This window comes from Desmodus rotundus, chromosome 12 (assembly GCF_022682495.2).
Source record: "Desmodus rotundus isolate HL8 chromosome 12, HLdesRot8A.1, whole genome shotgun sequence".
NCBI lineage: Eukaryota > Metazoa > Chordata > Mammalia > Chiroptera > Phyllostomidae > Desmodus > Desmodus rotundus.
In genome coordinates, this window is record NC_071398.1 from 54,181,471 (window position 1) to 54,469,828 (window position 288,358).

The 288,358-nt window shown below is 51.1% G+C and overlaps 1 non-coding gene across 1 annotated transcript; it reads left to right on the forward strand.

The window, feature by feature from the left end:
• The first annotated feature begins 110,511 nt into the window (after positions 1-110,511).
• On the forward strand, positions 110,512-110,585 carry TRNAT-AGU (transfer RNA threonine (anticodon AGU)). The gene has a single exon. It is a non-coding gene; the product is annotated as a tRNA-Thr (tRNA).
• Positions 110,586-288,358: the final 177,773 nt, after the last annotated feature.

Genomic DNA, 288,358 nt, shown 5'->3' on the forward strand with positions numbered 1-288,358 from the left:
GCCCTGAAGTCATTTCCAGAGATGTCAAACCCGGGTCTACGGCGCTATGTCACGCCGCCGTTATTGTTGGGTCCGGGTATTCCTTGTCCTAAGACGACCATGCTGTGTCTGTCCAGCTGAGACAACAACGCTCACTGTCCCTAGAGGTGCGCGTGAAGACAGGATTTTGTTCAGCTGGGGCGGGACGGTGGGATCCACTCTGCTGCGGTTCTACATCACGCCAAGAATAGGACTGGGCTTCTACTGGTGATGAAATGTCCGAAGTTATTTCGTGGGTCGCTACTTTGCTGCAGTGTCTAATTTAAATAGTGTTTGTTCTTTCTTCTAATACATGTATGCTTTCATAAGCCACAGAGGAAGCCTTTATAAATCTAGTCAGTTATAGTATAAAAATTAATTGCATTTAAAAAATATTGGTATTTGATTGGGTTTCTAGTCCTTCAATTTTCTATAATTGAATTCAATAAAGTCTTACTTAAAACTTACTTTATTACCAACCGCTAATAATTATTACCAAAAGCAGTGGGAAACACGAGGGAATTCTCCTTCCCTCAGCACACCAGCGTTCCACCAGGCGGTCCCCGCGCGATTTCCATTTGTCACGTGAGACCCCCGCTTCCCCTGACTGCTGAAAGCGCTTCACTGTCAGCACCAGCCTGACCACCGAGGAGGTAATGGTTGTGGTGGAAGAGGCGGCCTTCGAACCGTGTGTTGAGATGGTGGAGGAGTCAGCAAGTGCCCGGCAGCGCGGAGCCCCAGGCAGAGACGCAGGGCCTGGAATGGAAGCTCAGGCCCAGGAGAGGGACCCAGGCTGAGCGGGATACACGGGAGCTGGGTGTCATCGGGATCACAGGGAGCAGGCACAGCCACCAGAGTAGAACGCCAAGACAGGAGGCCACGACAGAGGCTGCAGCCGGCACCACGCGGGGCACCAGGAGGAAGGAGACCCACCTAGGTGTCTGTGCTAGGCACACGGAGCCTGGCGTGACCTCGGGTGGAGCTGGAGGTTGGCCAACACTGGGGGGTCCGAGTGACGGAGAGAAGACCTTCTAGCCACAGAGGGAGGAGAGTGGAGGTGGGACTCTCTGGCCAAGGCCTGGGAGGCTTGAGAGCCCTGGCTCGGCCTCCGAGGTCTATCTGGGGGAGGAGGGCGTGGTGTGCAGAGCGGAGAGTGCAGAGAAGCTGGTTTCCTGGAGGCTGACTCAGGAGGCCGTGTTTAAGCTGCACGATGAGGCAGGGGAGCCAGGTGACCCAGTGGCCGTCCTTGGGAATTTCATCTGCATGTGGCCAAACTCTAGCAGAGGATCAGGAGCTCAGGGCCAGGCTGTGGCCCAGGGCCGCAGAGCTGGACCCGGCTGTGGAGTGCGCAGTGAGCACCAGGGCAGGGAGGCCATCAGCGTGAGATCCCAGACGGCGCCGCCCGCCCTGGTGGGGTCGGAAAGGTGAAACTGTGTGCTCCATGCAGAGCCAACGACATTCAGTTCCTGTGGACTCCATGGAAAGCTTCCCCGGAACCAGTGAACGCGATCCCATGAGTCACTGAGTTGGTAACACAGTGTGTCACCCCTGCCCAAGCTGCACACGAGTGACATTTCTACTCCTAGTGTAGCTCAAAAACTACTTTGGTTTTTTTAAAGAAGTGCACATAAAGAAAATTAGCTGGAGGGATTAAACAAAATTACGGAATCCATGAAGGTAGAGTCCTGCCTACTAGTTCCCTTACGTGTAATTTTCTTAATTTTCCTCGGAGATACCAGGTTTATACTCAGGAAAAGAAAGCTTTAGTTCTAACGATAGAGCTATTGAAGAGAAAAAGGAAATACAACCTATTCAACGTAGGCAAGTAGATAGATTTGTTTGCGGGGAATCACTCTGATTAAGGATTTTTAAGGTTCAAGGCAGATATATTGGGGCAGAGAGAGAAGGAGCTTTCTAACAAGCCAACTAAACAAGCGTTTACTGGGGGCAGGAGACCCCTCCCCTGCCCCAGGACAAAGAGGGCATTTTATAGCCAGCCTGCTCCTGTCAGAGCCTCGGCCAGCCTGCCCTGGGAGGGAGGAAGGGATTACTGCCGCTTTGACCCAGCCGGCCACACCCCGGCCAGTACAAATCTGTCTGCAAGTGTCTTCGTGGCTTCAGAAACGCATGGGTGTGTATCTCAACTCCAAAAAATAATCCATCCCCTTCCCCCTGCAATTAGTCAATAGCTTTACTTCCGAAACAAGCTACACAAAGGGTGGGTGAGAAGCTTTAGCAGCTGTGAGGGTGCAAATCACTAGAACAGTCTGTGGGATGAAATCACCTGCCAACGCCTCTCGGAGAACGTCTCTCCGGCATTAATCAGCACAACCGTGTCTTCAGTAGCTCACGTTTTCTGGGAGAAGATCGATGTATGTGAAGCGCAGCCTACTGCCAAAGGCACCTAGTGTTCCCTTTGAACGGAGAGCTACTGTAATAATCACAGTAGGACCCCCTCCTGAGGAAGCGGGGGCCTCGGGCATCATCACACGGGATCCTGCTCTCACCTGGCCCCACAGACGCGAACGTTCCCGCGGCGGTTCAGGGCGCCAGTGCTAAGACACGCCCAGCAAACGTGCCACGCGGCTTCGCCTGCCAATAAGGCAAAAAGAGTCACAGACTTGCCCGTTTTATAAAATCACGCTTGCTGGCACTTGAGTTCTAGCAGTTAGGAAAGGGTGAGCTATCTAATTGTAGTCACTTTAGGCAATGCAAGAAACTTCGGTTGGACAACCTATGTGTCAAATTATGAGTCAATATAAAGACCTCCACAACGAAGCATTGCTCTCCAAAACGCCTCTGCTCATAGTTTCTCAGCAGCTCCTGCGGGTCGCTGGATCTGGCTGTAAACTGAAAACTGGGCTGCAGAAACCGACAGTCCCTTGAGTTAAATGCATGGCGCCTACAACCAACCGCCCAGGGAGCAGGCAAAGACGCAGGGGCGGTAGGAGTCAGAGACCGCCTTCCTCCTGGATGCCGCCATTGCCACCACAGGGCAAGCGATCAACGATAAACGAGACAATGAGAGATGAGTGTGGCATGAATTATATGTAGAAACTCAAATAAAAACGCAGCGTATTATTTTGGGCCAGGATTATTTTTTCCCCAAGCTCAGACAGGAAAGCTTACTTTTGTAAAGCAAATGGAAGAAGAAAAACTGAAGACACTCACACATGCGTAAAAATGCTCGTGGAATTCAAACACGTGCACGATGGTTGTGCCTTTTGCACACTCGGCCGATGGAGGAGCAGCGTCGGGGACCAGGTCTGGGTCTCCCGATGTCACCCACGTCCGGGAGCCTGCCTCCCACTGTCTTCTCAGTAACCCCTCGCTAACGCATCACATTAGCTCTCCTCTTTTTTTAAAAAAAGGCAGAAATGAAGCCAAAACCTTTTGTGTAAAGATAAAAAACACTGTAAAGCAGAAGGCAAACCCTAAGCAGCTATTTTTTTAAAAAGACACTGCTTTCATAATTAGAAACCCTTTCCTTCCAAAGCAGCACAACTTCAAAACTCTTACTCTGCATTTCAAAGGCAGCCCTGTGTGGCTGCGCGGCCCAGGCTCCGCAGCGGGCGGGAACGGGATGAAAAGTTTGCTTTGTTTAACCTCCGCTCCCTTGCGCCTGCTTTCCGCATTTGGTGTGAATAAGAGTGTGTGTAACTCCGCTGTCCCGTGAGGATCGCGCTCTGCATAATTTACAGAGAGTGTCTAGTATGGAAAACGACGTCCCTTTCCTACCTAATATATCAATAGTACTGATTTGTGACCATGAACAAAGTTATTTGTCCCCCGGGTGCAGGGAGGTGACGCTGGGCTCCAAAAAGGCGCGTGCGGGCCCTAATCTCCTGGTCTGTGAACATCAGTTTACCTGGCAAAGGATGGGGTGAAGTCCAGGGAGGAGGAGCTTATCCTCGCTTGCGCTGGTGGCGCCACACACCATCGCGGACTCCGTAGGGGAGAGGCGGTGGGACTACGAGGCCGCAAGCCGAGGAGCCTGGAGCCCCCGGAAGAGACTCTGCCCCACGCCGCCCGCGGAGGGGGTGCAACCCTGCGGACGTGTCGACTTCAGACGTGGGCCTGGGAGCTGGGAGTGAAGGGGTTTCATTCCTGGTGGACGCCACCAGGCGGGAGTCACCTGCGACGGCAGCCGCAGGGCGCGAAGACGTTTGGATTTCTGAGAATATATATGGTGTCGGTCAGGATGCTTCCCTGAACGACTGGGCACGAAATAAAAATAAAATAGTTAATTGATAGAGGCCATCCCTCAATGTGCATTGTTTTTCTGTTTATTCTTCCTTACGTGTTACCCTGGTGATGGTGGCGCGCTGATAAGTGTTCAACAACTGGCTTTTTTCCAAAACGTATGGATATCTGTACATATGTGACTTTATAGCAGATAGTACTAATGGAAAGGATGCCTCGCCCATAATTTACAAACGATAATTAAGATGCTCTGTATTATTACCAGTTTCATACGCCCGGCAGACTCTCCGAGAATGCCTTCCCGGACTTCTCCCAGCTCCTGCGGAGCAGCCCGCTGTGGGTGCCAGCGGTGAGTGTAGCTCTGACTCGGAAGTTAGCTGGCATTGTTGTTCATGTCAGCGAGCAGGACAGAAACGCACCGTCGACAGCTTGCCGGGGCTTCACTCGTTGGTGACGAGCATGACTTCTTCACGAAACGGGGGCGTAAATTCAAGTGCTGGCCACGAAAGTCCTCAGTGGGAGGTGCTGGACACGGCCTCGTGGCCGCAGGCACCGCGGGTGTTTAACTTGAAGCTTCATTATTAATGTTTTCTCTGTCTGGACAATGGACCCGACTATAAATCTGGCCATCATATGTAGTGTCGGCCGATTCCAGGGGCGTAAGCGCCCCCAGCGTGGCTGAGCTCAGGCTGCCCACGTGAAGTCTGCACGCGTGGACGTGGCAGCCCTGACCTATGGCATTTCCGCCACAGAGATTACTCAGTGGGCACACACACCACCTCGGGAGCGGCGATCATAATAAAATGTGATAAAATAACCAGGAGTGCTAAATTTTCAGTATTGATAACCATTTTAATACAATTTATCTAGATATACCTAGGTTATACATACTATTGATATAATTTAGTTTTTTAATATTGTCTCTCATTACCACCAGTTCGCAAATTTTCTAAATAAGCTGCAGTTGGCTTTAGCAAGCCGGCGTGGGCGGGTTCTAGAAGGCGGTGGGGAAACACGGAATTGAAGAAAAACTGTTAACAGTACCGCCCTACGTGGTTGTGAGAATCACTTTAAATGTTTTACGTGAAATGTTTTGACTTGTGTAAAGGTGCTAAATAAATGCAATATATTTTCACTGAGAATAATGATCAAAAGGCCCAAGTCCAGGATGCCGAGAAGTGAATCCCGCTTGCTCCATGCACGCAGAGAAAGTCTGATACCTGGAATTTCTCCTCATCACCTGAAAAATACATTAGACGTTTCCGGCTTTCCTGAAAGTTCTGACTTTGTGCTCACCAGCTTTCTAAGAGTGGTCCTGCATTACAGGAGAACCGGGGAGGGCAGGAAGACCAAATCGTTTGGTGCTGATGACTCAGGCAGGAATAGCCTTGTTGTGTGATGTTTCTGCTTCCTTGTTAGTATCTATTTATTACCTTGGTTAACACGTAGTAACCGCTCATACCCCAGCTCTAACCCCCTGAAATACTTCACGTAGTTAGCAGGAGTTGGTCCAACACGTAGTACGTTTGTGTTTGGCAGTGACTTCTGTGGAGTGGGCGGAGAGTATGAAGGTCCTTTGCGCTGAGGACGCCAAGCAAGGCTCAGACTGGCCTGGTGGCATTCTCCAAAGTCAGAGCCAGACCTTCAAAGGGGACCAGCTACCCATCTCCTATCCTGTGACCCTCACAGTTCCCACGTGTGGACTGGAACTCAGTGTGGCTGCGAGGCGGGGCATGTTGAGTTGTGGAGAGCATTTCAAGCCTACGTGAAGATTTTCTTATTAGCTTTCGATGGATTATTTTTCTGACAAGGAAACCATACCATGTGCCCCGGCAGGACATTTTATAAATGTAGAAATGAAGCAACATCGAGAAGAATGACAGATAAACTATTTTCCCCCAAATACGTACTCGTCATCCATTGCTAGTATTTCAGTGTGTTCCTTCCACATATAACACATACGTATATGCATGTATGCTGTGTAATTGGCAGTATACGCATTATTCATTCACTTACCTCCCTTTCTCTCACCAGTAGAAACTCGCGTCACCTCGTGTGCTTCAGAAACGCTGTCCTGTTCCGGTGTGACATTGCACCGCGCAGCTGGGCTGCAGACGAACCTAGCTGGGCAGGACGCCAGTTCTCACGTTTCCTTACGGTCAGTAACACCAGCATGGAAATCTGTCCTAAAACTCCGGAAAACTTTTGATTATTTCCTCCTGCTACTTCAGGGAAAGAGACTGTAAGTCCACAGAGTGCGAAATTTTTAGACTCTCGGACTGTTTGCCTTTTCCCCCGAGGGGTGAGCACGTTGCCCTCCGGCCGGCGTGTGTAGGAGTGTGCGCCTGCCTCCCTGCGTTCTCGCGACCCGGAACACTCATTTCTAAAATCCTGCTACTCGGTAAGTGAAAGATTTAGCTCCGACCTGATTTGGTTTTCTTTGATTACTGATCAGCCTGATTTTTATAGGATTAGTTTTCCGCTTTATGTGTTTTCCAATGATCATTTCATTGCCTTTATGTTATTTCCTTTGAGAGTCTGTTGAGAGATTTCAACTTTTCCCGTCTGAGACCTATAGGCAAATCGTGAGCAGGGCTGATACGCGATCGGGTCTGTTTTCTCTTTCTACGGAACAGTGTAAAACACTCCGCACAAAACATATGGGAGCAGATTGGAGCATGTTTACACAGTACCCTCTCGCATGCATCGCATCTCTCCTTTTTTAAATTAAATTAAAATTTTTTTAAGCTGCCAAGTGGCACAGACTGGCAGCTTACACACTCCTTAAGTTACACAACACTCAAGCAGCTAACGTCGCAATTTCCGCGTGTGTGCCCAATTAGAAGAGAGGCTAGTGCCAAAATAATCACCAATTTGCCTTAAACTGAAGTGTCTCGCTGTCAGGTGAGAAGCGAGGCTGGGAGAACCTGCTTCTTTTGTTCCGGTTGTGCTGCGAAAAGAAAGCGGCCCGGAGAGACCCCTTTCAGAGAGCTGTCCAGGTAGCCTTTCCCGGGTGTTGACCAGGCGTGTGACTACTTGTAAACACTTTATGTGGATTAAATAATTTAATCTTTATAGTAACCGATGGGAGAGCCCCGTGTTATGGACCAGAAAGCTGACTTTCCCAAGGTGATTAAGGAGGGGTCAGCGCCGAGGCGTGACCCTGGTAGTCGGGCCCGGAGTCGATCATGTCACTGTCCCCATGAGAAGCAGGCACAGTCTCAGCATCGTGCGACCGCACTTCCTTCACACCTGCAGCCCACCGGACTCGGGGCTCAGAGGTAAGAGACGATGAGGAATGGTTCCACTGTAAGTCAGGGACCATCTCTGTATTCACTTCCGGAGTGCAATCTCGCTCCTGGAACATGGCAGACTTGCAGGAGACATTATGAACATTTACATCCCGTGACTTCCTCCTCTCCCTTTCATGAGGCACACAGTGCTTTCCGAGTGGATCTGGAATCATCTCTGGAGTCAGTGCGGACGTTTCTGCTCAGAGAGGAGCTGGTGCTTTTCCGAGGAGGAAGCGCAGTGAGGAGCGGCTGGTTATGTGTTTGTGCTTCTCCCCAAGTCTGAGGGACTGTCCTCCCCTTCCAGGCAGGGCTCGCGAGGCTCTGGCCGCGCCACTATCTTTCACTTGGTATTTTGATTCCCAGACCTGCGCTCTGATTGGGGTCCCCCATCCTGGGCCTCGGGGAGGAGGACCCTCAGGGTCCTGGCAGATGGCGTGGGGGCAGTGGGTTCTTCACAGCCAAGTTCTGCTTCCAGGACTCCTGTGTCCTCATCTTCCTGCTTCTCTTTGTGTCCATTTCGTCGTTCTGGAAGCACCCAAGGGAAAGGGTCGTCCCCTGCCGTGGTCCACACAGGACAGGGACACGTGGCAACGTCGCACAATTTGCATTCCTCTTCAGTGTGTTAGACGTGGGGCTGGATGGAGTGGGTGGGAAGCAGGACGCCAGTTCTTCCTACTGGCGAACAGGTGGACACGGAAACTTGATCGTGAATGGTTTTATTCTGTGAAAATGTTGAATGAGATTTATGCAAGTTTAGAATTATTTTTAAAGTTAAATTTAAAAATGTTAATTAAAATGTTAAGGAGGTTTCTATGTGGGATTGAAAGCACTGTGAGGCTTCCAACGAAATGTGAGCGGAGCAAGATCGGGGAAGACACGGGGAACTGGGGGACCCCGATATTCTCACACCCCGCAAAGGGTCTCCAGGTGAGAAATGGCCCAGAGTGAGGGTCATTGTCGGGGCGTCAACAGGAACAAACTGGGTGGGAACATGGCTGGTGGCCCCTATTAAGGCCTCAGGAACACCCCAGTCAGCACATCAGAGACCGTTCCACAGGACAGATGCCTTAATTAACTCAAACGCTCACTCGTTTTTCAAAACTCTAAGTAAAAACCAAATTCTTTTCAAGGTGTTTTCTTTTCCCCCTGAAAGATTGCTTTTGAAAAATTCAAACCATGCAGAGGACCCGTGGACCTCGCTTACCAGGGGGTTGAGGGGCGAGTAAAAATGAACCGAAAAAAATAGTTCTGTATGGGCCCACTGGCTCCTGATTATTTGAGGAGTAATTAGGAATAATGGTGATAACGGTAATGATAGGATTGTCAAGCATACACCAACTTTCTTCTATTAAATGAATTAACTTGTGTATCTCTCCCAATCACGTGAGGTGGGTGCTATTATTATTTCCATTTCTGAGCAGGATGACGAAGCAAAGAGAGATTACAGAAATGTCTCCAGGTGGGAAGCCGTGGGGCCTAATTCAGGCCCAGACAGTTTTATACTTACTCCCAGGTTCTGCGTACACACACCAAGGGCTGCTGCCTGAAGGAGGAGGAGACCCCGCTAACCTGCCTCGGGGAGGGTCCCTGGAGGGCAGGGAGGGGCTGTTTAGAAAGCAGGGGTCAGTGGCTGGAGAAGCGGCTTAGAGAGAGAGAGAGAGGGTCACGGGCCAGGGGACACGGTCACTGTGGAACCGAGAATGCGGGATCTCGGGGGCTGCTGGCCGTGGGCCAGCCTCACCAGTTCATACAGCAGGACCGATTCCCAGACCAGACGGGCAAGCGGGAAGCTGCCTTTGCCTCTGTCTTGCATCCCGAACTCCGTCAACCTCACAGGATGAAAACTGAGACCTAGGAGTTCACGAACTTGAAAAGAGAACTCAGAACCTCACGTGCTAAAGAAATTCAGAGCGGGAGAGAAGTTTGGCGAATGACGACCTTTTCCTCCCTTCGGTCACGGCAGTGCCAGGGCAGGTGACACTGGACAGAGGCGTCCTCGATTTCTGCATCACTCTCACTGTTTCTGTGCTACCGTTTCCAGGAAATAGGAACCTGGAAGTTCACCAGCTGTTTCTCCAAAGCTTGTCTGATATTTAAAAAAGAACTCAGGTGTTTAACTTACCAGAACACTTAGGTCACGAAAGGAAGAAGATAACTGCCTTCTGGCAATCTGCAAATCATTTGTAACATAGTTACAAGGATGCATTATGTTCAGTTCCTCTTGAGCTTGACTTAGTCATCGTCTCATTTCTATAGGCTTAAGTCTTGAAATAGAGGGGATGAAACAATACCTTGACCGGTACAGTGACCAGCGAAGACTGGATGATGAAGTGCGGGCTCTCCAATGACTCATGACCTCGGTGGCCTTGAGTGCACACGCAAGGGCCTGTCCTCTTTCCGATCTCAAACGCCATCAGCCCCTGTTGCTTTATCAGGGTCTTGCACCTTTATTACATGCCAGTCAAGACACCAGAGCCACCGCTGAAGAAAACCCAAGTCAGTGAGGGGACCAGACGCCTTAGGTGTAAAGGGGGCCAATTTCGATGGCCATGTTTTATGCCAGGTGCTTTAGAATTTCTTCCCGTTTGTTTGACTTCACTTCCATTGTTTTAATACATATTAAAAACGGCAGTGAACGGCCACACGTGTACTTAAGTGGCAGCAAAGCAACTTGTTGGCGGGGTGACCAGACAGCCAATAGTCCCAGGCCACCCCCTGGCGCCCCTGGATGCAGATCTGAGCTGTTGAGTCACTGTTGAGAGGGTCACTCTGTCCATGTCCCGTCACAGCCACTGTCTGGCCCGACCTGGGACGTGCTCCCGGGGCTCAGGAGCTTCGACGCCTGCGGGTGCCTGTCCTGCCGGGGGGTGGACACTGACCCCCACCACGGTGGCCCTGCCCCTCAATGTTCAAGGCTTCCTGAAGGATGTCTATTTTCCCAAACATGGAAGACCACCAAGAGTATTTGTTGTGACTGAGCTTCAGAAGCAGTTAGACCTGTTCCTGAGTCCTCCCCCCACAACCCCAGGGAAGCTCTGTGACGTTGGGGGCTCGTGGAAGCTCTTCTGAGTTCAGAGGGAGGGAGGAGGACCGTGGGGCTGTTTCACCGTCTCACGTGGCAGTTACAGGACTAGCCACAGCGCCCAGCACAGGGGGAGTCGAGGACGTGGCTGCACACACCGATGTTATGAGGGGGGGTTTAAACAGAACGGAAGATGGGGACCCCGTCACCCTGCACCCGGGTCGGAGCCGGCACTGGCTTCCAAGGGTCAGGGGCCCTGTACCAGCAGGGCCGTTTCCCCGTGACGGGGAGCCCCTTCGATGGCCAGCGGCCACCAGGCTTTTACGGGAGGACGGGGTCCAATCCAAGGCCCTGCCTTTGAAGCAAGATGTAGAAAATTTGGAGAGCGCGCAGAAGAGAATGACTAAAAGTGACTGGTTGAGGGAATGGGTCCTTTGAGGGAAAGCTCGAGATTTGGGTTATTTCGCGTGAAGAAAAGTATTGGATCTTGGGAGCAGGGAAAGGGGTGGCACAACAACTGCACTTTAAAGCGTGGTTTTTAGGAAAAGCCGGTCCTGTAAGGTCACGTTATTTGCCACACAGACAGACGCCTGCGCGCCGGGCTTTTCTCAGAAGACGTGAGCTGTACATTTCAAAACAGTAATTTATTTTTTCCCACTTGACTGCTGCAGTTACAAAAGAAAATGGAGACTTTTTTTTTCTTTTTGAGAGATTATTAGAATTAATGGGAGCAGTGACTTTTTAATTCTTTGGGAGGAAAGGCGAGGACCTCTGAATTCAGAGATAGTCTGCCCGTGATGTATTAAGACAACAACCATCTCCCAAAATGAGGGACGTGAAAATATTTAGCCAAAACCAACAAGCTTTATCTGTTCGGTGTACATTTGTTTTTGTCAACAAATGGGATTTTTTAAATTAGTTCTTAGCAAAAAAAAAAAAAGAGTGTGTATATTTATTACTTTGGTCACACCTGGGAGCTGTGCTTTTTCAAACAATAAAACCGACGTCATGTCGGCGTTGGGGGTGTGGAGTGGAGGCCGGAATGCGGAGGTGGTTGCTGTGGCTGCTCCTCCTCCCCGTCTCAGGCCCGTGCTGGGAACTCGGAGCCTCTGTGCCTTTTCAGTTCAGAGCAACTTTGTTCGAGGGAAGGGTGAACGTCCTTCCTGCACCCACGAAACAGCTGCTGCTGCTGCTGCTGGGAAGACCTGGGGTGAGTCCGGGTGTTTTGACTGCTTCCTCCTTCCTCCCCCCCAGCTTCTTTCAAATCGGATCCACCGTGAAGGAGGGTCCATCGTCGGGGTGACCCACGTTTTTCTCTCCAAGGCTTTCGGGTGTGTGGTTGTCCCTCCTGGGGGTCAGTCAGCTCCGCAGAAGGGAGCCCTGCAGGGAGGGAGCGGGGACGGGGCTGGGGGTGCTGGGAGGTCCCGGAGGACCTACTCAACTAGTTTTCTTGAAGGAACATAACTAAATTATACTTTACCAGCCCGCTCCACGACAGCGATCTATCTTAAATAGAAACTGGTTTTGCCTAGGTCGAGATTATTTTTAAAGAACAAGAAAAATCAATAACATTTTAGATCATTAGTGGTTTTATAAATTAACCTTTTTATTTTTTTAACACAGAGCTTTAACATTGTAAAAGTTTAAAAATATGTACCATGAAAGTGCGTTTTGGTTTCCTGGTTTCCAGTGAATATAGTTGAAATGGACAATTATTGTCAACAGCTTCATCAGCTCTTGGGTAGAGTCATCTTTTCATGCCCTTTAATATATCAACTGCAGGGAGGGGGGCCCCATCCAGGCTCTCTCTGGCAGGTGATCCAGCCTGCCTGAGAGATTCCCACAGTGCTTTGCAGCTGGTGCAGGCCAGGGCGGGCGCCAGGTGCGGCCTGGCATTCCCGTGCCCGCGTCACGGCGGGGCTGTTCTGAATTCACAGCGACACGAACAGAAATACGCCCACGCAGTCACTAACTAAAGGGGAATCGTGATTTGAAACGTCCTCGACCACCCAGGTGGCACACCTGCAAACATGTGTTGGGAGGACTGGTACATCCGACCACGTCGAGGAGAGCTGGGTTTTCCACGTGGCCAGGCTGTGGGGCTGAGTCAGGGGCCTCCTGGCAGACGGGACTGGCAGGACGCGTGCACGAGAAGACATCATTGGGAGGACTTGCCCAAAGCCTGCAGAGGCTCAGGAGCCCACGGCCCGCTGTCTGCGGCCGGGCACCTGGGAAAGCCAGTGGTGTGAGTCAGTCCCAGTTTGGACAGAGGCCTGCGCACCGGGGTGGCAAAGGCCCAAAGGACAGAAGACGACAGAGGTCCCCGCTCTGCAGGTGGGCAGGAAGCAAAGGGGGCGAGCCCCTCCCTCCTCGGCCTGCTGGTTCTCCCCTGCTCCAGACAGACAGCAGGGTGCGGTCACTTTCCTGCCTACACGGGTGCGCACACGGGTCTCTTCTGCAACACGCTCCCAGGCACGCCCAGAAATCACGTTCCATCTGAGTGTGCCTCGACCTGGCCGGCGGGCACACGGCACCAACCGTCTTGTCTAGCCAGACAGCTCAGGTGAGGGATGGAGCCTTCTCGTGTCGGGGAGAAGCAAAGATCTCTCAGTGTTTTCAAGTACGTGATGAAAATGCAGAGAACCTTCAGGGCAACTAAGTAAACCTGAGTAAATGCGACAGGCGTTCCTTATACCCTGGCCGTGTAAAATGCCGGCATAGTTCACAACTAGAAGATTCGTTGTTAGGGTGCTCACTAGTGGCCTTATTAGAACCCAGTCTCAGACCTCCGCCCTAACCGCTGTCCTCACGCACACTGCCCCATCACTAAACCTGTGTTCCGGAACACTTGTACGCCCCCCCCACTGGGCAATTTCTCTTTTACGTATCTGACATCAAAGACCCTAAGGGCCATTGGAAGCGGCCAATGCTGTCCACGGCCGGTGCATCTTCTCTTGGGGATATGTTAGCGTCGCTTCCTCGGGTCGCTCCCAAACGAGTTGCCCACACAAAAGGAAAAGGACTCGAGGTCAGTGTCCCGTTTGAGAAACTTTTCCTTTCTCCAAGTCAACAAAGAAGACGGCTTTAGAAGATGGGATCAAAATATGACAACATGCTGTTTGGATTTTTATTTAAAAAACCTGTATGTTTTTATTACAATTCAGATTTTTAAAAAATTCCCCCTTGGTACCTTTGCCTTCTTATTCCAAATGAAAAAATTTTTTCATCATTGATTCCATTGTTTCCAGCCTGGAGCCAGTGGAATGAATTTTTGTACACTGTATTCAGTTTAGTAAAATATTTAGTGCTTTTATGATGGTGTAAATCACGAGGCTCTAATTACACCAACCTGTACAGAGACTAATCTTTCTGCTGGATACAACGGTGATGCATAATGTTCTTATTAATATAATAGTCCTGAAACACTAAGAATATTAAAGAAATTAATCACTGTTACGGTCTGTGTTTAGTTACAGGTTATAAAAGAAACCACTTATAATTTTGCTCCCGTTCTTCCAGCCTCTTGCAGAGGCCCCGCGCACGTCAGCGAAGATTTGGGAAGCTGTGAGTGAGGCCACAGGGCAGCTGGGTGATCTGGCTAGACTCAGGGCAGTGAACTCCAAAGCATCAATAATGTTACAAATAGGAGGCAGGCTACTTCAGTAATTACTCAGGGTCGATCTTTTTGCTCCAGTTGATCATCTCACAGCTACTGGGTGGCGGCAAAAAAGGCAGGCGGCTCTCAGTGGTGCTGAATTCTGGGAGCCGCCCTGCCTGCTGCCTCCCTGGGCCTGGAGGCTCGAGGAGTTCGGGGCCCATGGGCGGGTTAGTCAAACATGTGTTGAATGAGTGAATGAATGTCTTCAGTGAGGGTGGGCACTACATCCTCCGTGCCTCACACTCTCTCGCCTGCTCCCTACCTCGTGCTCTGTGAACCCAGACCTTCACTGTCCTTTGTCCTGATGCCCTTCCAGCCAGCCAGAGGGTGAGCGTGGCACAACCCCAGGGTTATATTCTGGGGAAGGAGGGAAGCGTGTGCATCCATTCTACTTCACGAAGGGAACGAAAAGACGAATACTGATGAGTGGGACGGCGACCACATCACTGAGGGCTGCCAATCCAGGGGAGGCGGTGTGCCCATTGGCGCAGAGTGGGTGCCCGTGAGCGCTGCAGCCCGTCGGCCGGCAGTAACCGGCTGGGGGCAGAACACAGACACTCAGGATGGGGGAGGGACTGACAATTCAGCTCATCCACTCCCCCCTTCACCTCCCCATCCCATGGTTTAGAAGTCACGGAGGATTTGAAGCCAGCCATGGGGCTCCACAGCTGGCCCTCCTTCCCTTCTCCCTGAATTGTTTTCCATGGGAAATCTTCATAGTTTTCCTCCAGCGTGTGTTCAATCCCCTCATTAGCGTACTGCTTCTCCCGACTCTTTCTACGTTGTTTGAGGTTCGTGCCCAATGGAGAATGAAATGTTGCTATTGTCTCCTGACCGATGTGGAGATGAAGAGCAATGGAAGGGGCTGCCCTGAAGTATGTCCCTGGCGTAAGGATTCTTGGGAGCTGAGGACAATTGAGAAGAAGCAGGTGCAAGAAGAGCTCTCTGCCCTCCTACCATCTGCCTGAATGCAAGATATTAATTTGTGAAGGTGCCCCTCCACCCCCATCCAGCAGGGGAGACAAAATTCTTATCCCTGGAGACAATTCTAGACACGTCCCAGCCTGGAGACCATGTTGGGGGGCTCTCCGTAGCAAACCTTGTTAAGAAAGCCCCAATTGGCCATTAGTTCCCGTGTATTTACCTTCACACAATTTGCCGCCCTAGAAAACCAAAGTCCTTTTCCTTTATCACCTCTCTAAACATGGACCGTTTCAGTAAGAAGCTATGTCAGCCCAAGTTCTGACCACCCCTTTGAGTTACTCATCTCTGTGTTCTTCCCGTGTTTGTGTGATAACGTGTGAATAAGCTTCTGTTTGTTTGATCTCATTTCTTTTGTCGGTCTGATTTTCCACGGTCCCAGCCAGACAACATCCGATGGGTAGAGAGAAAATACTGTTTTCCTACAGACTTGAGTGGAACTTCCACTTCTGTCCACCTGGACATGCTAAATCCATCACTCAGTTACCGTTCCTTTTGAGCTCGATCTCCCAGCATTGCCCCTGGCCTCAGCCCTTTGCAAAAGCCGTCTGAACGAGCTGTAGTTCCTGACTTGTGCCCTGTGGAGGTGGGGTGAGGTGGGGTGCCAGCTGAAGCAGGAATCGAGAAATGTTTCCTGGGAGAGGTAATGTAAAGGCAAGGTTGTGAAACATACAGAGAACTTCTTGGGCAGACAGCTGCACGTGGGAAGGGAAGGGGGAGCATTTCAAACGAGGAACAGCCTGGGCAAAGTCCTGAAGCTGCAAACCACAAGGAGTGTGGAAAATAACAGTGAACGGGTCGGTGTCATTGAGCAAGAACAACCAGGAGAGGGAGGAGGGCCCTGGAGGACCTTAGGCAACAGGCGTGAATGAGTGGAGGCTGTGGAGAGCGTTCAAAGACCACTTAAAAAAAAAAAGGTACAATCTTGATTGCAGTCCAAATATAAAAGTGAACATATTTATAGATGGGGAATGTTGAAATGAATATGCAGTGGAGGTAAAAATGGTTTTTCCCAGGATGGGAAGGAAGACAACGGAGTCCTACCAGACAGGACAGAATTTGCATGTCTCTGGGCAGAAAATCTGCATTGCTCTCAGTTACCCAAGATGCGGAGTTGTAAAAATACCTCCTAAGTTTCACCATCGGATAAAGAAGGGAGCAGGGTGCTCTGTGAACATATTTTTATATCAGAAACTCTATTGTGCATAGTTCCATTGGTGCAAAAAACTTCCCTACAGTTTGCATCCCAGGAAATTTCCTTCCAGGCCCCGGAGAACAGAACACAGGGGAACTGAGCATGTCTCGCTTCTTTGCAGGATCTTCTCAAATTGCTCTTTCACTTATTTGTGTGTGTGTGTGTGTGAGTGTGTGTGTTGGGTAGAATGCATGATAAGCAAAGAAAAGGAAAATGATTTTTCCAATTATTCCACTCTTTCCTGAGACCTTTTGCTTGATTACGTGGCGTGCAGAGGAGTCGGGGCCAATGAGGGAAACTTCCGCGCAACCTCCCACACGGTGTTACCCCGCGCTCTGTTCCAGTCGGCAGGTTGATTTTTCCCGTGCGAGTGAATCTTGGGGTTGTTTTAATATTTAGTGGTGATGGAGGATTTTATGCTCAAACCAAAAGAAAGAGACTTATCAGTAACTGATAAGTATGGAAAGTTACACAGAGAAAGAGGTTAAAAAAGGGTGAGGGTAGAAGAGCAATACAGCAATTTTTATCTCAAATGCTTATAGATTTTACTTTGATTTTGACAAAGATTCTCTCCTTGACCAAACTCTAATCAGGCCCCTCCGAGCTTTTTTTTTCCAACTAGGCCTTGACTTTGGGGCTTCCGTGTTCATCTCTACATTGCCGGATTTTAGCCAGAACCCTGGCAAGTCAGTTCAGACATCCTTGAACTTGACTGGGTTCCTCATCGTCTCCCACCCCCAGTCACACACCTGGTCACCCCGAAGCCCTCAGCAAGAGCCCTGTCAGGCTGCTGCAGTCTCACCCCAGGGCTTCCTCCCAGTGACTTCCCATCCACTGACCCCTCCCCTCGCCCCACCCCGACTGTAAATTCCCACTTTTCCCTGTTGTATTTGGACTTGAACCCAATCTCTCTCTCACTTCAAGGCCCCAGTAACTATCACAATAGTCCCCTGTCCAATGGAGTCTTCCTAACTGTCTTTAACAAGAGTCACGCATATTTTTTCCCCTTAACAGGAGACAACATTTTTTTCTTGTATTAATTTTCATATATTCTCAGGACTGTCCCATTTCCATTTGTTGATTTGAGCATAGCACAAACCACACTCAAATAAACCTCATTTTGCTAAAGGCACAGTTTAGTGGCACAGTTTAAAAGCATAGTTTAAAATCTAAGGATCTTTACATGACTTGCTTAGAAAGTTCCCAAACACGTTTGTAACACAAGCTTCTTTTTGAAGCTATGATGAACTACATACTACACCTCTGGATGAAGCCGGGGCTCTGGTCAATATTTAACGATGACTCCATGGTCAGTGGGTGGCTACGTGCTCCTTAGAACCCCGAGAAAAGGGCGCATTTTAATGGAGAATTAACAAATGAAGCCCGAGGACAGGGGATATTTGCTTTAGAGAGTTGTTGTAATTTAAAATAAAGGGTCTTAAATATAGCATTCCATGCATTTCTTTTAAATGACACATTGTGTCCCAGATCTGAAAGTGTTACCATTATCGTGACGGATGAGATCCAAGAAGAGGCTCGAACAGCTTATATAAATTAACATCACGAAAACACGGCCCGAACACTTTGGAAGGGCTTCAGCTTTTAATTCAGCCAGACACAAGATGTATTTCCTATGTTCTTAAACTCAGCAACATAAGTTAAAAGTCTGGGATTTTAAGTAAAACTTTGGCTAAGTCCTCTACATTTCCCCCCTTCTTTTCTGTGGAGTAAAGTTAACTCCAGGTCTCTTTCTCTGTGGCTACAACATTCAACCTGAAGACCAACTGAGCCCTCCAAAAGAGCTTTCTTGATTAAAAAAAAAAAAAAAAAAAAAAAAAAGTGGCCCTGGCTGGCGTGGCTCAGTGGATTGAGCACCGGACTAGGAAGCAAAGGGTTGCCAGTTCGATTCCCAGTCAGGGCACATGTCTGGGTTGCGGGCCAGGTCCCCAGTAAGGGGCGAGCGAGAGGCAACCAAACATTGATGTTTCTCTCCCTTTCTTTCTCCATCCCTTCCCCTTTCTAAAATAAATAAATAAAATATTAAATGAGGAGTGCCTCCCACATACCACTGGGGCTCACTGGAAGGGCAGGCTGACCTGTCCTGGGTGTATAGAAGAGTGGATCCTTAGACAACATTGGAGCTGGAAGCAGGAGAGTCGCCTTCCCGGCGAAATTCCGGGGCGTGGAAGCAGAGACCGGAGGTTTGCCCAGACCGCTGCAGAGAGGCGCCAGCTCGTGAGAACGGAGAACTTCAAAGGCAAAAGGCATCTATCTCTTCCCCACAGACATCCAATTGGCCCCAAGGACAAACCGGGGATAAAATGCATCTTCACCCCAAGACGGAAGCCCTGTCAGGGGGTTGGGCTGATCCCTGGAGGCTTGAGCAGGCTTTCTCTCTCGATCTAGAAGGGTCTGGAAAGTGGACTTTCTCACGAAGCATCCCAGGCCGATCACCACCTCGGCTGAGGCTCCTCTCTGTCTTAGTAAGTATGTTCTCACGCGTGTTGTGGTGTGTGGGAGGAGGGGAGAGCAAGAGACAGAGAGTGAGAGCCCCTGTGAATAAAGTTCGTGGTAAATCCATGGACAATCCAAGCTCTTACTTGCTGTGTTTTAGCATCTTTCAATAGTCTCCTTTGTGGAAAGAATCTTCACTCTCTGACAGGTGTCCCTACCAGGGGGAAGGGGGATATTTCCAGGAGCACAGACACCTGCTGGAGTGCCTGCTGGATGAAGTGTGGCTCCTGGCATCGATAGCACGTGTTTGTCCCAGGCAGGAGTGGGTCTCCAGTTCCTCCCCGGCTCTCCAGACTCCTAGCCGTGACCGTGACCGTGAGGAGAGAGGACAAGCCCAGGCTCCTCCTGGGAGGGGCCACGCAGAGAGGGCGGGGGAGAGGTAGGGTCTGACTGTGTCCCCTCCAACTTCGTAGGCTGAAGCCCTAACCCTGGCACCGACCATTTGGCAGAAAGCCTTTAAAGAGGAGGTGATTAAGTTAAAACAGGCCATTGGGCTTGGCCTTGATCCAGTCTGAAGGTGTTCTCGTAGGAAGAGGAAACGGGACTCCCAGAGAGGGCGTGGATGCAAGCACACAGCGGGAAGGCCGAGGGGGACCAGGCGCTGCAGGCGGCGGCTGCAGGGCGTTACCTCTGAGCTGCGGGAGGAGACGACGTCGGGGATTCAGTCACAAGCACCAGCTGCCCGGCGCCTGCGGTGGTGAGAACGCTGGGGCGGGAGGGGTGGAGAGTGGGCGTGGTTAGGAGAGCAGGGAAATAACCAAATCTCGTAACAAGCACTGTGTCTGGATTTCGTTCAAGTCACCGACAGATCGGTGCGTGAGAGAAGGCTACAGACACACCGATCTGTTTTATACTGATTAACCCCTTTGAGTTCGTAGTGATCGATAGTGTAAACTTTCTAGATATAAACCAATTACCTGTAATGTTGTCCGGCCCGTGTTTTCTTTTCCTATCGATGCCTTGCTGAAATCCAGAAAATCAAGCCTTTGTAAACCCTCTCTCCCCAACCCCCTGCTCTTGCAAAATGAGCGATCTGCTGACGTCATTTACAAAAGAAAATGTTCATACTACGTCCTACAGACAACTGGGAAGAACACAGTTACGTCTGGCAGGTATCTCCGAAAGGACCCTTCGTTAGAAATTATGCCCATTTAAGTAACCGGGAGCCGATGAACGAACATTTATACCTTTATGCTGGAGTCTAAATATGTATTGGCAGTAGTTCCACTGGAGAAAGCATCAGAACTACCTTTAAATGATGAATTCTGCAATTCGATGTGAGGTAGCTTTGCCGCTAGTAGATCACGATTCCCTCCAGACAATTTGGTATCAGGAGCCGATGAAGTACAAATATCACCCTTCACGTAGAACGTGGTTTCCTACGGCACACACAGCAGCTGCCAATGACAAAGAATGACCGGGTCTGACACGTGCACAGTGCCCTGGGGGGGGGGAGGGTCCCGGCCCTGGGGGGTCGGGTTACCTGGCAGTGCTTTGTGGGTGCAACACTAACAGCCGCATCTGTGCTGCCATGTAAAAGCCTGAGTTTTCTTAGGAATCTGCTACCAACCTACAGCCCAAAGCACCCAACCCCTTCCTCACGGAGGTGCCGTGTATGCAAGGGGCGTGCAATCGCTTTCTGCTGCACCTTTTTTATTCAGTCATACTCATGCTTCCTGAAAGGCTCTCACAGCAGCTGTACGGCTTATTCCATCTGCGAGTCCTTTGATTAACCCCGTGCATTTTACATCATTGTTACTGCACTGTTGGCACTGGCAGAGCCTGTCCCACCCTCCAAGGTTACTCCTGTTGCTGTCGTCCAAGCTCAGCCCAGGGGGAGGCCCTCCTGTAGGAGCCCGTCTCTGAATGGCAGGCACGGGGAAGTGAGTTCCTGGGGAGGCGCCCGTGGGAGAGAGCAGCAAAGAGGGGCTGGAGGGGCCCCGGGAAGGCAGCGACCAGAGGCCATCCAGAGTGGAGGCTGCTCCCACGGCGCCGCCCTCCCAGGCCGGTCCCTCCGCGTGCCTGGGGGCAAAGCTACTCCAGCCCAGGAGAAGGAGGGAAAACACGGGAGCTTCGGGGGGCTCCTGGAAGGGTGAACCCGCAGGGTCAGAGGGCCCCTGCGAGAGTCCACCACTGGGACCTGTGCGTGTCCCGCCGTGGAACAGATCCCCGTACAAATACTCACACCTGCAGGAACTTGTTCCCTAGGAAAGCGAGCTTATATTGTACTGCACGGCTCACCATCAATTTGTAATAATTCCGTTTTATATCATATTTTTAATATGAATTTCCCATTTCTCATTTCTCTTCTTCTATGTTCTTAATCATAATAACAACTTCTGTGCTTCTGAGGGATTAGCGTCCCCTGTGAACTAGAACTATTACATTCTTAATAGTCTCTCCATGATTTTTCTACCTGACTTGTTATGACACTTTAATAATTTCATCAGAGTTCAGGTATTGTGAAATGTTACGATTTATACTGCCGGGCTCTAAACACAATGCCTCAATAAAGCAAACTCTTCAGTGGAAATAAAATATTAAGTATGTTAATAGCACATGAATTACTCTACAATGTTACTTATTTATGTTTTCATTTTTGTTGTCAATTTCCCCTTTTATTGGATTGTAGAGAAATTGCGAAGCTACGCTAGATGTTTTAGTAAAGTTATTCCCGACTCTAACGTTTTATGGAAACACCTTTTTCTTGCTCTAACCTGCCCTTGCCTCCAGTGTTAGGTGGCCGGAAATTAACTTACGAACCCTGTACACCTCAGCTGTGATTCTATCACTTGTAACAGCATCCACCTGGGGAAGAAAAAGCAACAGGCTTTGCTGTGTAACAAGTCAAATAGAAAGCATGCAGGCTCTGAATAAGCAGGTTCCGAGCCCACTCCTACCAGAGGCCCCGGCAAAAAGCCCCTTTCCCCCCAAGAGTTCCAGTGTCCTCCACTCCTCTGGCTGACCAGTCAGGTGCAGCTTGCATTTCTCTCCGTTCCACAGAGCTTTGCTGAGAGCGGGAGGAATGGCCCCCACTTCCATTCTCCCTTAGCTCACCTGCGAGCGCCCTTCAGGATATTGTCCGCCTTCTAAGCTACCACGGGCTCAAGTTTAAACGCTTTTATTTTAACAGCAAAAGAACAGTGCCACCTTCTCGGACACTGCTATTTGAGATCTCCTGATCACGTTCCATTTTGGAGTTTATCACAGGTAGTACCAGTACAGGTACCAAATCCTGAAATAGGTAGGAAGTAAGTTTGGCAGAAAAGAGAGGCCCTGAGCCACGGTGGTGTGGATGCTGTGGGGTATATTTCTCTCTCTCACAACGACCTGGATGTGGGAGGTCCCCGGGGACAGATAAGGAACAAGCTCTCCCCGGCTTGTTGCTCTGGCACCTGGTCTAAAACTCCTGGGCATCTGCTAGTCTTTCAGACACCTGCAGGTCAGAGAGGAGGAAGTGAGCACCCCTTCTCTCTCTATAGACAAAGGGGACACCGTGCTCTTCCTTTGCACTCACCTTTTACATTGAAGGGGCTGAGAACGTAGTCTTTCCTCTGGACAGACATACAGCCAGCCAGGTGTTCCGTTACCGGGTGCCACGGGGGGGACGTGGGTCCTAGAGGACCTTGGCTAGCCCCTGCCCCACCGTGTGATGACTTCCAGTTCAGTTACACCGGAACACACGAGATTGTAGGCTAAGCAACTAGTCCCATGGCTTCTAAACACATAAGGAAAAACTTAAAAGAACTAGAAGAACAATGGATACCCTTTCATAATGGAGGTGCTTTGTTAAGAGCTTCGTTAAGGATTAATTTACATATAACAAATTGCACATTTTTAAACTGCAGACCAAACTTCTTACATATGCACTTTCGTGAATCCATGTGCTTAGGCGTGCTAGGACTCACTTTTCTTCTATCCTTTGCAGCTCGCACGCGGCGCTGCCCCAGCTAGCATGTGTTCATTAAAGCGCTCTTTATCCCCGGAGTATGTACATTACCCATCCGTCCGTCTGTCCGTCATCTATCCATCCATCATCCACTGTCTGTCATCCGTCTGTCTGTCCATCCACTTATCTATTATAATCCATCTGTCATCTATCATCCATCCATCCCCCACCCCAAATCTATCACCTGTCTATCTCTCTAGCACCTCACTGGTGCGGTGGGTCCGCAGCCAGGCCAGTAGGCTGGTGGTTTTCCAGGCTCTCAGCTGGGTGGGCAGTGAGGGCCCTTTCACAGGCAACCCCCTCCTAACAGGTGCCTCTCTGTTCCGTGTTCGATTCCACCTTCACCCCCCTGGTCTCTCTTCCTTCCACTATTTCATCTTTTGCTAAACAGCTTGGACCTTTCATAGCCGACAAAATGAATAGAAGGGGTGCTACTGGAGGTTCTGCAAAACTGCGGAGAAACCAGACCATGAGGTTTTCTCTGCCCTCTGGTGCCCTCCAGGTAGCAGCCAAGGGTCTAGAAAGCCAAGGCCAGCAGACAGGGACCGGAGACGGCCTGTTTCCTCATCAGGGGCATCACGTAGATCCCTACATTGAGCGAGGGTTGGTCTGCCATTGTACGAACAGCATGCGACTGAAATTCTGCCTGGAAGCTGGTCGTGTTCCAGGGGCGTGACAGAGACTCCCAGAGCTGGTCTAGCGTGTGAGACTTGTCGTGGGCGCCTGGGGGGACCTGGGTCCCCGAGGCAGTCAGTCATTCTGCTTAATCATTCGCGAGTCCCTTCGTTTCCAGAAGCATGCACCCTGCACTCCACAGAGGGGGGCCATGTTGCCCTGTCAATTCATTGCAGTCTTGGGAAAAGTGCCTTTTCTTCCCCGCTGGCCCGGGCGGAGCGGACAGTCTCCTCCGTTCAGTTGCCATGGCGCCCGACGCACCTCGCTGCAGCCCTCCCCGAGCAGGGTGGCGAGCGCCTCCCTTATTCTGCTTGGAGCCCCTTGCACAGAGCTTGACACCTAGCAGATGCCTGATAAATATTTGTTGAAATGAAATAAAATATTTACTATAGTTTTTCATGGAAACTCATAAAATTTGCACTTCCTCTCTCCCCAGATACTTAACCATCTATGTGAGGGGAAGACTTGATTCAGAATAATAAATAGACAATATCACGCCACGTCGGGAGGTGCTGACATGAAAGACAGCTTTCTGTCTCCACTTTGCTCTCTGCTCTCAATTGCTCCCATCAACACCGCCCCTGACCTGTGCTGTGAATGCGGGAAGAAGACGTCTCAGCCCAGCCTCGCCACCTCGCGCAGTTAGCTCCCTGCGTGCTCGCGTGTCTTGGAGCAGCTTCCCCCCGCCATTTCCTGTGCTTCTTTACTCTGGGTCGCTTTCCTCCCCCTCCCTCTGACTGCCTTCTCGCTGCCCTCTGGTCTCCGGCACTCTTACCTGTCCATTCCACATGTGCATTTTTTTTGGAGATTATTTCTGCTCGGGTTTTATTTATTGGCTTGGCCAGAAAGTTCATTTGGGTTTTTTTCTGGAAGATGGCCCTAGGGGTGCTTGGTGGTCTTGCACTTCATTCGAAGCAGTTTTGCTAGACTGTGTTGTGACTGCCGTCCTAGCAGCTGCCTCAAAACAACGTGTCAAAGTGGGTGACCGTTTGTGCAGCCATGTTACTGTTGAAGACGGAAGAAAGCAGGCAACATTTTCCACATAGTATGCTTTGTTATTTCAAGAAAGGTAAAAACGCCACTGAAATACAAAAAGAGATGCGTGCAGGGTGTGGAGAAGGTGCTGTGACCGATCGGACGTGTCTAAGGGGGTTTGCAGGGTTTCGTGCCGGAGACGTCTCGCTGGACGATGCTCCATGGTCGGGAAGAGCAGCTGAAGTCGGTAGCGATCAAATAGAGTAACTGACCACAATCAACATTGTACCACGCGGGAGCTGGGTGACATACTCAAAATACCCAAATCAATAAATACAGTTATTGGTGAAAATGAAAAGTGGGTCTTTTATTTTATGGGAAAAACTAAGTGGGCCTTTTGGCCAACACAGTAGCATCTACATATCGATCACCCCGAATCTCTGCATTGAACTCAGAAGTACGTAATGGCCACCTGGCTGGACGTCCAAAGAAAACTTCGATACAACATCCTCCACAGAACCCGGAAAACTGTCCACAGTAGGTCATGTCCCCACTTGTGTCCTGCCCCCGGCCCAGCCAGAAGTCTGGGAGGCAGGGGCGGCTCCCTGTGCCCTCCACATGTGGTCACTCTCCTCCCTGGACCCTCACATGACCACGGTTGTCTCACCCTCTGCTCCCCCGCACCCCTCGGGTCCTGCTTGAAGCCTGTGCCCAGGCCTCCCCACGCCCCCCACTCAGCACGAGTCTCCTCCGGCTCCAGCCTGGCCTCTCGGCCTCCTCGGTCCGGCTCTGCATCCCCCCACATGGAAGCGCCAGTGGCTCCTTCACCTCCTGCCTTTTCAGAGGCTGGCAGTCCCCTGGCACATCCTTTCCTCACCTGTGCCTGGCGTGGCTAAGCACCCATCTAAAGCTGATCGATTGTTCACATCGATGCAGTGCACACTTACGTGTGTCTGAGACTCCGTCTCGGCTCTGCGGACAACCGCCGAACAGGCTCAGGCCCTTCTCCCACGAAGCTTAGGCTCTAACGGGGGAGACAGTGACAACATACACACTTAGAGTAATAACTGCGTAATTCCGAGCTCAGGCAAAGGCTGTCAGGAGGAGTAAAGGGTGTGCTGAAAAGGACCGCAGCAGCCTCTCCTCGCTGCGAACCGCGATCCTGTCTCACTGACGGTGTTGAGTTGTCCAGCCCCTCAATAGGTTGTGCGGGGCAGGGACTCCGTACTCCTCCCTGTGTCGTTAGTGCGCAAAATGCGTTTGAGCCCCGGAAGGTGACGAGGGGATTCTTCTCATGAGCAGGTGGGCAGGGGGCTGGCTGGCTCTGGAGTGGCCCCAGGCGGCGCACGGCCTGCTGCTCACGATGCGGGAATAGCGCTGCCCACGCTGTGGAGGAAGGGAGTGGACTGACCTCTAAGGTCTCTCCAACACCAGCCACCAGGACGGGTCAACCGCCCATGGGCCCAGATGCCTGTGAGAGGGAACCGGGGGCGCGCTTGCCAAGAGGAGGGGGAGACAGCGCCTCCTCAAGGCGGGGTGAGCACCTGCATGGGGGAAGAGGAGCCAGGCGCCTGGATTTCTTTGGAGTCTCACCGTGACCTTCCGAATAATCCCGAACACAAGGAGACAGCCCGTGAGCGGAGCAGGCCTGGTTTCGTTTGGCAGCTAAAGAAGAGCTTGAGGACTTGGTGGCCATTGTTACTGATATTTTAATATTCACTGAATTCATGGGTCTGAACTGCCGAACGGGACTGCACTTTGCATGATATGAAATATGGGAGCAAAAAGAGGGGCAAATTGCAATTTCCTGGGTAGACCCCAGGATGCAAAGTGGGGTGACATTTTGTAAGCCAGCTTGTCGTCTTCCCCCTTCCCAGCCCTGCCCACCCCCCCATCGTGGGGCAGAGGACCACGCCCTGTCACCGCACAAGGTGCGTGCTCGCACTCCGAGACCGGCTGGATGCCCGTCCCAAGGGACCCTGAGCAGCCCCTGATGCAGCTCGTCAGGGGCTGCTCAGAGGCTGACACCATGCTTGGGCGTGGAGGTGGCCTCTGCCTGGTGGAGGGAAGGGCACTTGTCCGCGGTCTTTGTTCTCACTCATTGTGGCTCCATGTTTTTCCTGCTGAGACAGGACGCCTGTGCGTCTGCGAATGTACTCAGGCTGCGCGTGCCCAGGCAGGGGCATGGGGAGTGCAGGCTCGGCACAATGCGGAGGGCGCCTGTGCACGTGTGCAGGAGGTCGGTGCGCATTCCTGAGACTAGCTGCGTCCTTGGCACCGGCACGGGACCGGGAGGGAGGCGGAGCGCTGTCGGCAACAACATATTGCACACAAATGATGTGTCCTTGGCCGTGAGAGGGAGATGTGGCCTTTTCCCCGCGGTTCCTGGGGCGGGAGGTGCTGAGGAAGGGTGGAACCAGAGGAGGCACACAGCCAGCGCTGTCGTTCCTGTCTGGGGCTGCTGCCCCGAGTCTCTGGATGGCGCCATGGACCTCTGCACCGGCCTCGACAAGGACAGAGGACACTCCTCAATACTAAACGCCGTGAAAGCCAAGCACCAGCTGGTTCCTCCATGTGCGGGCTGACTATGTGTTGTCTCCACTTAATGCATTTGATTCAAGTGAAAACTCACATTCTCCTGGGCTAACCCTCCATCCAGATGAGAAAGCAGAGCTGATGCCCAATGAAGGAGAGAGGGAACTGTGCTCCCTGAGTGTCTTATATGAGGTAAACGGAAGCGCGATCGAACCTTTCCCTTCGTTCCTCACAGAAACCAGACAGTGGAGCCCACAGCGGGCCTTTACCCAGTTTCCTGGTCACAGAAAGGACAACCCCCTGGGGACCATGCTGCCTGGGTTTCCCTGGAGGGGAGTGTGTGGGAGGCTGAGAACTGGCGGAGCTGAGGGAGCCCAGACTGGGGGGCTCACACTGGGGCCATCTTCTCAGCCACTCGGACCCCCTCCTCTGCCCTGGGACTTCGTCAGCACCCCCGAGAGGGGACAGAGCTGCCCCTGCGGCCTCACTCAGAAGCTCTCCTTCTGCACGGACCGAATTTGTGCTGCACTCCTGAGCCAGCCCACGGCTCCCTTATTGAGGAAAAGCATTTCAATGCAAAGAGACAAATTGATAAGTCAGAGTCTGTCCCCAATGGCCCATCCTCTGGAAAATTATGCCGAACTCTCACCAAAACCCATTTCTACAGTCCGAACGCAGGTGGGGAGCTTACCAAGTTAGCGTCAGGGTGAAGAATGGGCTGTATCAGCGGGATTTAATCAATGAGCATTCTCTTCTCTGCCTAAGAATGGAACTAGTACCAAGTAGAACATAAGCAGAGGGAAAGGAAACTGTTGGCCCACTGAGAAGGACGGATGTTTTGGAGCAGCTATAGTAGGCCTGCTCTTCAGGGTAAAGAGATGAGCAAGACAAAGCTCTCAGCTTCGAGTTGCTTACGGGCTCTGGAAAACCATCTTGCAAGCCGACCTGGGACCCTGCTGGGACGGCCCCCTTCGTGAGAAACTGAAGATGCAGGAGATGGTGGTGCAGCCTGCCCGGTGGGAGTTTTGGGGGGGAAAGAGCTGGGCTTTGTCGGAGGAGCAGGATGGTGTGTGTTGGGGTGGGGAGTGGCAGGGTGGGGCTCTTAGGGACCAGTAAGTGCCCAAACAGAAGGGACCAAGTGCATTTCAGAGAAAGGCAAAGAGTCTGGTGTGTCCAGAATTCTGGGGGCCCACGAAGAGGGGGAAGGTGAGACTGGACAGACCCTCAGTCTGGGCTGCCTGATTGCAGACACTGGGAGCCCGCGGCTTTTCTCTTCCTGCTCAGGGGGCCCGGGTGGTTGCGAGAAGGTGGGAGAAGGGAGAGCTGTGCCCGGCCCCTTCCTCCCCTGCTCACTGCCCCTGAGAACTGGTACCCAAGGTGCTTCAGGGCTCTGATTTTTACAGGAAGCTTTGAGAGACAGCACGTGTGATAGGGCGACAGAGAGGCGCAAATATTTGCTCTTTATCCCTGAGAACGTAAGCCCACAGAAAGGGACACCTCAGAGGGGCCATACTTTAGGTCTGGCTACCAGGGACAATGCAATAGCGACAGCTTCCCACAGCGAATACAGAGGCACCCACGTCTCTGCCTCCGCACGAACACCGTCGCCCGCGCCTCCAGGCTCCTCACTGGGGGAGGTGGCCACGGGCACAGATTGCAGACAAAATCCATTTTTCTGTTTTGTCTTCGCGGTTGACACTGGGGAAGCATTTCCAGTAGGAATGGGTGGCCCACCCCCCACCTCCTACCCCCCACTCCCCTGCCCAGCAGGCCATTCGGTGAGTCTCGAAAGGGGAAGACATGACTTCTCTGAACTGGGACAAGGAGCCCCCCATTTCTCAGATTAACGGACCGGGTGGAGGGGTGGGCAAAGGGGAGCCAAGTGGGGGACATCAGTAATAGTGGCAACAATAAAAAATAAAAATAAAATGTAAACAATAAATAAAAAAATAAAATTTAAAAGTCCCAAGTCATCGGCCCTTGCGGGCAGGGGGCTACCTTCCTGTTGGCATCACCAACATTGTTGGTGAGTCAGAGCCGCTCTGGCCCGACCCCAGGGGGACGCTGCCTGGGTTGAATGTTGCAAAGCCTCAGGGAGCGAGTTGTGCAGGGCAGGCCCTCTGGAGCGGCTGCTCCAGCTCCATTCCACCATGGCTCCACTCACATCAGCTTTCCACAACAGCATCGAACTTCTTCCTGGCACTTGGTGCTTCTCTGCTGTCAGATAAGCCAACTCCAGCCGGTCTTTGCTGTCGATACGAGAGGGAGTCCAGCCCGCCGAGGAGGAGCACCCCTGAACGGGAGGCCCCCGGGCGTCAGCTGCACGCTCGCTCCTGGGGCTCCGCTCCAGTCTGTGCTGGCCTCAGTGGCAGCGTTTGACTGCAGGGGGTTTTGGGCTTGGGCCATCTGTGTGTTCAGAAGTTGCACCGAAATTCACTATGCTTTCATTTCCCTCAGTCTGTAATCCTTGGCTATGGTTTCCTGAATCCTGGAAACCCTGGAAACTGCACGGATTACTTTAAAAAAATCCGTCTTCCTAGCTCTAGGTGTTCTTCAGGGGACAGAGAAGCCACCTTACCTGTGAACGGGACAGCGGGCCCTGGTGAGGCCCCTGTGCGCGTACTTTCGGAGCCTACAGGAATGAGTCTCTTCGCAGATTGTAACGGTCAGCAGTTAAATGTTTTATTTTCATTCCCTGTCGGTGCGGGGTGTCCACAGCTGGAGCCACGGCTGGCCCACTGGATTTCACATTCGGTCCACTGTCTGGGGCCCTCTGGGGCTTCGATGTGTGGCTAGTCTTCTCTCAAGATACTGTGTATTTAGTTTTGCTTCTGTCTGCTGGTAAGGAAAGAAAAAACGAACCTCCCGAACCTTGGCCACTGTCACGTTGGCCAGCAACTCCGCTGACGGAGGTTCAAAGCCTGGGGTCACCACCTCCCGGGAAGGTTTCCGTCCTGCACGGCAAACTGGATGCATCTCGGCCGTGCGGGAGGCAGAGCGCAAACAGAGACGGTGTCCCCACTGTTTCTGCCTCTGCCTCTCGCTCTCCTTCATTCTGAAGCTGTGCCCGAGCTGCTCATGAGTGCTCTCGCTCGCTCAGTCCTCAGGGTGACCCCGCTGTCCTAGGCGCCCGTTTCCGTGGAAAACGCCGAGCCACCGCCCTTCAGAAAACCCTTCCTTTGGGCCCGTTTTTACCACTTACCTTCTCTGCTGCTAAGAGTCACGGAGAAAGATGGCATCAAACGTGAGCCGGAGCCTCTCTGCCAAGCCGACCTCACAGAGCCCGCAGGCCCAGAATGGCACACGCAGGCCCCTCCAGCCGCTGTTCCCGTGGGACATACTCAGTGCTTGTCTGTCCGGACTGTGCGCTGTAACCGATAAAGCCACAGTCTCCTACAAAGACTGTTTCCAGGACTGCAGCATTACCCTCTGAGAGCGAAAGCGCTCCCGGAGGGGGCTGTGTGGGGGTGCTGAGTGGGCTGGGTGCTACTTCCAGATGCGAATCGCTTACCTCCCCGACCCACGGCAAACACTGACGACGCTCCTTACTCAGGCCTCGCTGTCCAGACAATGTTGTGAGCAGAGGCACTGATCCATGACGAAGAGGAAAACAGTATCTGGGCCGGGGAAGTATTTAACTGGGGCCATGCCCACGTATTAAAACCAGCTGGAAGCTGTGTTCTGCGCCATATGGCTCTCCAACCCCGCCGGACCTGGGGAGCGACTGGAGACGCAGGGATGTGACCGGGAGACGGAGCCACATGGACAGGCACCGTCAATCAGCGCAGCTTGGCTAGTTCTCTGCGCTGCTGTCTCTTTGGGGCAGCTGGTCTGGGATCGCAGGGCAGCCGCGACCTCTCGATTTCAGGGGGGGTCACGCTGGTGTTCCATGCCCCTTGGGTTATCCAGACCTGCTATCGTGGCCCCTGTTTTCATAGCTCCTTCCTCTGGGGGCTTCGTACGAGCACAGGGGAGCCGGAGAGGCAATGATGGAGAAAGCCCAGGGCCGGGCCTTGAGCTGTCGTTTCTTGGGTACCAGCTACGTACCAGGCATTAAGTTGTCCTGAATTTGCATTTCCGAGCTTTGGACTCCCAGATTCTTAGACGGCAGTCCGCTGATTTCCTCACCTCTGCTCCCCAGCAACGGCTGTGGCATAACGTTATCATACAATTGACATCGAAGCAATTAAAGGCTCTCCCTACCCCCGTTTAAAAGAAAGGAAAAGACAGAGAAGGCGCAGCATGCCTCTGACCCTGGGTTACGTGGCCACACATTTCTTTGGCGTCCGGCCTCATGGCACCTGAGTGTTTGTTGGCTGTCGAGTGGCAAACGCACAGATGCAGCCGGGTCCCCCCGGGGTCGTCACGCACAGCACAGGCTGCTGTGGCCCCTTCTGCAGCAGCCCTGCCTCGCACCTCACACACAGATGGGGCACCGCCCCCCTTCCTGGGGGTCTCACAGGGTCGACTCGTCACCGTGGACTCGTGGCCAAGGGCACTGCAACTCATGCCTGAATGAGGATGTGGTCCAGTCGGTCACCCTCTCTGTACCTGATCTCCAAAGAGGTCCTGTCGCAAATGAAAAGCAGAACTTCACATCTCTCTCTCTCCCGGAAACCTCTGACCACCTCTCACCTGCGGGAGACACCTGCAGCCCTTCCTCCCTACACCCAGGCCTCCGCCCGCCCCCAGCTGCTCCATGCCCCCCGCCCTTGCATGCAACACCCTGCATGGGGATGCTTCTCTCGCCCACACTCCACCCCCTGCTAGCTGGCTCCTCTCCCTCGTCCAGGCTCTGCTCCAGTGTGGCCTGACCGTCCCCACCCAGTGTACCCAGGATGCCCCATGTCTGCTCCTGGCCAGCATTCATCGGGGCTGATGGAAATGACCCACCTGTGGGAATTTGCCTATGTCTCCTTTCCCACCATCATTTTTCTAAGGGTGAGAACAAAATTTAAAGAAACACTTAAAAAGAATACTCAGGTCTCTAGCCCCTGGAACAATATGTGGCACGTACTAGGCCCTCTAAGATTTTGTAGAAAGGGACCACAGTAATTCCTTCTATTGCATTAAGGTTTATTGCCCTAAGCTTCAAAAAATTCCACTTTGTGTTGAACAAATAAGTGTTCACCCACGGCATACACTTTACAATTTTTGAGAACTAGACTGTATTTCTTCTGAGCGAGCAATTCCCCTAACCCCCTCTCTGGAGAGAAGCACCAACAGAGGCCCGCGCTGGTCCACGTGGCCCAGGTCCCTGAAGAGCGAGTTCCTCCCAGTCAGTGACAGCAAGTGCTTTTCTTAGTGGTGTTTTGGGGGAACCCCAAGGGTTAGCAGCCAGATGAGATGTTCCACTGCTTCATGAAGGAGCTGGGGAAGGTCAAGTGCAAGAGGCCAGTGTGACTCTAGGGCAGGAAAGAGCAAAGTGGAGAAAGATTAAAAAAAGAAAACCCCTCTCTTTCCAGGGGCTTCCGCGAGAGCTGCAACGACGAAGGGTGAAAACAGCCTGTCTTCTGGTCTGTTTTCTCTCGAGACTCAAACCGAAGGCTCTGACGGCGACTGTCCCGGCGTGGAGACCTCAGGTGGTCCTTGGGAAGAGGGCTGGCCCTCTCACGGGCTGGGCCGGCGTCCCGAGGAGAGAAAGGCGCGCTTCCCAGTGGACAGCACCGCAGGCCCATGCCCAGGGCAGCAGGCAGGGGCGCCTTCCGCTCTCGGCTGCTTTCATTTCTTTGGTTCATAACTCACCCAGGGGCGGTCACGAGAAGTACCCTTACTGATTTTAGAATTGTTCTGTTCTGTCTAAGGGCAGAACCCAGGGCGGGCCCTCCTAATGGAGGCCGCTGTGACGGCACCTGCGTTTCTACTTGTTTGCGGTTCTTCTGCAGCTCGCTCCTTGCTTTCCTTTGCTTTAGGAAGCGACATTTATTTCTGAGGTTTTAAAGAGCCGTCACCTCCAGGTGGCAACCTTTACAACAGGTGTGCTGCTGTGTCAGATGCTGTGACCTTCCCCTGAGGTATTTATTTCCAACGTCCCCCTTCGCTCCCTCCGTTGGTTAATCTCGCCTTGGCCAGAGTTCTCTCGGATCTGGGCGGTTTTCATTCTAATGTGAGCTGGTGTTCCAGTCCCTACATGTTCTTTAGCTGCAATGTTTCCGACTTCCTTCTGAACACAGGCTCTACCCTGGCCTGCGATGCTGAACACCTCTTCTTTCTGAGACATTTCCTTGAGATTCTTTGGGGCTTATCCTCCAAAGTCACCAGAAACATCAGTGCCTGTGTTTGTCTCCCTTCGCTTACCCTCCTGTCTCCTGCCTGTTCTCTCGGTGGCCCAAATGTCACCTGCCCTCCCCTTTGGAACCCACTGCTCGCACCCCTCGGGAATGGGATGGGTCCTCGGCGTGGCTCAGGGCCCGTCTCCCTCTTCTCCAAATGTCTCCCAGCTTCTGCTTCCTCCCGACACCTCTGGGATTCATGCCCGTGAGTCTTTCTCGCTGGCAGAGGAGCTAATCAGACTCCATCTCTGACAGATGCAGCAGTAAGTTCAGGCCGAGCAATCACGGGGGCTAGTACTCATGGCGCCTCTACTGTGTCAGATGCTGGCCTCAGTGCAGAATGCCACTGAGTCCCCGAAACAGCCCCGCAGCGGCACGGTGCTATCCCCATTTGTCTGGTGACAAACTGAGTCTTAAAAAAAAAAAGAGTTAGTTATAATTATTGCAACCAGAATATGGGAAAGGGCCATTCAAGAGAGACCCAATTTCTAAGACGTTATTGGAACAACCGAGAGCACTTATAGGGAAGATGGGAAAATGGAATGTGAGCCCTTCAGTTTAGGGATGAGTGAGAAAATAGGCCAGTTTCTAGAATGAACTTGACCTAATTGCGCAAGCAAATTCTAACAGAACTTCAACAGCTGTGAAGTAGAGCCGTGTCTGGACATGACATCCATGAAGACACCTGTCTTCGTCTGCAGAGGCGACTGTGACAGAAAGTGAGGACCTGAGTGCCTTGTAAACAACAGGCGCTTCTTCCTCCCAGTTCTGGAGCTTGGGACGTCCAGGACGGAGGTGCCAGCAGGTGCCCGGTGAGGGCCTGCTCCCCGGTTCCCAGACGGCTGTCTTCCCTGTCACCTCACACTGCAGAAGGGGTCTCTTTTTTAAGGGCACTAATCCCATACACGAGAGCTCTGCACTCATCACCTAACTACTCCCCAACGTCCACACCTCCGAAGACACCCGATTTAGGGGCCGGGCTTCCACTCAGGAGTCGGGAAGGATGCAGACATTCGGCCTACGGCCACACCCCTGGGGTCCGCGCTCGAGCTGGGGTATCTACGGAGCCCAAGGGCAGAAGAGGCGGTTATTTCCAAACGGTAGTGCTGAATAAAATAAGGAATTTAACAAAGTTTTCTTTTTGTCCACAATGACTATTTGTTTCTTCCTAGAAAATACCCCATTGTTGTACAAAAAGGAATCTGTTGCCTGGGGCCCTTGCATTGGCTAACGCCCCGACGGAGTCTCTGTGAACGGCAGGAAGACGGGCAGTGAGGGGCAGCAGGACTGGTAGGTGAGCGCCGGCCTCAAAGACAAGGCGCTGTGGGAGGGCGGGAGCCACAGCCTGTTGGCCGGGATTCGAGGCCGTGACAGCAGGTAGGTCAGCTCTCCTTCCCGGGTACCCCACTCACAGGCACTGCTCTTCCCGGAGCAAGGAGCCCCTCGAAGAAGAGCGGCTCCTGTCGCCTTTGCAGGTCCATCCGCCAGGTATTTTCAGTCCGGCAAAGAGTGTGGCCTGAGAGGCCCCCAGGAACAAGCCCCCGAGACCTTTCCTAATGCAGATCACGACAGCTCTCCAACACCTCCCTGCACATGCAAGGGTTTCGGTTCATACAAGCGTGAGCCATGGACTCCCGTCTCGACCTTGACCTTGGCCCTGACCACATCTGCAGTCCTCCCCTCCAGAGGGGGTGCAAGCCCCTCAGGGTAGTCTCGAGCGCCCTTGGGGCGGGATGTGCAAACTCTGGTTTGTGGGCTGAGTGCTGGCGCACATAACCCCCTCAAAGCGAAGGAGTCCCAAAGCCTGACAGCACTGTGAGCTGTTATCTTATTTGTCAGCCATTCTCCCTTAAAAATGTAATTTGTCGCACTGGGCTAAAGAAAAACTGCTCCTTCTTATTTTAATTTAGCGGGTGAGACAGATTTCAGAAGTTCTGTTTCTTATCTCTTATTCAGAATCTCTCCCAGAGACTCAAAATAGAGACAAGAATCAGGACTCCTGCACGGCACATTTTACCAGCTAAGTTTTAATAAGAAGGAACTGTTTTCCTGTCGTCTGGTACATCTAATTGTGTTTCCAGGGCGCACGGCTCTGAATGCGGGCAAATGTTATCGCTAAATTGTCTGCCTCCCCTCTTTGTGCTGCCTCAAAGAATTAGATGAAGCGGCCTCCACGAAGCAGCAGAATCAAATTTAGGTTAACACACTGTTTCTCAGGAAAACCTAAACCTGTATTTAATTTTATTAACAAGAGGCTGGGGGAACCTTGGTATGCAGTAATTACAATTTATACTAAATACGCTGATCATAAAGACCCCAGCTTAAATGATTTCTCCACATCTTAGTGCAATCAAATATTGTAAATGATGTTCATAAGCTTGGAACTCATTTAATGCTCCCAATTGAACCTGTTCCTCTTAGCCTGCCTGCAAGGTAGAAAAATCCTTCCCACGCAGTAAGCAGTGTTCCTATATTCATCACACCCACTTACTGAGAATTCCACTCAATTCCACTGATGGTATTTGTTCTCCTAAGATGTGACAAGTTACAGTGTGTTGCTATAGGGATTTAAAGATTTGTTAAAAAATAATCTTTGTTATCAAGTTGTTTATTATATAACAGTCGTTTCAGCCAAGCTCTTAATTCTTTCTTTAATGTGGACTGGATTAATAGATTTTAGCGCAAACAAGTGCTTAGAAGTTCAGAAGAATATGAGATTCCCTTTGAATGGAAGATCAAGAAGACTTCTTGGAAAATTTGGCAAAAAAGCCGGATGGGAATGAGACTGACGGAGACAGGTGTAGGAATAGAATTATTTTGTTCTATGTTAAAAAGCCACTTTTACACATCTTTTCTCTATGTTCAAGTGTGCAGATGGACGAATATTTGCACTATACACTCGCTCCGGTGTCTCTTACCATTATATCTCAGTTAATTAAAAAGAAGCACATGGAAATCCAGTTCATGCCAAGATTATGTGCAATACGAACCATAATGCATTACCACATTTTTTGTCCTATTAAAATTTATTTTTAATTAAAACCTCTTCACTCCTGTACTAAGATTTGCTCCACAGTTGATTGAACCTGCACACAATGCACAGCACTCAGGTTATTTCTGTTCTTCTGCTAGTTAAAAAATCATCCCACTAATTCCTCATTTGGAGAATTTGGATTATTTCAGGTCATTGTTCGCATAAATGCTGAGGTCATAGACATTTATTCTCACAGATTCGTGTCTTCCTATAGGTAAGTTTCTGCAGAGGAGCATCGCTAGGTCACGAGATGTGCGCACTCGAATTTTGACCGATATAAAATCGATTGATTTTTATTCCCCCAAACACTGCATGTGATTACTGGCTTCCCTGCCCCATCTCTTAAACAGAGGACCACTAAAGATGAGTTTTGCCCATCTGACGTGTAAAAAGTGGCGTCCCATCGCCATTGTCACATGCGCACTTTATTCCAGAGGAAACGAGCCATCTCCTCTTACCCGGAGAAGCCAACGACTGTGACACCCGGAAGTCAGGGTGGTGCTGCAAGGCTGCAGCCCGCCCCGGGCCGCGATGAGCGAAACAGGCTGCCTGGGGTCGCTGCTGAAGCTGGAGGGTGTTTAATCATGAGCGATACACAACCTAGAGTAACTTTTATAAAAGGCTTCACATGACATCGGCAGAACACATATTACTCTCAAGTCACATGAACAGTTTGCCAACATCGATCGTATGCTGAGCTTTAAAACAATTCTCAACAAATTTGATGTCCTGAAATCATTCTGAATGTTATAATGCATTTAAGCTAGAAAAATGATAGAATAACAAAATTTAGAAAATTTTCAAATATTTAAGTATAATATTATAATTTTTTTCTATCTATCTATATCTACAAAGAGAGAGAGAGAGAGAGAGAGAGAGAGAGAGAGAGAGAGAGAGAGAGAGAATAAAACCAGGTTGAATTCATTCCAGGAATGAGATGGGGTTTATCATTTAAAAACAATCCACTTTAATCTCTCACATTAACCAAATGAAGAGTTAAATCATATGGTTATCTTGACATGTAGTTCTACTAAACATTTAATAGACATCCTAGTCAATGCAATAAGGCAAGAAAAAAAGTGCAGGGATTTAAAATGTCATTCTGGATTCCATGAATTGTGTATTTAGAAATTAAAAGAAACTACTCACTTACTGTATTAGAATTAATTAAAATTAATGTGTAAATTCAACAATATGTGTGGAAACCAGGCACATCCAAAATCATTGTACTTTCATACATAAGCAAAGCAGCATTATGTAATGAAAGTTTTAAATGGAACCACTTTTAGTAGCAAAACAAACATCAAAAACTTCAAAATAAAAATAAAGAATAAGAAATAAGCATATGAATGGAATAGGGCTCAGAAAGAAATTCGTTTATATATGGAATAAAAAATGATGATAAATACACCTTAGCACCACAAGAGAAGGATGCATTATTTAGTAGTGTGTTTAGAAACTGCTTACTAGTTACAAAAAAATAAATGAAAGAAAATTGGTTCTCTAATTTACAGTGTATACAAAGTAGAGTTCTGATGTGTTAGATACCTAAATATAAAAGCTAAACTATGAAACTACTAGAAGAAAAGAAGAGAAACAATCTTGTAACTTAGAGCATGAGTTGGCAAAGTTTTCCATAAAGTTCCCAAAAGTAAAAACTGTAGTAAAAACAGAATGGATTTTACTATATGGAATTACCTATTGTTACGGAATGAAGGATGCCGTAGCATATAGTGCATAGTATATAACAATACGGAATATAATATATTCATACAGAACATGTAATAATACTTACATGGAAGGGATTCCTGGAATCCCAACAAAAAGAGACAGAAAATCAATTCAAAATGTGCAAAGGTTTATAATTTTAATGCATAGAAAGGCCAGACCAAACTGATCCAAGAGTCTTACAAACACTCAAACCCATCAGTAACAGGCTAAATACAATAAAAATAAAATAACTTATATCAACGAGGTAAGCAAAACATTACAAACAAGTCAAGCCCCTCGCGCAAATGCACGCACGGGAGAGACCGCAGCCACCTGGACAGAGGCGCAGCGCGTGCGCACTGGGGCGCGTCGCACCCCTGAGAACAGGTTCAGGGGCGAGCGGCCCCATGTCCTCACCGAGCAGGAGGGCTCCTGGCCTGCGGAGTGCACTCTCACCCCCACCTGCTGTGGGTGTGTGCACGTCTGTGCATCCTCACTGGGAGTGTGCTCGCTGCGGGTGTGCAGCCCTCGTGCCAGGTGCTGTCCCCGCTGAGTGTGTGCCCTTGCTGCCGGAGTGGGACCCGCGAAACCCCACCTTGTGAGGTAGCCCAGGCTCACAAGAGGGCGCGTCTGAGGATCTCCATCACCTCGCACGGCAGGAGCCGGAGGCACTCCAGCTGGGGACTGGTCAGGGCCACGTGGAAGGCGCTGGCTTCGGTTACGGTGCTGCAGTTAGAACTAACGGCGTCACAGATAAATGGATGTTTATAAAAACCGTACTGAAGCAATAAAGGAAGAAACAGCTATACTATTTATGGAAACTCAAAACACACGCACACACACACCACTGTGTTTTAAAAGGACACATACAGAAGGATGTGTATGACAATGGGTACTTCGTGGGGGCCAGGAAGATGGAAGGGTCAGGACCAGGATGAGGGAGGGGGAGGGGCCTCGCACCAACCCGCTGGCCTGCGCCCACGTGTGCAGGCACCTGCGCAGGCCAGGAGGGGGCTCCGCCCTCCACGTGTGCAGAGCTGGCGCTGTGAGGCTGAGGGACGCAACTGGCTCATCTTTCTGTAACTTGCGCTAAGTGAGCCAAAGATGAATGAGGGGAGCGTTTATAAAGCAGAGACACTCACAGGTAGATAAACTGAGCACAGCCGAGTCTACGTCACACTTCCTAATTGTTTTTAGCACATCTTCAATAAAAACTGCATGAGACATAGTTCAGTCTGTCCTGACCGAGCACTTTATTTTGTCTGTCTTTAACTCAGAATGATCTGACCATAATTTCTAATCTGATTTAAATGTATTTTTCCCCAAACTGCGGGGACAATATTTGCAAAGACATCCTCCCTGGATGGAATTCGACAACGCGCCTCGGTAATACGGAGGGACCGGGAGGGTGCACACAGGTTGTTAACGCAGCCCTCCACTGCCACAGCCATTCAGAGCCACTAGCTAGCTCGGTGTGCCTGTAATAAATGCTTTATTATTTAGGGAAAAATACACTCTACAAGTTGCAATGTGCTATGCTCATTCATGCCGTAAATCAACAGAGATCAGCAGGCTGCATAGAAAAATGAAAAGCTTATTTAGAAACTGACATAAGCTTTCAGAGGAGCAGGGATGGCTGGAGTTAACTGTGCTCATTTTTCTTGGCTTGTCAGAGTTGCCACTTGAATTTCACTGCTGAAGACAGAAGATAGCTTTGCTTTGTGAAATTATATCCACAGGAACAGGGTTTGCATTTGTGCAGATAAAGTCATAATAAGGTGGAACGTACAGGCCCACACTGAAGTCACGGGCGCCCGCGCCTTGGGGACAGTGGGGTCCGAGGTCGCCCTGTGGAGACCGGAGCTCGTGTGGAGGCCGGGGCATGACTCTGTGCCCTGGGACTGGGGGAGGCTTGCCAGGTGACACCGTCAAACCCCACACAGTTTGGCATTTGCAAAGCACCCGACTGCTTTGCCCTCCCTCTTCCTTGCTTTGTTCTCCTTTTGACAGGCTCCAAATCCCGGAAAAGTTATTGCTCTGCCCACAAACCCTGTTGTGCTGGCCAAGTTGGCCATCCCTGAGAGACACTCAGCCCCCACCCAGGGGCCCCCACCCGGAGGTCCCCAACCTTGCGGCAGGAACCCAGAGCATGTGCCAAAGCTGACCCCAGATGACATCCTCAGAGTCGAAACAGGAGAGGGAACACCTGGCTGTGGCCTCCCTTGGTGGCATGGGAAGACAGAATCTTAGGCCACCGAATGCCAAATGCTTTTTTGTGAAAGAGCCACAGGTGACAGCCACCTGTCTCAGCGTTACCTTCATAACGGCAGCGTTAGCCATCGGCCAAGCCCCTAATTCTCACACGTTACTTCCTCGGGGCGTCCGACCTCTTGCCGTCTCTGGGCCTCCCTGGGAGAAAAAGAGTTGTCTTGGGCCACACAGTAAATACATTGCGACACGTCATCACAAAGAAGTCGCATAACGTTCTGAGTAAAGTTACAATTTTGTGTTGGGCCGCAGGCTGCAGGTCGGACACCCCTGCTTTCCAACGTAACATTATGGGGGGGGGCAAAGGCAGGCTTCCAGTTGTGAGTCCGCAAAACACAGTTTATTCTTGTATCATTATGTCATAATTATTGTGTTATTTTCCATATGAACTACTGAACACCTGCTCTTGCCTGCCCTGTACAATGACCCTCCTCTGTTTACTGCGCCCCAGAATTCCGTAGCCTGCTCCCCACCACATCGAAATGAACTCTTCTCAGAGATTCACCGGTCACAGATGTCAGACCTACAGCCGAAAGTTTTAAAAATGTGCTATTGTTTATGGTGTTCGAAAGCATCAGAATCCTAGGAAGGGATCACGTAGGTGACAAGGGATCTACTGCTCCTTGGAAAGACACACTGACGCTGAGCTCCCACGAGGCTCCTCCCTTGGGACCCCAGGATGGACCCCACGGCCACGGCGAGGGGCGAGAGGGCATCAGGGGAACCCTAGTGATAGGAGAATGCAGGGGCAGAGCGGACGCATCGAGGTGAGCAGGTCTTATAAATACAGACCAACAAATGCGTGCAAACACATGCATCCCTCTAACTCACATCCCTAACAGAGTCTAGAATCTTCCCAGGAAGTTCTCGGCACCTCTTTCCAAATAAAATCACTCTCTACCACAGGCAACTAATATTTTACTCTCAGTCACCGAAGAAGTGTTCCGTGTGTTTTTAAGTTCCTGTCACCAGAGACGTACGTTATGCACGCTCGTGTCCAGCTCCTTCGCTCAGTGTGTGGAGGCCCATCCCTGCTTCGGGCGGAGTCAGAAATCCGTCCCCCCGTATTCCAGAGAAGTGCTACAATGTGCCCACAAACCACAACTTGTTACTCTTTCTCCAACTGAAGGATACTTGAGTTGTCCCCCTTCTTGGCTACTATGAATAAAGCTCCTATAAGCATTCTTACACAATTTTTTTTCTGTGGACATCAGTTTCTATTTCTCTTGGGTAAATACCTAGGAGTGGAGCTGATGGGCAAATGTATGTTGAACTTCAACTGCCAAACTGTGTTCCCAAGTGGGTCCAGCATTTTTCACTCCCGCCGGGGACGTCTGAGAGTGTGGCCTGTTCGACATCCTCACTAACACGCGGTGCTGTCAGGTAGAGGTGTCCAGCTTAACTTGAAAGCAATTCGAGACGGAAATAATTCGGTTTAAAGTTATGCACGAACATTCATACCGCGCTGGAGTCGAAGCATCCTTTCCCAGCTGCAAATGTAGAAGCTCGCCCCACAGAACTAGTACGCAGCACACAGCGAGGCGGATTGCATTGGCATCCGCCCTTCCCTGCCTGGGGTAAGTCAGTGCGTTTCCCATTCCCTCAGTGCAGTATCACGAATTGCTATCCGCCCGCCAAGAGGAATGCCAGCTGTTTTAGATGCTGAACTATACGCGCACTTGAATTAATATAAAGCCCGGAAAAAACCCACCCACCACTGTCTCACATTTGTTGTACTTAATTTCTCAGATCTTGCAGGAACTCTAGGGATGAGGAAAACTACACCATAAGAATCTCTTTGACGTGGAATAACTGTGAAAGAATTTACCCTTGCTGGACTCTGGCCTTCTTTTTCTGAGACTGGAAATGATGCTAAAGAGAAGGACAAAGAAAGAGGGAGTGGGGGAGGGGGCAGGGGGCGGGGGAGAGGCAGGGCAGGGGGAGGGGAGTGGGGAGAGAGGTTAATCTGGGGTTCCTGGCCCTCTGGGAGTCTGTGTGGGGCAGTGCAAAGCCTGTGAGCATTCTAAAACCTGCAGCTACATTTGGGGGGTGTGGTGCATCAGAATTTGTGTATGTGTATGGGGCGCTGTGTGCACACAAAGCTTATGAGTCAGTGATGAAGAGGAGCTTTCTCCGTCTTGGCACTTCGTCGTGGCGGGGTCTGCTAGGTGAGGCTCGCGAAGCCTGGGAAAGGGGCCCGCCCAGCGGAGCCAGCCCCGCTGCCCTGAACCAGCACCCAGGCTACGGCCCTGAGCGCACCACCAGCAGGCAGGACTTCATTCCTCTGTGTGACGTCCATCAAAAAACCGGAAATCACTCCTTGTGCAAAGAGTGGACGTAATTCCGGCCGCCCAAAGGGGCACGACCAGGCTGCGGGTGTTCATTAGGAGGAGGTGAAAGTGCTGGCTGCGGCCTGCACTGGGACGGTGGGGACGGTCCTGCCACCACGCCGCCTGGGGACAATGACCTGTGTTTATGGGGAAGGTAGACGGCCTCCGCCCTGGCATTACCTAATCAGGGAGCCTGGCTATTGCTGGATGAGAGTATCTGCTCAGAAAATGACCTGACAACCGTAAACAGCCAGTGTTTACCGCATAAAACACGGAGACTCCTTTCATCGCCTCTGCGGTCATCGAGCATATGGTTCTTATTGCCGCGGGAAAACGGGGGAGAAGACCCACAGTTGTGGGCGGAGTGGGATCTTCAAGGTCATAATGACCCCGGTGAGCTGGGGTACGTGATCCCAGACCCCCAGCAGCTCCACGGGGCCCAGGCCTCCACAGGTGCTTGAGGCAGATGGGGGGTGGTCTCTAAGAGTCACCTTAGCCATACAAGAAAAAGGGCAGTTAAGTGAATGCTGGGAGCTGGGTTTCAGTCTCAGATGCATCAGGCAGCTGGGTTCGAGTCCAATGGCCCTACCACGCGGCAGCACCGTGGTGCTTTCCTCCGAGTGTACTCAGACTTCCAGTCACCGGGCAACAGCAAAAACTGAAACCTCCGAGAACTCCCGCAGCCCCCTTTCAGAGGAGAAGCGTAATTGATAAACTGGAATTCTGGGAAATCTACTGTCCATTGGACACTACATTGGATGCTTATAAAAAGTAGACAGTATTTACAATTCTCCTAAGTGTGCTTGTAGGAACACTTTTGTTACAACGCTGCCTCTATAGACAAGAACGCGGAAAACCAAAGAAGTTAAAGCCTATTTGTTTGTGGTCACTGTTAAATGACCGGGTCAGGATTCCAACCCAGCCCCGTCCAGCTCCACAGCCTCGGGTCCTCCCACCGACGGCACACGCACCCCATTGCGCCTCTTGGGGAGCTGGCGTAAATACATCCCAAGATCACTAACTTCCCAGACATACCTGTTTAAACAGAACAATGGGTCCTTTGTGGCTGTTTTTTTTGGTAGGGTACTGCAGAAATTTCAATCATATGCTTTACGGCATTCTGCGAGGTGGTTATAATAGGCAACATTATCCAAACGTGACTGACTAGGGAACATTTGTTTAGAGGGAAGAGGAGGGAAATTTCGCAGGACCAGCACTCCACAGAGCCCGCCTGAGAAGTATTGCACTATGTCCGTCCCTCTCGGCACCTGCCAACTAAACGTTATGCTCAATGCAATGAATCTGAATGCTGGAAGATACAGTATCAATGAAGACAAAACTTAAATGCATTCCCTATGTTGTATTAGCAAGGAGGAAGAGGCCCTTAGGTGTCTAAATCAGATTTTTGATGAAACCCTAAACAAAACACTTCTCTCGTTAACCGGAAATTACAGTCACGTTGAACCCGTCATTCTCTGAGTATTCTAACGTAGGCTGCTGTGAGCAAACTCAATACCCTGATATATTAAGTATTATCCTGTTTTCTATGTAAGTTTTAGTGTAAGACAGTGACAGGCCCCACTGACTGGATAACTCAGAAGCCATCCCCAACTCTGCTTGGCCTGGCCCCTTCCTGCCACAGAGCATGGGGAAGGGCTCCAGTTTTCCCATCTGCTTCCCTAGTCTTTCTCTCAACCCGAGATGGCCACCGAACGCACACTAGACATGGAGGCGTAGCGGTAACTTTTCAAAACGCTCCTGTGGGGGACTGAAGATGTGTCCGATCAGGGGCTCACGGCCTAAACACAGAGAACTCATGCAGCTCATCTTGAAAATACAGGCACTCGATCGAAAAATGGGCAGAGGACCGGAACAGACACTTCTCCAATGGGAACATACAGGCGGCCAACAGAGATGTGAAAAGACGCTCAACATCACTAGTCATCGGAGAGATGCAAATTAAAACCACAGTGAGATGTCACCTCACACCGGTCAGAATGGCTGTTACGAACAAATCCACAAACAGCAGGTGCTGGCGAGGATGTGGAGAGAAGGGAACCCTCGTGCACTGTGGGTGGGAACGCAGACGGGGGCGGCCACTGTGGAAGGCAGCACGGAGCGTCCTCTAAACAGGGAGAATAGAGCTACTGTTTGACTCAGCGATTCTGCTTCTGGTCATTTATCTGACGAAACGAAAACCTAATAAAAAAGACCTCTGTGTTCATTGCCACATCCTTTACAACAGCCAAGATAGGGAAGCACCGAGGTGCCCAGCAGCAGGTGAGCGGATAAAGACGACGCAGCGCGCACACACACAACAAAATGGAACGTTATTTGGCCACGAAGAGTGAAATCTTGCCATTTGTGGTGACGCGGACAGTTCTAAGAGGTACTTGGTGAGGGAGATGAGTCGGACAGAGAGAGAAAAACACTTTATGCTCTTACTTATGTGGGGAATCAGAAAAACAAACAAACCAGATGAACAAGCAAACCAAAACAGAAACGGACTCGCAGACACAGAGAACAAAGTCACGGTCGCTAGAGGGGAGCGGGTGGGGGGCACGGATGGTGAAGTTCAAGGGCAACGAGAGGCACCGACTCCGTGTTATAAAGTAAGTGAGCCGCAAGGACACGACACACAGCCCAGGGAACACGGCCGATAGCATCTCCACTCTGCGCGGCGGCAGATGGGTGCCAGGGCCAGTGGGGTGACTGCCTCGTAAGGCACATAAATGTCAAATCACCATGCTGTACACCTGCCAGGAATAGAATGTCGTATGTCGACTGTAATAGAAAACATAGAGAGGGACTCATTACTGTTTGGCTTTAAATCGTGTGTCTTCAAAAGACACTAGCAATGCAAATATAAATGCGTTTAAGGAGGTAGATGGGTGTGTGTGTGTGTGTGTGTGTGTGTAAGTGGGAAGGTAGGCCTTAACTCGCGTACACAAAGCAATGCGGACAGCACTTTCTCTGGAAGCACATTTGTTCGCACACGCGATACTGCTGAGTCCCGCCACTTAATACGGAAAAGATCTGAACAAATATCAGTGCAGTGTGTGCTTGGGAGAATACACATTCGCTGTGCCCAGCGTATTTTCCAATCATCAGTCAATACATTTGAAACGAGGGCTTAATCTTTACGCACGCACACAAAGTTTTGTTCAGAGGTTAAGAAAGATGAATATATAACAACCGAGACACAGGCAGCCTTCCCTCCGAGAGCCGCTCATGAGCCCCGGGGGAGGGGTCGCGGAAGCCGGGTGGGGGGGCGGGCAGTCTGCTGCGGAGTAACAATGTTGCGCATTAGAGACCCCGCTCCAACCTCTCGGGCAGGGAGGCGTGGGTACTTCATAGGTCACCAGGGCTCCATTCGGATCTACAGGTTGCTATTCCTCCTCCACACTTGAAAGCATTTAATGGATTATTAGAAGAGGAAAAAGATGGCAGGCAATAACGGTCTCAGTGGAAGCTCTGTGTGTGTATCAGCCCTGGGCGACCCCTGCCTGGGAGCTCCGTCTGGAAAATTCTCAGACCGCGAGTGTGGGAGTCTGCCAGCGCAGGGGGGAACCGAAACAATGAAGAGGGCAGGAGGGCAGGCCCCGGAGGCTGGGGGGGGGGCTTCCTCTCGGCCTTTCTTCCCCTGGTTGGCACCCATCACTGTAAAGAGCGGACACTCATCAGGAAAACAAACTGCAGACACCTCGCAACTGCCAAGGAGCAGTAAAGGGACAGCGCTTTCTGAAAACACACTGATTCCGAAAATGGAGTATAGGACGAGGCTGAAAATGACTGCAGAACAGGCCGGGGGAGAAGCCCTTGGCTGTAACTGTGGGTGGGAATCAAGTCGGACAGCAGGTTACGTGGAAAACGCCGCCTCCTACCTGCAGTCGCCGTGAACTGCGCGGGAAGGTTCTTCCCTGCACGGTCAGCGGCCAGGATGAACGTGCATTTCTGCTTTTAGCGGGCAGCATTTCAGAAACGTGACAGAAGGTCATTTCATCTCTGTCCCCGAGCAAAGCCGTGGCCCACGCAGTGTGCGCACAGATACGGGCGTTTCCGGTGTGAAGAAAGTGCAATGGGAGTTGAGTAACCAAAGGCAACTCACGCACAGAAGGTGGGTCAGAACGATGACCTGTTAAGGAGTTTGGATGGTGGGTGGAGGTGTGATTAGCACTGTCCTCGGCTCCCGTTTCAACCAGACTCCGCGCAGAACGTCTCCCGTTAGACTCCGGCGGCGGCGGCGGTGCGGTTTGCGGCCTGCGGCTGTGGACTAGTCACTCGGGGCTTGAGAGCGCGGCGTGGGAGGCCGGCTCTCGGTCTCCAGGTTGGTCTGTGCCTCCCACCGATAGGGTCTCGGACTCTTCGGTGATTCTGCTGAAGAGCTTGTTATTTCTTCCCTTGAGTGTGGTAGTCGTGAATCACGTCTTCCTTCGAAGAGGTCGGAGTGAGCCTGCGCCCTGAGCTGGGCTGGGCAGGGTGCCTGACGCAGAGACTGCAAAGATGGATGAGGGAAGGCTCCTGTTGCATCCTTGCGCTGTTCCAGCCTGCGGAGGCTGCGATGCTAAGCACAGCATCGTGGGATAAGGGATCTTTCGTATAAGGTGGCGTAGAGGCATCGAGGGGGCTCGGCCTCTGGTCCAGGGTTGTCTATGGAGGCTGTGGGTTCCGGAGGCTGAGTCTTGAAGGGTGAATAGGGACTCGGCCAGTGGAGCCATAGAGACAGGACACCCAGAGGTGCCTGCCCGCGTGGGCGAGCCCGGGGCACACAGAGAATGATTGGCGAGTGGCCCCAGGGACCTGGAGTCCAGGGCCCCCAGGACTGCTTCCAGGAGTGAGGCGGAGGCAGGGCTGCAGGCGCATGCTGGGCTCGGGCGCTGGCCGACCCGACCTGCGTGACTCGCTGAAACCTCTCCGGCAACGTGGGGGCTTCCAGGCAAGTGGTCCCGAGTCGTCGGATAAACGTAACCTTCTCAGAGGTGCTGGGCTGGCGAAGAGAAGGGCAGAGGGTGCAGCGGGGGCACATGGGGTAACTGAAAACGACCAAGTGCTGCCCGAGGGCGGAAGAAACGCAGAAGGGCTCACAGGTTCTCTGCTTTCGCTCTGCCGATCCTCCCGTGAGCGTCCCCTTGAAAAGTGTGCCTGGGCTCCAGCTGGGAACTCTGAGGGTGCTCGTGGGCCCGGAAATGCACAGACAGCCCGGGAGAGAACCTGGCCAAAGCCCTCCACACCTGGCCCGAACGCTCCCCTCGGCGGGGTGCACGGTTAGGGTCATCTCTGTCACTCGGGTGGTGTCCTGTGCCATCCCCCTCGCCGACCCACCTGGAGCACCTCTGCCAAGCCCCACAATCAAGGCCAAGGTGACCTTATGCTCTGAGGGCAGAAGGCTCCTCCCCCACACCTGGGCCAACCTCTCTGCTCCAGGGAAGGAGCGATGGGACAGGTGCCGCCGCATGAAGGGGACAGCTGGAGGCCTGGACGAGTCGGCCGTTTCTGCACCCTGCTTGTCTCGGGCTCCCTGTGATTCATGACCCTCCGCCGGGAGAGGGGCTGCCCCTTGCAGGAAGGCATCCAAGTTCTTCAGGAGAAAGCTCTGTTCAAAGTGGGGACGAGTTCACTCCTCCTTGTTTGAACCGTGTGGGACCACAGCGTCTAGGAACTCCATTTTTTTCTTCACTGTTCGTTCTCTCACGTAGATACCACATCCATGTTATTAGTCACCCCAGCAGGCTCCAAGGCAGCAACGTTATCGAAGGCGTTCCTCCCTCCGCGGAGAAATACACACATGTCCTTGCTAAGTGGCACACACAAGAACACCACCACGTAGCCTCCCTTCAATTTGGCTTTAATGCCAACATTTGAGCCAAAATTATTTAAAATCTTACTGTTGAGGGCTTTGGGGCATTGAGGGGTGGCAGCAACAGGATTGTAGTTCACGCTCTCACCCGGTGAGCCTGACGGTTCTGACCAGCGAACAGGCAGGCGCCAGAGTCAGTGCTCTGAGGGCGCTCCCCGAGCCGGGCACTTGGACGGGGCCGCGAGCCGCTCACCTGCCCAGAGGCCTCATCAACCGGAAGTTCAGGGTGCAGACCGGCTGCAGGTGGGCGTGCACGCCACGACTGCCGTCCTTCCCTGCAAGTCACAGCTCGCTGTGCACACGGACGCTTTGCTCTGTAATCAGGTTTTCTGAGACATTCTGGGTCAGAGCAATAATTACCGCTAATTAATCAAAGCCCTCGGATGAAATCTTCATAAAAGCGAAAAGAAGATCGATGTGTATGTAAGAAACAAGTCAACGGGAAGAAAAGAGCAGTGAGTATTGGAGAGGCGCAAAAAATAGTAATAAATAACACAGAACAGAAATATCACGGTGAAGCAAATTGGCGAGTCCAGTAGGGGTGAATCCGGGATCTCATTAACCCCCCTAATTTAGTTTGCCCTCTGATACCTGAGTACATGTGTCTAGCTGCCCGTGCATACGTGTGTGGCTGTGTGTTCGCACAAGTCTCCCCATCGCTACAGGTGACAGTTGCTCGTCCTCGAGTTAACTGGCTGCTTTTGAACTTCAGGTTCCAGAGCGGACGACACACGGTCTTCAGGACGAGCCCGAGTCTCCTCAGGGGCGGGGAGTTCTGACGGGTCACGCTCTCTTCACGTCACAGGAGACTTTCGAGTCGATTCCTCTCAGGTTGGTGTGTTGGCTTGTTTTTAATGAACAACCGGGAACAAGACAGACACCTGTTCGGTTATTTCAGAAGAGGGCACCAACCGTCTCATTTTTTTACTAGTCCAGCTTTAAAGGGGAACATTTCAGTCGAGTATTCTGTCCAGACCTGATCCCAGCAGAAGGCACTTCAACGGGAATCTCTAAGACCTGGGGTCCCCTGACCCCTATGGTACATTCGACAGTACCCCAGGGGGCTGAACCACGGGCTCTCCCTTCCGAACCCTCCTGGGGTCCTGTTGCCCCCTCCCAGACCAGTGCCTACGTCCCGCACGCACTAGCTAATAGAACACTGAGTTCTGCGTCATTTCAAAATGTTCGTATCTCTGGGTGCTCCTCGAGGTGAGCTGAGCTGCCACAAACCCTTCCCACCCCCTTTCTCTGCGGGACTGAATGGGCCACAGACAAAACGGAGGGTCCCTTTTGTGGGTGGTCCAGGCCCCGAGGTGAATCTGAACCCGGTGGCTCTGCTTGTTCATGTGATTCCCCACGTCTGCTTTCCCACAGAGACGGAACTGCGGCAACTGTGGCAGGTGGAGGGGCAGGTGGAGGGGCAGGTGGAAGGGCAGGTGGAGGGGCAGGTGGAAGGGCAGGTGGAGGGGCAGAGGGAATTGTCGGCAGCGTTTCCAGGAGGAAGCCCCCTGGGGAGGGGCCTGTTTCCTGTTCCATGTGCTCAGGACCGCTGCACCATCAGACACCGGCTTTCCCGGTGACGCAGAAGGGCTCCGGGGACAGAGTCCACCTCTTTGCTGAGTCTGGCTATTAATTTCTGTTCTCCCGGGAGGTCGGGGAACAACTCGTGGGGTGACAGGAATCATTAGGAGCCAGCGCGCATGCGAACACCGCATGATGCCACCCTTCCACATTGCTCCACCCGCTGTGGCCCAGCCCTGGCCGCCCCTCCTCGCCCATTTCCCTCGCCGCCACGCTTGCCAGGCTTGGGCCTCCAGAATATCGGCCTTTGCTAATCCCAGGACAAGGCTGCGTGGGGGTCGGACCTGTCCAAATATTTAAATATTAAAATCAATCCATTATTTTAAATAAACTGTGCCCTTCTAATTTGAGAGAAATGCTTTCAAAATGACGAAATGGAAAAATGTTACAAGCTACATCTAGACATACACAGGTATGCCTACCTTTCTGAATTAACCGTGCGGAATGTACATACACACCTTCAAAAGCAGTATGAATTATTTAACATTGCAAAATACTCCCGGGTCACCGTGTAACAGGTGTGACTGCCCTACCAGTTCTTGTGTTTCTCCAGAACGATGAGTTGGAATATTCTTTAAGAAATTTAATTTCTGTGTTGGGAAAGGCACGGCCCACCCCTTCAGCATCTCTGGAGAGGAAACTCCCAATCAGAGAGAGGTTTCTACCTTAAGTCTTTAAGAGGACAGCTTGAGTGACAACGTCCAGAGACTTCCAGCCTCTTCCTTCAAGTAGCCCCGGCGACTCCGCTGGTTCAGCAGAGCTGGCGTAGGACGCGGGGTGTGCGACGCCTTCCGTCTAAGAGGATTGCGGCTAGCTGTGACGCGGCGGGGACGACCTCCTCCTCCCAAACCTCCCGCATAACAGTGTCAACAGCCACCTCAAGCGGCCTTGCCTCCTCACTCAGAAACTCGGGGTCATCCCTCTGCCCCTAAGGTGGTGGGGCTTTAATTGCGCGCACGAAGACGTGTGCGAGAGGGAGAGCAGGCGTCCGCACAAGCTAGTGGCGACGGCGTGTCTGGATATGTGGATCCCGTGTGAGTTTAGGATGTAGATTATTTACATTTCACCTTTCCTTTCAGTGATGGACGGAAATTAGTGTTAGACCCTTGTCTGCGGCTCCTGCTTACAGGGGAAGTTCCCTCTTGTGAAAAGGCGGACAAGAACATAAAAAATTCTAACTTAAAACACTTTTTATATGTAGCTCTTTCATGGAATTTTTAATTCTAGTCACTCACTCCTAAGCCCTCTGTAGACATATAACCGCATCATTTAATTTGATTTCAGTACGGCCGATAAAATTTCTGTAATTCTAAATCTCACTGACATTTGTTGTAGAAACTTAGATTTGTTGACAAAACTTAATTAAAAAGAAGAAGGGACATACTATGAATAATCTCAGTCTTCAGAGATAATCACTGATAGATACATTTGGATAAATTATTCAAGATTCTTTTCTGTAACGTGTTACATAGACATGTATTTTTTAGAGAGAGATCATAACATGCATACTTTAGAGTGCTTTCTACTTACTGGCACATGAGGCCATCTTTCCACGTGTGTTCGCGTGTATGGTTTTCACGATCATTTTAAAAGGCTACAGGATAATCAGCTAGAGATGCTCTGAAAGGCACTCGACGGGTAGCAAACTGTTGGACATTCAGGTTTTTCCTTTTGTGAACAACGCTATTTGAGCAGAGGTATACGTACACTTTCGCCTGCTTGTCTAAGTATTCTTTTAGGCCACCCGGCAAGGGAAACTGCCGCCACCAGTGCTCAACTGTCCCCGGAGCCCTGCCTATTCCAATTGAAGTGGAGGGCACGCCCTGGCCACTGCTTCTTGTCTGGTGGGCAGCATGTGCCAGGGTGTTGTTTGATTTGCATCCTGTAATGGCTAGGTGAGCAATTGCTCTCTCAATTTATAAACAATTCTTAGATGTTTCCGTTTGTGAATTAACTGCTGTCATCTATTCACTAAAAATTTAGTGTTTTTTTAAATTTCTAAGATAGTTTTATGTGTCAAAATGCCTAACTTTTTGGAGAGCTGGCAAACTCTAGGTAGAAGTTAGTGTCCAGAACCCAAGCAATATGTGACTGACCTGTTACCTGACCTGCCCCCGCCCCCCACTGCACACCTGCGCACCCCACCTGCTGGAGCCACCCCTCCCTACATAGCGGGCCCACTCACTCAGCCCTCAGCTGGGTGGGCTTCTCTTTGGACGCTGCCAGTGTTCCCCACTGAAATCAGAATCTGAAACAAGCTTCCTGCCTGCCGGCTGACAGGCGAGAGTTTATACGACAATAGAGGAAAATCGATGTTTTATGGGTTCAGCTCCTGATGTGAATGAATATTAGACATGTGCAATCTGGGTCCATTGACCAAGGCCGAGAAGTTTATCTGTTCTGATTGGTCAAGGGCTGCCAGAGCACAGCCACACCTCCTGGCTGGGGGTCCATCACTCTGTTCTGATTGGTCAAGGGCTGCCAGAGCACAGCCACACCTTCTGGGTGGGGAGGGGGATCTGGAGCTCCGTGTGGTGGCCAAATGGAACAGGACCAATTTCTCAGGAGTAATCCAATCTGACACAGATGCCAAGATTAAATTTCAAGAAAAGAAAGTTTCAATTGGCTTTAAACTAGAGAACATTAATCCAGTAGATATTGAGAGAATGTCATTGAAACTTTACTATTTTTGTTTAGTTATTTATCACTAAACTTTAATTCAAATACATTACTTAAGCTTGCTGAGCCTTAGTTTTCTCAGCTATAATATGGGAATAATAAAATTTAACCGATAAGGCATTTTGAAATATTGCCTTACATTGTGCATTTAAAATACTTTAAAACTGTGCCTGTTATATATTTTTTTCAGTAAATGGAAGCTATCCCCAATGAATTTCAGGATCCAATTCCAGGGTTTAATATAAAATATAAAGCAACTGATGTATTTTTAGAGCTTTCTCTGATGCCTTTAGCACAGATAGGAGATTATACTGCATATTAAAATGTCTTAAATATTTCTTCTATCGCTGTTCTGTACAAAACCTTTCTGTGTGGCTTTCCCCACCGTCCCGTGGCCTGACTAGGGACAGAGGTGAACAGGAAAATGTTGTCATTTAAGCCCTACACGTGCTCTGCCGTCTCCAAGTGGCCATAAACGAAGTCCCGGTCAGGACATATTGCTTCATCACCTGGATAAACAACAGACTTTCAAGCAGGGTCTTCCCCCTGAAATCCGGCTTTCTGCTGGATGTTCTGCTCAATTCTGGTAAGATCGTCGTGAGGCTGCACACACCCACCACACGTGCAAACAATCATAAGAGCATAAACTTGCACATTTGAGGTGGTTTATAAGGTTGGACTAACATCTTGTAATATCGTCACATTTTAAACGAATGGTTTTCCATAGAATATTTATTCCATGGGAACTTGTAGTTGTGGCTGCCTAGGAGCTGGGGAACTAGGCTGTAATCAATTACTGCTTGGTCCTTAATTTAGGCCATTATTGAGGCTTCCCCTTCTTCCGCATGGGACCTTCGCAAAGCTCGTGCATCTGCTGGTTCTGCTGACTGAGCCCCACCCGCGGCAGCCCCAGCTGTCAATCACTGACCCTCAAAAACAAAAAAAAGCTGACGTGGTGGAACATAAAAATGCTGCCTTAGAGGCTGGACCTCACTACAGTGTGCGGGCAGGATGGAAATCAACAAGATGTGTACAAACTGAGATGGAAGCAACGAAAATAAAACGAGTGGTGGAAAGAGGAAATCTGCAGTCTTCTGGGAAGGGGAATTAAGAGATGAAGCGTAACTGTTAAAAAGGAGGAAAGTAAAATAGAACAAAACCAGGATAAGGAAAGTAACAAAAACCAGGAAAGTGGTTCTGTTGGCAATGTTGCAGGGAGGGGGCCGGGGGAGTACCGCTGGGGTTTCGAGGGGTAGACTGGACATTGGTGAGGCTTTTTCTCCGTCGAAATAAAACTCGTCGAACACTCTGTTACATCAGAATGACATCCAAAGGTTGTAAGCTCTGGTTTCCCATAGAACAGGCTTTCCATCGATGGGTGACACCATTGTCACTGATGCATAGGCAGGGTGTCGACCCGAAGGGCCCACATGCCCCTGCGGTCCTTTCGCTGTTGGGGTGGACGCGCCGGGCAGAAATGGAACCAGGGACGCCTCCTCGTTCGCGTCAGCAAGTCCAGAGGAAGGCAGCCGTCCAGGGAAGCCCGGCGCCCTCGTGAGCGCTTGGGCGCGCACGACAGCCATTGTAGTGGAGGAGAAACCTCGCTCCTCGTTTGCTCCAGGATAATTCGCGTGGTCCCTGCCTTTGTCTCCGGCGTTCAACCCAGAAGGTGTCAATGACTTCACGATAAACCACTGGGCGGCTCAGTGTGGAAGCAGTCTCGCACGTGTAAGTCTGAGGGTGTGTCTGGCTGTGCTTCCAGGTGACTGACACCGCAGAGCAGGGGGAGGAGGGGACAATGGGTCGCAAGGACGTTTGGTACAGTAGCAGCCGTCAGTGAATTTTGTAGGAAACTGGAGGTAATACCTACACACAGCAGCTACCGCTCACCTAAGCATAATGCACAGCCACGCAGAGGCTTCTTTGCGGCATGCAGCGGGAAGATGGAGCAAAAACGGAACTAAAGCCTGCGACGCGGAGCGAGGTGTGTGCATGCGTTGTTCTCACACAGCTGTTTGTCCTGTGCTGTGCGTTCCTTCGGAGCCGCGGGGCTCTCTGCTCCGGGGTCACTCTCGGTGGAGGGGACAGTTGCCAAGAGCTCCAGCTGTGGCTCGGCCTCCAGTGCTGCGAGCCCGCTGCCTGGAACTGCCGCACAGACCTGGGGGCAAACGTTTCCTTGCAAATTTAATAATATGCGGTATCCACCGAAAACATTTGTTATTTGCAAAAGGCTGGAGGAAAGTGTCCTCAGCAGTTTTCTGAAGGACCCCAGGACCCAGCTGGATTGTGCAAGATGGCCCAGCCGTCCTGGAGCTCTGGGCTGTCTCCCCTCTTGCTTCCCCTGCCTCCGGTGTTTTCATCACCAATCCTCGGGCACCGCCGGCAAAACAGTCCCGGTAGTAACCAGCCCCATACTTTTTGTTAGTCAGTTATTTATTCTTTTATCCTCGCCCAAGGACAACGCTTGTTGATGTTAGAGAGAGGGGAAGGGAGGGATAGAGAGGGAGAGAAACATCAGTTCTAGAGAGAAACATCGACCAGTGGCCTCCTGCACGCAACACGACCTGGAACCTAGCCTGCAACCCAGGCATGTGTCCTGACTGGGAGTCGAACCTGCGACCTTCCTGTTTATGGGATGATGCTCCAACCAACCGAGGCACACCGGCCAGGGCAGCCAATTATTTTTTTAAAGTGTTTTATGCCAATCTTTTGGTGACGGGAAAATTTTCATTGTAAAGTGGATTGGTATCTTTTAGGACTCGGCTTCCTTGTAAATGTACACGGAGTCACCAAGTAGGAGCAGCTGGCCTCACTCCGGAGCCCGGGATGCCAGCTGCAGCAGCCTCTCAAGTTCACCGCCACATACAAAGATTGTGGATGTGGCCCTAGCAATGTGCTCCATTATCAGACAGTGTAAAATTTCCAAGCGTAAGGTTCCCTCCCCTCTTAAGAGGGTTCCTTAAATTGTATAAACTCCAAGACTTCCAAGACCAGTGCAGCCTGCCTGCAGGAAGAAGGCGGGTTTCTGTTGTCCAGGCCAGAGAGGCTGGTTTGCATTTGCATGTTACAGGTCTGCATTCATCAGAGTCCGTCAGGGAAACAGAACCCACAGCATCTGCGAAAGCAGATTTGTAACGAGGCTCTGGCTCACACAGGGATGGAGGTTGGGACGTCCCAGGATCCACCTTCTGGAACTGGGGGCCCAGGGGAGCCGATGGTGGGGGCACACTGTGGAATTTTACCTTAAAATAAACAAGTCCCTCTTTTCTCAACCGTATGTTCTTAAAAGAGAGTGAACTGTACTTTGACTGCGCTATCTCACGTTCAAAATAAGTTTTCCCAGAGGCTGGCTTTCTGCCCAAGTGCCATTTCCTTGCTCTCGCGGTTCTGTGGGTTTGATTCGCTCGCACTCCCAGCTGCGGAGAGAGTGCCGTGTGCGGTGCTCCCGGGCGTGCATCATTTTCTTCTGTCCTCGCTTGAAACTGAGTCCATCGTGAGGAAGAAGGAGGGATCTGAGTTAATCTGCACATCCGTCTCCAAAAGATCCTCTCCTTTCCGCCCCACTTTCTTGCAGGAGTCTACAGTGGGGTTTCTCAATAATTTCCCAAGAGGGCAATCTCTTACAGTTCAGTGGTTCTTGTGGCTCGAATGAGACCTTCCACAGGTCAGCGAGTCCGGGTAACGTGGAGGGAAAACTGCAGCCTGTGAGCCGAACCCAGCAGCCTGTGTCCAGGGAACACAGCCGTTTCCCATGAGGAGGAGCACACCCTGCTAGGCCCGAGAACCGGTCAGGCCTGAGGTCCCACAGAGAAGCAGCAAGGGCTCCAGGCCTCCCGAGCAGCACGTTAGGAGCCAGCAGCAGAGAGCAGTGTGGAGCCATTTCTAAAACCGAGAGCCCGGGAGCTGGACGAGCCCAGGAAGGGTGGGGGGAGGGGGAGGCCAATGCCCCAAAGCTGCCTGGGCCTGGACTGCATTTTCTCTTTGCAGGCACCTTCCCCTGCTCAGATGGACAGCAGGTCCACGCTCTGGATAAGAATTCCCAGGTATTTTCCCCGGCTCTCCCTGCTCGCTTTGTTCCCAGTGTACCTGTCGCTAGTCCTCAGCTTCGTAGGGAGCCCGCGGCTCCCTCAGCACTTCCTCCTCTGGGTGGCCCAGCCTCGCGCGCCCACACATGCTTCCAGAGGCAGCATGTCCACACAGGGCCCCTCTAGTGTCTTCTCTTCAGTCCCCTGCGGCAGCTCTCAGACTGAGAGGACGCCATTGCTTGGCTCGTCTCTGTTTGGTGAAATTTCTCTCCCACTTCGGTTGGAATCCAGACCGAGGCTGGGGTAGTCGGCCGCGGCTGTGAACATAGGGAGCCCCCTCTGCGCCCTGTCATACCGTCTGCAGGTGAGTGTCCCTTCCTTCAACGGCACGTTCTTTTATACGCATAGAAACAGAAGCCTCTGTTTGTGCCGGTGCCCAGTGTACAAATGACAGGACCCGCCGTTCTTGTCCCCTGACCCCACTCAGGAAGTGACAGCCTTTCAGTCCTATTAGCCCTGGAGCAGGTCGATGGAGATCACCTTGGCAGAAGGCCGGTGAGTCTTTCCTGTTTTCAGGGTCAGCCTGGGTGGCTGCCTCTGCACGCTGAGGACACAGGCAAAGGGGGCACAGGGTCAGTGCCAAAGGGGAGGGGCTCTGGGAACCGAGGGGAGCCCTTTCCCTAGGGAACTGTCCTGTCTGGCACTCAGTCCTCTGCCCGCCTGATTACTGGCCTCCTTGGGCAAGAGAGGGGCCAGGAGAGGTGCTGGGACTGCCATTTCCACCTGAGACCCTGAATTAGCTCCCGGTCTCTCACAGGGAGTGGGGTGGGGGGGGAGTGAATGAATGGATTGGCCCCTCCTCGAGGCAGCTCCTCACCCTGGGAGCACCGGACAGCTTTTCCAACAACAAGCGAATTTCTAGAACCAGAACAGGTCACCCCCTCAGGCACCTAGACTTGGACTTGACAGAAAGATGCCCTGGCCTTTCTCTGCCAAGAAGTTTAACCTCACAGGGTTGTGTGAAAACCCTCCTTTTTGCCCCTGCCAACCTGGGAAGATTCCATTTTGCTGTTTGTCTCCTCTCTCACCCGCGGCCCGACCGTCCCCGGCTCTGTTGACAGAGGCCTGTCTCCATTCATTTGTTGTCTTGCTGAACTGCCTGTGCGTTTCCTGTCGTGGGCACATAATCCTATTCTCTCCATTATTGTCTTAATACCAAGAACAGCACAGGACAACTGTAATAGCGACGGGCCCGGGGCAGCCCCTCCAGGGAAATCTCTTTGATGCTGGAGAAATATTAATGCATCTGAGGTTCCCGTCTCCCTCTCTCTCGCTTCATCTTCTGTTTTCCAAACTACATAATGACACTCGTGTCCATGACAAAGGCGATGGAAGAGGGGATGCTGGGAGAGCGGCGGCACTGGGTGCTATTAAGGAGCCCATTCTCACTCTCTTGTTCGATCGTGACCACCACCTGAGACTGCCTGCGCAGGTAACTTCTGATTAGAATAGATGCGAGTGTAAAGGAACGAATAGCATTGTGTCCATGCAAATGCCCGTCCAGATCACCGCAGGAAGGGACATTAAAATATAATTCACCTACAATGAGTTTGTCCACAGGGTGACTCTGACAGATGAGTGACAGGCACCGAGACACGTGAGTGGACCGTGTCCGGGCAGGCACAGAGCCCGCGGATTACAAATGGGCCGGTGAGCCAACACCGCCTGCATCGAACCTCGTGGGTCAGGTTATCGTTACAGTTTGTTGTGTATAATTTTTCAATAAAAGGGAAAAGTGGATTTTTCCCCCTAAGCATAAATACCGCAGCCTAGGGAAATTTGGCAGCGCAAACATAAAAGACAGAAGGTTGGGGAGAACGACCTGGAGCAGAGCGGACACAGCCTGGCTTGTCTGTGGTAACGTGAGCATCCCCGACAATTTGCACCCACCACTGGACTTCCAAAACCCTCCCTCCTGTCCCGTTAGTCTGCCCCTCCCCTTCAGGCCCGTGGTACTCGGGCTTCCTGCAGAAGCGAGTACGAGGAAGGTAAGCAGCTTATAAAGAGGGTGTGCACCCAAGCGATCCGGCAAGGGGATAAACAGAAGTGCCCTGACATTTCCCGCAGCCTTCAGAGGGAAGAGCGCAGGTTTGCTGTCCGAAGGAAACAAAGAGAGATGTTTGCAGGATGCTGTTTCTTCTGCAGACGATTTTCCTGCTGCTTCTAGGATGAAAGGGCTGGGGCCGGGATTTCTGTCTGTGGAACGTACCCTTTTTTAGTAATTCCATTTTCAGCCACTGGATAGGGGTGCAGTTTGGGGGTTTGAGCCACAACCGTGCAGTCGGCATGGTTTTGTTGCCGGCACCTGGTCAGGCGGCTGTGCAGAAAGATGATCAGGGCAGACGGGTGCCTCCTGCTCGTGGGCAGCGTTCAGGCTAGCGGCTGACGGGGAGAAGCCACATCCGCTCACTTCTTGGGCAGATCTACTGCGCCAGGAGCTGAGTCAGACACAGGGAAGGCGACAAGTTAAGTGAGATGCGCTCCTCCTGCCAAAGGTGGTAAGAGTGGCGCTGTGTGCACCTGCCTTCTTAATCGGGGGTAAACACAGAACAGGCGGTAAAGGGGGGCAGGGGTAGAATGCTGGGGGGTTCGGAGGAGGGGAGAGTAATTTCAAGCCAGAGAAATGCGTGGCAGGTCAGGCCCGTGGAAAAGACCTCGAGGGAGCTGCAGAATTTAAACCCAGGGCATCTGGCAGGGAGGCAGGAAGGGTGTGAGTGCAGGAGGTGACAAAGACAGGAAGTTCACCTTTCAGAAACTCATCGGAATGGGTGAGGGAGGGGACGGCAGTGGCAGACGCGATTGTTTCATACCAGACGATGCAGGACGCTGGTGGTGTGGTGCGTTTTCCGTCAGTGAGGGGGGTTGTGGAGCACTTTGCCCGCTGGAGTGTGATTAGCAAACGATTATCTTAACAGTGTTGTGTGGCTTGCAGAGACAAGGGGGAGACCTAAGGGGGGGTCACCCGTTAGGAAGTCCCCAAAAGAATGCAGGTCAGAAACCTAAAAAGCTCAAATAGCAGTGACATAATAGAAGAGTTAGATGCACCGATGCCAAACTAATAGCAATCCATACAAGCGCTTCGCCCTTTGGTAATGAAAATGCAGGGAATGAACGTGAGGTCGACCAGAACACCGAGAACGTGTCGTTGAAGGCACAAGTGGTGGGGTGGCTGGGGGAGCTGCTCATCATCAGCACGCCCTGCATCTCCTGGCCACAGGGAGAGACTCCCCTTGCTTCTGTTCCCTGGGGAGCTGCTCTCAGGAAAGCTGGGTCTCAGTTCCGTCTACAGAGGTTCATCCCAACGGGCCTGGCAGCCATGAATGGTCGGTCTCCAGGGAGGGGACCCCAGTTCATCGGAGCCCGGGGGCTCTGTGACCATCCTCACGTCACTCCAGATGGAACCGGACTTGCTCCTCCATCGGTTTGGGACAGTGGGGGGGACGATGACGCTTGGGGGAGCGAGCTTCCGTAAAACACGTCTTCAGACATGATGTAGCCCGCGACTCCATGGGCAGAGCTCCGAGACTGGAGTCTGTGGCTGTGAGACCCTTGGGCGAGGTGCCGGCACTGACGGGTGCTTCTCCGGCGCAGGCCCTGCCCACGACCCACTCAGACAGTTCTGGAACGGTGGTCAGGGCGCTGCATGTCAGGGCTGCACGTGGCGCTTTCAACCAGGCAGCATGTTCCAAATTTGTTCCATTTTCAACACCTAAGGCCTTTGTTTCCAGGTCACTGGGCTTCTCCTGCTCCCAGAGTCAGGGTGGCGGGGAGGTCTGTCCCTGCAGCCCTCCCCACCCTGTGCTGGAGAAGGGCAGGGCCCGGAGCCTGCTCCCCGGGAAGGAACACCGCCATTTCCTCTCTCTCCTTCTCTCTCATTTGTAGACACCTGCCTCCGGCCCCGGGCGGCTTCAGAGGTCATGCTGCTGCAGTGCGGGTGACCCTCAACCCCCATTGCAGTGCTCAGAGGTGGAACGTCACCACTGTCCTCATTTTAAGGGAAGAAGAGGTGAAGTCACTTGGCCATCAGTAAGGGACTGAACTTACATGACCCAGGCAGGACCCCTTGGTTCCAGTGACTGTACTTCCTGCTGCAACACTACGTCACCTACCTCCTCAGGCTGAGCCCTGCACTCCTTCCATGGACCGCGTGGGGGCACGGCGTACAGCCGAAAATTCCTGACCTGGGGTCTACCCAGGGAGGGCGACAGAGCTGATGGAGGGCATTAGAACGCACGTCCTTTGGAAGAAGACTGAAGGGACCGGTCAATTCAACTCAGGAGAGACTGGCACCTGTCTGCAGGTACCTGGAGGGCGGGAGCAGGCATTCGCGGGTGTTCCTGTGACTTAGAAGGCAGGAGCAAATGTGAAGATGGAAAGGCCCACAGAGGCAGCAAGTTCTGACTCGGAATTGCAAAGCACCTTTCACGCACTGGGCCAATGGGGGTGACACACAAGGATGGTGGGCTCACGCATGACACTGTGAGCCCCCCCCCAGCCACTGAGTCGTTGCTGGACATCCCATCAGACACGAGAATTTTCCGTTCTAGTGGAGGGAAACAGGCAAATAGGGTGGGGAATGTGTATGAATATAGTACAGATAAATAAATATACCACACATTTCATATTATACAAAAATATACAAATACATAATAAATATTTATATAATAAATTTTATATTATATAATACGCCCTGGCTGGTATGGCTCAGTGGGTTGACCGTTGGCCTGCAAATCAAAGGGTTGCTGGTTCGATTCCCAGTCAGGGCACATGCCTGGGTTGCAGGCCAGGTCCCCCTAGGGGGCGTGTGAGAGGCAACCACACATTGATGTTTCTTTCCCTCTAGAAATAAAGTCTTTTAAAAATTTGTTATATAATAAACATAAATATATAATATAAACTGTTATTTATTTTATGTATTTGTTTATATATTACACATTACATGTATATTTAAATGTCTTAAATGTAAATATGTAAGTATATTTTAGATTTTTATATTAAATATATATTTATTTTTATATTACATACAGATTATATTCACCCATTTCTTCATAACTCATGAATTTAAGAATGTGTTTTACATTTTAAACGATCAAATAAAGTCACTCTAGAAGACTAATATTTTGTGATACATAAAATTTATATGAAATTCAAATTTCAGTGTCTGTAAATAAATTTTACTGGAACTCAACAAATGTATATTCAAATATAATGTATTTATTATATAAAGATCTTATTATAACATATTTATTATAAATTTGCATATAAATTATAAGTATATATTACCAAATATATAACATATAATACATAATCTGTAAAGTAAATAATACCTGAGATTGCGATCCCGTGATACAGCCTGTGAAGAAAGTGAAGGAATGTAAGGTCCCAGAAGGTGATTTAGGAAGTGTGCTAATTTCTGAGGAGTTTCACGAAAACTTCTCCTGAAGGTGACATTTGAGCAGCGTCCTCCAGAAGCCAGGAATGGAACCTGGTGGTGTTGGGGGACAGTGTTACGGGCAAAGGAAGCGCCACGCACTAGGGCCTTGAGCTGGGCGTGCTCGGGGCAGGCGAAGAGCGTCCGCGGCTGGGTGGAGGGACAGAGGACAGGGTAGAAGTCGGACAGGCTGGGCCAGGGGCGGCTCAGGAGCTCACGGTCTTGTATTGTCTTACAAAACCCCATATTAACAGATAAATCTGCTGTTTGACTCTTTGGTGTTAGTACCGTCTGTTGCAGTTTTTTTTCCAAGAGACATAACCTTGTTTACTGAACTTCGAAAATAAACGTGATGTTGTTTCGACACATGGAGCGTGACCTGGCGGAGACAGGGGGGAGGAAAGGGAATGGGCCCCCAGGACGAAAGCTTCCTCTTTCAGGTTGCCTTCATCATTTTTCTTTCCTCAGTGAATCCGCAGGACCCCCGCTGCATTCAGGAAAACCTTTAAAAACACCCCTTGTTTCCGATGACCCTACGGAACCTTTTAGTACTTTTCACGTGTTTTCCTCGTGACTTTGCTGCCACACTAGAAGTTCGTGGACACACCGGCTGATGCCCCGTGTCTATCACCTCCCTTCCACTGTCACCGCTCCCCCTCCATGAAGAGACGAGGAAGAAACAACGATTCACAGAATCGCTTCATCGGGGCCAAGAGAGATGCGCGTGAGCTGTGCAGGGCCCCTTCTCGCCCACTGTCTGCACACGTCGCCCGCCCTGGCAAGAGAAGACAGAAAGGGTTGCGTGTGTATGAACGCGGTTAGCCGTGCTCCCCCTTCCCCACGCTGTGTCAAAATGACTTTCAGCTGTTTCCGTAGGTAGATCACACGTTAACTCATTTTACTTTCCGGCGCATACAAAATCACTCCAGAACAAGACCCCCAGGTTGTAGGTAAGGTCACGTAACGATGGGAAGATAGTGGATTTTTGAACTGATGAAGAAAAGTCTTTCTTGTCAAACAAGCTCTTCAACCATCCGGTTTCACACTGCCGATAGAGGGCAAGTCTAGAGAAGAGAATATTCAGGAAAGGGAATAAAAGCCTTTTCTTGGGCTCCAATATTTCACAGAGAACAGTCAGGCCACGTAAAAGTGCTTTTTAAGAACATCGCGTTCTCACCCGGACTGTACGAGGCAACGGGAAACACATCGAGGGCACCCAGGGAGTAGCCGGGAAGGCTACGGAATAGTTCGACGTGGCATGTGCCCAAGTAGTCAGTGCGGGACACAGGACTGCGCGGTGCTTAGCGATTTTCCGTTCCACTGCCCCTTGCATTATGGAAGAAGAGACGCAAGTCCCGTGCGCTGGCACGACCTTCTCGGAGTCACACGGTACTGACGGGCAGTGTGGCACTAGGACCCGTTGGTTGTGAACGCCTGTCTCTGAAATGCAAAGGCAAGGAATAGAGGGGTGTCTGAGTTTGCTGGGAGTAGAGGGATAAAGGAGCTGAGGGCAGAAATCAGATAGTTGTACTGAGTCCTCCGGCCCAGAAGTGGGTTCTGCCCATGAACGCTCTCCAACCGCGGAGACCGAGAGGCCCCTGGACAGGCGAGGGTGCTCGGCCTGCAGCTGGGGCCTCCGCGCACCCACGCTTTTCTCCTGACGGCGTAGGAAAGGGAGTGAGGAAGAGCTCCGTTGCTCCAGAGTGCTTCGTCTATCATCTTACAAGTGCACCTCTGCGTTTGTTTCTCTCAACTTTCGGGAGAATAATCTTTCATGCCAGTGATCTAGGGTGTAAAGAAGTCTGTTCTGCTTTGATTGTTTTGTCCTTTCATTTCCGTGGGGTGTGTTCCACTTCAGAGCGTCCGATAGCGCCCTGAGAGTATGCCTACGGGTTCTGATGCTCGGTTTTGAAGGGTCGTACGGGAATATAACTCCACAATTATTTTCAGGTAAAACGCTATCCTTTGAATTGTTATAATTCAATAACCACCTTTAAACACAAAACACTTCACACTGCCTGTTTTTTATCCCTTTTCAACCAGAGTTCTAAGTTAACACTCTGATTACTTTACTTTCAACCATATCATGTTGGGACTTACTTAGTACAACACACACATATTTGAATTCATTATTGTCTATTGTGTCAAAATACATGGGAACACCCCCCCTTAAAAAGTCTTTGATGTTCACGCCCACGCCAAGCTGTGGTCAGCGACGCCGGAAGTCTAAATGCAGTCATGTCCACGGCACGGGGCGCCTGGCGAAGACTGGGAAGTTCTCCATGAGTGTCTCTCACGCCCTGCCCTTTGCGGTCACGGTTTCACTTAACTGGCTCCAGAAACCTCGCCTTACGGATTAGCTCTCGGGCTCATAGCCACCTGACTTCCTGTTTCGGCCTTTCCTCGAGCTCCTGGGCACATCCAGTGGGCAGGTCCGCGAGGCTCGTTTGAAACCCCGGCCACAGAACTGGTGTTAGGAGGAGAGGTCCAATCTGTCGTGACAGCTTTAAGCCGCTGATAGCTCCCCGTCACTCAAGGGGACCACCCGGACGGCTGGTCTTGGCCTTGATCCTGGACCATTTTTCGAAAACCACCGGGGCCACTTCTGTGTGCCTCCAGCTTCTAACTTTGTGACTAAATCTGCCCTTTAAGACGCTGCCTCCTTGTTTCTCCGACACTCTGTCTCCAAGCATGCTTTCAATTCCCTGTGGAAAGCTCTGTCCAGTGCAGAGAGGTGCTGCTCCCTCGGGCCGGGCCTGCCCACATGGCGGTTGGGGGGTGGTAGGGAGACTCGCTGAGGGAGACATTTAACCCCAGGGGTGACTGAGGCCTCACCTCAGGGCCGCTGACGGAGACACTGGGGCCGATGCGCTCTTAGCCTCCGTTTTTGTCCCCCCTCCGCACGAAGAACAAGAAACCCATTTGTGCCAAATGCGATGTGGGTGCTGACGTCGTCCTTGGGGAGGGGCGGGGCGTGTGCAGTGGGTGGTCTCCACGCGCGGGTCTCCCCGGGGTTCCCCGCAGGGCCTGAATGATGACCCTTCCTACTTCACTCATCACCCCCTGAAAAGTAATTGACAAGTAAAAAGTGCTGTGTAAATACTGCTCTTACTTGTTGATACGGCTTTATGCAAAAAAGAGCACATCATTTTACGAACATCACCAGTAGTTCTGATGTTTTCTTGCAAAAACAGCTAGAAAAACAGGTTGTTGAAATACCAAAATAATGCCCAGGCTCCTACCCAAGCTGCAGAGCGTAGTCCAACCGTGGAACGTCCTCCACGGCATCGTGTCCGGCATCCCTCCTCCCCGATGCCACACATCTGTGCCAACTACTGCCAGACCTCGGCGGGGTGTCTGAGTCTGCACGGCCGGTAGCCCTTTCAGAAACTGCGATCGGTTTCAAAGCCTGCTGTGGACTCTCTTGGCGCTGACCACACTCTCCCTGTTTGCTTCGGCAAAGTCCCTGTGGGCTGTGCCCGGGTGTCACCGTACCACATTCTCTGGCTTTGTGAACCCAGCAACCTCTATGGGAAGGAAACGGGAATGGCACAATTCCTTAAATAAAGGCTTCACGTCTGTGCCTCAACTGTTCATTGAGTTTTGATGGAAAAAGTAGAAAAGTGAAGCCAAAATTTTACTGTTTGGAAACAGCCACTAAAATTCAGTGCTCCGTTAATATTTGAAAAGGAAACAGACCCTAAAATATTTCAAGCAGGCAAAAGTGCGGAAGCTGTTCTCCAAAAAGCTTAACATTGTGCACCGCAGGCACACTCCTCCTGAGAACTCAAACTCTCATTTCTCACACTCGGTGCCCCGCTGTCTGGGGTCCTCTGACCTTCCTGTGACCATGAACTTGGGTGTTTCGCCCTCAAACCCTTCCAATCTCATTCCCATTCTCTCCTTCTTCTCTTTTTCTTCCTCTCCTGTTCCCCCTTACTGCACTCTTACCCCACAGTGCATGTTCCCCCCCAGCATGGAGGAGGGCTAGCATCCAGGAGGATTCACATTAATCATCGGCCGCTGCATTTCGTCAAAACCTTTTCCAGTCGCTCCTAATTTTATTCGTCTTTTCAGAAGAAGACACAACAGAGGCGCACCCATCAGCAACCCCTCTAGACAGTGCTTGTGATATATATTTATTTTTAAAGAAAGGGACATAAAATCCATCTGGTTATTGGTTTAAAGTAACAGGGAATCACTTGGAGTCACAGATGGTTTTTTCAATAGTACGGGCTTCGCGTTTGTCCCACTCGAGGACGAGTGGCGCCCCCTTTTCCCTCGTGCTCACTGCGCGGCGTGTGCCGACTGAATGCACAGTAATTTCCAAGCACTCAGGAGACGCCCCTCCCACCGTTAGGTGGATGATACGTCCGGAAACCGCACGGTTTTAGAAGCAGACTGACAGAAAGGGTATTATGCTGCAAGACAGAAGCAAACCTATGGACCCATAAAGTGAGTTATGAGATAAGCTTTCCACGCTCCCAAAGGCAAATGATGCCGCGAGCATTTCTCAGGTTGAAATTACCCTTAAATAATTCACATTACCTGCTTTTAGGGGCCTGCGGCTCAGGTATAAAGTATTAATTTTTGATGCTTGAAGTTGTATTTCTGTGTTTCGTGTTGTGACAGAAAAGGCTGTTTTCTAACATACGAGGCAGATCCATACTGTTTTTAAATATTAGCTTCAGTGGAGATATTTCTGTAGTGGTCTCTCCCTTTATGTATTTAAAAAAGAATTTCTTTATAGCTCATGAAAGACTCTTATTCTGAAATTGGTGTTACCATCACCAATATGTGACTTTGAAAATATCTGCTTATCTAGGCCTTTTCCTAGATTACATAGTGACTTTTATCACTTTCTCTCTCTCTCTCTTTTTGACCTTCAATACTGTGCAGCAAGCACAGTGGTTAGACAACCATAGAATTTACAGGGAGCCTCCCAGTATTGCAAGCCGCCGCCCAACTACTTGGCACCATGCATAGTTATTACAATATTATCGACTAGTGTCACTTTAGTTTTTAAAGATTTTATTTATTTTGTTTTTAGAGAGAGGGGACGGGAGGGAGAAAGAGAGGGAGAGAAACACTGATGTGTGAGAGATACATCAATCAGCTGCTTCTCTCACGCCGCCAACCGGGAACTCAGCCCACAACCCAGGCATGGGTCCTGACTGGGAATCGAACCGGCGACCTTTCAGTTTGCAGGATGTGCCCAAACCAACCCACTGGGCACACCAGCCAGGGCTCCTTCTAAGGCTATGTTTAAAAGGCGGCGTAGCGACGCAGGAAAGTCACTGAAGCAGTATCGGAAAACCCGATCTCTTCTCTAGAGTCCCCTACTCATTGGAGGCACCGAAGGCAAAGGACTCAATGTGCTCCTTCCACTCACCGCGTGGGAGAAAGAAGCTGGACCAGAGAGCCCAGATGGCGTTTGGAACTTTAAAGTAACAGAACGGAAAGAGTGATCCTCATCTCCCTACACCTCAGTCCCAGCTGGATCGTCTCCACCAGCTTTTCTATCATTTTCTGTCACCACTTGTATCGTCGTAAGCCCCGACCCTGTGACACCTTCCTAAGCGTCACGCAGCAAACACAGACCATCCCCAAGTTCTTTTGCCCAATTTTTCTCCTGCTGCCAAATCCCTCTTTAACTCTTTCCAAAGGCAGAGGGTTGGACTTCGGGCCAAATACTAACTGCTCCCCGGGAATGTGATGAGTTTCAATTTTGTGATTAATCTGAACACGGTTCTCACGCAAAGCACCCAACATGACCCAGCCAGGGCTTCCTGAGCCCTTCCGGGCGTCCGACAGGGCGGCTCACTCACGCTCAGCAGCTCCCTTACGTCCAAGCAGCCTCAGCGGCGTGCTGGTGTATTGGCGCCTTTGCCGTAACCTTCCTGCACGATGGCCCTCCACAGATCCACGTGACTCGGAGTGGGGGAGGGTGGCACTAGCTTTGAAACAGGAGAATTCTAAATCGGAGAGCACCTTCATTTTCCACTATTCTAGAATACAGAAGAGAGGGCAGGGAGCTGCCTGATCTCCCAGGTAGGGCGGGCGAACAGGTCCACGCTCGTCTTTCCGGGCCCTTACTGACGGGAGGAGTCGTGCAGTGGGTTCTCGTCCGTGTCTGGGTGGGTGGCTGCTCCTGCCCAGCAGAACGCGGGGGACTTCGAGCGTGTCGGGCTTGCTGTGCTCGTTCCTTCCTTTTAGCACTGAGGAGCCTCAGGGGCCGGACGAGGATGCGGTGGAGCTGCTGGACTCGGGGACGGATCTTGTTAAACAGGCAAAAAGTATAATTTTTAAGATTTTTCTGTGTGTGCAGTACGTAGGAAACCCAGAAAAATGAGTGAAGGCAGGTTCGTGCCTCCCCCAGCCCTCTTTCTGTTTTTCTGTCACCACCCCCTCCGTTTAAGACGGGAACCTGGTGACGACTATGATGCTGACAACGCCCCTCTTCGGGTCAGTGAAGGATTAAGAGACATGAGGTCTCCTTTTCTCTGAGCCTCGGGTTGGGTCACGCAGCTGCCCCCTGCTGGGACCCCCTGCAGTCAGGTCAGAATGCGGTGGTGTCTGGTGGAAAAGGAGAATTCCCAGCTAACACAGCACAAGGGAGCTAGTCACTGGCTGGGGGTTGTCGAGGCAGGTGTGGTGGGGGGGGCAGCCTTGGGAGGGGGATAGTCACACCCTCCTCCTTGGCCACTGTTCCCCAGCAACTGGAGACCCCCCTCCTTTAAGGGGAGAGCCTTGGGAAGCTCACCGGTTTTCTAAGAGTCACTTCGGTACCAGCATTTGTTTTAGGTGGGGCAATGAACCTGGCCCTCAGGCTTTGGGGAGTGTTCAGCACACTCTCTGGTAGGTCCCTAGTGACCTTGAACTTCCTGTATTGTTGTGTAATAACAGCTCCACATCTTGGGAGAGCACAACGCAGGGAGCGCACGAGTCTCAACGGCCAGGTGAGGGAGCAGCCAGGGGCTCTGGCTAATCTGCTTTTGCTAAAAAAAAATCAAAGTGGTCCTAACGTGAAATGCAGAGGGGTCGCGCGCAGACCTGAGTGGCTTCGCGTCTCTGTCTTCTCTCTCCCAGGTACGTTAGCAGAGGCTGTGGACACAGGCGAGCCGGGCTCCGAGGAGGAGATTTACTGCAAGGCCGTGTTAGGAGCAAAGGCGCACAGCCGAGTGGTGTCTCAGGAGCCCCTGGTCTTTAACGCAGCCTCTTCATCGCAAAGAACATCTTGCCCCACCAGCGCCTGTGTGGCACGAACACTGTCTCTTGTGTGCATTTAGGTCACACCAGAAGTGACTGTTTCATTCTGGAAACGAGACCCCGTGCATCTGAGCTGCCCCTGTCTGTAAGACGCAGAACACCGTCTTTTTTAGCCTCTGTGGGGAGGGCGCCCACTGCCAGTTCGCCTGCAGACACGCGAAGTGGTTTATTATCTGTGTGCTTTGGAGAGCAGACAAGCGGGGGCGAGTCCTGTGACTCCATCTAAGGCAGCCAGCCTGCCTGGCCTGGGCAGCGGGCTGGGGGGACAGGCCTTTCCAGGGCTGCCGCCGACTGCAGACCGTCGGGGGCACTTCCTGACCTGCAGGAACTTACAGAATTTATTGCTACTTAAGCTTGTCTGGACAACTTTTGGCCATTAGAAGAGTGAACGATTTATTTGCACATCACAGCAGGGCCCTCTTAAATACTTCACCAGGGTAAGGGGTGTGCTTGCGTCATCCCCCTGACCTGACCACCCCCAGCGCGGTGGGGGCTCTTCCCAGGGGCCAGGGCTGGGCAGAGGCGCACAAGGCAGCAACGCCAGCCGAGCGGGCCCGGCTGGCCGCTTTCAGTGACCGACCAGTGTGGAGCACCACCACCGGCGCTGCTTTCTCTGCCGGGCGACACGAGTTAGACCTGGGCTGGGCCCAGACTCGGCCTGCCCCATGACTGCTTAGGACACGCTTAGGATGCTGTTCAGTGACGTAAGGCCTGGACACCAAGGACACAAAGGAAAATCCTTAGCAAGCGGTGGCAGTGTCCTTCTAAGAGGCAGAAAACTGTCCGAGAACCAGAACCAGGCTCCTGAGGGGGGACCGAAGCAGGAGCCCCTGGAGCTGGGGAGCCCCGGGGCCCAGCCCCTCTGATGATGTGGAACTGGGAGCAGCCGGTGGGAGACAGCTGCCGGCTTTTGCAGCCCCCCAATGCCAGGAATCGAGAAGCTGGTTTCAGCAAAGACTGGGGGTGGGGGCGCTATTTCTTCAGAGGTGACGACGTCTTTTGTTGTATCTTAGGTCTCGAGAGGGGCTGGTGTCCTATCACGTGCCCTGTGCCCCAGCAGACGCCCGACGCTGGGCTCTGATGCGGGAACAGCGACGGCTCAGTAACTGTGAGGGTGACCGACTGGCGCACCGGCAAATTTAATCGTGTCTATTTGAACTTCTATTTTTCTTTTTTACTTTATTAGTTATATGCTAAGTTATGGCCTTTATCAAGTCATCCACACTCTTTCCTACACTGCATCTAACAGAACATCACTTTCTTAAAGAACGAAAACCCAGATACTGCAAAAATCATATAATTTGAATCTAACTTCACTGCTATGTCTATTGACAGCACATCAAGATTAGTTTTATTTTAAACTATAATCAGTAAAGTTTTGTCTCTAGGTGCTGGAAGTAATTTGTTAGAGATTGAAAGAAATATTTTTAAATTGATCAAGAAGAAATAATGATACAAAGAATCAGTTAATTGTTCTTGTAATACTTTGTCAACATGTATAATTAAATTCATACTCATTTTAACTCATGTATTCAACTGGCATTTAGTAAACCACTACTGTATGCTTGGTATTTCGCTAGGCACTGAAAACTTTAAAAGTTATGTACAATAATCCTACTGAGAAACTTTTGATTTATTAGAGGGATATAAGACATGGGCATAATTAATTTTGAGACAGAGAGAAAAGTCACGTGTCATAAGGAAGTCCAAGTCAGCTGCAGTGCGAAGCCAGAGAGAGAACGTTTGCAGGCTGAGAGAGCCACCGGGGAGATGGGGTTCGGAGCGGGACTTTGAAGGTCGGACCAGGGCAAAGTCATCCCAGGGAGAAAGGGGCACACCCAAGCCAAGACGCAGAGCTGGGGGCCGCGGGCTGCGTTCACTGCCAGGGCAGAAGGTGGGGCGGGCTTTGTGAGCACGCGGCCTCGCTGCTGCAGCTGTCGGTAGTTCCCACTGTGTGATTTGTGGGTGAGACAAGGTGGCGGTCATACGCTAAGTTAGTTTCTCGTTAAGATACTAATGGGTACAACGAGGCCCTTTCCTGCAGGGATTTGGTCTCCCAGAGACTTTGGGCGTGTAACGTGGGAAGGCAGAGCGGTGCGCAGGAGGGAAGATGGAGGGCCGCCCGAGGAATGGGGGTGGGGGGGGGGGCAGGCGCGATAGTCCAGACAGCGCGGGGTGCTCGTGTTCACCTGCTCCCCCGCGATCTCCGGACCGCACAAGCTCACTGCGCGGTTCGCTCTGTTCCCGAGTGGACACTGTGTGGCTTGTGGTATGGGGGGAGAACCCGTCTTTAGAGAATTTCTATCGTCTACTCAGCTTGAAAACTCAAAACTACACTGAGGCTTTCAAGTTTCAGGAAGTTTTCTTTCGTCTTCCTTTGAACTAAAATATAAATTGTGCCCGGAACAGGGAGAACTCAGACTGATTCTAATGACTGATTTTTTAAAGCGCCTATTCTTTGCAAAGCTCTCATGAAGTTTGGGTAGGGATGGCGCGCCTCTCAGCAGGGGGCTCCCGGGGACGTCGGCCAAATCAGGACAACCTGGAACAGGATCAGTAAGGACTTCCTCACACATGCGCTTTGTGGGGAAGGCTTTTTGGGCAATAACATCTGTAGAGCAAGAATCACCACCACCAGAACCATCGGGTGCCATTGCGTGACCGACCAGCATTACTAGACTGTAGCTGTGAGCACAGCTATTCTCGGCAGAGAGGGGAAAGCGTCGCTAAAAACCCCTAAAGACTGGTAGGTAATATGAAATAGTCACATAACTGCATAGTACCCTGGTAAGAGAGGTTTTAAAGCCAAAGGAAAGCAGGCTGCCTAAGACGAGAAAGAGGAATTAAATGCTCCACCAGCCAGCCGTCTTACACGAGAGTCTCAGAGAAAGACGGGTGAGTAGCACCCACAGGAGGCAGGGCACGGAATGGCCACAGGATCCATCGTGCTGGTTTTGCTCACCCAGGAACGTCTAAACGTCGTCGTCACCAAAGTTGGCAGGTTCATTCGTCCGCCTGATTCCAGCTGAAGTCAGGGAATCTGATTTTAGCTCTATCCCCCATCTCTGCGACTTCTCTCCTCTTGCAGTTCCTCTGTCTCCCCCTCATTCTCTACCATTCAAATTCACGTTCCTCGGCCTCCACCTCACAGAGCACAGGAGGTGAGATCGGAGTTATTGAATAGTCTGAGGCCTCCTTCCGGGAATGCTGGCATAACGACGACTGTCTAAACCCAGAGGCTGATGCTGGTATGTTCTGGAACTTTACTGATGATGCGGGTGTTCCCTACAGGTGCTCTTCCCTATGCTTCCAGACCCTCCCCGTCGGCAGTACGCGGCCCATTTGAGGGACGAGGCCCACTGTGCTGGTGTGTAGCCACAGTTTTGAGGAAGAGGAGGAACACGGATAAAATACCAACCCGGATTTTCAGGAAGATGCTGCCCAAAGCGAAGAAGGAAGCCCCTGCTGCTGTTCCCAAAGCCGAAGCCAAGGCAAAGGCCTTGAAGGCAAAGAAAGCAGCGCTGTAAGGCGTCCACTGCCACAGGCAAAACGGGGTGACGGGAGGGCTGCCGAGGGGACTCCGGTATCAGGGTCAGGTCTCACTGCGCCTGGTGGCTGTGGACGTGCGGTAAGTCGTGCTGCTGTGAGGGTTCCATGAGGCGACACTCGTCGGGCACGAGGACCTCTGGCAAATTGTTGGCATTCAGTAAATGACAGCTTCCCGCCATGTTCCTTTACTTTTCATATATTGCTTTTAACGCAACAGTTCTTAACGTTTCTGGAAGAGACCCTCCTTTGACAATCTGACAAAAACCTGGGCTGTCATCTCTCGCAAGGGGCTACGGACCCCAGATCGGATGTTTTCATGAACACACCCATGGGTGCTTAATCGTGTGTGGTAACTCGGCTAGGCTGTGGGACCAGCTGCGTTGTTGTGAAGGCAGTTTGGGGAAGTGATTAGTATTTAAATCGGATTACTGTCCATAAAGTAAGGTAGGCCTCACCCAGGCAGCAGAAGGCCTTCAGAGGAAAGACTGAGGTCCCCCGAGGAGGAAGAAATTCGGCCTCCAGACCGAGGCCACAGCTCTGAGCCCTGCGGGAGCTGCCAGCTGCCGGAGGGGCTGTGGGTTGGGGACCATCCGGGCCCCCCAGTCACTAAGCCAGTTCCTTAGAATGCATTTCTCTTTCCAGATAGACATATAGAGGTGGAGACAGAGAGCTCTTCATCTATCCACCCACCCTTCTTAGCTCTGTGTCTCTGGAGAACGCTGACCAATACACCTAAAGGCTCCCTGGGGAGTTTATGGACCCCCCCTCCCGCCCCCCACACATACACACACACCTGGAATTCCCTGGGGAAGACGTTCTGAAGCAACCTGGTCTCACTGCCTGGCCATCGAACCTGGCACTACTCACAGACTGGCCATCCCTCTTCTGGTGGTGCGAATCGGAAGACAGGAACAGGCCTATTTGCTGCACAGGTACAAGGTGACCCTCAGCTGGGCGATGGACCCACGTTTCCCGTTTGCCCTGTCGTGATTCCAGAGGTGGCTAGAAAAATCAGAGGTGCTCTCAGAGCCCCAGTGACAAGGCAAAAAATGTCCCCAGCCCCCTGGAGGGCTGGGATGGCCTCCCTGGGCGTGGCCGTCTGAGGCTTGTGGCCATCTGAGGCACGCAGCCTTCTGTGGGGCTGCTGCACTGGCCCCAGCCTCTCACCTGTGCAGGTGAGGGCATCTGTCAGAGTCCTGGAAAGGAGTCCACGTGAAGGAAACGTGAAAACAAACTGCTTTCCATCATGCACGCCTGCGGCAAGGACTATCTGTCTGTCTGAATGCCGCATTTTCCCAAAGGGTCAGGTGGCATTGTGTAAAAATCAGGATGCAATGTTTGCAAATACCTAGAAGCAACAATGCAGGGTAATGACTGAAAGCTTTGATGATGAAGGAGAAAAGGAGTAGAAAAAAGGGAATTAACTGTAGATGAAATCGCTGGGCAACATTACCTGCAAATTGGCTTCCCACCTCCGCGGACACTGCAGCAGAGGATCTGCGAGACCTCCCAGCCTCCAGCGCGGGCCCTGCCTCGGGCGGCTCTCACCACACTCAGCGCAAGGTCTGCAGAGGGCGGAGTCCGCAGTGAGGCTGTTACGGTTTCTGGGAGGGAGGGTTCCGCTGAACTCTTTATGCAGAAAGACCAGTCTTGCTGACAGCTGCTGGTCAGAGAGAGACAATCTTCGCCACATGCCCCTTCCTTCCCTCTTCCTCCCGTTGCCTCCGACACACCTTGAGGCCACTTTGTGGCAATTTTCATGGAAGCAGTATCTGATTTCCTCGCAGGAACACGGTGAGGCTAAATGAGATAACTCGCTGGAGGTGCCTGGGGCTCCGCTGATGACGAGCGCTATGTTATTTCGAAGCATTATTATTTACTCCCCAGGGGACCTGTCTCCATTCCTGACCTCCGTAAAGCACTCCGAGTTCCTTGGAGAAAGACTGACAGGGAGTGACATTTCACACACGTGGATAATGGGCAACGCGCAGAGTCTACCGTAGGGGAGGCCCGGCCCAGCCGTGCGGGGAGTACCGCGTGCTGCAGCGTGTGTCGGTGAGAAGCCGGGCGCGCCGGGCCTTTGGACCTGCTTCCTGACTGGGCCTCTCACACGTGCCCAAGAGAGACAGAGCTCGTGCGCGCGTACCTGGCCCGTGCTGCCCTGGCCCTTGAAACCCTCATCCTAACTGACCAGTCCATTCGGATATCAATGACTTAGCAGACGCTTACTGAGCACGTACTCTTTGCCACTGGGCTGGAGTCTAGAGGCACAAAAACGGCGCAAGTGAGGGAAAGCCGTAGTGGAAAACGAAATAATCACGCGTGAGGGAAGTGGGGTGAGCCTTCTAGCCAGCGGGGCCAGAAACACCAGAGTGACATCCTGGCCGAAAAATGACTTTTTAAAAAAGTTTAGTCCCGTGTCCCAATAGCAGAAGTCGCAGGGTGCCACATTGTACCCCTTGCCGATTTGCAGGCCACCCTAAGAATCCAGGGTTTGGTCTCTCATGCTGTTTTCCACTACAGCACAGTAGGGCTGCGTGGAGTGGGGGCACTTCCATGCCTCAGAGCAGTGGGTGTGGGTATTGCTGGTGCTTTCCTTTTTTGCCCTTTTTGGAGAACACGGTCAAGGGCGGCAGAGGCAGTGCCATGGAGGGCAAAAGGGCAAAACCGAGAGGCACTCCGGTGGCTGGGTGGAAACGGTTTGCTTACATAATACAGACTGTGGCAGCGCCACAGCTCGTGGGGATAAACTGAACTGGGGAGGCCAGGAATTCTCCCTGACACCAAACGTAAACACGTCGTTCTTAACTCCAGTCCCTCCTGCAGCCTGTGCTGGTGCAGTGACTGCTATGGAGCGGCTCCACTAGAGCTCGAGTTCTGGTGGAGAGAGAAAGATAAGCAAATGGGATAAACAAATAAATAAGCAAAATATTGTAGGTCAATGGTAGTGAGTACTGTAGAGAAAAATGAATCCAACAGCGAGTCAAAGAAAAGCCAGTGAGAAGCGGCCGGAAGAGCCTGGTCCGGGCAGAGGAGAGGGTGTTGGAGGTGAGCTCCGAGAGCAGCAGCAGGTGTCTTCCTGGGGAGCCTGGCAGGCCTCTGGTGGGGTGGGGGTGGCTCCTCCCCAGGTGAAAGGGCAGCAGGTGCCGCTGTGCAGGTGACGGGCTGCGGGTGAGGCCAGAGCAGAAGGGTCCCGAGAGGGAGCGTGCCCGCAGGCCTGAAAAGCGATCCCAGTGTAACTGTGAGTCCAAGCCTGAGCTGACCGGGATGACAAGGGGTTTGACAGGCTAGGAGAGCAGAGCTGTAACAGTGGCTGGCAGAGCTGGAAGCCCGGAGCGGGCGTTTGCAGGGTGGGAAGAAACGTGGGAGAAGCCGGTTTGGGGGAGCTAGAGGCTCACTGTGCTGAGCCTCCCCAGTCTGAGTTGCCCATTGGGGTTCAAAGGATGTACAGGAGGCTGGAGGTCTGGGAGGACTGAGCCGGCAATGCAGGCTTGCCAGTCACTGGTGTGTGCGTGTGTGCACGTTTGTGCACGTGTACATGTGTGTACACGTGTGGGTGTCCAGAATGGGGAGGGGAGGAGGGGCTGGCGGAGGAGACTAACAACGATGGTCACGGGAACCATGAAAGCGTTTTCCTGGATTCACACAAGCACAGTGTTTCAAAGCTACTTGCAGGAAGAGGGGCGAAAAACAGGAAGTGTGTAATTTTTAAGGGTCTGTACAAATAAGTGAGGGATGGAGTTTACTGTGAATTCAACATTAAACAAGTGTGTAGACATCTGTATGTCCAAGTAGAAAAAGAAGAGAACAAAAGAGACGACTGTTTATGAATTCCTTTATAAGTATTAAGGAAGTCACCACATTTTCGGGAAGTAACAGGTGTGCGTCGTGGGTATAATGTTAAAAAGCAAGGACTCGTTGTAACATCTGATATTGTGTGTGCATTTGTTCCGACTTCCCCATTTTCCTGTTTATATGTACAACAGAGTTATCAGATTAGGGTGCACAACAGGTCCCAAATTGTTTTCACAATCATAGTCTAGGTTCTGTCATTAACAGTCTATTTGACTATCAAAGTTTGCAGTTTGAAAAGAATTGTACTCCACAAAAACAGAGAAGATATGCCATTAATAGGACATCTCTTCGTTATCTATACAAACCCCTTGAATATCCTGACCAATCTTTTCAGTATCTAATTCCCTTGCTGTCAATTCAGCGTATTTTTAGGCTAATAATACTTTCATGCTAACAATATTTTTCGAATCATTTAATTTTGTCTTGGCGTCTCCAACACGTGTTGAATCTGAATAATTATCACCCTTCATTTACTTGTTCTGCTGGAGGTGCGGAACGCCGGGGCGGAACATGCTATCCATCTCCTTTTCTCTCTTACTTATCTTGTGCTGGTTTTTTACGGCGAGGCACGGAGAAGATGCCGCAACTCAGCTTTCCTGGAGGCTGACCTGGAACACGGAGCCCTCAGGCCCGCACAGGGACGCGTCTGCTGTGCCTTCAAGGTCGGCGACAGGACGGGCGGGCTTCTGTTTTCACAATTCTTGTGGATGTGGCTACTAAATCCCTTCAGGAAGTGGGGCTCCAGCTCCTGCATTTCCTCACGTACTCCTCTTTTATTTAGCCAAGGTGCTAGAAGCATGTTTCCTTTGAGAACTCGCCTTGCTTGTCGCCAAGAAGCGGACAGAGACGGGGAGGCGGGGAGGCGGGGAGGCAGCAGGGGACAGAGGGCGGGCCCTGGGAAGAGAGAAGCTACAGGGCCAGCCCAGCTTTTGGGGGCTGACGAGGCCTGAAGGTGAGAGGGAAGAAGTGAGTATGTCACCCCAAAGTAAAATTTTCAGCTAAGCCCAATTTTAGCTCAGGAATAAATATTTAGTCATTCGTGTATGTAATTACTTCCCAGCTTCCATTTCATAATAAAGTTGAAGTAAAAATCTCAAGCCTCGTACTAAGATGGTGCTGCTGCGCGTTTACTAACTTCAGCTGAGCATCCTTGTTCTTACCTGGTGCAGGACGGACTGAGGCTGCGAGTGGGCTGTCCCCGAAGATATAAAAACATGGCAAAGCCCAGCCCTGAGCACCGCTCCATGACATCACTCATGGACACCGTGCCTTTCCCGGGACCTGTCGTCACAGCCCGGTGGCCCCAAGGGCGAGCATGGAAGGCAGAGCAAATGGTAGACTCATTTGCCATCGGCTGGTGCTGGCAGCTTCCCGCCTCCCCGAGGCACAAGTGCTGGGCGATTCATCTCGTTGTTGTGGCCAGTGGTGGCGTAGGCCGCATTATTTCTTCGCCGGCCCCAGTGAAACTTAGGAAGTGTCATGCAGTTTCCCAGGATTTGTTTTATTAGACGTTATTTCACCCATATGATGTTCTAGATTAACAGAAACCTCCTACTCAAGAACACAGACAATTTCTGGAAGATCGGCTACGGATCCTGCCCTCCCATAGACAGGACGTGCTTACCGATACGGGCAGGGGCGGGGGATGCGATCCAGCCACTTAACAAAATAGTCCAGCACACGCCACCTACTCCAATGGAACTCAGGGAAAATGAGGACGGTGAGGGGGACGAACACAGTAGAACCAGCAGGGTTTACATTTACTCTGAGCTCTGTAAATGACACCAAATCAACCCGCATGAAGTCCGCTCAGCCTCTCTTCGACACCTCCGAGGACAAGGGTTGTGCAGCCTGCAAAACAATTTATATTTTATCTGTACCATCTAATTAATTAAATGGCCCAGAGTACCAGACTCACAAATCTCGTTAATAGCTGAATGCTGAAATAAAGGCTGTTCTCCCTTACTAGAATAATATTTGCATATCCCCACCTGTGATGGGTAATAAGTACCTGCCACAAATCAGAATTATGAATTTTGTGCGCCTAACAAAACCGCAGGGGAAATTATACCGCAGACGTTCCGTAATAATTGCAGCTAAGCTGTTTGGTGCCATCCACTCATTCTGCCTGAAGTGCTTGGAGCGAGCAGCAACAGTTGTAAGTGAATTTAGGAACATATTCAAGGGAATCTTTTTTCAAAAAGTTTTCCTGTCTTGCCATATGTAATTATCTTTACGGAACTGTTCAGCCGCGAGTTACGGCACGTTTGTGTTCGGAGACGCGAGTCGGGAACAAAGGGAGAGAGTCCCCTGCGTCCGCCTCGGAGCGCACAGGAGGGCGCTGCCACTGGAGCCTGGAAGAGCCTGGGGAGGGGCTGTGGGGGGGCTGGCCCCCTGAAATAGGCCTCTGGGCGGCCTGGGAGGTGCAGAGTGACACCCAGGGGACAGAGTCCAGGGGCTGTGATGGGTGACCGCGACAGGCTCGACTGGACGCCCCAAGGTTTCAAGCTGCCCAGGGCGGCCCATCTCTGAAAGGGTGTATCTGAGCCCCCGGGGCTGGGCCGAGGGGTCCGTCACCCCTGGGAGGGGTGGTCTGAGGCCACCGCAGTCCTGGCCCTGGGCTGGGAGACACCAGGCCTGACGAGGCCCGAGCCGGGGCAGGACTCGCTTGGGACATCGCAGGGAGAGGTCGCCGACACCTCAGCTCTGCCGCCCATCTGGTGACGGCCTGTTTCTGGTTAACGAACTGTCCGATTAAACGGGAGACAGCTCTGACAGTGACGACTGTGCCCTGTGCAGCAGGCACGGGGTCACTGAGCGGTTCAGGTGGCAGTGAGGTATGACGCAGAGACACATTAAGGAAACACCGAAAGACCCAGTGTCACCTCCTGCCCAAAATTCCTTCGCTTGACAGAAATTCACCTGAGGACGGGCCGGAGCAGCACAGGAGGGACTAAGGGTCATCCAGCCCTCCGGGGACACAGCATCCCTTCCGACCTCCTTCTTTCTGTGTATGCTTAGCCTGGAGTGTGCCCCCCGCCTCCCCCAAAAAATCAAGCTTGTCTTCTAGAAAAGGCCTTTAAAAGAGAATTAGGATTTGTGTAAGTTTGGAGGAGTGGGCGGGAGGCCGAGAGCCACGGAGTGGTGATTAAGCCAGGTGTCAGCGCTCCCCGAGGGTTGCAGGCTCCAGCAAGGAAGCCTGTGCAGCCTATTACCTTGATGAAGTAAAATTCAAAATTACATTTTATATTTGTAAAGGACTCACAGGGAAGGTCCCCATGGACAGGCGAATACTGCATAAAATGCTATAAAAACCAGACTGTAATCTCTCACTAAGTTACATGTTTGCCTCAGGCAGTGAAGACAGTTTTATTGGAACCAGATTTTGCAGGAGAGAGCGAAGCCACACCCGGTTCACCCTGCCTTTCCGGCACCTGTTCCTTCCGTGGGCAAACCGGACGTATGCCTGGCGACCAGGAAAACTGGGCAAACTGGTGTGGCAGCAACTCTCGCGCGCTTGAAAGGGGGCAAAGTGCAGAAAGATTCGCTCTCTGTCCCTGAGTGGGGCCCCTGTTTCATTCTCGTTATTACCACAGAGACCGAGACAGGCGAGGAGAATTAAATCTTCCGAACTCGCCCATGGCCGAGATCCGCCTGTACTCTGGGCGCCGCTCCCCGAGCACCCCGACCTCTGCAGGTCCCAGGCAAAGGTGCGGCGCGAAACCAGGAGACGGGTGGAGGAGGCACCTTCAGCACCAGGAGTTGCGGGAGACAGAAAGGTAAGGGCTCGGGTTTGAGTCCGTTTGCCATCACTGAGCTTGTGGGCCAGGCTGGGCGAACGTGCCGGTGACGTTTCTCCAGACTAACTCCCGAGAGCTGACAGGCAGACGCGCACCTGGCAGATTTACAAACGGCCTCTGCTGCAGCCCGCGCGGCCCAGCAGCGGGTGCGCGGCCGTCTGGCTCCACTCTCCTCCCGGGAGTCGGGGATCTGCAGTTGCTGGGAAGCCGGGCCTAAGCTTCGACGCAGGGACAAAGGCTGCCCACTCGGATCTGGCTCTGTCACCTCTTAATTCAAGGTCTGTAATCTGGGCTATTCCCAGGACTAGCTTCAGCAGAAATCCAAGTTCTGACCCCACCTAACATTCAGACTGTGCCGGCTGAGGACAACCTTCCACGACCTTGAGAGTGGATGCAGCAAGCGGGCAGGCCAGCCCGGATCCCAGAAACCTCAAGGACAAGGCTCATCTGCACTCAGCCTTCCGAGCATTGGAAAGTTCGCTGTGGGAGGCAGCCTGTGGGAGCTGTGCCCTCAGCCCGACCTTTGTCCTGACCCTACACCCGTCCCCCACTGCCTCTAGCGCTTCGGGTGTAAATGACCTCTGCGCTTCAGGATGGGTTGGTTTTAACTCTTTTTTCCTGGTCGTAAAATGGCAACAATGACAACTGTCTGCAAACAACACTGGGGAGACTACACGAGCCCTCACCTAGGGCTCAGGTTAAGTCGTCTGACTGGAGCACTGCCCAGGGCACCCCAGGGCCCCAGCATTTAAAGAGGGCGCAGTAAAAGAGGCGCCCTCAGAGCCTGGGACGGGCAGTCGAAGGAAGAAGAGACCAGTGTCCCTTGCTGTGCAGAGATGCCAGGGCACACGGGCGGAAACAACGCCTTCCCCAGCACGATGCACCTTCCCCCACTGCCTCTGTCCTCTCCTCCCGGCACCTGCCTTCCCCTTGCTCAACTGTTCTCATCAAAGGCACCGATGATCCCTCAGTGCTAAACCCAAGGCCCACTTTCTGGTCCCTATTTTATCTGGGCACAACTCTGACAGTTTGAAAACCCGGTTCAGAGGGAGAGTTTGGATGCTGAATTGCCCTCTTAGTAAGAGTGTGAGCTGGGTGAGCTGTTTGACGATTGGAGCTATTTTCCTGCCCTATGATGAGTGGAAAAAACTTAACTACAAAGTCCTGGTAAGAACTAGGATCTGATAACGCTGCCAGAACACGTAGCACGTTGCTGGGGACGGGATGAGTGCCCGGGACAAGTGTGTCCCCTCCCTTGCAAGGCGACCCCTGACAGCGGCCACCCCGAGTTCCTTCTGCCCCTCATCATGGGAGCACCTCCAGGTTAGGGAGTGCGCTTTGATTCTCTGAGCATCCACACGCCCAGTACGGTGTCTGCAGCGCTGTGCGCGCTCCGGGAGTTCTTGCTGGTCGGGTGGCGGTGGGCAACAGCGCCAGGAATGACTCGGGGAGCTGCTGCAGAAACGCTTCTTCGTAGCACAAGTTCCTCCCTGAGAGGTCAGCTTGTGCAAGGTGTTCTGAGCGCAACGGGCAGGATCTGACAGGTGGAGCGTAAGGAAGAGGCTACAGTGTAACAACTGGTAACGCACTGTAAGCGTTAGGAGCACTAAGGGCCTTACTGAATCGTCACATGACCTTGAGGGAAGCTGTTCTGGGATGGTTTTACAGGTGGAGGTGCTGCTCTGGTGACCTCCCGAGACTGCGCAGCTATCTGGGGGGCGGGGATGAACCTAGACGTGGCTGTCCCCAGAGTAGTCTGCGACTGACCTGACAGAGGTGACGCTGCTCGCCTGACTCTGCACCCAACGTAGGCTCCGAGAGCATGGCTGAGGGGCCCTCCCGCTGCTGGCCTGTGAGGTTTTGCTCGCTCCCCTGCCCCCTTTTCCGGCCCTATTGTGCTACCAGCCTCGTTCACTCTTTGAACTTTCCCTGGCCTTTCTCACCCTCGGGCCTGTGCACGAGGTTTCCGCACCTCCTCTCCGCCGAGCCGCGGTGCGCGAGTTTCTTCTCCTTGCCCCTGAACCGCCCCTTGGGCTGGAGGCAGAGTGACAACCTCGGACGGGAGTGTGAGCAAGAAGCTGGATGGGACCTGGCTGGAACCTCTGGGCAGCTCAGCCCTTGGGACGGACGGGGTGATGACCGTGCGCACGCCCAGGCTGTGTTCAGGCCCTAAGGAGGCCCTGCACGCAGAGCGCTGACTACGGCCAGCCCCGGACAGTGCCACCTGGTACTGAAGGACCAGGACTTCTCTTCCGGGCTCAAGATTCCATCCTGAAACCGGGGAACACAAGTTGCCCAAACAGTTGGATGTCTGTTTCGCCCATACCTACAGTAAATGCTTATTGATACGCCCCCTTGGATACGGCCGCCGGGGTGGGGGCCTCCCGCGGAGCACGGGTTTGTCTGCTTTTGCACAAGGCCCGAGAAAGAAGGCAATTACTTTTTGAGAATAAAATCAAAATAGATATTAAATTATATTTGAACATAATTTCGATCTGGATGCAAATTATTTTATTTAACTGTCCCAGCTTCAATTTAGGTCTAATTTGAGTCGGGTAATGCATCCCTCTCAGGGCTCTTCAGAGGCAAAGCACACAGATTCCGTGTATTTGTACGTCTGCACCACGCGTGCTATTAGGCTTTGGGGATATTATGAATTTGCAATGAGGATTCTTCTCAAACTACAATAAAAATATTGTTTTCTATTCCCCAAACTTATGGTTTATGAAATATGATGGTTTTAATCAGTGCTGCAGTTCTCCCATCATTCTCTTGGGTGATTTGCTTGGCCAAAGTTTTCATTTGCTTATGACTGAATCAGGAATTGCTCAAACCAGGCAGTATTTAAGTAACGAACCTCTCAACCAATGGAGTCCTGCATCTCCTACCTAAGTGTCTTCGGTTCCTGCCTCAGACTCACCAAGGTGCGTCCTCAAAGCTACGCTGCAGACGGGTCAAAGCTACGTTCAAGCACGCGAGGTTGGTCGTTAGGTGGATGTCGGCTGAGCAGTCCTGTGGAAGGTTAATCTTCATCTTTTTTTAAAAAAAAAAATCTGCCTTCACATTTCTATAAAACGCTTCCTTTGCTTTCCCTGCTCACTTTTCCAAGATCGATTCTCAGTGATGCGCTTCCCTTTCTCAAAGGTCTCTTGGGTCTCTCTGAGATCTGCCACATCGAAGGAAGTTGTACAACCTTGGCTCACGTTTGAGAACGCCAAGGTCGTCCTGCAAGGTGCCGCAGAGAGAGCCAGGCAAGGGCCTCTTAGGGCCAACTGTGCATTCATCCTCGGCTGCTGGGAGTCCTGCCGGGCTGCGTCACCTTCCACAACCACCTCACCTTTCCTGGGCCTTTGTGGTCCCTCCCAGGATGAATGTGCTGCACTACGGGGTCCCCAGGGGTCCCCAGAGCTCCCCATGGGCTCGCGTCCCTGTGCGTCTGACTGAACCTTCCACACGCATCCCTTTATGAGGGCCCCACACATCCCCCGAGTTCCGGCTAAACACTGCCGCACGCCGCTCCATGAGCACGGCCACCGCTTCGAGGCTGTGGTTCTCTCGGCGTGACTGACTTCTTCCTACAAGAGATCCTCTTTTTTTCCCTGGAAGTTCAGATTCTTCCAATTTTCCAGGATTCCGTTCATAGCACCCTCTCCACCAAACCCTCCCTGATGGCTCCTGGCCCACGGTGAGAGGGTGAAATTTGCTTGAAACTCTTTCATATGTGCCATGTGCCGACTTCTATCACATTGTTTCTTATTGTATCTTATCCACCAGACTTGGAACAAAGGTGATCATCCCGCCGACTTCTGCCTGTTTCTGCGGCCCTCAGTATCACATCTGGAAACAAGAGGTCTGGTCTGCCGTCCCGATACGTTTAAATGGCAACATTACCTCTGGTTACAGAGAGAGCTGTTGGCCTTCTATTTGGATTCCATTCTCTGTTACTTGTGATGACTCACAGACGCAGTTTTCTACTTCTTTTTATAACACGGCAGGACTGAGCTCTCCCCTGGCACTCCCGGCGGGCGGAATGATGGTGGATTTGGCTCTCTCTGTCCCGCACGCCGCGTTGTGCAGAGAATGTGCCTGTGTGATGAGGCCGCAGCCCTGGATCTGACAAAGACACAGGCCGCGGCTTGGAGTCAGCACGTCCGACACTCCCCTGGAACCACTCGGCAGTTTCTGCTTGATGAAGATGTGCACCATTTCCCATTGGCCCAATTTTTCAAACTTAAAGTTTTGGATTAAGCTCTCTAAGAAATCCTGCATGTCCCTCCTTTGCTTTAAAAACGTTTCTCCATCATAAATGAGCCTGTAATTGGAACGGAAAAGGTCACTCCCTGATGGTAAGTGCTACGTGGATGTTAGAGCTAAGACAACCGCATTCCGTGCCTTCCCGCCACCCTGGCTGTGACAGCCGCGGCACTGGGGGTGGGTGGGAGGGGCTCGGCAGGTCAGGGGACCCTGCTCCATCACCCTGAGCCCGGGGGTCTGGGGCTCTGGCAAGATGGCTGAGGAGCTGCGAGGATGCAGAGATCGTCCTCTTTGCCCGGAACCCAGAGCCGCCTGCAGCATGCAGAAAGCACCGGAACCCAGTCCTACAAAGTGAGTATTTAAAAGTTCACTTTTGACAAGCTTTTTTTTTTTTTTTTTGTAACTTCTTAAATCTCGTGACTGCAGCTGTGCTGGCTGTCCGTGTGCATTCTGCGCTCCACGTGGCAGGAGCAGGCGCCGCGGACGACCAGAGAGGAGCCATCTCCAACCCCTGCGTGGTTTTCGCGGTAAGCAATCAGCAGAGTCTGAGATCCCTTCAAGACGTGCCCGTTTCTGCTCACCAACATGTGCTGTGGCTGGAGCAAACACACAGTGGGCGTTTCTGTGGCTTCCTCTTCTTGCTTCCGGTGCCCGAAACCGTTTTTCAGAACACTGTAGCTACAGGGAAGGTTTGAAATTAATGTCCTTTCGTGGACTGTGTAGCAGAGGGGTGCAGTAATTCGGAGCAATCCCGGAGTTCCGTGCACACGCTCGCTCCGTAGACCTTCCAGACCGGAGGCACTGACAGTGGAACGTTCCCGTGTCGCGTGCGCTCCCCACGAGCAGCTCCCACTAAGATCGATGGCTGTTGCTGGCACTGAGGCTGGAAATTCCCAGGATCTGGTCTTGGTGGCGAAATTTACAGTAGCACGGTCTGTTCAGTACTGTACACTGAAGTCCAGCATTTAGAGCCTCGAGCCCCCAAACTGGGAACACGGACGGACCAAAGGGAGGTGTCAGAGCGGACGTGCTCACCTGCTTTTGAGTGCCGCTCTGTGCTCCAGTCCGCCCAGGAGTGAGGAGCCCAGTGCTCTTGCTGCAACCTGTTGAAAGCTCACTTTGGCCCAGGATTTCTGAGTCTTACTCTGTGGATACTTAATTGCCAAAGGTTCCCGGGCGGGTCGGGGATAGTTTGGGAACCTGCCCTCCAGCCCCACCTACCCTGCACACACCACGCCCCTCAGTCAGGATTCTGTGCAGTTTTCAGTTGTTTTCACTGAAAGGAACTCGGTGTTTGCAACAGTAGCGAGGACAAGAGCACAGGAACCCAGGAGAACGCCTCCGACTGTGGAGGGAGTGCCAGGGCCTGGGCTGTGGACGGTGAGGACGCCCCACCCCACGGCCATTGGGCCTCGCCCACCCAGGGACTCACTGCTGCGCAGCTCGGCTCCAGGGCCCTGGAAGCAGCACCTCCCACTGTGCAGCGCCCTCTCCGCTCACACACCTGGGCCCGGGTCCCAACAAACCCACCTCCCAACCGCACTCCCAGCTCCGAGGCAGCTGGGCAAAGGCAGCTGACTGCGCTCTGGCCCCTGCAGTGCTCGTGAAGATAACACATGCTGCAGATGGAACCAGCACACCCAGCGTGCCACCCTCCACAGAGCAGGGCTTCACCCCTGCACACGCCCGTTCACCCAGTCACCAGCCAGCCCACCCTTCGACAAGGACCTGCTGAGTAACGGGTCAGGACTCCCCCAGGGGCCAGCCGCTGGAATTCCTTGACTACAACACATCAGAGGGGAAGGCAAGGGGTTGAAGGGTGTTAGGGATGGGGGCAGGGTTGAGAGACGCCTGTGGGGCCTCTCTCCCCTTCCACGCCGCTCCTCCCTTCCTCTGAGCGTCCCTGTGCTAGATTGGGCTTGTCTGTGAGATGCGGAGCCCAGCGCCCGAACAGCTCCACAGCCGAGCGGTTGTTTCCAACAGCACACACTGCCGCCTACCACATCTATGGCTGTGTTAGGCGCTGTCCATGGGCTGAGGACCCTAGGAGGAGAGGACTTTCTGCTTCCAGCTGAAGTTCAAACAGAATAAATAAGAGGGAGGGGCCCTAGTTCTCCCAGCTCGGGCCAAGCAGTGGGCAGGGGGCCTGACAGCCCAGTGGGGGTGACCTGTCCTACATGTGGGTGATTCGGCCCAGGAGGAAGGCGGCAGTGGGGGTCCGGGTGGGAGGGTCCCGAGAACGACTGCTGGCTGAATGTTGAGAGAGGGAGAGGACAGTGATTGATCCAGCGAACTAACGACTGTCCCCTCTCACCCCGAGACAACTGCCGACGAGGACCCAGCTCTCTCCTCTCCCAGAGCAAGCTCCCTGGAGAGCATGCCCGGCTCCCCGGAGGGGGACGGGGGCGCCCCGTCCACTCTGACAGGTTTCGGGGGCAGCCCTCCCTTCCTGGCTCCTGGGCTATGAGTCTGCATGCTCGGCTACGTGATTTGTATTGAATTTCTGATATGTGAACAAATCCCCATGTAAAATGTAAGCTCTCTCTTGAATAAAATCACACATGTAAAATGCCCCTGGAAAAACGAGGCAATTGGGTCCCTCCCGTGGTGGCTGCTCGTAAAAACCCTGCACCTTCAAAATGCTCCCTGCTCGGCGGCTTCAGCGTCTCCGGTGGGGAGTTGGTGAGAAAGCAGACGACCTTCCCGAAGCAGCACTTTGTCTTCGCTGGCTATTCAAAAACTTACTGACGACTGCAAGTACTTTAAGCTGCCACATAAAATACCTTTGGATTTCTTTTATCTCTTCGCGGGGGGACCCGGGGCAGAGTGGGGTGGCCAGGACGATGATTCAAATCGATGAAGACCGTCGCTTGTCTCCACATGTGACAAGAAGACGGCACGCCATGGCGGCACATGAGATGACATCACCCACAAACCCGCTGCCCTTTCTGACGCCTCCAGGAAAACACACGAAATCATTCTGACGGATGAACGAGGCTGTGGCCGGGGAGGGGGGAGTGACCGGTATGACCTTTAGTACCTGGAGCCATAAATCAGGGGCAGTTTGCATGAGCGGAAGCAAGATGTTTCCTAGGATGAAAGAGAAGGGCAATGGAAACTAGTTAGGGTGTTTCGTGCAATGTTGCCCCTGTGTGACGGTCCGGATAACAGGAGAGACTCTGTGATGCTCGATTCTTGCACACGGGGTTACTGAAAATGGCAGGAGGCAGCCCAGACTCAGAGGGGGCCAGCAGCTCTCCCCAGACCGGGTCTGACTTCTGTAAGGACGGTGTACAGCCGCTGAGACGGAACAGGGGTGACCACACAGGGCCCCTGGGCCTCCACAAGTCCTCTTCTGGCTTATAGTCGCCTACCTCGCTCTCGCCCTCGAGCGGCAAGAGTCCGCTCTGGCTTATGGGTTTGTGGTTTCCTGAGAGCAGCGAGTCCCGTGCCAACGCAGTTTGTAAATCGTGGGGCAGCGGAGCGCAGGGAGAGAATGATGAAAGGGGAAATACGGGGTGTGGGGAGGGACGGAGCAAAAAGGAGACAGGACTCCTGGTCACGGAGGACAGTGTGGGGGGAGGGGAGGAAGAGGGGACTAAATGGTAACGGGAAAAAATGCAATAAAAATTTTTTAAAAAGAAAAATGATGAAATCTGTGATTTAGACATGGTGAAAAATAAAACAGTATGTTTGTCAAAATAAAATCACAAAAATCAGCAAATATTTTACACATGAGATGACGTCTTTCTTTTGAACCACAGAACAAGCCACAGGCTTTGTGTGGTGTGACTGGGGGGTGGGGACGGAGACCCATTGCTGTGCCCACTCCCACGTGGACGTCCCAGAGGGCTTCTCATCACCGTCTCCACCTTCTCCTGGGCCAGACGCCGCCAGACGTGGGTGGGGCTGTGGCTCCAGCGCGGCCCCTCGTGGGATGCTAATTACTAAGGTGTGGCACCGGCGTTGCTTGTTAATAACTATGAGGTGCAAGTTACTGGAAAACTTTTATCAGGATCTGTTTGGTATTATTTTACTCTATTATCAGAAATCCTTTGTGTTGCAGATGCCAGAAATGGACTCAGATTCACTAAATTAAAATATGGGTTTTTTTTGCTTTGTCTGAATTGTGCTATAGGATATTTCATTTTCCCTTATATACCTATATCCTTTAATTTCATCCTGTTTTCCAAGCCAGAGAGCGTTTAACTTGACCGAGAGGACGTGGAACTCGTTTCCGCCGTGGACTCTGCGGGATGTCAGACGTGTAACTGCTGGTATTTTAAGGGGCCAGTCACTCACGTGAATGGCTCTGTGAACAGCGCCTGCGTGTGCCGGGGCTCCCGAGAGCAGCGAGTCCCGTGCCGACGCAGTTCGTAAACCGTGGGGCATCGGACCAGTGTCGGTGTCTCTGTCTCTGTCTGTTCAATGTTACGGTTTAAACAACTGCACTCTGGAGCCTCCAGCCACACTGGACTTTTGGAAAGTTCAGTTCAGAGGATCAAATGAAACCGTGTCAGGAAGCGGGCGATGGAGGTGGCTGTGGGACCTCAGCTCTGAGCACTGTAGGGCTCTGTCTTCCCTGTTTGTGATTTCAACTCACGTACACAGTTCTCCTACATAAGTATGTACGTACACATGGAGTGTGCGTGCGTGTGTGTGTACACTCACATGGTCTATCTGGAAAAGTCCACCATTGTTAATATAACGAGAACAGTTTGTGTGACATCTGTGTAACCTGGCAGCCAGTGAGAGCGGACTGGGATGTGCACGTGTGAACAATGATGACTTCACTGTGCTCGTCAGTGGGGGCGGTAGACATGTGACAGGTGGCTCACCTTCCACTGGCGTTGTCAAGTGGTCATGTGACGATGGCAGGAACCTGCCTCCAGGAAGGAAATGGGAACCCCCGGGCTCCCGACGACATCAGAACTGACGCTGCTGGGCAGCTGCTACCCGGGGGCGTCTCGGACTTTGAGGGGAGGTGTGCCCTTTGCTTTTTAGGGCCACTGAGATGTTGCTTTCGTACACGAAACAGAAAACGCCGTGATCGCCCCGTACAGAAGCGCACGATCACAGTGGGAGTCGGGAAGCCCCGCAGACTGCCTTCCCTGTCCCTGCGGGCATCTCAGCAGAACCGCGTGTGGTCGCGAGCTGCCGCCCCCGCCTAAGGGTCCCCAGCTTTCCGACAGGTTTGCGTTTTAGTCAGAGATGCATGTGCAGTGGGCCTATGGCAGCACCACAGTCTCCGCCTCAGTGTTTCTTTAAGACTCTTCAGAAGACACATTGAAGAGTTTTCACATCAGGATATTAGATTAGGTTTTAAAAAATAGAAAGAGAAGGCACTAGCCAAGCACATTCCATTTTGTTTCCAAAAACCTTTAGTGCACGGAGTTGTTTTTATTTGCTACCAATTCTTCTTCGGCTGGAATGGTCTCTGAGTGACTTTTTCTCTTCATTCTTCCTTGAACAGTAGTATCTGGCCACAGCCAAGGTGAAACTGTCATCACAATGTAATTTTATTGTTTAATAAAGAGGAATTCCAAAAACAAGAAATCTTTTTCAAGATGGCAGAGTGAATATACAGGGTGGGGAAAAAGTAGGTTTATCGTTGTTTGTATGGAAAATAAACACAATAGCTAATAAATAATCCAAGAATCAACTGTGTTTTGCGTACTCACAACCGCAAACCTGCTCCCTGCATGTTCCTTTCTCTCTACTGACATGACTTCAAATGAAACAAAACACACACACACACACAAAACTCATGGGAGTGGAGGAAGGAGGCATCAGGCTTGTTGCTCTATAGCCCTACTCCTTCTGGAAAAACGACAACATAAAGATGTATTGGGGACTGGTGACGAATGAGGCAGAAATGAGAAGGATCCAGTCAAGGACACTTTAAAATCTTCCAGCTAAGGAAGAGACAGGTTTCCTCTGCAGAGAGTCTGTGGGGCCGGGCAGCTGGAAGTACTTTGCCCATGAAGAGCAGGGGTGAGATGCGGTAGAAAGTCCACAGGAGAGCCAGCTGCCCGCTCACGCTCTCTCCTGTGTCTGCACACACATCTCCCGGCTTCGAGGGATTTAGCCCACACGGACCAAAGCAAGTGACAAACAATTCCAGCGATGCTCTTCAGATAAACTGAACCTTCTGTGGGTAGGCGGGGACTGAGGCAGCTAGAGTTGGAGACAGCACCCGGCATCAGGCAGTGCATCCGCTTTCATTTAGGGGTCCAAAAACAGCCGCCAGGCTCTGCCCACCCAGACCCGGCGAAGCTGGCCAAGCCCTGTGCGGTGGTCCCTGTCAGATTGGACGTGTCTCCTAATTAAACGGAGAACAAGCACCTCTAGACAGTAGGGAAAATCCTCTGTGCAAAGGACAAAGACTCAGACGCTTATTTAAAAGAGAGAGAGACAATCCTCCGTAGGAAAAAGAGATGCATGAGGAAGAGAAGAGCACCGAGGAAATATCCTGGTTAGGGTTCCTACAGGGAGTTGAGAGACACTGCCTCTCCGAAGCGAGAGAAGGCTGGCGTGGAAAGGAATAAGCACCAAACTCAGACAAGGAACCGCACTCATATGTTCACATGTGACGGAGTGAAAAGAAAACTCTCCTGGAAACAAGTTCAGAAAGACCAAGAGACAGACGGCACGAAAGGAAGGGAAAAAAGACACGGACAGCTGAGCGGGTTCAACGTCAGACAACGAGCATTCACGACCGGCACCGAGAATTCCGGACCGCAGCTGAGCACGAACTATGTAGCTGGCTGGAGAGGCAGAATCAGGGGAAATTAATCTGGAGGCATTACATAACATAAGAAAGAAATGGAAAACACGGAGTTTGGGGCAGCATACAAGCCCAATGAACCTAGCTGTAGAAACACGTTCCTAAGTGGAACAGTGGTCGCAGTACTAAACCCCGAGAGGAGGGTCCACAACCCGAGCACTTTACCGGCTCTTCGGCAGCAACGTCACGCAGCCGGAGGGACGCCGAGCAACGCACCGGCTTTACACGTGTAGAAGCCATCCACAAACAGGGGAGTCAGACTCCACTAAACCCTCGGGGCACAATGTTAGGGCTTGCGGCTCCAATTAGGGTGTGGAGGTTTGTGTCGCACCAGCCTGTAATAAATTAAGAAAACAGAAAAACTAAAGTGATCTATTTTGAGCACTGTCAGAGAATGGGGACATAGAGAAGGCAGAAGGAGCTACATCCAAGCCCAGGACGTTTTGAAGTAAACAGGAATTACCTGCCCCTGTCCCCTCTGGGCGGTCTGCCCTTTCTGGGTGTGGGGCAGCTGCAGACCAGGCTGCCGAAGGCCCGGGCCCCTGTCTGGGGTGAGGAGACACGAGAGCGCTTGGCCTAGAGGACAAATCGGACCTGCAAGCTCCCGAAACACAGAGCTGATTCTCCCCTCTTGCTGGGGTTTGTTCCCCAAGGATTTTTGTTGAGTGTTTTCGGCTTTGGCAGCACAGAAGACAGAGTTTGGGCTGGAAAAGAAAAAAGAAAAACAAAAAACAAAAAGACCTCTGTAGTCTCACGGCTCTCAGATCTCTCCCAAGAGGGGAGAGACTGCAGCGGGCACAGGAAGATACTGCAAACAGAGGTTAAGTCGACACTGACGAGAGCTAAAGCCTAGCCCCTAATGAGGCCGACTGCTATTCGGGTAGAAACGATCATTTTTTAGTTTTTATGCCAGGTGCCTAGTTGTTAAGTTTCCACCTGGGGAACAACATTGTTTTCGGTTTATAAGATTCTTCCAAATATTACGTCTGGCATACAATAAACAAGAGATAAGCAAAGAAGCAAGATGAAGTAAACACGAGCTGATAGGAAAAGGCAGTCACAGAAAGGGACTCAGATGTCAGAATTAGTTCACAGGGATGCGAAAGTTCTGATCACCAAGAAGAACACACGAGAATGAGCAAAGGGATGAAGAATTTGCGCCAATACACTGACTTTACAAAAGGGAACGAAGCAGACGCTTTACAACAGGAAAATATAAAACCTGAAATTAAAAATTTATTGGAAGTTACACTTCTGGGAAAATGAAGCAGGTGTACTTCTTCATATTCTTCTTGCTAGGTTCAGTTAAGTGCTCTGGATGTTACATAAACACACACACACACACACACACACACACACACAGAAGACTGGAAGGAGGAAAACAGACACTTGTCTAGCCTGAGACCTCAGGACCCAAAGACTAACAAAGCGGTGAGCCTCTGGGTTTTCTGTTTTGCCGCGAATGACGGAGCCGCTGGACTCATCTGACAGGGTGTGAACCAGCCGCGGTTTACCAAGCTTTACTGAACACTTATAAACACATTTGAAAAACAATGTAAAAATTCAAAGCCTGAACAAGGGACGTCCAGCAAAGAAGTAGGACGTACAGAAAAGAACCAAACGGAAGTGTTAGAGCTGAAAAATCTCGTAAGCACAATCCAAAGGGGGTCTGAGGGGTGACACGTGTCTTCGGACCCTCTCGTCCTTTCTGAACAGCGGTGTTGCGTAGTAAGGTGCTGGGGCGACTGTTCGCCTTTGTCATCGGGAAAGATCTTGTGCAGACTCAGTGAAACGACAGAAATACATCCCGCACCTCCTCTGTCCCAGGACCGAGACTGGACACGGCTTCGCAGATAGCCGTCGCCTAGGAACTCCTTCGTTTGGAGGAGGCCTACAATTTTTTAAGTGAATTCATAAAATCACATAAAATATTTAAGATATTAAAGTAAACCTTGTATAACCCCCTTATTTAAAAAGTGGAAATGGTTTTCTAACACAAGTTTTTTAAACAGGGCAAAAGCAATAATGACTGGCCCGGTCCTTTCTTTGCTTGGGGGGCACATGGAGGAACGGGGCGAGCGGCAGGGGGGCGGCTGAGCCCTCTCCCTCGCACTTCCGTGCGTCCCCACACCTGTAACTCAGTGGCCTTCGCCCGAAGCCCCGTGGGAGCGAGCCCGATGTGGCGCCCTGTAGGAGGGGCTGCCCCTGCTTCTCTGTAACACATTGTACCAGAGAGCCTGCCGTCACCTTCCACAGGTTCACGAAGCCAGATCTGAGCTTCCTCTCTTCATTTGTTGGAATTTTCTTAGGAAGGTCTGCTCCAGGAGCGAGTCAAGAGAACGACTTCCCGCCGGTCAGTTGTCTCATGCTGGTTTTCGTTTGGAAGAGAAAGGGAGAGTACTTCCTAGGGTTTGGAGAGGACTGAATGTGGGACTACGGCTACACCACCCTGTATGCGCCCGATCTCATCTGAAAGGACTGAAGGTGGTCGTTGCCCCTGGCACTTCCGCTCTGTTCGCTGTGCTTCCAGGGACCAGACACGTCCTGAGTGGGCAGCGGGGACACACAGGGGTGGTTTGCCCGTGAAGCCTCCCTGCTGACTGGAACTGTCAGGCCAACGGCCTCGTTTGGGCTGCGAGCCTTGTGAGACGGCGAAGCGCTGCCTAAAGGTAGGATGGGGCAAATCGCCAAGCTCCAGAGCCCCGTCTTCCACATGGTCTTTCACGGGTTTCGAGGAAAGGGAAGTCATTTCGTTCGGCTGTGTCTCTGCCCACTGCCAGGAAAGGCAAACTCTAACTTCCTTCAGGAGGAGATGCGAGTTACTGCTTGTTCTAACCCGGTCCCCTGCCTTTTCCTGCTGCATCTGACAGTGATTCTCAACCACGCTGTGAACCTGGAGGATGGAGGAGGAAGCAGTGACATACGCCCAGCTATGCGCTCCTGGGTCTTTCAACAAGTATTTATGGAATGCCGACTACCCAACAGTGTATGCTTAGTGTGTTTCCGTGTTCTTTTAAGGCTCCCCCATGGGACGAGGCACCTTCATTATAAATGCATTAAAATATGCTCTCTGCCTCAAGTAGCTCCGGGCCCGGTCTCTGCAATTACACCGAACTAACTCCAAAAAGTCCTCTTTGACCTGACTCTGTGCTCTTTCCAGTAGAGAGTCCCGGGACAGTGACCCCTTTTGAACTAAGAAGAGGACACGGGTAGTGGGCCACCCTTCCCAGTCCTTGAAGACCCCGGGCAGCTCCTGGTTTGGGAAGGTTCTGAGTGAAGAACGAGGGTGTTTGGAAGCTGATTTGGCCTCCGTGGGTCTCCCTGCTCACTCGGGAGCAGGGCAGACACACTGTCTGCGAGAATGGGGGTCATCACAGAGGCACGTCGGTCGCGCTGCCAGACACCGAGCAGAGACTCGGAAAACCCACTCAGCAGCTCGGTTAAGCCCCCGCAGAAGGCATGATAAACCCGGCCACTTCCCGGTGGGCGAGGTCCTTCCCTGTTGCTCTCTGACACACGCCTCTGTCTCGGGCTACTCTGGTGGTGGAAGCTGGACGAGGGGCACGTCTGGCTCCTGTTTCCGTGTTTTAGGCAGACTGCCACGCAAGGCAGCTGGTTTTTAAACACCATCCAGGGCACACAAGAGAGGAAGGGTCACCTCCTTCAAACTTGAGAGGGGGTCTCTAACGCCGAGTTTTTGAGAGGGACGGAAACCACATCAACAGGAGACCGAGTGCGGAGACTGCTGCGGGAGCACAGTCCACAGTCCGGTGGCGTGCAGGGCTGCAGGGCGATTCCACGGGGGGGGGCGTTCTAGAGCACAGGGTGAGTAAGGCAATCAGGTTCTTTAAAACCTCTCTAGATGTGAAAAGAAATTTTAACCTGGAAGTTTACCATCTCTCTGGAATTTCCAAACACAATGGCAGTGAACTTGTGCCTCAGACTGCTGAGAGGCAGTGATGGGACTGGAGAAATGTCACTGTCCCTTCACGTGCCACCAGTGCCCCTGCCCATGTGAACCTGACCAGCCCTGGACGCGGCAGTCCCCGCCCGGGTCTGGGTTTCATTTTGCTGCTGAGCGCTCTACCCTTCTGCCCTCATCACGGAAGTGCTTCCACGTCACGGTGCCCGGGACACGGCTGCTTTGTGTGGGCAGGAACCCACTCCCGACCTCAAGCTATTGTCCTACGGCAGCGAAGTGTTCATCCGTGTAGATCCCTCTCGAAGTTACCAATGCACTGGGCGACAGTAAATGTCTCGTGGGGTCTGTGATCTCTGCCATGTAAGGGGTTATTTCCTGCGCAGGTCTGCGTGGACCGGGCTGGCTGCCTTTGAGAATGCCCGTTCCTAACAACACGCCCGCAATCGCTGTCAAACCAATGACTGGGGCCCTAGTGGGCTCGCTCTCCAGACGTTAGTTCCCACTGCTGTGGAGCCCAGGGCCCTCTGATAGAGGCGTGTCATGGGCAGAAGAAGATATAGTACACAGACTTCGCCAGCCCATAAAAACGTTCTCTGGGGGACACTGGGTGACACATCTATTTCCGAGTTCCAGCACATTCCTGACACTGTCACATGAGATCATTCTAATCTTTTAAAGAAGATAACAGTTGGGATTGAGTCATGCTTCACACTTGATTCCATTCAAATTAATGGCGTTATTTCCTTGGAACTTGATTGTTTGCTGCCTTCCATTCGACGAGGAAGTTCGTGAGAGGCGGCCGACAGAACAGAGAAGGAAAATGTTACTTACTCCCTTTCCCAACTCTCAGGAGCCTGGCGTAAATTCTACCCAATGAACAGTGATCAGCTGGCTTCTGTGCCCCTTCGAGGGTCCACACACAGGAGCGGGAAGCAGGAAAGCTGGGGGCCCGGGCTTTGTGGGGTTTCACTCCTGAGCACCTGCAGTGTGCTCCCTGATCTGGGGAGCGAACGTCTTCTCAGTCTGGAGCTCCTTGATCCAACAGAGAAAACTGTCCCCTGGCACGTCAGCTCCCTTCAGCCGCGGCCTCCCCAGCCCCAGGAGGGCCCACGGTATCACACAGCGAGAACCCACGGGAGCGGTGCACCGCAAGTATTTCTCGGAGCAGCTACAGGAATGAAATGAGAAGCAGGCACCACACAGAAACCCCTGCACCCCTAGAAATAATGGATTCTGCACCTGTCAGCTACACACAGACCCGAGCCCAGTGCGAGGCCAGACTGCAGAGCAGCCAGCGGCATCAGCATGGCGAGGGAGCATGGAGTCGGCCTTCCTGGGGGCGTGTCCCTGTGGCCACCAAGTGTACACTTCTGTCCTCAGAGGAGGCGGTGTGCACCTGGGCAGCAAGGCCGGCGTGCTGACCCCTGAGGTCACGGCTGTTTACAACGCCAGTCCGCTGGCACACCCGGGGGTGTCTGCCGCGGCTCATGCACTGAAGGGAAAAGGCATTCCAGCACCCCTGGCTCTGCCGCGGCTCTGGGCCCCAAGAGCATCGGAAGCCAGTGTTTCAAACACCTACAGGCCACAGGCAGGTGGCTGCAGCCGACCAGCGTGAGGGCAGAAATCAGCTTCGCCCGTGGGGGAGACCCGCGCATCAGTGCGCCCAAACTGTGCCAGGCAGCTGGCCACTCGCACACTCAGGGTCTCAGTGTCCCCATGTCACACGCCCCAGAGGCAACCAGGATACCCTGACCTTTAGGATTCCAGTGGAATGGGGTTCAACCAGGGCTTGCTTTGTTCGGAATGTTTGTGCCCTCCACCCTACCCCCCAAAATTCACATGTCAAAACCCTAACGCTGAGGTGAAGGCATTGGGAGGCGGGGCCTTTGGGAGGGGATGAGCTCAGGAAGGTGGAGCCCTGAGTGGGATTAGCGCCCTTATAAACGAGGTCCCAGAGAGCTGCCTGGTCCCTTCCACCACGTGGGGATGGGACAGGCCATCTGTGACCCAGAAGAGGGCCCTCACGAGACTGTGGGGCCACCTGGATCCTGGACATCCAGCCTCCAGAACTGTGGGAAGTAAATCCTGTTGCTTATCAGCTACCCAGGCGATGGTACCTGGTTATAGGGCTCCAGATGGACTCAGACGGGCTCTACTGAGCTAATGCTTCTGTCGTTCTTTTCTGGGATTCGGGGAGCACAGGGTGGCTCACATAGTCCTCAGGCCTGCTTAACCGGGCCTGCCACGACCCGCCACCCCTCTGGGCTGGCATTGAACCAGACAGGGTACTCTTCCCTTCGCCTTTCCACCCACAAAATAACCGCAATTCCAGTCCGACAACAGCAAAATGAAGATCGTTAAACAAATAATTACCACCCCCCACCCCCCCACCCCCTGCCATGCCAAAACCAACAACTAAGTGCAAAGAAACAAAAAGAAAAGGGAAACCACCACTCCAGGGCCTTCTTGTGTGGAGCTGCCCCTAGTGAATGATTGGGGGAGACAGGCTCACGCTGTACCCATACACACCTCCGAGCTGCGTACTGGGGCGCCCTGCTCCCACAAAACCCCGCAGCAGCTGTTTCAGCCGTGTGGGCTCCGGCGCTCGGCAAGGCTGCTGGCTTCCTCCGTCCGCCCTGCCCCACCTGCTCATTGCTTTTCAGGTCAGAGCTGCACACCACCTGAGCTCAGCCTCCTGGGGAACATCCAGAAACTTTATCTCGTTTTCTTCCCAACAACGTCCGCACGGGCCAGGTCTCGCTATCTCCTCCCCCTCCTCCGGGAAGAGATGTTTTCCTTCACAATAACTTGATTTTCAATGCTCTTGCACTCTCTGTTTCTGTCACGTGTAATATAGGAATCTGATATGGAATTATTTTTAAGGCTCCTACTAGGAGCATGACCAGCACCCAGCAGGAGCGGGGACCTGGATCTCAGGGCCTAGCAGCTGCGGGGGGCCGGGATCCACCAGAGGCGGAGCCCAGACAGGACAGGTAGCCAGGATGGGACGCTCTGGCCTCCTTTCCTCTCCTCCCTATTTCTGACTTCCTGCTGGTGCTTCCCAGCGGCCCCCAGACTTGAAGCCAGCAGGCAGGGGCCTGGGGCAGCAGTCCGCGAGGCTGACCTCTCTGTCCCAGAGCAGAGTGGACACGGCGTGGGGACACAGACGAAGGGAGATTGACCATCCTGGCACTTCTTCAGGTTGGATGCCTGGAGTGTATTTTACTAACTTACGTTGTGTCTGTGTGTGTGTGTGTGTGTGAGATAGGAAATGGGGGCACTTCTCACTAAAGAATCCTCCTTCACTGACTGTGATTTCAATATTCTCCTTATCTGGTTTTCTATTTACGGAGCAAGACTCATGTGTTCCAATTTTTATTCATTTGGTGAGACATAATGCTGTACATAAATAATAATTATGACAAAATATCAAGGTTTTTTATTAAACTAAACATGGGAATTGATTTGGCAGACTTACTCATCTATTAATCTTTTAACTTTATTAAACAATCAAAAATAAAATTCTGGCATTGATTTGTTCTTTTAAATTTGTATTTGTGACTTCTGATTGAATTAATGTATTGATATTTCAATTTTAAAAAAATGATAAATTTCCAGGATTGATTTTGTGCGCACTGGCTTTCTCTCCCTCCTACACCCCTCTTCTCATCTGTATTCTGCGTCTTTTCAAAATGGTTTTGGTTGTTCAAGAGGATGCTGGCCCACTTCTGTTTCTATAGATATCTAGATTTGCAAGCAGGTCTTTTGTTAACGTATCTGAAGAAACATTTTTCATGTTAATTATCCTTAAATAATGTCGATCCATCGCAGATAGACACGGAACGGGAATTAAGTGTCTCACCGTGTATTTACCCCACGGCTGCCCACTGACCGTCCGCGCTACGAGAGGCACCCGGGCTGCCGCTCACTGAGTGTCTCCCCCGCACTGGCGCACTACAGGGGTGTCCACCTGACCCTCGCAACCACTCTAGGACGCAGGGGTCATCACTGCGGTTTTTCGTGAGAAACGTAGGGACAGAGCAGTTCAAGGACTGGCCCGAGGCCCCGGAGCAGTGAGAACGAGTGGCATTTACAATTATGCAAAGCGTCAAGCCCAGAAGCCCCGTTTTACCCCTGTGTAGCTGGTAGGGCTCGTGAAGACTGGCGAAGCGTAGCTCCGCCCCTCGGTCTGCAGACCACAGGCACGGGTCAGGGATCCGCAGTCTGACCTGCCGCCTGGTCCCCTAACCTGGGTTTCACTGGAGCACAGCCGCGCCCTCGTCTGCGGTTGCTTCCGTCCCGCACAGGCAGAGCCGAGAAGTGCGGACAGAGCCTATGCACCTGCAGACCTAAAACACCGACTGCCGGCCCCTCACAGCAACGTGGGGGCGCTGCGCAGAGGGCCAGGGCGCTGACTGTGAGGAAGTCGGTGAGTGTCCAGCACTAGCTTCAGTGCAGCTGGACTGCAGCGGGTGGGCACCTGAATTGCAGCGTGGAAACAGGAGAGACGGGAGTGTCCGTGAGTGGGACAGCGGGACCTGCTCACTGTGGAATGGGAGGAACCTGCGCCTGCGTCCTGGAGGGCTGGCCAGGGGCTGGGAACCTCTCCCCCTCCCCATCTCAAGAAGATCAAGGTCATGCTTTTTTATCCCCTCCCCTTCGCCACCCACCTCAGACCAACAGTCGCCAAGTCAGTCCAGCCCCCTCTCTGAGAGACCAGGAAATTCTACCAACACCAGGTCTGTGTCTGGAGCACCAAGTGCTCCAGAGGTCGGTGGGCAAGTAGGGCTCTTGCTCCACTGGGGGTCCCAATACTATGAGCACCGGCTGGGGCCACCCTGACTCTCCACCATGATTCTGCTTCTGGACCACCAGCTGCTGCTCTGGACCCTCCCGCACACCCGAACCTGGCTGATCCCACAGTGACCTCCCCTCTTCCCTGAGAGTTAGTGGCAGCCCAGTTGTTTCTGGGTAACTGAGAAGTCCTTTTAAACTCAGCCTGTTTCTTAAGACATCTCTCCCTCTGGAAAATTTTCAAACATTTGTGAACACGTAGTGCAAGACAAAGTGGCAGAGGGCACACTCAGGAACCTCGGTACCCGAGTCACTCACACTGAGAAACAGGAAAGCCCAGGAGGCTCAGCGGTCAGGAAGGGTGGAAACTGAGTTTGCTGCCTTTCTGCAACCCCCCAGGCCTCCCCCGGAGTGGGCTCCTGGCTCAGGCAGCTCTGTCCTTCTCCGGGTGACCCACTGCCTGTGTAGTGCCAGCTCATCAGCGCTCACTAAACACGCCGCACGGCCCGGACCTCCGGAAGGGAGCTGCTCCTTCCCCTTTCAGCCAGAGCGGTGTGAAACCCAGGAGGAAGCCTGGCAGAGCAGGGATGAGCCAGCAGCGGCCAGAAGCTGACGGAAGTCTCTGGAAACAAAGGGAGGGCTGGTGGGAGGCAGTTTCCATCGGGAATAGAGCAGAGACAAGGGCGGTATGAGGTTGGATTCGTGCCCCAGCACAAAGATTCGAGGAATTAGAACACGTTTTCTTGACTTCTGTATACTCACCCCATAAATCACATAAACCCGAGCGACTGACTGACGTGATGTAAACGTAAATATAATTGCAATTGCCAAAGTTACTGCTTGTTAGTTTTTGCCATAGACCTGGTTTTGCTCTTTACCCATTAATTACACACACACCAATGAAAGATGACTCTTACTACCAGCATCCGCGTTTCAGTTGAGGGAGAGGAAAGGGAAAGCACCGCGTGCCTGCCCAGCAGGGCTAAGCATCAGAGAACCAGCGTGGGACAGCGGAGGGAGGGACCCGGGCCTCCTCCTGGGACGCCACCGGAACCCGGGGTAGAGGGGAGGCGGACAGGCTGCTTCCTTCACTTGTCTTTCTGTCCCGGCTCCATTTCTCTTTACCTGGGTCACCCCAAAATGGGGAGCCCTATTGGTATTTCCACGTGTGACGCCCACATTTTGCTGGAAACTGTATAAAGCTACGTGTAAAGGCAAACACTGCCCTGTACTTTGATTCCCTACACCCGTGGAGACTCAGTTGTACCAGATTTTACCCTCCGCCTCCTGTAACAACAGCCTTGCAGCTGAGCACCGGGCGGCCCAAGGAGTCACGGCCTTCCCCAGTCCCCACCCCGTGCCCTTCGCCTGTCAGGGTGGCCAGGGCACCAGGCTTCCACGAGGTCATGGGAGCACAGCCGATTGGAAGGTGTGTTCGCCTCGCTCTCCCTGGATCAGTGACGACGAGAGTGAATGTGGCAGCCTGGCACCGCCCACATTCACAGGGGACGGTGCAGCCACCCCGGACCGCAGAGCGGTCACGCAGCCCGCGAGGGGAGCGGGAACAAGCACCTGGGTTCTTCAGCCACCTTTTTGGGGTCTCGTGGCAACAGGTGCAACTTTTACCCTAACTTACGCTGCACCCATTCACATTTAAAGAAGAGAGAATAAAATTTGTTTTATAATATGTCTCTTTGTCATGACGTACAGGGTCTGGCAGAAGTAAGGCCTGCTGGAGTGTGGTGGGCAGGGTCAGGATATGGATGTGATAACATAGGTGGAACATTTCACCTAAAATGTCACAGGGTGTGCTTGAGTGTGGTATCGGTATGTCACAGAGTGACGTGCTGACGATTTTGTAATAAAAGGGTTTGTAATAAAAGGGCGTTATTTGTGCCGGACCCTGTGTATTCTCTCTCTGCATATGTGTATATGTGTGTACACACACACACACATACGTACACGCACGACATACATACACATCATTTCTCTGAACCAAGCTCGGCCATGACGGCCGAGTGGAACAGACGTCTGCACAGCAGAAGGTGCAGTCCCGTCCCCCTTCTGAGACTCCGGGGCGTCCTCAGCCTTTCCACGGCCTACCTCCTGTCCATTCCTCCCTGGCACGAGCAGAGTCGGCAGTCAGCGGTCTCTCCCTCCAGGCTCCCACGCGAGGCCCGTGGGGGCGACAGCAGTGCCTGTGGCCTGGCTCCCCCGGCTCCCCTGGAGTCCCCCCAAGTCCCCGGCCACGGAACCCAGCGGTCTCCAATACTATTCACCCTCTCGAAGTAAACTTCCAACAGTCCCGTTACTACATTTTTTACAAGCAGTAGGAATCGATTGCTTTCACTGATAGGGGTTTTAAAAAAATAAAACAAGTTTGCAAGTGAGGCCCTTTGTCACGGTTAAGTTGGATCACGGATGTGACACAGACCGCAGCTTCCATCGAGGACACCGGTCGTCCCGGCAACCACAGGAAACCTGGGTGCCTGAGTCAGGCCAGAAAACCCTCTGTGTCCGCTTCTCCCCGTGGTGAGAGGCCTGCAGTCAAGCCCTGGGTCCGTCTTGTGCGCCGCTCAGGCCCAAGCAGCGAGCACGCGAGCACGCACTGGCCAGCACAGACCCTGCTGACTGTTTATCCGGTGAACGAATCCAGGCTTGCTCCCTCAGTCACAAGACTCCGGGGCTGGTCTCCTTACTGCTCGGAGCTCGAGACTCAGTTCCCGTCTCCGTGTCCTGGAGACGGACAGCAGACACGGGCGTGTGACGTGTAAGCAGGGCGGGCTTCGTGCTGTGGGTGCAGGAATGCTCCTGACTGAGGACTCCGATGCTACTGCCTGAGGCGCAGGGGAACTCCCAGGCGAGCAGCCCACCGGCCCCTCCCGAGCTTCCTCAGTGCTGGCCCCCCAGTGTCTGTGACCCAGCCCGGTGCCGTCAGCTCACAGCTGGTGCTGAGCACTCCTGAAGAGGGTTCTCAGATGCCATGGGTGTCTCTCAAAGTTAACGACGCGTTCCTCTTCCCAAGCGCCGCCTGCACATGGCCCGGTGATTGGACGCGACACTGCGTCCCACGAGGAAGCTGCTCAGTGAGGAGAATGGCGAGCGAGAGAGACCGACTAGCCTCACAGTAACAGGGGCTGCGATGAATTCGGCCCCTTAGCACATTAGAACAGAACACTCTGCCTCCATCCGTCTCTGCCTCCTACGGCCCCGGCTCTCAGAGCGGCCCTGGCTCTCAGAGACATTGCAGCTGAAGGTCAGCAGCCTGAAAATAAAATAAAAGGCAGTTGAGATGAACGAGGGCCCACAGGGCAGGGGCAGGCCCAGGCCGGGGCCTGTGCCCCTGGTTTCTCTGCTTGGCCCTGCCCACAACCCACCGCAGGGGCATGGGCGCTGCGTGGCCCCTACACCCTCACCGTCTAGGGGCGGAGCCACAGCACTGTGTCCAAGGCAAAGGGCAGTGAGTGACGACACCCATCACAGGCAGTTCAGACAGAAGATCGGGGAGAGGCAGGCAGACCCCGGACGCCAACACTGTAGCTCCTGCAGCCGGCGCCAAAACAGCCCCCCGGGGGGCAGGGGGTTGGGGCTGCTCTGGCGCCATCCTGGAAGGCGCACGATCAGGGAGGCTCGCAGCCTCGAGGTCCCAAAGCTCCGACCCACCTCCGTCCCGCATGTACACTGGGGGATCACATTTGTCCCGACCCTGGGGGGATGTGTCACTTCCGACCGAATTGGGGTCATCTGCAAAGGTCTTCGGCAAACAGTCAGTAAGTGTCAGCTATCTCAATGAGCATGGTTATTAATTCCAGCCAGCTTTTTTAGCTTCACGTCCCAAAGGGAACCAAGTTTGAGCTGGGACCATCGCGATGTGCAGCAGTGCCATAGTCAGCCTGTGTGCCAGACGCCTCAGGAACGGAGTCTGAGAAGTTTCCTTTACGTCCGTTGCCCTATTTCCAGTGGACGGTCTGGTTTTTCTGTGGGCAACTTGGGAGAAAATCGGAACTGGAAATACCAGAATCCCATGTATCCACTTCATAACAGAAATATAAATGCTGTTCTCAAAAAGCTGGGTGGTGTTTAGATACATTTAGGAAACTTCACCTTTCGTCTACATTTTCTTCGAATCTATCTTCATAAAGTCAGATCAGAAACTGTAAGCAGGAGGCAAAAAGAGGAAAGATAAATAACTTACAAGTGTGTATAAGAGACACTTGACTCATGAGCAAGTAACATGCAGAAGAGACAGTTACCATATGGGCCGCGGGTACTGGAAGGCTCGCCCAGCGCAGGGGGCTGCTAAGCCGTCCAGGAAGGTTGTCAGAGAGAAACCTCACGCTGCTGGCGGCGTCCCTGCTGAGCCTGCTGCCTGCCTCCCCCGACTGACGGAGGCTTCATTTTCTTTGTGAGCCTTTTTGAGTGTTAATGTCTTTGTGACTCATTAACCGGGGGTAGCTGTTTTGCAAGCTGAGCACCAACAGATCTCATCAGGATGAACTGGGGCAAGGCGGCCTCTGGAAACGCACCTGGGTCTCTCGGCAGTCATCGGCGGGCAGGTGCCGCCAGGTGTTTGCCAGCGGGAGCCCGCAGAGAGTCGATGCAATTTAGGGCAATTTCCCTGGCAGTGGAAATTAACCTGCAGGAATCTGCCCTCAACAGGTGTATTTCAGGACAGTCACGCCAGCGTCCTGCGCGAGGGGACAGGACCTCGACCGGCAGGTGCCCTGCGGGGGGTGGGGTGATGGACGAGGCGGGAAGTCAGTGCAGGGAGCTGGCCGGACTTCAGGTGGGATGCTTGGGGAGAATTACTGGTTAACCTTCTCCTGCCTGTTAACTAAAAACTATCTGGGTGCTTGAGGGGCCAGGAAATCTTCACCGAAGGGGAAAGAATTATCACTCGCTGCTGAAGCAGACTGGATGTTCTCATAACCGGGCTTTTCTGCGAATTGTCTTAGCGTCTGAGACTCAGAACACAAGACTGCAGGCATCCCGTGGGCCCTGGGGAGGACACAGGCGGGTGCGCTGTCCTTCCTCAGAAACAGTTCCCGTAATGTGCTTGGCCCCTCCAACGGCTGCTGAACAGACACACAGAAGGGAACACCCAGCCGCTGGGGTGGGCCTCGGCGCTCCGCACCTGCCTTCCCTCTGGATTTGTTTCCACCTTTATTCTCTCTCTTGGGGTCTCACATCTTTACTCCCTGATATAATTCTCTTTTCCTGAGTTTGTTACTGTCTACTGCTCCTTCCATATAACTTGACTGGCTTAAATAACTATGAGATCAAGCAATTCCAAAGTCCTGGACTAGGCAGACGTCTAGCCATAGCATAAGTTTTCACCCACACCGTACATACCCATGACATACACCAATGGAATTTATGTGATACATAAATTTAGTTTTCTGATGTAACATTCATGTTCTTCTTAAAAGTGAAATAGAAATGTATGTTTATTATTGCCAAAGTAAGCCTGCATCGCCATAATTAATGACTACTGTGAAAGTAATTGATTTTATTACAAAAATAATTATTTGGCATATTCAAAGACAAAAGAGCAATAAATTGATGGTAATCATATCAATAAAATATTAGCTAGGTAACTTTAGGAGGGACATATCCTTTTTTGAGTCAACACATGTTTATAAAATTTAAATAAAAGACAGAATAACTGAGATTAGGTTAAATCATTTTAATCTTTGTAAAACTGGTTGACATAGTAGTACGTATAACACTAACCAGAACTGTGCGGAAGTACCGGATTTAGTGCTTAGCTGTCTAATTCTATAGATGCTAAGTTGCCCCACTTGGGATTTTTCACGGGTTTTGGAGATGACTTGAACGTGGGTGTCAATCCCGCCGCCTCGGAATTTTCATGAGGGGCCAGTTTCCCGAGTTACTTCAGTAGGACCCAGGATAAACAGCTGATCCAAACGGAGCTGAAGGAAACGACACGAAGGAAATGAGGAAACGTCCACACGCTGTGTCATCGCTCACCCGACGGGCACCGCACGGCAACTGTAGGGACTACGCGCGGCTCTGAGCCTGGGGGGGCAGCTGTGAGCTCGGCCTGAGCGCCCAGCCCAGCGGTTTTCAGCGCGGCGTCCCTGGGCCTCAGGCGAGCACCACCTGGGGGTGGGGCCCCGGCGGGTGGCTATTGGGAGCCCTGCGATGACCCGGGAGTGAGCCCACGGATGGAATCGCTGCTCCAGACGGAAACTTGCAGGAGCGGGAAAGGAAGGGTTTCTGCAAGTTGCCCGAGCTATGATCTGGGCACAAAGCTTCCTCTAGAACGGAATCACTGAGCGACGTGTGTCGGGATTTCCTCCCGTTGGCTGTGCGAAGGTTGCAAGTAGTAGCGGGCGTGTCCGTGTCTCAGACGTGCGGGGCGTGACGCCGAGCACGGGCCGGCAGCTGACCGCTGTTGAACACCATGTTCTCCCACGAAGTTCCAACTTGTAAAACTGGAGTTTTAACAACAAAATTGTCACCATGATGAAACTTGATGTAGTTTTAAACGTACTCTTTCCTTTCATGAGTACTCCTCGTTCTCTCTCAGCGGACATGGGTTTTAACCACCAGCGGCTCTCCACTGAAGGCAAGCGTGCGTCTGGTTGACTGGCAGTGCGAAAGTACAGCTCCCTCGAAAAACCTAACCAGGGAGATGTGCGTTCGTCTCCTCACTCATGACGCAGACCCTCTGGGGGGTCGGTTCCTTTTTCTACCTTGCCTCCTTTCTTGTTTCCTTCGTGGCTTGTTTCCATTTAAATTTATTTTATTTATTCGTTTGCTGAATGGATTCGCATTCCGCCTCTCTTTTCTACTTGACTATCAACCTTATAAGGCAGAGACACGTTCGGGTGTTTTTTCCGTAGTGTCTAGCACGGTGCCTGGTTCAAGGTCAGCACTCCAATATTTGCTGAATAAATGAATGAGTGAGTATGTGAATGCATTAACATATTCACCTGAATGTACTGAGCGGCTGACGTATGAATCAAGCGCCCAAGCCCATGGTAGATGCTCAAGATACGCTCCTTAGTAATAATTAGTTCCCAGGTCCTCAGAAGTAAAGCAAGGGGTTGAACCAGCTCCCACGCTTGTGGAGGGAGGGTTCTCACAGTCGCTGTCTAGGCACGCTTTCATCTGTGGGCTAGGCAAGCACTGATAACAGCATTTAATACATAGTCCCTCTAACTCATATTCCATAACCATTTCTGTCATTACCTTGAAGGGACACACACCCACTGCCCTCAGAAACACTTCGCTGGTGTTCCCTCTGAGGAACATAACGCAGCCTTGTAAGACAGCAGAGTCCAGTGACTGGCCATTCCCTCCCCCTTAAGCCACCGGCGGCCGAGAGCAAAAGTAGCGCCGCGTCACTCATCCGTGCACGGCGCCCTCTGGTGTCTGGAGTACTGCCGCGCTGTCTGCACACCGAGGACAGGCCACAGATGACAGCTTCTAGGGCCCATGCCAGGCTCCTCCTCCCTGCTCTGCCTTTCAGCCCATTGTTGTCACCTGCACCTGGCACAGAGTCACACAGCGCACACCTGGGCCTGCGAGGAGCAGGTGCTCTGACACCTGGGAGAGACAGGACAACGAGGAGACGCCAGCATCCCCACGTGTAAACGGAACCGATGAGGTCTGAGAGCCTGAACTAGTGAGCCCGCCTCGTCTGGGATCAGGGAAAGTCTGACGAGAGCTGTCTCGCAGAAATGTGCACAGCCAGCCACAGGTGTGACACTAAAAGCTTGCTAAGCCCCGGGCAAAGGTCAGGAAGAGTGGTGTGCAATCTGAAGCACCCCCTTGGCGCGTTCCCCCGAATTTGCTGCGAGGTCAAGAGGAGGGGAGGCTTCTGGCCCAGACTCGGATGCTCAAGGGCGCGTGGTGTGGCCGAGGCCCACAAGCGAGGCCCCGAGACGTGTGTTTCCAGTGTCCTCATGTGCCTCCGCCAGTGCGCAGATTTCCTGAAGGGCTCCTCCGGGCGCATTGTCTTTCGTCTGCGTCGCACGCGTGTCTGAGCCACTACAAAAGACCCTGTGATCAGCGGCAGAGGGCCCGCGCCCTGGTGACCCTACACGCGCTCACATCTCGCGTCACTCTCACCGACTGTGTGAACTCGAGCGAGTCAATCCCCATACGTCGGGGCCCTGCCTGTACCCCGAGCCCTGGTGGTTTACATGAAGCTCAAACAGCTGGGTCGTCAGAAATCCGTAAGACAGAGTCTGGGAAGCAGTACAAGCTCAGTGGATGTCAGCCGTTGCTTTGTGCCCCAGAGAAGCTCCCCGGGAGTGTGTCCTGTGGCTGCAAATCAGGAGGAACAAGACCCAGCACAGTGCCGGTCCCCTTGGCTCGAGCTCACGGATGATGACAAAGAACTCAGATAACAAAACCGCCATCTATTCCTAGGGTCACAGTGCTACACATGGGGTCTCCAAGGAGCCCAGACAAGGGCACCAGATTCCACCTTGTAAAGGTCGACGATATCTTCTAAGTGGAGCAGCCACGGGCTCCTGAGGACGCATGGCCTCGCGGCGGTCTGCAGGGGAGCGGGCAGTGGGGGTAGGGGGCGGTTGTTCCTGCACAGAGCTGCCAGCGGTCTCGGGCCTGCACGTGCTCCGCCTCGGGGCCTGCTCGAAAGCTGCCTCCGTGGGAACCCCTGGCTTCGACCCCCGCCTGTAAAAGGAACTTTGTAATCCTGTACACACATCGCTGAGACTTTTTAAATGTTAGGGAGAAAAGGATTTATAAACAGTAATGGAGTCCTACATCTTTTAGAACAAACAGGAATTTAGGGATGAGACTTGGCTCCATGTTGATGAGTCTGAGCTAATTACCTACCAGGCCCCCTTCCCTTTGGGTAAAAGCAGACACGACACCTAGCCTATGTGTGAAGTATGACCTCCGGGGAGACAGCGCTCAGCCCCTGGCCACAGCTCCATAGTTGCCGCCTGTACTCCTTCCTGCGGAAAGCTTTCAAAAGCGAGATTATTGAAATGCAAAAGGCAGTTGTGAAGACGGTTTATCGACACAATCGTTTTTCTCATCTGGGCAGTGACTCCACTTGACAATGTGATTCCCAGAGACTGTTTGTGGAACTTTAATGACAGTCGTTAGAATCTGACAGACAGAAACAGGAAGGAGGGGGCGGCAGAGTCTAAACCAACACGTCTAGCACAGCTCTGCTCAGGTGGGAACTTGTCCTGACACCTCCTCACGTTCCAACTCGCCACGTTCCAACTCCCCACGTTCCAACGGTAACTTCACAGTCTCCCATGTCGGGCGCTCTTCCAAACCCACGCTGACCTCTGTTAAAACAGACCCGCTTCCGTTCTGACCACCCCCTCCTCACTTCCAGAAAGCTCCAAAGTCACGGGTCTGCCGGAAGCAGGTCCAGAGCTCTTGCACGAATTCGCGTTTCCGTGGACGAGGAGACAGATAAACTGGGAGAAGCTGTAGACGCGTTCGTCCAGTCCAGGCGCCCCGCCCCGCGTCGGGCACCCAGACCCCTGTGGCCCGTCACACACAGCGCCGCCTCCTCAGGGCGAAGTTCACTGCCAGGGCAGCCCAGCTGCATGCTGCTGTCTGGCTCCCAGGGGCCAGTTTCAGAATTTCTGTCCACGTTGTGAGCATCCTCCTTCCCCATCCCGGCCAGGCCACGCTGTCTCCCCACGCTGCCCCAGGAGACGCGTGTCCCAGGAGACAGCAGGCTCACAGGGCACGGGAAGCTGTTGCAAGACCCTCACTTGTATCGCGCGGAGGTTTCCACAGCCCTCTCCCTCCCCTGGAAGGGCAGGGCTGGGTTAAAAATAATTGTGGAACGGACTCAAAGTGAAGCGAGCGGAGGGCGTGATTGGCATGTTCGGGATTCCTAGAAGCACCGACACTTGCGGAGGAAGACGTCGCTCCATCTAGCAACCGTTTCACTTCACAGCAGTCCCCGAAGCTGGAGAATGCGGTAATCTTGCTTTCAAAAATAGGAGTAACGGCCACAAGACGGTATACTTCTATAAAACGAGCTAGGCGCCGGAGCTCAGTTGGTTACAGCGCCTGTCTAGTGAACAGGAGATCCTGGGTTCGAATCCCAGCGGGGCCTAAGTGGGTCCTAGGTGTCTTAGGGGGAGTGGTGGGGGGAAATGCAGACAACTGTACCTGAAAAACAATAAAGTAATTAAAAAACAAAAGAACGGTATACTTGTATAAAACGAAAATGCCCTGCCTCAGTCTCTTTCTTGGCGACGTCTGTCAGGCTTGGACTGGCCTCGGTGGCAGACGACCAGTGCACAATGTCATCACTGTCGTGGGAACGCAAGCAGAGGTGCAGAGCGCCCGACGGTGTGGGGCGGAGCAGACAGGGCAGCCCCCGCTGTGTTGTGAGGAAATGTCCCTGCACGCAATGGCACCGTCTGACTAGGCTGTTCCTTGCCTTCTTCATTAACGACTTGAAGACAGACGATCTACCTCTTAAGCTCAAACTGGGACCCAGCGAAACCCCGGTGTCCTTGGACTTCCTGAGCTGGCACAGGAAGCACCGCAGACAGCATTTTAACCTCCTCCTGCCTTATTAACCTGAGATGAATGGCTGTGCCGTCGCAAGCTGTCACGCCAGGCAGAGAGCAGGGGCCAGTGCCAAGTGCGATGGTGTCGCCAGCCGAGACGCTGGAGCCCAGCTTGCAGGCACTGTGCGCCTCCCCCCACAGGACACGGCCGCCAGCTGCTCCTCGCTCACTAGCTTTCTAAGACACCTGTCTGTGCGGGATCTCCGAGGCGGCCGAACGTGGGTCTCAAGTAGAGGATCCTGCCCGCCTCGGGCATGATGAGGGGGAGGACGCAGCGCCAGGCAGAAGCAGTAGCCCTGGTGTGGCGGCCCAGCTGAGTGCACAGGCCCAGCTGCCCTGTGGAGATGCGAGGAAAGCTGCTTCTTTCTCTGCTTCTCAAGTCTTCGGGTTTGGCTCATTTCCTGGGAGTGGGAGCCACCTCTGGAAGGCAGCCAACAGGACAACTTCCTCGTGAGAGCAATAATAAACAGTAAGGAACCCCCCCCCCCCCCCCCCCCCCCCGGATAACACTTGATGGCTAGCCTCATCCTGTTCTGTCAGGGAACTTGGCCCCTGTGTGCGAACAATGACTCACCAACACACGCGCCGGGCTCCTCGTCAGTCCAGCGAGAAAAATCTCGAAAACCAGGAGGGTCTTCAGGCCAAGGTAGCTGACTTTGTTGGGGTTCTTGTTCAGATGCGTGGGTCATCCTGTGAACCCGGGGACGCATCTGCAACATTTCTAACCAACGTTTCAGACCAACATTTCTAGTAACGGCACCTCGGTAGCCTGCATTGCACATGGAGATCTTTCACGTGCGGTGGACCTGGGTCCTTTTCCTCGTCCGTCACAACCGGACATCAGGAAATGTGGCTACAAAAGCAGACTGGCAGACTGCACGAGACTCCTCCTTTAGCACCGGCAGTTTCCGAGGTCTTCCAAGGAGGGGTTCAGCCAGAGGCTCTCAGCTTACCCCAGGGCAGGAGGTAAAGGGGCCGCATGTTCTCTTTTAAGAAGGGCGTCTCTGCCTCAGGGAACGGCTGCCATCCACGGTCACTGCCATGGGGCGTGTCTCATGGCCTGTGCTCACTGTGCGAAGTTGAGACAGCGTCGCTGGCCACGTCCCTCTGCTGTGCGTTAGGTCCCGATGACGCCTGTTTTGTGGGTCTGCTTCTCTCCCGTGCTGTTCGTTCGTTTGTTTTGTTTTTTAGACTCCACATGTAAGGGAGCTCCCAGATCCTTGTGTCTCTCTGACTTATTCCGCTTGGCGTAACAACCTCCAGGTCCACCCATGTTGTCACAAATGGCAAGACTTCGTTGTTCTTATGACTCAGTAATATTCCATTGTGTGTCTGTGCCACGGCTGCTTTCCTAGCACCTTGGCTTTTTAAATGACGCCGCAGCGAACACACACACACGTCTCTTCAAACAGCGCTTTCGGCTTCTTTGGATATACACCCAGAAGCGGAATTGCTAGGCTCTATGGCGGTTCTAGTGTTAATTTTTGAGGAACCTCCATCCCGGTTTCCATGGTGGCTGCACCAATTTACACTCCTATCAAAGAGTGCACAAGCGGGGCGGGCACAGAGGATGCAGCGCACTCCTTACGGGGCACCGACCCAGGAGACCGCCGGGACTCAACACCCTGATGCCCACCTGTGCGGCCACACACAACCACGTGGGTGTGAGAATGTGTTTACGTGGTTTGTGACAAAGCAGGAGGTCAGATGGCTGTCACAGGACATCTGGGGGAAATGCCACTTGAGGGTGGGGCACAGCTCTGGGACCACTGCTCTTAGTCGTCCCGGCACCAGAGCTTTCCACAGCCACCCGCAGATAGAACAAAGACTTCTGAAGAACATGGACGGACATCTCCCCTCTCTGTCCTTGCTTCCTTGCTCGTACTTAGGTGTATAGATTAGACAGAAACACCCCTGTATGTCATAAGTAGTATTAAAAGTAGTTGTAATTACATCTCGCCATGTGCCCTGAATTTTCCCGCCTGGGAAGGGTCAGACAAGATCCCAGCGCACCCCCCTCCTCTCACCCCATGGCTCACTAAATGGGCTTTACGTTTTCCTGCAGGCTGCAGCTGGGGCCTCTCCGTCTTAGCGCTCTCAATCACCGAGAAAGCACCAGGCGTTCCAGAATGTTCAGGCGATGGAAGATTTCCACTCGCGAGGACGGCAGCTCATCGGCGTGAGTGTGCAGGGAAACAATGAAGCACTGTGGCGTGTCGACACCGTGGGGCCCACCCGGTGAAAAAGGACATGCTCACTCTACATGTGAGCAGTGAGGGTAAATCTCAGATGCAGAATCTTGAGAGAAAAGGCAAGCTGCAGAGTTAGAGGTGCAATAAATACCATAGGTAGCGTTCAAAAACACGAACATGAAATATACCTTCTAAGGGCCCCCCGATGTAGTAAAAATTTAAAACGCACACGAGGACGAGACAGGTCGCAGGAGGGTCATTACCTTGAGGAGAAAAGAAAATGACATCAGGTGGTGGGGGGAACAGGCAGAATTTAATCAGCAGAGTTTTGTTCAGCTGAGTAGAGGGCGCACAAGTGTCCTTACGGCCAAAACCACTTGTAGTGCCTGAAATATTTCACAATTAGAGAAGAACAGATGGTGTGAGCGACATCTTCAGGAGCTCCCAGAGCTGGCGTGCCCGGGACGGAGAACACCCGTGACGGGTGGGTAAAGTTACCGAGAGTCGTCCTTTGGAGACGCCGACCAGTGCCGTGTGACAGGGCAGAGTGCCTGCTGCGCGGCGGGACTGAGAGGGTGCCGGAGCCTCTGGGAGCAGCGAGGCCCAGTGGGGACAGCACTCCCGTCTCTGCTTCCGAATAAGGATTTCTCTTTCCCAGCAGAGTTCCCAGGACGTCCTGATAAAGCTCTCCCTTATGGCAGCGTCCTTCGAGCATTTCGGCCGCTCTGCCTTGGACACCGCCGCCTGGCGCTGCCATCCTGTCCTGGGCCATGTTCCCAGTGGCCCTGCTGCCACCTGTGCTGGCGGGAAGGACTCGCCGGCACCCTGTGGGGTGAGCCGCTCACTCCCCGTGCCTACGGGCTTCACAGAGGGGATGCGGCTGCCGAGCGAGGGACTGTGGGAGTCACCGCCAAGTCGGAGCGGACGGTCTGGGAGTGTTTATTGCTACATCTGTCCGTTCAAGAACAACGGGGCGTGCTCTTCGGGCAAGGCACACGGCTTGTTTAGCACCTACGAATGTGTCTCTGTCTCCAGGAAACCGGAGATGAGGCGTGAAGGAGAAACGGGTTTGCAGTGCACAACAGGCAGGCTGTCTGGCTGTGGTTCGCACACCCGCCACTTCGGGTCTCGTTGCCCAGGGCACCGCAATGGCTGCCGGAACGTTCTGGAGACAGTGGTTACAGTCAGAAGCATGGATTCCCAGCATGGGAGAGACTCCGGAGGCCACCTCACTCAAACACTTCATTTTACAGGCGAGGAAACAGAAGCCAGGGAGGTCTGGTGGCCAACTGACCGCACAACCTCTTCCCAGACAGTGCATTTCTCCCCGACCTTGGAGGTCACGGCCCCCAACATCCCCGCGGTAAGGAGAAATTACATTTGAGGAACTCGTGACCTGAGCAGGAAGAGGGAGCTCGGGGAGGCAGGGCAGTGAGTGGCTCGGAGAAAGTTACCCTTAGTGCTTTATACTTACTAACATAACACAGGGGCCACTGACAGTCACTTTACTTATGCCCAGCAAACCGGGAACGGTGCGCCCCTTCAAACTGCCATTTATTTACTCTCCAGAACTCCTGTTCAACTCCGCTGGCCCTGCTCTGCACACAGCTCAGAAACTCCCTCTCCCCGCTCCTCACTGGGCCTCCCCGCGGCCCTCCGGCCTCACCCAGGACGCCTTCCTTCCCGGCCTGCTCTCGCCTGGGCAGCCCTTGCTCCCAGCTGCACTGGGACGGCAGCCACCCGCCAGCACTGAGCCCTGGGCGGCCTCCCCTCCCTTGTTCCTCTCCCGTCTGAGCACCCCTGGGTGAGGGCCAGGCCCCACCTGACACACCTGCTGACCACCCCGCCCATCTGTGTCTTCCCCGCTGTCCCTCCTGCTCCCGCCTTCATCCCAAACAGTGTCACTCTCACTGGGCTCCCGAAGTCCTCTCCTCACTGGTCTGCCACTCGGCCTGGTAGACGGCCCGCAGCGTGCTGCCCCATGCCCGAGCACCCGCCCAGGCCGCTCTCGGTTCTGGCAGCCTCTGCCCCAGCTGTGACCCCCACCGAGTGCACATAATGCTGCCTAATGCACCAGGTGGCCTGTCCCCTTCGTGTGGTGACTGTGTCCACGCTGCTCGCCTGCAGGAGTGCCTTTCAACAACCCCACTTCTCACCTCCCTGGTGAGCACCTGTGCTCCTTAAAGACTGGGCTCGACAGCCTGTCCTCCGGGAAGGTGCCACCCCCAAGTCTAGCTCTGCTCGCCCCCCGCTGCACGGAGGAGCCTTCTGCCACAGAGACTGCAAGCCACCCCCGGGCTTGCCCCCTCTCTACTGTTGGGGGGTCTGCTTGTAATGAAAGGCCCACCCCCAACTCGGGCTCCAGTCTCTCTCCTCCCACTTCCCCAGGAAGGCGACTCACCTGTCGTGCCTTCGCCCTGACCTGTTCCCACAAGCAGGCCACCACGCTCCAGGGTTGCAGTCCTGAGACAGGAAATGGGGAGGTTCAGCCCTGAGCCCCATCTCCCTCCAGCCGCCCCCCTGGTCTCCTTCCTACTTCACGATGAAACTCCACAGAGCAGTCGGGTGCACACAGCCCCTCCGCCTGCCTGAGTGACGCTCACTCTGCGCTTCCCGGGACGCTGGCCCTCCCCCTGGCAGCCCCCCTCCCCCAGCTCACTCACAGCGGCCAGACTGAACACCCGTGTTTTCTTGTCCTGAGCGCTTCCAGCAATGTTCAGTAAGGGACCCTTCTCTCAAAATCCCCTCTGTGCTTGGCTCACGTGTGTCTGTAATTCCCTGCTCACCCCCCTGCTTAGCCGCCCCGCACCCCGAGGCTCCGCAGCACCCCTCAGGGGGTCAAGGTCATCGCGCTCTCTCCTGGGGCTTCACGTCCATCTCACGGGAAGCACCCAACACCCGTGTGTATTCCCCCGTGAACTTCCCCCTCCTCCCCGTATGTGGCCCCGTTCTCTGCCTGTTTGCTCAGACCTGAACCTGGAAATCACTTGTATTCCCCCGTCTCTCTTCCTCTGCATCTCACTGATCTCCAGGTCCAATTACCTCTGTCTCTAAATGCCTTTCAAGGTGATCTCCTCCTGCCCATCTTCCCTGCCACACGAGCCCAAGTTGTCCTGGTTTTAAACTCAGCTACAGCAACGCCTCCAAGTTCTCTCCCTGCACGTGGGCCACAGCCCCGCCCCCGCCCTGCCCACCTGATTCTATGCACAACCCCAGAACCAGTCTTCCCAGGGCCACGAGTCCTAGCAGGACACCCCCACAGAGAATCTCCTGGCACTTGGTCTGCAGCCCGGGCACATTGACGTGTCCCTGAGCCCTGGTGGCTGATCTCCAGCCCAGCTGTCCGGGCCCCTCTCACACAGTGTCTGTCCCCTTTCCCGCCACACTCTAGATCACCTGCCCCCTGACACTTCCTCAGACGAGTCGGCTTCCTTCTCATCTCAGCTGGTCGCGCAGTGCTCTCCACGGTCCCCTAGAGGCCTCATCTGCCCTTGGCAGGGGGCGGGGAGGGGGGGTTCCCTGGCCGACCTTGTCTTTATCGATCTTGCATTCAGTCTTCATCTGTCTTGCTTATTTCCGTCATTGGAACTGTACGTCCATTTAGTTACGCTATCGCTCTTCGCTCCTTGCTGTTTCTTCTACCTGGCTCCGCCAAGGCTTTGCATAACTGACGGAGACACCGTGGGCGCTGCCGGAGCCCCTGCCACCCGGCAGACGAGTGATCACCTGTCGAAGAACTTGAAGATCTTGACCGTCCTGTGAGTGCTTTTCTGGACTGCCGGAGCGCGCGCTGCCCGAAGTGGCATGTAGGATCAGAGAGTGCGGAGCAGAAGCCAGCGCCACTTTGGGGCGAATCTTCATTTCAAAGTCAGCGGCCCTTCCCGCACGCTGGGACTATCATGCCATTACCCACACCAGCCTTCACGGGCACATTAGCATCTCTCCCTGCTGACCTTTGCATGAGAATAAAACAGAAAGCGGCTTGGAACCGAGAATACCTGAAGTTTGACATTTAAAAATTCATCCTCAGAAGAGAGAATATCCTGACTAGCTTTGTGCTAAACGATTCCTTCCTAAGATTATATTTCATTTGGAATATGCTATTAGTGTTCTCTAAAGAAACTGTACAAACAGAAGACTTATGTATATTTTATACATGTGTGTATATGTGTACGTATGCGCGTGAACATATGGGGTCTGTCCAGAAAGTATCCAGCCACACGTTATGCAAGAGAGACATGTATGGAGAAGACACAAGCTACAAGAAACATTGTACACAGGACAATGACGCCCCAGTCCCCTTCAAAGGAGGCACCTTGGCTCCTCACACAGTTCTCCCGGAGCCAATTCCACTGGTCAAAACACTCCACAAAGTCCTTTGTTGGAATCACCGTCAGCAGCCCTGTCCTATTTTCCTGAATCTCATCAATGGTCTGAAATCTCTTCTCTTTCAAAGGACATTTTAGTTTTGGGAAAAGCCAGAAATCACAGGGCACCAAATCTGGGCTGTACGGGGGCTGAGTCACCTGGGTGATTTGATGATTTGCAAAAAAACTCTGCACGAGCTGTGATGCACGAGCAGGTGCGTTGTCGTGATGAAGCTGCCAATCACCAGTTGCCTACGGCTGCGGCCGTTTCGTCAAACTGCACCCCTCAACTGATGAAGGACATTGAGGTGGTGTTTCTTATTAACTGTTTGGCCTTGATGGGGTGTACTCGTGATGGACAACACCTTCCCCATCAGAAAACACAGTTAACATGGTCTTGATCTTGCTGTGACTTTGCTGCGCCTTCTTTGGGTGAGGAGAACCAGACGTCTTCCATTGGGATGACTGGGCCTTCGTTTCTGGGTCATATGAGCTGGACACCCACGATTCACCTCTGGTTTTGACCTTGAGGAAATCTGGCTCATTGGTAGTGCTTTGAATCAAGTCAGTAGCAGCCGCAGCACGATGTTCCTTCCGCTCTGGTAGGAGAAGCCATGGAATGAGTTTTGTCACGACACATTTCATGCCAAGATCCTGTGTCTAAATCTCAGACACGGCAGTTTCTGGAATCCCCCGATCAGCGTCTAGTTCTCGCACCGTCAGTCACTGACCTTTGTCATTGCAGCCTGTGCACGTTCGACAGCCTCAGGTGCTCTGCTTGCTGCAGCCCTTCCAGAGCGTGGGCCACTTTCAACAGGCTCCCGACCACCCCTTCCAGAGCATGGGCCACTTTCAACAGGCTCCCGACCACCCCTTCCAGAGCGTGGGCCACTTTCAACAGGCTCCCGACCACCCCTTCCAGAGCGTGGGCCACTTTCAACAGGCTCCCGACCACCCCTTCCAGAACGTGGGCCACTTTCAACAGGCTCCTGACCACCTTTGAAGCGTTTGTGCCCCACTTTGATTTGTGCCGCACTCACTGCATCGTCACTGAAAACCTTCTAAAATCATCCAGTTTCCGTGGAGCAACCTTCAAGGTTAACGCAAAATTTGATGCAGATTCGTTGCTCCACTTGCTCATTTTGAATGTGACAACCACACAGTACACCTGCTCACTCAACAGCGTCTACCACCCCAGTGACTAGTACAGTGAAGTCGTCATTGTTCACACATGCGCATCCCAGACCACTCTCCTTGGCTGCCAGGTCACACAGATGTCACACAAACTGTTCTCATTATATTAACAACGGCTGGATTTTTTCCGGACAGACCTCATATATGTGTTAAAATGGCAGCAATAATAATAAAGCAGAGTTTGCAGAATTCATGGAGAGCTAGAAAGACACCAGCTGCAGGGGCCTCCAATTCACTGCTTTTGATCCAACACAGCGCAAGTGAACAAAAAGTAATTAAGAACAGAGGACACACACGATATAGCCGACAAGGTGGAGGAAAATTTGTTCCCATCACCGGGGATTTGTTTCTGGGTTTTGTTTTGTTTTTTAAAACTATTCTACTCTGGCTGAAGCCTGTCTCTGGGATGATTCCATGCCAACATCACAGTTTAGGGGAGACGAGAGACCCGTTTCCACCCCAGGCAGGACCGAGGTTATTGACTGTACGCGGGAAGTGTCCACTCTGACACTGAAGATAGGAAGTGTAACTGAAGAGGTAACTCTGTCACTGTTTACCTGTGAGCCACAACTGCGGGAGGGTGACCGAAGTCTACAAAAAACATGAAAGAACTATGTGATATGGATTGAACTAATCTACCTCTATTTTTATGGCTTTTATAAACACAGACAACTACCAGGCAGAAAACACTAAACAATGTAAAACCCCATTTACAACTGCAAAAGAAGTAACATGTGTAGGGAAGACTTAGCTGGATATGTGGGCAACATCGGCACGACAATCTGGGAAACTCACTCGACGAACACGCAGCGTGGGCTGAATTTTAAACCGCTTCTCATCGCTGATCGTTCCGGGTCAGTGTTCCCAGTGCGCCTTCCTCGCGCAGACTCAAGTCTCCTCCCAGTTCAGGAAAGGTTTCTGAAATTCTGTGGCATTTTTTTGTTTGTTTTACTCTTTCATTTTCTTTTTTGGGGGAAATTTACCAATGCAGTAATTGGATCCCCTTTGATTACCTTCTATAGTCACTATTTTTTCTCTCTGATTACTTTTACATTTTTTTCATTTGTTTTACTTTGTTTGCTTTTCTGGTTTCTATCCTCCATATTTTACTCTCGTCAAAGCCTATTCCCTTACGTGCTAATAATTAGTCTTCGTTTCTGAAATGTTTTCATTCTATCTATTTTTTCCCCGAGTGCTGCCAGAACTACTTTGCTTTCTCCTATTTTTGACACCTTTGGTCTAAGCAAGATTTCCACAATTTCTCCTATGTTTTGTGGTTTTCTGCTATAACAGCAATTGCTTCAGTATTATTATAATATTGGGTTATAATTTTCACCTGCTTTGTGGATAGTTTTTCCTGTGAAGTTTCTTCACTTGTAGAAAAGTTGGCTAGTTTTAAGGACGCTTTTCCTTGTAGTGTTCTTTTATGTGCTGCGGTTATTCTTTGATACTCATATTGAATGATTTACATTTTTCTGGACTTGGTAACAGCCAGAGGTTCTTGGGGAAAGAAAAGGAGCAATGTACCCTTCAAGTCTTTATAGGTCAAAGATGGCTTTTGTTGCTACGCAGGTAGATATTTCCTTAAACAATGGCGTCTTTCTTCCAGAACCTCATTTGGCTCAGCAGAGGCACCAGCCACACCTGTGTTCACCTGGCCCCCCCCCCACCCAGTGGCTGCCCCGCCTCTCACCTACGCGTGTCCAGATCTTGCCTTCAAGATTCTTGACTCTTTTGGGAAGGTACTTTCATTGACCTGTTTATTTACTTCTTATTCGTTTGTTTCACGGGAGCATTAGAAGATTGACCTTTGGGCCCCACTGGGGACATTCCTCACCTCTCACTCCGCCTCCCCCACCACCCAGGTCCTGGGAGATCAGCCCAGCTCCCAGCAGCCCCTGCTCAGCACCCACGGCGCTCCTCGCAGCAATGCAGGCTTCCTGGGGATTTCCGAGCTCTGCATCCCCTCGGCCCCTCGGCCCTCCCGCGCCTCCTCGCAGTTCTGTCTCAGTGTCTAGAGGGCTGGCTGCAAGTCCCATTGGCCTCAGTCAGAAAATTATTTTTAAAAAATGTGTTTCGTACTTTCAGTAAAAATAGATTTTGTGGTTGTTTCTGTACATTCTCCTGTTGCTCTGTCATCCGGGAAGAAACGCGGGGCCACTCAGAGCTAAACGGCGGCGGCTTTCCTGCAGGGAGCCCCACTGAAAATGTCCTTTGTTGCCATCAGGCTTGTCCCCAGCATGTACGGCTGTGGGAGCAAAAGCATGCATGCAGGCCAGCATTCCACCTGCCAAAGTCTTCCAGGGCTGTAAGTCAGGCCAGCATCACCAGAAGCAACACGTGGTCCATTTTCCTTCCTTAACAAACACATCTTTGTGGTGAGCTGGGCGGCCGGATTCAAATCTATCCCCTATAGGCTCTCCCGACCTCCGCCCCAGCCCTCACCCCCCCCCCCCCGCTCCTCTGTAATAACACATCTGTGGTGAGAGTCACATTTCAGTTTCGGGGGGCCTGAAACCAGCAGTAGGGCACCGAATTAATTTATCTCAACTTCACTAATTCCGAATTTCCCTAATTTACCACTTGTTCTTCGTCTGTAGGATTCCTTAAGTCAGGCCACTTTGGGGGCTCACAGAGCAAAAGGCCTGGATGAGAATATCTGGGGTTTTAAATCATTCTTGTAGGCCCTGAGTTAGTGGGGTTCTGAAGAGGCCACTGTCTCTCTTACAAGTGTGCCTCCTTTCTGGATGCTGAGCCCTCCAGACAGGCAGCTTAACCTCCCCAATAAGACAGCATCCCCCCACCCCCGCCCCCGTGACCAGAGGGGCTGCCTGCGTGTGCTGAGTGCTCTGCAGAGCGTTCTGAAAGTTTGTTTCATGTGCTAGTCTTTTTTGGCGTGTATTCTCTTAGTTTTGTTTCTTGTCCTAAAAACAGTTCTTTTAGAAAATGGATTGCCAATTTTTATTCTTTTACGCTTTTTGAGTTTTTATTTTATACAGTTTTTAAAGGTGCACTACGAAAAAATTAGGAAGACTACTTAAGAGAAAAACAAGGAAGAAAAGAGAAAATCATCTATAATTCCCCTGTCCAAGATCATCGCTGTCTCCGCAGGCTTTCGTTTTCATGCAGGAGGAACACGGGGTTCTTTCCTTCCGTCTGTGCCACCGCTGCAGGCGAGGGCGCCTCTCCAAGGATGACCCTGCTCAGGAGCAGTTACCGTACAGGGTTTCACATCTAAATGGAGAAGCCAGAATCCGAGTTTACCACATGCAAGGATGACATCATAGAGACAGATGTCCACAGCTCCCGTGTCTTGTGCCAGAGACGCGAAAGCACTCGTGTCTGTTTGCGGCCACGCGGCTCTCGTTGACACCACGTCGTGCCTGAACCTCGCCTTCCTTTCGGCAGCATCCGGCAGCGCAGCGGCTGTGCAAACGCAGCCCGGGCCGCGCCGGTTTGCTCCTCGGAAACCCGCCTTCTCCGCTGTGACCGGCGAGCGGTGCCTCACACAGCAGATGGCGCTTTCTGATGCCGTGTTTCTCCACGAAGCAACATTTTATCCTGTGTGCTGCATTATCAAAAAATCAAACATGTAATTATGCAAATGCGCATGCCTTTATAATAATCAAGTTTTATTGTAAATGGTTGATGCACATCAATTGGATCCTGTAGTGCTGTTTTAAGTGCGGTTTAAGTGGCTTTTCAGTGTACCCAGAGGCAACACAAATGCATCTCTGGAATATTAATAACACCCTGAATCTTTGAGACCCCAACTGGAATCTCATTGCTTGCACTGATTGAAACAAAATGCTAATCCTTTCCTTTAAAAAAAAAATTCCCTTTGTTATTTAAAACACTGATATTAGTATGATATGAAGGGCCATTTCATTTTAAATTGTATTTTAATGTAGTTGTTAAAATAATGCCTAATCATACTATATTCAGTCTTCACAATGTAAATTTGATGAGACATGAATCCAATCACTTTGCAACAATGAATGCAGTCATGTATTTTAACCAGTCCGGCTCTTCTAATTCCATAAATTTCTATTGCCAGTGGCTGTTTACCGGCTCCACTTCTGGATGCACTGGCTGTCCTTTGTGGGCACGGGGATTGTGAATATTCATCGCAAAAACAATGGACTTCTTTAAAAAAGAAGACAAGGGGTTTAAGCTGAATCCCTAGGAGCATTTTCGAGCAGGATGAGGGCGCAGACAGTGGAGTTGATTCCTGAGCAGCATGTGGGTTTCTACATAGATGGTCTCCTTGGTGCCCGAGCCCAGAGCCCACACATCTCTCCCCAAATACAAACACTCTCACACATTCTGCTCTGGTTTAACCAGACAGATGGACTGTGGGTACCGAGCAGTGAGGACTGTAAATCATTTTTGCTTGTCTCTTCAAGGGAAGAGAAATAAAAGGATGAGAAAAGAGAATACAACAGGAAGAGCAAGTAGCTTTAAAGGGAAGAAAGTGGCCTCTCGACGTCCTGTCTCCAGTTCCGGTCCCCTGGTCTGTTTCCTGGGCTCACTGGGTTTGGCGTGATCGCGGCCGTGTTGTCAACGGCTGCCATGCCCTCACGAGATGAAGCACACACTTTTTCCTTCGGCCCCATGCCCATGTGCCCTGGCACTAGTGTCTCACTTCTGGGCATTTCTCTCCCAAACATGGGGGACCCTCTGCTGTGACCTTGCCTGCACACCACTGTTAGATCTCTGCATGACTTTCGTGCCCAGCATCCCCCACGCACCATCCAGGTTTGCCGTGTCCTCCTCACGGTCACTGCGGGGTTGTCTGCTGTCCTGTCTGCTGCACACATTTCCTTACGAAAACAGCATCATTTCACCACCTTCAGGTGTGTGTGTCTCCCTGTGCCCGAGCCTCTGACTCAACACGCACGGAGACGAATAGGCGGCAGCGTTTCCGGCAGGGGTGGGAGGCATGCAGGCCCAGCTGGAGACTCCTGCACGGCTTCCGTGTCTGTCTACCACGTGTGTGGACACGAATCTCACGGACTCACATCTGAACACTGGAAAACATATTTTAATCAACTCTCACATTTTGAGAATCTTTAAGAGCATCAAACCTCCTCATCGTTACCCTTGGAGACACCAGCCGTCCATGCCCGTTCTGCTCCTCTGGGCCACAGTTCTGTGTTGGAGATGCTGAAAGGGGGCTGTTGGGAGGGGGTGAAGAATGCTCTGGGTTTGGTTACTTGGGACTGTCGTGGGCTCCTCACTATGAGAAGAGCTCGGTCCAAACTGTGGAGACGGCGTGCACACACGCACAGACATCTGCACTGGCGGCTGTTAGGGGTGTTAGGCACCATTTATGAAGGTCAAGGCGGGCTCTGGCTGGTTTTCAGATTCCAGTCTGCACAGCTTCCTTCTCCATCCACACCCTGGGCCCCCGTGCCGACCCCTGCACCCACGCGTATGTTTCGGTGTCCGTCACACCTGCGGTTTTGTTAAATGTCGTCACATGAGAGGCTGAGGGCTGACCTGGGGACCTGACGACAATTCCTATCTTTAAACTCTGTACGAGTAAAACATGCACTTTATCCGGACTTTCTAACCTTACCAGGAACCTTTTATATAAACATAAAAGCAAGGTCCAACCAGGGCTTCGGTTGTGTTTGCCCCAGTGGCCTCTCTTCGTTCTGCCAGGTGGGCTCGCACCTGGCCCGGCCTGTGTGCGGCGTCTCTGCCTGGACCTCCCGTGCTTCGGCGGCCTCTGGCCTTTGAGTGCATCTCGCGTGTGCAGGTGAGATGCAACATGTCTCCTCAGCCTCTGAGTTTAACTGTGGGTGGTCTGATGCTCCAAGCTCAGTCTGGAGATTAGGAACAAGACAGTAATGCCACAACCGCAGCCCTGATTCTCGGGAGCAACCGGAAATGTGGTCACACGTTCTGCTTGGGCTTCCCCGGCCCCCGCGCCGGAGCCTGCTGATAGTAAGTGCAGCTCCCGAGGGTCTGACGGGGCAGAGCTGCGGTGGGCATCCGTTGCGTTCTCATGCGACTCTGCATGTGTGAAATCAGGATTAGCAGTCAAGTATGCGTCGGTGAGCACCCATTTTCACGGCATTGCCGGTGGCGTACGGGTCTGCAGGCACCCCGCGTGCTTCCACATGACGCCTCCCCCTGGAGGAGGACGTGTGAAACGAAGAAAAGATGGCCGACACCGTCCGAGGAAGCACCTCCAACCGAGGAGGCAATCGGTTATGTGCGGTAGGTAACAGCACCTGCTGCAGTGGGCGCCCAAGCGTGCCCTCAACACCCCTCGTCAGTAATGCTCAGTAGCCATCTGCCGTTCTCTCCGACAGCAGGCGCAGGGGCACGTGTGCCCCCTGGAGACAAACCTCGGGGCCACGTGCTCTTCCCGGGCCCTCCCTGAGAAGACACCTGTGAGGTCCGCATCTGCACCTCTCTGGCTCCTTTAATGTCATTGCGTGTGACTCATTTCAGGAAAAGGGCCATCTTCTCCCTCAGAGAGAGTTCTCGAGATGACCACGATGAGGATGTGATCCTGGAACTAAAGATCTGCTTCACCAATCCCACTGTGTCACCGAGTCTCGTCTCTCCTCCCAGCACTTAGCAGACCTGTGCTCGCGCACTGGCACCAGACGCTTCCCGCAGGTAAGCAGCAACCCCCTCACCTTTCAGACGGAGGTGCATTCAAAGCCACAGTGGGGTTAAACAATCTCTCAAAGGTTAGGCAGTGTTTCATTGGAGAAATATATCAAAGTACGTATTTCTATTTCCCAGCTTGCAGCCATAATTACTAGACCTGAAAAAGATAAAAACTGGACACCGCAGGGAGAGTTCTTGTTTAAAAAAAAATTTTTTTTCGTTTGTTTTGATGAAGTAAATAGTGTTTCTAAGCTTTGGCTATTTGGAGATGGGTTGGAACTGAGATGATCTTGGTTGAAAGTGATAGTTTTACAAGTGCAATGATTATTGGGAAATTGATTCTTATTCTTTAGCAGCTCTCCATAGGCACAGCTATTTCCAAAAACTACATGTGTGAGCACTTAGCTATTTGCTTAAATCAGTGGGAAGAGAAGATGCTACTATCCCAACGTAAATGTAATTACGCTATGTGGCATTTGAGTTTTAACACAGAGTCCTTGATATGTTTGCTGTCTTTTCCCCACTTTTTATTTTAAAGTTTTGCACCCCAACAGGAAGAAAGCAAGAACAGTGCGATGGTTTCATTGTTTTTAAATCTTGGTTTTCTAAAAGGGGAAAAAGCCTGACTACCAGATCAATGTAAGTTTTTAAGTTTGTTCATTTCTCCTTAATTGCTTCTTAATTTGTTATCGATCCACTAACTAAAGGATTATTGTTTGATTCACCAAGTGAGCCGGCAAGAGCGCCAGGGTGAAGTCAAACCAGCTGGCCCAGCCGCCCCTGCTGGAGGCCGGGCTGCGGGACGGTGAAAGCGCTGCCCTCGCTGAGGCGAAGCGCGGAGGGTGGCCCAGTCCCGAGGCTGTGCAGCTCATCTCCGGTTTGAACTCGTCAGCCCAGCTCTGCTGTGCCCACGCGGCCGAGATGGTCGTAGGAAAAACCAAAGCTGTGTCTCCACTGCCGTGAGCTTCTGTTTCTTTCATTTTATTCTGGGGCTGTGATGTGGAAAAACTAAATAGACGGCCAGTTGTTCAACGGGGCCCCTGTCCAACTTCAATGCATGATTTTCCACACCAGCCTCTAGTTTAGTCTCTACTCCCTTCTGCCCTTTCTTTCTTCCCCTCACCCCTCCCGACAGTCACCCTTGTCCCTCCACTTTAATTCCGATCGTTTCTCTCACTTGTGTTTCATCCAGCTAATGCAGAACACCTACCTCTCTCCTGCCTGACGCCAGAACCCGTCTGAGCCCCCACCCAGGCCCCGTGGTCTCCGGGGAGCCACCCTGACGGGCCTGCCCCTCTTCTGCTCACGCCGCCTTGTGCCACGAAGCACTGTGCGTCACCTGCCTGACCATCGTCCCATAGCTTCCCACGCGTCTGTCCTACATTCCCCACACTGGTGACCAGCTCCCTGCCGGTGGGCCTGGTGTGGTTATGGCCCTTCTCTGTCACCTTCCTCCACCTGCACAGCCACAGACAGGTTGGGGGACCAGGTCCTGAAAGGGAGGGGCTCCGGGAGCACAGGGTGTGGGGGTCAAAGCCCCAGCCTGAAGTCCAGCATGAAGAAAGGCAGGGCCCCAGCAGGGCCACGTGGAAGATATATCACAGCCTCAAAGTGGGCAGGTCCCTAGGAGCATCTGGACCCTCTCTGATTATATGTAAACAGGGGTCAGCCTCCAACCTGACGCCAGGTTACGGGCACATCTACGCAGCTGCTTGAACTTGGGTGGGAATACCTGCAGGGTGAGGGGAGCGGGGGAGGGGGCCTGACAGATCCGTGAATGGTACCCAGGGAATGCAGGCTCACTGACTGGAGTCCCTTTCAAAGAGCGCTAGGGAAGCTTCTCCGCCCCGGATGCTCGCGGTGCAGGCTACAGTTCCAGTCACAATCTACTAACCTGCGTTTCCCTGAAGTCCCCCAACCTAAAGTTTTCCTACCTGCCAAGTTTTCAGACCCTGTATCCAAAGGACCACAGACAAGCTACTTTCAGGGACAGGAATAAAAATTTTGTACGCAGCTTCTGTAAATAGGTCGCCCCAGATCTTGTTAATTGCCACGTTTTTCTTCTCAGTAAACAGCTCTCCACCGTCTTCTGTTGAGACCTGTACGTTCTAGTGCCGCAGCCCATTCTCGGCCCTGAAGGAGCATGCCTGTTGGTTGCCTTTATCAGCTACAGTCCTATGCATGGGCACTGGCCCCTACGTGCCCCCCTTTCAGCACCGTTTCTGAGTGGCTTTCCTGATATCTGCGTGGCAGTGCCTCCAACGCCTCACACACGTTGCCAGCATGGGAGAACTTCCAGTCAACACCAGGCTCTCGGCCCTCTGACTCTGCCACAACGTCCAGAACTCAGTTTTACCTCTTTTCCACCCACAAGAGTAACGGTGGATGGAAGTTCCCAGACACCAGTGGATGCCTAAAACCGCGGATGGTACCAGTCCCTGTATATGTGGTATTTTTTTCTTTTACCTATATACCTATGATAAAGTTTAATTTATAAATTAGGCACAGTAAGAGATTAACAACAATAACTAATAACAAAATGGGACAATTACAACAATATGCTGTAATAAAAGTTATATGAATGTGGTTGCTCCCCCCCCCCCCCTCCAAACACCAGCTAGTACTGTGGCGACCACAAGGATGTGCCAGCCACGGGCTGACTTGCACCCCGAGCAGAGCAGAGCAGAGCAGAGCTGGGCAGCTTGGGAAGCCACCGCACTGCGTGGAATGGGGCATGATGTACAACGTACAGATTTTTCGTTGGATGTGTTAGCCCAGGGGTGACCAGGGGTAACAGAAACCATCGTGAGCAGGACCAAGGATAAGGGGCGCTGTGGTGTACGGGTTCATAAGGCCAAACCCAAGTGCAACCAGGATGTATGCAGAGGTGCCAGGTCCGTCTCCGTCCTCTCCAGGCAGGTTGGTATGGAGTCAGGGCTTCCCTCCTGCAGGCCCGGCGCTCCCGACGGCTGCACTGCACTGCACCTTGTCAGGAGCGTTCATTTCTGCCCGTTTAGTTCTCAACTGTTTGAGATCATGCTCAGTAAGCCTTCACTTGTGTTCCAATAACAACAACATCGATCTCAGTTAAATTTTTGGAGCACTTCTTGTGTGTCAATTGGCATTCCAAGTACCCTAAACCTATTCATTTAGATTTAATGCAAACAAAAAGTGTTTCTACCCACCTGCAGATGGGGATGCAGAGGCACAGTGTAGAATGTGGCCTGAGGTCACCTAGGGCCTGTGAGGCTCTTCAGCTGGAAAGCAGGCGGTGTGAGTCCGGGTCCAGGTTCTGCCAGTGCCACGGCCTGGCCTCTGGCTGTTGTAGGTGCCTGCAGAGGGCGTCGCCTCTGCCGATGGCTTCGGGGAGGTGTGACGCCTCACGGGGGCGCTGTTGCCACCACAAAGCTGGTCGAATCTCCACACTGTGCAGGGCGTACCAGCAGGCAGGGCTGAAAGAGCCGCTCCACTTGGAATTTGAAGGAATGAACCCTAACAATTAGCAGGGGCATGGGGCGACCCCACGTCAAAGAGGAAAAGTAAGTCGCAGATGCCAGCCCATGTTACACAGTGTAAGGGTTTACGCTGCCCCTGCGAAATGAATGCTATTTTTAACTGCACTCGAATGATGCCATGGCCTTGATCTCCAAAATTAATGTCTCCTGTCACCTTGTGTCTGAAGGATGCGTCAGTTTAATTAAACTCTCAGTGGCAGGTGATTTTTGAGTCCTTTTTATTCTTTGTTCAGTGGTGTCTGTTCAACAAGCACGAGCCGGAAAACGAGTTGGCGAGGGCCAGGCTGCTGCTCTGCCTGCGAAGTCGCTGGTCACCAGACAGGGCGGTGCGGGCGCTTGTGTGGGCGTCTGCTCCCTGGCAAACAAGTCCACTTCCAGGTGATAACACGTGAGTACATTTCAAAATAAAGGGACTGCTCCTTGGAAACACGTGGACCACGTGAAATGTTGTCCAGTTTTTAGGAGACAACCAAAGTGCAGGGCCCGAAGGACGCTGGGGAAGATGGCTTCAGCTCACCTGGGCCCGGGGGCAGCTTCCTGCCCTCCACCCTGGCAGTTCAGGGAAGCGAGGCCACAGCAGGGGTTGGCCTCCTCTCCTTTATCCTCTCCGGATTGCCCAACAGCGGAGCCTCCTGCAAAACACATGACACCAGCTGACACCGAGAGGCTGCTTGTTCTTCCTGCCAGAAATGACAGTGGGTAAGCGAGCGCCACGCAGACCTGGCGTGTCTCCAGCTCAGCTGGGGGGGGGGGGGGGGACGGACGGAGTCTGGCTCTCAGACCAGGAGGGGCGGGGCGGGGCGGTCTCACGTCTTCACCGTGGGTCTTCCCCGACGGCCGACAAGCGCAACGAAAGGGGCCCCGAGGGGCAAACCTCCCAGGAGCCGGGCAGCGCAGGCAGGAGGCTCCTCTCGCGAGGGGAGTGGTCAAGTTGCGTGCAGCCCGCTGTCGAGGTGGTGACGAGTCACAACAGAGACAAGAGTGGCCTTCCTTGGTGAGGCAGGCCAATCAGCAGCTTCTCGTGTGACCGTGTTCGCTATTACGTTGGTAACGGAACCCTCGTGTGATGTGACAACTGTGGAACATTTGGTCACCAAGCCGGTGGTAACAAGCACAACTGGCGCCCCGGTAACGAGCCTGATTCCTGGCCTCCTCTTTCGCAAACTGTCGCTGAGCACAGTGAACAGGCCGCAGGTCCCCTTCCCAACGGCTATATTAAGCGACATATTGTTGGTGACCCATCTCCTAGGACTGCTGGTGGGGGGAAGCCGCAGGAGGGGAGGCTACGCAACAACCTTTCCTGGCCGGCCTCCGCCTCCGCCAGTCAGCCCGACAGTCAGGCTAGCTAGCTGGCTGTCACTACCATCGAACGTTGTCAGAACAATTTAAAGCATATATTAACATATTTAGTTTTAATTAACTGGCAGTTGGCTGAGAACAAGACCAGAAACACAGGGACCCCATGCAGATCCCTGGATTTGAGATTCATTAAAAGAAAGAAAAAGAAATACACGTGAAATGAAAGCAAAACACATGAAAAGCTAGTCTTCTCTTTTAAACTTTTGTACAGGAAGAACTCTATTTGGAACTATAATTAATTTACAAGCTTAGCCTTGGGAAGAAGCTTAAATGTATGAATCTAATATCTTCCTTATTATCCATTCTGATAATTATTTTTTGATCTCCTTATTTTTTCCTTCTATGTGTATTTTCTGCAGAGGGGCAGAAAAAGCTCACACGTATTAAGCAAAATGAAAATCTGGCCCCCCCTCGGGCCATCTGCAGGCTTTCCTCGGAGGACACGGCGGCGTGAGCAGGAGGCGCCGCGTGCGTGGAGCCGGGAGCAGCTCTGGGTTCCGGGTGAAGGGGGGTCCCAGGTGCAGGGGGTCCCGGGATGGGGCCCCCGCCTCCCGGCAGTCCTGCTCTGCGTGGGCGGCTCTGAGCACATCTGACGTGACTTCAGCAGGTCTGAAGACAGCTTCGTTTAGCAAATCACCATGACGTGATGGGGGAAACATGTGGGAGAGAAAGTAAAAACCAGGTAAAATCAGCTCCGTGCAGATTCTACTTTAAGCCCCTTCTGTCTCAGTCCATCCCCACATACTTGTGTGCCGCTCGGTACACAGATGCTTCGAGACAAAAATACATTCTGTCAGACTTTTCTTCCTCCTGGACTTGGAATTTCATTCTCTGACAGGGTTTCAGATGTCATTTTTTTGTCACTGTTGAGTCTTGGTGGAGACTGAAGTGTGCCAGTGTAGAATGCCGTCCCCATCCACAGTGAAGGTGCCTGCTCTAACCTCTCCCCTGGCGCCCACAGCTGCCAGTGGCGCGGGGAGTGGGGGCACCCGCTTCGGGTACAAACAGGGCTGGCCGAGCGCCTGCAGGGCGGTCGAGTCCAGGCCACGGCCTCCTGGACTTGGCCTCCTGACCAAGTGTCCTTGCAGGGTTTTACCCATGTGCTGAGTCCCAGAGATTACCCGGCGTGCTTCCATGACCACTCCCCCGGAGGCGGCCACCAGATACGGGTGCCAGATCGGACAACACGGCCCCTGGGACCTTTCCTCCATGGATGTGCCCAGGTGCGTCACATCATCGCGCACCTTAACGGTTCCACCCAGCGCATCTCAGTACCGCTGGGGGTGAGAAGACACAGCATGTCCTCCCTGGGCTGCGGTCTCGGTGGGCCGCCCTGCCCGTTGTCCTCCAAGGCTGCCATCACCCCCAGACGGAGGATGTGGCCGCGAGGAAGTCATCCCCAGAGAAACACGTCCTCTGAAGGGGAGAAGGCGCCCAGCTGCCTCATTAACTAGAAAAACATTTAAAGCCCCACGTGTGGTCCCATTGTTTTTAAACAGTGGGGATAACAGAGAAAAAGAAGATGAGGTGGGACTCCAAGGCGCGTGGCCAGCGTGGTCCAGGCCCGGCAGGAAGGCCTGCACAGGTCACGCTGTGGCGCCCCGGAGCCTCTGGAGGAGGAAGGGCCCCGATGCACAGAGGGAGGGCTTACTGCCGATCGCGTCTGTTAGGGTTCCGGGGTGCCCTGAATCCGGGCTCACTCAGCGAGGTGGCATAAACACGGCCTCACACGAGACCTCACTCAGCCTGCCGGGCCAGGTTCTGAGGCAGCGGTCACTGTTCCCAATTAATGGATGAAAAGTACTGAAGCGCAAAAAGGCCATCGTTCTGCCCAAAGTCACAGAACTAGTTAGGGACAAGAGCAGGACAAATGTCAGCTGACACGGAGCCAAAATGTCCTTCCCACCAGAGCAGAATTTTCAGGGATTCGTGAAGCATGTGAAACAGGGCTGGCCACTCCTCGGGGGTCTCGGACTCAGGCTGGCCGCCCCTCGCTTCATCTGTAAGTCTCAGGGGTTAGCCCCCCATCGGCACAGTCTTGGCTAAGGGGCTCAGATCTCTGAGTCTCTGCTCCAGGCAGCCCTGGGACCTGGGACATGGGTCTGTCCTCCTTCACTTTGTCCTCTGAGAGGAATGGGAAGGAGGAAGGCACGAGGCCGCAGCGTGAGACCTCTGCTCCCCCCTCCGTCTCGCTCGTTCTCACCGTAAGCCCCAGACTGCGCACCCTCAAATGGCTTCCAACTCGTCCCGTCACTTAATGAGGCCTGTGCAGGAATTCGTGCGTTTTCCTAAGTTCACAGTCAACACCGAAGCACGAAAAGTGCATGAGAATTCTGTCTCAAAACCATGCTATTGCATTTTTGTGAGAGCACTTAAGATTCTAAATGTATCAGTCAGCTTTTGCTAAGTTATATTGTGGCAACAAATAACCCCCGAACAGTAGTGTTTCAAAGTCCCTGAAACAAAAAGGTCTTTAAAAATCAGGAAGAAAGTGAAGTAAAAATAATTGAAGAATGAAAAAGTCACCTTTCACTAAGCCTCCACTGAAACTTTCCCACCCCTTTACAATGGTGAAAAGAACAATGGTGTTCTTTTCAGGTTACTTTTTCTCCGTCACCCTGTCCCTTCCTCACGCGCGGTGTCACTTACTGCCCCCACTGTCTGTCTCTCTCTGCAGTGGCATGCAGTTTCGCGGAGGCGGGGCTTCTGTCCGTGGGTCCACTCCCGCAGCGTACGTGTCTAAACAGAGCCTGGCACAGAGCGGGCGCTCGGGAATAGCTGTTCAGCGAGTGGGAAAACTTCACTCAGTGGCTCACCCGACAGATTTCCCCACTCCTGCAGCGACTTCCAGGCCTGGGGACTGACTGCTCGGGGGCCTTCTTGTGCTGAGACCCCAGGACAGAGAGGCGCCAGCCTCGCTGCAGAGGGAAGCGGTGGGTGGGGCTCGTGGGAGCACAGGCCCTCTTGCTGGCATGTTCTTGGGCCCTAGCCGTCAGGGTGGCCAGTGTGTCCGTGGGTGGGGGTGCGAGAGGCAGTGGGGTTGGGGATGATCACGTGGCCCAGCACACCGCTGTTCTCCTCAGGTCCCTGGAGCAGAGAGCCTTCCCGGCTTGCTCATGGGCTCCTGCAGACCGCAGAGCCAGCCCAAGGAAGTATCGCGGGGCGAGCCTGCAGTCTGCGGGTAACGAGGTAAGGATAACTGCTCTAAGAAAGACCGAATTAGGAGGAAGTTCGAGTTCTTCTGACCAGGCATTCCCATGTGCCTGCTCGTCTTTTCTCCCTTGATGTCGCAAAGCATTCAATGCAAAGGTCATAACTTCTGAGGATGCAATGACTGTAATACCGCCCGCTGTGGATACTAGGCAGAATTCTCAATGCAATATTCAAAATGAGCATCGGTTATACATGTGGCCATTATACAAGGCTTAAGAAAGCCCAAACCAAACATACTGTAAGACTTAATTGGGAAAAAAACCCCCAAAACCCCAAACATCCTTTTTACAGTGTTAAAGGCAAAACTATCAACTTCCATTAAAGTTCAGGATGATTACTCAAAACGAAAGCAATTTTGAATAACCATACAGAATTCCTGGTATACTTTCTAACCCAGGAGTAAATGGATTCCCTGAGGGCTTCAGGGATTAGCTGAGTTATTGAGGGGATGGGCACACACCTGCATCCAACCCACAGCACAGCGATCCGACTTAATTGGTCAGTCACACTGAACTGATTTTGAGGTTGTAGGGAACAGCCCAATATGCACTTACTATTGACTTGACCCCGATGCTTCAGATCAATAGTGGCCATAACTGACCTTGTGGGCATAACCTTATTCACTAGCAGTATTGTTTGATGAGCATGTTTTCATTCTTTCTTCCGTATCCCTTATTCTGCTTTTCCTTTTTCTCTTTTCTTTGGATTTGCCCCAGTATACCAGGCGTATGCTGGGAGCTAAGGACAGCTAAGGCGTGCACACACAGGTGAGGAAACTGATCCTCTCGGTCCTGAAGACGCTGGGCGGGAGCGCAGCAGAGCGCGTGCACGCAGACGGACCTGAGGGGAACTCAGATGTGAAGGGGGACCGGCAGGCTAGTGCGCCGAGCACGGAGCAGGCAGACAGGACACGCTGTGGAGAGTTAGATCTGGGAGAGCCCCCCATGAGTGGGAGAGTGGAGACTCCAGCAACAGGGGGGTTACAACGTCCGGAGGACCAAGGCGGATGCACCCCAGGAAAGAGAATAGTGGAAGCCGTGATCTGCTTACACAGGCTCCTGCGTTCTGGGAAGAGGGAACCTGAAGGAACTACCCGTTAACATCATTGCCACTCTCAGCACCTGGCTGGCAGAGACGCTACCATTTGAAGAGGTAATAAGTCGGCGATGAATGCAGTCGCCTGGTTATACTGCCTTGAGGGCCTGTGGAGGAATCCTGGGGCTCTGCACAGATCCCGCCGCAGACCTGCTATCACTTGGGAAAGACTGTGATGGATCAAACCAGTGACTCGGTCCTGAACTCCACAGAGGGGCGGAGCTGGTCTCTGGAACTCTGAACGCACACGCCGCTCCTCCTTCCGCAGCCCCCTCCACTCCCTGTACTGCGTCGGAACTCCTCCTCCTCCCTCAGAGGAAGAAGGAAAACATCTCCTTTCCAGAGACAAAGAAAAAGCGTCCATTTTAAGGAGAGTCTCAATGCCCTGGGACATGGAAGCGACCCTCGCCCTCCACCAAGGCAGCTGACCGTCCACCCCGCAGGCTGTTGTCTGAAGTGACGACGTGTACTTGTGCACCAGTGGGCAACGTCACCACGCAAAAGGAAGACTGGGAACCGACCTGCTTACACCGGAGTTCTGTGCCAGCTGCAGGGGAACCGCACAACGCTGCAGCTGTTTGGTCCACAGGTCAAACTGCCCCACAGTTCCCAGGATTAGTGGGTCTAAGTTAGATTAACATGCGAGGATCGCACCACAGTTGCTATAATGCCACGTGCCGCACACACAACCTCCTTTAGTTTTACAGTCACCAGTCTCCGACAGTGAAGAGTATGGAGACCCCTCCTTGTTCGAATCTGTTTTCCACCCACTGTCTGGATGCCTCTGAGGCTCCAGGGGAGCTGAGGTTGAATGAAAGAACCCAGCGTGTCCTCGCTCACCCCTCTGTCTCAGCTGGGGTCCCTGCTTCCGCGTTAAAAGCTCGGGACAAACTAAGGGGATCCACAGGAGGACACATGCTGTCTTCCAGTCCAGTCTTCCCTTCTTACAAAGAGAACCCCGCTTTGCCAAACCTTCTGTTAGAACCGGTTAAATCCACCCCCAGTTGTTTGTGGTTTGCCGACTGGTTTCGCTGATGCATTAACTAGTGAAACCGGCCACTTGCAGAGCTGGTCTCCGAATAACGAATGTGGTGACTCAGCACAAAACCAGGACAGCACTTTCCCTTCCCCTCCTTGTGACAGCACGTTCTTTACTCCCACTCCCTCCCAACATTAGCCAGATGCCCTGCTGTCTGTAAACCAGCTATTGACCCGTGCATTTAAGGAGCTTCCCTTTAAGTGCTTCTCTCCCTACTTAACTGAAGGAAGCTCCTGCGCTCTCCCGTCCCCACGTGGGGCTAGCATGGAAAGAGTTCATCGTCCGTGCATTGTGAGTAGAGCAAGGCATCGGGGAGCTGTTCTGAGAGAGAGGCTCAGACTCCCGTGCCCTGCTTACTTGCCCTGGTTAAAATGGACACACGACCACATGGAGCTGAGCGAGCTTCACGTAGGCTGTGTAGGAAATCTCAGGCAACAAGTCCCGGAGCCGGACTCCTGCTGAGGACAGCGAGCCTGAGCAGACTACAGAGACAGCAACGTTGCTTAAGCAAGCGGCTTTCACTCAACGGGAACGTGTGTATCAGGCAAAAGAGGAGACCATTTGGATAAGGATGTTTATACGTAAAGGGCATCATGATTCTTGCAGCCAGACTCCACCATGCACGTGGTTGGAGAAGAACCCCGACCCCCACCCCCGGGGCCCACACTGACGTATTTCAGGCATTATCTTCTGCCGCCCTTTAATATCCTTTAAAAAAAAAAAGTCACACAATATTGGATCCCCTTGGCCGTGATGCACTGTGCCAGGGCGCGCGCAATGAGACGGGGAGGTGTGACCCATAAAGCCGAAAGTAAGGATTAGATGTCACAAATTAAAGGAAGAGCCACGGCCATCATTCATGCCCGAACTTCCCTTTGAAACTGGGAAACATGCAAAGGGTTTAAAACCAGAGCAGAGAAAGTTGCGCGTGCGTGTTTGGGGGGGGTGGTGTCCTCCTTCCCCCACATTTCCTGTGATCAGCACGTGCTCTGAGTCGCACCAGACTGCTACCTGTAGGAACGTCACCGGGCTGTTATTAAAAGAGGGAGCCATACCCCCCCCCCACTGTGGGGAAACCTGGTTAACATTTCTATTCAATTTTTAGGCTTGAATAATGGTACTTTAATATATCTTCCTCCTGCCTGGAACTCCCAGAGTCCCCTTAAGACTGACTGGGCTTGACAGCCCAGGACTTTTGAGATGAGAAGGCAAATTGGGCCCGTCTGTAGAAGGAGACAAGAGCACACCGGGAAGGTGGCGGGGTGAAGACAGTGTGGGCGGAAAGCACCGGTTCTCCTTCGGGACCATTTGCGTGATTTGTGGGAACTGAGGGTGGTCGCGCACACGTACACGTAAACACGCTTCCACTTGTCCCCATGCGGCCCCCCGACTCTGTAAGTGAACCCTACAAGCACGGACTTGGGTTGCAATGAACGGGGTCTTTCAGAATGACAGAGATGACTCAAGCAGGGAATTTGCCCAGTGAAGTAAGCGTATTGCCAAGGAGCGGGAGGCGCTGAACGAGGAAAGGACAGATGTTCAGCAAAGGATGGTGAGGGCATCTGGAATCCTTGACAGACCTGTCCTGTTGCGGGTTTGGTTGGCATTTTAAATAAAATCATGCTTCTGTCAAATAAAAGTTAGGCAGCGTCTCATCACGTTGTCAGGACTCAAATCGGGATCCAGAACTCAGGGGTCTGAAATCAAAACTCCCTTCCTGATGTCTTGAAAAACAAAAAGAAGTTAAGGCTTGAGAGACCCTGTGCGCAACCTTGAGGATGTTCCCCGCAACCCCTACAGGCAGCGAGGCCGGGTGCGGGCCGTGAGCGTGAGCGCGGTCTGCGGGGGCACGGCCACTGTCGTGCAAGGGGTTCAACACACACTTCTGAACAGAATGTTAAACGAGGCCGCACGATGTGTCAGCTGACTTGAGCTGTGGATCTGAAAGTAAAACCAAGCAAAGCAAGAAGATTATAATGTCTTCAGATAAATAATGCGAGCTAAATACATGTTTCCCTATGCTTCCAATATTATTTTATACGTAGGCATTTTTATTTAGATGTGATCAAATGTGATTAAATTAACTTTATTGTTGATACTATTACAAGGTATATTTTAAAATAATAAATACAATTTACTTAATAGTTATAGGTCTATTCATATCTTTATTTTATTGCAAGTTAATTTAAAGCTTTATTGCATTATATCACACTTAAAAAAAATCTCTTGTTATGTTTACTTTGTCATTTTCTTTTTCTTTACCTTTACCTTTTGTTCAATTAGATTAGCCTTCTCTTACAACTGTAACGGTGTAGCTTATTTTATGTTTTCCCATAGAACCAATTTTGTTTTGTTTCCTTTTTGTTTTTCTTTCCCACCTCAATATTTTCTACTCTTATTTTTACTATTTCATTTATTACATTCCTTGATCTAACTACTTTTTTTCAATATATTAATGACTCGATTCACTTATTTTAAGTCTTTCTCTATATTTGTCTTTTTTATCAAACACTTAAAGATAAAAATCTCCCTCTGACTTACTTCAGTGGTATCCTGCAAGTTTGATGTGTAATCTTTTCATTTTCAACCAGTTTTTAAAAGGATAAAGATTATTGTATTTTCTTTGACCCCTGGGTTACTTAAACGTTTGTTTTACTGTCCATGGAATTGTTTTTGCACTAATTGTTACTGATTTAAATAGCGATGCAATGGCTTTGGTGATCTTTTCTCGCTAACTGCGAAGGTGATAGGATGAGCCGACTGCACTTCAGTTAGAGGACACGGTCTACATCCCATTGATTGCCACCGGTGAGATACACTTTGAACTATGACGTCAGTGTCCGTGACATTCTACTCGTGCTTGAGAATCAGGCCCAGGGTCACACGTGACTGTGAGAGGAAGCTTGACAACTAGCCTGGTCAGATATTTTACATACTTACTAATATGTGTTTTGTGTTATTTAGCAGTTATCGGAAGTGTTTTGTCCAGCTCAGCCAATATGACTGTAGATAAATCAATGACTTTATAATTTCATCCGTTTGTTTCCTAGCATGTCCCAAAACTGCCTTACTGGGTGCTGGAAAGTCCAGAATTTCTCTTTTCCTTGGCGAGCTGCTCCTTTTCTATCGCACTGGCGCCTTTTCTCCCCAATAACATCTTCAGCTCATTTGAAGTGAACAGAACCGCCACGGCTTTCATTGTCATCGTAAGTTGCTTGTTGCGTTTTTTCCTCTCTCCCTAGTTTTAACTTTCATGCCTCTATGTTGCAGGTGTGCCTTATGCACATAACCGGAAGATACTTTGGAACTGATTTTCAATTCGATCCTGTTTAACTGCTGAATTCAGTGCACTGGTATTTGTTGACTGACATGTTAAACGTGTTTCTATCATTGCACAGCTGCTTCCTAGTGCCACGTCTTGGGTGGGGGGCGTGGGCTGATTTCTTCTTTTCTGGATCCTGCCACCGTGGACCCGTGTCTGTGCCTCGTGCTGACCTGTGAGGTTGCAGCGCGCTGGGGTCATCTGCAGGGGGCGGCAGAGCCTGGTTGGCGTGCAGGCGTCCACGCTGCAGCTACCACAGTGGTGCCACCAGTCCGAAAATAATTTGGGATCACGTGCCTTTTTTTGAAGTGTGAGAATTCCTAAACTCCAAGGCATAAACTAGATTTAAATTCCAAACCTTAAGGAGGGTGGGGTCAGTTCACACACAGGAGACTTCCCACCCAGAGCCCAGCTGCAAGGGGGACATTTCAAGTCCCCCCCCACATAAGCAGATTTCCTCTCTGCGCCCAAACTTCCTCCATAGGTCTTCGTTGAGTACGCTTCCAACCCCAGTTTTTTCAGTGGGCCTCACCCCTACTCTCCAGCATGAACAGGCCCAGAGTCCGGTCTCCTATTTTTGCCCACGTGTGTGCCCAAGAATTTGTGGGCTTCCCAATAGAAAGACTCTTATGTAGCTTCAACATTAGCTCATTGGCTCCTCAGCTCTGTTTTTTGGTTTTCTTCTTCACTTCTCGTCCCTAGAGATGTTCCCAGGTTTCCCAAGAATTTAGCTCTGACAAAGGTGATCGTTACATTGTATCACGCATTTGTGGAGCTTTGCAGTAAGAAAGTATTTTAGGGTAGCTTATTTATAATTTTGCTGGAATTGAAAATCCAACAAAAATTTTTAAGGGATTATTTTAGACCCAATCCATCTTGAGGCAAAGTTTCTTTTTCCTTGCTTATTTGAAAAGTATTCGAGCGGAACTGCACGCGCGCTTGTGGCCTGCGCTCGGAGTTCCTGCTTCGTGAGGAAGTCGAAGGAGAACGTGAGTGAGGCCGACCCAAGACCGGGATTCCGCGTCCCATACTCAGTCACTAACCTCACAGTTCCAGCTTGCGTTTATAAACGCTCTTGATTGAATTTGATTTAATTTGATTGAAAAGCTTGTTTTCCTTACTGAAGAAGATGCTATTTACTGCAGCTTTCCTCCCCCAGCATTGTCAATGTCTTAATAAGCATAGATTTCTTATTTCAGAAATAATCATCTAAAACATAAAGTTAGTAGTTCATGGATCGACTATAAATTAGATATGACTGAAATATGATATTTGGTGAGATTTGATTCAGTCTCTGAGCTACATAAGCTTAGTTTTTTCCTCTGTTATTTTTGTTCTCTTTTCTTAATAAAAGAATTAGGGTGTTGGTTATAATCCACGTGGGTATTAAAGGGAAAATGATAATTATGTATTTTGCTACTCTCTATTAAGTAATTACCATGGCCAGATATTATGATAAAGATTCCTTACATATCATCTAATTCAATCTCATAATAATCCCAGAATGCCAGTATGATTCCTCCTGCCTCTGAGATGAGAAAGCTAAGGCTCTGTGGCTTGGCCACGGTCACTCTGGAGGCAAGCGGTCATCTGACCGCCACGCCCGAGCTCTCAGCCCCGCGGTGGCATCAGGCCACAGGGAAAGGCCTGGCGTAGAGACCAGCACGCTTGCGCAGCGGTCTGGGCTGCTGTTCTGTGGTCGTAAGTCAAGGATGGAAGTTTAAATATGGAAAGGAAGATTTAGGGAAACAACAAGGATGACTCTGAGGTTTCCGAATTGGAAATTTGTAACTCTCAGAGCCACAAGACATGTAGAGGGAAGGAGAACAGTGAGTTAAAATTCAAATTTACATTAAATTCGGGTGATTGCTACATCTCCCAATGGAACTAGCTCAGCCGTCCGACTGGGCGAACTGATGGGCATCCGGGTATCGTTGGTCTGTGTGCACGCCGAGACCCGGGCGAGTGGTGTCCCCCATGGAGAGCTCACAGAGACAGGAAAAATGGAGAAGGCCCCGATATTTACAGGGCAGCCAGAAGAACCAGCCGGAACTATCGACGGAGAGGCAGAACGGTGGTCGTCTGCAGGCACGAGAGGAGGGGAGTCGATGGTGCGGCTGCCCAGAAGGGTGTGGGGCAGGAGTCGCAGCTAAGTCACCAAGGCTGGCAACACAGGCGGCTCTGGTCAGTGACCACGAGCAGAGAGGTTGATGGAGGAGGACCACGCCACATGGCAACGGGAGGCGAAGAGAGGGCTGGTCAGTTTTCGCTGCGCTTTGTAACTGCCGCCAGGGGCCAGCTCACGGTTCCACGGGCAGTCAGGAGGCTGGGCTCGGCCGGGCGGCTCTTGGGACTTGGTGGGCCCTTCTGTAGTCAGTTGCCAGCCAGCTTCTGGCAGCCAGCTGGGGTGATGACGACCTCGTGTCTCTCATGGCCCAGATGAGCTCAGGCGGCTGCTCTGACAGGATCTGAGAGGGAAGGCGGAAGCACGTAGGGACTCCAGGTCCAGGTGTGGACTGCCACATGGTCACCAGGGTATCAGGCCACCAGCCAATGCCGATCCGAGGGCTACTCGATGGAAGGGGACAGGAAACGGACATTGCCTCTGCACAGAGGGTGTGGCACGCACACCGCAGAAGCAAACAGAAACAGGTCAAGGACTGCAGTGATGTTTGCCATCAGTCACGGAGGGCAGACGAGGCAGCAGAGACAGGCCATGCTGTCTCGCCTCATCGGGCAGGCGGTGGTGAGCAAGCCGCATGGAGTCCAGGGGCAAGGAGGCCGGGTGGGCTCCTGCGGCCCAAGCAGGCAACCATGGCTCGCCTCGGAGATCCTGGCGGCCCCCACCTGGGCGGGCACGTGTGCCATCTGCACCTACCCTGCTCCCAGTCACGCGTCACGACAAACATCACCCCCTCCTAGGCTGGGCAGTGCCCGGCCATGAACACTGATTTGAAGACACGAGACAGAATGAGGCCTTCTCTCTGGCCTGGTCAGGTCTGTGTCTGTCGGATGCCACTTTCCATCAGCCACCAGGCCGACCTTTCTCAACCGCCTTTTCCACTGCCTTGCGTCAGTCCCCAGAGGAGTGGACACCAACACAGGGTTGTGAGTGCAGAGAGTGAGCCGGGAGACACCCTGCCCAGGGTTGTCCACCTACAATTCACTCAATTGTCACAGGCATGGAGACGGCGTTTTATCAGCTGTGAGCAGCACCTGGACTCGATCACAGGCGGCTGCTACACTAGCCGTGGCTCACGAATGAGCAGCCTGAGTCCCAGCGCTGCACCCTGGCTGCCCCTGCAGCTGAGTCCCAGGGCTGCAAAGACCCAGCCGTCCTTCATGCCGTCAGCTTGTGCCCCAGGGCAGGGTCTGCTTATGAAGTCAGAACGAGGAGCATCTAATGACCCTGTGGATTTAATGTGGTTCCTGGACACGGGGAGTCTGTGTCAGCAAGAGAGTGAGGTCTTTCCCACAGCCTGACACCACGCTATTGCTAACAACCACCACCACAAACCACCACCACCACCGCCACCACCATAAACCACCACCACCGCCACCACCATAAACCACCACCACCACCACCACCGCCACCATAAACCACCACCACCACCATAAACCACAACAGCCGCCGCCATCACCACAAACCACTGCCGCCGCCGCCACCACCACAAACCACCACTGCCGCCACCACCACAAACCACCACCACTACCACCACCACCACAGACACACAGTTCTAAGTGCTGTGGAAGAAGGTGTGGTGCTTTGCTCCAGTCTCCATCAAGCAGAAGGCACAGCTGGTCTCAGAAGGTTGTAAGAGGATCGTCCTTGTGTGTGATTGCTAATTTTTAGCAGCATTGCTGTTTGTTAGTGGCAGATGCCTGGCTTTAGTGTCTCCTGAACAAATAAACCAGGTGGGTGTGTGGCGTCCATCAGCAATGCACACTTGAGGACAGGGGAGCCGCCCTGCTTGGCCTTGGAGACCTGGCGTGCACGGAGGCTGGCAGGCTCTACCTCCAGGAACTGGGGCTGACTTTGCACGGTTTAGCACTGAACACAGCGGGGGGCTTCCTGGCACTCCCTCAAGCCTCTGAGACTCTGCGATGTCCTGAGATGAAGGCAAGTTCATCTCAGAGGTCTGACAAAGGGAAAGCTGCTGGAACACATTTCTCCTCTTCCCTGGCCCTGCTGAATTCACACCACTGAGACACCTGTGTCCATCAGCCAGCGGGCCCGGGGGTCCCAGCGAGAGCTCTTCTTGACTTTGCAATTCCACTGACTGACAGTTTAATGTCTATTTATGTTCACATCTGACGCCGGTAAAGACAGGCTGGCACTGGGAATGTCGAGACACTATGCTGACACCGTGTATTTTTTCCATCGTTCAGGGGGTGGGGAGGTCCAACACCCCCAGAGACAGCGTTCTTTTCAAGCACTGCAGCTCCGATTAGGACCAAATTACAGTTCGGATAGAACTGGCAGTAACTATTGACAGGTTACCTGTGCGTGTCTGTGTGGGAACGGGCACCGTCTATCTATCGGAGGTTTACCAGTAGACCAAGCGTTCCTGTCACACTCCGGGACGGAGTGTGTGATTATACCACTTAAAGAGCTCAAACAGCTGCCATCACTGCGGGCTGTGTAAACAGTGTTTTCCGGGCGAAAACCGGATGTTTAGGGTATGGCCCCTCATTTTGGAAGCTCTTGCTTAGTCTCTGAAATACAAACAAGAGGTCTCGCTCCATCCCGGCTCTGTAGCATCAGAACAACACTCCAGATGAGGCGCATTTGCAAAATGACCGCGAGGTGGACTTTGGAGCCTCCCACCAGACCAGTGCTGCTTGGCATGAACCGTGAGGAGGACATAATATACCGCTAGACCCCGTGCAAAGCGCGTTTGGGCTCCAGGTCTTTGCCTCTGTCACGTACGCCTGCTATGTAATTCAACTTTCCTGTGCCTCTGGTACGGCGGGGGGGAACTGCGGTGGTGCTGAGATCACCGGGCTTTTCAGCCTGCTGTCTGGAGGACCTGCTCATGGCTAGAGGGAAGTCCGTGACTCACGGGACCTGTGTCCCTGTGCCGCCATCCAGGAGCTGCCCATGACCGGGCCGAGCTGCGCGCTCTGCCTGCACTGCCCTCCCACGGCTGAGGACCACAGGGCACCATCGCCTCCTACCGCTCTCCTCCCCACTGTCACCGCACCTCGTACTCTGCGAGTGAAACACGCTCCCTCAACTGGAATTGTGCTCCGCGTGCATTCATTCACAGAAATTAGACATGAGATTGATTGTAGATCTCCACAAAATCACACTAATTTCAGTTCTTGGCAATTACAGTATAATTAGTGTTATTGATGTAGCAGCCTCATAAATAAATATTTTGGAGCCATACAGGGGCTTTTGTTTGTTTCTTGCTTTATTTGTTTTTTCAGGCTCTTTGCATGGCTGACATCAGGCCTGGGAGTCTTCCTTCTTTCCGTGGAAGAACCCTGCGGGGCAGGGTGAAGGGGTCAGTGAGGGCCCTGTCCGCTGACTTGCTGAGCCCACCTTGCTGGCACAGCCCTGCAGGCTCAGCCTTGCCTCCCTGGTCCTGTGTTCTCACAGCCCACCTCCGCAGCCCCAGGCCATTACCCTCTTCCCATCCCCATCAACGTCCCTCAGGGCCCCACAGAACTGCGGCCTCAGAGGTCTTTTCTCCACACTCCTGGCAGGCCCCTGCCCCTGCTTCTGTCTCACCTCTTCAGTCTGCAAACCCAGCTGCCTTGGTGTGCAAGGTGCACTGCGTTTGGAATCCTGGGCCCCGAGCTTGAGTCCAGCCCCCCACTATGTGTCCTTGAGCAAACACTCATTCTGAAATGAGAGTGACCATTGTTTAGTCGTTCAGTAAACGTTTACTGAGTGACTACCACATGCCAGGCACTATGTTAGGTACCAGAACACAGCAACAAAAATGAAACCAGCCAAGACCCCTCTCTCATGGGTCTTACGTTCTAAAATTATCTACCCCCTAAAGAATAAAACAGAAAATATACATGCAAGTTTGTTACAAACTATAACACGTCAGTCATATTTTTACGCTGCTGGTAACAAGAATGCAATTGCTCTGGAGACTTTTGTCTTGCCTATCCCAGAAAAGATCTGCCTGGCATCTTTCAAGGCCTGGCCGTCTAACGTTAGTTTAAACTAACATTTGAACATTTTCTCCCTGTTTTCTGAGAACCTACCGCAGACGGCATTGGGGGCGGGGGTAAGGTCAGATGTCCACCCGGGCATAACGGTGCACTTGACAAACCAGTAGGGAGAGGCGAGCTCTCCAAACTGCGGCGTGCGGCAGGGCAAACGGAAGCCTCTGCTGTGGCACTTATCTCTGCCCCCTCAAAAATCCGAGGGGGCGACTTTAATCTAACGATGAATACAAAGAGGCGTCATACCCCAGAAACAACAGAACTGAAGCAGGTAAACACTCTTTCCCCACTGTGAGTCCTCTGGGAAATGCATCTGTACGGGTGGCAGAGGCCTGCCTGGGTGACCGCACGACCACCCTCTGAGCCTTCCACTGCTGCCCACAGTGACCGGCAGGCACTCTGCCCAGCACACAGGCAGGGCCTGCCCCGCCTGCCACCCAACAGCCCACGCCGTGCTTTTGGCTGGATGGGGAAGGTGAGGCCGTCTTGTGACCCCTGTGTCACTGTCTATGTCCCCATAAACAGGGGCAGAGTTCGGGGGCTAATGCAGTTCTCCTCTGCTGCGCTGCCCTTAGTAACAATGTCATTTGGTTGATGAGAGAGAAGGAAACAGGACAGAAAAGGAGGCAGAGCTGCACGGCAGGTGCCACATGGGCCTCCCACGCACTGCTGGGCCAGATCCGCTGCCTTCCCACGGCTCCAAGGGCTGCCTCTTTGGCTCTGGGGTTTGAGGGTTTCGTCCCACGCCCACGCGCTTCCTGCCACAGCTGCTGTCCGCTGCAAGCAGCACGAAGGACCAGACTCACAGAGTGACAAACTCCTCCCAGAGCAGCAGCAGCAACTAATGGCAGGTCCACCTCGGCGTGGGTGTGTCCGTCTGTGAAAAACCCACAGTGCCGCTGAGCTGGCACCTCAGCACCGGTGCCGCAGGGGCTGCTTACATCCCCGCCTCCACTCTTAATCCGGAGAACAGAGCGTGTGCGGCCCAGCTGGTGGCCGCTTTGTAAAATGACAGCTGGCCCTGGGTCATATTTACGAGTGTTCTGTTTGTCCAGATGAACACAATTCTTAATACTGTAATAATGTATCAGTGTTTTTCAGCTACAAAGCCTTTAGATGTTCGATGTACTTCTACCGGCGGGATGTATTATACTACCTGTTAGGGGCTATTAAACTAGCCGCCATGTAACAATATCTTCAATGCAGCCACTGGGGGTGTGGGAAGTCCTACAATGTCCTCACGCATGCAAATCGGCTCGTGACCGGCGCCTGGAAAGGGATAGTGAAGACACCAGCCATTCTGAAAACCGCGGAGCGCCTCGCCTGCTTCCTTCCGGGAGGCCCCAGCTGACAACTGCTTGGTGCTCCCAGGTCATTGTCAAATGTGCCTCTTAGGCAGTGCTTTCATTTGTGACAGGTCCCTGAAGGTGGCTCAGGTGACGGAGTCCATTCGAGCCACTCCAGTGGCAGACGCAGCAACAGAGATTCTGTAAAACTGGATGTGTATTCAGAGCCTAAGTCGTCAGCCATGATTGCAGGGCCAGATGAAAAGGGAGGTTGCTGACAACTGAGTACCTCCTGGTCCTCCGTGTGTGTGTGTGTGTGTGTGTGTGTGGTTGGTACTAATTACATCACGCATTCAGTTCATTTCAATAGTCTCTTTCCTCTCGGATGGTGTTGTTCCAGTGTGCTGCTTAGGCATTTGCTGCCTGGCACGAATGCCTGTTTGGGACCTAGCATTCCAACACAGCGCGTTCACTTTCAGAGCCGACCCAGGAGTGTGAAAGGTGGAAAGTGTCTGTGTGTGACTTTACATTTCAAACACACAGGGAAAGGCTCCAGCCTGTGGGTGGCACCTGCTGTGGGGTGTGAAGAGGGGCTCAGCCACTGGGCCACCTGAGAGCCTCCCTCCTAAAGGGCATTCCACAAGAAGGAACCTTCGCCTCCCGCAGACAGTGGAGACCTACAGAAAAGCAAGCACTTACACGCAGAAGCCAGCAGGGAACTGGCAACGTGTAGCTGCACACTAAATTCTGACCCCGGCAGCACGACGCCACCCTAGCTCCACGCTCCGCGGTCGTCAGGGGTGCACAGGTAAGGGCTGCCTTCCTGGGTCACGATCTCCAACAAAATCGGCTCATCTCTTCCTCTGGGGGCCCAATGCGGAGTTCCAGTCGTATGGTAATCCAACAGCAGATGTTGTTCCCTTCGGAATCTACGTGAATATACCGGAAGGTTAGCCTTGAGTCAGCCTGAGCTGCTGGGTTCACACGTTCACCTCCCAATAAGGACAAATGCCGTTTCTGAAAGGTAAAAATCATGAGAGACCTTGCGTGATTTTGCTTTAAAAAACAGCACCTCTTCGCTCCAAATGCCGTCCTTAGATGCTTGTTTGAAAGGGCCGCGCCCGCACTTGGGACTGGTGGTGGTGGTGTTTTTTCAAAGCGTGCTCGTGTGCTATGGAGCTTCCCAGAGTCAAAGGAGGAAAACCCACAGAACCCCAGGACACCGGGAGGTGGAAGAAGTCCCGCGTCCTTCCCAGCTGAGGACCCTCTGGCTTCCCCTGCTGAGCAGGGAGAGGGCCCGCAGTGGGCCCACTGTGTGTGTCTCCCATCATACCTTCTCTCCTGTAGGGAGCATCTTAAAAACAAAGCTTCGTTTTTCTTTCTGTTAACAGCACCACAGTATTTGAAAGACAAAGAGAAGGCAGTAATAACCGAAGGCCCCTCACCCTGCCGCCCACCCTCCCCCCACAACCACATCTGCTTTCCAGAGGCGACATGCACTGGGGTCCTCCCCCCCCCCCTCCGGCCCGCACATTGGCGTCCTTGCCTTGCCCACTTCAGGTTGGACAGCGAGTGCTACCCAGGCAGAGGTGGGTGAGAACATGCGTTTATACCACCTCCACTTCCTCTCTCCTCAGCCCTGCAAAACATCTAGAACTTCCCTCTCAGTCTCTCCGATGCTCATCCTTGACATTTCAAACAGCACCTTCAGCCTCCTTCTCCCAGCAAGAGCAGTAGCTCTTCATTCTACAGTTTAAGTTTTCCGATTACACTTGACGTACAATGTTGTATTTGCTTCAATATGTAATATTGATTAGACATTACAGAACGAACAAAGTGGTCCCCCGTAAGTCTCACGCCCACCTGACCCCACACAGCTATCACGACGCTCCTGACCGTATTCCCTACGCTGTGCTCGACGTCCCCATGACTGGGTTTATGACTGGCAATCGGCGCTTTTTAACACCATGACACCGGCCTTCCCACACCTCCCTGCACTCCATCTCAGGCCCTTTCTGAACATCTCCCCCAGTCCACCTTGACTGTCACATGCTCAGTGGGGGATTTCCTTTAGATTCGACTTTGCCCACAGGAGAGCCTCTTGCTGTTTGTGAGTGGGTCCCAGGAGTTCTGGAAACTGCCCAACGGCTGTGCTTGGGTTTAGGTCTTTCTCCGTGACTTGGGCCGAGGGTTCAGTGTCTCCTTCCACTCTGGAGACACGGGGCTCCTGCCCCGGGAAGCCTTCTTGTGTTATTCCTCCGACAACCTTCCGTCCACCAATCTCTCCACTCCCGCTTCCTATAAATTCTGTTATCAGATCATCGGACACATTACACAGGTTTTCCACGTCTTCCCTTTTCTTGCACATTTCACACTTGTTTTTCCCATTCTAGGTTCTGCAGCAGAAATGTATATTTAACGCTAATATTTTTCTTTTCCAAGAGATCTCTCATTTGTTGGTTGGTTCTCTGCCTAATACCCCATACCTGATTTTGGTTTGTTTGCAATTTATTTTCAAATCTCTTACAGTTCTCATTAGGAAGATCATTTGTGGAGGGTTTATTATCTTCCGTAAGTGGCATTTTTTCTGGGTGTTTGTTTTGGTCTGTCACCTTTATGTGAGTGGCTTTCCTGAAAGGATGACCTTCAACTTCCTTCTGAACAGCAATGCTACACTGGGAACTCGAGGCGCCAGGGCTTTCTCTGGCAGGCCACTGTCCACCTTAGACACACTAGTTTTCCTCAAGTGGCGCATGTAAATTTCTTTTGAGATGATACCTCCAGTCTTCTGCCTGGGAACCACGGAAGTACCAGGCACCCACGCAATGCCTGGCGTGCAGCCAGAGACGGAGGTCCGATACACCCTGCGTGGAGACTGACCCTCTGCTCTCAGGGACCCCCTGCCCCCCGGGAGCTCCTGTGCCCGGAGCCCTTAGGGGTCTGCAGCTCAAGCAGGCCCCTCTCTGGGCCAATTCTCTCTCCTGTTACCATTCCTTCAGCTGCATGTTTTCCTCCTGAAAGCTGTTTTTGCCATTTCTCCCTGTGTATGTCCTTCTCATTTAGGGGTCTGAGGAAGGAGAGACAGGTTGCAGAAAGACACAAATGCCTGAGATCGATCCACAGCCCCGGACATCCTAACCTTCAGTGTCTGCCCTCGGCGTGTCCCCCTTGAAGAAGGTGCTGTGGACTGCAGAAGTGTTAAAGCCGATGAGTGCAGGACTCGGCCAGTTGGGCGGGCACACGAACATTTCCATAAAAGGCCCATCCACCCACTCTTCCCAATCAACCCCCCACTGCAAAGTGAGGGATATAAAATGGCAGGTATTTAATGCCGCTGAAAGGTCTTGATCCCAGAGCATCTTGTTGGCTGATGGCCTGTTAAGTACTGATTGTTCCTGTTGTTACCGCGCTATTAATATCACCAACTTTAATATCAGGACCCACGGAGGGGCTCTGGTTATTTTTCATGGAAGCTCCACGGCTCCAATTTGTACCACCTGGATATTAAATGACTCACAAAAATAACTCATAACAAAAGGCAGGAAGAAATATTTATGTATCATAAATTAGATAATATGTTATAATGAAAGCTAAAAGCAACTTAATATGTTTAATGTTTATTTTTTAAAAAGCTGTGTCCTTGAATTTAACTAGTTTGACTAAACTTAGTTTATTTTACAGAAAAAAAAAAACAGCTGAAGATGCGGGGATGGGATGGGAATAATGTTGAGCAAGTTTCTAGGCGTCTGCCTCTAAATGGATTTGACTGAAGCATCTTTTTCAAGCAGTTGTGTATCTACAAAGAATCTTCCTCGAAGAAGGCCTCCATATTTGCCTGTGCTGCAGGAAGCCCGGGGGCAAAGAAGAGGCCTTCACTTAAGGGAAACACTAGCCTGAGAAGTGCCTCCAAGCAAAAGCCACCACACGCTTCCCTCCATCCTCAGACAGGCGAAGCGCAGAGCTCCCACTGCCAGAGCGGCTCGCACCTGGGCTGTCGTGAGCTCTGAATCTAGGGGGGTCTTCAGAGGCTTGCATCACCCCACCAGCCTCCTCAGGTGGTTCCACACAAGGCGTGCCTTCTGCAGCGAGGGCACACAGACGACACGCCCCAGGCCGTCCTGGGGGCACAGCGCATCGGAAGTGCTTGCTGGGCCCGGGCGGCACGCGCACTTGGCACTGAACCAGACAGGTGACTGGCATGCCCCGATCCATCTACTTTCTGGGGACTGGGTACCTGATCTCTTTGCACACCCCTTTAGTCCTCAGTGCATCCATTGGTTTGCTTCCTATTTCTGGAAGTTCTGGGGGGCAAAAACATTCAGTGACTAGCGTCAACTATGCGAAAATCATGTACAAAAATATTCCCCCAAGGGATGAGGATTTAGCAATACACCTGCAATTGACTTCTGCTTTACAACAAGGCCTGGACTTTTCAGCATCTGTGAAACTCGCCTGTGCTCTCTTTGATGCAATTACAGCCACAAGGTGCCCAAAGTCCTCTCATTTATGTCAAATGGAGGCAGATGTGCAAGCACTGGGGCTCGCCGCGAGGTTCTGTCTGCTGTGTCCCCAGCACCTGGGAGATTCGGGGAGCCGCAGGGGACACCCGTCCTGGGGAAGAGCCCGCTGGCAGACCTGCAGGAGTGGGAACTCCCGGCTGCTCTGCGCCCGCAACCCCCAGCTCATTAAGGCAGGGTGGAAATCATTCCTCCTAATCCCATAGTGATGCCGTGGCACAGAAACCGTCGGTCTGCTGCCCCGTTACCTCACACAACACGGGGTCAGCTCTGAGAGGGCACGGAGGGCAACCTGCCTTCCGCACGGAAACGCAGCCATCGGCGGCCGCGGAGGAAAGCCCTGACATCGTCATCAGACGGCCTGATGGCCTCTGAATGTCTGGCTATTGTTTGAAATGGAGATTTAAACTCATTTTAAATCTCCAGTTCAAATCATATGGAAATAACAAGTTATCATACCGGTGTTTTGAGATAATTCCAAATGCTGGTATGGCGCATGGTGTTCCGGAGGAACTAACGGCTTCTTTCCCGAGGAAAATGGCATTTGGTCAAATGAAAGGGCCAGACCCTGAAAGGGCAGTTTCTGCAGTGCGGCGGACGGGCTGTGAGAGTTCGAACCTCACGGCCCTGTTTTTACATGAAGTGTCCACACTTCCGGTTTCCTAATAGTTTATCCTTCAGTCACGGTTTGCGTTCAGCGTTAATCGGTCGCAGCGGCAGGTGTACAGCACAGGGACCGGACAATCGCTGGCTTCACACAGTGGCCCCACAACATGGCAGGGGCCCACCTGCTGGGCACGGCCACAGCTTCGGTGACGTTGTTGACGCCACTCCCCGCGCTGGGTGGGAAAGGTGAGGGGCTAGAAGCATGGACTGGCCATTATAAAGCAGTCTCGGGGGTGCAAACCGAAGCACAGAATGCCCACTATTCTGACCAAAAGTGTGCTCCGCAACTTGGCTGCACGCCTTCCTTCCTTCCTATCTCCCCACCATGGCTGGTCCTCCAGCATTCCTTTTCATGCTCACACCGTTTGGCCTCGGTGTCTCACCACCCAGAGGCAACACTCCATTGTCTCAGGAGGCCGAACACCACGTCCGTGTCCACAGTAGCCCTTTCTGACCCTCGGGAGAGCCGAGCTCTGTTCTCCTTCCAGAAAGGTGAGAACTCCCTCAGAGCAGGGAATGAAGCCTTCTCAGGAGACAGAGGACCTGACCACCCAGACAGATGCCTGCGGTCCAGGACCCTGCTAACCGCGACTCGGCCCGTGCGGAGGTGTCGCCACAGCAGTCGCAGTGAACAAACCCTCTCCTTACAGACCTGGGTGCCGCCGGGGTGCGGGGGGTGCTACGCTTCTCTCCCCGTGCACACGCACACATGCACCTGGCTTGGACTAGCTGTCACCTTGGATTGGCTACAACAATCTCGACAGAGATACAGAATTGGTCTGTTTGGGGGAAAAATACTTCAGTAATTCTAGTTTCTAAACTCACACTAAACATTTATTTATGTAACTATTTTTGCAACCCAAACCATAAAAGTACAGTGACTAAGAATTTCCTTAGGCCCTCTCCCCTGATATAAAACTTCTCTGAGATGAACAACAACAAAAACCACGACAAAATGAGTTATTGGTAAAGTGGAAAACTTGAACACGGTGGTCATTGGCTCAAGAACGGTCTTTGCCCTGGTTTTTCTGTCTTTAAATGCATGCGTTAATGGTTAAAGTCATCTCGGCCTTGACTTCTCAGTTCTCAGGGGCCACCAGTGACCAACAGAAATGGGGGGGTCCCAGCACACTGTTAGTTTTTAGCACAAGTCAACAGAAACAGTGAAAGACAACAAAGGTCGCCACAACCGCACACTGCGCTGTGATGTTCTCCTCCGTGACTCTCCTCTCAGGTCGGCACTCAGGCACAGGAAGATGGCTTTCCCGTTTGCACAACCCAGTCCGAGCTGCGGCACAGATCCTGGAGGAAGTATGGATGGGAGCGGGCGGGGCTTTGCTTCACCAGTGGGGAAGGGGCTGGGGCAAAGCCTTTTTAGATTCAATACCAAAAATAAAAGTGACAAAAGAAAGAATAGATACATTAGACTTCACCAAAATTAAAGACTTTTGTACTTCAAAGGAAACTATCAGGAAAGTAAAGAGACAGTCGACAGAATGGGGGAAAATATTTGCCCACCGCACGTGTAACAGGAAACGGGGTCTAGAATATGTAAGACCTCTTACAACTCAACAACAAAAATGGGAAAGCTGGCCAATGACTTGAATAGACGTTCTACAATGACAGCACATGAATGGCCAATAAGCACACAAAAAGCAGCGCACGATATCAGTCACTGGGAAAACAGCAATCCGGCCACAGTGAGACACCACTCACCACCCACCCCCAGGACACAGCAGTAAAAAAGGCAGAAAGGGAGTGTCGGCCCGAATGCAGAGCAACCGGAACTCAGGCGCTGCTGGCGGGAACGTGAAACGGTGCAGCCGCACTGGGAACGTTTGGCAGTTCCTCCAAAATGTTAGATACAGAGCTACTGTTTAACCCAGAAATTCTGGAGGAAGAGAATGAAAACATACAGCCACATAAAAACTTGTACACAAATATTCACAGAGGTATTATTCAAGGAGCCAGAAACTGGAAATACCCGAAACACCCTTCAACCGATGAGTGGAACAACTAAGTGTGGTCTGTCTGAAAAGGGACATTATCTGGAGCTGGGGGACCAAAGCGTGCCTCGGGCGGCGGCATGGCAGAGTGAAAGAGGCCAGGCACAGAAGACCACGTCAGTCGATTCTGCTTACAGCGGACCCTGGAACAGGGCAGGGGTGGGGTGCCAACCATCTGCACAGCTGAAAACCCTGTATAGCTCCAGTGGGCCCTCCGCACACCCAGACCCCTGACCGCCAGCTGACTCTTGCACAGTGTGGGCCTGACCTGTGTGGCCCACCAGAAAAAAAATCCACCAAGATGTCCACCTAGAAGTCCACGCAGTTCAAACTCAGTTGTTCAAGGGTCCACTGTACAACGGATAAACTCTGCTTCTTGCAGGGGTGCCCAACCTGTCGGCGTCTCCGGGCCACACCAGAAGAAGAGGCGTTGCCTTGGGCCACATGATAAATACACTGTGACTCACAGTCACAAAACATCACGTGTTTTAAGTAAATCCACAATTTTGTACTGGGCTGTAGGTGGGACACCCCTCACTGTAGAAAGACGTGAAAATCTACTCCACCCAAGATGCCAGAATTCATTTGATCACCCAGCCTGGAATTACTCATTTAATTTAAGGACTATTTCTTTGTAAAGTGCCAATAATTATAACACCTCACACTCATTAACACCATACCACACACGAGGGGTGTTTTGTTTCTGTGGTTGTTGTTGTAATTTTAATACCCAGCGCAAGCAAACTGTTGTGACAACCACACTGGATGGTGTTGTTTTCTTCTCCGAGGAAGGACAGGAAAGTCAGAGCGCGAGAGAGTTAGAGTAAGTTTGGGGTCCTGACTGGGAGCTGCTCTGGTCCACCAGGCACCGCTGTGAGGACAACAGGCGCCCTGGGGCGTAGAGGAGAAGGGGGAGCAGCCATCCCTCTCACAGGTTTCTCAGGACACAGAGCTAAGAACCCCCAAAAGATGGCACTCCCTCCTCCAGGGACTGCCCAGCCTGAGTGCACGCTGGCTGCCTCACTCCCGTCCCAATGCCACTTCCCTAGCGAGGATGGATGGTTTAGGGAGGTCCCACTGGTTCTGTGCTTTTTATTTTTAATAAAAAAGATCTTTATCATTCACTTCTTTACTATGATACAAAGCAAATAAAGTATGAGAATTCATCTTATAAACTCCATGATGCACTAAGACCACCACATCACTACTAGCTCGCATCCCACCTAAAGTCATTTTTTAAATGCCCTGATAGAAAGGAAGTTTAGAATGGGGAACACCTCTCACCCACTCCCACCAGCTATGAAGAAAACAGCTGTGGGTGGTCTCGGTTGAATTTGAGATACTGTTCAAAAAAAAAAAAAACCGTCAAGTCTGAACTTCAGAAACCCCACAGGGCTGTTGCTGTGCAGCAAAGCCTGAGGAAAACCGGAACTGAGACACACCTGTACCCATTATCCCTTCTCTACCCATCGTGCCACGTATTCCGAAACAGCTCCAAGAAAGCAAGCTGGAGAAGACGGCTGGAACGTTCGGGGGCAGGGTACTGGCTTCACGTGACCCACGTTAGAAGCAAGCTACATGAGTGGAGGCAGATGTGATGTGTGGCTGCACCGGTTCTGCTTTCTTACAGTGTCTGGGGGCGATGCTCGAGCAACTACTGAAATACCAGAGCTGCCTTCCCTCGGCACACCATCTGACAGCGTCTCCTCCCTTCAGTGAGCATAACTGCCTCACATATGGAGCCTGGAAGAGCCCACAGGCAGCGAACAGGAGCCCGAACCACGCAATCCGTGCCCTGTGTGACCCTCATCCACATTCGCGGTGTCACTGAGTGAGGGCTGGCATCCCAGAGGAGGACAATCGCCGGTCACCGGGAAGTGAGCCCAGGTCAACAACGTGGTGTTATTACACTGGGGGTGACTGTATGAGGGAGCCTTCACAAGAGGGGGCTGACCCTGGTTTCTTCATCCTCAGCACCACTGGGACCCGCACGGGGGGCGATTCATTTGGAAAAGAGGGCTGTGACAAGCAGGTCGGTGTACTGGGGCTGTGGGCGCTGCGTGGCGCTCCTTCGCCAGGCCCCCCGGCAGCATCGCCCACCGTCGTCGTGGGCCGGGAAGAGCCGCCCGCTGACTGCGGCAGTGGGCATCTGCAGACCCGTGTGACCCAGACAGCACCAGGCAGAGGCTGGTTGAGAGGAGGATTTCAGAAGCTTGTGTTTCCGACCCCTTTTGTCCTGAAACAGCACTGCTGGTGTGACAGATGTCCCCTGGAAACGGGAGGGGTGGGCAAGCTGCAGGCCTGACAACCACTGGCCATGGCTTCTCTGCCTTGGCCCCTGCCCTGCTGGTGAGGTCAGAAACTACTCTGACAGGAGCTCTTCGAGATGACTTCTCCATGATACCACACTTTCATAACACACGGCCCGATAAGGAGCTGGCTGCCATCCCACATGGCCAGGACGGCGCTTGCCGGGTAGGGAGAGCCCGCAGCAGGTGACGGCGAGGTTCAGAGGCTACACGAAAGGCAGAGTGCCGGGCGCCCCAGCAGGCGAGACCGTGAAACCGCACAGCATGTCCGAGCGACGTTTTAAGCGGGGCGCCAGAGCCATGCAGAGCAGAGCAAGCATTTGGGATTCAGTTTGTCTACCAACATACTCCTTTCTGAGACTGAGTTAGGCCTCCCCGAATCTTTAAAATTGCCTTACTTCCTACATACATTTAATTTGTAAATGTTTTTAAATCAAGTTAGTGCACATGCATTGTTAGAGAACCCAACGGCAGAAGAGAGGCACTTTGAGAAACTACCCTCTCGAGTCCCGTGTCTTAACGCCCTTCGGGGCCTTGGGTTTTCTGTGTGTCCTGACCCCACGCTGCCGAACGCACACCTGTGCTGCCTGTGCCCGACCCTGGAGGCACAGCCAGCAAGGCAAGCTGTGAGCAGGTGCACAGGGGGTGACTCGACACATGCATGCACAGTAAACACACCCACCGCCTCCCAGCTTCACCCTTTTCGTGACTTAAGTTCTATCCTCTTGGCAAAATTCAAGCACCCGACACAGCCACCCCCCACGGCCACCACAGCACACGTCGGGCCCTCGGGTCGTCCTGGCCTCGCAGCTGGGAGCCTGTGCTCTTCTGCCAAACCCTCCCTGTCCCAGCCCACCCCAGACCCCTGCAACCCCTTTTCTACTCTCTCTCTCTAGGAGGCAAGTTTCAAAGCTCCCACATACAAGTGAAGCCACGCAGCGTTTCCCTGTCTGCCGGGCCTACTTCCCTCTGCTTAGTACCCGCCAGGCCCCTCCACGTTGCTGCGAGCGACAGGGTTTTCCCTTCTTTCTCTCTTCCTTTTTAAATGAACCTCCCTCCCTTGCAGACAGACACTTAGCTGTACATACGTGGGCTCTTGGGACTAGCGCTGCAGTCTACATGGGAGTACAGCTCTCTCTTCCAGATGAGGGTTCATTTCCCCTGGCCGTGCAGCCCCAGGGGCCACTGCTGGGCTGTGTGGTAGCCCTACTTCCAATTTCCTGCGGACCCTCCGCTCTGTCTCCCACAGTGGCTGCACTAGTTGACACTGCCCCCAACAGTCGTGTCTTTTACGCCATTCCAGCAGGTGTGAGGTGGTGTCTCACTGTGGCTTTCATCGGCAGCCCCTGGTGATGAGTGAGCATCTTTTCATGGACCTAGTGGGCACTTACATGTCTTCTTTCAAAAACAGTCTCTTTAGTCCTGCACCCATTTTTTAATTGGGTGGGTTGTTTCCCTGCCATCGAGTCACGGGAGGTCCTCATCTAATTTAGACGTCAACACCCTGCCGGACACGCGGTCTGCAGATATTTTCTCCTATTCCAGGCCCGCCTTTCCGTGTGTTAAGTGTCCTTGGTCGAGAAAGAGCTTCTTAGTCTGAGGTAGTTCCATTTATTCATTTTTTTCTTCTGTTGCCTTTGCTTTTGGTGTCAAATCCAAAAAAGGAATCACTGCCAAAAACCAGTGTCAAGGAGCTTACTGTCTATAGTGTATTCCAGAAGTTTTATGGTTTCAAGTGGTACGTTCAAGACTGTAATCCAGTTTGAGTCGGTTTTTGCGTGTGGTGTCAGACTGGGGTCTGGCTTCCAGCACTGTTCATCGAAGACGCCGTCCTTTCTCCGTTGCACCTTCTTGCCTCCTTCGTCACGGATTCGCTGAGCCTGTATCCGCGGGGTTATTTCTGGGCTCCCCGTCCTGCCGCTGACCTGTGTGCGCACTCCCGTCCCGCGACCGTGCGGCTTGGCTACTAGTGCTCTGTCATCCAGTCAGAGATGGAGGAGACCGCTTTGGCCATGCCGGGTGTTGCGTGGCTCCTCGCAGAGTTCAGGGTTGTGCGTTCGATTTGTGAGAAAGTGCCTTACGGTGTGGACAGCATTTACACCGACTCTGTAGATTGCTTTGGGTAGGACCAACTTTTTCATTTCAGCAAGTCTTCCAATCCATGAACACTGGCTGTGTTTCCACTTGTTTGTGTCCTCAATCTCTTCCGTCACGTGTCAGCTTTCAGTGCACAGGTGTGCGGCCTCCCCGGTCACACGCACTCCTAATGACGTCACTTCTTGCTACAAGCGTCGGTGGGACTGCTTTCTTACCTTCTCCTTCTAACAGTTTGCTAGTAGGACATGGAAACACAACCGCTTTTTGTACATTGACCTGGGACCCTGCAACCGCACTGAGTTTGCGTATCACTTCTAAAGGTGCTTTGGTGGGCGCCTTAGGGCTTTCTACCAATGACATCATGTGCTGTCATCTGCAAATGGAGACAGTTCTACTTCTTTCCAATTTAACAGCCTTTTACTTCTTATTCTGGACCGACTGCTCTGGACCGAACTTCCACCACTGCGTTGAACAGAGTGCTGAGATGGGTGCCTTGTCCGACTCCTGGCCACAGAGGAACAGCTTCCAGCTGTTCACCACTGAGAACGTTAGCGCTGGACTTGTCACCGTGGACTTGAGTGTGTGGAGGTGCAGCCAGTCCCTCCCCTCCATACCCTCGTTGGTGAGAGTTTTTATCACAGATGGATGTTGACACTCCAGTTTTTAATCCGTATTTTATATAGCTAAGATGACAGCATGTACATAGTGCTTGTTTCTATTATATTTCTAAAACTGTCATACATATGATTATAGTAAGTAGTATGACTTACTTATTCATTCACTACTTGTTCAATATTTAGTCCATTTGCTTTTCTGTTACTATACGCAATGCTACCATTATTTTCTAAGACTAGAGTCAATCAGCAGTCTTTGAAAGAGTTCACAAAACTTGCAAGTTTGGATGCTAGAAAGAAGGAAACAATCTCACAAATGGGCGCAGGAAGTCGCAGCTCCTGTATCAGAAGGAATACATGCATCGTGTGTCATTGCTGGAGGACATCGTTTTTATTTCCACGCTGTCTATATGCTGATTTCGGGGTTTCTTTTGATGCTAATTACTCGGATCTAATCAGGGGCATCTTTGGCTTGTGCCTCACTCGCTTATTTCTTTAGAAGCAGGGAAGACAAACTTTACCAACAGGCCCCATCCCACAGGTCGACAGACTAGCCCTGTTGACCTCATTTTGATCACTACCGGTAATGACCTTTGTTTAGTGCTGCGCCTTGTGAGGAAGGGAAACGGGTATTACCGTCATCAACAGGGCCCAGGACACGGAGTGCTTGCAGCTCCTTACCCGGGGTCAGCCCACTAGTAAGTGACGAAACGTGCAAATGACATAATTGGCCAAGTGATGTAAATTAAACACAAACATACACGCAAAAGCCAACTGAATCTTTATCTGCATTTCTACATCAAGACTTAAAGTTTATGAGTTCAATTTTCACAAAAGCCAACGAACGCCATCACGTGTATCTTCGAATCAGGATTTCAAACTTATTTAAACTCAGTCTACCTACCTGCAAGCTAACCACCTGAAAGACAGCGTGGCAAGATTAGTAACATGCTGCAACACCTCTTCCAGCCAAAAATGCTGATTCCCACAGCTGCACTTCCAGCGGGGAGTCGATGACCCCGCTCAGACAGCTGCAGAGAGCGCCTTCAGACTTTTTAAGGGATTCCAAGACTACCATGGCAATCTTTCCTAAGTTTAGAGAGATAAATTCGCTAAGAAAATTGTATATTGCATGAAGTTTTTGCCCGTTTTGCTTTTATTTTCTAAAATGGATTTGGCTTACAGGCTGGTAAAACTTCTTTATTTACCCTCGAAGCATCAGAAAGGCTCACTCCTACCACTCCCCCCATTTGGGTGAGTTTTTACAAACTTTTTATTCTGAAAGAATTAAATACCCACAGGGAGTTGAACGGAGAGCACAGAGATCCCACACAGCTTGTTCCCCCAGTAACTGCCTCCTTTAACTACGCTATGACCCCAGAACCCAGGAACAACTGAGGACCCAGTGTGCGCAGAGCTGCCGGGTGAGGCAGTAGCCCATCCCCGATGTCCCTTCTGATCGCTGGCCGGTTTACAGTTAATAATCCTTTCTGTTGCTTTTTATAACTTAAAAGACTACTTTGAAATCTGTAGTGGGACAACAAAGACCTGATTTTTCATGAGAATTGTGGAATGGATCTTATTTTCAAATTGAAGTTTTCCTATTTCTGTAAAGTGATTCCTTTCAATGAATTTACTTGATGTAAAGTCCAAATTGCATCCATGATGAGTAGAACTGCATCTTGGTGGTTCTAAATAAAAATTCATATAATAACTAAAGACTTGCTATCTTTAACATATAAATAGCCTTTAGAAATTAATAAAACACAAGTTCCCAAACACACACCTGCTTTACAAATGAAGAAATATAAATGGCTAACAAGCAAGCATAATGCTCAATCTCGGTAGTTATAAAAAATCTAGCCAATAACACGCAAGGACAACAGACCTCGCCTTACAAGATTTTCTCCTTCTCTTTTTAGTGACAGTACCCAGGCAGGTAGACTGGAAGCAGTCACTCATGCTTGTGTGAAATGGGGTTTGTCCAAACTCTGGAAACCCTGCAAAGCCTCCGCCCTGCAGTCTCATCAGAAGAAAGAAAGAGCGGGCATGCTGAGCGTTTCTGTGTGGAATACACCACTGCATTTGTGATCTGAGAATCAGAAAACACCTACACGACCAGGGATGGCAGGTTGGTTAACGAATGGGGTGTTTACATATCAAACAACTGTAGTACAGTTCTATACTAAAATTCTATGTAGTGATTAAAATGTGTCCTGAAGGAAACGTAACTGATGTGAAAAGATACGTGTTAAGTGCACTAACCTGCGCCGCCATTTAGTCCGGAACACCGGCAGGCAGGAGCGCATGTCTGAGCCTCGCCCAGGCTGACTGCGGCTCCAGGCCGGCTCCACACGGCCCGCGGAACGACGCTGGGCAGACGGCCTGCCAGGACACCGGCCGCCGCAGTGTCTCGGGGGTTCTGTAACTTGTACTTATTTGTATTTTTTTAAATTTATAGAGTCATTATGTATGGCTATCATGATCAGTTTTGAGAAGACAACAGGAGATATTCGAAGAGGCCAGAGAATGGCGCACCACGCCTCTTGGTAAATTTGACAAGAACGATCGTGCTCCGAGGAGAATTCAGACTCCTGTTGTGAATGGGGAACCCTTCCGGGGAGAGCGCGGTAATCTTGCTGCAGAAAATCACCACCATGGACACCAGAGGGGCGACCAGAAACCTAACACTCGCTGCGTGCTCGTGACTTCTGCAGCTCGGAGGAGAGGAGAGCTCAGGGGTTCCCGATGCTCCCCTTACGCAGGAAGGAAGTCTCTCTGCTTCGTGCCCGTGTTCTGACATGTGGACCACCTGGAAGGTCCCGCCATAGCCACGCTGACCGGCTGTGAAGCGCCTTGGTCAGTCCCTGCCTCTGGTTTCTGAGAGTGGGGCTGCAAATCTCAGCTGTGCGCTCTTGCTGCTCCCGTGTGCACCTGCTCTCTGCGTGTACTTACCGAAGGGTCTCCTAGAACCCTGGAGTGAGAAGACAGCTTAGAACAGGGCTGCTCCTACACAGCATGTCTGAGGTTGGTTTCCACCCTGTCTCTGCTCACACGTCCTGCATGTGCAAGGGAAGTGACTCCACTCTTGACAAACCTACACACCCACCACGCTCTGCATTCCAGCCTGCCCGGTGGGCCGTGGCGCCCAGCACCTCCCACCTTCGTCCACGCCAGCCCCTCCGCCTAGTACACCCTTGCCTTCCCATCCTCTGTTCCAGCCCCACTTGCCCCCATCATTCCCTCCTTTGATGTCCTGGAGGAATGCGTCCTTTTCACTTTTTATTCCCGTAATGTGTAACAAAGGGGCCTGTACTCAGCAGACGCTCAGAACTCACAACTGGTGAGCGATCCTACCCAGCAGTCTGACCCTACTGATGCTTTTAGACTGAGTGACCTTTCCTTTATGTAACTATTTTCTTATGAAAAAGTCAGGAACGAGGAGAGGTCGCTGAAACACGTTAGCTTCGCATGGGTGACTTTTCCTCCTTGACCATCCAGGGGCTGCTTTGTCCCCTGGCAACCCCCCGAGCTGCCCAGTCGCTGCCTGACCCCCCACACTGGGGTGGGGTTGGGGGCCGACCATCCTGCCTTGTGGATGAAACTGCCACTTCAGGGTCCTGGGTAAACTGTGGCTTCCTGAGAGGACAACCCAGGCCTTTGATCAGGCGCTTCTGAGAGGAGGGAGGGAAGGAGGAAGGGAGGCAGGAGGAGGAGGAGGAACCGGGAAGGGCGAGAGGAGGGAGAAGGGCTAGGGCAGGGAGAGGGGAAAGAGAGGGACAGAAAAGAGGGAGGGGTCAGGGAAGAAAACATGGAAGTCGACAGAGAAGGGAGGGTAATAATGGAATTGGGGCAAAATCTAAAAGAAATAATGGAGCAGGACCTGATAGTATCAAGTGCTATAGAAAGAACTTCAACTGTTACTGAAAACACGTTGATCATCTTATGTACGAAGTCTGTGGTCACTGGCGACTCCCTGGGTTTGCCCTGTCTTTGACTTGTGTGCACCACGCCTCACTGTCCAGGAATCTTGTCTCCAGAATTACTGTCTCACTTCTTCTGCTGTCTACTGCCCAACGGGGGCGTTCACTCTTCTGGCTCCGGCCCTTCCTTTACTTCACACAAACAGGAGGCATCCACAGAAACTCCTCGGCACACACAGACTGGCTGCTTCACAGGCCTCCACGGGTCCCCACTGCACGTGCCTAAACACGTGTGCGCAGCCGTGTCTCCGCACTGCTCGTCACAGCCCCGGTGCTCGCGGCTCATCACCTGGGGGACTGATTACATGTGAGGCGCGGCCTCTGCTTCTCAGCCAGTCTGGAGGTCCAGTGGGCGGGCTGACAATGGGTCATTCTGACATTCATAACCCGTATTTAGCTTGTTTGATCCAGTCCCCACCTGCTATTAGGGAGCCCTCGAGCATCATAAACTCTCTCCCCACCACTTAAGAATTTCTGCAGCTCCCCAAGGGCTTCTGGCGTGTGCGCAGAAATAAGATCTGTTGAGCACAGAGGGGTCCTAGGGCTGCCACTTCCTGAGCCCCACTTCCAGGAAAACCACCCTGCCGTCTGCTGTCCCAGCCCGCCAGCCCGGCCACCCACCCAGGCTCTCCTGCAGGCCTCCCGCCAGCCGCCACACACTGGGGCCCCCACGTGCTGGCCAGTCATGGAGCTGTGCCAGGGAGTTCTGTGCCAACAGAGAAGAGTGCCTCCTTCCCTCCTCCCTCCCTCCCGCACACCTGCCCACCTCCCTCCTTGCCACGCAACACCTTGCTGAGACAGGCAGGCAGGCTGTGCTGTTCGCTCCTTACCTTACAACAAGACTTTCCAGGGAAGGTGGCTCCTGCGCTTCATTCACAACTGCCCTTCTCCGGGGGCCCGGATGTGACGCCGTGTGAGTGACGGGGACGCTGCCGTCGCTAGGATCTGACAACGGGTACGCTGGCAGTGCGGCAAGTCGCAGCTGCGTGACGCCCTCGTCCTTGAGGAGGGCTGGTCCCACTGGTCTCCTCGGCGCTCCAGTCAGGACTCTGGGTCCGCTGCACTCTCGAGGTCGGGGACGTGCCCACGAGGGCCCTGCTGCCAGCAGAGCCGTTGCTGAGCGCTAACGAGAGGCACCGCCCTCCGAAGTGGCCCAGGCTTCAGTCTGCTGACCACACCACAGGGTCAGGTTTTCTACTTCTTCCCGACCACATAAGTAACGATCTTCCAAAGCAGCAATTTCTCCTCTTACTTGATTCTGATCAAGGTTATCTTGAGAGAAAAACGTTATCTGAGGGCCATCCATGGATATCAATAGCCCACGTTACTTGTTCCTTCCACTTTCAAAGTTGATGGATGGCTGACACACTTGGCAATCAAATCTGTATCACACCCCTTCTTTACTATTTAGCAGGGCTCGTTCGGACTAGTCCGTCGGTTCCCAAAATCAAATGCGATCCCATGACATCCAGTCAGCTTTACTGTTTTCAAACTTAAAAATAAATCGTGACAAGGTGGCCTCAGCTAAACAGACTCCTTTCCCGATCTTTCCCTGTGACGAGTCCCAGCCTAACGAGGTGCCTAGAACACACCCGTGGCCAGCTGGTCCTCGGGGTCCTAGCTCTCCCCTTCGGACGGGACACCTGCTCAGACACACCTGCAGGAGTCGTGGGTGGGGGCCTGCCACTCTGCTCGCACGCCTGTCCCGCAGGCAGAGACGTGGCTGCCCTGGGCCGCTTCTCAGCAGGGAGCCCCGACCCTCCTGAAGCCGAGTCTCCTGCAGGGCTTTACAAATGAAAAGCCCTCTTTTCTCGTCCCAGGAAACAAGTAACTGGTAGGATTGAAGGTTACACACCACACGCACGAGAACACCCCCTTGTCTGCCCTATGGTTAAACCGGGCTTTGTCCTGGGTGCTGTGGGCATGGAAACGCCCCCAAGCCCCTTCAGACCCGGCCCTGGCAGGGTTGGTTTCAACCCAACAGTTTCGGCTTTCGTGGGAGAGGACACTCGCGTTGCAATAGTGGGCTTACCTGGAAAGTCCATCTCCACATGCGTGGCTTCCTTTCAACAGGATGTGCGGGTTCCCTCCACACGTGGCCTCGGGCCCAGTGATGCACACGCACTGTTCTCAAGCTATCCAAGAGCCCCGCGGGTCAGAGTCCTCTGCTCGCTTTACAGACAACTACAGGCAGCGCCTCGCTAACACGTGTTGGGATTTTCGGATTTAAGTTCGGAGGCCACTGTGTGTCCTGAGTCGGTTCCCTGGGCATCTCCGAGAGCAGACATCTCCAGCCTCCATCCCCTCGCGTCATGTTCCCCACTTCCAGTGGCCCAGATCGTGTTGGGTCTTCGCTCACACTTGTTTCCATTTATTCTAGCTCCTGGCACTGCAGGGTGAGTCGCCACGCCTGTCGGCAAACCCGAAGGCATGAGGCTGAAAACCAGGGGGGGGCCAGGCTGCTGAAGGACCACTGTCAGCTTGCACGGCAGCAGTCCCGTCCCCTGCTGCGGGCGGAGCTGCAGATGCAGCTGAAGGCAGGAGACACCCAGCCCACACGGCACATGGGAGGAGGGGAGGAGGGGAGGAGGGGGAACGTGGGGTCGCAGTGGGAGGGCGCCCGAGGGCAGCGGTGGTGGTCTCCGCTGGTGCCCCGCAGACCTGCTGTCATGGCTGGACTCTCACCACCGTTCTGAGTTCTTGCTCTGAGGCCAGGCGCCTCGTACTGTGGTCCACCTTGACGACGGAGTGGGCTCCATGGGACAGGAGTCCTGGTCCTCGCACACCTGTGACACCATCGGTTTACCATGCCATCGAGCACTTACCCCCGGGACGCCGTAAGTCACATGTGGACGCACAAACGAATGAGTGGGTGCAGCACCCCGCACTTTCCACTGTACGGGTCAACGCTCACCTTTGGACACACTCAGGCACTGGTCGTGCGTGCGAGCACAGTTTTCTGTGGCAGGGGCAGCAGTTCCCCGGTTACACTCTCCTTTGCCTCATTAGTCTCCACCAATTACCAGCTAAGTTTTCGTAACGGGGTGCTAGGGTCATTTCGGCAGCGGTCATTTGAACGAGAAAGGAGAGGCCAGAGTGGTCTCCTCTACCCGGAGCTCTTGTGCACAGTTTAATTCCATCCCATCTGCAAGTGTTTCGGTACTTGCTTTTATTAACTGTATCAGAAGAGGCTAATTAGCGCGGTGTTCCCGTGTCACGCTCCCCAGTGAGGTGTCTGCTGTCACACTCCTACGGCTCTGTCATGTCAGAGAGTGACGTGGTGCCGCTTCCAATGCTTTAATATAAAAATCAATAGAAGGAATTGGGGGGGGCGCCCTTGCAACAGAATGTGCAGTAACAGAAGTGAAGAAAAAAGTGGGGTGAAAGTCTGGAATGTACTATATTTTTCAGGCTGTAAGACGCACTTCCCCCCCAAATTTGGGAGGAAAATGGGGGTGCGTCTCATAGTCCAAATGTAGCTTACCTGGCTCGCTGGGGGCCGTGATGGAATGGGTTTTTTCACCCTATTTTCCTCCTCTAAAACCTAGGTACATCTTACAGTCCGAAAAACCCAGTAGTTGGCCAGCCTTTGTTCTTCCGCTCGTCTTCTTAAATACAGCTCCAAGTGAGCGGCCTAGTCCAGCCCTTCCCAGGCCGAGCCTGAGGCAGGCGGAGCGGACACTTTTTAAACAGCAGAGGTCTGACCTCTCTTGCTGGCTCCAGGGGTTGAAGGCGCAATAGTACATGTGGGGGCACACATGCATGGGTGTGCCTGCGGGTGTGCGCATGTGTGCGCGCGTGCACGTGGGTGTGCATGTCTACATAAAAGATACAGGCATGCGGCAGAGCAGGTCTGAACACCCACTCCAGGGACACGACTTCCCACAGCAGAGAGATCTCACCCTGAAGCCCCCAAGCGTGCGCACACCTCCAATGTGGTTTTCTGTCTGTGTTCTCGCTTCGGCGTTCAAAGTGGGTCTTGCCACGTAATCTCCAAGGTGTCACAGTGCACACTCATTTTGTGTGTGCACACACGTGTAAGTGTGTCGTCGCAAAGACTGTGAAGGCTGACGCGACGCCCCTCGTGAAGCAGCCAGGCTTGCTGAACAGGCCAGCCCCGAAGAAAAGTACTGTAAACCGCGGTGCGGAGGAGACGCTGCCGCATCCGTGTGAGCGCGTGACGGGCCTGCCCTTGCGCTCCCTTCCCTTCGCTTCTGCTTATCAAACTGGACTGTTTCTGCTCTTTGAGGCACATCATGAACAGAGTCGGTTTAAAAGGCAGATTGCAGAGAAGGCTGCAGAAAGATTTTCTCATGCTGTATGGAATTAGAAAATTCACATTTATCATAAAAAAAATCAGGCTAGTTCTTTTTCAAACGTGGGGGAGGGGACTCAGGCTGAGGCCACTTGGGAGCCGTCCGTGTGGGTGGTGGCCGTTTACTTCTCAGTGAGATGTGCTGCTTACCATGGTAACCGAGCAGCAGACGGCACCGTGCGGCCTCTGAGATACAGGGCTTCGGGAAGAGATGCAGGGAAGGAGGGGCAAATGCAGGCACATTTTATAAGCTTGTAAGAGAAACAGTATCTTGTGCAGAACGGTTGCACCTTCCCCATTGTTAATGCCCAGCTACAGTGTGATCATTGATAGGACGCTCTGTGCGCCATTTGTCTTTCTCTGGGACTGGCCTGCCTCTGAAAGCTGTGGCTTTCGTGTGAGTGCTTGTTTCAACAGGGCGACTGCTGCATCTCCAAAGCTACCAGGCTGCCAGGGGAGGGTCACCTTTCCTTCCTAGACTTGGGCGCACCGAGTGGCTGAGTCCCCACCAGAGGGTGTGACTCCCTGAGGTCTGCCCACGACCAAGGCCACAGATTATCTCCTGGCTTCCTTCAGTTTCATGCAGGGAGGAGGGGCTGGAGGCTCTCCTGATCCGGGAGCTCACTGCAGCGCTCTGCCCAGGGGCCTGCTCACTGCTTCCAGCCACAAACTAGGGGCCGAGCTCTTTCCAAAGCACTTTCCTAGATTCTGGCTGCAAGCTTAGAGTTTCCAACACCCTTAGCTGTGTGTCTGAAGGACTCTTGAATTATCTTGTTATCCCATTACTTCCTGTCAGTTGTTTCAAATATTTAAAATAATGTTTATCTTGCATGTGTGGGATTATTCATGTATAATTACCACAGGCACGTATATTCCATATGTTATAAAAGTTAAATTTTTACTTGGAAATCATAGCCAAGGCATGCTTTTTTGCAGTGAAAGTAATTTAAATTGAAGTAAGACCCTCTAATACCACCATCTGTACAAGTAAATTACTCTCAGAGTAATTAAATATGCATATCTGATCCACGTACAGTGCAGATGAACCAAGTTTTATTGAAGCAATATGCTTATAAATCCCCTAGGTATTAAAGACGGAGAGCCTTGGAGTTTTATATTCGAGCAGACACAAACAAGCACAGAGAGAGATCTGTCAGCAGCTTCCTCTTTCCTAGAAACACACTTTACCAACTTTTCCTCGTGAATTAATGTTTTTGGCCAAACAGTGCCCCCGACGTTTTCATCGGTCAGACGCGGCGCTGGCGTGGGGCTGCGCCAGCTACTCTCAGGGTGCGTGTCTGTGCGTCTGGCTTCAGGGCAGCTCCCACTCCCCACTCTCTCGCAGAGCAGAGCAGTGTGGTGAGGCCGCAAGCACCATGCAGCCTGAACTCGCTGCGACCAGCCCGGCCTGGCCCGCCCCACCTGAAACAGCTCCGCATAGCCCAGGGGGGCCCTCAGCCCACCCCGCACTGCTTCTCTGCACCCTTGTGCTTCACGGTCCACAACAGACCCGAGCACGGGAAGGAACAAAAACTACTTGGTTCGTCTGCCCTGCCGGCCCACCTTCTGGGCTCTGCCTGACGCACGGCCGTTGCACAGGGTGAAGACCCAGGGCACACGCTCTGTGGTTACCCGCGCCAGGCCAGCCTGGGCCCCTCGTCCACACCTCTGACTACGTCACTCTGCCACAGCCTCCCGTCTCCCCTGGGAAAAGCCATCACTGGTGGGAGGTCTCCCAGAAGCAGGGCTCCGGGAAGGTGTGTTGACGTTGGTTTAAAAGTGGCTCCCGTTGTGCTGAGACGCCCCAGTCAGTTTTATAAGGTGCTGCTGTCCCCTCCCTGGGCTGGCAAGTGAGCTGGGACCCAGAATGGCCTCGTAAATTGAAGGCCAGCAAAGGAGGCTCTGTCAGAGGCTCTCCCATCCCAGGCTCACAGAAACAGGGTGTCATTTTCTCAGGCTGTTCTGAATCCTTGGGAATTCGGCGATCAATTTTCATTTCCTTCACATCAATAGTTCCCATTAAAGTCAAATTAAATGTTTATTGGTAAGTGTTGAAGCTTTTTATTCTCTTTAGCGTCCTCTCGACTTTGTAACCTTACTCAAAGTGGGTCAGATCAGTAGTGATATGGAACATTTTCTTCCACATTTATAATTCATTCTGAGCTGACTTTAAACAAGCAAACTGAATAAATAAATGAATACTTTCTTAAACAAAGGGAATTCAAATTTCCTGTGGAACACAAGAACCGGGGGATGCCCTACACAGCTCAGTATGCCATCTCTTGTTCAGGGCAGGTTTTTGTTTGCCTGTGACAAAGTAGAAGGACACAAAATGCCATACCTGAAGAGTCAGGTGAAGGTTCCACAGAATATCATTGAAAATGCACCTAAGACTACAAAACGCACAATTGTCCTCTAATGCGATCCTGTCTCCTTGGCGTCTCTGGGCAGAAAAGCAAACTAGCCCATCCCTTCGGATGCGTCTTCGTTGGAACAGCCACCTTCGCAGATGGGCTGGCTCCCTTTGCTGGTCCACGGCAGCCCTGTCTCCAGGTCTGACCGTCCTGCTACCAGCGGGGACAACGCAGTGAGATCTGCATAAAGCTGTGGGTGGAAATTACGCAGGCTGGCCTTCGTTCAGGCTGTGTCACTGGCAAGTCATCTCTGTGTCAGTTTTTGCATCCTTAAAACAGGGGTGGAACGGTCCCCACCTCTCAGAGCTGTGAGGGGGTCAGGTGCTGTCTCAGCGGCCATGAGCTCAGAACGGCGCCCGACGCCTGTGGGCCACCAGGGCCACAGCCCTGCCTTCCCTCATACTTAACAGTAAAGCAGCCAACTCAGACCTTGCACACGGTCTCCAGAGCACCAATCACAGCTGTGGCTTCATCTCCGTGATGCCGCCTCCCCCCAGCTATGCCATCAACTGCAAAGGAAAAGAATTCACCCTCGCAGCCCTGAGTTCAGTTTAGGGTCTGGCTGCGACTAGACCTTCGACAAGTATTTCTAATGGATAGATTTTGCTCTTATCTAACGTAGTTAGAAAAAATAAGAGTTGGAAACTCTGTATCAGTTCCCATAGTTTCCAAAGCTTTACTAGCAGATGAGGTCTCAACAGACTTGGAGACAGTTGGCAGCTCGCCACCAGCCTTAAAAACCCAACATCGTCACATTTCGCCCCTGAGTCACAGTGACTTCCCGTCTGGGCTCCAACCCTCCACTGTAGGAGAAGCCCTGCTGTTGACGTAAGGAGGGGAAGGCTGCCCAGCCTACTTCGTGGCCATTTCCAACCAGAGACTTAAACAGGGGGACTGTCTCCCCCTTTCCAACAAGCTGAGCGTGTTGTCCAAAACTGGCCGCAGACTCCCAAATAGCACCGATGAACAAAGCCTGAGACGGCTCAGAGAGCTTACACACACTTATGATCAGGGCTCGTCTGCCCCCATCGAGTCTGGATAAATACGCTTCCCTCTCAACATGCACCGAAGGCTCCAGGAACTGTCTGCAGGGACAGAGGCCTGGCCACACGGGAGACTGCTGAGGAGTTCCAGACATCTGCTACACGCAGTACCCCACAGACAGTCCCTAACCCTAGAATCTAGACTCAGTGGGAAAGGGTAACTAAAGGTCTGAACACCTTCGTGCCTTAATCAAAAACAATCAGGTTAGATGGACAGGGAGTGTCAACCCTGAACTTCCTCATTTTTTGCAGTGATTACATGTCACCTCTCTTAGGTAAAATAATGCAGAATTTTAAAGAGCGCTGGCCTTGGCTTTAGGCGGCTCCCCGTGTCTCGGTTTTGAGCTCTGGGGTCCCCACGGCACAGATGACGACTTCCCCCGGCCCTCCCAGAGAGCGGCCTGACCGCGGTGACAGTCACCCTGAGGATGCAGTGAGGGGTCTTGCGCTGAGCCGCCGGGGCTGGGAGGGTGAGTAGGGAGCAGGGAGAGGGTGGGAACGGAGTGTCTGTGAGAAGAAAGAAGGACGACTATCACAGGCAGGTCAGGGAGGCTTCCATAGCAGCATCTGAGCCGCTCCTTAAAACGGCTGCTTTCTCAGGGCTCCGCAGCCAGATACACAAGCAGTTCTACCGCCTGCCTGCAGTCCCAAACACCGAGAAGCGGAGAGGGAAAGCATATCTCTAGTCTGCACATTTTCTGCCATCAAATTTCAGAATACCTCTCCGTGAGAATCTTAGCAGAAACTGACCCTCGAAACTGTGTCCCTTCACAAAGTACACACTTTCTGATCCTGAATTTCGAATGTGGTGTTTAAATGCCCGTGGAAGTAATCTTCAACGTCTTCATGCTGTTCTAAGGGCTCTCCGTCCCAACCACTTTCATGTGCTCACACATAAAATCCAACTCTGCTTCCGAGCCCTGCTCTCCCCCCACCCTCCAAAACCCCAGCCAGGCCAGACACCTGAGGAGTCAGGGACCAACATTAGGAGACTAAAAACATCACCACGTGGTTTGAAATAACAGGATAATCTAATGAACACTAGACCAGTTTCAGATGCCCGGCTCCCTTCTTCTCGGTCTGTTGCCTTTGTCGTTTTTCTCGTTCAGTTGCTGTTACCGCTACCATCACACTCTTCCCGAGACCAGCCTGGCCTGTGGCTTGTGTTGCCAAGGGGATCTGGAGGCTGACCCCGTGCGAGGCCGTGAAAATGGACTGTGGTGTCGGGGCAGCAGGGCACACACCAGCATCTGCTCCAGGCCTCCAACACAAGTAAGGCCCACCTCCTCAGTTCTGAACACTAGTGGTCTAACTGGGGTACTTTCTGTTTCCTTTACCGCAGGAAATGAGCAGCAACCCAAAAGGCTCAGGTCTACTTGAGCATCCTACCTCGGGGGAACACAGCGGCCGGCATGGGGGGCACTGTAGCTGAGCCTGATCGAAAGCTTCTTCTTGTACCGAAATAGGTATATTTCCTCCTGCTCATGACCTTTGAAAGCAAAACTGTAATGTGTAAAATTACTTCAGGACCTAAATAAAGTGGATTTTAGTAGATTTTAAGAACAATACTTTCTAAAGGGCAAGGAAAATAGAAGGATCATATGTTTATAATTCTTCCTCTGCTGTTTTATAGACAGAATTTTAAAATAGATGTTAGTCTATGAAAGATAGTGTTCATTTAAATTGTACTAGCATGAAATTATTCCACAAGATACTGTTATCTATTTAAAATAGCTTTTGGTCTCTTGGGATGTTTATTTGAAATAGCTACACTGAAGTACAGATTTTTCTACTAGGGATTGATTGAAACTCTTGATTTTTTTTTTTTAACTCAACATTCTCTAAGGCAAAACAAACTGTACAGGTTTGGGGGACTCACAAAGGCAGCCCCTCGGCAGACAGCGAGGCACCATCTGGCGCTGGAATTCCAACAGGAACCTGGGAGCTTAACTTGCATTTGCTTTTCAACCGCTGGCAGAGCCCAATGAAGACCAGAGGAAAAGAGTCTCTCTCAGCCCATTCTTGATTTTCTTACTCTGAAAGGGGATTTAGGGTAAAAGCCACTTGTATGACAATATATAGACATTCAACTAAAACAGAAGATCAGAAATCAGCTAATACAAACCCAAAACAGACACTGCTTGGCTTCCCCAGGCAAGAGCCTCGTGAGGTTTAATCACAATCCACACAGGAAAAAAACCTGACAAAAAAGACATTAGAATTTTAGCCCAAACTAACCTCTTCCATTGAGAGCTACAAACCCCACACCACGGCAGAGACGAGGAAACGTATCGACGCTCTCCGCGAAGCCCACGCCGACAAAAGCAACAGCCAGGGGCTGCGAGTCACCCCGAGGCCTTCCGCTTCGGGGTGAGAGAGGAAGCGGTGCAAACCCGCCCTCTGGGCACGCACCCCCTCCCCCAAGCTGGACCCCGCCTGTGACGCTACAGTGGTTAGACACAGAGCAAGCAGCACTGAGACCCTAAGGAGGAGGAAAGAAACACAGGGAGCCCGACGAGGGCCCCGGGTTTCCAGACCGTGGGGGGTGAGGGGGGTGACCAGACCCGACCCGCAGCGCCCTCCACGCGGTGAGCACACAGAGACGCGCAGGGAGGCGCAGCCACGCTGTTGGCACAGGTAAGGAGGGCCACGTAGAAAAGCCCCGGAATGTTCACAGAGCCCTCTGAACACTTCCGCAGACGCTTACCTGCACGCAGCTACGTGGGAACTCGGTGACATCAAGCAAGAGGCACCTGTTAGAGAAAACAATCGCAGCCACCAATCCTCCCAGAGCTCACGCACAGAAGGAAATCATTCACTTCTCTGGGAGCCGGGTCGGGAGACGTCACCAACCACGTGGCACATTCATTAGACAACACGGAAAGGTGGCTGCTGAGCAGCAGGGCAACGGGGCCTAGAATAACTCCCACTCCAGGCCGGCCCTCAAGTTCTAAAACCGGCGCTCAAAGAGCCACACTGATTCTCAAGTAACGCGACGCCCAGCACTCAGACGCATGGCTCCCGGGGTTTGCTGCTCAACCGGACACCACTGGGCACCAGGGGCTGCAGGAAAAACTGGCCGGCAACCAGGAGAGACACGGAGCGACAACAGCACAGTCGGAATGACAGCCAGAACGGAAGCAGCCAAGGAGACGTCCGTGAGCACGCTCAAAGAATTAAATAAAAACCAAAACCGTGAGCACAGTGTGGCAAGCAGACGACTTTACGAAGGCCAAGTGGACACAGTCAGGATGACACAGGGCACCTGGAATTATGCTTCACTGAGGACGGCCAGCGTCGCCACCCTACGTCTGATAAATCCCCACTCAGTACTCGGGGAGACAAGACACAGAAAATCAACAGGAGTATAAATGACTTTAAAACAACACCAGCTAGCTTAGCTGACTTTCAGGGAGCACCGCACCACGAGCTGGTGAGTACGCGTTCTTTTCAAGTGCTCCTGGGACCCGCCCCGCGACAGCAGCGCGCTGGGCCGTGCACAAAGTCCCAATTACTAAGGGGGGTCGCACAGACTATGTTCTGTTAGCACAGCGGGATTAACTCAGAAACCAGCAGCAGGGGGTCACCGCTAAACTCCCCAGATACTGGGAAAGTAAACTAACAGGGACTGAAGATCCTAGTTAATGTAACAAAATAAGAAAAACAACACCAGTGTGTATTAGCACAGAAGAGACCAAACTGTCATTATTCACACATGGTGTGATGGGGCAGACCGAGGGTTTCAGATGAATCAGCCATTCGACTGACGTGAAAGCTCGTCATGGCTTCTGCACAGGAGGTCAACACAGAGAACTCGGAAGCTCCCTTACACGGCTGTAGTGATGAGAACAATAAAGGGACATAAAGGACTTCGTTCAGGAAGCAATCAGTATCTTCAAGTCAGTTTCCTAATGAGGAATCTTGTGGGATCTGACGAGCTCATGCTGGTGTCCATGTGTGTAGGCACAGGCCCAAGAAGAGCAGAGACTGCCCCGAAGATGACAGAGTGCGGGTGCTTGCCTGCTGTGAGCACCGTCCCTGCACCTCGATAGCGATTAGACAACGCAGTGCCGGTGCAGGGACCGGCGAGGAGGCAGACCGAAAAGAGGGCCCAGAAACAGACCGGGCTCATACCAAAGTTAGTACACATTCGCCGTGACATCACGAAAAACAAAAGTACAGTCTCTCAAATAAATGATGTAAGAGAAATCGGTCAAATTCACAATAATAAGAATTGGATACCTGCCTTACACTACACATAAAAATTCAAGCTGAAATTAATACTTTCCTAATTTGTATTAGAATTTGTGAAGTGTTATGTATTTAGAAGACAGGACTCTTTTCAAGTTAATTTGTACTAGCGAAGAGTTGGCGTGTTTATTACATTGGTTTTAGGTGTCCAGCGTGGTAATTCGACATTTCTGTGCACCCGTTATGGTCAGCGCACTGGGCCGAGCTGCTGGCGCCACAGCAAACCCTGAGCCGTGTGCTAGAGCGCGCGGCTTCTGTGTTTTATGACTGCAAGTTTGTATCTCTTATTCCCCTTCACTTTTTTGATACCATTTATTTAACATGACACAAAATAATACACATCAAAAAGGAAAATATTAACAAATGTGCTCACATCAATTCTTTCAAGTGGTTAAAATAAAAATCCTCAAGGAAAGCACAAACGATGGCCATATCCAGTGTTGGGACAATGTAAACAACAAAATAAATGAAGTATTACGAGGTTATAGTCAAAAGTATACAATAAATACCCATACATTTACACTGATACAAACAACTGATTAAACAAGTAGGGAAGGATGGAAAAATGTCCCATGTGAAAGGCGTCCGAATAACTGACGTACAAGTCCTTTCCTGGAGGAGGTGGGCCGGGACGTCCCACTCCCCAGGCGGGGACTGCCGGCAGCAACTGCTTCCCATGAGCGCCGCATGAAAAGGTAGAAAACGAGTTCCCTGACAAGCGGCCGCTCCGTGCGGTGACCGACACCACAGCAGTAGTAGTGAGTCTGCTGGCCGCATGTGCCCCACACTGGACAGCAGCACTTCCCTTCTGTGAAGTTCTCCCCCCAAACCCTCCACCTCAAAGCAGCCGTCAGAAAGACATCACACGAACTCCAGTTGAAGAACACTTGATCGCTATTCTTCCAAATTAGTAAGGTCGTCAAAACAGGCAGCATAGCCAGAAGGAGCCGAGAGACACAGGGTGACTAAAATGCCGTGAAGCCTGGAGGAGACCCCGGGGCCCCGAAGGGCCTGCGATGCAGCGACGTGGCTGTGGGGCGGACCTCCCCAAGTCACGGCCAGTCACGAGTCGTGCCCAACATGCCGGCTGGACCAGTACAAGCAGACTCGTGATGGACATACCCAGGTGTGGGACATGCAGAATTCTCTGTACTATCTTTTGCAGCTTTTTTGGTAGATCCAAAGCTGTTCTGATGGAAAGGGTTTTTTTAGAAAAAAAGGAAGAGAGCCATCGTCTGAGAAAAATCTTGCAACATGTTAGCAGAGAAAGATGAACTTTGAGGATATGTAACACGCCACACAAATGCACAGAGTATAAGCATCAAAAACAAACTGGCCAATCACCTGAACTATCAGCTCAGAACACGCAACAAGAGCCTCAACTTCTCAGTCCCTGAGGGGGATACAGAACGCAAGTTTAAGTTACAATGGGATAAAATGGCGCAGACACCGGATGGTTCAAAATTTAAAAATCTGACAATGGGGAAGAGGGGTGGAGAAATGGGTCCCACGCAGTAACTACAGAGTGAAGCATGGTCAAACATTCTGGAAAGCTCCTCCCCAACACTGCACAGCGCTGCAGACGCACCGCACCCTGCAATCCCAGCAGTCACCTCCCAGCGCACACGGGAGGCAGCGCTTCCCCAGTCCCTGGTGCTCTGTTTGGAATCAGGAGTCCTTAGAAGAGAGGCCTGCCTCTCCTGCTTAGTCACCCCTACCTCCTGGACAACCGTCCTCGGAAAGAAAGGGGCACTGCTCTCCTTTTGCACCTTGCCACAGTGGGCTTTCCTGGGTCTAAACACAGCCCTGGGCGCGAAAAGACGGCGCTGGGATGCGCAGCCGGTGCAGAAAAGGCCAGGGCTGAGGCGGGGGCTCCACGGAGAGACACTGAAGGGCGAGGGGCCTCATTCCACCCAAGTGACCAAATGAGGCCCCACCACCTGTCTTTGTCCTACTGTCTGTCCTCCTTTCTCTCCACCCATCTCAGAAACAGAATTCAAGAGCAAAGTGGTTGTCATGGAGATGAGTACAGAGCACTTTCATTCAAATAGAAAAATAAAGTCATATGTTTCTGACAGAAAATAAGTCTGATGACTGTTTATTTTGACAATGAAGACTGGTTGGCCATTTCAGTTAAATAATAAACATTTCCTATAAATCAGATCGGCCAAATCAGCTACAAGGTTCAGACAAAAAAAATACACTTAAAGCACAAACACTACATACAATATCCAGAAGCATGTGTCCTTTGCAATTCCTACCTTTGGATTAAAAAAAGGATGTTAATTTAAAAATGTGCAGTGACGAACTACGTGTCCACGGAAAGGAAACCCAGTGGGTGAATTCTGGAGTGTTCGTAAGTGAATGGAGACTCACACGTACCTTCGGGCACATCAGAACGGGAGGATGAAGGAACAAAGCGAGCCACAGAAGACAGTCTTTGACGGCCCCTCGACCAGCGCTTACTGAGAAGTTACCACGTTGCCAGCATCGTCTCAGGCGCTTGGGATACAGTGTCAACAAAACAGAGCCTCTGCTCGTACGTCCCCCTGGAGGAGGCAAACCACCAACCACTCAACGAGCCCACAGAAGAAGATCCACACGTACTCGTGACTCTGGACCCGCCCTCCACAGACAGTGAGGATGGGCAGGAGGGGAGGGAGCGCTGCTGAGCAGAGGGACACCCAGGGGACTCACAACCAGAAACAGTCTGGTCAAAGGCGGCTTCACGGGGAAAGACCTGGTCCGCCTGGACCAGTGGGCCATGTGTCTTCTGGGGGAGACAGGCTAAAGGAACAGGAGGTGGAAGGCCAAAGATGGAGGGTTTGTGGCTTGTGCAGAGGAGCAAGATGGCCAGTAACGAAGGGGGTCAGGGAGTAAGGGGTTCGAGACCATGAATGAGATAGCAAACAATCTCTGGAGGGCTGGGGAATTACCTAAGTCCAGTTACACAAGCATCGCGAAGCTTCCAAGTTAAACGCACAGCGAGGTAGGAGCGGGGGCAGAAGGCGAGCAGCGGAGATACTGTCCCAGTGACCTGGTGGGCGGGGCCGTGGTCGGCCGCACGGGGTGGGGGCAGTGGGCCCACATAGTCAGAGGTTATACTCTGTGATAACATCCAGGGGGAACAAAATCTTCCGGTGGGAAAGGATGGACAGCATGGTATTTCCACAAGGTTTGAATCGTGAAAACCAAGACTCTGTATATTTTTATAGACACACATGTAATGAAGATGAAGACCAAACCCGTGACCGGAGCCATCACTGAGGAGGCAGACAGGTGGTTTCGACTGTGTTCATGTCACAATTTAAACAAAAGATGTGACATTGCAGCTGCTCTCAAGGAATTTCAATCCAGCCATGAAAAGATCAGCATGCATTAGAGAGCAAAGGCTAACGTGAGACAGAAAATGTGCGAAATTGTGGGGTATTGATTAAAAATACCAAGGAGTCAATAGAGTGCAGTACTACGGGTTGAATGTGTCTAGTGTGTGATAGTGAACTAAGTCCTCCCTGCACCCAAGGCTTATCTGCAGCCACTGACTCACGGTGGGCAAGACACACAGACCCGGGGGGAGAGCGAACGTGGCAACCGCCCCAACACGGAAGCCATAATCACGCCGCTCTGACCACACGTGTGCACATGCTCAGTGCCAGTGGCAACAGAGGTCAGACTTCAAAAAGAATAGAAAACAACACAATCGTACGCAAACTCTCCCAGAAACCAGAAAATACTGGGCAGATTATTTAATGAAACCAGATAATGCTGAGAATAAAATCTGACATTACAAGAAAGAAAAACAGAGACTAATCTCTCTAATAATATATTGCAAAAGATTCCTAAGCAAATTATTGGCTAATTGAACCCAGAAATAATATGTAAAATATATACATGGTCATTCATCCTAATCAGGGGTGTGCGTGTGGATTTGAGACTAAAGACCCATAAAGATCAACCACGAACACCGTAACAGACGTTAAAAAGGGCGACTGGCAGAAGTAAGTATCTATGGGAAAGCTGTGAATTAGAAACAAATGGTCTCACTCTCTAATAAACAGTGTCTAAGATCACACCACCCTTGATGAATTACTGGAAAACGTTCCCCTGCGAATAGTCATGGGTGAAAATCCTGAATATCACCTCATCTATGCAATATCAGCCTGGAGTCCTAGCCAGTGAAATAAGGCAAGAAAATAAAACGAAGTATTAGATTTGGAAGAGAAGAAATAACATTTCATTGCTCCCAGAGGACATGATTCTGTGTGACGATCTGCAGGACTGTGCAAATGATCGGAATTGAACTTAGCACAGTCACGGTCCCCTGGCTGATGTACAAAACTGCACACCTATGCGCCAGCAACAAACTACCAGAAAATGAAAAATTTTGAATAATGCCCATTTCGAAAGCATAAGAAGTCAGAAATGTATGAATCGATCTACTAACTGATGTACCAGACCTCCACACAGAAAACCATACGATAACTACTGAGAAAGAGTAAAAAGGACCTAAACAAATGAGCGATCAAGTCAGCTATACCTAAGTCGGATAGCTACATGTTTAAAGACAGCGATTCTGTATTTGATGAATAAATTCTCTGCAAACCCAATTAAAGTTTCAGGACACTGCTCTGTGGCAGGTGACAAGATGATTCTAACATTTACACGACGTGTAAAGGAGGACAGGAGGCAGCTGACGACCAGTGTTTGTTGAATGAGGGAATAAGCGATGAGTAGAAGACCTCAGCCTACCCCACTCCCATTTTCCCGGTCTTCGGGACCCATCTACAATGCCTTTCCTTGTTCCCCGGCTCCCCCCACGGGCCAAGGCCAGGGGTGGACTGTGCTGAGTGTGGTAATGAAGCCGCTCTCATCGGCAGTGGGCTCTCAGATAAAGTCTGTACGTTTTTAAGATTTCTTGCTGTGATTTCATCTTTACAACGGAAGGTGCTACACAATTCTCCATTCTCCCATCCTCTTGATGCTCCAGCAATGTCTTCTCTAGCGCTGCTCTACCTGTTAGCCACAGCGGGCCTCCTCTACTCACAGTTCAGCGTCTAGTGCTTCTCATTCCCGTCCTGCAATGTGTATATTTTTTTCCCCCTGAAAGGGTAAAACACAACAAATGAAGGTAAGTTGTTGGCTTTGTGCCAAAACAAGGTTGTTGTTGCAGGACCCCAGCCCGTCGCAGCATCATTAGGAAGCAGCCGGCCACGCCGGGCTGTGCGTCAATCAGCAATTAGATGGTGCGCTGGGCGGCCGCAGGCGCCCAGCCTTTGGCCTTGCTCTGTGATGCACTGGAGCCAGGCCTGCGAGGCAGGCAAACAGTGCCCACCCTGCTGCACCTTGTTCCTTAATTGGGACAACCTAGAGATGCTAGTGTGCGCAGGAAGACCCTGTTGCTTCAATTAGGCCTCGTTAGTGGCTCTGCCAGTGGTGACCACTGCACGTGGGGTTTGCTCTTGAGAAGGCTTTGTCAGGGCTCCGAGCTCCGGCAGAGAAGCCGTGGTGGCGTGGTTTACGCTCTCCCCAGTGCAGGAGGCCCCTGGAGGGTCTACACTGCACAGGTGGCAAACACACAGTTGCAGCTGAATCCGGCCCTCCACCTTGTTGTATCTGGCCCAGCACCCTGTTTCTACCCAGCGGCAGCGCTGAGCTCCTTGCCCTTCCTTAAGGAGTGGTTACATTTACACAGTCCTACAGTTACATCTGGCCGTTTGAAGGAACCGCGAGGCTGATGTGGCCCCTGGGGAAAATGAGTTTGACACCCCTGGCTACAGCCACCATGAGCTTGGCCAGGGCTGCTTTCCACAGCTCAGTCATTGTACCCTGACCACTGCCGCCTGCAGGACAGGTGGCCACCCTTACGGACACCCACCTGGAGAGGCTGGTTTATGTCTCCCCGGCGCCCCTCCTGCTGATCCTCCACAAAAACAGGGAATGTGTTCAGAGACAGGCCCCGGGAACCACAGACACTGCCACCCTCGGCCAGCCAGGGTCTGGCGGGCAATTTTCAGCAGACTAAAAAGCAGAAAATAGAAAACAGCAATCTTGAAAAATGCAGAGAGGGAATAAGGAATGCAATTACTTTTCTGTTCTTTAAGTCGGGGCCATCTCAGATGAACAAGCTCTGAGGACGCTGCTGGTCACACGTCGCACTGCCTGCTGGTCCGACCGCGCCATGGGGAGCACCGTGCACCCACGCGAGCCGGGCTTTCTGTGGGGGTCTCAGCCCCCACAACTTCGGCTTAAAGGGAGTCAGGATGTGGTGCTTCATCAGGGCGCTGGTGCAAGCCTGGGTGGGGTATGCCGTGGTCGGTGCGCACCCTGTGGTCCCAGCACACACGCCTCCCTATGGCTGAGGCCACCAGCCCGTAGCGCCCTGTGTGGGGCTGCGGTGGGCGGGCGGGACTGCATGTGGCCGCCTGCTGTCCCCTCAGCTCACGCAAAGGCCCTCACAGTACTTGCTTGGAGTTAATGAATACACTCCAATGGGTAAGACAGGGAACATTAAAAAATGGTGGAGCTCAGGGCCACTTCCTCAGCATTAGCTGTTTAAAGGAAAATTCTTTTCCTATTTTTTTTGACCTTTCACATTCCAACAGCCACCTGAGCCCTGGCACCACCGTGCGTGTTGGACACTCAGCATCTCAGGACCTTGAGGAGGATGCCAGGAGGGGCCCCCTGGTGGTGTGCCCACCACGGAACCCTGGTCATGGGCAGCCTCCTTCCTGCCCAGGACCTGCAGGGGCAGTGGCTGCAGTGCCCCCAGAACTGGAACTGTGGTTTGTTTTTCTTTGATTTATGTTCGTGTGGTCAATAAACTTGATAAAGGAATGGATCAGACTGAACAATCAATCAAAGATAAACAGATTCCTGTCCTTTAAAAGCATTTCGGCCCCAGAGGTGAGGGCCTCATTCATCTCCGGCAGGCACGCTGCTGGCCCTTCTGCGGGGACAGGACTGACTGCTCGGGCTGGCCGCGGCCCCGCCGGAGGGCGGCTACTGCTGAGCTGAGGCCCATCCCTCCCGCAGCACCAGTGGTCCTGACCCGGCGCTGCCTTCAGGGCCTGCGTGGTCACTCAGGCCACCTGCACGCTCAGACCTGGGCGCAGGCAGACCCACTGAAATGAATTTAGAGGGGCAACGGTTTTAAAAAGCCAGGCTCACACTGCACAGTTCCATCAAAATTCAGTGTGCACCTTTTTTTAATTCTAAAAAGCCCAATCCCTTCCTTGCAGTAGGGAATTTTCTCTTTGTGCTATTAGTGGTTTCTGAACCTTCCTTCAAATGAGGCAGATGCTGTCCCGCCTTCCTTCGCGTCTCCGTGGCACAGGCGACGTGCATATGCAGACCGGTGGTTTTCTGGTCAATACGGCGGCACTGGGGAGCGTCTTCGAGTGTGGCCCTGAGGCAGCAGCCCGGAGTGATGTCGCAGCACACTGAGGTCACACACATGGGTCTCAGACACCGCGTCTGGCCACGCCAGGGAAGATGGCACAGGTTAGCACGGGCATTAGGAAGGGCAATATTTCAAATACGACGGGAAAATAATGCGATTTGCAGACTTCAATAAAACCATTGGGGAATTCATTTCAGTAGGGGTACGTTCTCTGACCGAACATTCACGTTCTCCTGTTTACTTCATGGACACTTGTAGCGAGATGCCGCTCACCTGTTGCGTTGGGCATAAGTGCAGAGTGGGGTCTGTGAAGGGAGCAAGACTCCTGTGCTGAGTATGAAAGCAGGCCCTCCGCAGGCAGAGCAGCAGCTGCGCAGAGCCACGCACAGACGGAACAACTCCGGAGGTCCAGAGTCAGGGGCTCACGAGGTAATCTTCTAAGCATGCCCGCAGCACGCGTGGAGAGTCCACGTGATCATAAAACTTGACCAACAGAACCCACGCGGTTTCTACAGGCACAGGTTTGATGATGGCAGTAGAAACGACATTACAGGTACGCTCATTTCACCCCCACCCGAAAGGTACCAAACGGCCCCCACCCCCGGCCCTCATGCCAAGTGCTCCCCAGACCTGTATTTCAACCGGCCAGGCCCTGTTGGACGTCTGCAGGCTGACAGCAGCCCTGAAGTCAGGTATGCGCCATGACAGAGATGCCAAGATAAAAACGTTAAGTCCAACAGCCAGGAATGGAACCTACAAGTATTTCCTAGTGAAAACCAGGCGGGGGCACGCAGCCCCTGGGGCCCTTGCCTGGAAGCCCCGAGGGGTAACACAGCTGGCTCCCGGCCCCACGACCTGCTCAGCCTGTCTGCAGCTTGTCATCTTGGCCCACTGCCGCCTCCATGACGTCCCCTCGAGTCTCAGGCCAGCTCTGTGCTTCTTACCCTCTGGAGGCTTTTCAATTAAAATGCGCGAGAAGCAAAGGCTACATGGAATCAACCCAATTATCTCTGTAGCCACAGAAATGTACGTGGGAAACGAACCCCGACCTTTTCCATTCTGATGACAGCGCGGGCTCTGAGTAGAAAGTGTGATTTGTGTGGGAGGGGCGTGGGAGGTGTGGTTTTCTTCAGCACAGTGAAACAGCATGTCCCTCACAAGGCATCTCCAGGCACGATGCTTCCAGCACCTGAACTTGACCCCACAAAGGCTTGAGCTTAAAGAAGATTCTTTTCTCAGCCTGCTGTCTGGGAGAAGACACACTGCAGCATTTCCTCTGCAGAAGGCTTTTCTTGCAAGTTTTATGATGACCCATTTCCTTATTATGCTAATTTTAAAATTTGTGTTTCTAAATAGTTTGCTCCGTGTCGTCCAAATGTTGCTCTTCAAGGAGACTACGTACACACGCAGCACACATCAGAAAGGCGAGGAGGCTCGGCCTGGGCAGTGGCCGCTCTGCAGGTCTGCGCATCCCGGGGTTCCTCGGTCATGGACAGGCCCCTGATCACACAGGCGGTGCTGCTGGGGCAGAGGATGGCCATGGGGAGCTGGAAGGGAGCCTCAGTAAGTGCTGTCCACTCAGGAAACACAGGAAACCCTGTCCTCATGCCATCCTGCCTTTGCTCCACGCCCTCTCCTCCTCCACGACTTCTGTCACACGCAGGATACACGTCCTTTTTCCTTAGTCTCCCGACGGGGACAGCACTGCTGGGTCTGTCCCAGCTGACATCTTGGTCACGCGGTAATTAAAGCCTAAACCACCATGCTCCTTTCACTATTCTTCCCTTCTCTTCGTGGGGTCACTCAATCCCATAGGCAGACAGGTAGGCGTTTTGTGACCACTGCCAGCACAATGTGTTTAAGACTGTGTCCCTGCAAACACGAACAGCTGGACTCGCTGTTTGTAGCCTGTGCCACGGCTACCTAAACACCCTGTCAGTTTCGAGTGGCTCCAGAGAAATTCGAGATGCTGATGAAATCAGAGAGACCGTGTGTGTTCGCTTTGGGCCCCACTTTACAGTCCACAAGGTGCACTTGGTCACACGAGACGCAGTGGTCCCGGCCGGGGACGCATTTGGAGCTCTGGACACCAGCCCAAGACGCAGCGCAGAAGGGCTTCACGGGGCTCAGCATCTTGTCAGCGGGAAAAGCTCTCCGAAGAGACACTGCCTCTTGGGGCGGGGGACAACTGTCAAGGAGGGGACAGCAACCATTTCAAGCAGAAAACAAGATTACAGGATTCTTCATATCAAGATCAATCATACATGAAGTTATTTTCCAAAAGACAAAGTTCACCCTGACACTCAGCTGGAGCCCTCGTGGCAGCCATTTCTTCCCCAGGCTCACCACAGCTGTCGGCCAACAGACACAGTGGTCCCCCCCTTCACCTTGAGCCCTGGTCCTGCCAGTGGGGAAGCCTGGCTGCTGCGTGTGACTCGGGTCCCGGGGGACCTCCCCAACAGGCCCGTGTCACCCCACAAACCAAAACACCCTGATGCCCTTGGTCAGAGACTGTGCATGTATTCACGTACACATATCCCCATGGGAGATGACGTCTCATCAGTCATTTACTTTCGCGTTGGTGGTGCCATCAGACCTGTGCCTGACAACGGGCTGTAACACCAGATCTTAGAGGCATCACTGGCTGTGTCCGGGAGTCCTGGCTGGGCCAGACCCCAGAGAGCAGCTGCTACCCTGGTCGGTGTGCCAGCGAGCGCAGGCAGAGTGGGGCCTCGGCGGACTCGAAGCCCAACCTCAGGTAGGGCCAAACTTGGCACTCTCCAGCCCCTTCAAGATGGAGGTCATGGGTTTCTGAAGTACAACCTCCAGAGAGGAGACTAATGGGCCACCACACGTTCCTCACAAGGAGAAGCTGGGGATGTGCCTCTGGTCTAGTCTGAGTCCCCTCCAGGACACTCTTGAATCCTTGTGTCCTCACTTGCCAGCACTGGTCCAGCCCCAGGCTGCTGCTCCTGACCAGGGCCCCTTGTGCGGGGCGGCCCTTGGCCTTCCTGTCCGCTACCGGCGGGCACTGAGTCTCCACGGCACACAGGCTCCACTCCCCCGGCATTGCCACTGCACCGGTGGTATTTCTCGTACTTGACTTCTGTTGGTTGGTCCCTGGCTGCCATTGCAGAAACTGGGGACATGTTCCAGAAGTCCTGGGAAGTGCACATGACCACTACAGAAATCCCCATGACAAATGCATTCTGGTTGTGCGGTGGTGGCTTGCTTATTCCAGAATGTTCACTGAATCCCACGAGCCTGAGAGGCAGGGCCTGGCCTGTGAAGAACGGAGCAGAGCAGACAGGACCTCCTGGCCTCACGGAGTGTACAGAGGACACACAGACTTATGCAGACTTCCCCTGACTTAGGGGACAAACGCGCCCAGCAGGGTCTGGCTGATCTCTCCTCCTTAACCACCACGTGCTCCCATTTCCTCACGGGCTTTCTTCCTGTAGGATATACATCCATCACTCTTTCCCAAACATCCCTGTATCTGTAGCAGCTGCTGATTAAACTTTTTTATCATCTCCCAATACGAGCTTTTTAATTTAACTTTTTAATGCCCCTTTAAACAAAATTTATAATTGGTTCCCGCAGGGAAGATGCCGTATTTTAACTCTTGTATGTGTTAATTCAAATGAAACACAAGCAAATACTCACACTCAGTGGACTCAGGGCAGGAGGAGGGTGGAATTAAGAGAAGTAAAAGGCGCAGGCGCTACCCTAACAGTGGTCCGGACAGCCTCCCCGGAGGAATGACACACCCTGGACCAGTGAGCTTGGAGGAAGTGACTGCCATGGCCAGAGCCAGAGCTCTCAGGGCACGGAGAGGCCTGTGGGGCACGAGCACTCGGGGCTGGGACCTGAGCGGGCCCTGAAGGGCGAGTGAGCGCTGCGCTGGGCGCGCAGGAAGACAGGCTGCCGGGCGGAGACGCGGCAGGAGAACGCAGGGAGGAGTCCTCGGACTGCTGCAGAGTCCTGCGTGGGCATCTCGGGAGCCGCTCCACGGAGGTCTGGAACCCCGGGCTGGAGAATTCATTCTTCAGCGAGAACAGGATGCAAGTAAAAGTTCTGCATCAAATAATGACACGGTAAGCTCTAATTGGCCTCTTCTTGGCGATTCTAACGTCTGTGGCCTGTATTCATTTCATGAGCTGGAGTCTCCGCACATCTGAGCATCTGGGTGGGGGCGTGTGCACAGGGCGGTGGGACCGCACAACTGCTCACGTTGCAGAGGCAGCTCTTCTTGAAACCTCCACATCTTCCTCTCAAGGGGGTCAAAGGCAGAGCGAAGGCAGGATTCACTTGTAACTGCAGGAGACACACACCCAGCTTGAGAAGCTCACAGAAACAGGCAGCCCTCTTGGAGAACCCATGGAATCCAAGGAAAATAGGAGTCGGGGGAAGTCTGCAGGCAGCGGGGTCCCGGCTCCCGCAGGGGACCCTCTTCACCTACAGCCCGTGCACCTTGCTCTCCGCGTTCCGTTTCTCTTTCTTTTCATGTAAACCCACTGGTTCCATTCCACGGCATCACATTGGCCACTGAGGAGCTTCCAGGTTACATTTAAGAGGTTGCCAGAAGTCTCCCTCTAAAATTCAAACTTGAGGGGAGCGGTTCAGTGGCTCAGTCTGGATGAGATTTTAACTACTGAGCCAGTCAGCGGTGACCCAGGGGCAAAGTCCTTCTGTATAAAATACCTGCACTTGCCCCCATGAAAACAACATGGATGCCTAGAGGGCATGTCCCTAGAAATGTTGGCCACAAAAAAGGAGTACACAAGTCATAGTTCCAACCATCTTTTAAATAGAGAGAGGGTGTAACTTGAACGAAAGCACCCCCGTTCCGCAGAAACATTCACTCACTCTCCGGAGCTCAGGCCAACCCCAGGCAGCTGAGACAGACCTCAGTCTCGGGGCCAGTGTTTCAGGTCTGCCCCTGAACGGGGAGGGCTGGGCCCTCCTCTAACACGCAGACAAAGGAGGGACCCAGAAGACAGGACCCTGGTGGAGGGCAGACTTGTGAGCAAGCCGCCTGAATGACCGCTGTTGTGGGACAGCTCTTTCGGAAGGACCACACAGGTCCTTCCTCGGAGCGGCCTTGCTCGCGCGCACCGCTGCCCTCCAGGCTGCAACAGGTGGGGGGCTGCATCGCCACCGTGCCCTGTGGGGGCTGCAGGCACACTGGCTGCTGCTCCAGCACACGTGACAGGGGCGGGGCTGCGCTGATCATGAACGCACCGTAAGGCCTTCTCAAGCCGGCATTCGGGCAGCCCTTTTCCCTGGGGTGGAGAGGGTACACCTTCCCGGGAGTTCGAAGAGGAAACCGGCATGTTTCTGTGTGCGCCCCTGTGCAGCACGCGTGCTGTGCCAGCCTCACAGTTGCTGGCGGCGTGCACTCCATGGAACAGAATCTCGACAAGGAAGGCGCCGCCAGTACTTCGGCCCCATCCCCCTCTCCTCCATGCCGCCCTCGCCACTTTCACCGAGCAAGTATGCCGTCCCCCAGGAATCATCCAGTCACGCTCACTGGGGTGTTCACGACGAAAATACCATGAGGAGAATCCTCGGTGGTTGCAGGCAAGGTGTGTTGGCTCCTCGACGGAGAAAAGACTAAAGACGGCAAAGTGAATTCGGTACAGCTCATTAGTTCACTGACAGCGACCACTGACACAAGCTGGCAATGGGTGTGAAAAGAAAGAATTGTTTTTCAAAATCATTATGAGGAAATCAATGAAATCTAGAAGTCATTTGGAAAACAACCAACCTGAGAAATGAAACAGGTGACGGAGAAGGTGAGTTTTTAAACTGCAGGAGGCACAGAGTTAGGGAGACTGGAGAGAGGTTTGGGAAAAGGGTAGGTTTGGAAGATCAAGAAATATTTTAGTGAAATGCCTCCTAACATCTCATTATTTTCACCACAACACCTTCCAGAAGAAAGCAACATGGTGCTTCACAGGGCACGTTAAGTTGAACACACCCGGCACTACCCACAAGACCAAGTCAAGAGAAAGTGTCATCTGAGGGCTGAGCAAGGCCATAAGGCCTGGGGCTTAAAAATCTGAGGCAAACTGCACCGCCCTCTCTGCCGTCCTCAGGTTCGTGCACATGAGTGGGGTTGGGGGACGTCCCTGTGTAACCCCTCATCTGCCGCAGCAGACAGACCTCCGGTTTGATGTAGAGTCTGGAACAGGAGTCTGAAGATCTGGATTCCAGTCTGCCGCTGGACAGCGCTGTGATGCTGGCAAGTCGGTATTGTCCTCAGACGCGTCGACCTCGTGTCAGGAAGAGTGTCTGCCGAGATGATCGCCGGGTCCCCCTCCGCCTCTAGCGCCCTAAGGCCCCGCGCTCTTTCAGGACTGGAACGCTGGGCTGTGTCTTCAGTTGACAGCGGGCTGACGGCTGCTGGACACCTACCTCGAGGGGCTGTGCAGCTCGGGCCCGACTCGTAAGCGGCGTGACCCCTCCGGCAGGGGTGCCTCGGAAATTGTCTTTCTCCTGCAGGAATCCCACATAGCTGTCGGTTGCCCAGTCTTCCAGGAGTACAGTCGGAGATGAGTCTGTGACGTTTCTTGATGTTTTACCCGTGACAGTCTATCTTTGTAGGACCATTCTGTTCCCCCTGAGACATCTGTTCAATGTCTGAAAACAGCTTTTGGTCATCCTGCCTGGGTAGCAGGTACCACTAGCATCCCATGGGGCGGAGGCTAGGGACTCCCCCAAATATCCTATAATGCACAGCATAACCCCCTAACAAAAAATTACCCATGGAAACTGTCAGTAGTGCTGAGTCTGAGAAAACATTTCTCTTTTTCATCTTTCCTACATCCTTCACAAACTGCCTCAGAACATCACACAACAATGTCCTGGTCACGGGGCGTTGCGTCCACTCCTGCAAAGTTGCATGGCAGGGCTTGCCACCCCGGCTTCTGGGAGGCGGGGACGGAAACAACTGCGGAATGGACCGGCCAGATTACTTCGCAGCTGGGTCTGAACTCACCAACTGAGCGATTCAATTACAGTTTCAGAAGGAGTTTGGAGTCGATAAAACCAGAGGCTTCATTTTTTTCCCTATTGCATTTTTCACTTTTGAGTGGGTTATTTCAGCAAACAGAGACCAAGGCTTGTGAGAGAAGCTAATGAATTTACTCAGGGAGCACAGTTTTCAAAAATCGGCTTTTTCAGACGACACTGACACAGACTGACGGACAAGCTGGCTGAGGCCATCGAAGGCACGAGCTTTCACGAGGCTGGAGAACTGCTCCGAAATGGCAGTAATGCTTCCGTGTATTTGGAGTAGCACACACTTACACGCTTCAGTGTTTTCTCCTCCTCGTGCTCCGATTCCAGTTCCCACACCTGAGCCACAAGCCTACGGTGTGGAATGCAGGAGGCAGGGGCAGCAGTACACTCTGCGGGGGACAAAGTGGTCCGGGCCCCCTGGCTCTGTGTGTCCTGTTCTCGCCTCCCTGCTGGCTACTATGTATCGGCACCCTGCCTGCAGCAAGACACAGGTTTGAGACGTGGCCTTTGTGATGTCTGTGAGTCAGTCTAGAAAAGGCAAAGCATTTCAAAGGCAGAACGAAAGTAAGTGTTCCTGGATTTTAATTTTAAGCACTTTAGCAAACATATGCAATGGTGGTTTTATTTATTGAATTTCAAAAATTAATTCTATATAGCCCCGAGTGTATTTCGCTGTCTGCCCGAGTATGTACATATTGGTGTTTTTCCCTTTTGAATATTTCAACAGGTGATGATGCCGCCTCACACCTGGAGGTCTAATGGAATCAGGACGCGCTCACAAGCAGAACAAACAACTTGGGGGGATGGTTTAATAACTGCCTTTGGCAGGACTTGATTCACATTCATTGAGAAGTCTGGGCCAGGCTGCCTTCTTGATCTGCATTTCCTCTCAGCTGCCAAGCAAACGAACAAACAAACCAAGACCTCTTCCCGAAAGCTGCTTGGTTATCGAACCTGGAATATCTCAGACCAGGGCAGAGGCTACTCTTCTCAAACATCTCAACGTTTAGATGTTACAACGTGGCAGACGTTGGGGAGATTTGAAAGAATGTGTGAGTAGTCTGATTTTTTTGCTCTTCAACACATTTAAAATAGTCTAGAGTTTTAACCTTTATATACAATCATACTAAGGTTTTCAGTCTTAAAGAATATTTTTGTGTTCTTTAGTGGATGAAAAATTTCATATTGTCTAATTATCTTTGACGTACGAAATGACTAGAAAATAATTAATATAAAAGATCAGGATTTTACTATTTAGGAAATGATAAGGGAATACTAAACCTAAGTCTGGTTTATAAATTTGCATATTGGAACCTATCTATCTTTTTCCCTCATTTAGTTTTATAACCAGATCTGAACTTGGGCTTGTAAAAGCGACATTATACATGAAGCCCACCGAAGTATATCTGGTATAGAAGGTGGACAGCAAGTATTCACTTTGCCTGTCAAGAAATGCCCATAAGAATGGTTGGTAGGTGTCTAAATGTGGAGGTAAGTAATAAGCAGGTATCGACTTCTGTTGAGATCAATATCAAGATTTGTTGACCCAAAGAGGTTAAAATTGACTGAAGAGTGGAACAATAAATCTTGCTATTGACTAGCAAGCAGAAGCCAACATATGTATTATTATAAACATTCTTCTCCTGGCGTAGACGATGGGGGTGGAGTCCTGTCTGCAACCCAACACAGCCCTGCTGTTTACGCCGTGATGGGGCAGTGCGGGCTCACGGCTCCCCCGAAACTCACCCATTCCCACGGCACCAACGTCACCCCGAGGTCGCTGTGTGCGAGGGCAGCCACCTCTCCCTGCGCTCGAGGTCCTCCTGTCCTGAGTGATTTCCAGCTGGAGTGTGGAATGGCCAAATTTGTATGATGACATTTTGTTTGAGAGGAAAGGGCACTTAGAATGTTATTTCTCTAGAGTGTAGCGTGGGTGCTTTTCCTATCTCTACAGACTGCTCTGCGAGTGTGCATGCGTGTACACACGTGCTTTTGTGCACACAGCACGTGTTCTTATATTTCTGGGCAATGAAAACCTTTCAGGTTGCCCATTGCGAAGACCACTCTGCTCTTCAAACGGGATAGTATATTTACTAGATAATCTTAAAAGCACGTCAAGATTAAGACAGCCTTTGAATGCATGTGTAAAATTAAGGTTTTTTTAAATCACAAAATCCATGCAAGCTGGGTCTTACTAGGTCATTTCTGAATTTTTCTATTCATCACCAACCACCCACTCACACATAAACCAAAGAGAGACTTTATTTACCATAGCTGAGAGAAGTGGAAATGGAAAACAATTTTCCATTGTTCTAACGGGCTTTCGTGTTGATGAGAAATCAAACTCTGTGCATCCGAGCTGAACAGGGCGCACTGGGTCGCACCGAGGCTCTGCTTGCCCAGCAGCTCTGTCTGAACTGAGGTCTGTACGCAGGGGCCCCAAATGCATGAAATCCTGTAGGAACGCGTGGCCAGGACATCGCTGTTTCTGATTAGAAACTCAAAATTCCTCACACGATATGAGTCCACCTCGGATCCCCATCACTAAGGTAGTGGTAATAACAAAGGAAAAACACAGAACTTTCTTTCCTTTCTAATCACCCCCCAAAAGATGGTACTTTATGAGGAATACTCAAATCCAGGCCTGCCCTGCTATCTGCTAATCTGCAGATGGAGCATGAAAGAAGCACGCGATGACGCATACGCCGGGCTGCCTCCAATTCCCCAGCACCCCCCTCAGCTGGAGGGGATGCTGCATGGCCCGTTTCCTCCTCAAACTGAACTTCCTCACTTCTGTGGTTTTAGATTTTCATGGTTGAATTGCATTTACATAGACTTGTGCATTTGCCATCAGCGGCCAAGTTCCTGTCCACAGCCTCTGCTAACTTTGAGAGCAAGCTTGTCTCATACAGCCTCAGCCGGTTCATCCACAGAAATCACACAGCCGCTCCTCACTCCCAGGAAGCTGCTGAGACATCTCTCTGCACTCAGTAACAGGTCTGCCTGGCTGTCTACTGCTGTAAGTATGATGGATCACAGCTCAGGACGCATCAGCAAGTGGGCTGCCAGGATTCCCAAACCACTGGAAATGTGGCAAAATGTTGGTCCGCCAGAGATACTGCTCAGTCGAGTTAAGTGTTGGAATTTGTGGTCTTTAGTGAGAAGGAAACAGTTCCGGCGTGCGCACACTTCCAAACAATATGGAAGAGCCACCTGATCCTGCAGGGGTGCACTGATAACATCCTAGACAGGCACCCAGGGTCACACACGTTCACCTCAAATGTGGGAAAAGTACAACAGAAAGCAAGGGTGTATGCAGCTAAGGCCGGCTCTGGGCTCCCTACCGCCCCACAAAAAACTACACTTGAAATCTGAACAACCCTAACATACAAATTCTATCTGTCTTCATTACGTGTATGGATTTTCTGCAAACACTAAGAAATTTCCATCTGCAGCCTTCCTACTCGTGACCATTGCTACGATGCCCAGCCTTGCCCTGCCCTTCGCCTCACGCATGTCCTGCATGGGAGGGCGAGAAGAACACATAATCTCGGCCCTTTGTCCCCTCGCAGGGCAGATTTACGGGAACCGCCCAGTGTTCTCCCGAGTTCCACGGCTTAGCTGGCCAGGGCCCGCCTGAACGCTTGCCGGGGGTGCGGTGGGGGGTGTGGGGTTCCCACCATGGGAACAGCAGATGGGCAGGGCTGGGCCCACACCTGGGAAGAAGGCCTTGTCTCAAATATGGGAGAGGAGACAATAGAAACAGCATTTTGCAAGTTGGAAAGCAAATAAACAAATGGCGAAGGAGTTTGCAAACCTGGAAAACAGACAACCCAAGTGAGGAACTGGCAGCAAAGAAAGCCCAAGTCTGACACCGTCCACACCCCAGACCCGCCACGGCCCAGCCCTGCTGACCCTGGGAGGGAGGGTGGGCGATTCTGGCTAGGGGTCTTAGGGCCTACTTGGCTCTACCCGTGCTCCGGTGTGTGGGATAGAGAAGATGGGGGCCAGCTACGCCGGTCATGGAAGCCGGTCCCCGGGCAAGTGACGGTGCGTCTATAAACGGGCAGGCTACTCAGCCATTAGGGTTAGTTACAAACATTCAAATCTGTCATCAGGCAAATGCTTTTACCGTGACTGACAAATTTTAAAACCAAGTTGCAAAGATATATATATATATATAATAGTTCATTTTTTGTTAAAACACGTCCCCATGTTACCTATATACACTATACATAGTCACAGCGTGTATGCAGACACAGACGCAATCTGTCAATAGATACACGTGGCTACATGTATGGAAAGGTCTCCCATCCTTTATTTGCTAAGGAAGGAATTGCTATAATCAACCAGAAAAGCACTATGACCATTTCCATGACAGTGTTGGATGAGGGAGCCTAGTTGTGGTATCTAAGGAAAGAAAATGAGAGCAGACGCAGACATGTACACTTTTAGCCCCTTTTTGTGTTGGCAAAAGAGGGAACTACTTAATGCTCCTAGTTATACCATAGCAATGGGGCTGAGAGGCTCCGGTGGCTGGAACATAAAAGACGTCGATCTTCCCCCTTGCTCTCCACGGGGTCGCTTACCTGGGGAAAGCTCGTAGCCCACTGCAGAGCCTGCACAGGAGAAGGAAGTGCTCCTTGCTTCCGACAGCCAGCGGGGAGTGGGGGCTGCGGCCACAGCCCTGCTGGCCAGCCGCTCTGGGAGCAGACCCCCAGCCCCACACCTTACCTGTGGCCTCCCGAGAAGTCCTGGGCCGAGGGACCCGCGAATCTTCTCCCAGGTTCCTCACCCTCAGAAACCGTGAGATAATACTCATTTTAAACCACTACAAAAATTGTGCATACTCATACAAGAAAAAAAAATTGAAAGAGACCAATTTTAAAATATATAATTATGTATATTTACATACGTAAATTTAACTGTAGTAGTACCAAAATATACGATTATAGAGCAATCTGTATAGTATGATTCAATTTCCTTTTAAAAAAATCTAAAATCATCTCTCCGTATATGTTTACGTACAGGTAAAAATGACGAGTGATTTATACCAGACTGCTAGCCCCGGTCCCCCTGGTAACGCGGGGAAGGAAGGAGCGCAGACCCCTCCTGAACGCACTGCAGCACATCTGCGCCTCGTGCATAGGGCGCGCTGCTTGTGCAATTTTGAGAAATGTAATGAAGAAAAGTTGGGGAAAACCAATAGCTGTATTGGGGTAGTAGGATTTTGAATTTTTTTAAATGACTTTTTCTTTCTTTCTGTGTCTAAGTTTTGCAATGGCCATAAGTAAATTAGTTATAAATCAGTATTTTAACAAATGTTTAAAACTGAAGGTAAACTGTACAAAGAAAACCACCTCTGGATACAGAGTCTGCTTCACTCGCCCACTCTGAGTGCCGTTTAAAATGTGAGACTCATCCGCGTGCTTTTCACCAAGTACAGATTGTTTCGTACAGAATGTTTTTAGTCTGTGACATGGTTAATATTGAAAGCACTCACCAGTAGATGCAGAAAAAGCCTTTGATAAAATCCAGCACCCATTTATGATAAAAACTCTCAGCAAAGTGGGAATAGAGGGATCATACCTCAACATAATGAAGGCCATATATGAAAAACCTACAGCCAACATCATACTCAATGGGCAAAAACTAAAAGCGTTTCCCTTAAGATCAGTAACAAAACAGGGACATCCGCTTTAACCACTCCTATTCAACAGAGTTCTGGAAGTCCTAGCCTCAGGGATCAGATGAGAAAAAGAAATAAAAGGCATCCAAATTGGAAGGAGGAAGTAAAATTGTCATTATTTGCAGATGACATGATATTGTACACAGAAACCCCTAAAGAGTCCACCAAAAATCTACTTGACCTAACAAATGAATTTAGCAAAGTAGCAGGATACAAAATTAATATTCAGAAATCAATGGCGGTTTCATACATCAATATTAAACTATCAGAAAGAGAAATTAAAAAAACAATCCCATTTACTAGTGCAACAACAGCAACAACAAAAAAGGAATAAATTGAACCAAGGAGGTAAAAGACCTGGTCTTGGAAAACTACAGGACACTGAAGAAAAAGTTGAGGAAGATATAAACACGTGGAAGCAGACAGCGTGCTCATAGAGTGGAAGAATTTACATCATTAAAATGTCCACACTACCCAAAGCAAACTCTAGATTCAACGCAATTCCTAATAAAACATCAATGACGTATTCCATAGATCTGGAACAAATACTCCGAAAGTGTATATGGAACCAAAAACGACCCCAAATAGCCTCAGCAGTCTTGGGAAAGAAGATAAAGTTGGACTTACCACAATACCTGATACCAAACCGTACTATAAGGCCATGTAATCAAAACAGCCTGGTACGGGTATAAGAACAGACACACAGATCAGTGGAGCAGAACAGAGCGCCCAGAAACCAACCCTTGTCTTTATGGTCAGGCAGTGTGTGACAGAGGCGGCAAGAACACACAGTGGGGTACAGACCGTCTCTTCAATACACGGTGTTGGCAGAAGCGGACGGGTACGTGCGAGAAAATGAGACTAGACGACCACCTTACACCACACACTAGCATGAACTCAAAATGGATAAAAGACTGAAAGGTAAGTCGCAAAACCATAAAAATCCTGGAAGAAAAACGTAGGCAGTAAAATTTCAAGCACGTTGTATAGCAATATTTTTGCCAACATGTCTCCAAGGGCGAGGGAAACAAAGGGAAAACAAATGGGACTCCATTAAATTAAGAAGTTCCTGTGCAGCAAAGGAAACCACCCACGATATGAAAATGGAACCCACTGGATGGAAGAACATATTTGCCAATGGTACATCTAATAAGGACTTAATTTCCAAAATATACAAAGAATTTACACAATTCAATGCTAGGAAGACAAACAATCCAATTAAGAAATGGGCAAATGACCTGAACAGACACTTCCCCAAGGAGGACCTACAGATGGCCAAGAGACATATGGAAAAAATGCCCAATGTCACTAATCATCAATGGGATGCAAATTACAACCACAGTGAGATGTCCCCTCACACCTGTCAGAGTGGCCGTCACCAATAAATCCACAACAACAAGTGCTGGCGAGGATGTGGAGGAAAGGGGACCTCTGTGCACTGTGGGTGGGAACGCAGATGGGGGCGGCCACTGTGGAAGGCAGTAGGGAGTTTCCGCAAAAAAGTAAAAATGGATCTGCCCGTTGACCCAGTGAGCCTACTTCTGGCAATACATCCTAAGAATCCCGAACAACCAATTCATAAAGAACATAGGCGCCCTTCGTTCACAGCAGCGCCATTTACAACCACCAAGGTCTGGAGACAGCCCGCGTGCCCGCCAGCAGACAGGTGGGTAAACACGCTGTGGTCCATTCACGCAACGGAACACAGCGCAGCAGCAGAAAAGGAGGAGCTCCTACCTTTTTCAACAGCACAGGGGTGCACCTGGAGAGCGTTATGCTAAGTGAGATAAGCCAGTCAGAGAAAGACAAGTACCATGTGATCTCACTCATATGTGGAATCTAATGACCAAAATAAACTGACGAACAAAATAGAATCAGAGGCCTGGACGCATGGAACAGCCTGAGCTGTCAGAGGGGAAGGGGCAGAGGGGACTAGGGGAAAGAAGATGGGATGAACCAGAGAATACATATGCATGACCCACAGACAGGCAGCAGTGTGGGGATGGCCAGAGGGAAGGATGGGAGGGGTGGGGGAGGGGGGGGCAAAGGGGGGATGAGGCTATCTGTACTAGTATAAACATTAACAGTAAAGCTAAAAAATTCTGAAAGCACTCTCTATCTGGGAGGGGAGCACGGTCACGCACTCTCCCTGGGAAACACAGTCAGAACAGACAGGACCACTCATGGTTGGCCGTCTGTGAGAAACCGAGGATGGGTGCGTCTCTCCCATCCTCCGCTGGCCCACTGATGTCTTCCTCCTGCCAACACAAATCGGAGGAATTGTGAAGATATCTGTGCATTTAAACATACCTTGGGTAAACCATGCAGCAGACCTCCCGTTTGGTCGCTTTACAATAGTGATTTTGTTGTTACTGAGGCAGACCACGGGCACCCATCCAAGGGCCACCCCTGGGCCAGCAGGCTGATGGCCCCGAGTTCTGCTGGGCGCCCAGGGCCAAGGGCAGCTTTTGCCGAGCAACCACCTGACAGGCCTGTGCTGTCTCACATCTCCAGCTTCCCTCTGTAAGTCAGCTTAATGCACCAAACAGAACTTTACAGGTTTAAGTATTGTTGCATTTTGTAAATGAAAGACTGCTTTGAAGAGGTGGGAGGAAAGACTCAGCGACCTTGAGGGTCTCCTCGGACCCAGTCTAGTACAGTGAGGGGAGAGCTGCGACTGAGAGGGAGGTGCACGCACCCTAATCTCCCCGTGACAGTGTTCTCAAAGCGCCATGTCTTTAACAGACAAATACCAATGCAATACAATTTTATAATTTGTTTTTTCCTAAGAAACAGAAAAAATCTGATTTTTTCCCTTTCTGGGTTCACTGCTGGGACTGATTCTAACCCATGTTCCTCTTAGACTTTGATGGGCGATGCCTTATTTACATGAGGTAACACATCACTTCTGCATCCAGGACCTGTTTAAGTCTCACCATCTTTTAAGGTCAGTTACCAGCCCGCTTTCACGGAGGCAACAGCTCAACTGCAAAGAACCTGAGTGACCGATCTGTAGCTGTTCAGCGGCACGGACAGGTCCCGGGGCCTCTCCCCCTCTCCAAACGCGTCTGCTTCCTTCTCCTCTGCTCTGCCTCTCATGCTACTGCCCCTTGGGCAGGCTTCCCGTCACTCACAAGGACGTCACAGCCTACTTCACTTCTGACACCATCCCCACACCTAAAATGGAAAAGCCAATCCATTGGAATTAAAGATTCAAATAAATGTTGACCGACAGCACCAATTCTTGGTGACGCGCCCACACCTCTGGGCTCATGGGAAACCGGTGACACGGTCCATGATGAGTCTGGGCAAACCGAGAGGCCTGGGAGGCACCTGCATGTAGTAATTAGGAAGCAGTGACTCCTGCAGAGGTCAGGAGTGAGACGTTAGCCTAAGAGATACATAGCGACTGAAACTTTGGACAGCTCCTCTCTTCCTTCCCAGAGGCTGGGGATGACTCAGGCTGCCTGCCACCCAGCCCCCAGAAACTGGGCACTTCCCTCCACTTGCGTGCTCACCGTTACTTGGGGCCCACCTGAGGAAGAAACATCTTTGTACCCGTATATTTAGAGGGAAACTGACATCCCACTAATTATCTCTTCATTTTCGTCTATTTTAAGGCTCACTGGCCAGAAGCCTTGTATTATACAGTAACAGACATTCACACCCTGCGGGCTGGTTCCTGTGGTCCCCAGTGTCTGGCCGGGAGCCCCAAGTCTGATTCCCCTCCTGGGACAGCGCCTATTCTTCCTGCTCCAGCACTTTCTCATCCTAAGACGTGGCTCGCCTCCCGTGGAAGCCCCTCTGGGGCCTGCGGGTTGTGCAAGGGCGCCACGGAAAGTCTGTGTTCTGAAAGCCCCTTGTGGCGACATGCTTGTCCTCAGACAGGCTGTTCTCAGGGGTCCGGACCCAGAGGGCCTAGCTGGGACCATCCAGCACCCAGGTGCTGGCCCTCTGTCCCATGGCCGGGGGGTCTGAGAGCACCTTCCACGGGGGTGGGATCCACGCTCTCCTCTTTCCTGATGATGTAGAGCATCAGCTAGCTGCTTCCCCTGTCAGGTCCCCCCTGTCAGGTCTCTTCCCTCAGCATCTCTCCTCTTGGAGCTCACCTCCCCCAGTGAGGCTGGAGGTGTATCCCAACATCATCTTAAAAGCTTCCCCACTGTAAATCTGTGAGGCTTCACAAATGTCCTCCCTTCATTTAAATCTACTCCTTCCTGATCAGAAAAATCAACACCTTCCACAGTCTGCTCTTGTAAAGAATGAGTATGTTTAAGGTGCTTATCTCCTTGACTCCAATAAATTGCTGAAAGTATTCATTCTAGTTACTTTGAAATATCTTAGGAACATCTGTGGCATTAACACAGTGTATTGCAGCTTTTGAAGTTTTATTACTTTGCAGGTCTTTTTCATTATATATTTAAACTCTAATCCCCTTTCTTTTCTGGAGATGATTGCATTTGCCCGAGACCTGCATGGAAGCAGCACGCCCGTCTCTGCACACATTTTCCTCCCCAAACTCGCTCCATCGGAGGCTTCTGTGGGTTGGTAACTGCAGGTGTTACTACTGTATTTTCTGATTCTTCCTGAGCCTCGCTGCCCTGCCCCGGCATGGCTGGAGCGGCTACAGGCACTGGGTCCAGCCTGGGCCAAGGGGGCAGGGGGAAGTCTTGACACGAGGGCTTCGCTATGACTTGGGCAAAACCCACTCTTCAGAGAGACACTCTCCCACAAGGAACGCCCCTGTCTGAGACGGCTGTGCAGTGTCCTCTAACGGGCTCTCGGCTGCACTGAGCTCGTTTGTGCAGCACTGCCTGCTCCCACACTTTGCATCCTGCTCTTGCTCGTTGAGGTTGGGGGTGGTGGGGGGCAGGGCTGAAGGAAATGGGGGAATCCTGGCCACCAGCTGTGGCATGCTTAGCGTGCCCTGCGAAACTGGGCATGGAGAACAATGTGAGCACAAGCAGAGGCTGATTCTCAGGCTACAATCTCATAGGGCTCCTTGCCTCAGGGAAGAGCTGGAGACAGTGAACAGCCAGAAAGCCCTCGAATTCTCCAACTGACACCCAAAGAGGCTGAAAATCGGTTGGCCACCACGAGGTGGCAGAATCACACTGATATCCTTCTCCCCGCTGGGTTTCCCCACAGGAACTTCTGTCAACCATCTGAGGACAAAGGTATCATTTTTACATTTAAATAAAAGCCACTCATCACCGAGATTTACCAAGCACTGCAGCGAGCTCTGTGTCCACTGGACGGTGCACAGACAGGTGAGGTGGAGGCTGCTGGATAAAATGCACACGGTATGTTTGGTTTGTCTGCAGCTCCCCGTGCAGAGGTATGCTCTGCCCCCTCTGCTGACCCTTTGCTCCCTCAGTGGAGTCGGCTTCGCAGGGCACATATCCCTCGCCAATGTAATTTAAAGATAAGAACAGAATGTGTTTAGAAGGTGTTTCAGACCGTGCCCTAACCCTCTCGTGCAGCGTGGGCACAGGGTGGGCGTGCACAAGGATGCAGGGGCTACAGGAAAACGTGTAGAGTGCCGTCAGCAGAGAAAAGGGGCCGCTCCAGTGCCGCTGGCCCCGCAGCCTGATGCTGCTGCTCCCTGGGACACGGGTTCTGCTCTGACTGGCACTTTCAGGTCCTGCAATTGAACTCTGTGAACAGCATGTGTCCTGTTTGAAATACTTGAAGATCACTCTCCAAAGCAATGTTTGGGGAAGAAACGGACGGATTCACGTAAACACAGTGGCTAGGGGTCAGCAGCACACCGTGGAAACGAGGTGAGGCTGTCTTTCCATGTGGACACGGCCCCCCTCCAGGGGCACGCCATGGCGCTCACACTGTGCCCCGCCACCCTTGCTCAGGCAGCACCCTGCCCAATGGCACATGTCGGTTCCACAAGCAAAGCACCTAAAACAAAGGCAGGCATGGGTAAGATAAGCTCTCTGAAAACGTTTGCTGCCGCCCAGCATCGCCATCGTCCCCCTCACACCCCTTTCGGCCTCCTCCTCTCTCGTCGAAGCCTTCCCGCATCAGGGTGCTCCACTAGCACCACACAGGTGGGGGCAGGTCGTAAGATGGAGACGCGACGCGACTACATAGCTCTACGAACCAACATGTTGACTGCCAGTGACAGCTACGATGAAAACTGTCAGTGGACATGGTGCGCAAGGCAGACCATGAAGGAGTCAGAGGTCCTAGTTCCCCAGCCAACCAGCACACAGCTCTCCCTTCCAGCCCTACCTTACGGAGGGCCAAGGGCTCTGGGACCTGGCTGCACTGCTAAAACAGGCTTTTTGTTTATTTACTGCTTCTGGGGACACCAGGTCTCCAACTCCCAAGGTGATGGCCGTTCTTCAGGCCCTGATGTGCCAGCTTGCCCAGATCGATTCAGAATGACCACTGCCTAACTGGCTGAGGGTTAGGGGGCATCCCTGCCACTGGGGAGCATGTTGCGGCCACAGGGCAAGGGACCAGTTGGCAGAGTGGAGCTCTAACAAGCTACTGGGTTTCCAGGTGCCTTTCTGTTACAAGAGCCGTGCTACTTGCTTTAACTGTGGTGTCAGGAGCAGTGCCAAGAATACGCATTTGAGAGAGCGCGGACGACAGGTGAGGGGCCGGACAGCCAGCTTTCTGTTCAAACAAAACAAACATTAACGCAGCAGAGGTGAAGGACGAGACAGTTTCGCTCTCATGGTTTCTATCTCAGAGGGACTGGGCTCCCTTTCCGGAGAGAAACAGAGTCCCCAGACAAGTCACCGGCCACTGAAATAACCCCCCTGCCTTACTGACATATTCAGAATGCAGCTGGAGACGGTTATGAACGTTTGCTTCGCAAAATACAGGCTTCTAAAATATTAGCAGAACCTTCGTGGGGGAGGGGACTAACTTAGAACTTAAACATGAATAATATGGTTTAATTATACAGCAATTAAGTCAATTTTGTTGTTTTGGAACTGATAATTTTCTACTCATTCAAAGGAGAAGGGGGGCCTTTGTTTTCTAAACTAAAATTTTCAGACTGTCAGTGTTCTTCCCAGGGCAGGCCGCGGGCCCCGGGACACCGTCTTTGTGAGGCCCCTGGAAGCACATGCGTTATTAGTGCGAGGAAATTAGCACTGCTGCAGACAGATGAGACTCCTGGCTTTCCTGGTGTGTTTGTGACACGGAGCCGCCGCGGCATGAAGCCACTTGAAGAGTCGCTGGTTCACAAGAGAGTGTTTTCGGGGCAGCGTAACAGAGGCATACTGGGTAGCGTAAGACGAGCTCACTGGTCATAACCTGGAAACATTCACGGGGCAAATGCAGGAGCCCCTCCACAGGCCTCTGGGGTGCTGGGGCCCCCACACCAGCTGGAAACTGTTGACATAGCACCTCAGGGACATGGGGTTCTCTCGGCCCAGCCTCGATGGAGCAGCAGCTTGGAGAGGTCATGGGCTGTAAAAGCGGGGCACAGGTGGGGCAGGATCTATACCCCAAATCGGTGGACCATCTGAGTGTCTGTTTTTCACACGGGGCTTCTGAGCGAGATCCTATTTAAAGAGGTACTACTTAAAAAACATTTTTTAAAAAATTGTTTATTGTTATTCAATTACAGTTGTGTGCCTTTTCTCCCCATCCCTCCACCCCACCCCAGCTGAACCCACCTCCCTCCCCCACCCTCCCCCTTGACTTTGTCCATGTGTCCTTTATAGTAGTTCCTGTAATCCCCTCTCCTCACTGTCCCCTCCCGACTCCCCCCTGACTATTGTTAGATTGTTCTTAACTTCAATATCTCTGGTTATATTTTGTTTCCTTTTTTCTTCTGTTGATTATGTTCCAGTTAAAGGTGAGATCATATGGTATTTGTCCCTCACCGTCTGGCTTATTTCACCTAGCATAATGCTCTCCAGTTCCATCCATGCTGTTTTTTTAACTAATGTAATAGAAACAGTTAGTGCTGTGGAAACAGAGAAAGGGGGATGCGGGGAAAATAAGTGAAAATGAGAGGCCTGGCTAACACGGGCCCTGCGGAGTGGAAGGAGGTGGGACGTGGAAGCCAGGTCCAGAAGTCCCGATGGCTCCGCTGTGCTCCGGGATGGAACTGACATGGATGGTGAGGAGCAGAAACAGAAACACACAGACGGACAGGCAAACAAGGCCCAACTCTCTCCTGAATCAAACTTCTCATCCCAGATATACCGAGCTAAGAATTTAGATCGTCTACTGTATCTATTTATTTCCTGAGCAGAAGCTGCCGTGGCTCATTAGTGTATGTATCAGCTCGGCTCAGCTGTGACACCCGGGTGCTCAGTGAAAGGCCGGTCTAGATGTTGCTGTGACGGTATTTTGCCAGTGGGACTAACCTTGGCCATCGGTTGACAAGAAGGAAGGGGATCGGGCCCCACAGTGTAGGCGGGCCTCATCCGATTAGGTGAAGGCCTTTAAGCAGACAAACTGAAGTTTTCACAAAGAGAGGGAATTCTGCATCAGTAACAGGTATTTTGAGTTTGCTGCCTGCAGGCCCGCCCTGCGTGCTCCAGAGTTGCTAGCCGCCCTCGTAAAGGGGGTGTGTGTCCTGCTGCTCCTCTGGACGGCCCTGGCCGACACGCCGTCCCCCAGAGAAATTCCGATCACGCCTGAGCCCTGTGTCACGACTTCGGAGGCCGCCTGGCCCAGGTTCGACCCCAGCTCTGCCACTCACCAGCGAGGCCCTGTGTAAGCTGTTCATTCTCTCTGAACCCCGCTTTCTGCACCTGTAGAAGAAAGTAAGGTCACCGTGTCCCAGTGTTGCTCTACGAGAACTAAACGGGAAAATGAGTGTGAAGGTAGCAGTGCAAGATTTGGCACCTCGCTAGTGACCGCAGAGAGCAAAGGCTGTTGCTTATCTGTTACACTGGTAAACATTCACACCGCTTTTACCAGTCCGTCAGGCCTGGGAGTGCCACCCCTCCCCCAGCTGCTATTTCTAGATGTAGTCAAATACAACTTAGTGATTATATAAATTTCCTAATTTGGACTTCCTGGAACAATTGTGCTATGAAATTACTGAGAAAAAAAATGGGACTCAGATTCAAGGAAGAGTGACAGTCTGCATACTGTAACCCCCAATGGGGGACTGGCGTTGTACACGGTACGTTGAAGGCTAAGAAATTCTGCAGTCTCGTGTAGCTGGGGGTGACCTAATTATGGCAGCCATTTAGTCCTATTTACAGACATCCCGGCTTTCCTCTCCTTCCCAGGCACATGGTAAGTTTCACAACTGCAGTTCCGGGTGGAACGGAAAGGGCACTTCCCTCCTCCCGCCCTGGACCTTGCAGGAGAGCGGGTTAGATGGGACTTCGGTCTGTGTGCCACTGAGTGAGGAGCAGAGCCCCTGCCCGGCTGGCCTGCTCGGGGCTCGGGGCATGGGGCTGAGGAACCCCCTTTACCGTGCTAAGCCAGACTCTGGGGCGGTTGGTGGGCACAGAGTAAGTTAGCCTATCTCATGTCGTGCACATCCTGTTAAGCAAAAGTTAAGTGCTGCTGTAAGAAAACCCTAAAGTACGTGGCATGTGTTAGGTTAGGTTGCAAATATTAAGGAAGTGTTAGAGAACCTGAAAGGACAGCAAAATGTTTCCACTTGATGGTGGAGTCCTTTTTCCTGGAACACCTACTAGCCAGCCGCTTTGGAAAACGCTGACCCTGAAGAGTTTGCTGGAGACCTGTCTTTTCTCTCTGCACGTGAATCGTTGCCAACATCATGCACTAAGTCATTGGTTTGCAATAAAATACTACGTGGGTGGAGAATGATCCCCCAACACTTCTTTCATGTTTAGGCCTCCTGCTGACTGACACTGCAGTGCCTCTTCCCCACCCCCACCCCCCACCACGGTCTCCTGAGTTTAGTGGAAGTGACATCTTCTCAGTGAAGCCTCCCCGGCTCCCACCAGGCCTGGTTAGCTGCTCATGCACACTCACTTGGGATCGGACCTCACTGCTAGCCCTTAGCATCCGCTGCCTAAGAACACACTTACTTCCTGTATGTGCCTCATGCCCACCAGCCTCTAATCTCCTCTAAACTGGAACCATTTCTCCCCATCAGTGTCTCCCAGAGGACTGAGCACAGGAATTTACATTTAGATTAAAGTCAGCGAATGTTCACGGAATGGAATTACGCTAAGGGCTAAGTAACGCTACAATTGTTAATAACAACAACCAGACTTTGTAGCACTTCCAGTGTGACAGAACCGATAGCACTCTTCCACATGATTATTTGTTTTAGTCTTCGTACAATGCCTCTGTGGTTACTGCCATCCCCATGCTATGGACGAAAACACTGATGCTGAAAGAGGGGGAGCAACTTGTCCACGTTCACGCAACTGATAAGCAACTACCGTGTTCAGCACATGCGGGCCTAGACAGGGTCTCAGGCGCAGAAAGAGCGGAGTTCACAGTCAGATGCGCTGTCCTGCAGGTGCTTCCACCCCCTTTCCCACTGTGCCCTAGCCAGCCTCAGCGTTTGGGGGCTGTGCTTGGAACAACACGAAAGCGACCTGGGCTGGCAGAGAAGGACAGGAATAACGACAGGAAGAAACAGAAAGCAAGGCTGGACAGCCACAGCCTTAGAGGAGAGGCCGGCGCGGTGGCAGGGCCGGGGGAAAGGCAGGCATCGCTGGGTGCTGCGGGGCGCTTTGCTGGGCCAGAGGCAGGGCGAGCTGGCGAGCTCCTGGCTGCAACGCCTTACCGACGCGGCTGGGAAAGTATTCAAATGGCACTGCTGCATATTAAACGCCGAAGGAGCTAAGGCAAGCTGTGGATTACTTTTTAATAAAAGTAGCTTCAGAAATTGTCTTTGTCTCTTGCCCTCTTATTTGCTGTGCTCACTGGAAACCCTGCCATTATCAGCAATTGAAAGAAAGGACCCTGCGTGCTTCCGTCTCTGTCAGGGGAGAAAACCCTACCTCGAAGGACAATAGTGCACTCTGAGGAGCGGATGGCTCTGTTCTGTGACTTGCCACACCGGCTTGCTCTGGGGCCACCCCGCAATGCCGCTCACACGTGGCAGTCACAAGTGTGGGTGCACACACGCCTCACACACGCTTGCGGTGTGTGCGCCCCAGGTCAGCGATGCAGGGGACACAGGGACCAGGGAGCAAGCGCACCCCCCTCTGAGAGCAGGGAGAGGTCAAACCCAGGCGCGTGGCACACCTGCGGCAGACACACGTGGCACCTCCCAGCGCAGCCAATGAGGGGGGCCTAGCGAGGCCGGAAGGACTAGAGGAGGAGGGCCGCACAAGCCAGTACAAGGCTGCAAACGCAGTGCTGCCACACAGGCAGGGAAACCTCAGCCTCTAAGAAAGATGCGTGACGGAACTGCAAGCCAGCACATCAGAGTGCGGACTGCAGACTCTCCACCGAGTGTAGGGCGTCCTCCTTTCCCACAGAAGACAGGGAGCGTGTGGGTCTGGGAGTGCGCTCTGACCAGCCTGCGTACCCCTCATAAAAAGAGGTTCACGAAGCTCATTTTACAGATAAAACAGGGTCCCAAGGACATGAATCAAGTTGTCAGCTGCCACCCAGACGACTGAGCTCAAATTCCAGCGTGGGTCATTGGAACCTAGGACCCTTTTCTTTAGCTCTGCTTGTCTCCACGCTGCTCGGCTTCTACTGCTACCGTCAGGAAGACGGCTAAGACCACACTCAGGACAGACAGGGTAGCGCCTACCTGTTTGCCTCACCTGAACATCCTCATATTCTCACCAACAGCCAGAAGGGCTTGCACGTCCACACAGCGACATCCATTTGTCCCTAACAGCCATTCTGCCCCTGGTGACACTCTCCTCCTGGCCAAGACCAATTGGGCCAGAAACGGTACAGGACATCGGTCACCTGCAATAGAGAATTGGACCCAAGATCTTGGTGGACTTCGTGGTGAAGTGAGGGTGCCACGTTGAGAAGACCTCCAGAGAGCCAGAGGGCAGGGCAAGCGGGACAGATGCGGGACACTGGAGGGGCAGCGCGGCTCCCGGCCCAGCCGTGGAGTAAGAGTCCGCTTACACTGCCGCCTGGGGGAGGTTTCCTGAGCAGGCGGGGTTGCTGGAAAACGGGGCTCTGGACTGATCAACAGAAGATTGTCTGTCGCCTGCACTCACGGGGCACCCCCTGGGCTGGGAAGGAGCTGGAGTGGGTCAGGTGTGGACTCTGGCAGCCAACAGCAGCACAAAAGGTGGAGGAGAGCAGAACCTGCGACCCCAAAATACGTCACTTTAGCGTCAGGATTATTTTGAGCTGGAAGTGACTGAGAAGGAGCAGAGACAGGAAAACCTGGCCAATCTCCGCCTACTTGCCTAAAAGGACGTAAGCATGGGAAGGTTTCGCCGCCACCACCACCAAGGACAAAGTTATCACCAGAGACAACTGAAGAGCCGTGTGAGCCCAGAGACGGCGCCAGGGGGTCTACACACCATGTGCCCCACTTCTTTGCCATCCCACGGTTTGCCATTCCAGGAACTCCGAGTCGTTCCCATGTCGCCTCTGTAAACGTGTTCTGTTCTGCTGTCCAGACACTGGGCCAGCCCACACTTTGACCACCACCTGAGTTACTCTCCTCCGAGTCCCCCCACATGACTGCGCGGTGCCCGTGTCAACAAACCTCTGCTTGGTTTCGCTCCTTACTCTGCCTTTGTCAGTGCACCTGAGGGGGCCCCAGTCAGAAAACTGAAAGGGAGCAGAGGAAAAGGACCCCCTCCTACAGTGCAGACAGAATTTGAATCCTGGCTGAGAAAGTGAAGTGGAGTGGAGATGAGAGGAAGCAATAAAAGACATATCACAGACATAAATTTATAAGTGGCAAGAGATGGATGATCTGAAGTGTCTCCTCTTAACAGTTGATGAGTTCTTACAAGATTATTCTCCCCAATTTTATTCCAACAACCAATGGGAAAGGACGAGTCTTCCTGTTACACCAATGGCTTCTAACGAGAGAAAATGCCAGGAAAAAGTGGGTGTCTGAGAGGAACCAAAAACGTAAAGTGAACTGTTAAGAACAAATTGACCTGAAACAAATTTCTCAAAGTCAAATTGCTTGAAAGGATAAACTGACCTAAAAATATTATCTGACATAGATTTTCCATCCTAGTAATCTTGATGCAAGTTTTGTGAGTTTTCGTGAATCATGAAGCCGTTCTGTCATTTTTTCCGAATTTTGGAAGGCAACAGAAGTTCCCCTTCGTCCTCATCCCTAATCCACACAGAGTCAGTCACGTCCGCTGTTCATTCGTCTGCGAGGTAACCGTTCTCCTCAGGTCAGTGTTTCCAACCGCCGATCAACGCTATTTTATAACTGTTTAAACCTTAGTATGACTTTCATAACTTTCAGTCATACCTTTGAAAAAACGCTTCTAACTTTGCTTTTTAAAATGCTCAGATTCACTTGCAGCCAGTCATGATGTCACCTTCACTTACCTGACCCTATTTTCTGCTCCATCTTGGTTGTCCGTTTCTTATGTATTTTACGGAGAAACTTTTTACTGTTCAATGTGACTGTCGGAACTGAAGCTGAGATGAAAAGCACGTACAGTGTGAATGTGACTTCTCAGACAGCATTAAGCTTAGGTTTAATTGTTTTGGCCTAACAATGCACAAAATACTAGGTGAGTTAAAGCCCCCGATAACAGAGGACTCTGGGCCATGATGACTATCGCGCGGTAGGAAGAAGGGAAGAGAAACTTCCCTTCCTCCCAGCTTTTTGCCCCAGGCGGCCCTTACATTATTTAGAGAGCCGAAAGACTTTGCGGTTGGGATGAAAAATGCAGAATGTTCCAGGTGAACACAGTGATTAACACAAACTTCGACGATGTCCAATGACTTCATCCTTTACAGCCCCTTCACCGCCTATGTCTTCAGCCCACAGGTCCCTCAGGGCGAACGGTCAGCACAAAAGAGCAGACGACCAGTCAGATTTCAGACTCGTTTGCTTTTGGCACTTTGGTTCAACATCATGCAAATAGTGCTAAGTAAGAAAAGCAACCATGGCTGAATGAAAATGCACCATAAATTAAAAACAGAAGTTTAAAAAACTGAAGGAAAAACCCCCCAAGTTCCAAAAACCGAGAAATAAAGCATTAAAATTCTACACACCGTCTCTAACGTCCTGACATTAATAATACATGAGCAACCGACCATTAAAAAATCATCACGTTTAACTACTTTTTTACCAGCTTGGTTTTGGGCTAATGTTTTTCAATGAGTTTGGCTTCAGACTCCGGGCAGCAGCGACCGCAGACGCAGCGAGGGCTAGTTCTCGGTGCGGCCTCACACGGGGCAGCGCCTGATCCGATCTCACGACCCAGTTCACCTCCAACTGCCCAACCTCTCGCTCTTCGGCATTCAGATGGAGAGAAGAACTTTCTATTGACCGTACTGGGGTGACACTAAATTAATAAAGATATTAATAACATTATACAGGCTTCAGCACTGTACACACATCGTCTGTATGTTGTGCTGCGTGCTCACCTCCCCAAGTGCAGGCTCATTCACCGTGTCTCCCCCCGGTACCCCCCTTCCCCCTGCCCCACCCTCTTCCCTGTGGTCATCGCCACACTGCTGTCTGTCCCTGAGGTTTGTTGTTGTTGTTTTTGCTTAATCGCTTCACCTTTGCCGCCCAGCCGCCCAACCCCTTCCCCTCGGACAACTCTGTGTGTTTGCAGAGAATACAAACCAGATACAGTAAACTAAGAGAGGTTTCCAATGCCTTTCCTATTTCTGGTTCTCATCGCGCACTGAGAGCGCCTACCTGTCTGATCTTGGGCTCTGTGAGTCCCCTCTGCCCCTCACACAATAAATTCTCCTCTTTTGCTTCAGGTGGCTCGGGCTGCTCTCTGTTATTTACAACCAGCATCTCTGGACTAACACACGAACAGGGGAAAATCTCTGGAAATACAGACAAACTCAAGTCATAACAAATATCCCTTTTCCTGTGTAAATAAGAACTAGGAGAAAATTTCAGTATCAGCACAGAAATTGAAAACTCCGAGTACCAACATCAGTGAAAACACCTGTGGCCTTCTAGGTCCTCAGTGAGCATCTGAGGACAGGAGGGGACAGGTGTAGATGAAATGCAGGAAGGAAGGTCAATGGCATTTGAGATCTGATTATTAGTTTTTGTCTTAATTCTGCACTATCCCTCTGCAAAGCCAGAGCTGTCCAAATGGACAGAACCTCTGTGGACCGCCTGCCTTTCACATGCTTCCCAGACCAGACAAACGCACCACCGAGGGAGAAACAGGTGCTCTCTCTCTTGCAGGTTCAGAACAGCCCTTGCAAATATTCGCTGTATGCCTCATTTTTTTCATCTCTTGGCTTCAATGAGTTTGCAATCACTGCTATGAAAGTTCAGATAATACATATTATTGGTTTCCACAGTGTCCAGAGGGGAGGCTCTCATCGCACATCTCATAGAGACCGCTGAAAGAAAAGCAAACAAATCCCAACACAGACTTGCTCATCCCCGCCTCCTGGTTCTCAGAACTGGGTTAGCATGGAAATTCCACGGTCTGAAAATCGCCGGCTGGTCACTTCCAAAACATAGCAGTCAACTTCCCTCTTCAGAAGAAAATGAATTCCTCTGTTTATCTAGCACTATCTTCTACCCACTTCCCCACAGCGATTTCAGTGTTTGGAGTGCACTTCCAACCCCTGCCAACTTCTGCTTCTGCCTCCCCGTTTCCCACCGCTCCTCTCGCTATGTTCGCCCATGGCCTGTTCTCATTGTACTGTGGCCTCGCAGTTTCCTTAGCCTCTCTTTCTCTTCATCCACACTGGTGAGTCTCCTTTTAAAGACTCGATTTCTAAGAGACGGTGCTGGAGAAAGTGCCCACGATGGAGGAGGAAAGGCACGTCCACACTAGCGTCTCTGGGAGCCGCGCGCCCTCCCGGTGCTGAGCCGCAGCGGCCGGGATTTACGGCCTGTCTGGAGCCGGGCATGGAAAAAACCATGAAGCTCCACAGGAAACCTTCCTAAAAGCCGCCTGAAGAAACAGCTGGCACCGCTGAGTAGTGTGAGCAGCCAACTCATGCATTAAGAAGGAAATTAGCATTTAAGTAACTTAAACATCTAGGAAGACTGAACTCTTATAAACTTTCTTCAAGTTGGAACCCTTGTCTGAGTAAATTTCTTGTATTGAATCAGTGTAAGAAAATGCAACATAAAATTTAAAGGTTTCTCTTGTGTCTTTTCCCAAAAATACTTAGTAATGAATTATTAAAGTTAAACCTACTTTTGGCTGTACAATACACAGATTTATTTAATTCAACAATAAAATGTCATACGTATTCATGTTCTCTGAAAGTCAAGAGGAAAAAAAAAAGTCTTGTGTAGGTTTTAAAAACAGCTGCCTGAACAAAAGCAGAATAAACAAGTGGGACCACATCAAACAAGACTCCTGCTCAGCAAAGGAAGCCAGCAACACACTGAAAAGGTGACCTAAGGTAGAGGGGACAATACCTGCAAACCACATACCCAATAAGGGATTAACGTCCAAAATGTGCGGGGACTTCATACAACTCAATAGCAACATAATAATAACCGACTTCTTAAGAATGAATATACACTTTTTTCCAAAGAAGACCTACCAATGCCAACAGGTACAGGTACGTGAAAAGGTGCTCAACACCTCTTACCATCAGGGAGCTGCAGATCAAAACCAGACCCGCCCCTCACACCTACTAGAATGGCTGTTACCAGGAAGACACACGAAAACCACCCTGGGGAGGGTGTGGGCGGTGCACCCACTACGGGAAGCAGTGTGGAGGGTCCTCGAGACAGAACCTCGAGGGGACCCAGCCCTCCCACCCTGGGGAATGCGCCCTAGGGAGACGGACCCAGTCTCTTGAAGAGACATCTCACCGCCACGTCACCGCAGCACTGTTCACACACAGGCATGGGGTCACCTGCGTCTGTCAACAGACGTGGCGTGTGTACACGTGTGTACAATGTCCCTCAGACTTGGAAAACAGCCCTGCCTTCTGCAACAATACGGCAGACTGGGAGGGCACTATGCTAAGTGAAAGAAGCCAGACAGACCAAAGCTGCATGGTCCCTTACCTGGGGAACCTAAGAGGAAAAAGCCCAACTCATGGGACAGACAGCGGAATGGCTCTGTGAACGAGGCTGAAGTCGGGAGAAGCAGGGAGAGGCCGGGAAAAGTGCACAGCGTTTCAGCTGTATGTAAGGTGAAGAGGGTCCCCCAATGTGACGTGTAAGGCCATGTGTAAGACATGACGCGTGTAAGGCCACTGTAAGATGGTCACTGTAGCTGGTAACACCATCCTGTAGTGTTGAAATGTGCTGAGAACGTAGAACTTAAATGTTCTCACCAAAAAACGGGGGGTGGCTGTAAACAGGTGAGGTGACAGATGTGTTAATTGGCTCAGCAGGAATCCTTACACAATGTATGTGTGTACCAAATCATAATACTGTACACTTTAAATATCTACAATTATACCTCCACGGAGCTGGAAAAACAGCTGCCTAAGCCATATAAAAATCCCTTTGGTTGATTTTTTAAAATACTCTATGTGTGCAATTGCGGGCACATTGTCAACTCAAAAGTCCTCACCCAGTGTGAACGAGCAAACGCAAATGCTGATTCCCGGGCATCGCAGCTTCTGTCAAAGCTAGAATGTACATTCAACCCATACAGTCTGTCTAATCACGTTCTCACTGGTACGGATCTCGTGCACAGTACCTCGGACTTGGGAGGAAAGGGGCCCACACAAGGCAGAGGCCTAGCTGGAGAGACTGAACTTAGATGCACAGAGAGATTATTCAAAATACAACATACCCTGAGAAACGCAGAAATGTCAAATGGGAATTACAAATAAAATTCTTACAGAGATTCCGACGGGAAACGGTCATCAGCACAGATGGACAGGGAGGCCCCTGGTGAGGTGGAGACACGGCTTCACCTGGGGGAGTTTTCAGGGATCGGGGCAGCAGGCGCTGAGAGCACAGCTGGGGGCACACAGCTGGGGGCGCACAGCTGTGGGACGGGCCACCGCAGGGAAGACAAGAGCACACTCACCCCCAGCCTGTTTGGGGGAGGGAAAAAAGAGGACGGAGCAGTGTGTCTAGACAAGACAGTTTTCCAGGGAAAGAAAGAAACTCATCTGACTTCACCAATAAAGGGGAAAAAGCTTTTCTGCAGGTAGGCCTGTGGCAGAGGCGTGAGGGCTCTGAGCTGGTCCCGTTCCATACAGAGAATGAATCCGGTATCTGCCGGAAGCAATCATAATGACTTCCAAAAAATACCCCAGTCATTCCGTGTTCTCAGAGAGTGTGAGAAAGGCTTTTCACAAAATGTAAGTGGAAGACAATCTCTGTAGCATATCTGTGGTTATTTTCTTCAAGATAGGGATATAACTCTTGAGAAAAAAATATATGTACACACAGAGTTGTACATACATTTAAAAGTGAAATGGAAACAGATAGCATACTGCTGGTGTCCTGTTCCTTTTTAAGTGTGAAACAGTAACACTTGTGAGCAGAACAACCACACAGCACAATTCAATCGGCAGGAAGGCTGACTGACGCACAGTCCTGAGCATCTCCACGCTGACCAGGTATGCCGGCCGCCCCGCCCCGCCCCCCCCCCCCCCCCCCCAGAGCGCAGAGGGAGCGTGGCTTCTGAGCCTGGCAGGAGCTGTCCTCGGGACCGTCTCAGCTCCGCCTGCAGTTTCACCCGAGGGCGTGTGGTCTGGTGCTGGGTGTGTGGGGTGCCATCAGAGAAATGCGACACATCTCCCTGGAGTGACGATTCGGCCTGCTGACCTGGAGAAGGGCAAGTTAAGAAATTTAAAAGTACATAGTTGAAGACACAGTTTTCCTATCAAGGCACATACAGAAAAATTATAGTGCAGAATGTTCCTGAAATTTTATGGAAAAATAAGGCATTACATAAGTTTCCTCCATGCTGGCCGTGGGAGCTGCTTCCCCAAATGGCAGGAGGAGCAGGCAGGGCAGGCTCCTCTGAGGGGTGAGAGCAAGCTTCCTCTGCTTGCAGGTGCCCTGGGAGAAACGCTGGCAGCACCGGTGGTTCTTTATTTCCTCCGCTCCTCCGTGGCCTCCTTTGTTGATCTCACTGGAAGAGCAGGAAGATGGCAGTCTGGAAGTTTTCTGCCAGGCTTTAAGGACAAGTTCAGTAGCCCATTCCAACTTTTCGCAGGCCTCCCGGGCTTGAGGCGGGTGACAGCACCCCGAACCCCATGTCCATCCAGTCGAGCAGGCCCTGGTGCCAAACGTGCTCCTGGGGCAGTGAGTCAGGCCGGATAATCATCAGCTCGGTCTGCAGCAAGCCTGCCGGGGTTAGTGGCTCAGCTGAGTCCCCGCAGCGAGCCACCGGCCAGGACTGCGCAGGGCACAGGCAAGCTAAGAAGCTAGTAAAAGATTGCAAGCTCAGGCTCGAGCTGAGCAATCAGGATGTTTTTCTCCCACACTTTACAGCCACTGGGGCATGACCTAGTTTTTCATGCCCAGTTTGGTTTTTTTCTTTAAATTCTGGGAACTGATTTACCTGATAGAATCTGTTTCATAAAGACTTACGGAAGTAATTTCAATTTCCCCACCATAAAATTGGAAAACACGCTGCGGTCCAACACAGCCTTTAAACCTTCATTAAGTCCCCATGGTGGGAAGTTGATATGCATTGAAATAGGAGTTCTTGGCCTCAGAAAGGAAGAGCCAGCCTTTCCTGGGTGTGACGGGACACTCAGCGACGGGAAAGCAGGCACAGCGCTCCAGGCTCTTGCCGACAGCACCCACACGTGCCAATCTCACCCCAGGCTGGCCCTGCCGTGGGTCGGTGTGTTAACATACAAAGCAGTGTGAGGTTATCCATGGCACACCCAGACAAATCCATGGTCTGCAGCCACACCACACAGAGGGAGCAGGGGGCTCTACCCCTGCTCCATCTCAGACTTCCATCCATCGCCATCGCAGGGACAGGGTGGCCCAGAAGACAGTGTGCGTTATTCACCACGGGCATCTGGACAGAAGGACAGTCTAGAGGCACCTTGGAGGTCTCAGTCTCGGGAGCTGAAACACACGCCCTCATTCATCTCAGGTGACTCAGGCCTGATGTCAAAGGAACTTTCCAAGGACAAAGTCTGAGTCTGTTCAACTCAGTCAGGGCTGTGAAACAACTGACTTCCAGATGTTTGAGTTTCCCTGAAAGCTTTCCCCCCCAAATGCACAGAAAAGGGCAAAGTTCAATGTCAGCAGACTACGAAGTAACTGATGCGACTGCCGTTGGCAGGCTTAGTGGAAAGGACCAAGTTCATTGCTTGGTCTGGGGGCGAGGGCAGGGAAAATGCGCTGTGGGGTGAGGGCTGTGGATGGTATACAATCCTTACAGAAAGTTAACGTTTTCAACAGTATAGGCCTAAAACAAAAATTCGAAGGACCGTTTTTAACTTTTCTGTGTGTTATACAGTAACTCTGAAATCAGATAACTTAAGTATCAATTTCTATTTTCCTTTACATTCACAGCACTTGACCCACTTTTGCTCCGTGGGCCTGTGGGCAGCAGGAAGGAACAGGACGGGGGGGGGGGGGCGGTTAAAATGACCAACCCCCAGGTCACGATTCCGTGGCGGGGGAGAGACAGAGCAGCCCCGCTCCGTACGCTCAGGACCAACTTTAAGGGGAACAAGCAGGAAGCATATACTCACGGCACATCGTAAGTCATTAAAGTGCACAGGTTTTCATTTTCCGAAAACAGATTTCTAGGAACTCTAAGTGGCTGCCAGCTTTGTTCCACAAGGTTTTTAAGGGCCGTGCCCAGCAGCACCTGCTGGGCAGCAGAGACTGGAGGCTTAATCCGTGCCACCAGTTAGCGCGGCCGCTTCAACACTACCCGCCACACAGGAGCCACAGATGGCCCTTTGCAGGTAAAATTGATTTTGTTCCCTTTAAAAGATGTTGTATTTGAATTGTGCAGACGCAATTCATAACAATTAGCAGTGCAGTGGTTCTTGGACAATGGAGCCAGCTCAAAAAGGGCTTCGCAGCCCTACACTTCCTACGCCAGCGGAGAGATGGAAAGGGGCCCGTAATGTCACATACATGTATGTAACACCCATCGTGTTACCTACGCCCTTACACCCACTGGCTTTCCTTCTGATACGTACACTAGAAAACACAAAGTGCTGGTACTCAGCCTGGTACTGTGGGTCACCAACTTCAGCACGTGCTTCCCATCCACGTGCTGCACCCCTGTGAGGTGCATTGTGGAGAGACCGGCACCAGCTACCACGCTCTGGCATCGCAGAAGGTGGTGTACAGCCGCCCTGGCCTCAGCGGAAGAGGCACGGACGCGCCGCGGTCACGTCCCTTGGGGGTGCGTGGCAAACGCGGGCAGGGCAGCCACCACGCAGACATGAGATCACCCGCTGCTGCCTGCGACCGTGTGGCAGGGGCTCTTTCATTCCTGGGGCTGGGTGCTGAGCTCCCCAGGGGGTAACGTTTGTCAGAAATAATCCTTATTTTAGCTATTTAGGGGATTTTTAGTTTTATTTTTTATTTGCTTATTTTATTTTTATTCAGTTTGTTAGTCTTATCTCTTATGACTGACCTCACTCATTTCATTGACGCATAAGCTATATTCACTCAACACAATGCTGTTATCATTGTAAACATCATTTAGACCAGTTAAAAATAAGAAATTAAAGATTATATTTTACCTTCATGGTTCCTTCTCCGACACGCTTCCTTTCTTTCTGTATGTTATTTCTCTCTCTTTCAAGAACTTTACCACTCGCTGTAGTCATGTCTGCTGGTGATGAAGTTCCTCAGGCCTGTCTGCAAGCGTCTCTTCATTCGCCACTGGAGGACAGTCTCCCTGGATGCACCATTCTAGGTTGGAGCTTTTCCTCTTCCAGCCCGCTCTCTGCCTGCACGCAGTTTCCGAGTAGCAGTCTGCTCCGAGTGTTCCTTGCTCCTCTGTGGATAAGGCTGTTTTTATGCTTTTTTCTGACTTCTTTCAGGATTTTTTCTGTCTTTGGTTCTCTGCAGTTTGAACATGACATACCTTGGTATGGATTTTTCGGTACTTATCAAATCACATTTATCATGTCATTTGAGGTTTGGATTTGTGGTTTGGTGTCCGTCATTAACTTTAGAAAATGCTCTGTCTTTATTCTTCCAAGTATTTTTTTTTCTCCATTCTCTCTTTATTCTTCCTCTGGTATTCTAATTTCACGTATACCTTTAGAAGTAATCCCACAGCTCTTGGATTTTATTTTTTCTTTGTATTTCATTTTTGACATCTCTTCAAGCCATGCCCAGTCAACTTATCTGTCCCTCAAAGGCCTTCATTTCTGCTCATACTTCTGATTTTCTTTTATGAAGTTCCAATTTCTCTGTTCGAATTCCCATTTGTTTTTGTATGTTGTCTTCTTTATCATTAGAGCTCTTAATATATCAGTCAGTTGCATTAAATTCCTTGTTTGACAAATCCACCGTCTGTAACTTATTTGAGCCTAGTTCTGATGTTTCCTTTGTCTCTTCAGATATTCTTTTCTTGTCTTTTAGCAGCCTTTCTAACTTTTGTTGAAAAGCAGACATGATGTATGGAGTGCTAGGAAATGAGATAAACAGGCCTTCAGTGTGAGATTTTATGTTCATCTGACTGTAGCTGTAGGTTCCAGAGGCTTCAAATTGCTCCACTGTTTTTGTCTCTACCGTTGACCTTGGCCTTCACTAAGCACTTCTTGGAGAGAGTCGGAGCCTCACAGCCCCTCCCACTGCTGTACTGGAGCCGCACTGGTGCAGCGGTGAGGTGGGGTCGGGGGAGCATCCATAACTGCATAAATAACCCTCAGCTGGCCTACGTCCTTGGGCAACAGCCCTGACCAGTGTTTCTTACACTGCTGCTCCCTGTCTGGGTGGCACAGAGGGCTGCAGGGGGCTGAAGTGAGGACCAGACGCCCTTCCCTCCAGGGGGATAAGACTCTGCTGGTCTTTCCTGTGGAGAATGGGCCTTTGTTCAGAGCCTGCTCTGGGCATAGTGCACAGTGGTTATTCGAATCTGTCCAGAGTCACGAGACCTTCTTTCAGAGCTCCAGCACCAAGAACCTGGCAGGGTCTCCGGAGGCGAACTCCAGGGCCTCCCACCCTCCCACTCACACTCACTTGGCCTCCTGCAGCTCCCGGCACACTGCCCCGGCAGCTCTGGCCGCAGGTGCACAGCCCAGGGCTGACGTTCCCCTCCCACTGGTCTTGCCAGAGCCCAGTGGCAGTACACCCTGTGGCCTCTCCTCTCAGGTGGGTCCAGAAAAGTTAGACATTCTCAGTTTTCTCAACTGCTTGCTATACGAACGGGAGTGATGACCTCCCAGACCATGATGGATCAGATCCTGGAAGTCCATGCAGGGTGGTATTTTTCAAAGTGATGTTCTACAGGAAATGGCAAAATAAATCCTAACGCTTCACATGTGGTGAGCACTGTATCGTGTCCTTTACAAATGGTCTGTCATCTTAAAGACACAAGAAACCCGTAAGAGAGTTAGCTGTCGGAGACCTGGTTTCCAACACTGGGTGCTGTTTCACTAACTCCTGCTGCCCGTGTTTCAGAAGCCTTGGTCTCTCACGTTTAAGCAGAAAGAAGAAACTATTCTGTTCGGCAGGACTGAACTGTGTTAATTACTGAAACAATGATGGACAAGCAGACTCCACATTTAGAAAAGGCCTGAAAGGTTCTATCAAATCCCCTTTTTTCTTCTGTTTGGTCTTTAAATGAATTACATTTTATTCACACACCCCGAGAATAAGAATAGGATATTTTCTTAACAATAAAATGGCAGTTTATTTTTCAGAAAGGTCAGTCCTGAGCGACTGGGAAAACCTGCTTTTTTGGAATACGTGCTTTGTTATTCAATCAAGGAGAAGTCGGAGGGGACACTTGCCAGGACAGAGAAACCAACCCTTCACAGCTCATGAGAAGTGTGCAAAACGAGTGCTACAGCACCCGGCAGCGCTCTCTGCTTCAGGAAAGCGAGCCCCCGGGCCGGGGCGCTGGCGCTAACCACAGAGGGGATTAGAGGTGATGCTGCCTGGCGTTTGGGACCGCTCTCCGTGCTAAGTGTGGAGACACAACCAGAGCACCTCTGTCCCTCGCCCAGCTGGCAGCCCGACACGCTGGCCTCCACGACCGGTTTCCCCGTGGGGAGGGCAGGCCCGTCACACACGTTTCCAAGGATGAGATCCGAAAACTATGTATCTGAAGGCAAGTGAAAGCATTTCTTCAATTAGAGTTGGTTAGGCCCTAACGAAGAGTGCGAACTTTGCAGAAAAGCGAATAGGAGGTGGTCCTAAAGCAAACTTGAGCCCGTGAAATTAGGCGCACCAAGCAAGCATCCAAACAAAAGACCGGATGTAGAACCCCACAGAATATTTTACCTTCATACTTACGTAAATTGTATCACGCCTTTGAGAGAGAGGAGGATATCCAAGTGAAAAACTACATTAAGAAACCCTCGCATTAAAACATTACGTGGAATAAAGCTGCACTGGACCAGCTTGTTTCAGGTGCCGTGGACAGGGGTTCTTGGGGAGGGCGTGGGCAGAACTGGTGGCCGAACTGTGTGGCTGACACAGGGGCCAGTCTGAGCAGGCCGCCAGCCCAAGACGTGGAGGTAGATTAGGAGTAAGGAAAGAAAGGGGGACAACGTCCCCACTATCTCTAATGGAGGGTGGAGCAGGGGTGTGGTATCTGACGACAGAAGGTTTTGGTTTTTTAATTGTTATGAGGTTTATCAGGAGTATTTCCTCCTGAAAGGCCTGTGCTCTTCATTCTTCTGAGAAGGTTAATGCCACTTCCGAGTTTTACAGGAAGGGCTGGAGCCTTAGAGGGTCCCCCTGCTCCAGGCAATGCAGCCCCGCACGCCACAGGGAGGCTCACCAGTGGGACTGCCCAGCAAACTCAGAGCCCTGACCTCTGGGTGGAGCAGTCTCCTGGGAACAGGGCCTAGAACCCGGAAAAGCCAGGCCCTGCTGGATGGGCTGGCCGGGCGAGCGGCCTGCGGGCCCAGGGAATTCTGAGAACAGGGGAGCCTTATTAGGGAAAAGGTGTGCGTCGGGACTTCTAAAGGTCGCCTGTGAATTTTTCCCTTGGAGAAGTCATGCTTCCAACATTTACAGAGGTTGAAGTTTCAACCTAGTTAAACACACTTTGGCTCTTTCCCTTCTCAGCTGTCAGTAGGAATTTATAACTAGCATCAAAAAAAAACCATGTTTCACGAGAGATTTTCTGAAATGTCTCGTGCTGTGGACGCTTCCCGGAAGGCTTCTGTGGTGAAGCCGCCGAGTCGACTCCTGAGCATGTGGGTGAGCAGAGGAGAGGGGCGCGAGCAGCCCACAGCGCAGAAAGGCTTCCGTGACATTTCTCCAGAATACGCACCTTCGCAATGCTGCACAGATTGTCCCTCCTTAAAAGCCCTTCCGCAGTTCCCACCGCCACAGGGTGAAGTCTAACCCCCCAGTAGGCCCTCTCTGATCTCACCTACCCATGCCGCGCCCCCCCTTCCCCCCCCCCCCCGGTCTCCATTCCCCAGTCATACCAGAATGTCTGAGGGTCTCTCCCCTCCGTAGCTTTTACACCCATGGGCCACACTGTGGCTGAACCCCCTGCTCCTCTTTTTCCACTTGGCAAACTTTTACTCTCCCTTCCATAATAAACTCGGACTCGGAGTATTTCCCCTTCCTTTACTCAGTTCACGGGGAGAGACGGCTGAGCTCCAGTCTCCCTTCCCTCCAGATTCCTACCTCTATCTTGGAACTCCGGGCACCACAGAGTAACTGTCCACTCACACGGCCACAGCGTGCGCTGCTTGAGGGGGGGGACCAGCCGGAATTCCCGGGGATCCTACGCAGTGCGTGCCCGAGGGACTGAGTTACGGACAGAAAAGGGAGACCAGAGGCTTGTGCGGATACTCTGGGATCTGTCCTTTACAGGAAATAACCCACACGGTACAAAAGCTCCCCAGACTACGTTCGTAACTACCATTTCCTGTGTGCGCCACCCTGGCCCCCAGACTCAGAGAGACCAGAGAGGACACTTATACAGTCATCCTGCCCAAACAGAGTCCAATTTTCCAACACCCTTGACAAGTGACTTCCAGCGAGAACGAGTTCACTGTCTCATGTCTGGAACACTCCCAACTGTTAGGTAGTTTTTGGTAGTTCTAAATATCAAGCCGCAATACTTTCCTCTGTTCTTCTAGTTCTTCTCCCCCAGTCTGGAGGAGTGAGGCATAAAGAACAACGCTGACACAATCTCACAGGAAGATCACCCGATATCTGAAATCTGAGATCTGGGGAAGGCTCCTGCAGTCTCCGAAACAGCATTTTTCTTTCTCAACCTCGCAGTGGAGCTATCGGAGCGCCAGCCTCGCGAGGCCACAGTGAGGACCAGAGTGCCCAGAGGAAGTGTCTGTGGCAGGGAGAAAAGCTGAAATGGAGCGAGTGTGCAGTTCTCTTCCTAGCTCTTGTGCCCCGGTGCCGGAAGTCACTGAGGAAATCGTGCTGGGTGTTTCTGGAATAGAAGAGGAAGGTGAGAATGACGCAGAAACCAGGGGCTGGGAGGAGAGATGACTACAGGCTCCAGGAGTGGAGACGGGAGCCACCCCAGAAACGCCCGGAAAGAGGCCAGGGCCTCGGGAGGAGAGGCCACAGGGTCCTCACACCTGTGGCGTGGGGAGGGGAGCAGACTGGTAGCTATGACGACCACAATCCCGGGATCTGGGGTCTTCCCATTAACTGGAGGGGGGTAAGGCCCAAGGTTGGCCAAGTTTAAAATCCTCCCTACCTATCTTGCAAAGATGAGAGTTTAACATTAAAGTGCATATTGCAGGCATGCCGGAGTCTTCTAGCAGAACTAACCACTCCTCAAACACTCTGAATAAAGTAAATAGGGTGTGCTGACGGAAGCAAAGGTCAGACCTGGCCTGTGCAGGAATGTTCAACCTCAGATCTGGGAGAAAGGGGCCAGCTCTGCGAAGAGCGGGTGGCGAGCAGCAGTCAGCTCAGGGCCAGCAGACGCAAAGGAGCTGGGCTCCGTGCGCGGAGCACCAGGACTCGAGAGGCTGAGCCTGGGGAACCGAGGGGCAGTGGCAACAGGTGGGGACGCCAGGCACGGCCTACATGGGACTTTGCGGAGCGCACTCCACTCCGGGACGTGGATTTTACCCTGGCTACAAGGGGAGGCGGGGAAGCACCAGATTAGCGTCACCTACTTGGCCTGTCTAAGCTGCCCTCTGAGTCTCGTCCCAGAGGGTGTATCTGCCGGATGCCCGCCTGCGAAGTAGGGCGGATGTGGTCGCGGAGATGGGAAGACTAGAGGAGGGACAGGGTTCTGAGGGGAAAACACGGACCATGTCTACGTCAAGGCTAGCGGCTCCCAGGAGACGACGAGAGTGTGCGTACTTGAGTGGGCCCCACGCCCCACTTCCGGCCCTCGCCTCTTCGCAGGACAAACCCATAAGCGCTTCCTACGACAGTCAAGGACGAACATCTTACAGGGCTCACATATTAGGTTGCTTAAAGTGAAAATATATAAAGCTTATAGCGGGGGTTTAGTCGTCAACCCTTTTCAAAATATCTGGATCATCTTATTGTTAGAATAACAGAATTTTTTTTAAATTTTGTTTTATTTTTCTCCACCATCATTTACTCCCCCATACCTTCTTCCACCTACACCCACCACCCCACCCCCAGGAATTTCCACACTGTTGTCCATGACCCTGAGTTCTTCCTCCCACCCCCGCCTCACTTTTTTTTTTTTGGCTTGAGAGGTGCACACAGTTTATTCTCTTCAACTAGTTCATGCTTGTTCTAGTCAGTTCAGGGTGCTATAGCCAATCACCGTAGACTGGGCGCCTTCAACACCACCCATGTGCCCCCTTCTCTGCTGGCTGGGTGCCTGTGGGCAGGGCCAGGGCACGGCGTGGTTGGGCTCTTGGTGCGGGGCCTCTTCCTGGTTATGGTCGCACGTGGTGAAGAGAGAAAAGCCATCTCTCCTGTCTCTCCTTCTGAAGGCACTGATCCATTCACACGGGCTCTACCTTCAAAACCTCATCACTTCCCAAAGGTCCCCCCTCCAAACACTGTCACACTGGGGTCAGGGCTCTCACATATGAAACGCTGGGCATGGGGACACAAGCATTGACCCAATATCATGATTTGCCATGAAAGACCCTCTTTTGAGGTGCTTATTTCTTCTTTCATTTAATTTTTTTATCGCCTTTTATTCTCATTCTTCACTTCCATCTTTTTCTTTCCTAACAGTCATTCATTCTATAGTGTTTAAAATATATTCTTTCACTCTGGCTGGTGTGGCTAAGTGGATTGGGTGCCCGACTGTGAAGCAAAGGGTCACCAGTTCAATTGCCAGTCAGGACACATGCCTGAGTTGCTGGCCAGGTCCCCAGTAGGGGGCGCACAAAAGCAACCACACACTGATGTTTCTCTCCCTTTCTTTCTCCCTCCCTTACCCTCTAAAAATAAATAAATACAATCTTTTAAAAATATATATATTCTTTCATCTTGGGTGTCCTTGCAAAACACATATTATTTTACGTCCGTGCATTAATGCTGTTATACCTGACCACCTTTGATTTTTACTCCGTTACTCCACGCTGCTTTCACGGCCCACCATATGGGTGTGCTTCTCGCTGCTCCTTTGCCTCCAGTTGCTGGAAAGCGGTTTATAGTGAGTGCCCGGTGTTGGTACAGCTACCTGGAACGCCCCCACACACCAGCGACCACAAACAGCACTGCGATGAACACTGCAGCCCACGTTTTAACACGTGCACATTTCCCTGGAACACACGTGTCACCGAGGAGGGCCACCGCGGTCAACAGCATACGTAGAATGCCTGCACCACCCACGTGCACACAGTGTGTGCCCGTCTAGCTCCAGACGCGGTGAGGAACACCTTACTCGTCTTTCTGTTCTGGCTTCTCAGTGCCTGCCACGGAGGCCCAGCTCAGAGCATTTGTAGACTTCAGCCCGAAAACCTAGTCCATAGAAATAGGGAAATGCTGTATGTAAATATCTGAATGATCTAACACCAAAAGACCATTTTTCTGAAATAAGAATACAGTATGAGCATAACTGTAGTTTCTTTTTAAGTTTAATAATTTTTAGTTCACATTCTAATATAGGAAAATTACTATCACTATTGCTTTTTCTCCTCTATTGGATTTCTCTGGGTGAATTATTGACACAATAAAAATCTATTTCATATTATATCCTGTTAAAAAACAGTCTGAAGTCAACAATTCAGCCCGTTTTTAAATTACTCCTGCCTCCTACTTATCTTTATATTTTATTATGATGACTTGTTTCTCCAAGAACTTTGTTTTCCTCACTGGAAGCAAATATAATGAAAATGAGTTTGTGTTGTTATGTAAGAAGAAATATTTTAAATTCTTCCTATTCACAATGTAGCCTCTAGTCTTGGCATCACCTTTTGAAATGTGGTGCTTGGGAAAACTTACAGTTTCTACTGGGAAAACTAGTTTCTCTCTCTCTAGACTGGCGCCTGTGCCAGCACCAGGACGAAAAGTATAAACGTTCCTTTTCAAAGACCTTGTTGTCGCCAACTGATGTTTAACAAGATCTTCTGCATTCAAATACCAAACACCCGTTTTATGAAGTTCAAGACCGGCCTGCTTCCTAACCATACTGTGCAACTTTGAGATGGGCAGGGGCGATTTGTAGAGACAGCAGTTTACCTCTCGTTTCTCTGTCCTTTAAGATGTATGCTTTCTCTTTGTTTCTCAGTGAATTTTTTCCGCGTAACTGCTAGTCATCATCAGTCTTACAGGATTCGTCACAAAGCAATACGTTGCGATGCCTTGGGTTTCATGTATGTGACACTTTCGGAGCCTTTCATAAATGTGCACAAATCTATACCCCTGAGCCCCAGTATAACAACCATTGGTTCTCATTCAAACTAGTTGGTTAAGTCTCTCTTGATAAAAATATTTTTGTTGATCACGGCTTTATCTCCAGCTCTGTGACAATCATTTTAAAAAGACTAACAGGTCAAAAATATTGCTTAAAATTACTCAACTTATTCTTTTCCAACATAAGAAGGGGTCCACCCTCTCTGCTTGAAGAATGTCAGGTGACATAACAACGTGACTGAACAAGGCTCGGCACACCAGCTGAGTGAGGGCAGGACCTGGCTGCCGGACTGGGAACCCGGGACAAAAGTTGTTTGAACGTGGCAGAACTCCGCTCCCTTCGTGCAGCCAACGAGACGGAAACCCTGTGGGGCTGGCACGCAGACTCCACGGCGGGTGGCGGGACCAGACTCCCTCCTGGTCTGCTCTTGGAGTCTTTATTCTGGGTGGCTATCTACCCGGCTAAAATAAAGAAACTCTATTAACCTAGAAAAAGAGAAGAACTGATATTGGGAAGTACGCAGCCACATCCTCTGCACACTGCAACCTACTTTCCATTTAGGTTCCTCATCCAGAACGGCTGGTACTTGGAAGTGCACGAGACAGTCCTAGCGTTTCATTAACAGAGGAGGAGGTGGTAAGCCTAAATGAGCAGTGAGCTTCCAGTGTGTGTGAAGGCTCCATTTTTTCCGTCAACAACCTCCCAGACCTCCAGGAACAGTAAACAGAGGCCCGATCTTTCCACCCATGGAGGAAGGTCATGCCATTTAAAGTGTTCCTGCCGGTCTGTTCTGTGGCCGCTGTTCTGCCTAAGTTAAGGATTATGGACTTGTGCCTTGGAGAGTACTCTGTCTTTTTACCACTGGCTGTTTGTAGGAGTCTCCCTTCATCAGTGCTTTTCGCTACTTTAACGCAACGGGCCTGAGCGCGGTATTGTTCTTTGCCCTCAGTTGTCCGTTTTGGCTGCGTGGTATTTCCTGAATCTGTGACTCAGTATCTCTCATCAGCTTGGAAACGTGTTTGGCCTTCACTCACGCTCAGCTCTTCCTTCCTCCTGAGGATCTGCGTGTAACCTATGCAGACTATGTACTCTATCCATTATTTTCCTCTCTATATACTTGATTCTTTGGGGGTATGTTTTTACTGAATTATCCTTCAGCATCACTAACCCCCTTTGGCAGCCAGGCAGTCCAGAAGCTGATCACCTTGATGCAATCAGGGACGGAGCTATTTTTACCTGGTCTTCTGATGTGCTATTATTCTCAGCATGCACGCCTTCGGGACGCTGCACTGCCCGCCTCGGCTTACCGTGCTCTTCCCTTGCTAGACTCTAAACTCCATTCTCACTCTCCAAACACTACTGTCATTCTCTGCCGCTTCGCATCTGTCTGCTTTCAGCTTGTGAGCCTTTCCGCCCACACTGCACATGCAGGAACCAGTGACTCGGAGGGCAGAGCTGCCGAGAATAGTACCTGGAGCACGTCCCCTGTCTCTGGACCCAGGATCTCCCAGTCTCCGGGGCCCCGTTGCTTTTCTGCTGCACTCCAAAGAACACTGTTAAAACTTTATTAGCTTTTATTTTTGCTCTTGGTAGGAAGGTGGTCTGCTACAAAGTAGTTCTTTCCAGCTAGAGTATGAAGTTCTAGATATTTTTGTAAGTGTATGTTAATGTTAACTCCCCCATGAAACCTGTTAATTATCATTCCATCCAAAAAAACTCTCTCCCTCCACTCAATTCCTGTGAGTGGTTAACGGGACAGACCCTGGAGCTCTTGGAAGCCCAGTCCACTGAGACTTTGCGCAGCTTGTCTAACTTCTTTTGCTGCAGTTCTCTCACTCATGAGACGGAGGTAAAAACTTGGACTCGTGTCACAATGCAGCGAAGATGACAGGAGAGAACACGTGTGAAACACAGTAAGCATGACGTAACTGTGAGGTGGCATTAGTAATGTTATAAGCGATGCGATGGCAGCTCCGTTCAGTTCTTGGTGACCTGAACACCTTTGTGCCTGACGAGACTGCGATTCCCTGAGGAGACAGGAGGCAGGGCCTCCCTCACCGTCACTTCCCACACCCAAGTCCACTGACCGCATAAGGAACAAATACAAGTGAGTGTAAAATTAGTTGTACGCACCGAGATTGGTTATTCAGTTAAGTACAACGGTTCTTTGTTTTGAAAGACCCACGGCAGGAAGAAGTTCAGCTACTGCAGAGGACTGATCTGTTCGTTTTCCGTGTGCACGTAATCTTTCTAGCTCCCTGAAAGCAGAAATCATTGTTTCCGTGTCTCTAACACTCCGCTCAGTTCTTGGTTGATGAGTGACGCCAGGTTAGTGTCTGCTGAATGACTGAAGAAGTGGCCGGGCGGTCTCAGGGGTCCCTCCTGGTCATCACCTGCAGTCTTTTTACAAGCACACATGTTGTTAGGACTTCAACCTACCAGATCTTCAAAAGTCAAAAAAAAACTAGGTTCTAGCTTTTCTTTGAAGAGTCAGCTCTATGGCATTTCTACGCTATTTCCCAATGCCATGACTGCCGAAGCCGCTTACAAAGGACCCGCCGCGGGCGGGAGTGTTTCAGGTGTGCCGACACAGGTCACAGGAGAGGGGCCCGGCCGACCGCAGACCGGCACTCTGAGCGGTTCAGACGCCTTGTCACGGGCAAGGAAGGCCACGAAAGGCCCAAGTCGGCCCTTTTAAAATTCTGACCCTAATTTTTATCTTCCATAACATTAGCCAAATCTCGGGGACCTTATTTCCTGTAGGTTGCCTTCCTGGATGTCCTTTGGTGAAGAGAGAGGAGAAACCATCCCAAGGCACGATCTGGACTGAGGAGCCCCCCACGGTGGCGCCACTCTTTCCCCGGCTGTGGCCTCCCCACCAGAGGCTCCTCTGGCTCCCTCGGCCACTGCCTGCCGCGCCCATAGGGAACTCTACGGTGGGAGGAACAAACTTGCGGGGATTCACCTCCCCATCCAGGCGCAGGGGAGTGCTGCCTGCCGGGTGGGGAGCGGGTGTGACTCAGCAGCTCACACCAGCGGGCACCTGTGGACAAGGCCTGCCGGCCGCCAGCAGGCTCCAGCCAGTGCCGCCCGAGGTCAGGACAGTGTGGGCCAGGGCAGCTGGGCTGCAGCGGCTGGTCTGGTGAGCGCCCCTGGCGCCTGAGAGGTGTCAACACCATGGCCTTCCCCTGCCCTCCGGGCTGCCTGTTGACATGTTTGCTAAGTCACAGGAACTCTGGCTCACACAGCAGAAAAATTATTTTTTTGGTCACTATGATCCAATTTTCTTTCCTTCTCACAGGTTTCGGAAATGAAGAAAACACGTGGGAATATACCTCGTAGATGAAGACGGCAGGAAGCGTCTGAACTGTGCACCCTGCGTGCGTGGGCGAGTGACTCCGCACCCAAGGAGCGGAAGGCCCGGTCCAAATCCACACGTGACACTGTCAGTCCACTGTCACATCTAAGCGTTCCCTACTGGCGCTCATGAAGTGAGTAACTACTACAGTGGAGCTGCTGAACCCTGAGACAATACGAAAATAGCCTCTGGAACTAAGATTTATTCACATCTGAACTTTACTTTTTTTAAAAAAAGCTTGTTTTATATGGGATGATTTTATTCTTTATTATTTATTTATTTTTTAGTGAGGGGAAAAGGGGGAAAGAGAGGGAGAGAAATATCAATGTGTGGTGGTCTCTTGCACACCCCCAACTAGAGACCTGGCCTGTGACCCAGGCATGTGCCCCGACTGGGAATCAAACCAGTGACCCTTTGGTTAGTAGGCTGCTACTCAATCCACTGAGCCATACCAGCCAGGGCTGAATTTTACTTCATTTTTTATGTTGTCCATATTTCACTATTTTATTGTTGACATTGTACAACACCATAAAATTTTTAACTACTGATTTTCTAAAACTTATGAATTAGGTAAGATATATATTTTATATATTATATGCATATACACATCTACATACATATTTCACTTTTTAAAGAAATATTTTATTGTTACTCTATTACAGTTGTCCCAAATTTCCCCCTTTGCCCTCCTCTGCCCAGCCCACCCCCCACTCCCACAGTCAATCCCTGCCCTGTGTCCATGTCCGTGGGTCATTCACACATGTTCCTTGACTAGACCCTTCCCCTTCTTCCCTTTGTCCTCCTCCCACCTCCCCTCTGGTCCCTGTCAGTCTGTTCCTTTTTCCATGCCTCTGGTTCTATTTTGCTTGTTAGCTGGGTTTTTTTTTTTTTTTTTCATTAGATTCCTCTTATAAGTGAGATAATAAATATGGTTTTTGTCTTCACTGACGGGCTTATTTCACTTCGCATAATACTCTCCAGTTCTATCCATGCTGTCACAAAAGGTAGGAGTTCCTTCTTTTTTTTCTGGTGTAGAATTCCATTGTGTAAACATACCAGTTTTTCATCCACTCATCTACCATTGGGCACTGAAGCTGCTTCCAGCACTTGGCTCTTCTAAATAGTGCCGCTATGAACACAGGGATGTGTGGGTTCTTCTGAACTGGTGGTTTTGGGCTTTTTGGGATATAATCCCAGCAGTGGAATCACTGGGTCAAAAGACAGTTCCATTTTTACTTTTCTGAGGAAATTCCACACTGCTGTCCACAGTGGCTGCACCCGTCTGCATGCCCACCAACAGTGCACTAGGGTTCCCTTTGCTCCACAACCTCGCCAGCACTTGTTTGTTGATTTATTTATGATGTCCACTCTGACTGGTAAGAAGTGGTATGTCATTGTGGTTTGAATTTGCATCTCTCTGATGGCTAGTGATGCTGATTATCCTTTCATATGTCTCTGGGCCCTCTGTATGTCCTCCTTGGAGAAGTGTCTGTTCAGGTCCTTTGTCCATTTTTTAATTGGATTGTTTGACTTCCTGGTGTTGAATCATATGAGTTCTTTATACACTCTGGAGATCAATCCTGTGTCCAAGGTATCATTGGCAAATAAACTCGAAATGGATAAAAACTTAAATGTAAGTTGTGACACCATAAATATCCCAGAGGAAAACATAGGCAGTAAAATTTCAGATATCTCACGCAGCAATATTTTTGCTGATATATCTCCTAGGGCAAAAGAAATATAGGAAAGAGTAAACAAATGGGACATCAAATTAAAAACCTTCTTCACGGCTAAAGAAACCTGCATCAGAATGAAAAGAGAACCAACCATATGGGAGAACATATATATATATTTATAACAGTGACATTAAAAACAACTTATTTAAATGTGTTCACTTGTTCATTTGAATGCAGCTTTGTCCACACGCCTGCCACACGTACCAAGGACATCACCGCATGCACACGTGGCCACGGAGAGATAAGTAGGAGAACGAAAGGAGCCACGTTTTCCTTGCGTATTCTACCACTTAGACACACAGACGGTGCATTTTCTATACTGCAGAGTGGGTCCACCCACACAGAACGCCATGTCAAGGGTACGGCTGTCCTTGGTTACCTGTCAGTGAGTGACCACATATGCCTTTTACCTATGCTTATTAGATCAACAGCCCCTATTTCACATTTGAACTCCTGGAGGTCACAGCATGGAATCTACAGGACAGGTAGTAATCAAATTCTATTTTATTACAGGAAAAAGAATAAGAAGGACAGGGATATACTAAAGGATTAATGCATATTGTAATTGTTTATTAGTGAATCAAAATGTTGAAATAATGGGTGTTAAGCTCCAAGCAGCAAAGAACGAGTGACCACGAGCATCGCTTTCGTGGAACCCTACATTTATAAGGACCGCAGGCCACACGACCCGGCTCAGAACAGCCTGCCCCAGCAGCTGAGCGTTGAATGGTTGGTCTGCACCCCAAACACATGATGGACATGCCCTGCTCAGCAGGAGGGGGCTGGCTACTGCTGCCCATCCACACAGTCCCAGCACAGGCTCACACCTGCCCACCCAGCACTGCCCCCTCGAGGCCCTGCCTCTGAACATCTCCCTGCAATGCACCCACCTTCACTCTCTTTTCACACGTCCCAGGAGCTTCTGAGTCAAGAGCAAAAAGGTCTTTCATGCGGCCACGTGTCTTCTCAAAGGGAAGCTATGTGCAGGCTCTGTCTCCTGAGGAGTCTTGGATAGCAGGCCTGGTCTCTTGGCTACAATTGTGCATTTGTCGGAGCACCCAGGTGTCCCAATGGGTGGGTGGGTCTAAGGAAAAGTGATGCTAATCACTGTAAGTTACCCAGCGTCTTCGACTCTGCACCTAATCACTATGCAACCGGTAACGTTTATGCACATCTTGAAGCATGTCACATTAATTTCACTAGACATTTGCTTGTCTTTTAATAGCCAATGCAGATCACACTCGTTTCATCTTTATGGCTAGTACACGCCTCGATCTGTGCAAAACTTGGGACAATGAACGGGAACAACGACCAGGAGACCAGAGCCCGGCTCTGGCCCCACCACTAGGCACCAGTGACGGGGCGGAGCACTCACTTCTCTGAGCACCGGCTCCCACAGTTGAGAACGATGAGTAAGAAAGACCCTGCCCACAGTAATTCACGAGACTGCTATGGAGTGACATAAGAAAACAGGTATCACAGCCATAATTACACAAAATACGCACTGCTCTGAAAGTAAAGGCACCATGAGCTCAGAATTAATTCATCATTCATTCCTTCAACACATTTTAGCCAAAACTCGCCGTGTCGATGTTTTGAACCATTAAAATGATATTTAGTTGGGGCATTTTGCACAAAGCTCATTTTTGCCACAACACACGTCCTTCCTGAGTATCACACTGGGTGTGTCTGCAGGTGCAAACCCCAGACACGGAGCCGTGTCTCTATCAAACACCCAGTGAGAGGTGCTCCAGCACTGCCAGGGGCTGGCTGGACAGAGCCTGCCACGCTCCAGGGCAGGGCAATGGTGAGCTGGTCATCTTTTTGAAGAATGTCAGACCCACCAAAAAAAGCCATTTCAAGTCACTCCTCTAGGAAATCGACAGGACAGAAAATACTGACATCACTCATACCAGCCTCTCACACCAGACACCGCCATAAAAGAGGCACAGTCGGCACTGGTATCGATTAACACTGCATGCGGTGTTACAATAACCGCAGTTTCTACAGTCTAAAGGAATGTGACCAGGCAAACTTTAGATTCCGCACTGGCCAAATTATTTGCCTCCCAGCTTGACCATGCTGAGCAGATTCCTGTGAATCACCTTTCCTTCCTGAAGAATATATTTTACTGCCCGATCAAACAGAGCATCACTGGGGATGCAATTTTCTGTATGTGCTGTTAAATAAATTTTTAAAATTAAAAATATTTATTGAGGAAGACATATCTGTACTTGCCATACAGGTATGTAATGACAGTTGGCATATGCTTCAGAGAGTCCATGCCCAGAGACAAAGAAATGAATTCCTAAATTCTTTTTATCATTTTTCGGCAGTATTTCCCCCATTTAACCTCTCAGAGCCTCCATCTTCCCATCTGTAAAATGGGACCGCCTATTCCCTGTCTTATGGTCCTAAACTTCACCGAGTAATACATGCACAGCCTCCAGCAACCCCCCTAGAACACAGTGCATCGTTCGTTAGCTTCCATCTCGCCCGCATTCTTCCTCCGTTACCCGTGATGAGCCAATCAGCTGTGCAGCCTTGCAAAATTCCAGAGACGTGTATTCATTCCTCCAGAAATGTGTGTCCAAGAGTGAACTAGCTATACCAATATGTACTTGTGCAGATTTAATGCTAAGAAAAACATGTAACTCCTAGAAGAACTTAGAAACACAGGAGGGCACAGAAATTGCTATAAAACTAGCTACCACATGAGGTAAGGTATAAACTGCACACGGACTGGTCAGGATTTACAAGCATTATGTGCTTTACAAATTTTGTGTTTGAGAACTTATTTTCCAAAATAGGTATCATCTGTGGGGATTAATACCAATTCGCAGACCAACTCATGTGGACACAATTATTTCACTCTTTGTTCAACAGCCATTAGTAAGTATGTATTATGTGTAAGGCGCCAGCTAGTCTCTGCTATACAAATGTGAAAAAATGAGATCTGAAAAGGTGAGGCATGGTGTAAACAAACCTACTTGCCCGACTACTTCATACACAAATTCGTCCTGCATTGGGACACACAAAGAAAATCTGTGGGGTGCTAAGAGTGGAGACAGTTGAGGCTTTTATAGTTTTTTACCAGGGCTTTAGTAAAACCTCTTCGGGGAACAGCATACAAGCTAAGAAACAGAGGGTGAGCCAACCCACTGAAGAGCTGGGTGGTGTGTGATGTCCTCGCCCAGCCCGGCCCGCTCCTCTCTCTACGCTGTGCAGAAGGCGGGCCCACACACACCACAGTAGTGGGATCCCGTTTCTCTGGCTTCTGGTTTGGGCTGGGCAATGGGAGACAGGATGTTATCAGATGGAAGGAATGAGTTTAGGTATTTACCCCCCTGGCTTTCTCTGTGTTGAGTCACGCTGAGTGGCTCCATCTGCTACCCTCCTCTGTACCACTACCCTTCCTGGTCCAGGCACCATCCCCTCCCCTGCCCTTCCAGGCTCGGAGTGGGAACAGCCTCCCATGTTGACTGGCCCTCGGGTGCATCGACGGCAGCACAGGAGAAGTATGATAGGAGACAGGACATTGGAAGAACATGTGGCTGTGTCAACTGATTACCATGACAACATGAATGGCCATGAGACCAGCTGGGTGCTTCTGGTGACCCCACAGAGACTACCCAGGAAAACAAATTCAAAGTCATTAATTTCTGATTCAGAAGCAGAGCTGAAAATCATGAAGCCTAACAATAGCTCTGATGGGCCCCCGTGTTCTGTGCCACGGGGGAGATGGATGGGGACTAAGTCACAAGCCTGGCTGTGAGGGTTGCAGAAAGGCAGTGAGACCCAGCACTGAAGTGTCCTGTGCTGAAGTCAGGGTCCCAGCGGGGAAGGGGTAGAAACTCCGAGCAAAATCTGTTATGGCAGAAAACGTCAAATGAAAACCCAGGGAACTCCCCACCTTCCTCCACATCTGCGAAGGAAAGCAAACCGAAAGCTATTTTGCGTTCCCAGAGTCACTAAAAAGGTTAGTAAAACCATCACAGACTTTGAATATCCCTATAATATCTCAATTTCTTACAGCTGTATGTCTAGTTCACAAACCAAATGGGTTGTGGAAAATGAAAGCAGATTATCACAGGCTTAACCAGGTGGAGATACCAATCACAGGTGCCCTTCTGAATGTGACACCCTTAATGGAGAAAAGCCACCCAGCCCCAGGCAGCTAGCACACAGCTATTGACCCAACTGACCTGACTTTTAAAAAATTCCTTTCGGGAAAGACGATCAGAAGCCGCTTGCTTTCTTCACAAGTACAACAGTGTGCTCTCGTGGTCTTGCCTTAAGGCTACGTCAGCACACCTGTGCTGTCACAGCACAGCCTTAAGGCCTCCCGATCACTCTGGTATCCCTTGGAAAGTGACTCTGGCCCATTACCTTTGGGACATTATGCTAACTGGATCTAATGAACAGGAAGTGGCAGCACCTCGGATGCCTTAGGGAGATGAGTGCATGCCAGAGAGGAGGGAATCAGGCCTACAAAAATTCAGTAATATACCTGTGCCCAGGAACTCTGAGCTACAGAAAACTAGAACAATGTGATAACAATTAGGTCGCCCAGGACTTAGACACTATGGGAAGGGAGGTCTGGGTCACTCCTACCAGATCAAGACCACCACCCAGCTGAGCGGGATAATAATGGGAACATAAAGTGGGTTGTGAAGGAAGGCAGCTGTATCATTATCAAGGTCAACCTCGTGTCCAGCTACATAAGTACAGGCTATAGCAGATGTGTTGTATGTTAATTGTTTCTCTTACACCCTGTTTCTGCTCTGCCACTACCTTAGGTGAAAAACACTGGTAGTGGGTAAAAATAACTTCTCAGGTAGGATTGTGAATGAACTGACATACTCCATGATGAAACATTAGCTCAGGGGACTCCGGGTCTCCCAGGTAATGGGGAAACAGATATTTCACCTGGACAAATGATGAGAGAATGCCGGGAGGCAACTATGTGGGGCTGCACAGCTGTCATCCATTTGACCACATATCCTTGCTCCACCTTTCCTCCTGGGCTACGCATTGCACCAATGGGCTCCTTTGCCCCTGGTTTCCATTTATGTCACAATGGACAGAAGTTTGAGGGGAAAGAGGAGGCAAAAACTGGGAACTTTCTCTTCTTGGCTCACTCCTTATTATACCACAGCTTATGCCACAGTCAGGGGCTGTCTTTCTCTGCCTAACCCACAGTGCTTGTCCTATAGCTATAGCTCCCTCCGCCTCCCGATTCTGTTACTCTCTTACTCCCCGTGAATGCTATGGGTTGCGTTAAATCTTATGCATGTAGGGACAACTGATTTAAGACGTATGGAGTATTGCTAAATAATGAGAGAAAGATGCTTTTCCAATCCATGGCACTTCATTAATTGACTGTCTATCTGGAGAAAAATAACACGACCCCTAGCTCAAATCATAACTAAAAATCGATTCCAGGTGAGTGGTTGACCTAAACATCCAGAATATAATATCGTCATGAACTAGAACTCAGGAGATATGTTTTTAACCAAGTTACCAAGAAGCACTAACCAAAAAGGAAACACCAAGCACTGAACTGCATTAAGAATTTTGTTCATCATAAGATATCAAAATTTAAAAAAGCAATCTATACATTAGAAGAAGACATTTTCAACACACGTTACCAACCAAAACTCTCATCTGAATATACTGAAACTCCTACAAATCTAAGAAAAAGACCAATAACCCAACAGAAAAAAAATTGGCAGGGGGATCAACAGGCACTTTGCAAAAAGGGTCATCCAAATGACAATATAAAAAAGAGTTCAACTTTGTTGTCATAAATGCAAATTAAAACCATAAAGTGGCACTCCTGTACCCAAACATTTTTTTTTAAATGATGCCACTAAGTTTTTGCAAAGATAAAGCCGAGGAAACCTTTGTATAATGCTGATGGGAAGGTCGGCTGATTTAACCACAAAGAATATTCTTCGGCATGATCAACCAAAGCTGAGCGGCCATCAACTCTTCGTCCCAGAAGACCCCTGCCACGGGTAACCCCACCCAACTGCATGCCTATATGCAACAACGCACACGTTGGAGAACAGTAACGGCAGTGAGGGTCATAATGCTCCCAAAATAAGAACACAACCAAACGCCTCTAAGTAAAGAAGCCGTGCTGTATTCGTTCGGGGAAATAGTACACAGCAATGAAAAGAGCAAGCACACAGGGCTGAACTGTAAAAATACAGAGCGAGCAGGAGGAGCTGGGCGGCTCTGTTCTGTCACTCCGTGCGCGCCAAGGGCAGAGCACAGGTGAAACCTAAGTATTTAGGAAAACAGCCTCAGGGAAGCGCCAGTCCCACCAGCTCGGGGTTGCTGACCTTTGCAGGACGGGGACGAGAGGGCGGCAGCTCGGCCAACCGCACAGCAACCGAATGGACCACCAGGAAACACTACGAGCCCGGTTCGAACACACAGGAAACTCAGAGGAAAGGACCAATTCCCAGAAACACACATTACTGACACTGGCCCGAGGAGAAGTGAAACAATTGAGCAGACTTATAACAAATAGAGACACTGGATTACAGTTTAAAAACCTCTCACTGAGCAAAGCCCAGAGCGCGATGGCTTCACTGTTGTTCCGTCAAACGCTGAACAAGAATTAATACCAATCCTTTACCAACTTCCCCAAAACACAGAGAAAGAGGGAACAATTCGCACCTCCTCCTGCAAGGACACTACTCTGACACCGAAAGCCAGCAAAGACGTCACAGGAAAACAAACCAGCGCATGTACCTCTCTACTCGGCTCCATTTCTGCAGGATGGACTGCGTCCTCCTGCTTGGCCGGAAGTTCTACTCCGTGGGCGGAAGTTCTATTTCCTGGGCAGATGTTCTCCTCTGTGGGCGGAAGTTCAGAGTGGGTTCGCGTGCGGAAGACAAAGACTTACGATAGGGCGCCAGTTTACTTCCGGTTCAAGGCCTTCTCTGTGTTTAGATGGGCAAACACCATGCCTGCAGGATTCAGTACAGAAATACGCTGTACAAGCTTGAAGCCCAGGAGCGATCATCTGTGTACCATACAACCTACGTGTGTAGTAGGCTGTACTGTTTCGGTTGTGTATGCGCCTCTCTGATGTGGGCACAACAAAGAGATCACGTAACAACGCGTTTCTCAGAGCGTGCCCGGGTCATTAGAATCAAAATTCTATTGATGCAATGACTGCAATACAGAATTATGAGAAAGCTGGAAAACTATTAGATACAATATAACATCCCTTCATGGTAAAAATGTTCAACAAGCTAGGTATAGAAGGCACCTTCCTCCACTTGACAAAGGGCTTTTACGATGTTACCCGCAGCTAACATCATACTTAATGGTGAAAACAGAACCCTGGCCCCTAAAGATCAGGGGCGACACCAGGCTGGCCGTGCTTGCCACTTCTCTTTAGCATTGCATTGGAGGTGCTGGCCTGTTTCTTAGGCAAGAAAAAAAGTTAAAAAAAAAAAAAAAGAAACCCATAGGGATTGAAAAGGAAGAAGTAAAGCTATCTATTCACAGACGATGTGACCTTGTGTACAGAAAACCTGAGGGACTTACACAAACACCTGTGTAGTATGGGGTCTTCCCTGTATTTCGTGATGGAGCAAAGGCTTGAGATTGTAGTGATGAATGTCACCATGCAGAGTTAGGGCACTGGACATATTTATTCCCACCGTTCATGCAAATTCCTTGCATGTAGTAGTAACGGCCACTCAGAAGCACCTGCCTCAATCAAAAAAGAAAAGCTATGTTGTCATCTGCTACAAACAGGCCCTATTCCTGGATGAATAAATAACATTTCAAGTTGCTTGTCTTTCCTTATGTAGACCACTTCCTGCAAGTGTTACAAGGGAATGGTATTTCCAAGACAGTCACGGAAAAATGTTAGTGAAAATATCGTGATGGATCATATTAGTCTACAGATACATAGTTTTTGTATTTATAAATTAGAATATTTGAAGCTACCTCCAAATAAGTATATTAATGAAATACTTTGTTACTTAAAGTAACAGGGGAAGGAACATAATTAATAATTACATCCTTATCTTGATTTCGTATCCTCAAATTAATAAGTGTGTATACCTGCCTCCTGTGTCCAATCCAGTTATCGGAAAATCCCAAGTTTGTAAAACCACAAACTATATAAAAATAGGTGTAATTTTTAAATCATATTGAGTTAAGGTTGTCATTAACAGTTACATAAAAATATGTAGTCACCATTAAAACATTGTGTCCTGGCTGATGTGGCTCAGTGGATTTAATGTCAGCCTGTGAACCAAAGGGTTGCTGGTTGGATTCCCAGTCAGGGGACATGCTTGGGTTGTGGGCCAGGTCCCCAGTAGGGGGTGCTCAAGATGCAGCCACACATTGATGTTTCCCTTTCTCCTCTCTTCCTCACTCTCTCTCTAGAAAATAAATACATAAATAATATATTTTTTAAAACCATTATATACCAAGTTCATGGATTCAGGTAGGATAAAAGTAGCTTTTGGAAAGTCCCTGTATCTTAGTGGCTTAATACAACACAGCTTACCAGGAATCTGGAGCTGATAACCGGCAGGAAAACATAAATGGTAATCAATAAATTGTTGAAGGCTGAGTGTGGACTAACTTGAGAGTTAAAAACTCCTAGGGGGGCAGTTTTAGGGAGACCCCGCCCTTTCATGAGTTCTACCTCTAGGAGCTCAAATCAGAGAAAAACGCCCTCCTGGTTTGGGCAGGGGGAAGGAAAAGCACCACTCTGAAACACAGCCAGAGCATTCTGTCCTTCACAAGCAAGTCATGCCCTCAAGAAAAGCCCGTGTGTGAAGGATGAACAGGAAGACCATGTAAAGATAAAAGGGTCAGTTTTCAAGAGGGCATAATCAGTGCCATACGTGTGTTTGTATGTGTGTGGGCATTTACATATGTATGCACCTACTAATGGTCTATATGCATTCAAGTTTACATGTTTGTACAAAATGTATCAATATTGGTTTACATCTTAACAAATGTGACATACCAATGCAAGATGTGACATCATATTGATGATGTTGTTATTTAGGATCTCTTTCAAAAACTCAGGTTCTTCTGGGTACTCACCTGAGCTGGAGTAGTTTTAGGGAAGCCATAGCATGATGCCTGATTCAGGAGGTGCTGACACCAGCCTCCGCTGCCTGCTCTGGGGCTGAGGGGCTCTCTGGCTGCTCCCCTATCAGTTCACTCAGTACTTACTGACTACCGAGCGGGCGCAGGACCTTTGCTGGACCGAGGGTACACTGACAAGCAAAAGCTATCACAGCCTGGAATGCCACTTCCACATCTTCCCTTACGTTCTGTAATAGACAGAAATATGAGACTTTGGAAAAGATCTCTTGGCCCCTGCTGAGTGACGCCCAGCACTCCCACACATGTTCCATCAGGGACGTTGGTACAGCTGAACATCATCTCTCATTTTCTTCTGGTAACTCAGCCCCCAAGAGCTGGTTTTACCCATGTGAACAAGCCTTCCCTTACCATCTCCACCAGGCCCCGTGAAGACCTTCTGGGATTCTCGGTACACAGTAGAAATAATACCACACATATTAAAATATGTCCACGTCACACAATAAATGCTCGGTGTACTCACTCTGTATAAATCGGACTGAGCCAACATCATTGTTTCTCAAACTACATAACACCCCTTGAATTTTTGTGCACCCCAGACACTGAGCCTACACACCATTATCTTTGCCCACTCACTTTAACCATATTCTCAGTCCTCCTTCTGATCTGACCTGGCTTTCTAGAGATCAGGGGAAAGAAGAAATGAGCAGACAAGGCACTCTCCTGGAAGTGAGGAGTTCGAATTTTGCCTCCTTTGCAATTTTGTCTGAGTCCTTGATAGTAATTGATATCGAATGCCCATGTGAAAATATCCACATATATTTAGAACAGGGAACACCTACAGTCCCTTACATGAGTACAGTTTGGTGGAAGCATTTTTTAGCATTTATATAATTCTTGATATTGACAAAGCATCCTCACTTTCATTCATTTACTCCCTCCCCTTAATCTTATAAACTAAATATAATTCTAATCCTATGTTGTAGATGAAAATCAGAGAAGGAATATCACCTGCCCAGAATAACAGAAACAGTAAAGAGGGGCAGGATCTAGATGTACTGATACCACAATGATCTTGATATCCTGGTTATTTACTCTACAACAATTTCCTGTGTAATGCAGGATTCCCCGGGCGAGTAGTGCCGCTCCCTCGCTGAGACCAAGCGCATGCCCAGGTGTGTTCTCGCAGCACCTCTTCTTTCTCAGAGCTTCTCGAACATTTCCTTAGAATGCACGTGTCTGCTGGTTTTAAGCCCCGAGCGGGTGGAGTTGCACGGGCACACGCCCCCGGTGCCAGGCCATTCTCTGACTGCTCCCCCATCCTCAGCAGCAGGCAAGCATCGGGACCTCGAATCCCATTTCAGATCGTCACTGCATCAAGGTCAGCCCCTGTCTTTTACCAAAGTCATAAAAGCATTCTGCAGTTTTAAACCAAATAATAACCATCCCATACAGACTGGGTCTGACTTCGACATTATTGCTTTTTTTTTTTTTTTTTTTTAAGCTTCATAACGGTTTTAAATTACTGTTCCCTCCAGCATCAGCCACGCTGTAAAATTCTCAGGGACAAGCTTTACCGCGTGCCACCACTTCCTGCTTTATTGTCAGCGTCAATTTCAATTCCTTCCCTTCCTGGTCACTGTCACCCAACTTCTGTTTTCAGGTCTATGTGGTGGCCCGGAGTTCATTTGCTTTAATAGAAAAATGATGTTCTTTGACTTTTTCTCTAACAGGAATAGAGAGCCAGCCAAGGCCAGACCCCACATTCAGCAAAAATAAAATTCTTTCCAAATGCCTAGGGGCTCTTCACTGTCTTTGCGTGAGTTATCGTGAAGCAAGGATTATCATTTACCTACAAGTAAGAAGAGAGAAGATCTCAGGAAATAAAGGGACGACTTTTTCTGAGGCCTGGTCTCATTTCATCCCTGACTGGATGGACCTGTGGCTTCAGGTGAAGGTCTTAATGCCCCTGTGGTTCTCTCTCACCTTCCCCCATCCCTTGCGAAAAACTGAGATCCAGGGGTTGCCATTTATTTTCCACTGGGGGAGGCTTTCAGTTCGAACCCAATGGGAAAAAATGGCACAAAGTGTTACCGCCGACAATAGTTCTGATCTTGTATTGAGCTAAGCTGAACAAAAAGCTCCCTGGGGAAGGGAAAGCCTCACCTGTGTGCAGTAAATGAATTCCTCCTCGGCTCTGGGGATTGCTGGACGGGGCGCTGATGTCTCAACGAGTTTATTATCTTCAGCCCATGTGCGGGTAACTTGCCCGACTCAATATAGAGCCCAGTCAATAATAATGTCTTTTTGGATTTACACAGAAAAATCAGATATTTGTAGGACTTTTTTTTTTTTCCTGGTATCAGTAAGGATCTTGCATCAGAGGCAGAGAGGACAGGGTGGCTGTTTCTTAGAGCCGCCCTCTACCCCTGCCCCGGTGGAGGCGTGGGGGCAATTGTACCTGAGTCGGCACGCAGAATGAAAAGTAAGGGGGAGGAGGAGGGAACAGAAGGAAGAACACAGATGTTTACAGCAGAATTTCCTAGATGTCTGTTCTTTGCTTTCTCTCTCTGCAGGGTACACATGAAGAACTCTGAGGAAAGGGAGGGATTTACCAAATTGTTATTTCTGGGCAACTGATAGCATTTCTGGTAATAAACCATGCAAGGAATGAGCCATACGACTCAGGGTCTTTACCCCAGGATACTTGAGAACTGAATGAATCAATCCATGTTAGAAATACGGGCTTTCTTGGAAAATCCAACTGTCTAACTCCTTTACCTCTGACCTCTATCTGGGAATAGCAACTTATCGTTCCCCGCTTTGCCTCTCCTTTCACTCTGCAAGTATATTAAACAAATAATTGCATCGTGCTGATAATAGGCCAGGTACTTTCTCAAGCACTTAGACAATTATAAGTGAGTCACTGGCAGAATGATTTTTACTAAGGCTTACCTGAGTCTTTAAATTGTCCATTAAAAAAAAATTTAACCTATAAGCAAATAGCTTTTCCTTTTCAGACTCCATAATTTCTACAGCAAAATTGAAATTCTTTGAATAAAGCATAATGTCATTTTTTCTTTAATCTTATAGATGTTATTTTGTTGTTTTTCTCCTCAACATATGTTGAAGTTGTAGGTTTTCCCACTTCCTATCACATTGATTCATAAGTGTGCCGTTTCCAGATAATGCTGGAATTTATACAGTCTTTCCCTTACGCAGATTGAAGTACTCTTTTATTATTTTATGGTCTTAATTTTAAAATATGTAGTGAAATAGAAAAAACATAGCAGCTAACTGAATATTTGGAATAATTACTTTTCTATCAGCAACATTCTTTGCACTAAAGGTAAACAAATGTAAACAGTGATTGGGATGAATCAGTCGAGATGTTTTTGGCTACAGGTAACATAAAACTTCAACTGGAGTTATTTAAATCACAGAAAATTGTATCACAGAACAAAAGTTTGGGAGTAGGTAGTTCTGGACCCAGTCCAGTGATGCAGCGCTGTCTGCTTTCTCTGTGACCCTCTTGGTATTTGCTCACGGTCACCAGATGGCCCCAAGTGCACACCCCTCCACAATGACACCCGAAGACGACACAGCCTCTCATCAGGCGACCCCCCTTAAGGGCAGGAAGAACTTCCCAAGGTGCTTCGGGGGTCTCCTCTTCTGTCTCAGGGGCTCGGGCGGCATCGCTTGTCCTGTCTTCTGCCAGCACTGGAATGGCACTGTCATGGCGGGCTCCCACGTCCAGCCCTGGGGTTTGGGAGGTCACCCGGCAAGCACTGGAGAACCTCGCGCTTGGATAAACTTGGGACTCTATTAGGAAGGGTGGGGGGAGCTGTTGGCCAAAAGTGTGCACAGGGCTGAGGGAAAGCACCTGGGATGGGGCGTCGTGCAAGGCTCCTGCCTGGGGAGGGCCAGTGTGCCTTGGGGATGAAAGGCCAGGGCAGGAGGGGAGGCTGTGCCGTGGGGACCCCGGGTGGGAGCCACGGCCTTCCAGGGAGGGGCAGCCCATCCACAGCAGTTTTGGAGGAAGGAGCCAGGCCATAAGCTAACTCTCCCCTCTCTCTCCAGTTACCCAGGAGCCAGAGAGCCCAGGGACCCGGGGACTGGTCCTGTGGGTTAGCCTCCCGGGACAGAGAGCAGAACCGTGGCGTGTGAGGAGGCCTGTGTGTGGCTCGGTAGAGACGGAAGATACCCATCCCAGCTACTGTTACTGAGCCCTTACCCTGTGCCAAGTAGTATGATAAGCAACTTACACGCATAAAACAGGGATTTAGCAGGAGCGCATTAGCTGGGATAAACAACGTGCCCCAGCCACCTCTGTCTGTTACACGGAGTTGACTGGGATGGAAACGTGGTCACTTAGCTGGCATCACGGGGCATTTTGCACAGTGCCCCAGGAACCCGTGTGGGTTAGCATCTGCTGCCACCGCGCAACAACACAGCTGTTTATTGGGTTTCACGGCATCTCCTTGGTGCCGACGTTCGGTTCGTGCGGGGTGCCCAAAGCGCTGCAGCCGCCGCCATCCACCACTTACAGGTGAGAAGCAAAGTTAAAAAAAAATAAATAAATAAAGGAAGGAAGGAACAAAAGAAGAGAAAAGGAAAGACTACTTAATGAGGAGCCAGGACAAGGACCAACACACTCTGACCCCCAGGTCTGTGCTGGTTCAAACAGCGCATTTTAAAAACAAAGCAAACAAAAAGACATCCTCCCCAGAGCTCAGACATCAGCCGGTGTTTGCACAATGACACAGAAACGAATGCCTGCTGCGGGTTTGGGACAGCGGGTGAGCGCCAGGCACAGATCGGTGGCTCTGTGAGGACCCCTCACCGTTTCCACGCAGACCTGCAGCCTGGGCACCAACCGCTCCTGTGCCACCTCTGTCACGGCCACCTCAGTTCCGCCAGCCCTGTCAGCAGACGGAGGCCTCCAGTCCTGCCAGCACCGCTGCGCCTGCGTCTGTGACTTTTCTGCTGGGCCCTGTCCCTGCAGCCTGAGGAACGCTTTCCTCCCCTTTGGTCTTTCTCCTCCGAGGTCACGACCTCGATGGATGTCATCCTAAGTCCCTCCATTTCCTGAGAACAAAATTCGAGGATCACCTGTGAAACTTATTTTCCACCACCCTCAGAGCCAAATTGCCATTCTCAGGCCGGTTCTATTTTTGAAATGCCCGGTAAACGAGAGCCATCTTGTTCTTCTTTGTCCCCACCATGGCTCCCTGCCTTGGTCCCATCCCATGTCTTCTCCTGACCGAGCCTTGTGCGGCCACTCTCTGATCGCTCACCAGGGGTCTCTCCCACTACCGTTCATTACATGTGCCCACCCCAGAGCTACTCTCATTAAAGAAGGTCGTGAGCATGCCTGTCACTTGCTTACAATGTATTCAGTGATATTCACCTGTTTGTTAAACCCCAAGTTCCTGGGAAGAGTCCACAGGCCTTTGCCTAAAATCTGATGCCAGCCTCCCTTAGCAGCCTATGCTTGTGCCATCCCGCAACTGAATGTCCCTCAGTCCCTGATTGTGTGTGCCACTTTGCTGCCTCCACGTCCCTCTCTGTCCTACGTTCTCCAACTGATCCTTTCAAACAAACTGAAATATCGTCTCCCCCAAGAAATCCCTCCTAACTCCTGGAGCAGTTAGTCCATCCCATGTTGGGATCTTCTTCTCACCTTGGCATGGAACTGGGGCAACCGCAGTGCTGGGCGTGTTCAGGGCAGGGTGCAGCCATGTCTAGGCAAGGCTGGCAGCTTGGTGGGGAGGCCTGGGAATGGTCCCTGCACGAGGATCTGGGAGCCTGTCGAGTGTCAGGCCCAGACACGAGCCAGACCCATTTTCTGGGGGTGACGCTGTGCACACAGCCTTGGGCCTGTTTCTTGGATTCCCTCTGGTCCACCACTACCCCAAACCACTGTCTAAACCCTTGGGGATGGGGGTTGCAGAAAAAAATACAAAGAGCAATGTCACTGCTAGTTCTGTAGGCCCCTAAAGTTACGGTCCCCGATGGTCTGAGCACAACCATAAGAAACAAAGGGCGTTTCCTTAGGGTCATGTGGACGTGGCCGTCCGCATGGACATGGCTGTCCAGACTGGCCCGGGTCCGCGAGACCAGATCCGGAAGCTCAATGCAGCTTCGGAAACGGCAAGGCCAGAATGTCCCTCGCCTGCCCTTCTGTGGTGGGGGTGGGGGGCAGAGGGAGAGAAGGGGTGGGCTGCAGAAACCCATCCCTCGTGGCTGTCGGACTGGAAGAGGTTTCAGCCGTGAGTATGTCTAAAGGGACTAAAGCGAGAGGACAGGAGGGATTGCCACGTGATGGTTCAGAATATTTACTGACGACTCTCAGTCAGGTCCACCTGAGGGACATTCATCCTTCAATTCAGTGCCTGTTCATGAGGGTCTGCCGTGCGCTCTCACTGTGCCAGGAGCCACGGGCACGCGGAGAACAAGACAGCACAGGAGAGTGACGGCAGACCATGACTGAGTCCACAAGGAGGGACGTCAGGGCTGGCAATGAAAGACACAAACGGGCTGACGCACCAGTGAGCCAGGGCCAGGCCAGGTCACGCTGAGCAGATGTCACTTGAACGGAGCCCTGACAGACACACAAGAATCAGTGGTGGGAGGACCCGGGGGTGGGGGTGGGCAGAGGGATATGCCACACAGTGAGTGCTGAGTGCAAAGGTCTTAAGAGAGTAATGGGCCTGGCATTTCAAAGACCCCAAAGGCAGCCACTGGGGAAAGCTCGGGAGCCAGGGAGAGAGCAGGAGGTGGCTCGTGGCCCATATGCAGGTGTTGAGTCAGGGAGGGCCTATCAGAACGTGCGCAGGGGGTTGGACTGACAGTATGTCCCGGGAAGCTGTCGGAGGCCTTAGCTGGGAACTGATGTGATCCAGGTTTTGTTTCTAGAGCTTCCCCGAGCTGCTCTGCAGTGAGTGGGATATCGGGGGCCGGTAAGGACATGAGGAAGCAGAGAAACCGGGGGAGACAGAGCCTATGGTGGTATGCCAGGCACAGAGTGGTGGGTGCTTGGCCAGAGAGCGTGGCCGTGGAAAAGGAAAACAGACAGATGACTGCGAACATATCGGGCTGGTCAAAGCGTTCGTTTGGGTTTTTTCTGTACGGCGGCTCTCGTAGCGCTTAGATGTCTCTAACTTCATTCAAAATGATTTCATTAGATTGTATTGTGACAGCTGTCATGTCAGCATGCATTTAAAAAACTTACCAAAACATGAATTTTTATGTAGCCATTTTAATATTGCAGAAGGAAGAAAATACGCAACATTTTCAACATATTACACTTTATTATTTCAAGAAAGGTAAAAACGCAGCTGAAACGCAGAAAAAGATATGTGCCGTGTATGGAGAAGGTGCTGTGACTAATCAAACGTGTCAAAAGTGGTTTGGGAAGTTTCGTGGTAGAGATTTCTCGCTGGATGATGCTCCACGGTCGGGTATTGCCTTGAGACCCCACGCCCCAAAGCCAACACGACATTTAACCGTCTTGATCACCGAGGCTGCTACGCAAAGACTCGGGGGTCCCACATGGCCGAGCTCACACGGGGCCTTCCAGTTTCTCGTTCAGGAAGTTCACTGCCTCTGTGCCCACTGTTTGAGCCAGCAGGGCCCTCCAAGAGCAGGGCTCCCCTGTCTGTGAAGCACAAAGTGGTCAGGTTCTGAGTGTACCAGGCTGCCACTCTCCCTAGAGATGCTACTGACCCCCAAGTCTTCTAGAAACTGCAGAGACCTCACCTGCCTTCTCCCTCACCCCTGCCCCTCCAGAATGGAGCTTCCCCTGCCTGCAGCTTCACCTGAGTTACCCCCACCCCCACACTTCCAGGGAGGGTCCAGCATAGTCTTCTCATTGAGGTTGGACTTTTAAAAACCAAATAACTTGTCTTTGTGCCCACAACATAAAAGGTCCTCAGATAGGGCGTCACAAAGCCTTGGTACAGAGGAAGGAAAATGCGTGCCAAAGCACACACGTCACAAATTCGTATTTTCACAAATTTTTCAACTACTGTTTTTATGGTAGAAGAAGTGGTTTTCCTGAGTGGGGGTTGCCAAGTATTGTACAAATATGGAGAATGGATGTAACCTATTAAAACCAAAGCAAACAGCCTTTCCCAAATTTGGTCCTTTGAGCCAGGCTTGAGTGGGCAAATTGCCTATTCCCGCTTATAAAGCACACCACCAAGTCCAAAATTCTTCCAAGCACAGCCGAGTTAGGACGGCTTTGTTCTCACTGCAGCCCCCTGGAAACGCTGGGTACTGGAAGAGAGTGCCGGTGCTGGAGAGAAGCTCGCCCCGCTTGCACGCCGCCCTTGGTGAGAAACAGGATGCAGCCTGCCTGCCTGCCGTCTGGCAGGAGAGACAGATTTGCAGATAGCACCCTTACAGTGTAGCGAACTCTGTCTGTCTGCGAATCTGTCTGTCCCGCCAGACTGTGACTTCCTGTGCCTAGGTCTAGAGTCTGGCAGGCCGAGGACACTGCGGGAAGCACGCTGCCGTGGCCGGGAACATGCTTTCCCGCTTTGTTCTCTCTTTGTAATGCCCCCCTCCTGGAACCAGAGGCCCCCACCGCTCCTTACACTCGGTGATCCACTTGCTTCCTGGTCTCCTGAGCCCGTTCCTCTGCAGTGGTCCATGACAGAGTGGGCTGTGCCCCAGCCCCCTGGCTTTTCTCCCTGCAGGGCTGTTCCAGAAGCTACAGAGGATGCCTTTTAACGTGAGCCCCCTGCAGCTCTCGGTGGACTCGGGTTCAAGAATGTTCCTATAACCCCATTAAGGTCAGCCTTCCTCCCTGTGTTCCTGATTGCCAGCCGCGGCTAGATGGAAGACAGGAAACCCCGTCGCTTCGGTTAACCGGGTCACCCAGAACCATGTAGCCTTCCTAGGTTCCTTCCCTGAAAGCATAATTAAAGCCTTGACTAATTAGTGTTAACATAACCTTAATTAACTAACCTAACTTACTACTAATCAAGGGAATGGGTCTTCTGAGGGACTGGGGATCATTTTCTAGTCAGTTCACAATATGGTGATATACATATCTACCCCTCGTGGTGTGCTCATTATAAAAAAATTAAAACTTCATTGTTAGCCGTGTAACTTGGAGGTTACTTGCTTACTCGCTTATTTATTTATACTCTGCCTCTTGCCACAAAGGGTGGGGCGCAGAGGACATTATCTTGCATTCGCTCTTACTGCGATTATGAGACGAGAAGGCAGGTAGCAGGCTCCTCACTTGCTCTGGGTTATTAGGGAGCCCGTGGTAAGGATTTCAGCAGAGTGACGCAGAGGCGGCCCTGGTTTCCACATTATAGACGGTCCCCCGCTAGCTCTGTGGCAGAGCCTGCGTCACTTCACCCCCTGCCCCCGGCCCCTCCATCTGTAAAGTGAAGCTAATACAGTAAAGCTCCTTTCTACTTTCACACGCTCTCTTCTGTGAGTGAAGTGCCTCCAGCCTGAAGTCCACTCTCCACGGGCACACTACGTACATCTGACGTAACACAGAGTCATTCTTTGTGACTGCTCCCAACTGCTGGCCCCTTTGGAAAGTTTTCATCATACGCCCTCCAAGACTGCCTAATGAGAAGGCAAAATATCAAACAGCTTCTCTCAGGCAGTTTCAGTAGCCCGGGAGGGAGCCACCAAAACGCCGAGCTTAATCAGCTCTAACAGCCGCCGAAGCTCCACTCTGCATGTCCACGGCGTAGGCTCTGTGCCACCATCTACCTGTGTTGTTCGTCATCAACAGGATGAGTGGCTCAGGCTAATTCCTCAGCACAGATTTGGAGTCAGAAGGGACCAAAAACAAAACAAAATACAACAAAAACAACAAATTATGATGCTGGTGTGGAGTTGCCACCGAAAGAACCCAGAGTCCAAATAAGAGGAGCCAGGGCCATCAGCTTTTTAATGCTTCTCACATGGGCACGCTAGAGACCCCTGGCCAGCCCGGCTTCTTCCATGGTGAGAATGAATGTCGATTATGCACACGCAGGGACTTGTACTGGGAAAAGTGGTACCAAGCGCCAGAGCCACTGTACAAAGGAGGTTACGAAACCTGCAGTCCTAAACAGGCTTAAGAAAGAGTAGGTTTCCTTTAGTTCCAGATTGTTGAAGAAACCTGCGAAAAGCCTGGGGGTGGAGATGCCTGTGGGCATTGCCTCCAGCCCGGCGTTTCTCTGTTCGGAGGGCCCGGAGCGTCAGCTGGGATTCACCATCTGACAGCCACGAGTGATTCCGGAAGAACACACCCGTCTACGAAAATAGAGGCCCTGCATCGCTCAAGTTGCTCCACTGAGTTTTAGTCTTTGTCATCTTTTCATAGTAAACAAATGAGTGAGTGAAAAAGCGAGTCAGTGGCTGACCAGGAAAATTACAGTGTTTCCTTCCTCTCCACCTAAACAATGACATCTGTTTCACTCATCTGTGTAAGGCGTGTGCACAAAACAGGCAGGAAAGGGCTTTGGGGGAGCATCATTGTCTAAGGGATTTTCAAACTTTGGGTCCATAAGAATCACTCAGAAAGATTATAAAATATGCATATTCTTGGGCCCTTGCTTCAGCATTCTGAGTCAATGGATCAGGCATGAGCTAGGAACAGGAACAGTAATATCACACACGTGCACACACTAAAGCTGTTTCTCGTGTGGGTGGTCTGCCGGCCACACTTGGAGGAGGGAAACTGCTACTGTAAGGACTGTGGATCCTCCAATCTGTCCCTCTGATATCAGAATCTGCGAAAATGGTGAGTGGAAACGGTCCTGTTTTGGGGACCAGAGTCGGTCCGATGGAAGCAAGCCACACCCACACAAGAGAATTGCAGAGACTCGCCAAAGTGCAAAGGGTATTACAATATTGACTTCAAGACTTCCTGGAAAGATGTGATAATCAATACAGCACGGAATTGGCACACAGACAGCCTCATCGATCAGTGGGAAACAATGGTGAGTCAAGAAATGGACCTGTACACGTGTGTACGTACATGCTTGACTTTCAGCAAAGGTCAAATGTATTCACTGGTGAATGCAGAGTCTTTTTTAAAAAGGTGCTTGGACAATTATATATCCCTCTACAAAAAAGTGCACTTTTATCTGCCATATTCAAAAAGCAACTCAAAATGTATAGTAAACCTAAATGTTAAACCTAAATGTTAAACCTAAATAAAGCTATAAAACTTCTAGAAGAAAAGAGAAAATCTTTGTGACCTTGTTTTAGGCAAAGAATTTTTAGATACAATACCAAAACCATAATCTAAAAAACTCAAAGTTGGTGCCGTGGATTTTACAAAAGTAGGAACTTCTCTTTGAAAAACACTTAAGGAAGTGAAATGACGCACCGCAGACTGAAAGGTAATATACCTGTAAATCACAAACCAAATGACACTTGCAAATCACTTCTCTGACGGAGGACTTACATCCACAATACACAATGACTCCTAAAACTCTAAAATGAAATAACCTATTTAAAAAATGAATTTAAATAGGTACTTCACCAGAAAACATATATGGATAGCAAATAAGCACACGAAAAGATGCTAAACTGCATTAGTTATTAAGAAAATATAAATTGAGAACCAAGATGGCAGCGTAGGTAGACACACTGCGCCTCCTTGCACAACCAGAACTGACAGAGAATCGAACTGCAAGGGGGTCCGACACCAAGGAAATAAAAAATAAACATTCATCCAGACCGGTAGGAGGGGCGGAGACGGGCACCGGGGTGGAGAGGACTCTCGTGGCCATGGCGGGAACGAGACTGGTGGAGCGTGGGATGAATGGGGCAGGCAGTCTGACCACTAGCAAACCCTGCGGCCCCACACTCACGCACAGATAAACTGGACGAATGGCGGGGAGCGAAGCAGACTGCGCAACCCAGGGCTCCAGCTCGGGGAAATAAAGCCTCAAACCTCTGATTGAAAACGCCCGTGGGGGTTGGGGCGGCAGCAGGAGAGACTCCCAGCCTCACAGGAGAGGTCGTTGGAGAGACCCACAGGGGCGTAGAGCATGCACAAGCCCACCCACTCGGGAACCAGCACCAGAGGGGCCCAGTTTGATTGTGGGTAGCGGAGTGAAAGATTGAAATCCAGAGAAGTGTGAAGTGGGCGCCATTGCTCCCTCTCTGCCCCTCCCCCACGTACAGCGTCACAGCGCAGCGACCAGCGTTACCCCGCCCCGGTGAACACCTAAGGCTCCGCCCCTTAAAGTAACAGACACGCCAAGACAAAAAAAAAAAAAAAAAAAATGGCCCAAATGGCAGAACACTTCAAAGCTCCAGAAAAAATACAACTAAGTGAGGAAGAGATAGCCAACCTATCGGATGCACAGTTCAAAACACTGGTTATCAAGATGCTCACAGAATTGGTTGAATCTGTTCGAAAACCAGATGAAAAAATGAAGGCTATGCTAAGAGAAACAAAGGAAAATGTACAGGGAACCAATAGTGATGCGAAGGAAACTGGGACTCAAATCAACGGTGTGGACCAGAAGGAAGAAAGAAACATTCAACCAGAAAAGAATGAAGAAACAAGAACTCGGAAAAATGAGGAGAGGCTTAGGAACCTCCAGGACATCTTGAAACGTTCTAACATCCGAATTATAGGGGTGCCAGAAGGAGAAGAGGAAGAACAAAAAATTGAAAACTTATTTGAACAAATAATGAAGGAGAACTTCCCTAATCTGGCAAAGGAAATAGACTTCCCGGAAGTCCAGGAAGCTCAGAGAGTCCCAAAGAAGCTGGACCCAAGGAGGAACACACCAAGGCACATCATAATTACATTACCCAAGATTAAACGCAAGGACCTACATCCAAGATTACTGTATCCAGCAAAGCTATCATTTAGAATGGAAGGGAAGATAAAGTGCTTCTCAGATAAGGTCAAGTTAAAGAAGTTCATCATCACCAAGCCCTTATTATATGAAATGTTAAAGGGAGTTACCTAAGAAAAAGAAGATCAAAAATAGGAACAGTAAAAATGACAGCAACTCACAGTTATTAACAACCACACCTAAAACAAAAACAAGAGCAAACTAGGCAAACAACTAGAACAGGAACAGAACCATAGAGATGGAGATCACATGGAGGGTTGTCAATAGGGGAGTGGGAGGGGGAGAGGGGGGGAAAGGTACAGAGAATAAGTAGCATAGATGATAGGTGGAAAATAGACAGGGGGAGGGTAAAAATAGTGTAGGAAATGTAGAAGCCAAAGAACTTATAAGTATGACCCATGGACATAAACTATAGGGGGGGAATGTGGGAGGGAGGGGGTGGGCAGGATGGAGTGGAGTTGGGGGGGAAATGGGACAACTGTAATAGCATAATCAATAAATATATTAAAAAATAAAAAATTAAAAAATTTTAAAAAAAGAAAATATAAATTAATCACAGAGATACCTTGGCATACCTATTAGAATGGATGTATTTTAAAAGACTCACTAAGTCAAATGCTCACAAGGATGGGAAGCTGGGACACTGCTCCCCAGGGAAAGGAAAGAACTGTGAATCTGTGCAGCGGGGCTGAGTCACAAAACAATTCTACTGAGGGACAAAAGCCAGACCAAAAAATAAATAAATAAAAATTGTAAGACTCCATTTATAGAAATTCTAGAAAGTGAAATCTAATTTGCAGTGATAAAAAGTAGATCGGTGGTTTCCTGAGAAGGGGGAAAGGCACAGGTGGGAGGGAGGAAGGGATTAAAAGGGGGCCCAAGCAATCTTGGGGGGTTGATGAATATGTTCGTTGTCATTTCTGTGGCCATGGTTTCACAGGTCTCTGATACGCGTGCCAAAGATTATCAAAGTAAACACCGTATGTGCAAATTATTGCATGCCAATTATATCTTAACAAGACTTTAAAAACTGATAGCTATTTAGAAAGATAAGAAAAAGGAGAAATTGTGAAACTATGATCTTCAAAAATTCAAAAGTAATAAAAGGAAGATACTCTTTGACTCACCAATGAACAATATTCCTATAGTTGTGGACATGTAAATACTGAATATTTATTTTACCCAACTTATAATGTAGCTTTATCCAGAAGAGAGGAAAAGGAAACACGCGGTGGTGGGGGAGCAGCTAAGAGAGTTAATTATCTTGGTCTACTATGACAAGAAGCCAGGAGAGGTTGGATAAAATCATTACATCAAGAAATGTGGGGTGCACAGGTGACCTAGAGAGGTGGAGGTGAGTATGGGAAGGAACAACTGGGAGAGCTGAAAGCGTGCTTTTCAGGAGCAGCGCTGGGGGACAGGAAGGAGTCAAACGGGAGACCACTGGTCTTACGCACACACGCACACACGCACACACAACTTATGGTACCACTTCCCCATTTGACTTCAACAATTGTTGGCAGGCAATGTTCCATGCATATTTTCATATTTCTGCACAGCCAAGACTTATGATTGAATGGCAAGCATGCCTTAGAAGTTGGGGAAAGTAAATTGTTCTGAATAAGATTTAGAGATTTCTCTCTCCGGAGCCATTTGCTTATACTCTGAGAGTAATAAACCCAGAGTCAACTTGCCCCTCATCCAGAGAGCTTAGCTCACAGTCTAGGGTACCCGTCTCCCCTCCCCTGTTCTGTCCCTCTCATGGGGGAGCAGGAGCGGCTGTGCCAGCTGCCAGGTTCCTCCCAAACCTCGTGCTGCCACGGCTCCTTCCCTGCACTGCAAACCCCCTGCACACGCACCACACACAGGCGCCTTGTGGGGAACCGGGGCGTGAAAGACCACGCTAACCACGGACAAGGTCCTTTCTATTCAGATCTCCGGACGCGCCCAGTAGGTTCCTGGCTCTCTGTTATGTTCTGCAAATACAAAGATTGTTTCACCATGTTCCTGAGTCTCAGTTAACTTCAAGTTTAGTGAATGTGACTGAAAATTACAACATATCTGACATCCTGTGGCTGCAATTTAAAGACAATGCTGCCCCTCCGGGACACACAGTGAGAAGGGTTCCGAGTCGGGGGCTCGGCCCCGCACTGTCAGGCTCATGGGTGCTGCCCCTCCGGGACACACAGTGAGAAGGGTTCCGAGTCGGGGGCTCGGCCCCACACTGTCAGGCTCATGGGTGCTGACCCCCAGGACACACAGTGAGAAGGGTTCCGAGTCGGGGGCTCAGCCCCACACTGTCAGGCTCATGGGTGCTGACCCCCAGGACACACAGTGAGAAGGGTTCCGAGTCGGGGGCTCAGCCCCACACTGTCAGGCTCTGGGAAGACCAGGTCCCCATACCAGAAAGGGAGCTGAGCCAACTACCCAGCGTTGACACCTCAACTTAACATCGGTTTTCGTCACTTGTCCTTGGACTGAAGTGACTTGAGTCAAAGGACGGAAGTGTCAGTTCTCCATGAGGACAGTAAACTGGCAGTCACTCCTGCTCACGGATGTGAAGAGGCCCAATATGGCAAGAAGAGGAGAAGGCTGGACTCTTAAGTCAGGAAGGGGGTCGGGTGAAGGGGATGGGCAGCTGTAACCGGGTGAGGGACCTGAGTGAGTTTCAGAAGGCAGGCCGTTTTCAGTGGGAAGGCGGGAGAGGAAGGGCCCACACGAGGGCTTAGTTAATGGAGCAAAGTGTTGTGGGAGATAAGAGAGTTGAAATGGAGAACACTGAATTAACCTACAGAGAATGAAAACCTTCTCCTCCGATGAAAAGGAGGGAAGTACAATGAGAGTGGATGCAGTAACTGTGGGGGTGGAGGAGGGATTGTTACCAGTTGGGTTGTGGTTCCCAAAAATACACGTTGAAGCCTTTATCCCATGACCTAAGAGTGGGACTTTATTGAGACACAGGGCCATTGCTGATGTCATTAGTGGAGATGACATCATACTGGAGTAGGATGGGCCCCTGGACCAATGTGACTGGAGTCCTTGTAAAAAGAGGGGAGTTTGCAGTCAATAAACGGGAGGAATATGAGGGGAAGACACACACGGGTGACAGCCATGTGGCAACCCAGACGGAGACAGCAGTGACACACCTGTAAGCCAAGGATCCCCAGGGCCTGCCAAGAACATCCAGAATCCAGGGAGAGGCAACAGAGATTCTCTTCTCCGGGTTCTGGAAGGAACGCAGCCTTGCTGGCGCCTTGGTTTCAGACTTGTGGGCTCCCGGGCTGCGTGTCAAGTTTCTGTGGTCACAAGCCACCCTGTGTACTTGATTACGGCAGCCCTGGGAAACTGATTTGGGCATGTTGGGGGAAATCGCACCTGGGGTCTTAGTGATGAAGGAGGGGTTCAGGGAGCCCCAGGGATGTTTAGAGGGGGCCTTGAGCTGTGCTGAAGGCCAAACTAATACCTGAAGGGAATGAAAACGGAAGCCAAGCATGAAGATAGAAAAATGAGTAACAAGGACCGGGCTGCAGTCTGCGACTGTGAATTTATGACCACACTAATATGATTAAAAACCGCAGACACAAATAGGAATTTAAAGGTGGCATTGCAGGTCAGCAGATAAATGATGGGAACAATTAATGAACTGGAGGAAAAAAATAAGGTTAAATATCTACAGAGAGAACTGCCTGTCCTCTTGAATCTAAAAATATCTTAAAGGGCTATTTATACTATTAGCAAAAAAAGAAAAAGACAAAAGCAACCTAAGTATAACTGGAAATAGCACATAAATGACATTTGGTATTTTAACAAAGTTACCATAGTGAGAATGTATTATTTTTAATTAAAATTGTCAATACATCTTGTTTTCAATAATTACTATAGTCTAATAAATATATTTATATATACGCTATCTCTATAGAAATAAAATAAAGTGGTATATTCTGTCAAAAATAGGTGGTGGAACTAGAATGTGGTGTTATTGACTGTTATCTCTAAATGCTCAAATTACAGGCTGCTTTCTATATATTTTCCTCATTTTCCATACTATACCTTTAGTATGTGCCTTTAGTCACTTATAACTGTACTTAGAACACAAAGTACTGTAACAATTGTGATTCCAGAATTTTAGGGTCTTATACATGGTTGTACACATAGGGTATTATATATAATTTGTATGTATGAGACCTAATAGCTGCCTCAGAAAATTGTGGCCTCCACTTCCTCACATGGAACTTCTGAAAAAAATTAACATGAAAAATAATTACCCCCAAAGGACTGTATATGTATTATGGGCCTCTCTACATATATCCTATGTATACGCATTAAGTGCAATGCCATAAGGATATATAAAATATTCTTTATATCTATAATAAGTTACTTTCATATCGCCAGATTAAAAATATTGAAAATAGAAGTTCTGCTGAAAAACAAATGTTCTCAGAAAGAAGAAGCAGGTCAGCTAAAGAACAGTTGGGTAAAAAAAAAAAAGTTTTGAGTTTTATCTTGCTGGTGGGCTCAGTTGGGTGAGGTAGTTGAGAAAAAGTACAAGTTTGTGGACTGTTCTCAGAGATGAGTTTCTGGAATGTTTTATTTTAGTGCTTTCATTTTCTGTAATGGTATGAGATAATAAATTCCTATTTGTGTCAGAGTATTCCAAAATAGCTTGTAAGAATAGAAAAATCTGACAGTTGCTGAGAAAAAAGAAAAAAAAAACCCATGAAACTAGCTGAATCTGTCCAATCTTGTATTTATCCATTCAGGCTAAAAATGGTGTTATTGTTGAAAAGAAGTTAACAAATTCTCTTCAGAGGAAAAAACTTTGTGGGGAGAAAACTGGCATTTGTTGCTCACTAAATACAAAGGTACGAAATTGATTTGATTCTCTTTTATGGGTAACTAATAAAAACATCGTAGTGGATTGTCATTCCTTCCTTCTGTGAACACAAGCTCCAGCCTGCACCTGGGCCCAAGGATGGAAATGAACTCCAGCAGGAAGAAAACGTCACCTCTGCCCTCCAAGACCCTTATAATCTTCACAAGTTAAAGTCGCGGCGAGTGCTACGAACAGGCAATTCACAAAAGAGGAAAAATTGATTGTCTACAAATGCATTAAGATATTCATCTCACTCCTAACCGAGAAACGCAGTTTGGAAATAACGGTGAGATACAGGTTTTCATCAGCCGACTGAGACAGACCTTCTAACAATAATCCACAAGATCGGTGCATAAAAATAGGCCCGGCAACTAATGTTTAGTTGGCCGCAAACTGGAAAATCTTCTGGAATATACTCTGGGGGCATCTGTCGAAAGAGTTAAAAGTGTGCGTGTCTCAAACACGAATCCACCTCCTGGAGTCCCAGCTGAGGAGGCAGATTAGGGAAGTGCTCACAAATGAAATGGTGAGAATGTTCACACAGTTTTCAATAGCTTTCAGTAGCTAGCAAGAAGTTAACTGAGGTACCACAAAATGGAAGATTTGTCCAAAAAATGGCACATTCTTACAATACTGTGTTGCTGTTGAAAAATTAAATAGTAAAATAATGTTGAATACCATCCAGAACTGTATGATATAATTAGTGGAGAAATAAAACCCCTGAAGTTGGGTACAGCCTGTTACCATTGTGAGTAACGCACGCGCATAGACTTGAAGAGAGAGCCAGGAGCAGCAGGGTAGGCACCAAAAAGTTGTAGTAGTTGCGGTAGGAAATAAGATTACAGGTAACTTATATTTTAATTTGGGGGTTTTGAACACACTCACTGTTTTATACTGAATGTATAATGCTTCTGTTAAAATTAACTTTTCATTAAACAACTTCGGTCTGTCTGTGGGGTGGGCACGCAGACCTCGAGGGCTCTCTCAGATCTCACGGACCACCTCCTCTCCTCCCCCGTCCGCATCGCCTTTCCCTCCGCTCTTGAGACTTGAAGGAAACGCCACGCACAGAGTGTGGGTTACGACTTCCTCTGAAACTACTGAAGAGCCAGAAGAAATGTTCCTGATTTCCCACAGGACAAACCTTGCTTGTTAAGAAATAAACTGAGATGAGAGGTCAGACAAATGAATCCTCCCTTCCCTCTCTCACGCATCTGTTTCTCTGGGGTATGATTTCTCTGTAGTATCTGTCGGTGGAGTTTCATGTGCCAAGTCCAAGTGTGAGCTGAGGAGCCTGCTGTCTGGCATTGTGAAGCAGCAGATTCATGTTAACACATTGCCTTGGTTCCTTTCTCTTTTTCTTCTCTCTCGCTGCCTTAGGCTTGCACAACCCAGACAAAACGTCAACACCTTGAAGTTTTCCCAGATCCTCTCTTCCTGGGAACCCAGGCTACTTACGACAGTCAAAACCAGAAGAGATGTGCACGGTGATTCACATTCCAGATAGGTTAGGGGTCGAGGGGGGCGGGGGATACTAATTGGATGTTGGAGCAGATATGGAGAGAAGAGGTCACTCCTAATCTGGATTTTGAGAAATTCTCTGAAAGAATAAGATCACCCGAGCTGGATCTTACACCGTGAGTGTGATTTTTTACTGTGGACATGCACCTAAGGACAATTGATAGGACTCTGATTTACCCAGAATAGTGATTTCCACCCAGCTGCATATAAAAGAAAATCCAAATAGCACTTCCTTAATAAGTAGGGATGTATGATACCTATTAAGTTTGTAAGCAGGCAGTTTCTGGCGACGGTTGAGTGGTCGAAGATACACGCGACTCTCCTAGAATGTCCTTCACGGTGAAAAGATGGTTGCTGCGGCCCCAGCCCTCACCATCACGCTCGGGAGGTGTTCCCACTAAACGCCCACACTTTAGGAAACCATGCTCAGAGCTTCCCCTAACAACCTCCCGCCTTGGTTTATTTCTCAGTGCCCTGGAGTGTGACACGCAGCCACCCAGGCTACCTGGGCAGGGTGAAACCCACATCCAAATCAGGTTCCTGGTGTGAAGGAAGAAGGAGGCCACGCCCACTGGGGAAGCCGCAGCGATGCCTACCACACTCTCCGAGGGCCTCTGTGATGGGGAGCCGCAGCCGGGGAAGACTTTCGGGACCTGCAGGCTTACTTGCTGTGAAGAGTGCGGAGGAAGAGAGCCGTCAAAGTGACCACCACTTCCAGGCTGCCTGGCCACGGGAGTGACTAGCTAATGGCACCAGTTTGCCATTGGCCCCAGAGTTCCTTAACCTTGCTAAGCCTTCAGTTTCCAAAGATGGTGATAATGTATATTTTAAGATTGTCTTGAAGTACAGACAGGTATACCAGAGAACTGAAAACCAACATGGATACAAAACCCTGTACGGGAATGTGCACACTGGCTCTGGTGAAATCCCATCTCTCTGTGGCCAGCTGAGGGGGAGAAGTCTTGGGGACAGAGCACAGGACAGGGTCCATGACCGACCTGGAACATGCCTGGCCTGTGTTGAGTGGAAAAGAACTTCCCGGAGCCCCAAGGCTGGACCAGAGAAGCACAGGCCCCTCCAGAGCCAGCCTGGATGAATCGGAGCTATTGTACGAAAAGGGGCATTTCCTGCAGAGTCACACACGCCCTGAGCTGAGCCAGGAGCACAGCATCTGAATGCCAAGGGAGGCAGGTGGGGCTGAAGCAGAGGAGGGCACTTTCAAGCTGAGTGTTCCACACGGCCTGGATCTCTGTAAGCCAACAAGGGGGCCGCTGTCCTCACAGTGTGTGCTGAAGGAGCCTCTTCACAGTGACAAGAGGGTCCCTCCGCACCCACGGCCCTGATGCTGCCCATCATCAGGGCCTGACAGTGTGCAGTGAGCGCTCGGACTGACTCTTCTTCTTAACCGGAGGGGAGAGTGTGCAGAGGAAGCCCTGTACAAGAGAGGAAAGTATTGAAATCGCCCTGTGTGCCTTTTGCCTCTGAGCCACGCAGTCTTGACGAATGCCCAGCTGAATTCTAGCATTTAAACACAGAGGCCATTTCAGACCTTTCTCCAGCTCCACAAGGACCAAGTATTTACGTAGCCTTCCCCATGTTCCGTGCATTGTGAAAATGCTTAAAAATGTGGACAAATCAATTCTTAAAGGGGCACTATAAAAAACTCAGTGCTGGGGTTCTATCAGAAATGGGGTTTCCGGACCTGAATCTCTCCTCATTAGATGCAGTCAATGCTACACCTGGTCCCGAATAATATTATAAAGACAACCTTATAAATGTCCAAAGGCTGTAATAGTAAGGGTCATTTTAATGGCATTAACAACAGGGAACAGCGCTGTCTCGTCACGCTGAGTTTAGGGGACTGGCCACAATGTCTGTCTGAAGGTCGTAACACCCCTGAGTTCTAGATTAAGAGAATTACTTGAGTTTCACAGCTCACACACCTGCCCACATGCCCGCACCGTCACGGACCCCCACCTGCCAGCACTCCTTGTTCCACCCGCCCCCCACCTTTGTGGAAGCCCGCTGCATCTTGGCCGCGCACTGGGGAGCCCGGAGACACTGAGCATGTGATGCCAGCTGTCAAGAGCTGTGACCTCTTCATGTACAGAAGGAGCAGTGACCTCCCCGTTCTGAAGCCCAAGGCCAGTGCCCACACTGAAAGGACGAGGCCTAGGAGCCTGCTTGCTGGAGGGGAGGCCCGAGGAGAGTGTGCAGGGGCGGGGCACCTGAGTGGCCCTGTTGCAGAGAAAAATGACAGTGAGCTGGCAGGAAAGAATGGTGCAGCCCTGACATGGGTCTCGATGTGCCTTTAGAGATGTCATGGCCCTCTCTGCGTCTCTCACCTGTGCACTGAGGGAACCGAACTTGAAGACGCCAAGGGCACTTCAAAGCCTAGCATACACCCACTAATAGGGACACGTGCGGTTGTGCGTCCAATGGGAAAAGATTCTTTTAAAAATCACTCAAAGCTCTCACCAGTGGAGCAGGTTGGGGAACCCCATGGTCATGGTGGGGGGTGCCTTTGTTAAAACTTGCTAGGCCTGGCTCAGGGCAGAGCGGAGCAGGGCGTGGGCGTGGGCGTTGACGGGACCCGAGCAAGGACATTCCCCTGAGACAGTCAGTTTTGTGGAGCGCAGCACGAGCTGGAATACGGGGAGCCACATCCAGGGGAGAGGCCAACAGTGAGGCCAGGTTATCGTGTCTACCACTGAGTTGTCAATCCACATGACAAGACAGTGCGGGCAAGGGAGGAATCCGGGCAGAGCCGAGTGTCCCAGGAAATGCAAGGAGCAGGTGCAAGGACCACTGGAAGGAGTGACAGGCTCGTAGTGACTTCCCCGGGGTCCCTGAGCCGGCCTGGCTGGCACCTAAAGGGCCTCTAGGGGAGTAGACAACAGTGAAGGATTTTAAACAGAAAAATGGCAGGATCGACTTTGAAATGCTGAAAAGATGGCATTTTCAGCGTTACAGAAGGGGGTTGGCAGGGGAAAGACTCTCAGTAGAGATGCCAGTTAAGAGGCCGTGTGAGGGAACCAATGAGGGCTAATATGCTGGACCAGGGCAGGAAGGGCGGGGAAAGGGAGCAGATCACGGCACCTACGATCAAGCATGCATGTGGCACATTCAAAATATAATGAAAGTTTCATTTGCAGAGAAAATTACAGATAACACCTTTAAAAAGACAAAGCAACTCCAAGAAAGTAGAGGGTAAATGTTCCCCCTATGAATTTTAAGTTTGGATTTGAAACAAAAAAATGAACCGTCACCTCTTCTACCTTATTGAACTAGAATGCATATATATATATATAAAGTGGCCCCAGATGAAGTCGCAAACCAGGTTTTCCTAGACCTGGACCATACCTATGACACTGGATACGTGCATTTATTCTGAGACTTTCGGCCCTAAGCTTTCCTACCACTTCCTTCTGGCGGCCAGGCCCTGATGGGTACGGGTCCCTGTCTGAAGCAGAACAGCTCCCAGCCGTGCAGAATGCCACCCAGGACAGACCGTGAACGCGGCCAGCCTGGGCTCACGGAAGTCAGCACGCCTTTCGTGCCTGCTGACAACAGTGTGAAGACACACCGACCCTGGAGAGTGATCGGCACAAGAAAAATGTGTTTCAATTGTCTCTAAAAAGCAAGGCGCTAATTCAGCTGGCATTGGTGGACCCTTCCTTTTGTAATTTTTAAATAAATGACTTTTGAAGGAAACACCAGTGGAGGTTTCACAGTTAAAATTCTTCCCCAACTTATCTAACATGGGTTGGGAAAATTCTCTCAGAAGGTTACATAGTGAGGCTTGAACACAGAATGTCAAAAGACCACTCACATTCCCCGCCCTCTACTTCATGCTCTGTCCTACTGCCCTCTGATTTTCAACAGGGTCTTGTAGTGAAGCAGAGGGTCGGCAGAGTTTCCAAGCCAAGGAGAGGAGGCTGCTGTGGAGCAGACTTGCTGCATGGCTCACGGGACTTCCATGAGGGGAGAGGCTGAGCTGGGAGCACGTGTGCTCACCTGCCTGACAGCCAAGGTCTTGTTCCCTCCCAGGCAGTTGCCCCCAGCACCCCGAGGCGGGCTGGCTTAGGTGGGCTCACTCCAATTTAATGCATGACTCGACGATGGAAAACTGAGGGACACAGGAAACAATGCGTGTCGGTTGCCAGCCCCCCGTGAGGCTACTGCGACCAACCTGTCATTCACCAGTGGGGAGTGTCCGAATGAGGACGTGCTCCAGGCAGGGGCAAATTCTAGCAGAGTCTCTGGGGAGGAGGATTGTCTGTCTGTCCTCTAATTCTCCTGCATAGTATCCAGACTGGGGAACATCACTGGGCAATCCCCGAGAGTCCATCTCTGCCTGGTGTGGCACACTCCTTTTAGGGCTCACCTTCTGCCGGACAGGTGTGCACCAATCAGTCTCGGCAGCCTCAGCTCTCACCGTGCGTGCTTCCTGCCCCAGCGGCTCTGTGGCTGGTCCTCTTCTTCCTCCTCCACCTCTGCTTGCAATGATCACCACCCAGCTCTGGCTCCCAGTTGGTAGGCCCCAGCTTCCCCTGTAACGAAGTGCTCCTAATTTGGCTGACCTGAAACCTCTGCTCTCCTAGGCATCGCTCCTGTGCCCAGCCCACCCTGGGACTGTGGCCAATCCCTCCTGAAAGCATGTTCCTGCATTTCCCCACGCCAGCTGGCCGGCACCCTCCGCAGAAAGGCGTGCACGTGACAGAGAAGGAAATACATGGAGCTTCTCCTGCTCTCAGGGCTTCCATGGGGTTGCTGACTGCCGTTTGCAAGGGGAGCTCGGGTGTGGTGTCAGCTTTTAGGAACCGGACCCCCTGGAGGAGGTGGCATAGTGCTCTGGGAGACCTCGGACAGGGTCAGAGGTCCCTATGGTGCCTTCCCAAGGTGCTCCACACCGCATGTCCCAGACCTGTCGTGAGGTGCCTTTGGCCCCTCTTGGAGGCCCTCTTGGCCTTATCAGTTGTGCTTCAGTGGGATTGATGGGAGGAGGAGCCAGATTTCCTTTAGAAAGGCAGTCATTCTTTTTTCTCTGCTCTGAGGGCTGCATTCGAGCGAATGCCTTCTCTGTGCGCACTGGTCAGAAAAGGACCACTCCCCAGTCCAGCCGAGAATACCCTCAGGGAACGCCCACCCCCTTCACAGGATGCACGGGAAGGTGGGTGGGAACGGTGTCTAATGCTGGAACGGCGAGAGGGTTTACATGGACGATCTCATCTGATCCTCAAGATTGAATTAACAAGTACCTGCTGTAATGATCCCTGACTTAGGCTCAGACACACGCAGCCGCTAACTAATTTCCCCAAGATCAGACGGCATGTCCGGGAATGAGGACTCAGACATGTCATGTGTGTCCCTACACTTCCCCAAAGGGTGCTCTCTCTCCACGTGGGTCTGTCCTAGCACCCTGGCAGCCCGGCTGCCACCCCAGGTTCTGTGTCCCTGGTGCCCACTCCGTGGAGTCTTCCTCTGTCCTCCGAGGGCCAGAGCCCCCTCAGGAGGCGCGGTTGCCTGTTGCCCGAGGAGTTCCTGGCGGGCTGGGAAGATGCCGTGCCCGCAAAGGTGGGGAGTCCTGCAAAAAGGTTGGGGGTCCCTTCTACTTGGTGATAACTATTATTTCTCTATTTTTGTACACACCTCACTCAGTTTCCATCACTATCACGGATGGTGACCCCAAAGCGAGACACTTCTTAGAATAGTTCTTTGTTTGTTGTCATTACCTAGAGGCCAGGTGGAGGAAATGAATAAGAATGATTTTTTAATGTCTAATTTGGCATGCTTCCCACCAGACACTATCTTTATTCTGAGCAAGACATGGTGCCTGATGCCAGGCTGACTCCACTCAGGACGAGACCACACACCGCTTCGCTCCATGGCAGCGAGCTGCTTTGGGGGAACGTCCACGTCCACACACAACCGTTACTGAGTCCGCACGGAGAAATCATCTTGGGTAGGCCACTCCGCAGGAAGAGGTCAGTTTGCACATGAGAACATCATGGTAAAAACGTTCAAGTTACACGTTCTCCAGAACTTTTCTTAATTCTTATACCACAGCAAGATGGATCACGAACAGGAAGAAATGCCCAGGGGGAAGGAACGCGAATTCCAGGTCGCGGTTTACAGTTGCCTGTTCCAGTAAAAAATACCGTTTCTCACACAGCCTCCTCAGTCCCACTGAGCAAACACAACGGCTTATTAATAAATGACAGAGAAACCGACTCAATCATGTTCTGTCACTTAGATTATTTGTGATCTCTTACTGATAACCGATTCTAAATATTTCTTAAGCCATATCATTCATGGTCCTGGTAATTTGAATTCTAAACATCACTCTTGCATTTACTATATTCCACCAGTCTTTACATTATAGTTTGACCATTAAAACACTGATAGTCAAGTTTTTTGATCTTATAAAAATAGGTGTACTTGAAAGTTACGAGGTTGGCCTGAAGCTGCACGATGATTAACTGTAAGGGCAACAGGTATGTTGTGGAGATTACATTGCAAATCCAGAGCTGACGTCACCCTTTATGTGATGTTCATAACCACAGTTCTAAACACATGAAGTAGAACAAGCCTTTCCTATAAGGGCAGGTATGGAATGCTCCTCACGATTTAGCATTAAGGGCCTGGCTGGGTAGCTCCATTGTTTAGAGCATCGTCCTGATCCACCAAGGTTGCAGGTTCGATTCTGGGCGGGGCACACACGAATCAACCAACGAATGCATCAGTAAGTGGAACAACAACTTGATGTTTCTCTCTCTACAAAAAAATCAATCAATATCTAAACCCATTTTTAAAACGATTTAGCATTAAGTGACTAAAGAGGGCACATAACTGCAGAGGATGCCACTGTTTACTTAAACAAAACAATATAGAGACATATATATATATATATACATATATATTTTTTTTTTTCTGTGGCAGCTGGTGAGTTTTTTCGTTTCTAAGAACTCTGCTGGAAACACAGGTTCTCCCGCTTCCGTCAGCACCTGTCCTTTGTTCCTGCCACTTCAGGTGAATCCCCAAGCCTTAGCTCACTGCCTTTTATCAGGAGAGGTGCGCGAAGCCTCAGCTGCAGGCGCAGAATCGCCTGGGCAGACTGAGGAGTGGGGTGGCTGGGTCCGTGCAGGAGGCCCTCACACACCCCTCTCCGAGCCCCGACGGAAGTCTCCCGGGCAGTGACACGCGTGTTGGCGGGCGCTGAGGGACGTCTGGCAGTCTGCCTCAGAGCTGTGACCTCCGCTCAGCTCACTCGCCGCGGCAGGTCCTTGAGAAGACAGCCTGAAAGGTGCGGGCTAGAGTTGCCTCAGGTCTCTGGAGGACAGAGACCTGCGATCGCCAGCTTTTGCTGAAAACTTAAAGGATTAAGTTGTCTTACCCGGGCTAGAACCACACGGGGCCCATCATTCACTCCGACAGTTGTCCTGTGACGGGGAATGGCCCTGGAAACGGGGCTTCCACAAAGCCTCTGGGAGAGTGGGAAGAGGCAGTGGCAAGCACAGAGATTGGAGAGGGCATGACGTCCAGGTGAGGGGTACCCACACCCCCGACTCACGTGGCAGCCTTGTTCGTTCCCAGAGCTGGGCAGGTCCCGAGTTGGTCATCACGAAGGGCTTGTGGTGGTGATCTGGTCAGAGTTCTTACTCTGTTTTTTATTTATTTTGTGTCCACATCGGATGGCCTGAAGATGTGGTATCCTATCAAACACGCAGTGGTTCCCGGGACAGGGCTTATTCCGGGTGCTGCCATAGCCGGCAGGTTGTAGGAAGGACAAACCCCTGCCACGCCCACTGGGCAGGGCGGTTTGCAGAAGTGAGTGGGAACGGATCACAGGGAGCTGGCAGCGATTACTGTGTGGGCCACGGCCCGGTCATTGCCGCTGCCAGGGGCGGGAGGCTTGAGTGAGGTGCAGGTAGTTGCAAGGGGGAATTTTCGTCGCCATAGGCAGAGTGGCATTGTGCCCATGTGGTGGCATACCTATCTAGGACAGTCCAAGCAACCCTCGTGAAAGGAGAGCAGCGGAGAGAGATGCACTCACCACAGTTTTTGAAGTTGCTTCGACTGGATGAAGTGGATCTGCAGTTACAGACCTTGCGGTGTGCAAACGTTGTTTGATATACACTCATCAGATCCAACTGGCACTAATGCACCTGGAAGTGTCCCTGCATAGGAGAGTTTAATTCACTGCCTCTGAGATCCGCAGCTAGTACCCGTCGACTGACTTCCTGATGCTCAAACCCAGCTGGCGTCCCAATCCCCAGAACAAAGCCTATCAGCGTCTTAGCTTAGGCGCTCCGAGAGCAGATTTGAATGTGAGTGGTTAGTTTGGAAGCCCCAGAAGGGGTTGGGCAAGTAAAACAGAGCAGAGGACTGTATCATGTGCATTATAGCTGAGTGGCAATTGAGTCTGTGTCCCACTAGGGACCTGTGGGGAACAACATAGGGGGTGTCTGGGGTCATCCCCTGTTGAGGGCAAGGAAACTGGGTTATCTGCCCCCAAGCGCCGCCTGTCACGGGCTGACGCCTGCCCCTGAAGGCATGACACACTGCCACGGCAAACCCTCAGGGGGAGCGCAGCAGGAGCCTGGAGCAGACGCGTTGGCAGGTCACGGAGCACTAGGAGTCACGGGAGTGTGGTGGCGGCCGCCACAACACCTGCCGTTGTGGGGTCCCGGGGTGGCCCGGCTGCTGTCAGCCCAACACCTGCAGAGCGGCGTCCAGAGGACGGAAGGGTATGGAGCATGTACACGTCTTGGCCACAGTCTCCACTGCCCCCAATCTGTCCAGGCAAGCGCATAGGACAAGAGCTGTCCCTGTGGCATTCCCATAGACAGTATTCATGCTAAAGAGGTGACAACCTGAAAATCAGATGTCACCTGCCTTTGCCTGTGTGTCCGATCTCATGCCCTCCCTGGAAGGCTGGTGACCCTTCAGAAGGGGGTCGCAGCCAGGGACAGGAGCAGGCCAGAGGCAGGAATGGATCTGAGAACTCACCAGCCCAAGGCAGTTGGGCACTCACTTTCTAGCCCCACTATGCACACTGTGGGAAGCTGCAGAGACCAGCTAGGAATTGAAGTCACCAAAGCAAAGAGACCAGGGGGCAGTCATGAAACCGGCTGCCTCCTCAGAGCGAAGCTAGGTGCTGCCACCAGTAAACCAAACCCCAGTGCCCAGCCAGAGCCGCTTCTCCCTCCCGTGAAAGTCACTGCTCTCCTCTAGTGTGGCACATAGGCCTTCTGTCCGTGGCTCCGTCCTTTACGAGGGCTCTCTGGGTTTGCAGCATCCTCTGATTCTGGCTGACAGCTCAGGAAGGCACGGGGAAAGACTGCATGGGAGGATGTCACGGAATGGGACTGCCAGTGGCACGTATCATTTGGCCCTCAAACCACTGACAAGAACGTAGCCACATGTCCCTCACCCCTAGGCAAGGGGCCTGGGTAAAGCATCCCTGATGGAGACGGATGCCTCGAGCCCTGCCTGCACCGTGGGAGGGAGCCTGGCCTGCTGGGAGAAACTTAGCGCTCGCTGCCGCACAGGCCGATCAAAACAGCTCCGTTCGTCTGCACATTATCCAAAGTGACTCCCCATGAGCTTGGCCACAGCGCCCAACAGACCAGCCCTGACACCAGCCAGACCCTGGGGCCTCTCGGTCGGCCATGCCGTCCCTCAGGTCGTGGCCCCATGGACTGAAGGGCCGGGCAGAACCAATTAACCAATGAAACCTAGCATTCTCTTTCCACCCTCCTCTCCTCCAAAGACTGGCTGCCTGGCACAAAGTCCAATCCAAATCTCAATTCCACTTAATATCACCAATAGGAGTTCTCACCGAGCCTGAGCTGCGTTCTGTGATAAAAGCTGCACACAATTACTTTCCATTGGACCAATGAGATTGCAGTGAGAAGTCTCTGAAGATCGGCTGCTGAGTGCCAGTGGCTAATGAAGCCCATTTGTCTTCCTTGATTAAGTCTGCTGTTCGCCCTGTTCGGGCCTGTCACCATGCCTTTAGCAAGCATTTTCATATCACCGCGTAGATGGGAAATTAGCCTAGGAGAGCAGCACTCATCAATCAGGGAGCAGTTTATTTAATGCAGTTTACAGTTATGAGTTCAAAAACTGTAACCTCCTACATTAGAAATGGATCACTGTCCTCAGCAGGGACAGCCAGAGCCCCTGACAGGCGTGGAGAAGCGACTCTGCGCGGGAGACATGCTGGGAGAAGGCCACTGTGTCACTGTCCTGCAGCTGAGGACCAGTCACTTCACCTTCTGACTCGGAGATGCCCATTGGTTTGAGCAATCGCCCTATTTTAGGTCCTTGACCGTGCCTTCCTGCCACACCGCCACCAGAAAACCAAAATAAAATCTTAGAATAGACTCACTTCTTCAGGTCACCAAGGCTTTCTTTCTTGTGTCCATATTTTGAGGGTTCCGGTAGAGTAAGTATTTGCTCCTAGAAATTACGGAAAGCAAGATGTCCAGGAAAACCTTCATTCCTGCAGAGTAGTGAAGTTTCCCTTTGGTGTCCGCACAGGAATAGCTGAGAGGAAGACGGGCCCTGGGACAGAGTGCAGCAGCCGTGTGACCGTAAAAACTGGACGGTTCTGACCCCGAGGGGATTTTAGGAGGCCCAGCTTGGTAGGATGTATGGGTCATTTGCTGGTATCAAAGATCGCAGGTATTTTAAGAATTTTATTTCCCATTGTAATGTCACTAGCCAGACTTGGGAAACTTCTTCCTATAATTTCATTTCAAGCTATAGTCCTCAATTTGTTTTTACCTATGACTCCCCCTTATTTTCCAAGCCAATGCTTCACCAAGAAAAGATGTCACTGGATACTTGGTAAAGTTTAGAGAAGTAATAATTGGCGAACATTTTTTGCTAGAAGGCCTCACTTGCTATGCTGACCTTGAATCTGAGAAAAAAGCCAGAGGACGTGTGAGAAAACACACACCACTGTCCAAGCACACAAACTTGCCCTTACTGTCGCCTCCGGGTGACTATTTAGAGACAGTTAGGTTGACCTGCTGTGACCTCTTTGAAACTCTGAATTCCCTCCCACGATGCGGATCCCTGTTTTACAGGACAGTCTAGTTGTGTTCTCAGAACGACACCTTTCACTTTGACACTGGGGGGTGCGCGCGAAAGGGTTTCGCTGCGGTCATCCACCTGGGGTTCTTTCAGTCTTTTCGTACTCCCTTCCGTGTTGCCTCACATAAAGAACATATTCTCGCTGTAAGAAAGAAAGGAGACAACATAGAAGCATATGAAGTAGAAAAATCAGTCTCTCTACCAACGTCTCATTCCCCCTCGCCAATATAAGCACTTTTAAGGTTGATGTGTATCTTTCGAGCCATTTTTATGCATGTACAAAACCATTTGCAATTTTTAGTTAAAAAAAAGCATATTATACGGCATATGTGTTCCTAAAGCTTGCCTGCTTTATTTAGGCAGCATCGAGTTAGTGCAGGTTCTCCAGAGAAAACACATTTATGTGATGAGGTTTGTCGTGAGGATTGGCAGTTACTGAGGCTGCAAAGTCCCCACAGTCCACAAGCTGGAGGCCCAGAAAGGCCGGTGGTGGACTTTCAGGTTGGAGCCCGAAGTCCTGAGAGCTGGGAACACCAACAGTGTGAGCCCTGGCTCCAGGGCAGGCAAAGCCTGATGCGCCGGCTCCCAGATCCGGCAGGGGGAGGGACTCACCCTCCTCTGCCTCCTTGTTCTCTTCAGTCCTCAGCCAAGGAGGTGACGCCCACCCACCCTGGGGAGGGCCAGATGCTCAGCTCAGCCCACCCGCTCAATGCTGACCTCATCTGGAAGCACCCTCAGAGGCCCACCCAGAAGAAACTCGGACCTGGCCACTCTGTGTCCCAGTCAAGTTGACACACTTAGCCAGCACAAAGAGTGATCTTCGATTTCAGTCTATGCATGTAACTCGTGTTCTTCTTGCCAGCTGCCAAGTGGACGGGCAGACTCGGCCAAATCACGACTTTACTGAAAGGCCCTTAGGTGACCTCCAATACTTTTGCTAGAACAAAACAGAACTTGGACATGTTTAAAGTTTCTTCTTGACCATTTGGAGGCTGACTTGAAGGCTATGTATTTTTAAAGTTTAAGTAGCACTACTAAATCTCCCCACCTTATAACTTCCCACACACTATAAAATCTCATTCAATTCTTTGCAAACTGACGTTCTTGAGATAGATTCATCTAACTCACAGTTGACGGAGAACTCAAATACAGCACAAATCAAAAATACTAGTAAAACTACAGGCAGTAACTCAACTGCTGCTTATTTCTCCCATAGCTGTCTGGATCTAAGAATAATTTATACGAGTGTTTCATGAGATTGGACAATGTTCCCAAGACTTTCGAAAATGCACAGAAGTTCATCAGAGAGTATATTCCATTTTGAGCCCACCCATTTGTCACTGTCCGGAAGGTTCAGTTACTGGCACCGTCACAGACTAACCTGGAAATGCCATTGGCTTTAACGCCAGGACTTACTTCTCACCTGCACTGGGTGCGCACCGAGTACTCGAGTACTCCCAGCACGACTCAGCTCAGTGGGCGGGGCCTCTGGTCCACCTCGCCCCTGCGGTGTGCGGTGGGGCGGGGGTGGACAGAGGCTCCTTCTCCTTTGCTCTCACTGTTTGGAGCCCGAGGCTCCCACTCTCGGTGGCGTGGCCGCGTGGCTGCAGAGCTGTGCCTGGGCGCCTCTGGCTCTGTACTGTCACCACAGCGCGGGTGTGCTGCATCCGCTTTCATGCCGGGGTCAGGGCAGGGGCCAGGTCTCCAGCACCGCTTCTCTGTGCAGTGCCTGCACGGTGGCTCCGCTGAGACTGGGCTGTGTGCGCGCTTGGGGTGCGGCTGGGCTGACCCCGGGAGCAGGCCCTGTTCTGGTCTCCTCTTGCAAATGACAGAGGTCGCCAGCTGTCTGTCTAGGCATAGAGAGTGCGCTCCCTCGCCCAGAGGCACACGCAGAGGCATTTTCTACACAAACAGGGCATTGTCGATCTTGGGAAACAAAGCTCTTGTTTCAGGCCGGCTCCCAGAGAGACTTGGCTGGTGAGAGGCTCCAGCCTTGCCCCCTCCGGGAGTCCATGACCTGCAGCAGAGCCCATCACCCGCCCTCTCCTCCCATGAGTCCCCTCTCAGGGCTGTCCATTGTCCCCTCCAGCCCCCAGCATTAACTAGCTTGGCAGACACAGCCTCAGAGGAGAACAAAGGAAGAACCAATGCTCCTGTCCCCTTTCTCTTAAGAGGTTCCTCACTGCTAGGTCCGACCCGGAATTCAAGGGGACACCAGTGAAAGAGCACCGCCTACTCCACCCTACGCCATCCAAAGACCAAACGTCACCGCCTTCGCTCAACTAAGTATGTTCAGTGTGTTCTCGTTAATACACGAAAACACCGCCCCCGTTTCTAACTCGCATTTACGTTGGTTCCCGCACATCCGCAGACTGTAAACATGGCCACGGCGCCACCACGAGCGCCAGTCTTTCCACCGATTCTGTTAGCGTCATGGCGGCAGGCCGCGAACACCTTATCAAGAAGTGCTACTGTTTTTCTGTCTTCCTAATCAGAAGCAGAACACTCCAATAGCTCAGATCAAGAAACACAAGGTTGATAAAATCTGAACGATTTGTTTCGATAATCACAAGGATTATTTTTATTTTAAGTACTTCTTCAACTTGATATTTAAAAAATTGCACACCTGGCCCATCTCAGCTTCTGTCATTCATCATGTCGGGTCATTCGTCATTTTAAAAAACATTCCGAAGTCATTGGATGCATCTCAAAGTCAGAGGCAGGTGTCAGAGGTGCATGATCAGATTTGGTTATATAATTTGATTGGGTAGAACCGTACTGGTAGTTAAATGAAAGAAAAAATTGAAACCCTTTAAATACAGAACAGCAGGTTAAAATAGTGTGGCTTTTCATCCCGGTAAGGAGTCGCTGGAAATTCCTGTTGCAGGATGGGTTTGGCTGCAGATGGTGCAGACCCACCGTGGGGGCCCAGAGACTGGGCGCCAGAGCTCTGCTGGGACAGAGAGAGTGACACTGATGGCCTGGTGTCCCGGGGAGCCTCGCTGCCCAGGGCCCAGCTTGACTTCACTAGTCCGTCACTCACATCTCCGAATATTTACTCAAAAACAGTCCGTGCCTGCTTTGAGATGTCTCATTCAGGGCTTGCCACTGAAATTACTAAAAAAGTCCCCAAACCGTGAGTCCTGCCTTCAGGAAGCTCACCCTTGTGTAGAAACCACCTCAGTGAACTATTAAGGAAAATAAATAAAAATGAAAGAGTAGAAGGAGCAGATCTCCCAAGATGTACCCTTGACCTTTCTGCCGCTGCCTCCCAGGCAGACGTTCCTTCAAGCTGTGAATGTTGGTTTTGCTCGTTAGGAGACCACGTCACTGAACACAGGCCAGTGGCGGGATTTGGTGCCACATCAGCAGATGAATGACTTGCTGGACAGAACCCGATCGAGGTGAAAGAGATTGTGGAAGGTCTTATGCCGAGATGCACATGACGTTCTGAAATTGGAGAGCCGAGAAGACACGGCCGGCGAGGACGCAGGGCAAGGAGCCAGGGATTTCAGAGGGTTCGACGGAGTGAGGCAGGCACAGCAGGGCAAGGTGGGCACATGGAGTGAGGCGGGCACCGCAGGGCAGCTTTCCATCAGCAGCTCATTTCCAGTGGGGCCCAGGAGCCCCGTGAACTTTCTCCCCGGTTTATTTATTATGGGGAGATTTGGGTTAAGGCTTAAGGGGTGACTCTCCAACTTCAAATTTTTTAATAAGTTGGACATGGAATAATCATAATATGGCTCATTAACAAAGGTACAGAATCCATTTATTGAGACAGTCACCTTGGTATCACCAGGCGTTTTCCTGTCTCTCCCTGCAAGGACCTTCCAGGTGCTTCCCGAGGCACACTGGCCATGAACCGAGGGTGCTGAGGCTGCCCAGGTTAGGGCAGAGAGCAGTGCCCCGAGAGTCGGAAGCCACGGCTGCTGGTTTCGGTTCTGACCTCAACCGGCATCACTTAACACCTTTGGGCCGCAGTTCTCATCTGGACAGTGACAGGCTGCTGGTTTCTGTGGTTCTATCTCACCTGTCCGCCGAGTAAAAGCAAATTCTACCTGCAGGGATAGATGCATTTTTACTGGTTGCATTTTCTGAATGTTTGGTGGTTCGTGGTGGAAAGAAAGTTGTAGAAGACTTCTTCCTGGTGTCGTTACTGTGTCTGCAGCTCTTACCAAAGTAAACTCCAGCGACCATGCTGGAGTCCTCCTTAGGAGTCACTCGCAAATGAATACATTTTATTTTAATAGAAAACAGGAACGTTTTAATTGCCTGAGCTGGGTACTTTTATTTTTGTTTTACGTGTGCGGTCAGAACCAGACCCTTGTGGATAATGTGAAAAGACGGATATTCTCTCCCCGAGCTTTTTTCTTTTTTGTGTAAATTACAACAATTGCTTAGGGGATTGGGCATTTGGACAAGCTATAAAATAATCAAAATTTTAATGCTGTTTGGTGGCAGCCTAGGACTCTTTGAATTAGTGGCTAGATGAACCATTCACAAGTGTGAGCATTCCATTTCTAGCTGGATTTAATAGTCCTGGTCACTGGGGGGAGTGAATTCTCTTGGTTGGTTTGAGGGTTTGACAAATTAACTCCTTGAAGGGGAGGAAGTGACCCCAGCATTCCCAGCTAGGCTTTCCTTTGGTCCGATGCTCTCTCTGCCATCCGCCAACAGGGCGGTGGGAAAGAGAGTTGCTTGTCACCCTTCACTACAAAAGAACTCATTCACCCTCAGACCACTTAGCTGCATCCGCCAAAAGGTGTGTTTTTATAGTATGTTTCGAGCCCCCGTCTTAAGTCAGCTTATACATAAAACGTTCCAGGCAGGTGTTAAAGCCACACTCGCAAGAAAAGTACCTTCAGAAATACCTCTAAATGCGTGCTATCCCTCATTCAGGTAGCAAATACCTTGGATCCGGCCTTAGCCACTGTTCAAGGGTTTCCAGTAAAATCCCAGGAAAGCTCGGCCCAGCTCCGTTTTGAGTTTTATTAGTTTCTCTCTCTCTCGTCTTAATTCCTTTCAATCTGTTCCATCACTTTAACATTTCAAACTCAACTGTGTTGTGACTGTGAAATATTGTCACAATATATTATGTTATTGGGCCTAATGAATTCCAAGGGAGACTTTCCCGTGGACGGAGGCAAAGTACACGATAAAGCCACCCGTGCTCAAGGGGGAGAGATGTTTTCCAGACTCGCTGTTACGGCAGCTGTATTATTTGCTCTCCCGCGTCAGCTAGTGAGCGTGCCGAGCGGCTCCAGTGCACCACGTTCTTCATGGCACTGCCAGTTATCAGGATGCTAGTCGCCCCCATGGTGAGCGTGAGAACCCAGTCACTGACCGTTCTGGCTGTCGGCCCCTCCAGCCGCCATGGAAAGAAAGGTGATCGAGCTCCCCCAGTGTTCCAGCCTCAGGGTCTCAAAACAGGAAGAAATGGCAGAAAGAAGAGGTCCCTGATATTCAACTTGAACCTCTTCATCGTAATTTCCCCCCCAAAAGTGAAGTCCAAACTGTGCATCTGGGCTTTGTCAATTCCTACTGTGCGGAGACATCAAGTAGACTATTCTGCAGGCTAATGATACTTTAGAGGAGGAGTCCAAAGGCTCCAGCTGGTCTGAGAAGCTGGACGAAATCAGTAGCACGAGCTGCCCGGAGGATATAATGAGCTCTCGTTGGCCCACGGAATCCTGCATGGGGTGAGCCAGGCTCCCTCGCCTGGGTGTGGGGAGGCCTGGGTGTGGGGAGGCCTGGGTGTGAAGCCCAGCTCTGGCATTTCACAAATGTAGAGTATTGAATATAATTAGCTTTCGTTTTCTAACTTGGACATGCATCCACCTCAAACATTTTTAAACAAGCTAAAAGCAAAAGTGTAACAACTTACAACATTCAGTACATGTTATCTCCCTCTTTTCCCAAAGCCTTTTCAGCTCCCCGGCTTCCTGCGCTCTTTCCTTTCCTTCTTTGAGCTCCGCAACATCTCCTATCCGCACAGCACATAAGGGTGCGCAACTGGATGGCGGCTGACAGCCAGCGCCCTTCATTCTAGGTGGCTGCTCCTTCTCTTTCTGAAAATATGTTAATTTCTCCGAGTTCAAGAACCTCATCTTCTCTTTTTTGTGCTCTGTCTCCCACCTGTACCTGGTTCAGTGCACCGAGCAATGCTTGCCAGACCGAGTGAAATATTTTCCTCATCCTTTCCTCCCGCTACTTTCTGACTGCTAAGCTGTGCAGGCGCGCATGGCCCAGGTTGAGGTTTAGAATGTATGGTACAGCCCTGCCTACTTATAAATTGAAGGCTTACAGCTGCAGGTGTACATGCTGTGTGTTTGTAGACAACGGTGCATCACTCAATTAAAACGGCAACAATATCTTTGTGAGGAAACATATGAAGAGCCCTGAGCACTAGCAACAGCCGAGGGGGCTCCAACGGCCGCAGCACAGCAGACCCTCTGCAAAGGGGTGAGCCCACCTGCTTCTTTCCTGAGAACACTCAGTTGTTCTAGAAACGGAGCTTGGGTTTTCCGGATAGGTTCACGGAAGCACCTAAAAAGACAGCAGTGTGTATGCCATGCCAGGGACCCTCCCCCGCCACTGCTTCATTTAAATAAAAGCAAAACCCAATAAAAACGTTTCCTACGCATCCTACAAGGCCACCGTGCCTGGGCCCTCGGACCCCGAAACCAGGCCCCACATGGGGATGTCGAGTGTGAGTTGGGCCCGTGAGTCAGGTGCACTGTGATGGCTCGGCTGGGACACTACGAACCGCAACCACCTAGGGGCAGGCTGGACTGAGGGCCAGCCAGGGGCCATTTGAAGAACAGATCAACCTACAGACGAGGCTCCACCACCAGCCCCTGGCAGAGGTCATCCACCACCCTCACGTTTCCAGCTGGGGAGGCACTCCGGGCTGTCCGTCCATCAAAAGTGAGCTCCCTGTCTCCCGGCATTTGGAGTTCTTTGTGGGAAGGGGCTGTCCAGCCGGGAACGCTGTGGCTCAGCCTCCCTTGCATCTAGCTGGACCCATGGGAATGGTTTTCTCCTCAGCAATGTGAGTGGAAATGGCACGTGCTACATCAGGGCCCAGGGAGTTAAGAAGCAAGTGCACACCTCCTGCTCTTTGCCTGCCCGCTCGGTGAGCGCCAAGGACTGCAAGGGGCGGCCGAGCCAGGTCTGGGCTAAGGTCTGAATCCCCAAGGGGAGGACAGCGGCCTGCTGGCCGGGCTCACCAGATTTGAACCATCAGGGCCGACACCCTGTGTGGTGAGTTACTGCAGTTTGGGTGTGTATTCTCGTTACAGCACTCTGTGCTGCTCTAACCCACTGAGATCTCTCCTGCCTGTCACACCGCCTATGGGTCTTCCTCGGTGTTTGCGGGCAGCTACGCCCGGTAGTGAGTTCAGCTTCTCTTTGGCCCCCCGACAACCCTGGACCCTTTGGTCCCCCCTTCCTAAAGGTGGTGTCCTTAGCCCCACATCCCATTACTGCTCTATGGGTTATTACTAATTTCCAAGTTTTACCGGTTGCCTCATTTTTAGCCTGGCCTGTTCAAGTGCCCACTGAACCTCTCTGCCTGGGGGTCCTACTGACGTCCCAAACTCGTTTTGTTCAAAACTGAAATCAGCATTTTTCTCCCGTTTTTCTGCTACCCCACACCCCCCACACACTGCATTCTCGATCTCAGTAAATGCCTCTGTCATTCTCTCAGAGGACCACCCTACGGGTGACCCCAAACTGCTTTTCTGCTCACTTTCCACAGTCAGTGCATTACCAAGTCCGGCACATTCTACCTACGAAATGCTTTGTGTATCCATTCTGTCCTCTGCACCCTAGATGACACTGTCCGGCTTCGGAGTCCCATGCACCCGGCTGCTCCAGAACACGGTCTTCATCAAGCGAACGTGGGAACAAGGCAGGTCTTTACTCAAGTCCGAACTCTTCGACTTGTCTGGAGCCCTGTGACCAGGGGGAGTCAGCTAATCACGGGAACTCACGCCTTCCCATGTGTGATGTGTAGGCGGTGCCAACACTTTCCACAGGGTGCTGCATCGGCCGGGGAGGGTGTCCTGTGCAGAGACACCTGAGGGTGGCCTGATGTTAGCCACCCCCACTGCGGACTCGGTGCCCCCACGGCATCTCTGGGAATCCGCCCTCCGCCAGCGAGTGCACTAACGCACAAGTGCTGCCGTCCTGCACCCCTGCGGTGAGGCGGGAAAGGAAGGGTTGGCCCAGGAGAATGTTCCTAGTGGAGCTGATTGGAAACTGACTGGGCCAATCATCGGCAGGCATCTTACTAGAAATGCCTATCACAACAGATATGATTGGACGCATTTGCCTTTGTGAGCAAATGAAATGTACTCTTTAAACCCTTTATTTCCCTCTGTCTTCCTTCTCTGGATTGGCCCTGCGCAGCAGAAACTCAGGTGCTGATTCCAGTTTTCTAAAGGCAGCGAGATCCACACTCACTGCGTGGTGGCCGGCACGTCCCTTTACGCACGACAGCTTCAAAGCAGGAAATTCAAAATTCACCCAGACGTCCTCCTCAGAGAACAGCATCTGAGGAGAGCTCCAGTGTGGCACGTGTTAATTCGCATTGCCCTTCTTTCCACAAAACAAAAACGAACCCACTCCCGGGCACCCTGGCCAGACAGGACAGCACATATCGGGGCGATGAGAAACCCCAAGGCGATGGGAGTAGGGGCCGCCCTAGTGCGGTCTGCCTCTACCGCGGGCCAGACATGGACGCCGCCCTTCACACGGTTCTCTCCGTCAGCTCTCCAGACAAAGAGGCAAATTGTGTTAAATGAACACGTGGTTTGTGCGACCACCATGCACCACGAGGAGCACGCAATTCCCACTTTAAAGGAAAGCATCTCCGTGACACTGATCACACAGAAAGGTCTTTGTCTGCCGGGATTTCAACCTGCTTTGATCTGACACCAAAGGGCACCAATTCTACACTATTATCTCCTAGATGTTCACACCATTTTTCAAAAGGTCTACAAAACAATGTAGTGCACTACTCTGTAGACAAGTACGTGTAAGTGCGTGTGAGCAGCAACAACATTCCCACGTTCTCCCGTCACCGTGTCTGCTGGGGGCCCAGCACATCAACTCCCCTGAGGGAGGGTCCAGGCACAAAGGCCTCAGAAACACACAAGCCCCGGTGGGATCACCCTCTGCTCCCCACGGCCTTCCCTCTTGATGAAATAAGCACCTCAGGTTTCCTGTAACTGGGGCTTCACACTCCTTGGAGAGTAAATTCACGTTCTTCTCTATCTGCGACGGAGTGGGCAGGCGCTCTCTAAAGCAGCAGAAAACAAATGAGTGGTGAATAATTTTCTTCTAATCAGATTCTTTCTGAGACACTGATCTCATTATTTGTTCACCAGACGAGCTCCTACTAAATCTATTCACAATTAAAAACAAACCCACCCAGCTAGTGGTATTGAGCTGCACCTTCATCAGGGCAGCTGAGAATGTCTTGTTTAATAATGAGCTGGGCTTTGTCCGCAATTGTTTCCCGTGGACAGAACTGTTTGCGGCGTGTAGCTGGGGCGGTGCTAGTGGCAAAGCGAGCCTTCGCTTTCCACACGAGAGTGACTGGAGGGCAGGCAGGAGAAACGAGGTCAGACCCGGGAAGCAAAACCAAAACATGGGAAATGCAGGCTTGCTTTCCACCCACTGTTGTGCCTCAGGATGAACCTGGCTCCCTGACCTCTGACCCAATTGAAAGCCGAGAGGCTGAGTTCTGGGCTCCTTGACCTGCCTGGTGAGCACGAAACTCTTCCTTCATGTTTGGAAAATGGGACGATGCCTTTGCTAGTTGACATCCTTGTGCTGGGTCAGCCCTGTGCACCCACTCTCCGACCTCTCAGACCCAGCGTCCCCTGACCTCCATTAAGCCTGGATGATAGGCAACCCTAGCCAGAGATCTGGGTGGAGGAAGGGTGGAAGTAAAGGGAGGGAAACAGATGGGGAGGAGCCTGGGAGGAGAACCACTTGCTCCCCAGCTCTTCCCCTGCAGGACTGTCTCAGGCAGGCTCTGTCCAGTCCCTAATGCAAACATCTTAGCTCCAACTAACTGCCCTGTCCTTGACTCCGGGAGCTACCCACTCCTCCTGTCACTTACCTCCGAGGCTGGTGACAGAACACTGTTACTACAGTTGCCCCCAACACTGCACTGCCTCCTGTGGTTACCCTACACCCTACCAGGACTGTGCAAATAGTTCCTTTTAAACTATTACACTCTCCCCAGGTAATTGTAACTTGAGTGTAACCTCTATGCCCGGCTAGCATCATTGCCGCAGCCTGGGTGTGTATAGCACGCACTCCTACCCATGCCCACGCCCACGCCCGTGTGTTCTAGAAGGCAGCAGGAATGATGACAGGGTTCTCAGCTGTGAAGCATTTGGAACCTCACTGAGTGAGCAGTTGGGTCAGCAGCAGTCTGCGCATTGGGTGGGCTCTGTAGGACGGCTCCGGTGGCACTTAGCGGTCTTTACCTCCATTCAGAACAGTTTTGCTAGATTGTATTGTGACAGCTGTGATATCAGCGTGCACTTAAAAAAACTTACCCAAACTGGTGAATTTGGGGGTGGTTGGGTGGACGCCAAGTCCCGTGTCCAAATATGATTGTCCAGGTCGTGCTGCTGTGAGTGAGGGTGAAGGTTATGATAGAATCTTCTTGGCACACTCTGGTATGTTTTGGTGGGGTTTTTTGGTGGTGTTTTAAATAGAATTAACCAATAATATTAGTCTGATAGTTTATTGTTCATTTACATACACACTGTCCCCCAAAGGTCTGGATTAAAACATGTCTACTATGCTTTATAATTTTGGTAAATGGAATAGATTACTGTGGCTATTTTATGTGCATTAGGAAGTAAGGAAAGGGATGGCTAGAGAAGCAGGTCACCTTGTTTAACTTAGGTTAAGTTTTTATAGCTCCACTTCTAAGAGTAAAATTAGGCCCTTCCTTCATACTTAGCTGAGCAAATCTGAGCCCACTGCTAACGGAGTTAGGATGACCCCATTTCTTCCTGTTTCTGCCCTGAACACCTGTTGGGTGAGCCCCACGTCCCCAAAGCTCTTTGTGTACTGACTCCATCCCAAAGCTTTGTTCATGCAACAAATACCTACAGAGCGGCCCCCACTAGCCTGAGGAACCAAACACATTTTGGGACTTCAGTCCTCTCTTGAAAAAGTGCTGAAAAACTTCAGGCAGCAATTACCTCCTACTGTGCTCTCTTTGTCCCTTAAGTACTTGGTTCTCTCAACACCTCTGTAACTTCCTAAAGCAGAGCGAGGAGGAGTGAGTTCTTACCACAGGATTTATGTATATCTATTATTCAGAAACGCTGGGAGAACACTTTGAAACCGAACCATAGGTAAGAAACGGGTTTAATTTTTTTTTTTTTAGAAAAAAATTGAAAGAGAGCCCCTCTTTAACTGTAGACATAATTAGACATTCGGCCTCGTGAACAGACAGCTGATGGGCCATGACTGAATGTACTAAGGGGTTCAGAGCCGTTTTTACGTGGGTGCTTTCGGGGCATGCTGATGTGAATCGGGTTCTCGGTGCCATCTCTTAATCACGTGACTGTGTACAAATTAGTTGGCCTCTATGGGCTTCAATTTGTTTGTTTTTTTTATATGCTGAAACAGAATAACAACTATCTTCAAAGTTAAGGGAAATTTATACTATAAGGTGCAAACAGCTTTTCAGCAAAGTGTCCAGAATGTAATAAGGACTAAACACATGGAAGATTTGTGAGATTTTTTTTTTAATGTACCTTCAGGTACCTGAAATGTTCATAAATATTTCTTTTCCTGAGACAAGCCAATCCAAGTTGGTTCTCTATGAACAATCAAGGCCAAGCTCAATAATCTTCTTCCACAGGGACAAATAACTAATTTTTCAAAACTGAATATTCAAACATGAAAAAGATCAATATTACAGCGGACAACATCCATGAGCAGCCCTAGGCAAAGTGAAGAAAGGGCTCCTCAGGGGCACCCACACTGTATGGAAAAGAAGAGCAGCTATAGCTCAGTTGTTTTCATCTCTATTCCCTCCCATTATTTTGAAGCCTTGTGTGAGTTCTACTTTTCTGTTGACCATTTTTCATGGAGAAAAGAATAAACAGAATGAAAGAATTGAATAAAAAGAACTTTCCAGCGTAACCCAACCTGCCTCTGTGTGACATCAACGCCTCAGCCCTCGCAGACTCGGGGGCCCACTTCGTGTACATCCTCGGGGTGCCTGCATAGTGCTCAGAGACCAAGGAGTGCCCATCACTTTTTGTGCGGTCCCGGGGGGCTATCCCCCTGCTTCTAGAACAGGCATGGAGTGAGGTGAAGAGGCTGCCCCTGGTGGGGAGGGGGTGGCGCAGACCCGGCTTATTGGGCTTACTCTGTGTCTCTCTTTCACTCCTATTTCAATTGACTTCATTTCACTTTGTAACGGTATTCACAGAAAGGCTATTACCGCTATTGTTCTTCTAGATGCATATCCAAATTACTTATAAGTGTTCATTTTAGATGTGGCTGATGTTCTTTGGAAAAGAAATAGCCAGGGGATGCTCTCTGTATTTAAAATAAATTGATTCACATACAAAGTAATACATCTTCTCCACGAATATGCAACATTTGAAAAAAAATATCTTAAGAAAATTAAATGAAATCTACTTGGGTACCACTAAGGATTTGATGTAAAATAGAATCAAATGGTTTGCCAGTGAAAAACAGGCTATATTTAAATATCTATAATTTTCAGAAAGTTACTTTGTTGTCTGGAGTCAACAGAATTGAGAGATAATTAATAGAGGGCACTGGTGATGTGTGTGCTATCCCGGCCTGCACCCACACCCAGCGGCTCAAGGGGGGCTGCTGTTTTTCGCGAGGAGTCTCTGCTCTCTGCTTTCAGTAACTTCTGTCTATTCTTTCCTGTATTTTTTAAATGTCGCCGCAAAACAACTTGAAAGATAAAGCAGCCCACTACCAATGACCTATTATTTCATATAACAATTATCAAGCAAGTTCCTCCCACAGGACTGATCTGATGGGCCTTTGGCCATTATGCGAACACAGCCCAAGAGGAATAGGCTGTCGAGAGGATTGCCCAGCTCGTGCTCACGTCATACAGAACGCTATGGGCTCCAGACTAGTTTTTGGATAAAACGCCCTATGACTGGGGCCGAGTCATTCGTTCCTTCATTCATTTGACAAACGTTGAGGCCAGGGAACTCCAGACCGTGCAGCCATCAGACAATGTGGTGTGGGAGCTCCTGCGGCGGAGGAGGTTCTTTCCTCCTGCTCTCCCTGGTCCCCTGCACACAGCTCCTCTTGCACTTGGTGAAGGTTTGTCATTGCTGCTCTCCTAATTCCTTGCTGCTGCTGATGATGAGGAAGAGGAGGAGGAGGAAGAAGGCACGTGAAATAGGAGGGTGGTAACAACAGTGGGATTTGTCGCATCTCTACGTGTTCATACAATTTGGGAGAGTTTTTCTCTCAGCGGACTGTCTTGTCCCAGTGAACAAGAAAAATCCAAATGAAGAAAGTTCTTCCCACGGTGACGCCTCACTGGGAAGAGGCTACATCATTTTCTAAGTTACAAACAGTTTACTAGCCTCACATTCTGGAATACCGTCTTGCGCATTATAGCAAACAACTCCTAGCGCCTCTAATCACTGCTAAACGACTAACGGCTCCCTTTAATGCCTAGTCAATAAGCAGATTAAACCATAAATGCCACTAATATGCTTTAAATATCAGCTCCATTGAAATATTTCTAAGTTCTATATCCTCTTAAAATAATCCCTATTCAAAATTGGGAGGAAACGCCCCCCGTACGAGCTTCTTTGGCGTTTAAGCTCTGATTATATAGGGAATTATGTACTGTAGCTTCGGAAATCAGATAATTAAAGGAGCGCCAGGATCTTTGCTGATGACATTTTTAAGCCTGGAAACTTGATATCGATGCTACAATGAAATACCATTTTTAAGTAATGTTGCACATGCTGAGCACATTTCTAACCCCAATTAAAGCTACTAGCTACTCACCAGGGACCCGGGAAGAAAGGCAGAACCGCACAATTACCCCCAACTCACTCAAACCCTGGCCACGGAGCTGCAAAGAAGCTATCTCTAAGTAGCTCTCCGTAGGAGAAGGGAGAGAACTATGAAAGCGTGAGGAAATAGCCCTGACTTCCAAGGAAATAATGTTGTGCTGAAGAAAGTGAGTTGGTTCAAATGTGGATTGACCGACCCTCTCCCAATATTATTACTCCTTTAGTGTGCATTTCAAACGTGAGGTAGAACAGGAAGTCTTTCCTAGGACTTCAGTGTAAGTCTGGTTCTTTCTTGGGTGAATGTAGACAGAATTGCAGCAGGAGCTAGGACGGAGGGCGGACGCTCCAGAGGCGCCCATACTGGACGGAGACGCTGTTCTGAGAACAGATGCCGCCTGCCCCCCCCTCCCCCACAACTTTCTGGAAAAGCGCTGAGTCATCGAGAATCACCACTGCACCTGTGCAGAAGATGCTGCAGGACCCCTGCTTCATTATAACAACATTATAATAAATCAGCTTTGTGGGACCCCTCCCCCAGTGGCCAATCAAGGAAAACCATGGGAGACCACATGGGCAGCAGCGTAAAAGTAATAGAACTGCTTGTACATATACAGTAACCCCACCCAGACCAGCCCGGACATATCTGCCCCAGAAGAACAGAATCCCTCCAGCCGCTGAGGGTCTGCCTCTGCTCAGAGTCAGCCTGCTCCTGCATTCTGTGGAGTGTGCTATCGCTTAATCAGTCTTCTCCCTCTCTGTCTGCTGTAAACTCCGTGTGTTCGGTTCCATTCTTTGTCCGCGATCACTAAGAACCTGGTCACCTGGGCCCACCTGTGACAGGCCCCCAGCTGAGGCAGGGGAAGAGAGACGGGGCATCGTTTCTCCTGTCGTCGGAGCCCATGGGAGCACCTTTGTCACCTTCGTCCCCTGTCGGTCTAGTCATCACATTTAGTCCCAAGAACCAGGGAGTATATTGTGAGGTCCGACAATACACATTTTACTAAGGTCTTTCAAATGTTGCTTATTTGACTTCACGTAATAATAAACCCACTGAATTTGCCAGCATTTGCCTCTAGCAGACATGAACCAAACCTACTTTCTTCTTAGTGACTTCCTTTGTTAAGAACACATCTGATCTGCACACAACCCTATTGAAAGCCGAGACTCCAAACCCTAATACTTAGATAACCCACAGTACTTTCCTTCTGGGTCTACAGCTTTCTTTTCTCTGATACCGTCCTCTCCCCAGACAAATGCAGAAACTCGCCAATCATTTTTTGCATGGAAATGGCAAGATGTCTCCTTGTTCAGTCTCCGATCCCAGGAGCAGAGCTGGCGGCCCCCAGAGGCGTCTATCCTTTTACGTTGCAAATGGAGACACGGAGTCACAGACAGGTTTCCCGGCTCTAGTCCACGTCAGAACTGGGGCTCCTGTCTTCGTGCTGACTTCGTGCTGCCCTTGAGATGTGCTTTCCCACCCAGAGCTCATGGTGGACGAGAGGACAAAACACCCCCTATGTTGTGGCCCTAGAGATCCTGTTTCCGTGAGCGAGAGACACCCTTGCCGGAGTGTTTGCTGACAGGCTGCACTGGTCCACACCAGCACCTTCTGCGGACCTGCCCCCAGGCCCGCCTCGCTGGCACCCCGCCTGGCGGGCAGCGGGCCGATCAGCGCAAAGGCACCTTTGGAGCAACGTGACCTACAGGACAAGGGGCTTGAGAAGTGTCCTGAGAGCTCGGACATCTGGGACTTCTGAAACTCAGGAGCAGAGGCCACACACGTCCGGGTGAGAGATTCGTGATTTCCAATGTCCGCTACGATTGAGAAAAGCATCTGGCTTTTGGTTACAGGTCTGAAAATGCATAAACACTGAAATCTGGAGGATTCACGCTCTCTGGACCCAATCCACCCAGGATTTAACAGCCAGAAAGGAAGCGCTGGTTATGGCATGGATTCCATAAACTTTTAAATCATTTCCACACAAAACAAAGAAGCACATATGTATATGTCTGTATATATATGTAAACATGTCTATACATAACCCACACACACAAATATGCATCCACATTTCCACGCATTTTATGTATATATGCGTGTTGGTTTGTGTGTGAGAGTGTGCGTGTGGGTTTAAATATTCCAAAACATTGGGCCAGTTGGCCATGCCTCCCGTTTCTCTTGGAAAAGATTTGCTCCATATCTAATAGAAATATACAATCTGGTTAAATGTTGCTGGTGAAATGTCTAACACATGGGTGGATTGAGATTGCGAACCAGTTAAGAGAACGCTAAAGCAGCCCGACAGAGACAGACCCTTTGAAGGGAGGCCAGAAAGCACTCTGTTCCAAAGAGAGAGGGATGGGCATCTATTGTTTCTCCAGCTGGCTGGGCGCTGGTGAGGGCGGGTTATCTCCCACTAAACAGCCTCATTAACATAAGCGTAACTACAGGGTAAGTCTTGGAGTGCATTCCAAGCGGATTCAAGGGGAGGGGGGAGGAGGGGGGAGAAAGAGGCCATTAATAGGCACAACTGATGCCGACTATGATCAGAAGCTAATTCTTTTCATCATATTATCACCATAGCATATCCACTTAAAAGAAGTAATAAGACGACACGGAAATGTTTGCGTATTAGAGAGAATGAGCGTTGCACCCTATTAGCGCCAGGTCCTGTCAGAACTGCATGAAGGTACCCGACGCCGCGGCACTCAGATGCTGAAATCCCACTGTGAAAACGGATGTGGAATTCTCGTAATGCTTCAGGACCATTTTTAGCACTGCGTATAAATAATTCATGTGAGCAGATCTAATGAATTGATGGAGGGAAAAAACATCCCTTGGCACCGTGAGTGTATTTATGAATGTGAAGTCACGCGCAAGCCGCTTTCCCATGGAAGGGGGACAGATGCTGAAGTGTGACATCCAGTCCAGGGCGGCGATTGACATAATGAGAAACCCTAGGTCAAGTCCAGGCGCACTGTTCCTGAAAGCACACTTCCTTCTAGGAAAGGTGGCACCGTGTGAGCGTGGCATTCTCCTGCAGACCAGCTGACGTGGGCACCCTCACTAGCTGCACCAAATCGAGATTCAACACACGGAGCACCCCAGTGAACGAGGGTCTTTGACACTCCCACTGTTTTTGTTCAAGCTGTAAATGGTGTTACAACGATTTGACCCCTCACGTATCTCTCCCACTCGAATGCACCCGCCTTGAAGCTGGGGTGTAGTTCCTTCCCATTGGTAATCCTACTTCCTAGTTTCCAGCCTGGCTCTGAATGAGAACTCAGTAAGTATTAAATGAGTGGACTTGTGAATGCGTGAATGTATTTATTCACTCCCAAAGATTCCAGTTAAAAAGTTGGAATCAAGGGGGAAGTGAGGCATTGGCATTTAAATACGATTGTTTTGCTAAATTAAATCTTTATGTTCAATGTTGCATTCCGTGGAAGCAGTTTGGGCTTAGGGAGGCGTTCTAATTCCGCCGCCTTCTTCCAGCGTTAGAGGCGAGTGCCTGCACCCTGCTGTGGGTGGACGGCTCTGGGTCTCGGCTGCCCGTGCTGCCCGTCGGTGCCGTGCACTCGCAGAGGGGTCGCCCTGACGCACTTCCAGCCCCCAGGGCAGAGCTTCCCCCGCAAAGACTGGGAAACACGGTCCCCTGTGCAGCGGTGTTGCCGGTGGTTACCGCTAACTGCAGGGTAGAAGCCCGCGCCCTGTTCCCGCTCTCCCGGCGGCTGGCCGGCGGGCACTGGGAGTCCCCGCGGCTGCGCTCCGCAGGGCACGACCTGGGAGCTCCCACCCTCATGGCCTGTTTCCTGCGCTGGCTCAGGGGACAGGCCATGCCGAGCCCCTAGTTCCAGGCCTTTCTACACAGTCACTTGTTTAAAGGGAAGCACACGGGGAAGGAGTAACTGATAGATTTTCCTGGGAGAAAAAAATGAGATTGTTTCTCTTTTTCATGACAAAGAGAGTATCGTCCTGTGGGGTGGAGCAAGACCCTTTACCACTCAGCAGCAGCCCCGCTGTGTTCACGTGTGCACACACACACGTGCACACACACACTAGCTCTTTAACTGTGGTCACATGTTTGTTGAAACCTCAGTCGTTCACCCAGAAGACAGTGCTTGTCATGAGGCCAAAGGCCAGAGCCCGAGTCAGAACCGTGGCCCCGTCCCCACTGTGGGGACACAGTGAGAGGTCGCCTGCTTCCTGCGGACAGCTGGCCAAAGCGGGTGACGTGCATAAGGGCGGGATGGGCCCAGCGGGTGCCTCACCTTTCCTTGTCTGTAACGCATCCAGGGTTGCCCTGCGGTGGACTCTGAGTCATCAGCTGTGCAGGGTGACGGGCACTGTCGGGACCAGAGGTCGGAGCACAGGACACGGGGCCCCACCCCTCAGGGTGAATCACCAAAGCCATTATTTCTCCTTCTCTCCCCACCTGCAGAGGGTCCGCCCATAGGCTGGCGGGTGGAGTATGATCGTGCAGGAATGTATGCGGATTTATGGCCAAGGCTTAAAAAAACAAAGTAAGTCTAGATCTTTGTTTTACCAATTAAAGAGCTATTGTGTAACTGCATGCCTCACAGCGCAGCTGGGATGGGAAGGGTCCCTGAGTCGGGAAGAGTCCGCACCAGCGGCGCCCCGGCGGCGGTGCCCTCAAGCAGCAGTTCGCTCTGTTTCATGGGTGGGCACGTTCACGTCTCTCTGGTCTCCTTTCTCGGTTCCCAGGGCGCTGCAGGTAGCCCGCTGAAGCTGTTTCTAGGTTATAAATACAGGCCAGAAAAACCTAGTCAGGAGGTTTCAAAGCCTCTTATTTTCTTGTTTTTATTTGGCCAAATGGTGCTGTGAAGGCATTTTTTCCTTTTATTTTATTTTTTCATTTCCACGTACTCGCCGAGCACCTGCTATGTGAACGACACACTCATTATTTTCTCTCATCCCAGTTTACAGGAGATGAAGCCCAGCCTCAGGAGGGTCAAGCAGCTTAGTCAGGGTCACCGAGTCCCTGAGTGGAGAAGAAATCGGGCCCGCCTGACCCCAGAGGGTCGCTCGCA